This window comes from Lycorma delicatula, chromosome 4 (assembly GCF_047948215.1).
Source record: "Lycorma delicatula isolate Av1 chromosome 4, ASM4794821v1, whole genome shotgun sequence".
Taxonomy (NCBI): domain Eukaryota; kingdom Metazoa; phylum Arthropoda; class Insecta; order Hemiptera; family Fulgoridae; genus Lycorma; species Lycorma delicatula.
This window is the reverse complement of record NC_134458.1, coordinates 89171305-89459662: the sequence shown is the minus strand read 5'-3', so window position 1 is coordinate 89459662 and position 288358 is coordinate 89171305. Positions and strand designations below refer to the sequence as shown.

Below are 288358 nucleotides of genomic sequence, written 5' to 3'. Positions count from 1 at the left end.
ATCCTGCCTTGCACAAGGACAGCAAGATCATCAGCATATGCGATCACTGTTGTTCCTCTTGGGTACTCCAGATGTAATACCTCATCGAACGTCAAAACCCACAGTAATGGGCCAAGGACTGACCCCTGTGGCACCCCACCGTGCAGACTAAACTCAAGTGTCTCTTCCTGGGCTTCCACTACGCATGCTCTTTCCGAGAGATATTCCCTTATTTGCTTCTGTAAATATGGGTATTCTTTTTTACTCTAGAGCGTTGTTGATATACTGCCATTTTATAGCTCCAAAAGCATTTCTTACATCCAACGAAACAAACAAAGGAATCTCTCTTGTTCTCCAAGTGCCTTGTTTAACCTCAGTAGCCCAGTCTATGACTCTACTTGCCATCTGCACAGTAGAGCGCTGCCGCCAAAACCATACTGATTTGAACTGATCCTTGTTCAATTTCTTGTATTATTCAGCCTGCCAGTATTTTCTTAACTACCTTTCCCACGTTGTTAAGGAGGCTAAGCAGTCTATACTCAATCTGACCTTCATGTTTGTCTTTTTGGGGAGAAACACCACTCTAGCCTCCTTCTAACACTTGGGAAAGGTTACATTTTCCAGTCCATAACTGACTACGTCGAGCATTTCCCATGGCATTCTTCTAACCAATTGTTTTAGCAGCGCTGCAGGGATACCATCCGGTCCGGGGCTCCTATTGTTTCCAAGTTGACCAACTGCCGCCAGTAGTTCAGCAAGTGTAAATCTTCTTCTTTCACAGTCTATTACAGCACCAGACTTCTCCTCCCTACAAGGGAACATGTTAACAATTTGCATCTCCACTTGTGACTTACTGAGTACCGGCAAGCGTCTTCTGAAACGCTTGGTTACTATTTTATACGCTTGGCCCCAGGGATCACTGTCCAGTTCCTCACATAGTCTGCGCCAGTGATCCCTTTTTGCCTTCTTAATGGCCTTATTTAATGCCCTTCTAGCCTCAATGTACCTTTGAGCCGCTGCCTCATACTCCTGACCGCCCGAAATCCTCAACCGCTGCTTCTTCCTCCTATTAACTTGAAGCTGCTGTCTTAAGCTTGCTATCTCCCTCGTCCACCAGTACCCTTGATGTCCCTTCATACCCCTGTAGGCCTCTCTTGCCATTTCCTGTTGCGTTACGTTAGACAACGCCTCCGGAGTATGGTTACTTATTCCAGCAAGCCTAGTGGCGATTCTGTCTACTATTCTTTCCAATTGTACTGCAGTTGGTCTAAGGGGAAGCGACCTATCACAGGAGAAGAAAATTCGATCCCTTAATATCAAAATTGTGGCAAAATGATCACTTGCTATATCATAAGAGAGCAAGCGCCACTCCCATTGGTCACTCCTCCACCTATTGTCCAGGATTGTTAAGTCGAGGGCCGATGAATGTCCCCTAGCCTGATAGGTGGGGGTGCCATCATTTATACAATGGCAGTCCATACTCTCCATTAACTTCGATAGTATCTCACCTCTTCTGTTGGTGTACGTACTACAGCGGCAACTGCCTTGCTGTTAAAATCACCCAACAGCATAATATTTTTGCCAGCACTCACTGCTATCCTGTGTATTTCATCTGTAAACAGTGTGAATTCTCTATTGTCACAGTTAGGTGAAACATAAGCTCCAACCACCAACGCGTGCTCCGTTTCAGTCGCCACTAATCCTTTTGCTCTTGATCTCAGTCTCCATGGAATCCTTCTGCTGACGTCCCCTATTGCTACATCCCCATTAGAATCGGTAGACCATCCTGACCTTGCAGCCTCATAAATGTTCGGTTCAGTAACAATTAATATATCTATATTTTGTTCTGCCACAAGCTCACTAACCAAATTATGAGATAGCAAGCTTCTATTTGTGTTAGCAAGTAATATATTAAGCATTTAGAGTCTTTTCGCACTCCCAGCCTTCCGTGCGGTGTTCTTTGCTACCACAGTTTAGCAGCTTTTAGGCTCTGTACAATCTGCGATTTGATAGCCTTTTCCGCCGTAGTTGAAACAAAGGTCAAGCCTGTTAGGCCCCTTGCATTCGTGCCTATGATGACCTGTACCCCAGCACCGGAAGCATTTCTCTCCATCATCACGGATGTATGCCCTGCATTTCACCCATCCTATTTTGATACGCTCTCGACAAGTTTGCACGCTGCCCTGTAACTAGTGATTACGGTGACGTTTTGCGTTTCACCGAACCCTCTTCTGATAGAGGAGATCTTAACTTCATCATTTTCACCAATTCGACTAACAATAGCGGCCATCACCTCATGCTCAGATGTATCTCTGTCGACATCTCGTATATGAACTACAGTTCTGCGTCCTGCCCGAGTCTTAAGATCAACATGCAGCTCTGCTGCCTTATCCCTCAGCATACTCGTAAACTCAGCTGCACTATGGGCTTCCTGAATTCTTACATGTAATTCTTCATTTCTGCCCTTTCTTAGAAAAATAACGTCCTTAGCCACTTCGTTTTTCACCACTGATTTCATCATTTTGAGCAAATCAGAGTAAGATTTACCCTCTTCATCGGACAGTTCTCCAGATAAAGCAGCCTCCATATCAGAATCTGAAGTCATGGGATCTGTTTGTGTCGCCTGTGACACCGTCAACAACGGGGGCGACATCTCCGTCAGAGCCTTGACACATGCATATATCTTTTTTAATTCCTGCTCATGTTCAGGGATATACTTTGTAAGGCCCGGGCCAAGGTGCTGTTTCAAAGACATCATGGCTATGGCTAACTGATAGGTCAGACTCCCCAGGGTGTCCGGCGATGACTCCTCCTCCTCAGACGAGCCCTGCCTGACTACCCTTTGTTTCCATCTTTTTGTTATGGCTCCTCTTGAAGTACTTGCACTTTGTGACGTCATTTCCTCAGTAGGGAGCGAGCCTCGTCTCCGCATTATGTAGCATTGTACTCAGTGGACAATTCAGCGTCCAACGAGTACCCATACGCCGAATTCGGGGGTTCCAAAAAAAAAGGTAGGTGGGGGTAGGTAAAATGTATGAACCCAAAAATATTATTGAACATTTTTTTTGGGGGTCAGGGGTATAGGAAGATTCTGTAAGGGATTTATGTGAAGGAATTTTTTGATTTGGTGCTATGGAAAAGGAAATATTAGCAAAAAAGTAAACCCCCTACATATCTCGTAGGACTTAGAAAAATTTCACTACGAGATAAACTATTTACTAAAAATTTTTCTAAGTCGTTGTTTACAATTCTTCCAATGACGTAATCGGCAAGCAATAACTTGCCGATTTAACTTAAAAAAATTCACTATAATTTTTATACGAAATATTTGTGAGGTTACTATATAACCTCACTAATATAAATTTCTAAAAACTAGTTTTTTTCACTTTCTACTATCTACTATATTTCACTATGTTATGATTATATTACTATAGTAACACCTATACCACAGATAAATCACACCAATTAGTAAATAATTAACAATAACTTACTTATTACTCATATACGTATGACTTCTTAAAAAATCGAACTTTATATGTCCGTGTCCAAAACTCTTCAAAATCGATGTACTAGTTCATTAGCCAATCCACTATAAAACCTGATATACCAAACCGAAATATTTAACCGAAAAACCACTCAAAATTTCAAAAATCGCATAGCGTACAACAATACGTGTTTTCACAATGCAGTCTCCCAATCGACTCAAAAAAGTGAGTTAACTTGACAGTGTTAACTGTCAAGAATTAATGAAACTGGAGGAAGCAATCAAAGAAAAACGGCCAGAATTGGCAAATTGCAAAGGAATCATGTTCGACTGAGACAATGCGCGGTCTCACACACCTTTGATAACTAGTGGAAAATTATTGGAGCTTGATCGGAAGTGATGTCTCATCTACCATATAGCCCTGATCTTGCACCGTCAGATAACCATTTATTTTGAAATTTGCAAAATTCTTTGAACGGTAAAACTTTTACTAATGATGACCTGAAATCGCAGTCGGTTCAGTTTTTTGCTGAAAACGACTAGAAGTTCTACGAGAGCAGAATCATGACTTCGCCAGAAATATGGCAAAATGTTATCAAAAAAGATGGAAAATATATAATTAATTAAAGTTCATTCTTTGTATTAAAAAAAAAAAACAGTTTTATTTGACATTACAAAACCGAAATTATTTTCTTGTTGACTAATAATTCATCGACGTAATCTATATAACGTATTTTTATGTTCAGATCAAAATAAATTTATACATTTATTTATTCAAGAAAGAGAATTACTTTTGGGTGCAATTATACTATGCTTGTTAATTATATATACTTGTACGAGTGACTGAGATCACGGATTTAAGGACTGTATATTACTCAAACAAAAATTGTTTGCTATGTGGCTAGGAACCTCGGTTTTGTCATTAGAAGTTGTGAGCGGATTAGAAATATATTGCAATAATTTTTTTTTTCTTCTCGGTTGGTTCTAGGTTAGATTATGTATCAATACTTTGGTATCCTTACAATTCATTTTATGTTAATTACATGGAAAACTTTCTTCGCTATTAAATGTTATAAATGATATAATTTTTCAAATACCATACAAAAATTTACTTTTTTTTATTTGATAATAACTATCTTGAACCGGGGCACTTTTGCTTGGAGATGTAAGTGATGAGGATGTATTAAAAAACATCTATTTTAATACCGCAATAACTAATCGTAGAGTGGCCTTTATTTTACGATGCCGTGATTTCTGCCGTATCTTTTATGCTGCGTTTCCATATTATGATCGGTTCTGATTTTTTCCCCAGTGTCGTAAGAGATTTAGGTTGTCCATGGTTGTGATCCTTCATCTTAATAATTAATAAGCGTATGTATGTAGGTTTTGTTTTTCCCCATCTTGAGCCTCTCAGGGGATTTTGCAGTGTCGAGAAGATTCTATTTTTGACATGGATATGTCTTATGGCTGGGGTCTTAGAAATGGGCTGGGGAGTAGAAGTGGGCCGCACTCAGCACGCGCTGCGCTGTAGATATGCGCAGCGTGTTGCAGTCCCCGTTTTAGAGCCTGTGAATCCCGTTTCAGACCCTCAGACACGTGGTCTAAAGCGTGGTTCACATGCGTCACTATTTCATCATTCTTCAGTAATTTTGAATGAACATTTTATTAGATAGCGGTTATCAGCTTTACGAATAAATTCCTGGTAAGTATCTCTTTCCTATTAAAAATCAAGTTCTGTGTAAAGATTCAACACTTTTCTAATAAAATAAAATAAATAAATAAAATGATAATTAAAATAATATAAGTAATTTGGAATAAATTTATATAAAATAATAAAAAATAAAATCAAATCAAAACGACTTAAATAAATCAAACAAATACAATTTGATCTTATTAAATATATCAAATCAAATAAAATCAAACTGAAATTATAATTTTAACGTGAAATCAAAACTGTTAATTTGTTTTACATATAAAATTAATGCAATACAGTGAAATTACATGAAAATAAGTTGAATTGAAACGAACCAAAAAAAATTCAATAGTATCAAATAAAATTGATTTAAAGTTCTGATATCGACATTATTACCAAACTGTTCATTCTTTTACATACAAAATTAGTCGACTAAGTAATTCAACATTTCTTTACTCTCTTATTCTTTCGTATAAAACAATTAGGTTGGTATAGCGCCACCAATGTAAGTATGTGTAAAACTTGAATAAATAACGATTATCAAATAATGTTAATTAAAAATATCAATTAAAGTTAATTAAAAGGTCTGATTAGAGAACTCGATGAACTAAAGTACTCGGACATTCCGATCATACTCAGCGGGGATCTTAATTTGGATCTACGTGGACCAAATGGTGCTCAATTTCTTGAATTTATGCACGACCGATTCGGATTTGAACTCAACAACGACCGTGCTGTTTCCACCACGCGAAATTCGACGTGTATCGACGCAGTATTTTCTCGATATATCGACCTACTCGAAACGAAAGCGTATGTTTCGTACTTCGGTACGCAACGTCCTCTTTTGTCTACGACTGCGCCTTCTACTAACTCGATCAATGTGATGTAATGAATTGTAATCTAGGTGACGAATTATTGCTTATAAGTGTAAAATATGTATAAAATGATTGTAATATATTTTAATGTATATATGTGCATAATTTGATCAAATAAAAAATATTATCGAATATATAAATTTATATTTGTGTATTTGTACTTCAGACCTTAATCAACATGAGACATATCCATGTCCGATGTGCCTCTGTGAAGCTGAGGCATTTTTTTTTTTTTTACATAATTTATTTATTATTTTTTACCTGTAAATTGTTTTATATTTTGATTAAATATATTAGAAAGTTCTATAATACACCCGTAGGAAAAGCTTGTATTGCAGTTTTACGGGGTTTTTTGTTTCATTTTGTAAGTCTGTGGAAACGGTTATTGCAATAATTTGATCTAATTTTGGTTTGTCATGAATAAATAAATACTATTACTCGTATTCATAATTAATATCATTACTCATATTGGTAATTAAGATTGACAATTTAATTATATGAATATTTATAATAAAAATGTATAAACATTATTTTTTAATAGTTATTTTTTAATTACTTATAGTTTGTGTATTTCTAATTGTTTAATTAGTAACTGCGTCATATTATCCTCTTCAAAGTGTTTAAAAATTCTTTTAATTCATTGAATAGCCTATTTCTTTTCAATGAAATGTTATTTTATCCAAACATACATCATATTTATAAATTATTTAGCGATGACAATAAAGTATAATCGTGATGAATTCAATTAACTGGGTACCCATTTGTCGTAGTTTGTACTCTATTCTTAAATTATAATTATATTTTTATCTTTAGACAATAACGTACTTTTGTATTTAAAGGCTTTTGTCCGGTAGAAAAAAAATTGTTTAAAAACAGATCGGATAAAAGAATGTAAGGTCTACTCCAGAAAATTCTTTCTGGGCCTTTTCAAGGCCATTGTGAAAGTTCTCTGTAAAATAAAAGAACCGAAAAAAAATTAAATCTATCTATTAAGAATAGCTGGAAGCAGAATAATAATGTAATTCTACACTTTATTACATTGAAGTATATGGTATACGGTTTGGTTTCAGTATTATTAGATAATAACTTAATAAAATGTCCGCTTAAAAACAGTATAATCCAATGGTGCTTAATTTAAATTTCAATATACACAGAAAAAAATACATAATTACTTTTTAATTACCTCCTCTTTCGTCCTTCCAACGTGTTTTTGGACAGATTTGGCAATCAAAGAGCCCTTGCTTTCCGCCATCTTCTGATGACTACTGTAAAAAACAACTAAACGACTTTCATATTCTTCCACCGACTAAAACTAGAAAAGGGAACAAACAAGGAACGTTCCATACACACGTGGAGTGAAAAAAAAACTACCTTCCACCAGCACGCCAGGGTCGGCACTGCGGGAGCGACAGTGCTCGCTGCCCCTCGCAGCATCGCATGCAGCTTCTATGTGCGCATGCACATCACTGTGTGAGCTGGGTTTGAACTGGATGATTCGAATCAACTGAATGAATACTACAAAAATAATAGAATTAGATTTACGTTAAATAAAATAAAATAATATTAAATGAATTTAAATAATTTCTGTTTAATGGACTTCCCGTGGGGACTGCGTGTGAGGCTAGAGTGGTGAGGTGATACGAGCACCTCCTCGTACGAGGCTTGACCAATCATCATCATTAGCTGGTAATAAATGGGGTGCATCTGGGGCACTGTTTTAGGAGGTGCATTGGGGTGTTCTTACAATATCTCTGCAAACAATCAAAATTAAAAACGGATATTTGTTTGTGTGTTGAAGGCTAACATTTGCACGCATCAAGTAAACTCTCGATCTAATATATCACAGTATTCGGAGATTTTGTTATATCTTCGCAACCAATAATACAATTTTGAAAATTTAAACGGGGTATTTGCTAGTATAATACAAAATAGCGATGGAACCATACCAGAACAAAAATGAACTGATATTCTCAGAAAAATCGAGTGGCCTGCATTATGCCGAGACCAGCTTGAGCCCGGTGAGGTCCCATAAACTGTCTTTGTAGAGTTTGATGACCGTACGATTAGAGGTAATGCTGTCGGCATCGGATTGGGGATCGAGCTCACTATTGTCGAATTAAATGCTTTAGGGAGACAGGGCAAAAGAGAACGGCGTAAGCTGCTATTAATATTGTACCGGGGTGTGATGGTGCATAAACTACAAGGGACTTCCCTAGACAGAGCGTCGTAGATCTGAGGACTCACATCTTTACCAAGGGCCAGGCCTACGTGTCACGAATCGCGTGAGACAATTGTGGAGAGTTTAGCCATTAGTTGTCTGGATCTCAGAAAACTGCTCAACGATCTGTACGATAAAAAGTGTCTCAAGGAACTAAACTGCAACTACTTAAGAAATCTGTAAGTTTAGATTGGTATACGCCAATTAAATAAATTTAAAGGTTTACAGTTTTCTTATTTGGTTCAGTACATTAAATTCGTTAGATCCATTTGTTTTTCTTGATGAATAGTAAATTTTTCTCGATTATCACAAAAAAGTATTAAATAATAAACAACTATAAAAATTAAAAAACACGACTGCCAAAAAATTTAGAAATATAAACAATTGAACTACTAAAAAAACGACAATAAATCGAACTAAAAAAAAAAGGTACGGTAATAAAGGACTAAACAGCGTTATACAGAATTTAATTAAATAAAATAATGGGTGACCAATCAACTTTCAGACAGTTTTAATTTATTTATATACAGTTTTCATGTTGTAGAAATAGCAGGCAGTTAAGGTTGTCTAATGATTAAGTTCTCACCAGGTCTTACATCGATAAGAAAATTTTATCCATCAACGAAGATATTTAAATACAGTAGAGGGGCTCTGAATAGTAATTTGTCCTATAATAAAGAGCTCTGAATTGTAATTATTCTCTATTAGAACGTCCCCTGTTTGCATTTAAATATTAAGTTTGGCAGGGGGGGGGGGGTTAATTTTTATAATTATTTTTATTATTTCTTTTAATAATCGTCGCTGAATAAAATTAGTTTTTTTCTTTAAGAATGGCTGATAAGTAGAAACTATTAAACTAAAAATCCCAAATTTGGCGTGGACAATGAGGGAATGAATTAGAACATTTTTGGAATTACTTTCCCTTTTAGATTATTTGAAGGGTGATTGTATTTTTTTTTTTTTTTAATTAGTTTTGTGTTTTACTTAGTGAAGTTAAGTTAAAAATTACCTTAAGTTAAAAAAATTATCAGGAAGTAAAATAAGGTCACCTTCGAAAGCGTAACTTCAACTTATTGGCAAAGATACTAATGTACCAAGCATAATAAATTAACCATATAAAGATTTCAAGACTATGAGTGACGGGCAATATGTACATAATTAAGAGCAAAATCCAAATTTAATCAAAATAAATCAAGTGCCATCTAATGCTTTAAGAATATTATGATTATATTATATTAATCTGTAAGTACCATATACTCTTAATACAGGTTATCATAAAAGAATGGTGCGGTTTTGAACATGGTTTAAATTAAAACAGAATTACTTACAATTAATGTTTTTTATTTTTAAAATTTGTCGTCTCAAACATTTTTTTACATAATTAATGAATTTCATTATGTGCGCCCTTACTCGCTCGACAAATGTCCAAACGATACTCAACTTCCCTCCAAACATTGGTTAACATTTCTTCGTTAATGGTTGTCATTGCTTCATTAATCCTATTTTTTAAGTGGTTTAGGTCGCGAAATTTTTGTGTATAAACAACGCTTTTGATGTAATCCCACAAGAAAAAGTCGCAAGGTGTCAGGTCTGGACTCTTTGGAGGCGAAAGTGTGGGTCTTTGCCGGCCTATCCATCGATTTCCAAATCTTTCGTTCAAAACGACCGTGACCAATGCATTGGCGCAAGAGCACCATCTTGTTGGAAATGAAGTTGATGAATGTTTTCGAGTTCATCCAGCTGAGGAAAGCAATAATTGGTTTAACATGTCAAGATACACAACTCCATTAATTGTTTTTTCAGCAAAGAAGAAAGGCCCTATTACACGATTTTTCATCACACCACACCAAACATTAACTTAAGGCGAATCGCGTTGTTTCTCAATAATTGCTTGTGGGTTTTCAGAGCCCATATTCGTGAATTGTGTCTGTTAACACATCCATTCCCATTGAATGCAGCTTCATCTATAAAAATTATATCATGTAAAAATTATTCGTTTTCACTTATTCTGTCCAACATTTCAACAGCGAAATTGTAACGTTTTACAACATCATCGGGTTTCAATTCCTGCAGTATCTGGATTTTATAAGCGTGTTATTTCAGTTTTTTATGTAAAACTTTGTGAACTGTTGATTTTGAATACCTAATTCGACGCTTCAACAGGAGATGGACTTCCCAGGTCTTCTAATTGCCGATTGTCTAATTAGTTCAACCGTTTCGTCTGGTACACTTGGTCTGCCGGTTGATTTCTGTTTCTTAACTGATCCAGTTTCTTCGAATTGTTTGAACCAACGTGTTATGTTATTTTTGTGTGGTGGATCTCTTCCGAATTCACGTCGAAACGCTCGTTGAACTAAAATTACGGATTTTAATTCAGATATCAATAAAACACATTTTGCTTTGTCTTTATCCGAGGACATAGTAACTCACTAAACTCACCGCAACAACAATACAAGAACTGACGTTGTGGTTACAACTGCTGATAAACAAACTTTTGAGTTGAAGGCTTTTGGGGATAGCAATATAACACCTACAAATTTTCCTACAATCTTCCTATGAATTACTGAAACCGCACCATTATTTTATGATAACTCTGTATTAAAAATACATTAAAACTTATGTTAATATTGTACCCGGGTGTGATGGTGCATAAACTACAAGGGACTACTCTAGACAGAGCGTCGTAGATCTGAGGACTCGCATCTTTACCAAGGGTCAGACCTACGTGTTACGAATCGCGTGAGACAATTGGAGAGTTAACCAAAAAGGCTCACAAGGACAAGTGAAAAAGAAAAGTTTCGGGGTTCCGGAGCCTTTTTTTAGGTACGGATTACTAGAAATTATTATAAATAAAAAATGTCTAAAATTACTCTAGACGATAATACATGTAACTTTTTATTTTTTCATAATAGTCTGTAGTTGTAGAAAATTAACATTGAGTCAATATAAAGGCCCTCAAACCTGTATTAATAAAATGATAAGGCAATGACTGGAAGCTGTTTAAAATAAAAAAAATAACTAAATGAAATCATTTTTTCAAGTAACTGCTTCAATATGGTTTAAGATATGAGAAAAAAGTGATTTTTTTCTAGAAAAATAAATATAATAAAATATTATAAACTCATTTAAACCGTTTTTATTATTATTTTTCTTTAAAATTTTACCGATCAAAAGTTATCCCTATTATTTAAAATTAAAATATGCATTTCTGGTCGTCTTGGTCTCGTAAATATGTAAATATGTAAATTGACCGTAAATATTAATGACTAAATTATAAATTAATTTATTGAGAAGGGTAGTCATACTTTTTAGATGACAGACCTGCAACCTGCCTAATTCATGTAAGTTGCATGATAAAACTAAGACATTACTAAAAGTATTGGTTTGAACGATCATTTCATATCGGTAATTATACGATCCACCAGCAATCGGTTGGAGATGTTTTGGTATAAAATATCTGAGTACATTATCTTTTTAAATAGCCATTTCAAACTTCACTTTAATAAAATAAAGAAATCGGTGTAACGAGAAAAACCTCGCTAACTCGTTCATCAGCAATTTCCCTCTTTCGATTTCCAAATTACTAGGATATTGAATTTTTCGTAATTTTTCCTAAGGGGAATTTTATGATAAGTAAAACAAAAATTACAGCAAATCCCGTGCTACAACGACATAATCGATTCCTGGAGAGCGGTTGTAAATCGAACCCTTAGCATCGTACAGCCATATTTTTCAAGGAAAGCTTTTTTCAGTGTATGTTAAAAATAAAATTAAATAAAAGTAGTTTAGTTGAACGATAAGATTTTGTATTGCTTTATATTGAGTAAAATATGACTATCTATCAAGGCATTAAATCCAGACATACGTTTTACTTCTTTGGCTACAAACGTCCGTGATATCATCCCTTCTATAAAAACTTGTTTCCTTGGCGTTGAATATCAAACGTTAGTATGCACCTTCCTCTACTACTTAAGTTAATGTGTCTTCAGATTCTGTAGACAATCTTCAGAAGCTAAAACATTTGGGCTTGGAATTTCATTTAATATTTCAATGTTTTGTAATTGGACTGGTTCTCTAATTTGATATAGTTGAACTTTGCTGACACAGAACACATCTTCAGTTTTACTACAGTAGCGAAAAAATTAATCCGAACAAAGGGAATTTTTGTTCTGCTGTAGGGAATTTTCATTGTGTGGCAGACTGCTTGCTGTTTGGTGTTGGTTATGTTGTTAGTTCATATACAAACAGAATTAGTGGTTTTTGTGACTATAAATTAATTTATAATTCATAGTCAATTAGTTTTTGGTGACCCTGTGAGTTTCTGTTATAGTTTTTTTATTAGTTTCTAGTTAATACAATGAACATAACCACACGAAAGCGGTAAAAAATTATTGCTCTGTCCCAACACACACAAATGACTCAAAGACAGATTGCCAGTGAGTATAATGTGGGGTTAGGTAATGTAAATGGAGTCGTGAAAAGGTCTAGGGAAACAAGTACCATCTCTCCAAAGAGAAAAAGAAAAGTATGGATGGAAAAAGAAATCCATGCCTACAGGATCAATTAATAATAAGAAAAAGCAAAATTAATCCACGATTGTCAGCTGTTGACCTTAATAGGAACTTGAGCCAGTGGCATTAATGTGTCTGGTACGACAGTTCGTAGAACACTGTTGGCAATGGGAAGGATTGCTCGGAAACCTAAAACGAAGCAGTTACTGACACAGGTTATGAAGACAAAAAGATTTCAATGGGCAAAGGAACATAAAGAATGGACTATTGAGATGTGGAAAAATGTTATTTTTTCAGACGAGACTCATTTTTTGTCCGAGGGGAGAGAGTAGCTTACATTCGTAAGTAAGCAGATGAGAAGATCCCAGCACACCTGAAATGAGCTCCCAAACGCCCAGCCAAAAAGATGTTTTGGGGATGTTGTACACATGAAGGGCCAGGAGTACTTATGCCTGTAGATGGGATGATGAAATCGGACCGACACATTAACAAATGCCAAAGAAAAATAGTCTCACTTATGCAGAAGAACCCAGAACTCATTTTCCAACATCCCATTTTTCTTGCACCATGTCACACGTCAAAGAAAGTAGAAGAGTTCTTCAAAAACCAAAACATTCGAGTGCTCGCGTGGCTGGGGAACTTCCCCGACCTGAATCCAACTGAAAATTTATGGGCCATACTAAAAGGAAGACTTGGACAATGAATTGTAGCACAAAACTGACATTAATTCAGTGTTCAAGTTTGGTTTCGAGATGAAGAAATCAAAAATTATTGTTCTACCTTAGTGGAATCAATACAAAAAGGATTAATGAGATAATAAAAAAACAAAGGAGGTCACATAAATTATTAAATTTGAATAAGTTTGACTATTAAACAATTTTACTTCCTTGTACGCAGTAAAGGGGAAGTATTATGATTTCGAAAAATTTCAGATTTCAACGGAAATATCCATTTTGACAATCTCTGAATACATGTTGACTAGTTTCAGCGTGACGTCTGTACATACGTACGTATGTATCTCGCATAACTCAAAAACGATTAGCCGTAGAATGTTAAAATTTTGGATTTAGGACTGTTTTAATATCTAGTTGTGCATCTCCCCTTTTGAATGCAATCGACTGAACCAAAAGTGTTAAAAAAAAGCTCAAAATCCAAAAGAATCTGGATTTTGGACTTTTTCATAACTGCAGTAATAAGCCCTCATTGAGATCTTTTTAACTGTATAATAAGTGGTATTTACTTTCATTGGTTCCAGAGTTATAGCCAAACAAACTTTTAAATAATGAAATATTTGGATCTTACAGGGAAAGACACATCGGTTCGAATCAGACTTCATCTCCTTTTTTTTAACTTTTTTTTTTAATTTAAAGTTGATAATTCATTAACCTCTGGTAGTAAAATAATTTGTACCATAAATAATAATTTAATAACAATTAAAAAAAAAAGGAAAAAATATCAGAAGTTAATAATGAAATAAAATTTTATTTACTTTTCATATTAAAAAAAAAGTGTAAATGTAATTTAATAGGCGTACAAGGAAGTTATGTGATGTCCACATCAGATTTTTTCTTTTAAAAATAAAATTTTATGTTAAAAATACTGTGTTCGGATTAATTTGTTCGCCACTGTACATCGTTACTTAAACGTACAATATAATGGCAATATCTTTGCAGAAACAGTTGCTTGATAATGAAGAGCTAATCGCATTTATTTTTTAATTTATTCAGATTAATTTATTTCTATTTACGTATATGAGACTTCCGATATCATATTTCCTTTCTTTCTTCGATATCATCGGTGTAGATCTTCAATTTCTAATAAATAGCTATTTCCTGTTGAATATGATAATAAATGAATAAATGTTTTTTTTTTTTTGTTTTTTTTTATTCTTATTGGTGCGTAGTAATACATATATAGATCAAGTCAAGAATACAGTAATATTGTTTCTATTAAACAATTTTTTTTTTTAATTTAAATAAAGTTGTAGGAAACGTTTTTTAAATGCTTTGGTAATTTATTAAAAATAACAACAGAAGGGATAACCCAAAGCTGTTTCTTGTAAACAGAAGTATCATGTTGAATTATACGAAAATAGTTCCGTCGTGTCGTTTGATGGAGCCAATATTTTTATTTTTAGATGAAATAACTTTTCTTTTTAGCAAAGATTGCACGATCATAAATTAAAGACAACGAACATTTTTTTTTTTTTTTTTTTTTACTACCTAAATGTCAAGTCTACATGTTTCTTACTTATGGGCGCTAAACAATGATTTGTTAACTCATTTTTGTATCTTGACGTTCTGATTTTTAGAAGAAGCCCCAAGATATGATATAATTCGAACAGGAGTATACATATTTAAGCATAATAAATATTTAATAATAATTACAAGCCGTTTTATTAACGCGTTTCAAAGCAAAAAAATACTGTTTGGTTTATTTGTAAACGAATTTCGTTTGATTTCAAGAGAACAAAAATTTTGTCATCTAATCTCTAACATTTAGAGATTTCACTTTATTTGCACGATTAATGCTATCATAATCACTAACAGGAATTCTTTCCACGAGATTAGCATTATTACGTCTACTTGAGAAGCATATTGCGACGGTTTTATCCATATTTAAAGTTACATGATTACAATCCAACCAGTGGAACACCTTTTGGACCGCTAAGTAGAACTTTATAGTCCTTTGAAAGCATTTATCTTTGGATACAGATACTTTATCTGTAGAGACATCTGCGAAGAAGAGAACAATGAATGGTTCAAGATTTTGAGGTAGGTCAATAATAAACAATAAGAAAATTAAGGTAACGCTGAGTAAATTACCTGTGGTACACCGCGTTCAACATATTGAAGTGAGGACCTAAATTTTACATTCGTATTCTTATCGAAAGATTAGATTTCAACTACTTGTTTACGATTGAATATATTTTTAAAAGATGAATATTTTTAAGATTTTGAAGCAAATAAGCAGATGATAATAATAATAAGACGGGATCGATGCCACTCCCTGTGGCAATCCGCGTTATATATCTTGAAGTGAGGATCTACATTTTATATACGTATTTTTATGAAAAGATGAAATTTGGACTACCCTTTTAAATTTAGAAAGGTATTATTAACAAAGTGTAAGCAACTTCTCTGATACTTTAGCTACTAAATTGTTTCATCGGTAAAAAATGTAGAACTAAATCCAATTTTTCCTTTTTTTACCTCCGGAACTATCGTTAAGTATTGCTTCAGAGGATGAGTTGAATGATTTGTAGCGTGTATGAAAATGCCATGCCTGACCGGGATTTGAATCCGGGACCTCCGGATGAAAGTCAGAGACGCTACCACTAGCGCCACGGAGACCGGCCAAAAATCCGCGGTATTTAAAATATTTTCTAAAAACTGAGAAATGGTTGTGTCAGTAGACAATTTTGTTCCTGAAACCACGCTGAAAGTTTATGATTACGTTTGCTTTCGGAGAAATGTTTAAAGTTTGTTTTACATAATTTTTAAAAAGTATTTTAGAAAATAACGAATAGGATAATAATGAATTTGACCTATCATTTTGTAAATTAACTGCTGAACATTTCTTAAGAAAGCTTATAAAAACTGAAGTCTTAAAAAGGTTAAAAATACTCCGTTATTGAAAGAATCGTTGTTAATTGAATTTATAAGAGGAACGAATTTAAATACTGCAGGAATTTTATCAATATCCGCTGAATGTCTACTCTTTACATTTACAATACAAATTTTTAAAGCTTCCTGGGTATCAACGGAAAATAAACATAGCGATACATTAACAAAATCATTATTGTTATTATTATTTAAAATACTGTACTGGAAAAGGAATTATTAAACTCTTCTGCTACCTGGTAGGGGCTGTGAGAGCTAAAGTAGAATCTTTCTATTGTGTTTTTAAAGTTATTTACCCTGTTTTATTCCCAAATCCGCTTCCACTTTTGCTAATTCCCTATATAGTTTTAGATTTATTGTCTGAGTTAGGAAGGATTCACTGATGCCGGAACGCCGTTCCGGAATTGCTTTTTGGGAGAAAAAGTTTGTCCTGTCATATAAATTAAAAAAAAAATTAAACCCGATAAAACATACAATCTAAATTATAAAAATCAGACAGCACAGAAAATGGTCTATGATTTTGGATATCCGTAGGCAAACGGCGACAAAATAAATCGCTAAAAATCCAATTCTCGAAAAAAGTTAAATATTTGACGTGAAAAATATAAGTTTAATTTATATCAACGGAAACATCGAAATGAATAAGCATTTTTCATAACAATGCGATGTAGCCAGACGCCTGATCCTGTGGACCGTATTCTTGCGGTCTGCTATATTACAAAATCAAACGTTCCGGTACTGAAATAGTGAACTCCTGTGAATTACATATTAAATGATCGTATTATAATCTTTTAGTATTAGGAACAATTATAGCATACAATTTTTTTGTAATTTTTCAAATAATTTTGGAAAATATCAAATTATATTTAGAAATTTCATAAATTTCTTAGGGTAGAGTTTACAATTCCTTTATAATCAATGTATTCTTTTTATGTTTAAACTGTTTCTTTTTTTATTAAAGGGTAAGTTAAAATGAAAGCTTTTTTGGAAAAAAAAATATTAAGAAAATTGTTAAATTTTTCATCAAAGCTAATCGTGTTACTATTTTCCTGATTTATTTCTAACAATGTTATCATATTTTTAATAATTACACTTTTAAAATAATAAAAGTAATTTATTTTAGGAAGTTAATTTTTGCTAGTAAAATAGATTTTTTATTTCTGAATAAACTTGACTGATAAAAATCACCATTTGTATTTATTTTATTTTTTTAAAAGTGAATCTCAATTTTTAAATTTCATTCTTACTAAAAATATTAATAAAAGTTTTGATAATTTTCTTTAATTAATCATAAATTCGTATTATTTTTCGAGTTACCATTAATTTGACATCGGATGGTGGTATTTTAGTTTTCTTTTATTTTAAACTAATATATAAATAATTCACGCCTAAACTTCGATAGCAAAACACGGAAATTTTGCGTGCTTTTTGTATATATATTCTTATGTGTTTTTTGTGTATAAGTCCAAGTGAATGTGATATGAAAAATGTTCATACCTTGATGATACAGATACATTGATTCGCCGAAACATGTAGGAGAAAATATTCCTATGACAAATATATGGTAAAATGATAATAAAAATTTTATGTGTGGTTTTAGTAAAATATAATGTGTATATATCATAAAAATTTTGATTTTTTTAAAAATAATAAATAATTAAAAATAAATGATATTCTATAATTACCATGTTCAACTTTCAGTTAGACTATCCAGCAGATAAAAGGAGGAAAGCGTCAATTGTAATGTGTTAAAAAAGATGTAACGATTTTAAAGAAAAATAATTTATCCGTCAGTATAATTGAAATGTCGATCTTCTTGTTATCAGTGCGTGAGCAGTACTGATGTAAATTACATTTAGTTGATTGATTATAGTGGTGTCAATGTGAAAGATTTCTTTAAAAAAAAAATAGAAGCAAAAACATAAAGCATAATAAAAATAATCGCAGAATTATCAGTTTTAAGGTATAGATAGATTAGACTTGTTTATTATTATTAGTTGACTTCTTTTTCCAATCATGTCTATGGGTTGTTTATGTTGAAGGAATTCGCATTTAAAACTTTTAAAAAAAATTCAAGTGTGTGTGTGTGTGTGTGTGTGTGTGTGTGTGTGTGAATAACAGCTTGAAATTTAACTCCTGCAATGATAAATCTGAAAAGCATTTTTACACTTTGGTTTTATTATCTACTTTGGTTTTTTATCTATTTTCCTAGAAAATAAAATACGTTGGAAAATAAAATAAATGTCGTAGACTGAGATGTTAAATAATCAAAAGGATGTGAATATTTCAACATTTAACTCCGTGCTAAGGTCTTTTATCGTTGTGTTTATAATAAAAATTGCTTACCAACAAAAATTTCTTTTTAAAAAACCTATTTAATTAATATGCTTGTTTTACTATTTACATTTGGATAAAATTTCGAAGGAGTTTCTCAATTATTGAAGATTTTCTTGGTAATTAAAAAAATTATTAATTTTTCAGATTAAAACATAGTTAACGGCGTTAGGAATTATATTTTTTCCACGGATAAAAAAAAGGAATTTTCAGCGTTTACCTGGAAGAATCAAAGAATATATTAAAAAATCTTGATTAGAATAGCAAATTACAGAAAGAATAATACACTAACCAATAGAGATTATCAGCACCAAATAAGAGATAATTAGTTAAAATTAAAAACACGACTGCCAAAAAAACATTGCTGACAAAAATTTTGTTCTGGTTAGGTTCATCGTGATTCTGTATCATACTAGGAAATACCCCGTTTCAATTTTGAAAATCGGAAGATTGGTTGCGAAGATATAAAAACATTTACGAATAACCGTGATCTGTTAGATAGAGTGTACCTGATGCGTGCAAAAGTTAGCCTTCAACATATTAACTAATACCCCGTTTGAATTTTGATTGTTTGTAAAGATATTATAAGAGAACCTCCTAAAACAGCGCCCCAGATGCATCCCGTTTGTTACCAGCTGATGGTGATGATTGGCTTAGCCTCGCACGAGGAGGTGCTCGCATCACCTCACCAGTTATATATATATATTTATATAGCCTATGAGACGCCCAGAAACGTAAGGATTCCAACGCGGAGTCATTGATCTAAATCGTTTCGGCCGTTGAGCTGCTGCAGTGGAATAACATACATACATACATACATACACACACCCTATAAACATTGCACTCCTTTTTGGGCAGTCGTGTAAATAATAAAAACAATTAAAAAATTAAATAAAAGAAAGGGATTATTAGTTAATATTTAGCTGTAATAGGATGCAGCAACACCAACAAATAAGAGCAAGAATAAAGAACATGCTTACATGATCGAACATACTGCCCTTCAAAAATCCATAAGATTTTTTCTTAAATGTTTATAAACAACAATTTATAAAATAAATTAATAAATTATATACCGTAAGTTCAGTGTTCGATGCGGGTTTGGTGGTCGTGACCACGCTTTAACATCTGTGGCAACTTACCAGGCGTTCTTGGATACTCTGTTTCCAGATGAAGGAGGATGATGGATGGTGAAGCAGAAGTTAGCGTTAGGGCGGGTGAGACACCATTCCTGGCGTACGGACTGTGGAACCCGTACATATAGACCGAGTGGTTTCTTGAATGGCACTGAGAAAGGCACCGGAGATTGACCAACTGATCCGAATATTTTTTATCATCTGCTGCCTGTAGTAAGAGAGCCACTTGTCAGGCTATTCTCGGGGTGTCTAAGCTGGGGTTGCTTTCTGACTTGTTGGAAGGTGGCTTTGGTAAGGGTGCTCTTAAAATCAGGAAAACTCCGAGTGAGGTCAGTTATCAACCCATCAGCCTCTTGCTTGTAATCGGCAAGTTGCTTGAAAGGCTGGTTGTGGAACGGCTCTGGAAAAACATCGATATGAACTCACTTCTAAATCGAGGCCAGTTCATGAAAGGGCTTGGCACCGAGGATTACGTCTTAAATGCTCTTGCCGAGATGGAAAGCACCGACTAAATATATTTTGGCAGTTTTTATTGACATGGCATTTCCTTCCTTGTGTTGGAGTTCTCTCCTATATGAGTTGGAACGCCACAATGTTCCCGTAGCCCTGTAGGCCATAGTACGTAACTACCTGTCTGATCACACAGCTCTGTTTAACGATGCGCACCTAGTTCTGGAAAAGTCCGTCATCAGGAGAACCCTGCAGGGTTCCGTTCTCGATCTTGCTGTGGAACCTGGTATTCTATGGATTTTTGGGACTGGCATTTCCAGAAGGGGCACAGCCCAGGCTTTCGCGGATGACTGTCTCCTGTTAGTTTGTGGTAACTCACTACCGCAACTGGAAGACCGAGAACAGGCGAAGAAGCAGGGAGGCCGAGGTATTTGGGATGCGGTTTCGAGCCGGGCCTGTACCGGAGCGGAACGGTGATCTCAATGCACCGTTTCTAAATTTCGAACAGTTGCCCATCTCCCGCCTGCAGAGGAGGTTTTACAGCCTCGCGATGGAAGTATGGCAGCAAGAATGGCACGGCACGACTAAGGGAAGGTCCTTGTATAGATTTATACCGGATCTGTGGGGATTGTATGCCTCTCCTTCGTTTTTAAGGGCAACGGAAGCCCGAGTGCTCTCCAACCATGTAAATTTAAACCAATATTTGTTTCGTTGCCGCCTGGCAGCTGATGATGAGCTGTACGTCGACGTTATGGTCGATAATGATATCTATCTTCTAACTTATCTTAATTTATTAATTTTACTATTATGTTATCATCATCAAGTGTTCTGCCTGGTGTCAGGTTCCTTATGTCACTTCTCTCTCAATCCATTTCTGTCCCAAGCCTTCTGCTTTGTCTCCTTGTAGTTTACAGTCTTCATCTCATCTACTAACTTCGTCCTTTTTCTTTCTCTCTTCCTTTCTCCTACTGAATCTTTCAATGCAGTCATCAAGATTCTCTCTCTTCTAACCACATGTACTAATCGCGATTTCCTTTTGTTTTGTGTACTCCCCATATAAGTGCTCTTTCTTCTTTAATCTGTTTTATTTCTTCCTCATTCCTCACTTTATCTGTTCATCTTACTTTCTCCATTCTCCTCCCTCTCCCTCATCATCCATGTGACACTTCCATACAACAAAAAAAATTGAACTAACCTCTTCCTTAACTCTAAGTGCAGGGATTTACGACATAGTAATTCCTTCTTCTTACTGAATACTTTCTTCCTGTACTATCACTAAGTAATATAAATAATATACAAATATAAATAATATACAGTATACAAAATTCTACGATTCTGTAGGTATTAGTGACAAGATAAAGCTTGAAACTTTTCATAAGAACTACTATTGGTAATGAAATTTTCTCCTGTAAATATGTAATAGATAAATTTTGCCAATAACATATATATGTACACTACATAAAAATGCAGGGTCTCTTGAATTTGTTCCGTAGTTATCAAATCAGGCAACAGAACTAATTTTACATATTGCAGCATAATGCTTTGGCATATGAAGAATAAGCATTTATAAAAGACCATTAGCTTCTATCGCAATGATTAATCAATTAACAATCCATTTAAAAGATTTTTCTGTCAAGTTATTTAAAGTAAAATTAAAAGTTTTTAGTCTACAGAACCAATATCATTCTGTTAAGTTAAAAATATTTTTTTTAAATTCTAAATTATATGGTCTTTGTTTAACAGATACAAATTTTATGTATATTTATTAGGCATTCCTGTACAGTGGTTGAGGGATGAAAATTATCAAAAACTATAAATTGTTAAACATTAAACCAAATAAATATAAAATGTTCAAAACTTACATAATAATATTTTCAGTCACTCCTATAGCTGTCTTCAGAGGTTCATTCTAGTATTCTCACCCACTGCTGTTAGAGAATCTTGTTTCTTGCAGTTCTTTGAATTAGACTTGTATGAGGTTGAGACTAATTAAACTTGTCTCATATTGAGAATTTGGTTGAAAAGTATATTGGACTATTTTTTACATAAATAAATATAAAATTTTATAATATACATAAACATATAATAATGAGAGATTAAATGTGCAGACACAATTCAAATCCAATACAATTTTCAGCCATCCTATTTTGAAAAAATGACTGATTCAGTAATAGCAAATCAAAAGTTATTTTTTTATTTTACAGCACAAAGCTTACAATTTAATAATTTTGTTCCTTCACTCCACTGAATTGAATTAATTTTTCAAGCTTTTGAAATGTGGTGCTGTAGGTGAATTTTAAAAATCAGATGGGTGGATAAAGTGACAAATGAAGAGGTGTTGTGGTAAATTGATGAAGAAAGAAGCATTTGGAAAAATATAGTTATAGTTGTAGACTTATAGGCCACATATTAAGGCATCCTGGTATAGTTGCTTTAGTATTGGAGGGAAAGGTAGAAAGGAAAAATTGTGCAGGCAGGCAGTGTTTGGAATATATAAAACAAATTGTTGGGGATGTAGGATGTAGGGGGTATACCGAAATGAAGTGAATAGCACTAGATAGAGGGAATCTTGGAGAACTGCATCAAACCAAATGACTGAAGACAAAAAAGATTTTTTTTACTTACAACCGTAATAAATTTTATTTGTTTATTCTATTAATGTGTGTGTGTGCGCGCGCGCACGCCCGTATAGGGTAAAAACAGAAAATTAAAAAAAATATTTTATTGCGTATCAATGAAGAAATCCAGGTGTCATTTTTGTATGTAAATTTATATACGTATTAATCTTGGGTATATTTATATTGAGTGCTGTAGAAAATATGTTTGCATTTGTAATAAATCTACTTATGCCCAATTATAATTTTGTGAGGGTGACAGATAATTAGTATCTGAAAACCAAGCCAGACCAGGAATCTTGAACCTTAGAGATGAAGGGATGAGGTGGTACCATTCTGCTTTTTTGGTCATCAGAGTGTAAAAGATAATAAATAAACTAATAAAATCTGAAAAAAAAACATGGAGGGAAATGAATTTAAATTAATTATTTAATTTAAAAACTAAACTAATAGTTCATTGCTAAGTAACCAAATAATTATTTGTTAATTGCCTTAAAAAAAAAGCAAAATTATTTTCATTGTTTGAGGTAAATATTACAACTAGGCTTACTTCTATTAACTGATCTGAAAAACTATCTGGATCTTTCTTTTGATTTACATTTAATTTTGCATTTGGGTTTTTGAATATGGATTATTATTAGTTTCAATCTTTATCTGAATTTATATTTTTTTATCTATATTTTTATTCAATTTAATAAGTAAAAAAATTCAATAGGATAAAATAGATTCACCACTGAATTTTAATACGTACTTTTTACCATTAAAAATATAGCATTTTGTTTTATAATACAGAATGATTTACCAGAAATAAGAATTAATAAATTGCTTATGTGGAAATTTTCTCATTTGTTATATATAATTATCTTAGAGTAAAGTAATTAATTAAACTTTGATGAAATTTACTGTAAATATTAAAAGTACGTACGCAAATTCTGAGGAAAATGAATCAATACATTATAAGATGTTTTTTTTAAAATCTTTTGAGGTAAATTTGAAAATTAATTAAATGTATACAACACACTTTTTGAGTGTGATAAATCTTTTTGTAGTTTGTTGATAGAATTATAGAAGGAATGATAATACCATTTTGAAAGGATTCTTCTCAAAAAATAATCAGATATTAATTCATATAAATAGTCTCTGAATGAATGCACTGCATAGAAATATTCTGTAAAACCTTATTACTAAAGGTATATGAAAGAACTTTTAGGTGTGGAGCAATCTTTGCTGAACTAGTGTGCAAGTTTTATGACACTCAGCAGTTATTATTATTACTATTATGATCATCAATATCAATAAAATATTGTATTCCAACCTAATCTAATAGCTGTAATTATTTAAAGAATAATTATTTTATAATAAATTGTAAAGTATAAAAAGTAATTCCACAGAATTTTTATAAACTTATTTTTTGTATATCAGGTATTGTAACTGTAATTGTTGTAGGTTACTTGATATGAGTTATAAGTCGCACCTGAAAATTACATAATTACTCTCAAAAATAAATAATATATCCTATCCCACAGTTACTGAGCAAAATGAGGAGTGAAGTAGTTTCCCACTGTCTCTCCTTTTTCACTGAAGTGAATATATTGTTATATCAGCATACACATGTCATTCTTAATCAAATGAAAGAAGCACTACGGCCATAACAAAGACTGGGACAAAAAATAAAAAGCGACGATTTAATTTACCTCTTCCTATTGTGAAACAATAGAAAGGAGTACATTATACAGCAAGTAAGCTTTATTATGTACACTGCTTTAACTCATAAGTGGGATTATCAAACTTATGAACTATAAATTAATTGAATTGTTTTGCATGTTGGGGAACGTTAATCTCTGTATTGGGAAAAGTGTCATATTGATAAACCTTGAGTAGAGATTCAGTCTACCAAGAAAGCAGCCCTTTTGTCACCACCAGATGGTGCCAACATGAAACCTATAAAGAACCATTAACAAACCATGCACTTAATTCACTACATCCTATCCATATATTACCAATCCTGTTCATAAAGTATTTGATATTTTTCACATTCTTAAGCTGTTGTTCACAGTTCACATGTCCTGTAATCTTTAATGCTCTAATTCTTTCCTATTTTTATTTTGCATTATTCCATTTTCCAATTTTTTTTGCAAATATTGTTAATTTTCTTCCTAGATCACACAACCATCAGTTTATAGTCTGAAGTCAAATTACCTAAACTCAAGTCATATAATACTTAAGGTTATGTTCACTGGAGTAAAAGTGGATTAAATGGTATCACCTAAAAGTAAGATTTTTAATATTAATTTTTTTAAAATAATGAACTGCAGGAGAAAGCCAAAAAAATTTCAGTAAATTTTAACTTGCTCTATTGGATAATAAATGAAACCAGTAATGTTGTTGTTTCATTATCCTCAATATTTATTCACATAAGAAAAGATCAAGTACTACGAAAAAAAGGAGAACTGAAATAAGATTTGATAAAACCACAGGAAATACTGGTAGTTTACTGTCTTGCCCAGGAACATGAATTTAAAGTTACGTCGTTACTCACAGGAAGATATTAATCATGACTAAGCGATTAATGTTTACTTTGTAGCAATGATTAAATTAAAAAAAAGAATTACAAAATATGGATCTATTAGCCTTTTAACTATGTTTATTATTGTACCAAAAATTACCAAACTGCCAGATAAGAAGTATAATTATAATTGTGTACACATAATGAATTAAATATGAAATAAATAAAGTAAAGATTTGTAAATTAAAAGAAATTTTTTTATTATAAGTTTATTATAAATATAAAACACATATATATTATATTTAAAGTAATAATAATTATAATAATTTTTGGGTATATATTTTAATAACCAAAATAGTTATATATTTAAAAACAAAATGAATTAAAAATATCTATAAAATATATTTAATGAAGTATATGTATCGTTTATTATAGTCTTGCATGCCACTAACTAAACAAGATATGTAAATTCCAGATTATTAAATAACTTAATTACAACTTATTAATATGTAACTTTTTAATTGTTTTGTAACTTTTTCTTGTAAGGATGAAATTTACGTTCCATTCGTCTTACTTTTATATTTCTACATTTGGTACAAAATTTTTTATCTTTTGATGATTCTTGTTCACTTTTATGCATTTTTGAAGATTCTAAAAGATATTCAAAGTCGTTAAGCATCCAAGAATATTGGTGAACTTCAGCAACTGTTACAACTAATTCATAACTATCTGAATCGATTTCATCTTCAATCTGATTCAATCCAGCTGTATTCATATCCAAAGAGGATTGAGAATATGATTTTTTCCTTGACTGATGTGAGCATTGAATATGACAATCATCTTGGCATCGTACAGAGTTGTAAAAATGATGTGAGCGATGTCTGTTTCTATTAGATCCGTAAGCATCATTTGTCAACATTGATTCCCATGATGATCGATTTATTTCTGAAAAACAAAATTATTATTTAAAACTACACCTTTATATCATGTTTCATCAGAGACAACATTACATATCTTCATTATTTTATCTCCCATTATTTTTTCTTATCGATAGGAGTGAAAATAAGTATTATAGCTTAATTTTTTTAATTGTATATGAAAGTGCAAAAATTACACTGTACACAAAGACCATTAATATTAAACATAAGTGAAGGATTTAAAACAGTTTAATATTTTTATCGGAAGAAATAAGATACTACTTCTGGCAGATAAAATCTGATACCGGGACTGTTAGTTGATTTGTATTACAATATGCAACAATTAATATTCTTGTATATCAATATATTAATTTGTTAATAGTTGAATCCCCATGATTTTGCATGAGATAACCATTATCAATAAAGCCCAAATCTACTGAATATCTTGTTTAATATAGTTGGAAATCGAGAAAATTTGCAAATTGTTCAACATGAGCACCTGCACATTTTGCTCTATCAGTGCGCGCGTTTCTGTATGAAAAATTTCCAGGACGTTAGATTGGAGGTACTCCAGCGTCACCAGCTCCGTTATCATGGCCACCAGGAAGTTCTGATCTCACCATACCAGACAATTCATTATGGGGAATCACCAACGCACACGTATCTCTGCACGTCGCTTCACCACAAATGAAGAATTGTGTGACACTGTGAGGGACGCCTTCCGTAACGTAACACCAGAAATGCTCCGTCGCATGTTACAGATGTGGCTACGTACAGAATTTTACGTGCAACATGAGGGCGAACACACAACCCGCTGGACCATTAAAATTGATACTATGTATCAAGTAAGTAAATAAAATAATTCATGATTATATCGAATTTTTCATTTACATCTCATTACAAATTTTTAGTTCTAACTTTAGGTGGTACTTCTCGACCACTCTGTATATAATAATACACGAATAATTTAAAATACCTCATGTTTTTTTTTAAACGTGCTAGATATTTATCCCAACAGAAGATTTTATAAGAATTTTTCCAAAATGGATGAAAATTCCCGGGGCATCATAAAAACACATAATTATTACATTGTAATATTACAATTAAATATTGTAATTAACCTATTTAGGAGATAATGAGGTATTTCTTCCAGGGTTTTCTCCTGTTATTTTTTCTAATAAATTCCAGTTTTTAACTGAAATACACAAATTATATTAAAACTTAAGTCATTTCTATTCATTATTATTATACGTAGATAAGGAAATATATTTATAATATTGGAATCACAGAAAACGGTTTTTTTAAGGACTTAATATTACATCAATGATGACAGCCGATAACCATATCTTTGTTGATTTTTTTTTTTGTTATATAATTAATTCACCTCATAAGTTCTTTGCTTTTGCTTGGAAAGTGATTTTCACAATAATTACTGAAAAATTAACTGCATCTGCTTAAAGTAAATGCAAAAACTTTTTACATACAACTTTTTGCAGAATACAACTGGATTCTGCATTACAATAAACAAATGAAAATTAAAAAAAATGGAATAACAGTTTTCAAAAAATACAATTTTTAAGTGTTGCATTTTAAAGAAATATGTATGAGGTTATTCAATAAATAATATAGAGACAAATGTCTGTTGAAAAATCTAGATAAGAAATACGAGTCAAAATTATATGTTGGCATTCTTGCAATTGCCAACATCATCTTATTGATCAACTTATCAACCAACAAACTTAGCCAACTTATCAACTTATCTATTCTTATTACCAAGTTATCATTTGAAAACACCTGATTTACTTTTTTTTTTAATATGAATAATTATAATCAATCAATATAAATAAAAATGTAAATGTTCGTTTATTCAAAATTTTAAATCTCCGAAAGTTCTTCACCGATTGCTTTGAAATTTTGACGCAACGTTGCATTCGAAAACGCGCGTGTTTTTGTATACAACTATTTATATACCTAAGATGTCACACCTGTGACAGGTAAAAACATGTTTTTTTAAAAACAGTGCTATCTGTTGGACGTAAAAGCAAAACACGTTATACTAAATATTTTACGATTCCATTTCAATGTTTCCAATATTTGTGTCCGCTAAACACTAAAAAACTACTGGACCGATTTACGCGCGGGGAAAAAGGGAGAAAAGGAAAAATGGGAAAAGGGAAAAATCGAAAAAGGTAGAAGGGAAGAAGGTAAAAAGGAAAGAAGGGGAAAATTAAAAAAGGGGGAAACGGGGAAAAGGAGAAAAAAGAAAAGGGAAAAGAGAGGAAGGGTGAAAGGTGAAATTAGAGAAAGAGAAATGGGGAAATGAAAGGGAAAGGGGGAAAAGAAAAGGGAAGGAAAATGTGGAAAGGGAATATGGTAAATATGAAAATGACGAAAAGGAAAGGAGGATAGTGAAAAGGGGAAAGTGAGAAAGGGTAAAAGGGAAAGATTAAATTTTTTGAAATTCAGTAATGTTAATTTTGATAATGCTTTATCAAACTTTCAATTGTGTTCATTTAATACTATCATCTAGAAATATCAAAGCATTGCCGGGTCTGCTAGTTATTAAATAATTGCAAATCCTTTTGCAAAGTTTACGTTTCAACATACAGTTCAGTGATTATGGTTTCAGAAGTTGTAAAGGATCATAAATGTATTCCCGGTTGTTTAAACAATACGGTAAAAGTGGAATTTATTTTAATTTTTTTTAAAAAGAGTTAGAAGTAAGAAGTGGTCGATAATTATTACTGATAATCAACATGAAGAGAAATCTTGCATCTAAAAGCTTATTCAAGGGACAGGCGAATTACAGTAGAAAGGATTGCTTTAAATTTTAATTTAAACATAATTACAGTTTACTTAATCGTTCATAATGGATGAATAACAGAAAAACACGTATAAGATTGGTCTCCAAGGTAGCTTTTAACAATACTAAAGAAACCAGATTTCGCAGTTGTATGGAACTTAACGAAGCTACTTTATTGAAGAGGATGAATTTTTGGAAAGAATAATGATTTGTAATGAGGACTGTGGCCATCATTAATGATGGATAACTAATAATAGTTCGAATTCAAACGTTAGAGCGTGGAATAGAAGCATCCCAGTTTTCCAGGCAGGAAAATTTAAGGCCAAACGATCCAATGAGCCGATAAAGTAGTGTAACGATCTTTTGAGATGCTAAAGGTTCAATTTTCTATGTTCTTTTTGTTTTTGTTTTTTGGATATATAATATAATTATGAAAAAGAAATTGTGCGGTGCGGTAAGTACACTAAAAAAAAAGGAAACTTGTTAGTATATCTGATTAAAGAAAGTGAAATCTTGACAACTGCAAGGGTCATTAAAAGGAGAAAGGATGCGACAAAGAAGAAGAAGAAGAAGTCAATAGATGAGGTAATTACAAACAATAAGATTTGAAATTACAAACGGACAAAGAGAAGGCTTGGGACAGGGATGGATGGAGAGATTTTAATGGCGTAAGGAACCTGCCACCAGGCAGGTTCCTGGTGGCAACACCACATGATGAATAGTAGAAAAAGAATGCTTCCTTACACAGCAACCTTTTAATCATTGAAAAAAATTGTTCGGGAAGTTCAACTACATCTATCTTTTAGTCCAGACTTTACTCCATTAGACTTATTTTTTTGCGAGCCCATTATTTAGAGTCAAATTTCATAACTACGAAATTGTAAAAAGAAATATACAAAACCGGTTCAAATGTCAAGACAAAAATTAATCTTCGTTAATGATATAAAAAACTATTAGAGCGTGGAAAGATAGGTATAATTGTAAACAGAGGATTATGTTAAAAACAGATAAGTTGTCAAATTTATTGAATAAACCTACTAAAAAGCGGACGAAGAAAGGATTTCCAAAATTCTTTGATGTTATCCCTTATGTTTAATAAAATTAAAATTTGGAAATAAATTAATAATATTAGGTTGTTATGTAAATCATTTTTTTTAAATTTTATTGGAAAGAAAATTTTACGAACAAGAAAAAATCGTTATATCGTCCGGCAGTGCCCTGAAATATTTTTTTTTAATAAATATCTTGTATTTTATGTAAAAGTACAAAAGTTTTAAATATAATTTTTTACTGCAGTTTTTTTTTTGTTTTTTAATATAAAACACATGGTTGAATTTAACAATTCAGCATTATTCAAATGTTACATAAGAATCACATAAACTATAACAACAGTGGTTTATGTAAAAAAAAATCAATCGCCAATGAAAAATGAGAAGATACGAGTATAATCTAACCTTTTTGATTAACAACTTGTATGTTGAACAGCCAACCGTACACGTCCTCCAATTGCGTTTCACTCAAGCTCTCTCTCTCAAACAGCGAATTCAGTAGTTTCTTAACGACTGGTGAATGACAAGCCACGCATAAACTTCGTGTAATGATGCGGCAATGGTGCACTAGAAAAAGCGAAGGTGGCGGCTTGTTGCTATGGGAACAGCCAATATCGCTCTTCAACATATCACGCTTTATATATTTTGTTATATTTTCTCAACGCCTTGAATCAAATGGATTGAATTGTGATTTGAATGAAAATTTTGAGAACGGGATAAAAATACAAAAAAATAAATAAATAAAGAATTTTAGAATCAATTATCACGTTTCGTTATTCTTATATTTTAATAAGTATATGTAAGTATAAATACTGTGCTGAAAAGTAAGAATTAAGTGTTAGATGAGAAATTTAATTTTTTTTAAATTAATAATAAAACAAAGGTAGTGAAATGATAAAATAAAAAGAGGAAGTTAAGGGTCAGATAAATATTAAATAGAAGAATGTTATACAGCAGATGTTGAAAGTATTTTATTTTGGCAGTAAAATCAAAGATTGATGAGATAATAAGAACATCAAAAACTAAACAGTTTTTATACAAGCACAAGGGGGTTTATAATTAATTTTCTCATATCAAAAATAATAAGTACAGAAATCATCAAGAAATTTAATATATATATATATATATATATATATATATATATATATATATATATTGTATATATATATATATATACAATATATATATACACACACACACATGAGTGTGTAACGTAGCGCTTTATAGTAGCAAAACATGACGTAAAAATTATTTTGAGGTTAATATATGCAACTTTATAGTTTTGTCTGTTTATTCAGAAGAACTTTTACAATTAATTAAAATATAAAATTGTAAAAAAGTATAAATGACATTTCAAATTGCACGGAAATCTTTCCTCCAGAGAATCTTTGAGAGCTAATTAATAGTAATGTCTTCAATTGAGATAAACCAGTTGCATTATTCTTAACGATGTCCTTCTCAAAAAGTTAAGGAAATTTCAAACTATGTAGTCGAATAATCTATCCGATCAATATTGTGTTTATATGATTAATATATTGCTTTGTCGGATATAATTTTGGACTTTATTATATATATATATAAAATGCGCATGTTGTGATTAATGTTTTGTATGTGCATCCAGTTTTTATCAGGTAGTTTACAAATTTTGGTTCTGTTGTGAATAGTATATTCGTTATTTTATAACGAATATAAATTAATTATAACTCTAATTTGTATACTCCAGAATTTCGTTTGTATATTCTGGGAGATCACTGTGTTTGTTAGTTTGTTGTATAATGTATATTGTACTTATAATTTTGAACTTGAAAATTATATTTTTTTTTTATTAAACAGTGGTCAAATACTGCTGTCTGCTATTGTTATAACTCCTGTTTTTTGGAGTTTTTTTTTTGTATCTATTTCTACTGCTCAGATATAGCTGTATTGCTGCTATAGAAGAAAAACTATAAAAGGAGAGTGTAAAGATCGGTCAAAATTTGGATATCGGGGTTTTTGAAATTTCGACATTTCAAGACCCCCTTATTCCAAAAAATATCAAAAAACGTTAAAGAAATTTTTTGAAGATGTATTTAATTAATATCACTAAACTGAATTAGCATAAATTCTTCGAAAATGACTAGAAAAAAAATCCTATATATAGGTAGTTGAAGACATTACATTTTGAAAAAAAATTAAAAAAGGGGAAAGATAGTCTTCTCCATTTTGAATTTTTGTATTGTCCCGTAGAAAATTGAGTTTTAATACGATGAGAGATTAAGTTATTTAAAATTCCTAAGTTTTAAGTCGATCATATAATAGTGGGGAAAGGAATATACATTATTTCTAAACAATTTTTTTGTCATATCTCTTAAACCTGCTGACCAAAAAGTTAAAGTTTTGCATAAATACTTGGCTATATACGTATATTCCAGCTTTGGCCTGACTTTGGACTACATAGGGCAAGAGTGCATGAGAGTACCCATATTTTTTTATTTTTTAAGCAAACTTTCATTTTTTAGCCTTTTTGAATAACAGTATATCTCAGCGGGTCAATTTATTCAAGTAAATAAAACAATTACTCCGAAAAATAAATTTTTATACCTTAAAAAAAACAAGGTGACTGAATGATAACCGTATTTAAAATATCAGTTTTTTGAACTTTAATTTTGTTTTGCTTGATATCGCCACATAAGCTTGAAGCTTGTGGGTGGGATATGGAGATGGAGTTTTGTAGCGTATGAAAAATACCATGCCTGACCGGAATTCGAACCCGGGACCTCCGGATGAAAGGCCGAGACGCTACCACTCGCGCCACGGAGGCCGGAATTTAAAGTTGAAAATCCAACTATAACTATTATTAATATAGTCAAGGAAACTACTTTTAAAAAAAAGGGATCCCATGGAACACAACTAAAGAATTTAAACAATTTTGAGTTTTTTACAATCTCTGATATTTTACCTGTATTTCAAATTGTGGCTGTTAATATAAATTTTAAATATATGTAAAAAAAAATTCAAATTATTTTACCAAAAATTTTGATTTTTACTAAAAAAAATCAATCAATCAAAAATCCAAGTTTTGATTTTTGTTAAAAAAATCAAATCTGAAAACCGACATTTTTCGCAATTACTATGCTTTCTTTACTTCGTACAAGGAAGTAAAAAGAATTACTTTTAATAAATTATTGTAAGTACAAAAGATATTTATTTATTTCCAGTAAAATATGTCGTTGGACATGTTTAATTCAAATATTTTTAACTAATTAATAGTTTAATTTTGATAAATTAAACCACATGCAGATTAAAATAAATAATTGTAGTAGCTAAATATTACGAAAATATTTAGGTTTTTTGTAGTCAAAAACTTCAAACGTGTTTTTAATAAATCATACTTTTATACTTACAACTGTATTTTAGTGAGGTAGCAATATTAAATCGCTTACTTAGTACGCTAAAGGGGATTACTTAGTAGATATTCTAAAGATAAAGTTTTAATTTTCTGTAAGTATATATACAATTAATAAATCAGAATTATCTATTAATAAAGTATTAAAAAATGTTATGTAACAATGTCTGTTATTAATTAAAACAATAATAATTATAAAACGTTATTATTAAAAATGGTTAGTTGATAAAGCAGTAAAATTCAATGATAAATAATTAAAATGTAATAGTAAATATTGTTTTGTTCTATTGATTTATAAAAAATGGATACGTAAATAAAACGCGCCTGTAAATTGTTCAAAATAATCAAACTTTTGTTTTATTACTAAATAAAGCTTAACTTACCAATAATTTCCGAATATAAACGTACAAAAGTCTCGAAAAAATCGATAACATTGATTTTGGTATCGGAGAATAATCTGTCTAACATCTTTCGGACCGCTCCATAAATCGATGTAATATATTCTAACATTCTACGAAAGCAACTTGCCATCTTTACTATTTTCTGATAAATAATAAAATATAAATTTAATAACAGAAGAATTGAACAGACCTATCTACAAACGAAGCAGCGAACTGATTAAACGCCTTTGGCATATCTAAAACAATCTCTGAACAAAAATCGCTCAACAGAATGATTAATACAAATAACATATATTACGTAATTTAATGCAGGTAGTACCACCTTATGGCAATATAGTTTATTTTCAAATAATCCCCACTCATTTGATACTAGGACAATAGTGAATTGAGCATATTGGTTCCTGAGTAATTATAGAATTATTTAGTCGCTTACCAAGATATTACTTTTATAAATGTTATGTGTGTTTTTTTTAGTGAAATATTTATGTGCTGTTAATATGACACTCTTAATAATATGACTGCAATAATTCGGGGTTTGATTACTCGTATATGATTACTGGTTAAACGGCTTTCTTTCTATCATTCATTACTTAAATAAATCGTAGATTAAAGGACATTTTATATATATTTTTTTTTAATGTATTTTTTGTATTAAATACATAGAAGAAAAATTTAAACGAAGAAAACTTCTAATCAAACCGCAATTGCATTTATATGTCCGTTCCTTCAAACAACATCCGAGATGAGTAAGAGAAATCATTCAAATTTTTAACCTTCAAAAACATTCCTTAACTACAACATTTTTAATAACATTAATAATAATATTATTTTTTATGGCCTTCTCTCACCCCTTACAGAGCCCTCCCAACCACCATGAAGAAAATAACAGGGAAAAGGGACTGATCAACAGAGAAGAAGCGAGTGCAGCGTAACAAACAACGAAATGTTTTAATGTACTTCACCTGTGCCTACCGGGTTGGGGATAAAAATTCAAACATAACAACAGTTATAGATAGAACAGTGCCCAATGTGATAGTCGAAAGATAAAAGAGCAGTAACATAGAAACACATTAAATAAAAAAAAATAGAAGGCAAAGTGTAGAATAAAATCACCCAAAATATACCTTCAGGAAGTTCGATACGACTTCAATACTTAACGGCTACTCAGTTTCCCAAACAGCTCATCACGTGGCTATCTCTTCTAGAATTCAAACGATATCGCATCATTCAAGTTATTATATATTACGTTGTAGAAATCGAAAAGCCTGCGCCTCCTATTTCTAACTTAGGGCGGACGGAAAAGTACGCCAGTAATGTCAACATCCAGTGAACCATGCAAAGACTTGTAGACAAATACAGTATCAAAACTATTCTTTAGATTCTGTAGGCCCAAAATTTGAGGTCTTCATCATAACAGATGCGGTGTAAACAACCACGCTAACGCAGATAAAGAGATTCTTTCTGACACCCTCAATGCGGGAGTCAGTAACACTTTTAGCATAATTTCATACTACCAAGCAGAGTATTCTAGCATAGGTCTGACAGACGCTCAGTATAGATGTAAGAGGGTATTGAGATGCTTAAAACGACACCCTTCCCAGAGCAGTAACTCCAAATTTATCCTAGTTTTAAAAACAATTTTATCTACATGGGCTGTAAACAACAATTTAGGATCAAAAACACCAAGATCAGAAACTCTATTAATATGACGTATGTCAACACCATTAAGACTGTAGGTGTACTTTATCCACAGCGCCTTCCAAGCACAGCGCTTTACAATCGTTTTGACAATGTTCAACGGCATGTCATTCACTACTGCCCACCTATGGATTGTACTAATTCAAGATCAGTATAGCTGTTGACTCCTCCAACTAATTTCAAATCATCCGCGAACAACATTTTTACTTTGAATACCCTTGCCGATATCATTCATAAACAATATAAGAAAGGCCTCAAATTTAACCACTGTGAGACACCTGCAGTATAACATCCGGATACCTCACCTGCCACTTTGATATTAAATACTCTGCTGCTCAAATAGAATTGTAACCAGTTCAACATAGCACCTCTGTCGTCATAACCATTTAATTTACATAAAAAACATGCCATGCGGAATAAAATCATAAGCCTTTTGGAAATCGAGAAAAATCACATCAACTTGCCTTCTATTCTCGACTTCAAAAGGGGTATAGGAAGGAAATATACCATTTAGATTAGTTGTAGATTTCGTGGCCAAGAAACCATGTTGTCTTACATCAATAAATTTTGACCACTTATACAGAAATCCACAAATAAGTTTTTTAAAGACCTTAGCCATACAACGTAAAACTGAAACAGATCTTTTTTTTGCATCGGAGGAGGGAAAATTTGCAAGCAGACGCCCAACAGCCCGTACTGCTGGGTGTGTGGGGTTTCCTGCCGAAGCACGGACCCACTAAAAACCCTCCCCCAGAGCAAACACGTCCCGATACGCGCCGATAAGGCATTACTCGGGACGTTCCGCCCCGAGTACGGGGCGGAGGGGTCTCCTGAGGACCAGGTCGAGAGTCCCGCACACTTCATCAATGACAGTGATCCGAGGGCCCCTGTTATCTCCGCGTGCAAGCTGCCCTTTCTCGGCTCTCTCTCCATGTATTCCGGGTCCATGTTATCCTGATCATCCGGATTCCACAGACTGCGTCCCTGGCAGATGTTGACACCTAAACCACGTGCAACCACACCATTATGCACAGACTCCACCTTCATGGGCAGCCAATTGCCGTACTCATATTTTTACCTGCCGGAAAGGATAGATCCGGAGTCCTCCACACTTCATCGATAACGACGACCCGAGGGCCCCCACCACCACCATCTAAGGGCTATCCCTTCTCCATCCCCCGGCTAATTTCTTTCCTCTGAGGTCTTGTGCTTGAGTACTCTTCTAAACCACTCGCAGCACAATCTCCACTTACCTAGATCCTGCAACATGGTTATTACTACTCTTTCAGGGCTATTCAATCTCCCATCCAAGGGTCTGAATTCTTCCCACCTGCTGCATTCAAAAAAGATGTGATTCACCGTATTAATCCCTCCACAGTAAATAAGTTCCGGTGAGGGCCTCTTGCTAATCGTATGGAGGTAGACCCCGAACGACCCGTGTCCCGTGAGACACTGGGTCGTCCGGAAGTCAACCTCCCCATGCTCTCTTAGCACCCACTCTCGGATGTTATGGATGAGACCGTGCGTCCATCTACCTTTGGGCGATGGTGGGGTCCCACCTCTCCTGCCAGGTGTTTAAGAGGTCACTCGTAGCTTCCTCTTTTGTGCTGCCCTCCTCAATCTCTCTTCTCTCCTGAACTAGGAAAATCAACGCCGGAAGATCTGCAACGACCAGTACAGCCTCAAGAGAGACCGTTCGCTAGGCCGCGGCCACCCTTAAGAACTACTTCCTCTACAGGGCGTCCAGTTTCCCCTGCATCTCCTGATGTTAAGCGTCCTGCTCCAAACAGGGGTTGCGTATAACACGGTCTAGGCGACCACAGAAGCAATTAGTCTTCGCTTTGACGATAATTGTCCGCCGGTATTGGTTATAATTTGGGCTATTGCTGTAGCCAACCTGGCCGCCTTTTTAGTTACTTCGTTTGCATGGACGATGAATTTTCTATTTCGGCCCAGCCAGACACCAAGGTATTTACCCTGGTGATTGGTCGGATTTCCACTCCATCAACCTCTACGACGAAGTCCTGATGCACCCTACGACCTGTCATTGTGACCACCTTGGTTTTTTCAGCCGCCACGGAAAGCTCTCTCTTTGCTAGTCATTCGCTAAACATAGTAATCGCATAATTTGCTTTCAACTTCGTCGACCTCCCTGGCGGTGACGATCAGAGCCAAGTCGTCGGCATATCCAATTGCTTCTACTCCGGAAGGCAGCCTCTGACCCAATCATAGACAATATCCCACAACAATGGCCCCAAAACAGACCCCTAAAGGACTCCCTTATTCATAGTACGGACAATCTCTTCCCCCTCCCCAGAGGCCACAATTGTCCTATCCCGTAGCCACTCCTGCACAGTTCTGGTAAGATAAGGACTGATCTTTCTGCTTTTCAACTCCGTTATTATTGCACTCCAGGTTACGCTCCCGAACGCACTACGCACATCCAAAAAGACAACAACAGCTATCCTTATACTGCGTCGAGAGCCCCTAGCAGCCTCACCTACTCTAGAAAAAACCCTTGTAATGGCGTCCGTAGCCGATCTGCCTGCTCTAAAACCGAATTGATTTTTGGATAGACCGCTCCTCATCTCCAACTCCTTTCTTAATCGGCCCTCCAACATGATCTCAAATAAATTGCCAGTAGCATTTATTATAGGCCGGTCCCCATTCTATCAGTCACACTTCTCCCTTCCTTCCTTTCTTAAAAGGACAAGCCTTACACATTTTCACCCCGGTGGAATATATTTAACCTCCAGGATACGATTGAATACGTCCAACATCCTAAACGGGATAATCTCCGCTAGCACTTTTATTAACTCAGATGGTAGCCCGTCTGGACCTGGACGTTTGCCTCCCTTTAGCTTAGCAAAAGCGGATTGAAGTTCCTCTAAAGTAATTGGCGGATTAACATCGGCTACTATCTCCTTCCTCCTAGTGAACGCCTGAGGAAATAGAGCCTCCACAAACCTACTAGTCATTTGTTTGGATAAAACTGGAGCATCCTGCCAAATATTTCCGTTGGCACCTTAAAGGCTGTGACCCAGGGGTTTTCGTTTAGATCCTCGCATAAGTCCTTCCATTTTCGTCTCTTAGATTTTAGGATGGCTGTCTTCAACTTCCTCCTCACCTCCCTGAGGTCCTGGTGTGCAATTTCTGCCGATTCTACCAGAAACCTGCTTCGTAAACGTTGAAATTTCGTACGAGCAGTCCCGCACAGGTGACTAAACGCCGCAATTTCGTGTGTCCACCAATATACTGCTCTCTTCTGATTTTAAATACGATTCCTTAGACCTGCCTCCGCAATTTCTGACTCGAGATCAGCGAATTGGTCAGGTTTAACACGTTTCAGTGACTGAGCCCGGTCACACAGAACCTCCCTAAATTTCTACAAATCTCTAGGACCAACTCTCGTTAGACACTTTATTCTCTGAGGCGTGATTGATCTCTGAGACTCCAACAATTTCAGCAGCAGATCTAGATCTAGATGAATTGATGCTAGCAAGGACTTCATCAGCTAACTGTAGAAACATCAACATACTCGGTGGAAACATCTTCGATACATACATCACCTCTTCCACCCACAGCAGGTTGATAAACAGACTGGAAAAATCTTCCAAACACCTCGCTAAGAACCTTTGCATCAGTCACAACCTCACCTTGAATTTCGATAGAATATACACGGTGATAGTTCTATATGAAGGACTTAATATACTTAAAAAAAATTAGCTGGCTTCATCAATAATTCCTGCTCAACGGCTCTTGCTCTTTTAGAGTGTCTCTTCTCAGTAAAGCCTTAACTTTACTCCTAACGGTAACGAATTCTTCACGATATACAGCCGGTCCAGACTTCTTAAAATTCCTACTCATCAACCGTCTGCATTTAATCCACAAACTATTAATTCCCTACAAAACCAGTCCGGAAAACTCTTCTGGTTTACATTCTTAAATAGGTCGATACATTCAGCCATCAAGCTAGAGAACTCGGAAGCTGCGTCATTAGCGTTAATGGAGATATAAACGGAGCTCCAGCTCATCTCTCCAACTAAATTATATAAACTGACAAAATCTCCTTTAGCAAAATTTGGTACTAGACGTCTGTTATCCTTAACAAAAACTCAATTTACATCAGTCAATACAAACAAAGCATCATGAGGAGCATAAGGTACCACAAGCGAAACATGTTTTGAAGATGTTGACATCAGTATTACATATAACTAAATCTAACAGATTTGGCGACAGCAGGGAGATGATGATAAAATTGAAACAAATTATAGACATCAGTGAAATCAAACAGTGCTTGAGTTTTCTTTATAGCATAAAGGTGAGCTCGACTAATTAATGAGCGATCAGATTAATTTACTCCAGGAGCATTAAATCGTCAATTATTAGGACTCTGAAATTTCTACAATCCACTCTACCACACAACGCAACTAGATAGTCATGAACAACTTCCGGTTAAATCTCCGGACTGAAATAATGATTGCCAATTAGTAAGATTCCACCGTCCTTCACCTTAACCTCACCTAGATACACTCCTTGGCGAGTTCCAAGACAACCCTTCGAAAGCTTTCAAGCCGTACTATGCTAGGAATCGAGAAGCCTCTACCACGTAATTTATTGGTCTCCAACGTCTTCCTGTCTTCCCGATCTACATTCCAGCTATTCGGAAAGTAATCAGCTGTCAAAGAGGTGTCTCTGAAAAACCTCTCAGTTATTTCAATGACATCAGTACTAGCGGCAACAACTGATGACACAAACTCCTCTGACATGGTCGTTAAATCTCTTCCAATCTGGTAGAGCACTCTTATCTTGGAGCAGTCCATCATTTTTTCACCTTACCCTCCTCCTGGCAATTTTTCCGTGGATCTTTATACATGAATTTCTGCTGAGGCTTTATTCCTTCGTAAAACGGCAAAACTAAAACACAAGGCTAGACTTACGCTTAGACTTTAGGCCAGACTTGAGGGTCAACAGTCTTAGTACACAAAACATACTTAACATTGTAATTCTTTTAATGATCTTCTCAGTATCGTCTGAAAAAGCCGACACGTTAAACCGCGGTGGCAAAAACAGCCTGCTTCCTAGGCTTAACAAGCTCTATTTCTGTTTCAGGAGCAGCAACTATCGGTTTCAGGAGAGCAACACTCTCTGTTAAATAAAGCAGATTCAGCTATTGACCTAAGGCGAAAAGATAGCTTCCCTGTCCTGCCAGAGGATCTGAAGTTTGACCTCACGACCTACTTCTAAAGGAGCAAAGATTTTCAACAGACCAATAAGGACAGACGGAACGACCAAAGAAAAAGGACTAGGTTAAACCAAAACGAACAGTTGGTCGTTCCGGCTGTCCTGCGGGAAAACCGGAAGGCTAATGGAAACCCCATAGACCGTTGCCGGGCCCAGACCGGCCGAGTCAAGTGACCAAAAATAGTCCACCGCTAAGCTCAACTTTGAGCTTAGGACACACTGATCCTTAGATGAAGGATAGCCAAAGAATGTCGAAGTCTGAAGTAGGTAAATAAGGAGCAAGTATAGCAGAGAGAAATCTAAGCTAGCTAATGATAGAACCTTATTATTTTCACTATATCACTTGTCAGGTTTCTAACAAAACGGAATAACAATAATAACAGTAATGAATAAAACGGTTATATCACTAAAATAATCGCTTCAGCCATTCACTATCTATCAAACTTAAAAATTCCTCCTGGTCCGATTTTCGGCAAGGTTCTGTTTTTTGTTTGTTTTATTCTGCTTATACCCATAGATTTACATTTAAAGCAATAAGTTTGGAAAAAATGTGTGATGTAGAGTTAAAAAATAAGGAGTTAATCTAAATTTTTCCTTTTTTTAATATATAAAAATTTGAATATAATTTCATGTTCAATATTATTTACAGTTATATATGAATAAATAAAGATGGATATACGTTTAAGAACCATAACCATGTTATTATTCAGAGTAGAACAGTAGATGGTGCGAAAGGTTGGACTTGGGTGAAAAATAGTTATAAGAATGATGCATGTTACAGGAATGATAAAATATGTATCACGTTCTCTGTCTATTAATCTATCTCTCAAACAGCAAAAACAAGCATATTATTCTTAATGAATAACCAAGCGTAAACTTAGTATGATGATTCGGTAATAATGTACTGGAAAATCGAGGATGGGGCAACTTTCATGTGTTACTTCTCCTCCCAGAAAAATTTATTGTTAAACTATAGATAATAAAGTATAAATTTAAAAAAAATTAACTGGATAAATGCCATACTAGATCTGGATATATATAAACGAAGTGAATGTCTTATCTGCTACATGAAACTAGTTACTTGTACCTTACAAATTTGGTACATCGAGAATCATTAGTCGCGATAGTGAGAAAATAACTGATACATCAATTCTAGATGATCGGTTTTAAAACATTCCTTAAATCTAAGTCAAAATCCAATAGCTACAAAAAAAAATGGTTATACAAAACCCGATTATAAAAAAGAAAAAAAAACACATTTTACACGCTCCATTCACAGGCAATCATCAGAATTCACATGAACTCTATTTTTTTTAATACATCTAAGTACGAGGCAGTCACCTTATGAAACAGCCCTGAGAAGATTTTAATTAAAAAAGAGATGACTTTTTCAAAAAGAAAAAGAAGCATAAAAGTTATATAATAAGTTATAGAAGAAGTTTATTCGAAAGTTAAAATAATAATAATATGCGACTTACCAGTGTATTTTTCTGCAGTTGCTTCTTATATGTCCAAATCCGTTGTTTTTCCGCAGCTATTTTAAATTTAAAAAATGGTAGAATCTTGTCATTATAAACAAATTAAATTTCAGTTGCCATCTAAGATCACATCTTCAGTATCGTATAAATATTTTAGTAAAAAATGTTTTTGCTTGTTATAATATGTTTAAAAGCAAAGTTATAGTGTGACTTTTTTCCCAAAACAAACTTTTCTCTAAATTTAAAATTTTTCCAAACAACCGCGATGTAAATTGTTTTAAATCATAAACAAAAAACAGTAAGCAGTGAAATAAACAAATGAACAGTAAATAGATATAAAAACTGAATGGATCTGATTAATCCGCAATTATACATATATTTTTTATTTTATATTTATTAACAAAATGATTAATTTTCAAATATAAACCGATATTTCTTCTAATTAAAGAAAAATCATTAATTTTTGGTTAATTTGATAAATCCATAAATATTTTTACGGCTACATTTTAAAAATAATCAACAATAATTTCAAATGAAAAATTATAAATATAAATCCGCTTACCAACTAATATTTGTATAAATTTACATCCTAGCGCTTTCGGAAAATTATTTCTATCTTCAGGGACGTATCGTAAGTAATTATACATATAATAATAATATTTCACATATTAAATGAGTTAGATAAGTAAAAAAAAATATTTGTATAAATATAACAATTGATCATCAATTATTAAAATCAAATCATACGTAATGCGTCTTGTCAGTGTGGTAGTCACAATTGTTATGAATATTATGAAGATCAGTTGTTATATTTATACAAATTTTGTTTTTTATTTATCTAAGTCATTTAATTTGCGAAGTATTACTATTATTATACATACATACAATTAGTTACGATACGTCCCTGAAGATGGAAATGATTTTCCGAAAGCGCTAGGATGTAAATTTATACAAATATTTGTTGGTAAGCGGATTATATTTATAATTTTTTATATTATATATATATATATATATATATATATATATATATACACCAACGGTAATCATTATTCAAAGAAATGTTAAATAAAATTAATAATAATATTTCATGTAGTAGAAAAATAAAAATATAATTTAAAAGCTTCTTTATAAATAGTAATTATCACAAAAACAAAAAATATACTTATAAAATAAAACAACAAAGCCCCTATAACATCAGCAAATATCTAATTTTCGGGGGGTATTATTTCATTTTGAACGATTAAGCTGTGGATAAGACCTTCTCTTTTATTACAGCTAGTAACAGCTTTTATGTAGGCTGGAATGTCACCGAGATGAAAATGCGTTTCCGTCCCATCTTCAACGAATTCACCCTGAAAACATAAATATATAAATGTACCAATCATGAGCGCAAAGCGAGTGTTAAACCTACGTTGTTTACCTTTTAAAATCTTCTATTAAACATATATTTCATTCTAATAAAATTATCTTTTAATACAAAATCTTTAGTACCAGTATAGGATGTACTATTCAGTTCTTAACAAATTTCTGTGTAGTATAAATATTCTTCTTTTTAGTATAAATATATATATATATATATGTTTTTAAATAATTTTAATTAATCCAGTCGAAGGTTTACAAATAATTGTTTAAGCATTCCCGACAAAAGAACAAAGAGTTTAAGAACAAAGTTTTACAACACACACAATTGAATGAAAAAAAAAATTATTATTATATTGCTGAATAACAACTTTTTTCTATATTTTTTTGCATATTTCTAACTTTAGAACAAAACACCGTTTATTTTTATGGACGATATATTACTTATTGGTATTTCTCTTGAAAGTATTGATGACAATTATGAATATTCGCAATAGATGCCTAAATCTCGTAGAACGATTTTTGTAAGTCTATCCTTGAAAGAAATGAAGAGTAATTTAGGATCTCATTTCATCAATTCCATGCCTTGATATTACTTTTCTTTCTTTTTCCTGTTTAGCCTCCGGTAACTACCGTTTAGATAATTCTTCAGAGGATGAATGAGGATGATATGTATGAGTGTAAATGAAGTGTAGTCCTATAAATGCGTAGTGTAGAACTATAAATGCAGATTAATGAAAGTAAGTATACGATAAATAAACGAAGTAGCAAAATAAATAAACGAAGTACATTCTCAGTTCGACAATTACCGAGTAGTGTGGTTAATGAAACCCAACCACCAAAGAACACCGGTATCCACGATCTAGTATTCAAATCCGTGTAAAAATAACTGGCTTTACTAGGACTTGAACGCTGTAACTCTCGACTTCCAAATCAGCTGATTTGGGAAGACGCGTTAACCACTAGACCAACCCGGTGGGTTATGCCTTGATATTACTAAAAACACCTTTCTTTGTGATTTTATAACATTTCTGATTCGAAGCGGTGCTGGACCGAATACAATAAAATAATAAATTTGGATCGGCAACTGCTTGATCAGTGGTAGTACTAATTACCGAATTAAGAAAGAGTTAAAGAATTAACAATACTGTTTCAAGTTCAAAAACGTAGCTGAAAATTAATTGTCGCCCAATATAGAGGTTTCATTAAGACAGGCCCCCCTATCTGAAACTGTTTCAGAGGTTAATTTTTTAAAAAATTAAATAAATAATAATACTTTTTTTTATAGATTAGGAGGATAGATGCCATAGGTGGCATGGGAATCAAAACCCTTTGAGCACCATTATTTGATTTTTATTTTTCTGAAGATAAAACATATTTTGAAAACGAAGATCTTCGTTTTAAAATTTGAAATATTTTATAAAAAAGCCAAAATTTCAAAACTAAAATATTGCAGTATTCTAGGAACATGAGAACTTTAGGAGGCAAGAATGCCTGACCTCTCCTTCTGATAAGCGATATTTTTATATTTCATAAAAGTAGAACGCATTTTGTAAAAGAAAGTTTTGAATACCAAAGTATTTCAATTTTTTTATCTGATGATGCAGAGGTGCGGTGGGGACTGATAAGCGACAAAATGGCCGGCCGGCCTTCACCATTCCCGTTATCAGCGGCTCAACAATATACCGCTCAACAATAGCAATACTGGACTTCCCCCTTCACCTGCCTTGTGACCCCTTCTCTTACAAACAAAACTTACATAAAGTTATAGTCAACATTTTTAATGTACAACTTTATTTGCACTACTCGTATTTAGTTGTTTTATCTTTCGACATTAAATGACCATAACGAGAATTAATAGTTAAATAAAATCAGATTTCTCAGATATTGCTCTGTGACTGTTTTACCACAAATTTGATCTTTTTGCCGACTATAGTAGATTGAAATAAATAGACTACTGTGTCCTAAATCCAAACTTTACGCATATTGTTCATCCGAACAAACATAAAAATAAAATTTCTTGATTCAATCAAACATTTTTTACGATGACAAGGATCAGAGAATGTTACAACCCCATGTTTACCTCTAAGGGAATTGTATGGTGGCAATATGAACTTTCTTTAAGTTCTCTATGAATATTCTTAAAAATACCGTTCTCCAGAAACACTGCAAGCTTGCGCCAGTTTTATTTTCTTTTAAAGGATAAAAATTTAGATTGATATTTCTATTTGAAATTGAAATCTGTTAGGACCTTATTAATATGTCATCCAAAACTTCAGGTCTACAGATTATTTGTAGCTTTTTATTAAAAAAATCCTTGAAAAGTCTGACACACATATATTCAATTAATCCTAATTTTATTTACCAGTAATACTGACGTTGTATTTCAATTTACTGTACGCTCCTAATCTTTCAATGCGTTAATTTGGCAATATATAAAATATACTCGTACATGAAAACGGAATTTCATGTAAAATTCATTTTTTCAAGGGGTGAGAAATGCTTTCCCGTTATCATCGCCCGGAATAAAAATAAAAACAAACAAGAAACACTACACGAAAAACTGAGTAATAAAAAAACTTATAACTAATATCACAGTAAATCTATCACTTAAGACTCACTTAAAAGTAATGTTACAGACCTAAACTTAAAATAAAATATTTTTATTTAAAATTAAAATAAATATAAATAATACAAAATATAAAATTTAATGAAGTCGAGAGGAGTGTAAAGGGCCCGTTCTCGGATAACAGCAATATTAAATAACTAACATAAAAACCTAACAATTATTAAAAAAAAAAAAACAAAAAACAACACAGCAAAAACAATATTAAATAATAAAAACAAATATTTATTATAAATATAATATAATAAACAATATTAAACGACATAAAGAAAATATAAATATAATAAATAAATATTAAAAACAATAAAACAGAGCAAACAATATTAAATTCTGTCTAATATCCTAATCCGTTGGAGAAACAGTAACACTCGGTCTAAAATATCCTGATCATTGCCAAGGATTCGTCGACTGTTGCTGGGCCATTTTAATTTACGACGTAAGGCCACCTAACATACGCAATCCACAAGAATGTGGTGGACAGGCGGCTGTCGCATCGTATGCGTACTGGTGCGAAATCCTCGAGTGGCTCTCGCATGTCCTAACCGCAATCGACAGAGAATCACTTCCTCTCGACAAATTTTTCTACCTGAAGATTCCATGGCAACACAGTATCTTTGATGTGCCAGAGTTTATTATCCACTGTAACAGTCCAGTAACCTTGCCGGTTTGCTGGAAGAACGTGTTTTACACAATTAATAAAATCGCATGTAGTACCATGAGTGGTGAAGGACGGTTGACTACATGCGGCTTTAGTAGCGGAATCTGCACATTCATTAACTGGAATACATGGCTAGTGATCCAGCAGAAACTCACTTGGTGTTGCGTGGTTCAACTCAGCGATTGTATTATTGATCTGGTAACGAGAGGATGTTTAGAATACAAGTGTTCTAAAGACTAAATTCTGATAAAATAAACAGATACGAAGAAAGTAGCGGCGGACAATCCCCCCAAAAAGAATTTGAAAGATTCCTCAACAATAGATTACGGTAAATATTTTTTTCCTTGAAATTAGACTTATCTTTCGTTAATCTTTATAATACTGCTAGGCTTAAAATTGATCGTAAACCACTCAGCGATCCCTAAAACCTGAGTATTTCACTACAGATCTTCCATATTTTTTTGAACTGATATAACTGAACATAATAATACAATTTTCAAAACAGAATTTTAAACATATTTCAAAAATATTGATGAAGAACGTGAAATAGGTGGCAGATACTGATCTGAATTCCAAGAGTACAGAAATCTTTACTATCTCCCCCAATCTTTCTTAGCTGTAACATGTGTGAACAGCTGACGTACGATAGTCACAAATTAAGAGTTGCTTTCTCCAAGAGTATTGTTATTTATTACAAAACCAATACTTGTAAGTAACACAATGAAGAATTCTTCTTATAAAAAAAAATTAGTTTTTCAAAAAATGAGGACTACCAGTGTACAAATTGTATTTTCTTTAAACTTATTAATGAGTTAATACAAAACCAGCCATAAAAAAAAAGTTCTTCTAAGCTTTTAATATTATTACATGTTGACTTGAATCTTTTTTATTATTTATTCCTACGCGAAATCTATCAATAGGGAAAAGTTTCAAGTAAGCTTTTCTAATTTAAGGTTGCATGGTGAAAACAAAGTTCTGCTTTATCAACGGCTTATAGTTTTAACCTCTACGAAGAAACCGAAAAATTTCAGCGATAACTTAAAAAAAACTTAATTATTTTAATACGCCAACAGTTACCAAAATATGAATGTGGAAATATATTATTTAATACAAAAATAAACATATAAGAATTTTATTAAAAAGGAATCAGTTTTAACAAATTAAGTTTTGAATTTTTGCGAAACCTGTCTATAATACCAAAGGTAAGCTGCTTTAATAATTCGTTGTTGTTTTTACTATTATTATACTAGTGGTATCTGACAAGTGCGGACGTGTTTATGTTGTTAAATCTAACCTCAAAATGAGGTTGTGTTCTAAATGTGATTTCTCTGTTTCTAACGATGGTGACTATGTTTTTGCTCTTGGTGTAAAGGTTATTGTCACTAAGGTTATTCTTTAAGTGCCTCAACTTATAAATCTATGTCTAAAAAAACAAAAAAACAATGGAAATATAAAAATTGTCAATCAGCAGATTATGATATTGAATTATCAAATACTGATCTAAGTAAATCTTTGGCAATTTTAAACAATAACATAGACGGTCATATTAATATGAAGGATAGTGTACAAAATCTTAAAAAATTTATGAGTTTCTGTCATTGAAATATGACGAAATCTCTAAGCAACTGTTATAATTTATAAATGAGAATTTTAAATTAAAAAATTAATAAAATTCTGCTAGACCGTGTTCAAAAATATCTCTTTTATCCGATCAGATAAATAACTCGGAACAATATAGAAAACGAGAAACTTGGAATTAAAATTTACAATCAATTAATAATGAAAACATTAATCAAACAATGAGTCTTGTGGTAAAAAATCTATTGGTGTTGATTATTATTATTATTCATGTTGCTCGTCGTATTCCTTCAAATAATAAAAAGAGATCTTCTAAAATTCTGGTGCAGTTTCATTCAAATTTCAGAGACGAATGGCTTAATTCTTCAAAGAACTTCAGAAAAATCAACTCCTCATTGAAAATCAAGAACATTTTTGAAAATGGAACCTGTGTGAATGGGAATCTTTAATTAACGTAATGAAAACATGACGCCTTTTTCCGATCACTTCTTAAGGACACGAGATTGAAAGCTAAAGAAAAATCATATAAACTTGTATGGTTTTAAAATGGATTTTTTTTTTTGTAAAAAAAGACTGATCGACCAAACGAAAAGGTTTTATTTATAAATAACTGTAATGGTATCCTGAAATTTTAATCTTTCCTTTGATAATATTATACGCCTATAATTATGTCTATATTTATATATCTTAGAATTCTATATTTGTCTCTGTTATCGTTGTTATGTCTGTTGATAAATGGTTTACGAATGAATCATTTTTAATGAAGTTAATTACGAGGTATGCAATTATCTAATTTACTGGGAAAAATTTGCATTTAATAATTACGATAAATATACCAACTTGTTATCTATTGTTTATCTTAACATTAAGTCTATTAAAAAATATTGAAATGAGTTAGAATTATTATTAAATAAAGCTGATCTAGAAGTAATAATTTTAAATGAAGTATCTATAGACGTAAAAGTGATATATTTATTCTTTATTTCAAATTACAACAAATATTACAAATTGAGGGTAAATAGGTCGGGTGGGTGGGTGGTCTAATTTTGTTTTATAAAAACAAATTTCAATTTATATAAAAAAATTTAAATTCTTGTGAATCTTTATTGGGAACTCTTATTGCAGGTGGTAATTCTTTCAACTTTTTATATAAACCGCCCGATCATTTTTATTTTTTTCCTGTTTAGCCTCCGGGAATTACCGTTCAGGTTAATACCTGAACGGATGAATGAGATGATATGCATGAGTGTAAATGACGTGTGTAGTCTTATACAGTCTCACTTCGACCATTCCTGAGATGGGTGGTTAATTGAAATCCAACTACCAAAAAACAACGGTATCCACAATCTAGTATTCAAATCCATATGAGTGTAACAGACCGCCCGATCTTAGGCTAAGATTATTTCTAAATGAATAGAAATTTTGTTTTGAGTAGTTTTTCTGATAATGATCACATCATTTTCTTGGGTGAATCTAACATTGACCCGAGTGATACTATTGAAAAAAATAATATTTCTGTTGATTATAAAAATTTGCTTATTCTAAATGGATTGATAAAGGATATTCTTTGTACTACAGTTCGGCTGTTCGTTTTTGGCAACTCAATTTTAGACAGATACCCGGCGCCAATTTTCATGTTCCTGTAGCAACCCCTCATTCTATTACGAAGATAATTACTAGACTACATTCATCCAGATCTCCAGGTTCTGATAAGGTTAGAGTTGGAGACTTAAAATTACTAAATAAAACAATCAGTCAAACGGTTGCTGATTTAAGAAGTTTTTCCCTAAAAACAGATACTTTTCCTAATTAAATGAAGGTTACCATGATAAAATCCATATTTAACAAGGGTGATCGTAGCATAATAAACAACTATAAGGCTCATAGGTATTACTCGGTAACTGGAAAAGTTTTGAAAAATACTTTGTAAATTATTTAAATAATTACTTACTAAAAAACAATATATTACGTAAAAAACAGTTTGGTTTTCAGAGAGGAAAGGGTGTTAAAAAAAGAGAATAATTTTAAAGAAAAAGGTGTATGAAAAAAGTATAATTTTGATATCCTTAGCCATGAAATCCTGTACCTAGATTTGAGAAGAATAGGAGTTTTTAGGACATTTCCTTGATTGATTTTTAAAGTTATTTAAATTATAGAAAATTTATTGTTAAAATAGATACTAGCTTTAGCGATCCGATGAATTGTCATTCTGGGGTGCAACAAGGAAGTTTACCTAGGCCCGATTTTATATCTCATAATGTTAATGTAATTTTAAACAGTCTGTCTCATTGTTTGGCTTTTGTATATGGTGATGATACTATTTTTAGTTGCACACAAAACCTTTCAGGCAGCATACAATTTACTGAAGAATGATTTTAAAAAACTTTTTAATATTTTTAGTAATAAGCACTTTATAAACAAAAAAAGGTATCAAATTCAGTTTTAAACCTTCTTATAAATTAATTTTACATAAAAATTTTAAAATTTAACAGCGTAGCATAATGAATAATCTGAAACAATTCTTATTAAAAGATTTTATTAAAAGATAAAACGAAATGAAAAATTCCAAAACATATTACTCAGAAACAATTTTATAAATTTAGTCTAATTAATCAAATTATTTATTGCTGAATGACAGACATAACAATTTTATTAAACACTAAATTACCTTGCATTACTCTGATTAAAAATTAATTTGTAATTATTTAAATTTTTTTTTAACAAATATTTTAACATTGCACATTTTTTTCTAAGTTTATAAGAGAGTAAAACCTTATTTTTTAACAATTTAATAATTAAACGGTTTTTTTAAACTATTTCTATTTAATGTAATTAAATTTTCTTCCCCTCCCAAAATAAAAAAAAAAAAATGATCAAATTTGATAAATTATTGTTCAAGATTCCGAAATCAAAATTAAAACTTATTCAGGAGTTTATACGGTTTCTGAAAATAATTTTTCTGTACTGAAATGTGCATTAAATTTTAATAAATTAAAATAGAAGCTCAACGTGGGAAATAATCAGTTTAAAATATAGGAAGTAGAAATTTGATTAAACCGAAAAAAAGACTACCGTTTAAAATTACTGTAAAAGAAGGTACTATAGAAAATTAATAAATTATCGTTTATAAAAGGAGATACTTAGAAAATGAAAAGAGATATTAAGAAGAAAGAAGATAGATCATGGGAAAACTTAAGATATTACTGATGGATGAACATTGAAGAGAAATAAAATAAATAGACAACGTGCGCTAGGAATAGAAAACTAATTTAAGAAAAGATGTTTTGTTATAAAAAAGAAAATTGTTTCTCCTATAGAGAAATAAATGAAACTTAAAGATATGTTTCCCGAAATGCAAACGGAAACAGCTCATATAAAATAAAACAAAGAGCTGATGGCTATGATGAAGGGATAGGTTACCACAGAGGGAAAGAACCAACGGATGACGTTCGAGTATAAAGAAAAAGATAAGTCAATGATAAGTTCAGAGAAACTGCAGTTTAAGATTTGAAGTTAACCAAACTCTGAACAATTTAAATGACAGTAAAGTAATAAGGATAAGTGATAAACCATATGAATTAATAATCAGTTTAAGTAAAGAAGAAACGAATAAAAAGTATGATGACTGCAATTCTGAAGAAAGCAAAAGCAGTTGAGGGCTACCGGTTCTTGAACTTCAGTTAGACATCACATGCCCTCCAAAATAGTAACTGGGATAGTATACTGACTAAAAATAAAGTGAGATGGAACGCGTACCAGATGAAGACCGATCCATATTCAGGAATAAAACACGAAGTATGCGATCTGAACTCTTACAGTAATGTCGGAAGACAGATTGAAAAGTATAATAAAACTATTACGACATAGCGATTGTAAATCTCGAAAAAACATATCATAATTTGAAGTAAAATGAAATGTCTAATATTTTAAAGAAATGAAGGTTGAAATATAAATAACGAAGAGTAATTTGTAATTTACGCTGGAACCACAAAAGGCAGGAAACGCTTCGGTTAAAGAATTAATCAGTAATGTAACGTATAACTCCTTATACGTTTCTACTTATAAATACATAAAATTTTCTGTATAAATGGTACAGTTCTAGTAGGTCAGTGAATCAATCCATTGAATGATTTTACATTCTTAAAACAAGAAATAAGAAATTTGAGAATGGAGTAACAGTTCCATTTGAAAAAAAATTAAGACTTCAAGATCATGATGATGAGATTTTTTTAGTCGAAACTATAAATGAGTTGACGGTATGGATTTATTGATAAAAGAAATATTTAATCTGAAAGTATAATAATAATAAAACAAGGCTGATAAATCATGACAAATTTCTATTTAAATAGTGTTTTAAGGATAGTTGAATTTTTTATTCCAAATATCGAATAATCTTGTTATTTAAGAAAAAAAATTGCAAAAGATGGACGATGAAAGACAGCAATAAAAGAAGATATCAAAAGAAATGAAAGAATTTATGCAGGAAACAAATTTACTTCATTATCCAGACATAGATTTAATAGTGTCAGAAAGAGTTAAAAAGAAAGAGCTTTTAATTATTTGTATGGATTGTAGCATTTATAGCAGCGAAATGTGAAGACGAGAAAGTAATAAAAAAGAGATTTTCAAATACATTATTATGGAAAAATGAAGTATTGTATTGACAGACATGGCACAATGTACCTGCTAAGGTCAAACTAATAATGATGAAGTAGTGAGTGTAAAATATTAAATATTTATACGTATTTCTTTTTTAAAAACAATTTGATGTAGACACTACATGACTTCCTTGCACGCTTATTATATTACATATACACATTTTTTGCTGCACTTCATTTAAACCTATTACATTTGGAAGTTAGAAACGATCATCCAGTTCTTTAATAAAGTGGACAGTACACAATTGCATTGTGATGGACACCACATTGCACCACATTTGTTTGTGGTATCCGTATCAGCATTTTATATTATGCGTAGTTTATATATGAATTTCGTTTCACGTCGCTCAAGTAGATATGTGCTGAAAGTGAGAACGTGTAGGATCAGTAACCATGCACACATCGGTTCGAATCCGACTTCATATATATATGAAGTTTTTTAATTGAAATATATTGAATTATTAATAATTATTAACCTCTGGTTGTAAACATTTTTGAATTAAAATGAAAAGTACATAACATTATATTTCACTAACTTCTGATTTTTTTCATATATTTTATTATTATTATTATTATTGAAATATTATTTATTGTTAACCAAATGACGACGTTTTTCCTTAAAAATTATTCAGTTTTGAAAGTATAATTGAGAAAAAAGATCAAAATTCTTAATAAAAAATAAAAGGTCCTAGTAGACTAATGACGTTTTTATCATTAACGTTTTATTGTATATAGAAAATAATTCTAAAAAAAAAATTACAATTTTAATAAAATATTAGAGTTCGATTTGATCCCCTTGCTCTAGAGCTACTCTTTATATAACATTTTTAATAACAACCACTACATAAAAAACAAAAAAAGTATCAGAAATTATGAAAAATTAAAAAAAAAAATTTAATTCTTAAGCCGGGTCCCATAGAATCCCCATTAAAAAAAAAGCAAGTTCACATGTCGCTATATTAACAGTAGATGCATTTGGCGTAAATTAAAAGACAAAAATTTTATTACCTTTAAAAACTAACAATATTCTAATACCGAGTACTTTGCTCTTGAAACCTTAATAACACAGTATTCAATAATAAAGTACGCTTTTGTGAATTTACTTACAGTAGCTTCAAGTTTTTGTCCGTTGGCCCAAATATCCAGCGTATCTTTCTCTAAAAAAAAAAAATGAAATAAAATAAAACAGTTTAACGAAGGAATACTTGTCAAAAATGTTTTATATAATAAATTTAAAAAGAGATAAATTTCTTTTTTAATTTACAAAAAAATAAACGGTAAATAACCTCACACCCATGCATCCAAACATACATTTTTTAAAAAACTAAACAGTTTAAGTACCTTAGAATAAGCCTACTGTTTTCCGACTTATCATCTAAATTCTAAGTTACAATAACATTATAAAAAACTTCTAAAAAGAAATATTAAATAAAACGTTAAAGAAAGCATTTTTATTATTAAAACACTCGTTGAGGCTACCCACTTTTAAGTGTCTCTAGAATAAAATAGAAAAAACTGTTATTAAAAAATATCATCAAAATATTCTGATTTTACCACTTATTTTAGAAATATTTAGATAAAATGAAAAAGTCATCCTTGTAGATTTGTGCAAACATCAATGTTGAGTTCACTATATCTAAATTACCGCCCGGCCGAGTGAAATATAAACTATATAAAAACCTTCCAGCGTCAGAATACTTATACTTAATACTAGAATGGTTATTAATAAATTATATTAACCAATTAATTTTTTTTTGTTTTTTAATATAAACGATATTCAATGTACATAAAAATTGTTTTTAGCAGAAAAAATATTTTCATTTATGTTATTTTTATTATTTAATATTAAGAAAACCGGATTAGAATTCGGTACATTTTAAGTCCAAATAGATCATACAATAAAATATTGAAAAAATAAATTTTTATTTTCGATTTCAGATAGATATTTTTTGAGAGTTTATAAATCTTATTTCAATTATCTGAATACCAGTGATACAAACTTGCATCAATATTTTACGGAGCAAAATCTGATTTTGTTCCAAGTATTTCAATGTTTAAAAAATAACATAATACACTGCAATTTCATTAATCCGAACTAATATTAATTCAAGGCCAGTTCAGATTACTGCATGTTTGAAGTTATAGAATAATATAACACTTTGGGTCTTCATAAAAGACTACAATACAAAAATCGAACAAAAATTATTGTTATTATTATAAAAATAATAAAAAGATTTAGTCACAAAGCGGAAAAATCTTTTACACGTATTTTTTTTTAACAAAAAAAAAAAAAAAAACGATGAACTATTTCTTTTGGTTTTACTTTCATCAATGTGATTTCGCAGTAAGACATAACAGCGTCAATAGCAGAAAATTGATGGAGGCGTTATTGTTTCACTCTATTCAAAAATTAATCAGTAACGGAACTTTTAAAAAATTTACAACATATAGAATTTTATTCCGGGGCTATTTCGTAAAATGAGTCATTTCATGATAGATTCAGTATCTGTGTGATAACACGCCTTCAAAAAGGAAATAACACCCCACAAATTAAAACTAGCTAGTTACTAGTTATAGCTAGTGGTAACTTGTAGTAACCAGTTGCAATTAGCAGTAACTAGTTGTAATTACACCTAGTTACAACCGCGGAACTTATTATAATTGTATGTAGCTGTAAATTTTTTTAGTATTATTCGATCGCCTGAATTACATTTATTAATCACGATAGTGCAGCGGTTTTGATCAATTACAATATTTTTCCTCGGAAACTTTAGTAAGTATATAGTTTCTTACCCTATTAAGATTATTTTTACTTTCAGAATAATAAACTGTAATAAATCGTACAATAATATTTTAGGTTACAATATTCTTCATTAAAAATAACTAGCAGCGTTATTATTATTTAAATTTATTTTAATCAAAGAATAATTTAAATCCGAAGAGTTCATTATTTCAATAGTTTTTAAATTACTGAACAAAAAAATTCTAAAAAATTATGAATTTTTTTTTTTTTTGTCTTCAGTCATTTGACTGGTTTGATGCAGCTCTCCAAGATTCCCTATCTAGTGCTAGTCGTTTCATTTCAGTATACCCTCTACATCCTACATCCCTAACAATTTGTTTTACATATTCCAAACGTGGCCTGCCTACACAATTTTTCCCTTCTACCTGTCCTTCCAAAATTAAAGCGACTATTCCAGGATGCCTTAGTATGTGGCCTATAAGTCTGTCTCTTCTTTTAACTATATTTTTCCAAATGCTTCTTTCTTCATCTATTTGCCGCAATACCTCCTCATTTGTCACTTTATCCACCCATCTGATTTTTAACATTCTCCTATAGCACCACATTTCAAAAGCTTCTAACCTTTTCTTCTCAGATACTCCGATTGTCCAAGTTTCACTTCCATATAAAGCGACACTCCAAACATACACTTTCAAAAATCTTTTCCTGACATTTAAATTAATTTTTGATGTAAACAACTTATATTTCTTACTGAAGGCTCGTTTAGCTTGTGCTATTCGGCATTTTATATCGCTCCTGCTTCGTCCATCTTTAGTAATTCTACTTCCCAAATAACAAAATTCTTCTACCTCCATAATCTTTTCTCCTCCTATTTTCACATTCAGTGGTCCATCTTTGTTATTTCTACTACATTTCATTACTTTTGTTTTGTTCTTGTTTATTTTCATGCGATAGTTCTTGCGTAGGACTTCATCTATGCCGTTCATTGTTTCTTCTAAATCCTTTTTATTCTCGGCTAGAATTACTATATCATCAGCAAATCGTAGCATCTTTATCTTTTCACCTTGTACTGTTACTCCGAATCTAAATTGTTCTTTAACATCATTAACTGCTAGTTCCATGTAAAGATTAAAAAGTAACGGAGATAGAGAACATCCTTGTCGGACTCCCTTTCTTATTATGGCTTCTTTCTTATGTTCTTCAATTGCTACTGTTGCTGTTTGGTTCCTGTACATGTTAGCAATTGTTCTTCTATCTCTGTATTTGAACCCTAATTTTTTTAAAATGCTGAACATTTTATTCCAGTCTACGTTATCGAATGCCTTTTCTAGGTCTATAAACGCCAAGTATGTTGGTTTGTTTTTCTTTAATCTTCCTTCTACTATTAATCTGAGGCCTAAAATTGCTTCCCTTGTCCCTATACTTTTCCTGAAACCAAATTGGTCTTCTCCTAACACTTCCTCCACTCTCCTATCAATTCTTCTGTATAGAATTCTAGTTAAGATTTTTGATGCATGACTAGTTAAACTAATTGTTCTGTATTCTTCACATTTATCTGCCCCTGATTTCTTTGGTATCATTACTATAACACTTTTTTTGAAGTCTGACGGAAATTCCCCTTTTTCATAAATATTACACACCAGTTTGTATAATCTATCAATCGCCTCCTCCCCTGCACTGCGCAGTAATTCTACAGGTATTCCGTCTATTCCAGGAGCCTTTCTGCCATTTAAATCTTTTAATGCTCTCTTAAATTCAGATCTCAGTATTGTTTCTCCCATTTCATCCTCCTCAACTTCCTCTTCTTCCTCTATAAAACCATTTTCTAATTCATTTCCTCCGTATAACTCTTCAATATATTCCACCCATCTATCGACTTTACCTTTCGTATTATATATAGGTGTACCATCTTTGTTTAACACATTATTAGATTTTAATTTATGTACCCCAAAATTTTCCTTAACTTTCCTGTATGCTCCGTCTATTTTACCAATGTTCATTTCTCTTTCCACTTCTGAACACTTTTCTTTAATCCACTCTTCTTTCGCCAGTTTGCACTTCCTGTTTATAGCATTTCTTAATTGCCGATAGTTCCTTTTACTTTCTTCATCACTAGCATTCTTATATTTTCTACGTTCATCCATCAGCTGCAATATATCGTCTGAAACCCAAGGTTTTCTACCAGTTCTCTTTATTCCGCCTAAGTTCGCTTCTGCTGATTTAAGAATTTCCTTTTTAACATTCTCCCATTCTTCTTCTACATTTTCTATCTTATCTTTTTTACTCAGACCTCTAGCGATGTCCTCCTCAAAAATCTTCTTTACCTCCTCTTCCTCAAGCTTCTCTAAATTCCACCGATTCATCTGACACCTTTTCTTCAGGTTTTTAAACCCCAATCTACATTTCATTATCACCAAATTATGGTCGCTATCAATGTCTGCTCCAGGGTAAGTTTTGCAGTCCACGAGTTGATTTCTAAATCTTTGCTTAACCATGATATAATCTATCTGATACCTTGCAGTATCGCCTGGCTTTTTCCAAGTGTATATTCTTCTATTATGATTTTTAAATTGGGTGTTGGCAATTACTAAATTATACTTCGTGCAAAACTCTATAAGTCGGTCCCCTCTTTCATTCCTTTTGCCCAGCCCGTATTCACCCACTATATTTCCTTCCTTGCCTTTTCCAATGCTTGCATTCCAATCTCCAACTATTATTAAATTTTCATCTCCTTTTACGTGTTTAATTGCTTCATCAATCTCTTCGTATACACATTCTACCTCATCATCATCATGGGCGCTTGTAGGCATATAGACGTTAACAATCGTTGTCGGTTTAGGTTTTGAATTTATCCTTATTACAATGACTCTATCGCTATGCGTCTTGAAATACTCCACTCTCCTCCCTATTTTCTTGTTCATCACGAAACCTACTCCTGCCTGCCCATTATTTGACGCTGAGTTAATTACTCTAAAGTCACCCGACCAAAAGTCGCCTTCCTCTTCCCACCGAACCTCACTAATTCCTACTATATCCACGTTTACCCTATCCATTTCCCTTTTTAAATTCTCTAGCCTACCAACCTTTTTTAAGCTTCTAACATTCCACGCTCCGACTCGTAGAATGTTATTTTTTACTTTTCTGGTGACCCCTTCCTTAGTAGTCCCCACCCGGAGATCCGAACGGGGGACTATTTTACCTCCGGAATATTTTACCAAGGAAGGCGCCTCCAAAAAATTATGAAATCATTCCTAAACCAAAAAGAAAATTTTTATCAGACTTATAATTTTCAGAAAACAACGTAAATTTTGTAAAGACAGATTACGTATGTAAAAACAATATTCAAATTATTCATCGTGCCTCATAAATAGGTTTAAATCTTTGATTGGCTGTAAGTATTTTATTTTCTGATTGATCGGGCTGAAATTTTTCTAAACAAAAAAAAATTCAAAAAATATAAATTACTACCTTTTGTTTTCACACGCAAAAAAATTCGGAATTTTTAAAATATAATTTTAATTTTCAATAGTTAAAAAATATATTTTACAGCGAGACAACTACAATTACCGACACAATAAACTTCAATCGGAAACAATCAGAAGTTGAAGATTTTTTATAATTGTAGAAAAAACACACGGATTAAGAATAAATATTCAAACCGAAGACATCCATATCTAGACATTCAGCGCTTCACAAACGACATGTAATTATATCTGAAAAGAATCCTCAAGATTTAAGGAATTTGTACTTTAATTATCTTCTTTAGTTCTTCTTCATTATTTTAATTATAGGATTAAACATGTTCCTTCAAGTAGCCCCATAAAAATTAGAGATACAAAAGTTAAATTGGCCGATCAAAAATTCATTACCTCGTCCAGTCCAAAGCTAAGGAAGTTAATTATTTTACAGCATTTTTGTAGTTTTTGCATAATGAGCCGATATTTTTGTAATACAGGGTTATCATAAAAGAATGGTGCGGTTTTGAACATGGTTTAAATTAAAACAGAATTACTTACAGTTTATGTTTTTTATTTTTCAAATTTGTCGTCTCAAACATTTATTTACATAATTAATAAATTTCATTATGTGCGCCCTTAGTCGCTCGACAAATGTCCAAACGATACTCAACTTCTCTCCAAACATTGGTTAACATTTCTTCGTTAATGGCTGTCATTGCTTCATTAATCATGTTTTTTAAGTGGTTTAGGTCGCGAATTTTTTGTGTATAAACAACGCTTTTGATGTACTCCCACAAGAAAAAGTCGCAAGGTGTCAGGTCTGGACTCCTTGGAGGCGAAAGTATGGGTCCTTGCCGGCCTATCCATCGATCACCAAATTTTTCGTTCAAAGCGTCCCTGACCAATGCATTGAAGTGCGGGGGAGCACCATCTTGTTGGAAATGAAGTTGATGAATGTTTTCGAGTTCATCCAGCTGAGGAAAGTAATAATCGGTTAACATGTCAAGATACACAACTCCATTAATTGTTTTTTCAGCAAAGAAGAAAGGTCCTATTACACGATTTTTCATCACACCACACCAAACATTAACTTTAGGCGAATCGCGTTGTTTCTCAATATTTACGTGTGGGTTTTCAGAGCCCCATATTCGTGAATTGTGTCTGTTAACACATCCATTCACATGGAATGTAGCTTCATCTGTAAAAATTATATCATATAAAAATGATTCGTTTTCACTTATTCTGTCCAACATTTCAACAGCGAAATTGTAACGTTTCACAACATCATCGGGGTTTCAATTCCTGCAGTATCTGGATTTTATAAGCGTGTAATTTCAGTTTTTTATGTAAAACTTTGTGAACTATTGATTTTGGAATACCTAATTCGACGCTTCAACAGGAGATGGACTTCCCAGGTCTTCTAATTGCCGATTGTCTAATTAGTTCAACCGTTTTGTCTGGTTCACTTGGTCTGCCGGTTGAATTCTGTTTCTTACCTGATCCAGTTTCTTCGAATTGTTTGAATCAACGTGTTATGTTATTTTTGTGTGGTGGATCTCTTCCGAATTCACGTCGAAACGCTCGTTGAACTAAAATTACGGATTTTAATTCAGATATCAATAAAACACATTTTGATTTGTCTTTATCGGAGAACATAGTAACTCACTAAACTCACCGCCACAACAATAAAAGAACTGACGTTGTGGTTACAACTGCTGATAAACAAACTTTTGGGTTGGAGGCTTTCAGGAATACCAATATATCACGTAGAAATTTCCCTACAATCTTCCTATGAATTTCTGAAACCGCACCATTCTTTTATGGTAACTCTGTATAATAGAATTCATCTCCGGAACAGTAAGACGCAGCATAACGCAATAATTTAATGCGTGTATGAACATATGTGTTAGTCATTATGGTTTTATCAGCTAAGTTGATAATAAGATAAAATATTATTGGCAATAACAGATTTATAATTAGAGAAAGTTTGTTTGTTTTTGATTAAGTTTCTTCTGCTCCATTAGAAGAGGGTTTGTGATGCCGTTAATGTCAGAATAATTAGAGTTGACTCGTCTATCGTTCTGTTACGGTAAAAGATGAACTCATCCGAAAATACAACATGAAGGTACCATTTAGAAACAGCTACATGGCTTCTAATAAAAATTCTGTCCATCTGGGTCATCTTCAAAGAACTACGGATAACTAATTCTTATCTCTTATGGAATTCTTATGTCTTGTGTTTTTTCTTTTCTATAATACACTGCACAAGTTATTTGATATCTTCTACATAAGATACTTCATTAGAAAGATACTTTTCTTGACGAATTGTTATGTTTGAAGACCGTAGTACAGAAGCACATAATTGCTTATTACCACAGAAAGATTCTCAAATGCTGTTGTCTAGGTTTCGGTTATTTCATACCCCCTCTTGATTAATATATCGTGTTTTTTAAAAATAATCTCAATAAAATTAATAAAGATATTAACTGAAACTATTTGATATTTTTTAATATGCAACAGTTTTCAAAAGACAGCCGCGTGATTAATAATACTGATGTCATCTGAGTCACAGATTACATCAGTATAAAAATGTATGATTTTATTTAATTAAAGCGTACGAGAACTTGTGATGTTTTGGAAGGAAGCAATTTTATTTGTTTAAAGAAATTTGATATTTTATTTTGTAGTTTTTTGTATCTCATTTTGATCTACAAATCGCTCAATAAATAAAATACTTATTGTCAGTCAAACACGTAAACCTTTTGTTGGATATTTTTATTTACATATACGAGAATATGCATATTTATATATATCACACATACTAAAAAAATTAATATTAATGTGTAATTAATAGTTGCAAACAATTTTAATTTATTAGAAAAAGTGATTCTTATTAAAAAAAAGCTTAGTTTGCATTCTAAAAGTTTAAATTCTGGGTATATTTTGTCACTGAATATTTTACTTCAAATATTGAAATATGTTACAAAATCCTATTGAAATTAAAAAGAAAAAATAAGTTAAAATAAGTTTATAAAAATAATTTGAGCTTGGAAGTTTTTGAAATGCTGTTGATCTTTCAAGGCTAAAATAGTTGGTATAATATCTACATTATTTTCAATTAAAAATAAGTGAGGAAGGAAGATTAAAAAAAAGGATTTATAACAAAATTTAAAATAATGATAAATTACCATCTGATTTTATCTGATTGAATGAAAGAAAATCTTTCTTAATTATAAATTTTTAACTTTTCTTAAAGAATTAGGATATAATACAAAATGTAATCTATTTAATGAGCAGATTTTACTCAAAAATGTATTTAAAACATTCTTTCTTAGATTTTTTCGTCAGCTTGAAATATTTCATCAAATATAGAAATTAATTAAATAAATAACACAACTATTGTTTTTGTAATTATAGAATATAAATATTCTGTTAAAATCGAAAAAAATGCTATTGTAGTACATTTTAATGATTTTAAAAGTACTGAAGACAAATTGTACATTTTATTAATACTTGTATAAATCAATATTTGTTTAAATGTTTAATTATAACTGCTATTATTTTCATGTAAATTGATACGATATTAAAAGTGTAATTTTCATTAATATTTACCGGGTGTTTTAAAAATTGGCCATATAACGTTAGTATAATGTATAATTATAGTAATCATAGTTAACATGTGTAATAATTTCTAATCCAGATTATGCAAAGTTTCATTTTTTACATTCGTATGTATTTATAAAAAATCGTGCAAAGTTAAAACATTATAAGAAAATATTAACATTATAGTAAAATTATTTCTATTCAAATTTTTAACCACTAAATTACGAGAAATCTTAAAATTGACATAAATTAGGACGGTAATTTGTAATATTACCAATCACTGAAACATTTACTTCAAGTCTATTTCAAATTTTTTATTGTCGTTTTTTAAACTATTAAATATTTATTTACTCTTGTTTTACTCATCATTCCGACATTATATTTTTCACTTATCAACAATTTGATCGGTCTACTGTTTTTCCATAGTTTTAATTTCTAAAAACAATTTATATAAAAGACTTCTTAACTAAATCTTTTAAATTTTATTATGCGTTCGCAATAGATTTAAAGCACGCTCTACGTAAAATTTTCATTGAGAAGGTGGTAATAATAATTCTTACGCGTGGTAAATTTTTGAAGTGTATATGTTAATTAATTGTATTAATTATTAAGCTGCCCAGCTTAATTTTTAAGTGAAAATGTACATTTATATTAACGTTCAGTTAAGCTGAAAGCAATTATAAACAAAGAAGGTTTTCTCTGATTGGCTGTGATTTAATGAGTGTTGCTCGATCCAACCGAACAAATAATTAATTCTGTGATCTGAGATCAACTTAATTTTTTTGTTATAAACAAAATATAATTTTTATAATCTGTTATACAGAGAGTTCAAAAAGTGAAGCAAACTTACGGAATAATGTTTCCTTCTATTGTTGCAGGTTTAATTGAGGAAAAACGGGTTACATAATGCAGCAGAGAATATTCATTGTCTCCCAATACATCAGATGTACCAGTTATGCTCGTATGCAGAATGCCTTCACAGAAAAGTACGGTGTGGATGCACCAAACAAGTCCTCCAACAAGTTCCAAGAGACAGGGAGTGTGGCAGATGTAACCAAAAGCGGTCGACCAAAAATGCTAAAACCAAAAATGTTGATCAACGTGGAGCTGTATGTTCTGTTAATCCTAAAAAGTCTGTACGACGCCTACTAGCCACTGGTCTCTCCGTCGGTAGTGCTCACACGGCATCGAGCAAGTGTCTAAAGATGCAATCATACAGAATTCGTGTTGTTCACGAGTTGTTACCTGCAGACAATGGAAATTGTGTAGCTTTCTGTCAGCGGTTCATGTCATCTGTAACGCTAGATGGGGAAGAACTCTATGATTGGTTTCGGTCTGACGAGGCACGGTTCCAACGCGATGGATGGTGAATGCACAGAATTCGCACATTAGGTGTACGAAAATCCACATCAGCTGCACGAGTCTCCTCTGAACGGACAAAAAATGGGTGTTTGGCGTGCAATGTCATGTAGGCGAATCTTCGTGATATTCTTTCACGGAACAGTGAACATTGAGTGCTACATACAAGTGGTGCAACAATCTGTACACACTATACCTGGAGATGGGCTAGAGTACACGCGGTGTTAGTAAGACAATGCTACGGCTCGTGTAGCCAACAACTCTATGACTTTCTTGGATCAGTGTTTTCACGGAAAAGTGATTTCAAAGGGGTTTTGGTCCCTCGGTCTCCTGATTTATCCTCTCCTGAATTGTTCTTGTGAGGAAACCTTAAGGATGCCGCTTATTAAGCTCATCCTCAAACCGTTCCCGAATTTCAGAGCGAAATCGAACGATGTGTAGCTGCAATTCCTTAACAAATGTTACAACGTGTTTAAGAGAATGCAGCGTCGTATTCAATTATGTGAATCGCATGATGGAGGTCACTTTCAACAACTATTGTAATTTACTCATTTTTCCATAGGGCCGCGACACTTTTTGAATACCCGGTATTATTTATTTTAAAATCGATCATTATTATAAAATTTTTAGAAAACAAGATGTGTGGGATGAGACGGTTCACCAACAAGCCGTGAAATTAGTACTGCATTATTTTGAATTCTTATCTACTTTTAGTTTAATTACCCTTTCAGTTTCATTTCCTTTTCTTAAATTTGTGCATATGTGTGCCCGTATTTATGTATCTACATACAATACAGTTGTATACTTAAGAAAAACTTGAATAGTTACTCACCCAGTACTACTCTATATAAGTTATCGGGTAGTTGTACTAGCCAAGTACAACATGTTTTTGACTGGTTCTCAGTAAATTTCTCCAAACTCTTGCCGTCCACTACAAGTGAATATTCGTAAGAAAATCCTCCGCTTGGTTCGACACGAACAACGCATTTCGTTTTACCGATATTAAAAGGTTCATCACCGACGAGTTTAAACATCCAGTCTTTTCGCAATATCTCCTAAGAAATAAGATAAATCGTGATTAAAAGTTATCGTAAAAGAAACTTTTAAGGTATTTTATTTTTAAAATATCACAAAATTACTTATTTAATTCTTAACTGTTAATTTATTTTACGACTTTTTTTACAGTTATGTTTTTCCACAGTCATCCTTATGTAAAGTATCATTAATTTTTAATAATATTTTAGGCTTTTTCGATATATCTTGTTTATATTACAATTTGCATTTTTATGATCGACAATGTTCAGTAAAAAAATATAGTAAAATTAATACAATTTTTTTTTGAAAACACAGAAACAATATCATACGATCAATAGTTTGAACTTTGACGTATCATTTGGTAGACGACCAGTAAAAACTGAAAATGTCAAAAAAATAGAACTTTAAATGTCATATCTATTTATTATTTTAAATAAGATTAAATTACTTTACATAGAACTTCCAAAAGATCTTTTTAACACGGTAGGATCCGAATAATAGGTCGAAAAGTGAGTCATTTCCTTTGATATTTAAAAAAAAAATTAATCATATATATAAAGAATAATTTAGATTAAGAGTAACAGTGCAAGGTGAAAAGATAAAGATGCTACGATTTAATGATGATATAGTAATTCTCGCTGAGAGCGAAAAAGAATTAGAAGAAACAACGAATGGCATGATGAAGTCCTACGCAAGAACTACCACATGAAAATTAACAAGAGCTAAATGAAAGTAATGAAATTTAGTAGAAATAATGTAGGTGGACCACTGAATACAAAAATAGAACGAGAAAAGACCATGGAGGTAGAAAGATTTTATTATTTGGGAAGTAGAATTACTAAAGATGGACGATACAGGAGCGATATAAAATGCCGAATAGCACAGGCGAAACGAGCTTTCAGTAGAAATATAATTTTCTTACATCAAAAATTAATTTAAACGTCAGGAAAATGTTTTTTTGAAAGTATATGTTTGGAGAGTAACTTTATATGGAAGTGAAACTTGGACGATCGGAGTACCTGAGAAGAAAATATAGAAGCTTTTAAAATGTGGCGCTATAGAAGAATGTTAAAAATCAAATGGATGGATAAAGTGACAAATAAAGAGGTATTGCGGCAAACCGATGAAGAAAGAAGCATTTGGAAAAATATAGCTAAAAGAAGAGACATACTTAGAGGCCAAATCTTATGGTATCCTGGATAGTCGCTTTGATATTGGAGGGAAAGGTAGATGGGAAAAATTGTGCAGGCAGGTAAAGTTTGGAATGTGGAAAACAAATTGTTAGGGATGTAGGATGTAGTGGTTATAACGAAATGAAAAGACTAGTACTAGATAGGGAAGCTTGGATAGCTGCATCAACCTGTCAAATTACTGAAGACAAAAAAAAATCATGTATCATCATTGTGGTTATTGATAAATTTATTATGCAGAGGTAGCACACAATAAGTTGAAACATTTGAATTTTGGATTACATATTTTTTTTTTTAAATTTAACGCCTAAAATCGTATAAATATTGGTAAGAAGGAATTAATTGGCAATGTTTCGAGTTTTTACAAAAATTATTAACTTTTTAAAAATTCAAAAGTTTGTTACACATGTTAATCAGGACTCTCCGAAGAGTATCAAAAACAATTTCTGAACACAGAAAGTACTTTATTGGAAAGTTAACTTTTATTTCCTTTGTCTAATAATTCCAAAATTAATTCACTCCCCTCATAGATAGTAGTCGATCCTAAACACCGACTAGGAAAGTCCTCAGGGATTCAGTTTATATTTAGTTTTTAGTTGTCCTGTTATATCTTTATGATTAGTTCAAAGCTTAATAACCTGTTTCACAATAATTATAAAATTGAAAGCGGACTTATTTTATTCCTTAATCATGTTTCTGTTATCTTACACAATTCCTTTTCATTACTAAAATTTTCTTATACTTCCATAAACACTAAAAAAAAACTTTTTTACTACTTTTCAACCACTTCCTGAATATTTACCCGATAAGTTAGTATAAATACACAATTTTAAAAATGTCTCCTTGTAAACTGAATGTTAATATTTGGTAAGCGTTATTGTAATAACGTTTTAAAATTAGGAAAAAATCAGGACTTAAATATCTTCTCAAATTACAAAATGGCGGCATTGTTTATTTTTCAATCCGTTATATCTCCACAAATATAAGTTTAGTTAAAATTTATGTTAATTTAATCGAATTTAACGTAAAGTGGAGAACATGAAAAGAGACACAAAATTACAACATAAATTTTCTGCCACAACTCGGCTATTTGTTAACCGATTTAAAAAAATTAAATGTCATTTTGTTCGAAATAAAAGGCTTAATATTTTAGTAAACAACATACATTTTGATAAAACTTATATTTATAGAGATATAACAGATTGAAAAATAAACATGGCCGCCATTTTGTAATTTTTGAAGGTCTTGATTTTTTGCTAATTTTAAAACCTGATTCCTCTATCCGAACTTGAGATATAAATTTTTATATAAAAATAACAAAATGGCGGACAGCGGGAAAACGAAGCAGAAATTGCAATTTTTCGTAAGGATATTCTTTGTGTAGTTATACAAGTAGAATCCGAAAAAGTATAGCCAGCCAATCATTTTAGAAACACCCTAATAATAATTAATTTTTGCATTCAATTTATGGGTATTCGGAATAACGGTTTTTCAGTAAAGAAATAATTACTTCAGTCAGGAATGGTTATATTTAGAAAATTGTAAAAACTGTTACATTCGTTTTATTAAAATGAGTAAGAAAATACATATAAAAATGAAACACAACCATTATTATGCCTGGGACGGGTTATTTTTAAGAATAAAAAAATAAATTAAAATTTGTATCTAAATGAGCGATGTATAATAAGTAAAAAATTGCCGGAGCATTTTTTTGTGAGTAGTCAGGATTATAGTAATACTTAGCCTAATTTGTTGCGTGATCAATAACTTTTTTTTCTTTGCAGGAATTCTTGTAGCAGTTACTTAGAAAGATTTTTATTTAAATATTTTTTCCATCCCGTTGTAATAATGGTAAATTTTAATTACTATAGATAGTTTCTTATTTATCTTATCAAAACGAAGACACCATTTAAAATTTTTAAACTTATCCATTCCTAATTTAAATAGCTATTACTTGTAAAACTGCTGAAAAATGGAAAACTATTTGTTAAAAATCATCCAAAAATGAGGAAAATTAAAAAGATTAATTATTAAAGGTTGATAAAACATATTTTAAAATTTTCACTTCGTTTCACATGGGCGTAAAGTCGAGTTATGTTAAAAAAGTAATCGAAAAATGTTTCTTATTTGTAGTTTTTTTCAAATTTTGAATATTGTTCAATAAAAACAACAGACCTATTTCCATTGCCAAATTAATTAACCCTAGATATCTTATATGACTTATATCCCCCAATTTATACACATTAAAAATAATTTACTCATTTTTCTTACGAATTTACTTAAAAATCAGATATAGTATCGAAATTGCCCATACCTAATTCTAGGTTTGATAAAAAGATTCATACTTAGATTAAAGCAGATTAACCTGATAAATCTTTTAAAGGTTTCCCTAAACAACTGATGAATTGTATGATGAATAAAGTTGTAAAACTAAGGAAGCTCTGTTTATTAAATGATCTCAGACACACTTATGTTCAAATCATTCTTTCAGTCACGTAATTTTTTTTTGTATTATTACCTCCGATAATAGATTATTATATCGTTAGTAATAATGAGAAAAAGATCTTGTAATAAATATTACATAAAAATACTACATTTACTATAGCGACATCTTGAGTGTTACAATTGAATTTTTTATATATTATGACTAGTTGCAGTATATTCTATCAATGACGTAAATCGAGATTTACTGCTACTACTTGTTTAAATAAAGGTATTACGTGAAAATGTTTTTTATTGATTAATATTAGTAAGTTAGTATTCCAAATTAAAAAAAAGAATTATATTATATTCAAAACAACAGTATTAGTATTAAACAAGAGTTGCCACATTTATTCGGATAATAGATATTTTAGCACATTTTATTCTATTATAAATTTTTAATAAATTAAAAAAAAAAACAATTTTTTGTAATAAGGTACAAAATATTCTGCTTGATGACACAAATGGGAAGAACATAAGTTATGTACACAAATAGAAAATTATTTCCTTATAGCCATACTTAGAACTTTTCATGTTTTGTAATTTGAAAAAAGTCTTCTTGAATGTACAAAATGTTAACTTTTAAGCTAAAAAAATAGGAAAAAGTCTACTAAATTAGTGAAATTAACTGTAATAAGATGTAATAATTGAGAATTGGGTTTTTGTATGTAGATTGTATGTCTGGGTTACAATGAATAAACATAAGTCATTCTTTGAAATGAATCATTTTGTTTGAAACATTCAATATGATGAAAATTACAAATAATTTAATATTTGTCAACATTTTGTTAGTAAAACAGGCAACATCATGCAATATTTTTCACCTGGCCAAAAATGATCCATCACTCAAAAAAATATTCACATATTATATACAAAAAGCGTTAAATTCTAGCATAAATGTAAGTAATCAAGGTAAACATAAATATTTCATTATAAATATAATAATAAAATTTCAGAATGATGACTTATTAATCCTTCAAATACACATAATAAATATTTTTTTGCTGTTCTATTTTTTCCTATTTATAAAAATAGATTTATTATACTACACATGATATTTGTGTGAGTGATTGATATATATATGTATATAATATATACATACATATATGTATGTAATATTCTGGAAGCCTTCAGAATTATAGTGCAGCTATGCTGATTAAGAGCCTGTAGGCCCTTAATCAGCTATGTAATTATATCCCTATTCATGTGATAAATGTAACTGGAACTTGTTACAAGTCTGAATTATCAGGCCAAGATGTGAAACTAATTGGTATCCATCAAGAGATATGGCAAAAACACAATATTGAGGACAAATTATCATTAATACATAACTGATTCAGACAGCTCTACATTGTGTGCCTGCTGTAAAAGGAACCAAGCGCTAACTCACTGCACCACATCAATATATTGATAAATTATAGCTACATGATTAATACTTACACCAAATTTTTGGAATTAGCAAAAATTTTAGTCTTTTTTTAAAGACATAAAATATCCATCTCTGAATGAAAAAATTGTAAATTTACAATTAGTACTCTCTTATTGAGTATCTAGTTTTATAGTGGAATTTATATCTCTTGAATTATAGGCTTGAAAAGTCTATAAAAAAATCAAATTGTGTTGTCCAGACTGGACAGCAATTTGTATATGTTCATTATAATTTTTTTTTTTTTAATTTTAAAACAGAAAACAATTTTGATAAATTAACAAATAATAAAATGAATCAGTTTTAATGTAATTATAGAATTCATTACCAACTGAAGGTGTGGGATCCCATGAAAATCGATTATTGGAGATTAATATGATAAGTTTAACTTATCTAATTACTGTGTTTTGGTGGCTTATATTTCTTATATATTAAATGTTATTAACACAGCGGTCAATATATTAATAGATTAGAATTAAATATATATATATATAGTTGAAATGTAAAAACTATACAAACATGTTATAATAGTTTAAACAAACCTTTCATTTCATTAAGAGCAACACTTGATATTAGTACTAACTTGTCAATTTGTCAGTGGCTGGCATGTGGAAAATTATAAAATCACATTTTTAAGGAACGCCATAGAAGACAATTCTCATAAATTATCATTATATATTGATGACATACATTGTGATCAAAGGTACATCTCAATACTATGTGATGTATATATTTATGTCTTTTTGCACTGGTATACACAAAGCTGAAAATGAAGGTATCTATCACTCCTATAATGGACTTGTAGCTTAAGCTGCTAACTTAAATGTATGTGTATTTTATTTTGCTGATTTATTAATATTAAATAACATATTTATTATACAAGTAAATACATTTAAAAAAAAATACCTTTCCATCAACACGGAGAACTCTCTTCCCTGTTGCAGTTCCATGTTCAAATTCAACATGATGTACAGAATCACTCAGCGGTACATCCCACAATGCAACTAAATCTCCAGAACTACCAGCCATTTTCTCCTGTAAAAATTAGTTTCAATCATTATGACAACATTATTATATAATTGTGTTTCATATTCATCCTGATATTTAGAATTTGATATTTGAAATTCTATTTTTTGCATGATATATATATATATATATCTACATCATCTTTTTTTTCTTCATGAACTGAAATTTCACAAGATCCTAATTAGTCAGTCTATTTACTGCATTCATTTTTAAATTATTTTATACTTTCATGCTCCTTTACATCTGATTTATCATTTGCTTCATGACTTGGAGAACTATTATTATTATTATTACTTCATTATTGATATAACCTTGAACATGTAGCCCAAGATTATGTGATGAATTGTATAAGAATAAAGATCTACTCTGACCAGTTATTTATGATTAACCTCCATTTTTATTATATCTGTGATGTCATTTTTGGCAAGTTTCTAAAAATATTATTTAATTGATTCTTCTTTTCAATCGCTAATTGTAAAATGTTAAAATATGAATTTATACTACATGGTACTGAAAGAATCTCAAAAAAAAAGTTTTAGTTATATTTCCAAACACACATGCATATGGAATTATAATTTTAAATTAGATATCCAGTCTATCTGATATCAATAATGTATTCAAATGAATACATACAATGTGACTGGAATTAAGAATAGATACTACTACTAGTGTTGATTTCTAACTTCAGTTATTAAATCTGCTATTCATAACAACTCAAAAAACATTATTCTTAAAAATGTTTTAATTAAAAAATACAATAAATAAAGTATAATAAAATTATCACCACTGGTTAAGATTAGTTTATGAAAGCAAAATTCTATAGATGATAATAGCTAGTATTCTTCTGAATTACAAAAATTATATAAGTTATTAATACAAACATTTTGATGAAATTTCTATATTCATCATACTACGTTATAAAACGTACTAAATGGAGTTTTAACTGAAATTGAAAAATAGTTGTTGTTTATCACATTATCAAAAATTACATTTAAAATACATTATACATTCGTTTAATCAAAATTAAAAGTAAATGTCATAAAAAAATAAATTCAGAAATGTAGACCAGAAAAAGTTTAATTGAATAAAAATATGATAATACATTTTTATTGAAAGAAATATGTTGTTTTGTTTAGCATCATTATTTTATGGCAGATATTACACAAAACCTAAATTACTTCAAATCAAATAATTTAAAACCATTATCTGAAAGAAGTAATGTAAGTGTTCAAAGATGAATGTGAAGTTGTACAGATGAGAACAGAAGAAAATCACATAGAGAGTGATGTGTAGTATGTAACACTTATTATTACCCAAAACAAAATATGCATTAATGGTTTGTTTACCTTTCCAGAGCTACACTAAATTAATAGTGATAAACTATCTATAAATTATAAGATTGTATTTCAATAGTGTAATTTTGAAAATGAAATTACAACAGAAATATTGCTGTCATTATTTTATTTAATAATGTAAAACGATAATTTATCTAATTTTAAATTCAAATAATGGCACAATGGAGTCTTAAGTTTCTTCAATAAATATAAAATAATTTTAAAGAAAAATTAATTGGTCATACAATTTAGGTTAGGTTAAAACACACAACTATTTTATAAGAAAAAAATTAAATTATAATATTTGTAATAAAACTTACATCTGTTGGAGAAGTGTTAGTTTCGAAAAAATAACCTTGTGCTTCAAAAAAAGATCCTCTAGTTAAACCCACCAACATAATAATTTAAGCAGTTAAAGACAACAATAAGGGAAAAGCACTTTCAATACGATTTGTTGTTATATTGTAACCATAGTAACACTGTTGCTGGGCAATCAAGCCAAACAAAGAACTATATACATAAAAATTTGTAAATTTTTAAAAAGTAATAGTGTATAATTTCTTTGTAAAGTAAAAAAGTTACGGTTTTTTTTATCTAAACATTTTAGGTAGATTTCATAAGAAAGCTACCTATTGTAATGGGTACCATGATTCGACTTCCGAAAAATTTCGACATATCTTAGAGTTTCACATCTCCCAGACCCCAAAACCACTGTCAGCTCAAAATTTTATTTATACACAGACACACATATATATATATATATATATATACATATTTCACTTTTTTGTGGACACGATAACCGCCATAATTTTGCGCCAATCACTTTCAAATTGTTCCTTAAAAATAACTTCCCAAAATCTCGGTCGAGTTCGTTAACGGCAAAAATCGGAACAGGGGGGGGGGGTGGAAATGGGGAGCTTTTTCTAAAAAACAAAATATTGCTATAACTTTCTTATTAAATAAAATATCGAATTTGTTTAAATTTCCTACTATTCTTTGGATAAGGGCCTAAAATTTATGTAAGAAAAGTTTTTTGATATTACCAACCATTGACCAAGGGGTGGAAAAAATGTGGTTTTGAAGACAAAAAAATATCATACCTCCCTTAATAAGCATAGTATCGAATCGGTTTAAAGTGGTCGTTAGTCCTCTAAACATTACCTAAAATTTTTGTCTGAAACAATTTTTGATATGACCAATCCTTACGGCAAGGGATGACCAAAACAAAAAAAAAAAAATTGCAATAACTTTCTTACTAAGTAAAATATCAAATTTGTTTAAGTTCCTACTATTTTTTGGATAAGGGCCTAAAACTTATCTAAGTAAATTTTTTTTGTCACCAACCATTGGGCCAAGGGATTGAAAAAATTGGGTTTCAAAGACAAAAAATAATCATACCTTCCTTAATAGGCACTGTATTAAAGTGGTTGTTAGTCTTCTAAACATTACCTAAAGCTTTTGTCTGAAACAATTTTTGATATGACCAATCCTTACAGCAAGGGATGACCAAATTGTTGCTGGAATTGTAAGATTGGTCATGTCGTATGCTAAACATGTGAAACCTTTTTCACATGCAACCATTGTGGTATTGAATAAATTTCAAGTTTTTCTTAACTTTAAGGTGGAAATCTTTTTTATTCCCTACTTAGCAGTGGAGAAATCTATCTCCACTTTCCGGCGTACTGAAAGGGATTTTTTATTATGATTTGTAAAAAAAATGTGGTTAAATTACGTTGACAAAATAAGGGTTTGATTTGATTTTTTTAGAATGAAATTTTATTATTTTTTTTTTTATTGGTTTTTATTTATTAATCAATAAAAATATACTATTATATACTACTTTTCCTGTAATGAAGGACAAAATATTTTTTTATACATTCTGGATATGACCTTTACACAACAGTTATATTTAGCAAATATAAAGATACATCATATCCCTTGTACTACTTAAAATCAGTCTCACTCACTATCTCTTTTTCTCTCTCACTCTCTCTTTCTCTGTCTCTCTCACTCTCTGTCTGCCTACATATATATATATATATATATGTATATATGTTTAACTTTTACAGAAATGTAGTTTACATATCTACCTTCTTAACTCAAAAACTCTGTTAGGAATAGTATTAACAGGCTCTAGGATGACAACAACAAAAAAAACAATAAAAAAAAAAAAGTTAAATACTCTTATAAAGAGTATATATATATATATATATATATATATATATATATATATATACTGGTTAATAGTTAATATATTGAATGAAACTGCTACAAAAACAAGACATCAATTTCTCTAACAGCAATATCATAATAAGATTCATTTTTTTATTGATTAGACTGCTATTAAATAAATATATATTAAAACCTTTTCCTCCAGACTTCTTTCATTGAAAAAATATACTCTTTTTTACTAAAAAATATCGAGCACTATACTTAATACTTAGTAAAATGAGAAAAATTGAACATATAATAGAAAGTAGAACGTTGAACCAATTTAATCAATTTTTCAAGCACGGAACACTTGTTTATAAAAGGGTTTTTCATATGTATTCAATAAGATTAATGAAAATAACACAAAAGAACAAGGATTTGAATAACGTTTAAAAAATGTACACATTCAACATGTCTTTTTTTTAAATGAATAAAGAAATATGCTAATTTTTCATGTAAATTTATTTATTGTAAGTCAAGTTTGCCATAAAAATTTTGTATTTTATTTTTAATTCTTTAACATAAAATTAATTCATTACCTTCTAAAGAAGGATTTTGTGAAATTTTCATAACCTTTTAAAAGTTTTTTAAGTAGTATGCAGTTCTTTTGCTAATTATGAATTCTCAAATGCTTTTATAAATTACAATTTATTATGTTTTTTCTACTATAGTTAGTGATGAAAATCAACTAAAACTACATTTTTGAAATTTTAATAAATAAAGTGTTTTTGATGAGTTATTTCAAAACATTTTCACTTGCTCTTGTAGTTAGTTATCTTCATCGGCTGGTGCAGTTGTTGTCACCCTAGAGCCTGTTAATACTATTCCTAACAGTTTTTGAGTTAAGAAGGTAGATATGTAAACTACATTTCTGTAAAAGTTAAAAGCTTTATAAAAAAATAGTTTTTCAAGAATAGTTGTGAAATTTTTTTATAAGAAATACAAAAGTATAGAAATAAAAAAAAAATTTAGGTTTGATAAGTATATTCATTTTTTTTAAATAACTCAATTTTCATTTATCTCTATAATTTATTCTTCATCTTGTAGATAGGATGATAATTACTTTTAGTGTTGATATTTCATTAAAAATGTGTAATCTTTGTTCCTTCTAATGTTATCCAACATAACTAACAGATCTTTTCAAAAACATTTACATACATTAACACATGTTTTATTTAATTTTTTAATTAATAACTATTTTTACTCAAAACTCTTATAAAGTGAAACATACACAACAATTATAGTAGAAAAACAAGAATTTTTATGTAATTTATTAAAACTATAATATTTTATAAATTATTCTCTTTACATTTATTGTAAATGTTTTAGATTTTTATCATATCACTTAAATATGTAAGGTGTGATATTTGTAATTATTGATATTTTTATGAAATTAAAATAGTATTGTGGTATAAACATTCAGATATTGAAGCACTAACATATGATTTATAAACATACACGTTTGTATTTTTGTCAGTCATTTTTATATGCTCGAGTAATTTGCAAAATTAATAGTTTAATAATTAATTAGTTTATCTATTAATTATTAATTTAATAATTAACAGATAAAATAGTTTGTGATGTACTTATTGACTGGTTTTTTTGGAGGAGAAAACCTTTCTGACAACCTAAAATAAATAAATAAATGACCAATCAATCAATTTCTTTCTTTTTCTTTCTCTCATTTTCCCCACAGACATTCTCTCAGTGGCTCTTTAATATCTAAAAAAGTGCCACAATTTTGTTGTAACATTTATTTGAGCTGGTTAATCCCAAATTATTAATCCCAGCTGTTAGTTTCCAGTTTGGATAAATATACCCTTGATCTCCTGACAAATCACAGATGTTATAAATGTCCTCTTCCTGGATAGGGTATTTACACACTCCTTCAGGTAAGGTTGTCTGTTTTATCTTTCGGTCTTGTACTGAGTAGCTTTCTCATTAATTACCTCATTCTCTTATTCTTCATGCCTTCATCACTAGCAGGTTTTGTGATTTCCATTAGACACTCTTTGGATTCATGTTAGAATGTAGCTGATGTGAGGTGGTTGGCATTTGTGTGATTTAGGAGAGTGTATGGGCTCTTCCTATAGACTTCTCCAGAAATTTTGTTTCTTATCCAATAGCTGCACAGAAAGCTCAATCTAGGGCTGATGTGCTCATCTAGTAAAGTCCATTTACATAATCTTTTCTATTATAAACATATCTCTTTCTATAGCGACATCACCAGCAGAATGGGTGTTTTTTGTGGTTTAATCTCTGAATACACACTTTTGATAAACTAAACTGGCCATTCTTCATAAGAAGTTACGAAAGTGAGATTATTTGGCAAGATAGTATTCCCAAACATGTGTTTTAAGATACTTTTATTCACACTAAAGTCCCTTTACAATAATAAACCATTACAAATTCATATAAATAAAATCTACAAATACTGTGTGTAACCAATAAAATTTAGAAATGAAAAATAGACCAGTAATTCAGTAGGGCAGTCATTAGTTTGTTTACTTGTTATTTAAAATTTTTTATCTGATCATTGTAGTTTCTATTAATCAGATGTCAAAGCTGCACTGCATTAAAGCAGTGACAAAACCAAACTTGGAAGACTTTACTTCTATAGTTTTGTGAGTGAAAGAGAAGGAATGACATTAAAATATAGAGTTAGTTTTTAGTACTCTCTTACTCCTTTCATTTTATATTTAATATTTGTGCTTTCGCAATTTTTCTGTTTTTGTAAACAGAAAGTAGACACAAATAAAATACTTGTGTGAAAGCACAAGTATTTTATTTGTGTGAACCTTGCTCATTTTATATAGCATTTATCAAATTGAGTTCTACAATGGAAATAAATTAATAAAATGAATACAAAATACAGAATGGTATTGTCAGTTGTAATAGATTATGAGAACTTTAGAAAGGGCCAAAAATAGTTTTACAATATCAACAGTAACACAAACACTTGTTACCAGTGTCACCAGATACCTGACTGATATCTGTTGAAGAGGCATTTCAAATATTCTCCAAGTTTATGTATACCAGTTTACAGAGTAACAGTACAATGACATGATGTCAACAGTACTCTGCAGAGATGCTAAGACATCTGTGCGCAGACTGGCATGTAAGTGTAAATATACCGGTAAATGTGTAGTCTTGAACAGACTCAGGCCAATCACTCCTGAGACGTATGGTTAATTGAAACCTAACAAAAGTTTTTTTTTTATTTTTAATTTTTTTGTTTTGTAAATAAACTTACTCATTCTTTTCAGTTTTGTGTAAGTAATTTAATTTCAAGTAATTGGCTGAATCGTGTATTCTTACTAACCTAATTCATGTGTTCTAATATTTGTCTTGATTTACAGATTTTATGCGATATAAATCTATACATAATTCTCAGTATGGTAGTACTTACAAAATAAATGTTTTCTTCTCATACAACTTCCCACTGACAATATAGTCTCATGATAGCTAGAAGGAAAAATTCAAATCTTCATGTTAGAAAATAAAATTTTCAAACTGTTTAAAGAATGCCAAAATCTCTGTCATTTACAAATCTACATCAAGACTTCAAGTGAGTAACTACAGACCAATATCAGTTCGATTGGTAATGTCTAAGATATTTGAAATACTTATAAAGTAAGAATACGTAGTTATTTGAAAGATACTCAGCTCTTTAACATAAGACAAAATGGTTTATTAAACAGGAGAAATACACAAACTGCTCTTGCCTCTCTTATGCAATTTATCTACAGAGAGATTTACAGCGGAAACTTAGTTATTACCTGGTTTTTGGATCTCCAAAAAGCTTTTGATATTATTGATAATGGAGTATTGACTGAAAGACCAAGGGGTATCAATATTGTTGGTATACCACTAGATCTTAAAATCAGTGGCTTCCCACAGATTCTGGGCCCTATTTTATTTTTAATATATATTAACAACAGTGAAATCTGAACCTTTTTGCTAATGACAAGTGTCATTAGCAAAAAGTTCTTTTATTCTGGATCTATCAGTACTTCTACTTGGATGCTCAACAAAATCTGGATATTATAGCTGATTGGACCAAAGCTAGCAATATTAGGCTCAACGAAGACAAATGCAACTACATGATTTTCAACAAAAGTTCAGCACAGCTCACAACTTGCATATTAACAATACTACTACTAAAGAAGTCAGTAATGCTAAATATCTGGGACTAACATTGGATACTGGCTTGCAATTTGATAAACACATAGAAGCCGTAAACAGCAAAATTAACAAGTTTATTCATCCCTTGTATTATGCTTCACACTTACTAAATAGAGAAACCAAATTCAAGATTTTTTACGCTGATATTCACTCTAGTTGAATTGGGGTCAAACATTTAAGAAGAACATTAATGATATGCAGGTGACACAGGACAGAATGACTGCTAAAGGTGTTATTTTGTAAGTGCAAATTTTATGGAACTTGTGAACCTTACATAGAGCTTAAGTTGCTACCAAACTTGTGATGTTGGTTAATTGAACAGTGTAAAGTTAAATTACAAAACTATGAACAATCTAATTGATACTGATATTGCTTTAAGACAAAACTTTGACATTCTTAATTATGTGTCACAAGGACACATAAAAACTTTTATATTTTCCCTGGCGCAAAGAACATAGGCAGGAAAAAAATGCGTCAGTGGCTGTAATTGAATAAAAAATTAAAAATTAGTATGAAGTCTGAAAATACATTTTTAAAATTAAAACAAGATATAAATCAAATGTATCAGTACTGAAGATTACTAATAAAGTGTTATATAGAATATTAATACGATGAAATGATTATGTAATTATACCATGTGTAACTCTGATTGTTAAGATAACATTTTAGCGGGTATTCTTACTCTGTACTACTCCGATTTAACATAGTTACTTCTTATTTCACTAAAAAATAATTTCAAATGAAATAGTAATCATTTATATTTGTTACAAGATTCACAATTAATAGCGAATAGAATTTTGAAAATAGTTCTCTTTCTATGAATTTTTGGACGGTTCTTTGTATACAGTGATTGACGTAATGTTACCGGCGCTTTCTGAGCTTATTGTATTAGCGAAAATAATGAAAAAATTGAAAAAAAACATTGATCCGGAAACGCTCCGATAGCGAGTTACGGATAGCGAAAGATTTCGGCCTGATTCCTGAGCTCGAGTGAAATAAAACCATACTGAAATTCTAGGAACCCAAATAAAGTGGTAACTTGATGGTTTCTTGTAGGTTTTGGCCTGAAAAATAGAATAAACGGGGTTTAGAACCATACCTCCGACAATTTCATAATATTCGACGTAAAACAGAAAAATTTGTTGTCTAAAAACACTTTTTTGCGTTTGTAATACAAACACTTTGTTAAATGATTAATAAATATGTAAAATTTATAATCAAAACTTGTAGAAAATTTAATCTTGAGAAATTTGATGTAAAATAGCTCAAAAAAAACAAATATTATTTCAAGAAAGTTGATTTTATTTCTAAAACTTACCGTATGAAAACTTTTAAATTTTATCAATTACAGAAAACGAAGTTAACGTATAATTGATTGAATGTTAAATAAATTCAAATGTAATCGATAAATTTAATAAAATTTAGAAAAAAATTTTCAAAAATCTGTCCATCTACTTCAACACGTTTGGCTGCACGCTTTCGGATTACTGAGTGTTGCTCCCTCCAATTTTGCACGACTTTTCTCAATTTGGGTGGCGGCATCTGTAATATAAGCAACCAACTCTAATTTTATGATATTTTATCTTGTACACAATATTTTTCATCCAGCTTCACACGCAAATTCTAACGGTGTCAGATCAGGTGATCTTGATGGCCAGGAGTGTGGCTCGCCGCGGCCAACCTTCGCTTTGGAAATTGCTCACTTAAGTATGTCTATACGGCAGATGAGAAGTGGGTAGTCGTACCGTCGTGCTGAAAGTACATGCGATATCTTTATGATAGTGGAACATCTAATAGCAGCGGCAATTGTTCCTTACGGAATTGCACATAAATATCGGAATTTAGATGTCCTACGTGAATGAATGATCAATTAGCTGATCGTAAACTAGACCACACCACTCAATGAAGCTAAATCGGTGTTGGAAATTACGTTCTACTACCGTGAGTGAATTGATTTCTGCCTAAGTGTGTTATGTTCGTTGCGAAGGTTATTGATGCTGTCTCGAGTAAACTGAGCCTCGTCAGTAAATAAAATGAACCAGTGCAATCGACGGTTTATATGCAACCAGTTACACTATTGCAAACGAAGAGGAGAACTCTTGGCTGAAGATTTTGTACTCGTTGATTACGGTAAAGACACAGCTTGATATTAAGAAGTGTCCTCTTCACGATAGGCTGGAAAACTCCGAACCGCCGGGAAAGGCGTCGTGTACTAACACCCAGATTTTGTTGCGTAGCCTCGATAATGGTTTCATCCATAGGGATATCATGATGGGCAGAACGATCGCGGTGAGTAGTAATGCTGGTAAGGGTACCCGTTTCTCGTAATGTATGGAATGTTCCATTAATTGTTTTAGGATCTGGAACTCTGCGGTTAACAAAACGCCTTTGATATTCTGCAGCAGCATTTCCATCACACACCCCCAAAATACAATTTATTGTATTCCTGCGTATTCCTCACTCGTAAATAACAAAAGCATTGCTGCAATATAAGACCGCTAAAACAAACACACACTTAAATAAACTACACTGTATTGGAAACAATTCACAGCAGTAATCCAAAACATGCAAGGGTGAATTTGATAAAGATACATAAACTTTATTACCTGAATAACATTAGTACTGGTTTTTTATTTTAATAATTTTTTAATTATATTTTTATCTTTAATTCAATACAATTTTTTGTATCATTGCTATTTGTAGGAAAGCAAGCATGCTTTGCACGTGTAATCCCTTCGTTTTCATATGATAAGTGTTAGTAATAAAATCAAATTTCTTGAACTGGTATTTTTTTTTATTGGGCTACCTTACATCAATCTTCTCAAAATGACATTTTTTGCAAGTGTTTATAATAAATTTTACGCATTTATTAGTCATTTAACAAAACTTTTGCATTATAAACGTAAAAAACGTTTTAAACAACAAATTTTTCTGTTTTACATCGGATATTATGAAAACTACTTGAGATATGGTTCTGAAACCTGTTTTATTCAATTGTCGGTTCAGAAACCATCAAATTTACTCCTTTAATTGGGTCCTAGAATTTTAGTATGGTTTTATTTCACTCTGCTAGGAATCAGGGCAAAATCTTTTGCTAGCCTAGTCGCTAACGGAGTGTTTCCGGACCCTGTTTATATGAATTTTTTTTTCATTATTTTCGGTAGTAGAATGAGCTCAGTAAGTGCCGGAACATAAGGTGAATCATTCTGTGTAGTTAACATCCTTCAATATCTGTTATGAAACATCAAAAGATGTGACAGAAGAATAGTTAATGTAACATATTTTTTTAATGTGTTTTTATTTTGTTTTTGCCTCTACTCTTGAGAAAAAGTAGCCTTTGAATCAGTTGTAAACTTTTTCATAAATCACATTAGCAGCTGTTATTTATTTTTTGATCGGTTGATCTAATGCGGCTGTTGCTGTTAACCTTACCTATTAGTTAGCATGTTCTGATTAATCATCAACAGAGGAAAGTAAAACTTTAGGACAATGTACATCACAGAAAGAGAATTTGAATATATACTGATAAATTATATTAGAAATAAATGGTTTTCTATAATTATGCAATAGTAGAACATTGTGATGAACATCACCATGAAATAATAATCTCATATGACAATTTAAAATTATATAAATGTTACATCTAATGTGTTTAGCAGTGTAAATGCTTTAATGACAACAGTAAAATAATTAAGTTAAAGCAAAAGTTGTTATATACTCAGTTTTATGTAACCTTTCTTATCCATAGTATAAAATTATAAAACTATCTAGTAAATTCACTAATAGTATTTAGTGCAATCACTACAGTTTAATTTTTATGAGTAGTTTACTACATTTATTAGTATGTGATTTTCCAGTGTATATAATGTGAGGTTGTATTTTGTTTTTAATTTTAAAGCAACACAATAACCTTCTTTCCTAAAAATGTTGGGAATTTTATATGGATATTTATTAACATATATTAATGTTACGTTAAGTTTTCAATGTAGCTGTCGGCTGATGTTGTTGTGTGTAAAAGGCAATGTAATAAGGATGAAGTCACTTCACATTTGTGTTATGTGAGGAACAGAAATAGGGGGATATTTTATCCCGCTACTTATTGCAGTCTAGATGTCTGTCCCTTGCTGTTGGATTTTTCTATTCAGGTGACCCTAATTTAATGGAGGGCATAAGGCACTCTCTTTATGGAAAGAGTTGCAAAAAGGGGCTGATCAGTTGCCTCTCTTGTACATTGAGGTGACAGAAGGAATGGAAAACTGGGTTTTAGTGGTTTACTTCTTCTTCTACTTCATCTTCTTCCAGTGAATTGGTCTTCATTAACTCAATTCTCAGTAGATGATCTTCTTGCTTCCTTAATATATTCTTTCTTCTTTTACCTGACTTCTTGTGTTTACTGACCGTAATTTTTTATCATTGGTAACCTTAAAAATCCTGCAGCCCTGAAAAGGGCATCATAGTGGAGAGTCCAGGTTACTTCATTCCTCATGTCAGATGGCTGCTGGAGTTCTCCTCAGTCTTCTGTTGTTATCTTCTGGCATGCTTCTTCTTCATTTAAGGAAAGAGGAAACAGGTTCGGAGGTTTTAATGTTAGATAACACGCGAACTTGAGGTGGCAATCGTCGCATAATGATGTTTGTTGACAAGTCATGTGAGGAGAATATTGTATTATGAATAAGTATTAGTTGCAATGGGTTTGAAATAAATTTTGAAAGCACGTTTGTTATCTTTTTTGGATATGGTGAGATCTGGATAGTCAAAATTCATATTCTGTGAAAACTGTATTTCAAGGAATAGTTTGTTATACATGTGAGAAATGTATATGACATTGTATTTTATTGCCTTTGAGTATTAGCATGATTTCATCAGGCTGCAGTATAACACTTGGTCTGCATGCTTTAATTTTGTATTGTAAGTCGATTTTCATAGTGCTATAAAAAGGATTAGTCAGTAAGCTAGAAACAGGTGAGTTTGTTTGAAGGCTTAGTCGATTTCTTACATCTGTAATCATTTTTTGGTATCTTACCAAAAATCGTTGATAGATTTTTGTTGAAATATATTAGTAAAAATATCATTACTGTCAAAGGATGCATAATTAAAGGGAAAAATAGATTTTATTGATAAGTTATTTTTATGTGTAAAAAACACAATTGTGCATTTATAAAATGAAATATTAAGAATAGATAAATAGCCACACCTAAACTTACAGAAAACTTGTTACATAAAAAAATGTAACAATACACAACTAGTTACAAAAAAGTATATAGCATTAATATGTCTCAACAAATATCTTACAAAATTGCTAACTTTTTCAGAATATATGTAGAATATGTGTAGCTTTCAAAACAACAAATAAAATACACAAGATTGCAAAACACACACTGAAAAACATGGCAACTTAGGATAAAAGTTAAACTATAGCGACTGCACTAAATACTATAGTAGCAAACCATATAAATTTTCAGTTTTACGAACTAAGAACATACGTAAACACAAATCACATCAGAATCAACCTACGAAAATCACCTTATAGAAACTTGACTCGCTAAAAGATATTAACTATAAATAAATCTACAGATAACATATAACTGTGATGAGCTAAATGACCTAACCAATATAAAATTTATAACACAATAAATTTAGCAAAAAATATACATCAGACAAATCAAAAGAGATACAGACTATATATAGTGTTTTACTACATAGTAAAATACTAGTGTAGTATTATATAGCATTTTACCAAAAATTATTTCTTACATTAGTCCTATGTCAAATATGTTATACATAACCTTTTTTTATTAATTCTTTAAAAAACTAGCATATGAGGGACATATTTTTAATTATTTTTTAGAAACTCGTAATTATAATTAATTATAAGATTACAATGAACTAAACAACACTTTGTTTAACATTTTATCGTATCTCAACAATGATATCAGTCTATTTTGATAGCTCCTGATTTTACCAAGTAAATAACTAATACTGGTACTTTGCTAGACCCTAACTGTAATTCAAAAACCAAGTTTCATTATGAATTTGCCATATATATATATATAAACTGTAAATGTTGATTTAGTAATCACTTGATCAGTCTCCTGGCTGATTGTTTACTGTTTATAAGCACATGATGGAAGCATAAAAATGTTATTGAAACACTTTTGTCAAGCACCAGCAATATTATGCTTCTCAATATTATTCTGCTTCCTTAATTTTGAAGAATAATTTATGGGAGCGTGATGAAATGTTTCATTCATAGATTTGATGAAACATGGGGAAAAGGAAGCCCTTTCTTTATTAGTATTATAGTTTTCTTATTTTTTTTTTATAACGCTTAGGCTTTTTTTTATCGAGTTAAAACCATTATTGATGGTCTCCATTTGGAAAGAGGTTAAGAAAAGAAAAAGATCTTGAAATATATGAAAGGAAAAACATATTTGATTTCATTACTTTCAAAATAATTAAATTGCAGTGGATTTTTCTTTAACTGTCTGAAAGAACACAAGAAAAAATAATAACATTAGCAATAAATATTACAAAAAGTAATACTAAAAAAATAAAAGGAAATACGTAAAATATTTTTAAATCTATGTTTCTTATATTTTGTTTTTAATATTTGTACTAAAATAAAACACAGATAATTAAGTAGGATTCTGAGAAAAAGGTTTCAAAATTATTATTATTATTACACAATTTTTAATTTATTGATACAGAATATATATATTTTTTACACACATTGCCACAATATTCCTTTTACCTTTCAACGGCTTTGTTTAAATGTTACTATTACCATATTTAATACAACCACTTAATTTTACATAATATTCTAAACTGAAATTAAGAGAATGGGAAAAAAATTATTTATTAAGAAACTGCAGGGAAATTCTTTTGTAATAATAAACTTTACAAATGTTTATTATAAAACATAATAGGTGGAGGAAGTTTTAATGGCTATTCAGTTAATTAAATAAAAAAGGGGAAATTTTACAATAAATGTTTAAAATTTACACTTTAAAAATGCTATGATTAATTAATTGATTTTCCCATATTATATATTTACATGATTTCTATCTATAAATGCTAGCTGTGGTATTCTTTTATTATAGAAATAAATATAAATACAAGATGAATTACAACTATATAATATACTGGAAACACTACAGATTTAGAAAAACCATACATGTTTAATATGGAAATGAACACACATGTAGCATAATATTATAATCGTACAGGCATGCACGTCAACGGGCACAAAGTTCATATATGTAATCGAATGGTTTTTTAAATAAGATTTTTCTGCAGTTTCTTTTCCTATGCTATTACAGTGTATACAGCAACATAAAAAATTTTCCATTACATTGTCATTAAATTATCACTTAAAATCTAATGGAAGACATTTGGATATTTGTTGCATAGACATAGTTAAAAGACATCTAATGTAAATTAATATGTCTTATTACATATTTATATACATATATATATATGTATATATATATATATATATATATATATTAATCATAATTATACATTATCTAATTAATACTTCTTTTTAACAGAATAAATTTCTATAATTAATTATATAATCAATTAATTTACTTAATTGCATTTACTTAACTCTTCATAATTATTGCTTCATTCACAACAGTATATGAATAATTGTTTATCTGTAATTTTTAAATGATACACTTATGAAAGCTCAGCTAAATATATTAATTATATGGTATTTTATTAATAACTAAATAAAATTGTAAAAAAAATATATGTAGCACACTGCATAATATTATTTATTACTGATATATATATATATATATATGTAAAACATAATATTGTTTTAAGTTTTTTAAGGATAATTCAATTACTTTTAATAAAGAAAGACAATCATAAAACTTTTAAAATTAAATCTCTAAAAGAAACTGATTTTTTTCAATTTAAATTAGCAAAGTAAATAGAGTGAGTGTGTTTAATAAATGGTGACTGAATAATTTACTAAACAGTAGTGTAATTAATTTGTACAAACTCATTAATTATATTCATTACATCACAGTGAATTTTTTTCAGATGAATAATAAAATTTTATGTAACTAATAAAATTTCGCATTTATAACATATTAATACATTTATATATTTAGTAACTTGAGAGGTCATAAGGATTCTCAAATTATAATGATGTTTGGTAAAAATAATCTCTACAGTACATGATAGATTCTTATACAAAAAATTATTCACATAACATGAACTTGCAGAAGGTTACAAGGTTATAAGGCTTGATGTATTTTTAAGTTTCATATGTTTTCCTAATTCCTTTTCTCATTTTTTTTTTGCAATTTTTTTTTTTAACGAATGGTTGGTACAATATCAAGAAATGTACAATCAAAAGGAATGTAAACTGGGTTTGTTTTACAATGTTTGTGGCTCTGTATCATTTTGATACAGGAAAGAATTTTACAACATATATTTATAGAAAACCCCACACATTAATGTGAGGTTACATTAATGATCAGTATATTTTAGCATTAAAAAAAAGGTGAAGCCTGAAAAAAGAAGAAAAATGACCGCTTATAGTAATTTTTTATTGCATAACCGTATTGTTCCCGTCAGGAAAACATTAACAAGTCATTATCTTCTAAAACATAAAAAAATAATAAAATTTATGACCGATATTCAAAAATAGCTACTTATTACTATTTTTATTATAATTACTTATTTTAATTTGCATGAAAATATTAAAAAATCTGTACCAAGTTTTTATGAGACAGTAACTTAATTGATTACTGGTAGATGTTTACTTAATATCATATTTATATAAAAAACCAATAACTTGGAAAGAAAAAATCCATACTTTATCATTAACTGTTCTAAAAAATTTTTGAACATACTATAATTTTTTAATACTAGGCATCTTCACAGAATTGTCTTGGTAACATACAATTCATAAGCCCAAGATATTTGGAAATATTTTGTTTTGAAGTATTTTTATCAGTTTCAGCAAATATTTAATTAATTTTTTTAATTTGTTTACCTAAATATTAAGAGATTTAAAAAAAAAATTACAATTTTTAAAAACCTAATTTTTTACAAAATGAAAGAGATTTTCAGTAAATGAATGAGTTTGTACAGTTTAAAAAAATCACATTAAAATAAACAAAAATTTAAGTATTTACCTTTCAATTACAGTTACTTTCAGTTTTATATTATTTTTTATTGACATAATGTACTTAATTGACCTTTTTTTTATTAATTATATATTACTTACTAAAATCATAATAATAAACAAAAAAAAAACATTTAAATAAACAATAAATATATTTTACACATACTAAACAACTTTATTCATAACAAACATAAATGTATAATTATAATTTTTAAATAAAACTTTCCATTATTTCTTGTTGTAAAAAGCCTATACTCTGAATATTGAGAAGTGAAAGAGTAATTTTATCAAAATTAAATCTATATAAGTTACATCTATATGCTGATTTTTAAACCATTATTTAAAAATCATAATTAGATTTAAAAGTTAAATTTCATTTAAAAATCCTACCTTTAAATTCAATTTAAAGATATAAATTGAACCAATAACTTTAAACTGAATTAAAATTTTCAATTTTAAATTCTTGTTAAATGTAAGTTATTATTCAATGACCTACAAAAACAGTTTTCTATTTGTTACAGGGCCTTGTCTTATTCCATCCTGATTATATTTACATCAGAGTAGTATGCACATAATACAAATTATACATTCTCACTACCAATCAAGCAAGTCTAAACCTAATTGTTTTACGTACTTTGATTACTGGAATATTAATATTTTATTTGAATGCTTTTATGCTTTTATTTACTTTAAGATGGTCATTCATCTTGTTTCTCTCTACTATATTTGTAATTTAATAATCAAGTAATAGTTGATACAGTAATCTATGGTGATTTAGTGATCTAATATAAGAAAAAAATCTTTCTGCTATAAAAAATGTTCTCACGTAATAAATATTAAAAATAAAATAAACACTTAAAAATCATTTTCCTTTGACAACTACATTTTTAATAAATAAAAATAAGTCATAACATTAACCTGCAGACTTTAGTCAAATTTAATAAGCTTGAGTTTGTACCAGTGAGTCAAACATATCTAAATCGTAAAGAAAAGAGATTTTTTGTTAAGTTTTGTGTACGTCATGACTGAAAACTTGTAACATCATATAAATTAAATAAGAAAATACATTTTTAATATATATATAAGTAAACTACTGTACCTTATTAATTTTATGTTTTAATAGTCATATTAAAAAAAAAAATATTTTTTATTTATTTATATAATAAATTTCATTAAAATGATTTTGCTATAGCAAAATTTAAAAGTAACTAAATAGTAAATTAGGTTAGCAAAAGTAATTGTAAATTAAGCAGTTAGATTAATAAGGCTGGTTTTTTAAACAATTATGTCAATTATTAAAAATAACTTCTAATATAATATTTAAAACATCAAAATAAATATTTTATATTAAAAATGAAACAATGTTCCACATTAGATACTTGAAAATTTCCTGTAATTTACTTATTTTATTTTTTAAATGTACCTTTGCTTTGATAATTACTGTAATTTAAATACAAATCTGTTTATTTTATAATAAACAAAAATAAAAACTACTGACTATCTATTCATCAATTATTAGTACCATTTGTAGCAATCAGTATATGAATGTTGTAGTAAGTGAAACTACTTTAAATTAGTTTAAAAAAAATTTATGAAAAAAATAACTGCAAAAGAAATTTACAATAAAATTTAATAAAATATTTTAAAATAATAATAAATTATCTGATTTTGTATTAAGTAAAACATTTATTTATTTTTTTATTAATGATTTTAAAGAAAATGTCTTGAAACAATTACGTTAAATCTTTTGAATTACTAAGTGTGTGGATTGAAATGATTTTACATCGATTGTGTTCAGAATGGAGTAATAAGTTATCATTTTCTCTATTTTTAGAAAGGTCTGACAAAGTTGTGATAAGCTCATTCTTTTTATAAAAATTATTAACCTGAAGTGTTCAAAAAGATATGTAAATTAAAAATAGAAAATAAAAAATGAAAAAAAAGGAAAAATAAATAATGAAAATTCTAAAAAAAAAGATTATTTCTTTCTATGGTACAAAATAACAAGAAACTAGACTAGTTTAAGAATAGACCTATTGACAAATTGTTGTCTACAATAAATAATATTACAATAACACTAAATATTAATAACCTATATTAGTCATGTAATATAATACTGAAAAAAGTTACATGACTATCGATTTTATTCATGCTAAATATATATTATTATTATTATATTAATATATAATATTATATTATTATTATATTATATTATTAATATTATATTAATATTATATTATTCATGTTAAAATATTCTTGAAAATTAACAATTTTTAAATTAACATCAAGAAATATCAATTAAAAAAAGTAAATCCAATTTATTAATTTAATTCTTCATTTTTACTGATTTAGTGATTTAGTAATATGTATAAAATGTACTAAAATTTAGTAAGAGATTCTAAAAATGATTGCAATTAATAACTGGCAAATTCTATAATTTTAGTAGCTTATAAAAAATCCATAAAAATTTAAATACATTAATATAGCATTCTATTTTTATCTTTATTTATGATATTCTTTAAAATTATCATTTAACAATAGTTAATATCGTTCACCAAAATGTTTATCAAGGCCAAGTGCCGTTTTTAGTATACAATAATTTCTTTTTATGAAGTAATTAATTAGTATTACTGATACTGTTATAATGTGATCATGAAATTTCTGAAAAAAATTATATCATAAATTTTATAATACAAAATTTATAATTTTATAACACTAAATTTTTATGCGAAATGCTGCACAAACAAGAACGTTTTGTTTTTTTAATTAATTTTATAACATAGAATGATTAATTGATATATTAACCTATTTATTATGTAGTTGCTATATGAATATACCCCAATAACAGTGATTTTATTTTACAGTAATAACATTAAAAGTGACATAGTATTGATGGGAATTGGACCCAGGACCAATTGAATGAAATATCAGTAATGGACAACTATATCAGCTGACTGATTTTTTTTTATTACCAAGTAATAAAAACAACTGTAAATACAATGGTAAAAGTAACAACAATAATAAAAATAGTTATTATTATTTTATTAAAAATAATTACATAGCCAGATAATAGTTAATAATAATTAACTGAGCTATAAAAATAAATAGATTTAGCAATGATTAATTGGTAACTAATTCTACATATTAAACTGAGTAACTCATTTTGATATTTGTTTCAATTCGTTAAATCAGTCATAGACAACCTTAATGAATTGTAAAATGTTATGAAATGAAGGTAAAGTGTTATTTTTTCCTAAGATGAAAAAAGTTCAGACTCGCATCCATTGTATTCATTATTTATGTACATTAAAGCACATACCTGAATTTTATAATTAAAGTTACAAAAATAAAAACCATTGGTTCATTTAATAAATTTGTAATGTATTAATTCTTTCTTGGTAAAACAACAGAATGTAGACTGAATGAATACTGAAATAGTATTATTGGAGATTTGCTGACAAAGATTACAGTATTAGTATACAAAGTAAAATTATAATTAATAGTATTATAATAAATAAAATTAATCACATTATAATTAATAAATTAGATAATTTCTTATTATGAAAAATAAGTTTCTTTTTGGTGATTTTATTTCATTTTACATAATTAAAGTTCATTTTTTGCATAGATAATTTTTTTAAAGGGTAATCATCAGCTTAAGCATTGAATAAACATATTTTATAAAAGAAAATAATTTGTTTTTCTCTAATACGATATAATGTTTACATCAAAGTAACGTGATAATTAATCTTTTAATTATACTTTAAATGTTAATTTTTAAGCTTTTAAAATTTAACACAATTGAAAAAAAAAATTGATTTACTTGTTAATTAATTTTTAAGTTCTAATTGCAATTAATTCATTTTGTATCTAAAAATGAAGAAAAAACAAATACATTTCATTTGTAATGTAATACAATTAAGCTAAATTTGTCAAATTTTTTCCTATAACAGTACATTTTTATATTTTGCGATATCTTTTTTAACGTAATTATTAAAAATTTCAGTTAATATGACTGTACTAATAATAATTGTCTAGTGACAAATTATTTTAATAATTACTTATAATACTCTCTACAAAAGTGATGCACACATTACTAATCTTTCATTTATTATTATATTTTTATCATGCAACTTATAAAACTTCATTTCTTTAAGAAGATGACAGATCAAACACTAACAATCAGTATTCATAAAATCACTGATAAATATTTAAATAGATATAAAAAAACACACTGTATACATATGAATTTTAATGCGATTAAAAACAATAATTTATAATAAAATTGATAGAAGTATCAACACTTTTAAATGTTAATATATATTTATGTTTATTTACATTATTTTTTATGAGTTAACCTTCAACTTTAAAAACATGTAATATTATTTTGGAAAAAATATCACAGCATGACTGATGAGTATAGTTATGTTAAATTACTGTATATTTTACATCTGTCTGAATTGTTTTAGGAACTCTTTAATCTGGATGAATGATGTTTTATTTATTTGATTATTGATGTTTTTATTTTAAAAGACATCATATATGTAGAAAAAGAATGTGCATCTATCTACAAAGTTTTTTTATGGATTCAAATTGTAAGAAAAAACTCAATACATTTTGTTGAACTTATTTTGAGAATTGCCTGCTATAGAGGTTGTACAGTCATAACTAATAATCTTAAATGATTTCGGATGAAACAGTAAAGTGAATAGCATCTGTTTACATGTAATATTAAATTAATACCACAATTGTTTTTTTTTTAATGCTTTTATGAAACGATTAATAAAATTAATTAATATTATCAATAATGATACCATTTTAGTTTGCAATTACACATCAAAATTAAATCATTATATTTCAAAAGATTACTTTGATTTAGTTTGTATTTCATACACAATAGATCCACACTGGTTTGTACGTTCCATAATCCATCACAATCAAATCTTAATTATTAAGCAAACATTTTTCTGTAACTATATTATCAACCTTTAATGAAGGTATGTAATATTTTCAGAAATAAATAATTCCTAATATTTTATATCAAACAATATTAAATTTTTTTATTGAATAACATTTCATTTAAAAATATAATATTTTTAAAATATAAAAATAATTATAGTTATATTTTAACAATAAAAAATATTTAAAAATCTATTATAAAAACAGACTGAAATATAATTTAATATTATTATAAGTACTGTTTAACACTGTTTTGATTTTCTATTTTATTATTATTTTTTTTTAAGTAGATAAATTCTTTTAATGATTCAATATATAATAAAGTTGAATTTGAACTGTATTTTTACTTGCTACCTTATACATACATATTATATAATGTATAGTAAAAAAATGAAAAATTATTTAATAATATGCATAACCAGTTTTCTAACCTGACTTGAAATGTTACAGATAAAAATTTAAAAAGATTTTAAGGAAACTTGATTTCATTACATTTAATGAATGTAGCGTTTTACTGATTAAATATTCTAATAATGTGGTGTTTTTATGATCAAATATATCAAATTTATATATAAATGTAATATTCCATGTATATATGGAATTATAATTTTATAGTACTATATTAATTTTAACTAGCTGACATTGCTTGCTGATCTACAGAAAGACCAAAACGCATTTATTTTTTTAATTCGTAGATATTACAACTTTGAATTTTAGAACCATGAAATTTCACAACTAAATAATATTATTTTTATTAATATAATGAATAGCGCTAACAATATAATAAGAAAGTTCAAAAAATTAATTGGTTAAAAATATTTACACTCCTCCAATATTTTTATTATTTAAAAAAAAATGTTTGTATGTTCTTTATTTAGTAATACAAAGTATTTTTAGTTGAGATCATTAAACAAACTAGAACAATGAGGGCCCTATTCTTTATAATAATATGTAGACAAATTAAATGGTAAAGGTCTTACACAAATTTTTTTGTTCCTGAATGAAATATACACTATTTTTGATCTTCATTACATTATATTTCATGACCTTCTAGAGCTGTTTTTGTGTAATTTTCTAGTTATTACAAATCCTGGTAATTCTTAATGTGATATTTTGTTCAACTGCCATACTGCAAACTGATTATCTACATTTAAATTTAATGAGAATAGGTTCTTGTTAATACAAATTTCCATTAACATAATCTTAATTTCTATTAAAATTGATTTAATTAGTTTCCTATAGCCACAACTGATATGAAAAATCATATATCTAATTATCACCACACTGTCAATAATGTTCATTCATATACTTATTTGGTTGGTATAAGTCACCTCTAGTATTTATGAAATGGCAACATTTTAAAACAGAATTAGTACCCATTATAGCCAATGATTTTAATTAGAGATAACATTAAGAAGGAGGTTTTCAGTAGTATTTGAGAATACATACAAACAAAAATCCATTAAATAATCACAGTGTGCTAAAATTGTTTACAGTTCAATGACAATATAATTTTTTAAGAGATTTTATGGTTTCATTCTCTTAATAAAATAATGTTCATTTTATCAGATTTCCTGATTATGCTGAAAAACTTGAGAAATTACAAAAGTATAAATTTCTTACCCCTCTATTATTACAGACTAGAATTTACATTGTGATAATGCTTTCTTTAATTGCACAAAACTTTTAATCCGTTGTGTGAGATCTGGTGATGTGATTGTTTTCTTGTGTAATTATGTGATGGTAGAATACTTTTACTATACATTGTATTGTGATTTTTCAGCAAAATATTCAGTTGTATCAGTCTAACACATTCACATATTTTATTACACAGATAATGTAGTATAGTTAAGTATGGATTAAAAATCAGGGTGTTCTTTAAAATATATGATTACCATTTAAATCGTGGTTAAAATTAATAAATAAAAATAGAAAAAATAAAATATGTTTTAGATATTTCTTCTGTACTGGTATTTTATACAGAATATATATTATAAATGTAAATATAAATTACTGAATATCAGATATTTTATACAGATTAAATTTCTATCATAGTATACTACGTAGACATTTTCTAACACTTATCACAGCTATGTACAGGCTAAGATTTTTATGAGCTTTTATTTTATTTATTAAAAAATAAAATCAGTGCTAATTCAGGCAGTGAATTATGTTTTGCATTATAAAAACGTTTGGGCACATCATACATTTTTAAGAGGAAGCTCATTAAACTTTTTTTGTTTTTTTTTTAATTGCAATAATTTTTTGAGGAAGAATAAATTTCAAACATTAAAGAATTTATTTCTAAATAAATAATTTAATTAATTAAATACTTCTTACCATAGTAAAAATAAAATACGGGTTACAAAAATAATAATGTAGTTAATCATAATTCACAAACAATCTTTTAAACATTCCTTTTCATGTTTATTTTTAAATAAATCAATGAAAAGAAACTTTACAAACAGAATTAATGGTGAAGCATCACTTGTTAAAAATTCTATAAGTCATTTTCTTGAATTTTAGTTTAAATATTTAGATAAATTATAAATTGTTTCAAAAAATAAAATAATATTCAGAAATACTATAAAGAAATTAAATTATGTAAAATTAATTAAATATGTTTTTAAAATTAACCTTAGATTGTTATAAATGAAAATTATACTGTTATAAAATATTATTACACATAAGGTTTAAGTAATAAAAACATTATACATATTTATAACTAATTATTAATAATGAAAATTTTAATTTGAATTTAAAAAAAATATTAACAGTTAAATTATTTATATTCTTGTTAAATCATTTTTGCTACTGATGTATGATGTAATTTTTACATTATTTGTTTCTGATCAAGAACTATAAGACGGTCTCTGTACTACTTTCAACACAAAATAGAAGAAATTAATCTTAAGAAAAAAAAAATTTCCATAACTATTAGGTTAGGTTAAAATATTTACAACTGTATTGTATGCCTAATATCTATTACAGTGGCAAATTAAAGTTCATCATTAAGATTATGAATATCCTACTGAATTTATTTCAGTTTAGACAACTTGAGTGAAATTCAAGAATTACTGAATTTAAGCTAACACTAATTGTAAACAGTGAAGTTGTTGACTTTAAAAATTATAATTTTTGAAGTATTTAAGTCGAAAATAATTCAGAACATTTCAGTAGGAAATGTTACAACAAAATTGAAAATAAAATAAGGAAATATTTACATTAACAGTTACCCATTTTCTGCATAATTTGTATTGTAACCATTCCTGACATAATTAAAGATGCTCACAAATATCTAAAAAGTGCAGGATGAAAACCAGCAATTGTCATCTCATCTACAATTATTTTGGGAGTGAAAAAGAGACTATTTGGTTTACTGTGATGTAAAAGAAGCCTTCTTTAATACATTACAAATTTGAAAATTGCTTAATATTTAATATGCATTCAAGTCTTTCTTAATATCCTTTACCAATTTTAAATCTTTTAATTTGCATGATTGTAAGTCTAAGTATATTTTTGTTTAACAACAAAGTTCTACCTTCTGCTGAAGAAATTTTCAACAAATAACAACCCCTCCGTAATAAATAGACCTACATTAATTTTTATTGTGCATGTTCTGTTTTTCTTTTACAATATTTTGGTTAGCTAAAGTATGTAAGCATGTATTTACTTGTATTTTTATGATGTTAGTTTAACTAACTTTTTTATTGGAATTAAAATCATTGAGAGACCACCTTATATCTCAAAATAAATGAATAAATAAAATGGATAATTAATGCCATTTGAGTTAACATCATATTAATATAATTAATATTCCTTTTAGGACCAACATTTTATTATGATTTCTTGAATTTAATATATTTTATATTAAAATAATCAATTTCAATCTTTTAATAAGCTAACAATTTAATCCATATTGCACTATAATTGAAAATTTTGTAATTACACAAAATGTTTGATTAATTTTTACATATATAACAAATATACATTTATAATTATCATGCAAAATTTTATATAGTACTAATAACAACAATAACAACAACAACAATAATAAACTCCTTATACATACAATACATTTTTTTAGGATAAATTTCTTTCTTTAAAATACACTTATAATATTAAATTATTTTTATTATATTTGAATAAATAATATAATTAACATAACAAATATATATTTAGATTATATGTATACAGTAATATATAAGTAAATATGAATTAATATGTTTTTTATTATAAACTATAAAACTTAACACTGAATAAAGTTTTTTCTTATTATTAGGCCAATACTTATACACACGTAAACATTTAACAGATTATATAATTCAAAATTTAAAAATATAATAATAATTAAAGAAAATAAACCTAATTCAAAAATATACATTATATATTTTTTTATATTATAATAAAAGATATTAGAAAAAAATTCCTTTTAATTTTAAAATAATAACACTTATACAATCTCTTCTTTAAATATTTTGCTTAATTTTAATAAATTTATATTGTAGAAAAAAATACATTCATAAATAACTCTGTTTTAAAATATAATTTGATCTTTTTTTCCTCCAGAAGCTTATTAATTAATTCGTTAGTTTTAAATGTTTGAACAATATAGATATTTTAATTTAAAATACTACATCAAGAGCTACATTTAAATAATATAAGCGTCTTAAACAGCTATAAATACTGTTTGTCTTTCTAAATACACAATTATTGCAATTCTACACATTTTATCTATGCTTGAATTTTCTATGAAAAGTTATATTATTTTATTACTACATTTAACATTTATAATTAACTATCTTAAGTAGAATATAATATAGATTAATATATAATTTTTCAGTAACAGTGGCAATGCTGTCTTTTCATTGACTTCTCTAACAACTTCACCAATAATAATACCTTACTGTTTACAAAGATTAGTTATATTTTATTAGCATAAAAAAAAATTACAATCATAATAAATAATTAAATTAATCATTTTAACAGATGTTCTTGTTACAAAGAGCATACATTATATGTTTTTTTTTCTAGCTAATACTCAATCTATCTAGTTACAAAAGAAAGGCCAGGTAGATTTAAAAATGTTGTTAATTACCCTGCAATAATATGATGCGATTGCAGTAGTCTATGTTAAATAAAATCTAATATAGAAACAGTGATTTAATCATTTATTATAATTGTGACTGATGTAGGTTATTCAGTTAAGAATATTTCAAAGATTTACCAAAAAAATTTTAACAAAAACTTAAAATATAACCAATGAAAATGCAACTAGATCACTAATAGAAGAGCTGATAAAATGTTAGTGAATTGAAATAGTAAAAAGTAATAAAGGCTTATGTTAGTAAATTAGTGACTGAATGAATAAAATAAAAATACCTTGAAAAATTGTTGGTATTTTTTTCACAACAGAATCCAACAGTATATTTATGTATATCATTTGGTAGCAGAATTGGTGAAAGAAATCTGATAAAGAAGAGAAAAAAAAGTAATAATCAGATGAAGCAAAAACTTGTGAAGGTTCAATATTTATATCTATACATTAATAAACTGAAAAAAAAATTGAGTACATCTTGTTTATGTAATGAGATCAAATGTTTGGTTCAAATGAACACACTAATACTATTACACTGGTAAAGCAATATTTGTTCTCCTGACCTACCTCAATTATTAACACTCTAACATGATTAATATCCCTTCTTTTATCTTCTACATGCACAATTATTAAAATATAATATATACTTTAAATTTACATTTGAGGTATACACTCCAGGTGCCTTGGATCTAGCCAAATTAATTTTAATAAATTGTTATAATTGCAAGACTAATTAAAAATCATTTTTTTCATTTGTTATTGTAATATAAAATAACTTTTCTTTTTGAACCAAAGGAAAAACACATAATTCTCGTAAAATATTAAAATTAGTGAATGCTCGTTACACTACTACTAATCACCATTTCCACAACATTCGATAGGTACTTTCTAATAAATGTAGATTTCTCAAATTTAAACAGTTTAACCACAGTTAAAAAAAGATTACCTATCTACAACAAAAAAAAATATCAAATCAACTTACAATCAGTATGTTATATGGTTTTATACTTCTTTAAATATTACATTATATGCATATACCATATGTCTTTACATATATATATATATATATATATATTTATTTATTTATTTTTTTTTTTTAAATTCTATCTTCTAAAAATTATGAAGCTTTACTATATCTTTATGAATAAAGCTAACACATAAATTTTCTTTAAAAAAAATAATAAAAAATAAACTATTTTTATTATAATTTAAAATAAATATATATATTTTTTTCTTTTGTTTTAACATAAATTAAATTTAATTTCAGTTTAGGTACCACAACATTAATCAAGGACATAATGCAAGCTGTAATTTATAAATTAGTTTTGTATTATATTTATATTGTATTTTGAAATTCTACAACTTTTAAAAAATAATTTACTCGTTAATGCATTTACTCTATTTTATATCAGATGACAGCTTGCATTAGTAATGAGCGCCGCATTTTATTTATTCATTTTTTTTTTTTTTTTATAAATAATCTCTGTTTTGGAAATCACAGTCTTTCTCTTTCATACCTTATTCTAAAGCACCTTTTAAAAAAAAAGTCATAATTAGGAAATTTTAAGGCCAGTTGATATAATATGTATATTATCAAATGCTTTTTTCTGGTAACAAATTTATGTTAAATATTTGTACTTGTATTAATTTGAAATAACATGTATCATGCATTGCTTTATAATATAATCTATGTAATGATATAGTAATAAGTATGTATTCATATACGTATGTGAAACGAGAAATTTAATTTAATATTGTATCAACTGCCTTGAAGATATCTGAAGTTGAGGTGACTACTTATATACACTATGACTAAGTGCAACTGGAAAACAATAATTGGACGTGTCTAAAGGTCATGACCAAGGCGATCCATTTCTGCAAGTAAGAAATCAACATCGCTCTCAGTAACAGCAGCACTGGATATAATATTTCGGAAGAAGTTGGGTCTTTCATCTAATGGTTGGTAGCCGACCATCAGAGTACCAGCTGTCATCATCCTTCCTTTTAGAATTGGACATATCTGAAAGCAACACACTTATTTATAATTTCAGTTATAAATAAAAATACTAAGTAAAAATACTTAGTATATTATGGTTTTTTCCAGTTTCCTAAAACTTAAATGACAACATAATATTTACATTAAAATTCACTGACTGCATACTAGACAATTAATTTTAAAAGAACTGGCTCACGATATGATAATCTTATTATTAATCATTATCTGTGTTTCTTTAAAATTAGATTTAAATGGCATCGAACGCTGTGCACATTAATCACTGAAAAATCCCAGTAGCGTGTAGTTTAACTACACCTAGTATTATTTAAAGGAACCACTTTACTAAAAGTGTCTTTTGCTACTCAAATTTTTTCAGATCCTTTAAATATCAGAACGTAACTACCTGAAGATATTCCAGATGTTGCCAAAGAATTAGATTGTAACAAATGCAGTTTACCATCTTACCTAGGCATATTAATCATCACTTCATTATCCATCTTTCACTGCTTTTGCCAGATAAAACTAGTATATACATCACATTACTAGGACCACACCTTTTTACACAGGAAAATGTTAAAAGTAGATCAAATGTAAAACAGTTATTAGTATTTCAATATCTAGATAAGTTATCATCAAAATGCAAAATTTCTTCATGGGATTTCACATTGAATAGTTCACAGTAATTTAATAGCTAAAATCTTTTCAAAGATTCCAAGATGGATAAAAATATAAATAAAAATCCAATTTTTTATCCAATGGAATAATCTGAGATTATGTAGTCGATAACACTATGTTTGGCCATCCCAACTATACCTGGTATAGAATCTCAATTGCTAAATGGATTTTTATGAAATATTACATCTTCTGACTTTATTATGAAAGTGGTTTTCATGAATCTGCCATGAGTTAATGAATCTCCCATGAGTCATGCCAAAGACTGAGTCATAAAAAATGAGATTGTCATCGTTAAGTATATCAAATAATCCAATGTCAGGCTTATAAGGAAAAGTGAGGAGTGAAATAACTTTTGTACCTCTTTCATTGAGTGAAATATCTAGTTGATGGTTGCATATGCCAAGCCACCAAAATACAAGTGATAATCAGCTTTATAAATGACACCTTCACTCTATTCAGCACAGGGATTAACTGAACAGTGAACACTGTTATCATTTAGATAAGTTAAAACTCTTTAAATGATGATAATGAACTGGAAGATATTGAAAATTAAGTGAATTGATACAATATAAACTAAAGATGTGTTAAGATAAAGAGGAGAGGGCAGAAGCTTTGTGGAAGAATCTTGTAAAGGATGAACTAGGTTGAGAGGACATGTATTAGACATTTAGGTTTACTCAACTGGAAAAAGTGAAAACAATGGAGGAAGACAAAGAAAAATGTTTATAAAACATATGAGGAAATTGGAGCTAGTTATGTATGTTGAAGTTAAGAGATTATCAACACAAAAAATGAATGAAGAATAGCATCAACTAGTTAAATGATAAGCCAAAGAAAGAAAAACCATCAAATCACCTACCTCTTTGTAACAGTTTTCATTGCTTATTATGAAGATTTCAACATTGAATACATGATCTGTTCAGCATTAAGGATTAAAATTTTTTTCATCATAAATCTGTGATAAACTATTTTTTTTTTAAACAATTACTCTTAATTTAATATATAAATTAATCATTACTAACGATTACTGTGCTGATGACAGACTTATCTTAATGTTGTTTACAGTATTAATTAATATTACATCATTTTGTGAAGACATTAAATTGTTCTTTTATTTCAACATCTACTAAATAAACTTTCATCACCCTGGATGGTTTAATTTTAAAATACATACCTTTCCAAGTTCCTTTTCTTTTTCAGGTGTGTGGGGAACACCACGCAAGCGAGTAGGAATATACCAGAAGCTAACATTAACCATTTCTGGTTCTAAGATTAAATAGAATTTGTCTGACATTGCTTTGATCCTTTTCGTCATATATTCACTTAATTCCATTAAGTGATCCATGTGCTTTTCAAAACCTTCAGTTCCCTAAAAATAAAAAAATCACCATTGGTTTAGCTATATGTCTTCATTTTTTAACTTTAATGAATATATTGACTAAAAATTTATTTTTATATTATTGTTTATTAATTCTAATCTCTAGGTTTTTTTTGTTATTTTGTGTCTATGTGTTTCAGGGAAAATATACTGATTTGTGGGAAAATTGTGGAAATTATTAATTATTTTCTAATCTTTTCTTATTTTTTCTGGTTTATCATTATCTATTATCTTCTGAAAAGTAACATGAAATTTGTTGAAAATAAATATAAAACTTCACATACAAAAAGTTCAAAATATTATTGCATTCTCTAGTATGATTTGACTTCAGAAGTGATATAATTTTTTTAAGTGTCTGTGTGTGCATTTTTTTTGAAGATGTACATACTTTAATTTTTGGCTACTAATTTTTATAGTTTTTTCTTGGTTACTCCACCTTGGGGACAGACCTGATTTAAGATGAACACAGCCACAAAGGAAACTCACCACAAATTATTGAAGGGGAAATGCGAGGGAATTATTCACCCCTGCACTTCTGCGATTTTTGTACGGATGATCTTGACCAACACTGTGGACACCGTATGCCACACCCATTTAGTTTGCAGCATTTTAGCCATGATATTATCTGGAGAAAGCACACCAAAGTTTCTCCAGCATGATTCCCTATGCTACAGGAACAGATCGAACACGGACAGCATGTGTTCTGCAGTGCCCTCTACACCCCAATGGTCACATTCCGCAGAGGGTCTCAAGGTCCGCATGCACAGGTATGCTTTTAAACACCCGTGACTGGTAAGGAACGGGTCAACTTGTATCCCAGTTCTGCATGTTTGTGGTCTAGCCATCTCTGGAGGTCCGGGATCAGTAAATTATGTAGTTGTGTGGCCTTATTTTCTATTTTAGCTCGTTTTGTATTTTGGCGTTTCTATTTTGCATAGCTTCTGATTCGAGGGTGATTTTTGTAAAAATTCTTTAAATTTTAAGTAGGATAATTTGTTTTAGGCCTTTGTCTATTAGCCTTATTACTTTTTTTGGTCAAGTTGATTAAATTTATTACTTTAACAAAAAATTAAGTATAAAAGTTTTTTTCTCTTTTTTTTGAAGTAGTGTCAAGTTTACGTTAAATGGTGATGAATTTTTATAGAACTTCATCTCCATCCAATTGTCTACATTTTCCATGAAGTTTGTGGTTAAGATGTATTTATATTTATTAGTGCATTCGAAGCGGGAATTATCAAATAAAAATTGTAATTTTTGTTAGTTAATTAATGATTTGTTTAACGTATTCGGTTTCAGGTTTTTTCCTCTTATTTGTGCTCGTGAGATCTATTTTTTATTTTTTTATTTTATAAATGTTTTTACTTGTATAGGTGTGATTCTGTATTATGAATAGGATTTATAAAAAAATTGTACATATGCTTAATTATTTCTTGCTTTAAAAACTAGTTTTTTGATACTTTTGAACACGGATGGTCTTGTGTTGCGATGTTTTACTCTACGATCGTTTAATGTAAAAATCACACAAAACTATTAATTTCTATTGTAATAAACCAAATTTATTGTAATAAAATGTTTTTAAAAATCCTTGTTGCAACAATTTTTATTTGCTTTTGTATTCGTCTGTAGCGACTCCCGTATTTACTGATCAAAAAGATTTTTATTAAAATAGTAATTTTGTCATTAAAGAATAATACTTTTGAACAATCTTCATCCTTCACGCACCAAAATAATACCGTAGTTCGTATTGAGAGATTAGTTATCTACAAATTTGTTGGGACTGTTTTATGCAATTTATGAAGCTTTTATCATTTATAAAGAAAAGAAGTTTGAAAATAGTGTTTTTTACGTTTTTATAATAACACAAACAAAATGATACGTCTTTGTTTAAATGAAAAAATTATGGCGGAAAGAATAGCCTATAAGTTTGTATATAATACGACTTTTTTTTTGAAGTTTGTTGCAACATTATAAGAGATATTTTCTTTCATTAGCCGTATCGTAAAGGAATAGAGAAATATGATGTAAAATAGTCCAGTAATACCTACATTAAAAGAACACTTTAAAACACACATGTCTTAGTAATTAATCAAATAAATTACTTTACACAATCACAACACTGCGAAAAAAATTTACATTTTTTGATGACTGGCGACAGCGGATTAAGGGATTGTTTTTAAGATGAAATGATGGAATTATAGTTCGAAAGAGGGTTCTAAACCTACATCGTAAGGGGATTTGACCCCTCCTTTCACTATCCTTTTAGTCTAACAAACCCTGTTTTGTGTCAAGAGTGTGTTGTATCAGTCAGTGTATTGCTGAACATTCAAACGGGATCGTGAGTAAGGAATGAACGTGTGTTATATTACTACGTTGTTTATATCAGCACGTAAGTTTCTTTTCTTAATTAATTAATTAATAGTACTATATACGTATTTTTATATATATTACCTTAGCACGCCACTGAAGCCACAATTTGAATATATCGTTATGACGTCCACACTGAATAACCTTATCACCAGTATCATACTGAACGTCGTATAGTTTATCTTGCATAAACAAATATTCTGCGCTCATCTGATTGCAGCTGATCAGCAATCCCTAGAAAAAAAATTCACGAATTATTTACATCACATTAGAATGGGTATATGATAACCGAACGTAATACTAAACCGTAAACAAGGTATATATCTACAATAAAAAAAATTATTAATTAGGTATATTCTTTTCATAAACCGGATTCTTGATTGTTTTATTAATAGCCAGTTTATGGTGGATATGTTATAATTTTACCTAGCACATTCTATCTAGTTAATGAATTATTCGCTAACTTCAATTTATGTGTACTTATATAGAGCACGTCAATTTCTCCTGTACGGAAAAAGTGCAGACAAGATATTTAAACAATCGTATATACCTTGTAATCCTAATAGAATTTGTTATAACCCACAAAAAATGAAACGACATGAAATATTTTCGAAACTGGAAAATTAAAAATATTGAAAAACGACACAAAAGAACTATATAACAATAGTTCTAGTAAATTCTTAATTTTAATTTAAACATATTTTACCGATGTTCACTAAATATGTTTTAACGGGTAATGATTGTCAACTGGTAAAAAAGTGCATTTTTATCTTGCGTTCATAAAAAAAAGGTAGGAAATTCAATAAAAAATGTTAAACTGAAAATAAAAAAAGAAAAGAAAGTATAGTTTCGTTTGATCCGAACCACTCCTTAATTAGTTTACATCATAAATATCTCATGCAGCGTATTTATCCACTCGTGTAGTAATTTTATTAGGTTTTCTATATTTTTTTTTTAATTTAGATTTGTTTTTCATTATTTTAAAACTCACATCGTATCTCTAAGAGGTTCCGCCGTTTAAGATTCATAAAACAGGATTGTGATAAGCTTCAAAATTGAAAAAAAAAATCAATAATTTTGTCAAATTGCCTTGCTCTGATGCTACAAATATTATAAAAAATTAGTATTTTACGCACCAATAAATAAATAATTAAAGTTGTATGAACCATTTTTGAATTAATTTCTCTTTTAAAATTTAGTATTTTTAAGGAAAATGAGGAATAAACAAGATTTATTAAATTAGCTTTCAGTGTTCAGAATTGGTAAAATACTTACTGATAAGATTTTAACCTTCTTTTCTTACATATACAAAATACCTTAACTATAGCTTCGTGTATATTAACATAAAACTATCCTTGCTGAAAGGAGAGCTTTCTTTATCATAACAAGAGATAAATATTAAAAATTAAAAAACGACTGTCAAAACAAAAGACATTGCTGTTTAACATAGGATAACTATAGAGCATGCGGGTGACAATTTTGTATATAGTATAATTTTTATTCAAATTTTTTAAATCTATTTAAACATATATATATATATAATGTATGCTACTACCGTTAACGTAAGGATTCCAACGCGGGATCATAATCTAAATCTGTTCAGCCGTTCAGATTCTACGGTGGAACAAACACACATATATACATACACCCTAAATATATTACATTCCTTTTTGGCCAGTCCTATAACAATTATTATTATTATTAATAATTATTATTCAGGGATTTATATTTTATGGTTATGAGCTTTATACTAGTATTTGTAAGAATTTCTATTAATAAGAACTACCGTGCGATACGATCGAAGAACATCATTTAAATCGGTATAAATATAACTATTATTATTATTATAATTTGCTAAATTAGGTTTATTTTTTTGTGTCACTGAATCTATTAATATAGTTTTATGAACGAATATCCTTTCAGATTAATTTCTAGTAACAGATGTAGCTTTGTAAACAATACATTCGTATGCTATGCAACGTTAAATAAGATCCATTTTTGAGTATATTAGCTAATTTTTGTTCCGGTTTGATTCCATCGTGATTTTGCATTATACTAGCAAATACCCTGTTTGAATTTTGAAAATCAGAAGATCGGTTGCGAAGATATAACAACATTTTCGAATAACCGTCATCTGTTAGTTAGATAGTGTACCTGATGCGTGCAAAAGTTAGTCTTCAACCTACTAACAAATACTCCGTTTGAATTTTGAAAATAGGACGGTTGTTTGCAGAGATATTATAAGTGCACCCCCCTCCCTACAACCTCCCAAAACAGTGCCCCAGGGGCACCTCTTTGTAACCAGTTGATGGAGATGATACTCACATCACCTCACCACTCTAGCCTCACACGCAGTCCTCACGGAAAGCCCATTATTATTAAACAGAATCTTTTTATATTTATTTAACGTTATTTTATTTTATTTAACGTAAATTTATTTCTTTTTTTTTCATATTATTCATTCGATTGATTCAGATCATTCAGTTCAATGCCAGCTAACACAGTGATAGAGATTCACAATTCACAGTTCATTAATTCAATTCATTAAAGTTTGTGCTTCAACCGGCAAATCTCCACTACTACACATATAGTTATATAAATATATATACATATTTGTATAGTCTATGACCTACTCTCGATAACGTAAGGATTCCAACGAGGGGACATACACCTAAATCGGTTCGGCCGTTGAGCTGCTACGGTGGAAAAAACATACATACATACATACATACATACATACACTCTAAATACATTACACTCCTTTTTGGGCAGTCGTGTAAAAAGCTGAAACACGATAGGCAAGTTAATTCAGATGAGTACAGAAAAAAAAATTACATAAAATTTTCCCAGAAGTTGAGGTGTTTAAAAATGCAAAACCGTTTAAAATGAAGCTTGTTATCAGTATGTATTACGTGAGGTTCAAATTCAAGTTACGAATATAATTTCTAAAATGCAATAATGAACGGGCTGCAAGTGATTAAAACAATCTGCCGATGTATAAAATTAATTATTATCTTTTAAAGAAACTGAATTTATCCTAGACTTTTTCCTTACTGAATTACTTTTAGACATTTGTCTTATTGCATTTTTATACTTAAAAAAGAGATAAACCAAATAACATCGATTCTTATTATAATCAAATACGTTTATTATTTTGAGAAATATCAATCACAAAAAACCACCAATTATTTTTTAAAAAAAGTTTGAAAATACAGTTTTTCTTTAACATTTAATATTTTTAAAACAATAATTTAATATTTATTTCATTAAAATAAGAATGATGATGTTATGCTGGATTGAAGATGTCGAAATATCGTATCGCAATGGATGGGTGTGTAATATAAAAGATCAGCATTCCATCGGCTAATCTTTTTACTGATGATTTTTTTTATCACCATTAGAAACGTTAATCCCTTTTGGTCGTTTTTCTATAAACCTAAACCTATGTTTTTACCTAATTTTAATTTAAACTAGGAAAAATCGAAGATAATAAGTCGATAATAATTCTTTTAATAGATTAATTCTTGCTCACTGATAATAATACATAATAAATTGAAGTTCTGTCACATTTAGAAGGATCTGAGTGAACTATTAATGTAATTAATTAGGTTTCGTAATGTTACGATCTTCTAATGTGCATAATAGGTTGATTTAGTAATTTCGTAACGTTTCAGTGAATGATTTTTTCATAATTTACGAATTTCTACTTTCAAATGGAATTTTAAGTAATAAAGTTGATCAGTCATAAGTTAATTTTCTTCTTATCGGGATAATTTTTCCACTTTCAGAATCAGACTAGTCTGCTAGGGCAGAATTATAATTGAACTTAACACCCAAAGGGATAGAGTTGTAATATTACCGTTTAAATCGTATTAAAGTAACCGTGCAATTCTTTGAATTAGATTCCAAATACGGGGAAAAATTGCTGTCACAAGTGCTATTCTAGAGATTGCAATATTATGATGGATTAGCAATGATTTTAATCATTAAGGACTGAAAGGAGACGATGTTGCGAACACCTGTCAAAACGTATAATAATATTTATATAAATAGAACATGTAGCAAGAAAGAAACAGGGTTTCATAAAACTGGCTTAATGTTAATTAAAAATTAAACAAACGTATTTAAAAAAATATCTGATAGCATGTAAGTATGACATGTATCAGATTATTGTATACATTCAGATCAGTTCATAGATATATGTAATAGGAAATAAAAACTTTAAAAAACATACACAAAAATGTAGATTTTTCCTTGTACTTAAAGAATATTAAATCAGAGCAGTAATATTTCATCATAATTTTTTTTGTAAACTTTTTCCTTAGGACATTAAAGTAGTATCGTCTCTTATACTTTATACATAAACTACATTCCATACGTGAATATATAACGGTTCTCAAATAACTTAATGTATTTATGAAACTGTATCGTTTTCTTGAGTTTTTAATATCACTATTCAAAAACTAAATTAACTGACAAAACTCAAGCTTATTTTTTCCCAGGAGTAAGTGCATAATTATACTAATACTTATTTAAGGGTGTATTTATTTATGGATGAATATGATACGCGTTTTAACTTACTGATCAATAATTATTTTTTGAAGAATACAAAGATGAACCTGTTACAAGAAAACTGCTGTTGACTTTAACAAAATCAAGAAGTAGATTTACCCCCTGGATTTTGATTAATAGTCCACGGTTTCAAAGGGCTATTAATGGGAGATCCAGTGATTAAAGCAATGAACTACTTTAGTAGACAAGAGATGGTCAGAAATTGAATAATAAATTTGGTTCCATTAATAAAGTTAGGATTCTATTAAGAAGTCACCAGTACCAACAATGATACTATCGGTTTGATTTGATTCGTATTTTAAAAACAGTAAATGAATGATATAAGCTTAAACTTGTATTTTGTGTCTTCTTCATGGTAGATGATACAAATATAAACTGTAATCCATCAATCCGCATCACTTACTTCATTTTTCTTTATAAGATAGGTAGCATATCGTCTAATTAGTATCGAATCTCGCAAAAAGAAGATAGGTAAATTGATCCAATCTAATACACAATAAAAGCAAGCTACAAAGTGAATTTGTATGTGATGATGTTGGTATATTGATTTTATAAAGCACATATAAAGTAATTTTATGTTGCTGTTTTCAGCATTTTAATAAAATTCAATGCCATAAAACAAACGTACAGGCTTTATCTAACGAAATACTTCGTTACTTGGACGATTAAAACTTCTAAACAAAACATTTCTGTGCGTTTACTACAAATCAAGGTTGTCTTCTAGTAACGAATAGTGTAAAGGGGAGGGACGGATGATGTATAGTTTTCATAGCAGGTCTACTATAGCAAGGGGGATGGGTGATGCATTCGCGTGTACAAACCAATATTCTCTACTGCATTCCATGACAAGAAGGCATGTCATTGTAATATTTGTAGAGGGGAAACGTTGATTGTTGTACATTACAGACAGCACAGAAGCACCCTAAGATAAATAACCCGGCCTCCGATTCTTTTGACCATTCCTTTCACTTTTTTTTTTTAACTAAAAGAATTTAATTAAACGACAAATACTTTTTTTAATTTTATTTTACCGAACATGATTATTTTATTTGTTTTTTGTCATTCTACCACTACACTATTTTTATATTCAGTTTAAAACAATAACAAACATGTGCTTCAACTTTCGATTTAAATAAATATATATATCTTAAAAAGAAAAACAAAAACAAATAATGCAAAGATGCATATATATTATCTAAGAGTAAAAGGAAAGCTTTAAAATATCCAAGAGACCTAGATTTATGTTATAAAACACACGCGCGCGCGCACTCACACACACACACACACACACACACACACACACACACACACACACACACACACACACACACACACACACACACATATATACACACACACACACGCACACGAGCGCACTCTCACACACACGCGCGCGCGCACACACACACATACACACACACACACACACACTCGCGCTATGAAATAAATCTTCGTTTTTTCTCCCAGATCCCCAGTCAAAAATGTTAGCCCACTTTTTGTTTGCATCAATGTAAAAGAAAGAGTTTTCTAGATAATTTTTAGTTAAATTCGTCTTTCCTCAGCGGCGGATAATTATGGAGCGCATTGCCTATCACGGGTTTCAGAAGTTAAAGAACAAATAAAGTGATTAAATAATTGCATAAAAGCAGCAGTGTAAAATAGCTGGGAAAAATATAAGGACGCTTTAAGGGAATTTTAAGGAAACGCTCTAAGTACCCTTTTTATCAAGTAAAACGTTATTTAGTCAAGGCCACGTCCTCTTTTGAGAACGCGGCCTTAACTAAGTTATTTTTTATCTCTATTTTTTACACGACATAACCGATGGTGTAATAACTTCTTCGATATGTTCACCGTTTTAGAAAAAAAAAACATTTTTTTTAGGGAGACTGTGCTTTCTGATTGTTTGTAGCCAGATTTGGTTGACGGCTCAGAGAGTTTCAAGACAACTCGGACCAAAAGGTCCCTTGCTATTTTTTGGTACTACTTTTTCTTCGGGAACCAAAAATACGTACGTATTTTTTAAGTCCAGACGAATATGGAGCCATACCATAAATTTATGATTTCCTTACGGCAAAGAAGAACAATAAATTCCTATCGTTTTTCGCTGTTGGGCCTATTTACGTGTTAAATTGGTATCTGCTATGTCCTATTACATTAATATAACAAAATAATATTAATATTCATAAATCTTTGCGGAGACTAAGCCGGAAAATAACATTTCACTAGATTCAGCCCACACTGCAGCGAGGAGAATGCTGAAATGTTATCCGAATCGAATGTAGGTTTTCCATGAGCTAACTAATGCTGATTATGCTAAAAGTGTTCGCTTCTGTCAACAGTTGAAGAAATTCATTACAGGCAACATTGGAATTTTATCGTGTTGTTAATATATTAATTAGTATAATTAATACGTTAATAATATATTATATTAATTCATGTTGCAATATAGATTTTTTTTTCACAGATGAAGCGTGGTTTCACCTTGGCGTGTATGTTAATAATCAGAACTACCGGAACAGGGGTGCTGAAAACCCGCTCATTTTGTTTGAATCTCTCCCTAAACCCACAAAAATTAGGAGTATGGTGTGCGGTTTCAAGGCGGCGAATAAAAGGATACTTGTTTTTTTTTTAAACTGTAGATGCTGCTGTCTACCAAGAAATTAATTAACAGTTCATAGTCTGAGTGCAAGAGGATGAGCGTGTCTGTTCGTTGCAACAAAACAGCGCCACTTGCCGAATAGCTCACTCTACTACGAAGATGCTACAGGATTTTTTTGGTGAAAGAATCATTTCTAAAGGATTGTTGCCACCAAGAACTCCTGATCCGACTAGTCCAGACTTCTTTCGATGGGGTTACTTAAAAGAAACAGTTTATAGGAGCAATCCACACAAACTGCAGGAATTGAAGACATACATTACCGATGCCAAACAGGAAATAGACAAGGTACGGATAACAAGTGTAGTCAGGAACATGGTCAAACGTGTTGACAAGTGCATAAAAGCATCATTTTCAATACCTTTAAATTATTATGTAAGTTTTTGCCCGTAAATAGTTTATTATTTAGAAACTAAACTAAGTGATGGTTCCCTTTTAAGTTGAACATCCTGTAGCTTTTCATTTTCCTCCTCTCAGATATGATATTGCATAAATATGATATTGCATCAGCCAAATATGATATTGCATATCAGCACGCTGAGCCCAGCTAAATGCTGGCGCTATTGAAAGAACTCCATTAGCACTGTTTTTACCTCAAATGGGTCTGACGAAGAAAATCGGGACCGAAATGTAAAATAACAGATTAATAAACTTGTGAGGAAAAATACATTATATACATTGCTTTCATTAAGAACGGGGAAAATCTATAATTAAAACAATTAAAAAAATACGAATTTAGTCAGTAATTATTAATATATAGTATTAGTACGACGGATCACGAAGGATAGAAAATAAATAACTGGCTATCGAATCCGATTCTTACTTGTTAAAACATGTAATAATACCTTACTTACCAACTTACCCGGCTGTGATCAGTTCTTTCTTCATTAATCGAAGTTAAAAATGGGATCAGACATGGTCATAGTCAGATCGTTGTCGGGTTCAAGTGCACAGGTACATTATCGTGGCTAAAGAATACATTTGATAAGTTTACTTTTGTTATACTATAATTGTGATAAAAAAAAAATGCGTACAAAAACATAGGATTTTATTTTATCACCTTTTTGTTTTGTTAATCTTAAATTTTATTACAACTTTTACAACAGTCTTCTATTAAGGTAGTGTTAAATTTTTTAGCAGTCTTTAAAATGTTTTATATCATACCGCCATACTAATTATAGGTAAAGTGTCTGGGCATGACTGTGTTATATTTTCGAATTTGATATCATGTGAGATATTTGGTAGTTTTAACTGCTGTGAGAAAGCGAGAAGAAGCTTACCGTAATTTTTTTTTTCACTTAATTATCTAAGTGACATACATCAATCTGAACTGTATTACATTTATGTTTTATTCCTTAAAGACAAATTGTTCGTTTCAGCTACGATGTGTAACTTGTGAACGTAGAACCGCTGTGCACTTGTCCGTGTAACTGCTACATCATCCCTTTCAATGTCATTGGCTGTTAAAAGACGTTACTATCCACATCACTATTACACTTTTAGAACCTATAATTCAAAGATTAAATTTAATGTTTTTTGTTTTTTTTTAAAATTTAAAAACAATGTATATTTTATGTAAATGTGAGATAGATATAACATACTTACATCTTCTTTGAAATGAATTGTAGAGCACTGGAGAAGAGTTCCCATTAATTTATGTGGATTCCATGTGACAGAATCAGCCCTGTAGATTAAAAAGAGATGTATAAATCCATAAAGAACAGTGACAATAATTATTATTTTTTAGTTAATATTAATTATTGATATATTTTAACACTGATACCTGCAATCTTTTAAAAACATAACTTCGTAAAGCATAAGATGAAATGTGTGTGCGCGCGCTCGTTCGCTCGCTTGTATGCGCATGAGCGTGTGTGTGTGTGTTTATCATTCTTCATCATACAATGGATAAAAGTAATAAATACTGAACAAAAAATTAGGCATACGACTACTAGTAAGGCAGTATAATATTAAATAGGCTGATGCCTTACGTTTAAAATGTGGGAAAACGTTTATGAATTATTTTACAAAAATGAATTGTAAAAACTACAAAACTTACATTTCGATAAATTTTATTTATAGATAGTTTTTACACAAAGGACAAACAGAAAATGATTTTCTATCCGCAATAATCTTCGAATCGTTGTTTCTTTAATCATCTTAAAAAAAAAAATTGTTACGGTTGTTCCAAAACATTCTTAGGTATTCAACAATGATAAGCGATGTACTCATTCGTACGCAAATATTTTACATATTTAATGATTTATTTTATATAGATTATGTCGTAAAAATTAGATATTAAATCAAAATGGATTCCATCAAATCAGTTTCTATTAAATGAAAATTATTCCTTTTTTAATATCTTCTAAAACTTACTTATAGATGCTAAAAATGTGCATAAAAATTTAATATTTCACATAAAACTAATGATAACTCAATCGAACATTTAGGTTTAAGTAATTCCTAATTTTTTAAACATTTCTAATTCGAAATTTAGCAAATGTGATCGTGGATATCAAAGACACAAATAGAATGAAACGGCTTGTAGGTTTGGGTAACCTAGATTTTACTTCATTTTTCATAAAAAATGAGACTCCTACCGGAAAAAGTATTAAGCTCTACATTCGTTTATTTAAAATTTTAATCAATTTAACTTACAGATTATTTCTGGATTCCCTCTCCATTCTTTTATTCACCAAATATATTGTCAATCCCCTACGTATATGCTTACATAACGTGTAACAATAGGAAAGCTTTAAGTCATTGTAAGTTTTACATGCGTCACGTATTGAATATGATATTCACAATACAGAAATCGGCAATGTTATTAATAGTGCGTACGTAACACATACCGCATAATGGATTGGTTAAACTCTAAACCAGTGACAAAGGCACGTTTTGATTAATGAGCTGCAATTATATCCAAGTTACAACCCTCTATAAATTTACCGATCCGTCCCACCCTTCTTTAGTTATAAGCGTTGACTCTCAAAAAGGAATCCCATCACAAACAGCTACTTTAAACTTGACCATAAATTCAATTATTACAATAGCTGTCCTAAGAAAACACTCAACATTTTAGAAGCAGTTAAGCTTTATTTTGACAAAATAACCGAATACAGAGTATCTAAAAAAAAAATATATATATATATATATACATTGTAATATTTCATAAAAAGGAAGACATTGATGGTATTACCTTTTAAAAAAAGTTATTTAAAAAAAAAACTTTAAAATATGGAACTATGAAAATATGTAAATTAAGTTTTAACTATCTATGCAGCAAAAAAAAAAAAAAAATAAATAAATAAATAAAAGAAACTTAAAATGGAAATTTTAGGGTTTAGAAATAAGACGTGTTCCAGAGTAAAAAAAATGAGAGTATTTTATTTTTCTCTTTTTTTTTTATTAATCTGCGAGTTAACTGTTTTGGTGTCATTTTCCATCCGTTTATGCTCTGCGCTAATCTAATTTTTTAACCTTAAAATATTCTCCACGTTCAATTTATCTCTTTTATGTATTCCAAAGTTTGTTTTCCTCTGTAGCGTTTACTTACTACACAACCCTCTATACCAAATCCGAGTAATACAATAAAAGAAAAAACATACATTTAACAATTTAAAACAATAAATCAGAGAAAGTTTACCGGCTAAATATACATGAAAATTTCCGTAAAAATATTACTTAAAAACCAGTTAAATCAACTGAAGTTCACGCTAAGGTTTTATCTTAACTTAAAATATATACATCTACATTAAAACATTACTATAAAAAAACCTTACTAGAAAAGTGTATATTGCTAATATTTTTAATACAGTGTTTTCTTGTTGGTAATTTACACAACGTTTCCTTTGTTAAGTACATAGTAGCCTCTCAATCCTTTCCTGATCGCCCATTCAGCTTTGGAATTTCGATCTCAATTAGGATCTTCTGTTTCAAATACGGAATAATATATTAAAAACGAATCGCATGGAAATTTAATTATATCATAAAATTATGCACGACTTTAGTGGAGATTTACAATAGATATTTGTAAATAATCACGATACATCCCTCCTATATTCGATCAGAGATCCCGACAATCCACCGATCAGAATTCACTGTCAACCGACCCTATACAAAATTATCATTAGATTGTTTACTTTCCCTCTTCCTATGTTAATAATAAAGTTGTTGATTAGTTTGAAAAAAAAAAAAACAGAAATATCGACCACAGCGTAAAAAACTTACATGCCATAAACAGCCATGAGTAAATATACGCTTGGCATATATTTCTACTGTACATTTCGCTTTTAATGGCATGTTAAAATGAAAAGGAGGTAATTTTCCAATCATTTATTTTAATAATTGTAATAAGTATTAATTACAAATGAATGGCGTATAAAAACAGTTTATATACAATTTACTTAGATATCATTAATTAATATAAACTTTTTCTGAATAATTGTAGGGTAAGCTGACAATCAAAGTTTGAGTAAGTGGTCTCATAAACATTTCAATGTTATTTTTTGAAAAGAGGAAATCATAGATTTAAGTTTCTTGTTTTAAATTTTAAATAAGAATTAATGATAGTTATATGGAACGTGAAAGGATCTCGAAGTGATTGTATTAAGGATATTAATGCGACTGATAAACTTAGTTTGACTGACTCGATGATCTGGGAATCTTGAATCCCGTGTATTAAATTCAACCATGTTCACTCATCTGAATCGAAATCATTACTGCTAGCGTTAAGAATTTTTTTAAAAATAGATTTAGTTAAATATAAAAAAATAGATTTGGGAATTATTTCATGAACATTTACAATGACACTTCTAGTGATAACAATTTTTAATTTCCTAAATCCTACTTACGGTCTGTGTAGTTGGGCTTATATTCTGCTGATTTAACAATGTTAACACATCAAAATCAAATTAAATGATTCTTTTATTAAATTAAAAAAGTTTAAAGTGAAATTTAAGTACAAATATACATCTTATCGTAATCTTCCAGTTCGGTTAGAACAGTACTTTTTATTAATAACTGGGAGCAAATAGGAATATGTTCCGGGTTTTATGAGGGAGAGCAGATCAGTTTGTGAGACCCGCTTCCTCATACAAATTCTTAAAATACGAGTAGTTTAATGCTTGGTAAAACTTATTTTTAAAACCGTTCTGTCATGCGTAGTTAATAGAATCTAAAATTGAATTGAAAATTATAATTGACCGACTACTCCTAGAGATAAGATAACGTAATAATTAAAGATAATTTCGATGTATTACAGTATCCTATTGACAAAATCAATCTACAGACGTAGAGACATCACAAGTTAAGAAAAATACGTTCAGATTAACTGTCAAGATAAAAGTACTTAATACAAGATAAAGAAGAACGCTTCACGTGTCTTTCTCTATTCCCTGAGCTTAAAGTAGAAATCCTGCAGTAAACTATCCGATCTGAAATATTTCTAATAAGCTTACTTATCTTTAAAAAAACAAAATCCTACTTGAGTTCACTTTATTGCTAAAAGATATTAATTTAATTCCAATTCGTCTAATTTTAAGTACACGATTAATTTGTGATTACAATCTTCAGAAACAGTTTAGAGTAGCTTATTTCTAAAATGTTTTGTCATTTAATTACAGCTTTATATCACTTGCGTTTAATTTCAGTAGGTTTTAGCGTCCATTAGTTAATACGATAGTTTTACATCTGTTATTTTTTTAGAGAGCTTTTAGTAAACAAATCATATATTGGATATTGTCGAATAGTTCGTTCAACTTCAAATTTTTTTTTATCGTCAAATCGTAATGGATATTTTTATTAGTCTTTTTTCTATTAATTTCAAGTGTAACGTGACAGGTAATTTCATTCTTCACGATTATACTACTGTTAGATGAGACCGCCAGCGGAATTAATTGTGTTTGATTTGTCGTATTGATAACATTTTTCAACAATGTTTATTCTAAGGATAAGTAGTTATTTTATATTAACTTTACGGGTAGATAATAAAATTAAATATTCTCTCTGCTTTAGGAAGTTTAATAATTATATTTAAATGTATAGATTTTGACATTGATATATATAGATTATATTTTGATATATAAATTCTGATTTATATATATAGATTTTTATGCATTGATTTTGTCAATAGGATACTGTAATATGTCGAAATTATCTTTAATTATTAGTTATCTAATCTCTAGGAGCAGTCACTCAAAATATATATATATATATATATATATATATATGTTTTGATATATATATATATAATTTATTTTTAGCAATCCCTTTGTAAATATATATATATTTACAAACGGATTGCTAAAAATAAATTTAAATACAAAATATATAAAACACAAACGCGCGCGCGCCTACACACACACACACACACACAATACAAAAAAGAAGTAAATTTTACCTAAACAAAATAAAAACTCCACACTAAAAAATATAATAGACCATTTCAAGCGGAGAGTTTGGTAATACAGGCTACATAATAAGCTAAATCTGCTTTCTGCTTGGACTCTTCATAGAGCGATTAAATTAATTTTCTTAGTTTCCATTTTTGTTTTATTTTATAACTACAGATAAAACTTTTATTATTTTAATAAGTGTCCCTCGTTATAGCTTTATATCCTTTTTTTTATAAACCATCAAATGTGTAAATAATTATTTTCTTAATAACCGTACACTTCAAGGAAAATCCTTTTTTTATTTCAATCCTTACCCCATCTCTGAAGGATTCGTTTAAAGAACGTTTTCTTCACATTTAAAATCTGAATTTTTGAAAAACAGAACTTAATTTCATCTACACCGGGCTATTTTCTTTGCTAAAATTGGTTTCCTTAAAACACTCGATGTTCTGTAGAAGAGAGCTCAGATACACCAGTTCGAAAACTTATTTTATCTCCTGGAACAAATCGGCTGATGATTTTCCTGAGAGGCCATAAAATAATAAATCATAATTCGCTTTAATTTATTTTCCCTAAAACATTTTTATTTAAATACTTGTTTTTACTTTTACTAAACCTTTTTTAAACGATTTCAAATGTTCATTAATATTTTGTTTTATTTCTTATTTTTGCATTTCTAAGCTATCCGATCTATTTAGTTTTGAAAAAATTTCATAAACTCATTTTCCATTTTTATACATTTTATCCTATTACTTGCATAAATAAATTACTGCATAATAACTTTTAACGTTTAACGTTTATTAATACTTATAATAAATTATAAGATATATTTATATCTCTTGCTATAAATGTAAATATTTGTATTTAAACAATTACTTAAAAAAATTTAATCTTAATTATCTTCTGATCTTTTGCCAATCATAAGTGTAAAATATCAATTAAGATGTAATTGCATATCTATGTCGCTCACAAGCCAACGTTGTACTTAACCGTAGTGCGTGTAGTTGGAAACCAGTAAATAAGACTAATTTAAAATTCACATTTACGTTTTTATTTTAATATTTTATCCATAAATAAAATTTTAATTCAATAATTTTAAATTAAAATTAAATCAGATCGCACAACTACAATGTAGAATTAAATGCCACTAAAATTACGCCCTATAAACTACGTATATTTTATAATAAGCAGATAGATGTAGCCACGATATTCACTACACCAGGTCTAGTTGGTAACTCGCTACGAACTAAATTGCAGTATATTATTATTAGCAATAAAATTTTATTTAGTTGAACAATTTTAACCGCTCAGACCATACACCTATTAAAATAGACGAAGATATTTTCATCAACACAAAATCACTATCAGAACTTAACCGCCATCTAGCAGGTGAAATTGCTTCAACGAAGTCAATTCCAGTAATAATTCTTGCAATTTTTTAATGCATGACTACGTAGTACACATATTTGTAACGGAAATTTCCGGCTCGAAAATTTAAAACAATGTAATGATCAATTTCTCGCTTCAGAAAACCGAACGCTCTAAATTTCATTCGACAAAAAGTGCTATAAAATAAATTCTTAGTGAGAAGTTTGGGTAGGGTATTAGATAATTATTCATGTATGTAACGGATTTAAAAAAAAAGACTAGTAAATATTTTGTCTGATTTTTCCCTCGTTCATTAAAACTCAAATCTAAAAAAAACATTATTTATAACTTATGTTAAGACTTAAAACAATGGCCTTTTGTAACTGGACTATTAGTACCTCTTTTAGTATTTTAAAATTAGCACTAGTAATACAAAAGCAAACCACCAGCTCAATCGAATACACATTGTACTCATGTTGATTAAAAGTGGACGACGACTTCCGTTTTATTCATTAATTAAAAACATTTTATGCGATTTTTTATTATTATTAAATTGGGCGGGTAAAACACAGAATAGTTTTAGTAAATATTATCTTACAGACTTATCTCAAAGGTTCTCACAAGATCAGACAAACTTGACAATTTTCAAACTTAAGTAACTAATTGATTCATCAATATCCTTAGGAGCCCGTTGGTCTGGTGGCACATGGAAGCGTAGGTGAGCTGTGTCACGCAACCATAAACGAATTAGTTCACGCTTTCTGTCCATATGAGGATTAGTGTCATTAGATCGATGCGGCTCCTTTTTTATGCTTCATAAAAAAATATTATTAAGTATTATTATTTTTGATTAATAATTAAATCATATTTAATGATGAAACTAATCAGCGGCATCAAGTTAAGTAACATGGAACACGTTTCGTAGATGGATGGAAGACCTAGATTTTTTTTGACCTTTATTTATTTTTGAAAAATCAGAAAAAACTTACTTTAGCGCCGCTTCCTTTTTGTTCTACAAATATTATCATGATTACAATTACTGATGAAAATAAAAAGCAGCTAAGTAACATCGAATATACGAGATTTGATCAAAAAATACGGTGAATAATTTTTTATTAAAAAAAGTAATAAGGTTACGTAGAATTCGATTTAATCTCCTTCAAAGTACTGTCCTTGGCTAGCAATGAACTTATCCCAACGTTGACTTCATGACTGGAGGCATTTCTGGAAGGCGTCTTTCGGAAGGGCTTTCAGCTGCTCGGTCGTGGCCCTCTCAATGTCAGCAATGGTGTCAAAACGTTTTCCTTTAAGCACAGTTTTAAATTTTGGGAAGAGCCAAAAGTCGCATGGTGCTAAATCCGGTGAGTATGGCGGATGTGGACAGACAGGAACACTTTTTTCGGCCAAAAACTCGCGAATGAGAAGCGAGGTGTGACACGGCGCGTTGTCGTGGTGAGGAAGGAAGCCATTGGTCCATTTTTCTGGTCGCTTTCTCACTCGTCTCATTTGCAATTCATTAGTTAAAATGCTTTGAACGGATCCGTACGAGATGTTAAGGTCTTCCGATAGCTCTCGAATAGACATTCGCCTGTTTGAACGAACCATTGTTTCCACTTTTTGCACATTTTCAACTGTTTTTGAGGTTACTGGACGTCCCGCACGCTGCTCGTCTTCAACAGACTCATTTCCGTTTTTAAATCGGTCATACCACTTATCAAAGTTACCACATTATCGCCGTACACCGATTCTAACATTTGGTGAGCTTCTTTGGCACTCTTTTGCAATACTCTTTGCACTTTTATTTTAATATTAATATTTTTTAATGTTACATTTTTATATTTATAATTACTTTTACTAATTCTGTAATGATTAACTGATTTATTAATTACTGATGATGACTGCTTAATAATCTAACAGGGCACTTAGTTCTGCATTTTCACGCAATATGTATATTTTACTCCAATAATGGTTTAGTAACGCTCATTTTATGTAATTGGCAATTTTTATTTGTACGAATAAACTGTAAAAACAAATCTGATGCTGTTACTCCTATAAAAATTAGCCTCCTAAAATTAGCCCTATTATTTTGTAGATGTTGGGGATTAGTTACATTATTAGCATTACTTCAGAATAAATTTGATACAACTGCGTTTTTTCTACGACTATATTGTTCTAGAGACGTTTTATATTAAGTTAAAAAACAGAGTGTCGTCCGATTTTAAATAGATGCAATATATACGCTCCCTAAATAATTACATTACGTTTACTGTGGATAAAACCTGATTAATGATAGACATTAAAATTCAATTTGGAATCGTCCCACGCCCCTTTCTGTTCAGACCACATGACTGAGGGCTGCGACACTTTATCAAAAGCACACACGTTCCCTTGTGTGCATAACCCTCAGCTGCGCCCCACTGCGCACTATACTTTGCCTCTGGGGACGGATTACGGCAGACACCTGTGGACGCTTTTCGCGTGATACTTGTAATAAACGACTACTTCTTACTTAAGTTCAATTATTTTATTGCTATTATTATTATTATGTATACTCAAACATTTTACACACACATATGTATATATATGAGTATTGACTAAGTTACTTTTTACTTGAAACGTAAAATAACCTATTAATTTAAACATTTTTAGAATTTTAAATTAAAAGTAATTATTCAGGTTTAATTAATCCGATTTGATCATCGTAAAATAAGAAGAAATATACAAAATCTGAATAATCGATCGCTAAAAGTTATAGACAGCAGTTTTTTTATGATTTATTAACAACATAAGCTCGAAGTTTTTTCTTGGTCATACGGGTGTGTAAGTTTTGTAGGTTGTGAAAAATATCAAGCCTGAGCGAAATTATAAATCGACCATTCAGCTTTCAAGATGAAAGCGTTAAGACCGTACCACGCCGCCAACTAGATCAACAGTTATTTTCTGTAGTGATCATCAATTTTTCAAAATGTCGTGTAAATCAGATACAGTAATTACGGAGAACGTTTTCTTTTTTTTTAAGAAAAATCTTTTGAGTTTTGTGGAAATTTTTTGTTATTTGTTTCTTGGAATTAAAATTACTTTTCTTTAAACGGTTTTCATTCTACAGTAAAGAAAAGGATCACGAAAATAGTAATAGTAGACGGGAAAATCTCAGAAATATCTGTTCTGTACTCTTATGTAAAGGTAACTAGAGATATTAAAAAAAAATTGAACGTAGATTATCTTGGAATTTCAACAGTTCTTTGCAATACTCTTAAATTTTATGTAATCTAAGACATTTTTTATCTCAACCCAGTAAAGCTAAAAAAACTTCAAGAAAAATTACAATTTTTTTTTTTTAAGTTTTAATTAACATATATACAGAGTGGTACAGGGAAACGGGAAATTTTGAAAGTAGTAGTAACAGCCCTGATGAGCTGGTAGAAAGGTGGGAGTAGCATCCTTCTGTGCACAACTACCTGCCATTTAGTAATCATGGACCAGTAGGTCGGAGCACAACGTGGACTGGCCATGAAGGCATTTTACAAGAACGGTGACGGTGTGAATGCTGCTCAACGGGAATTCCGACGTCATTACAATTTAGGACGTCATGGTCGCGTACGATCTTGTCACACCATCAAAACACGGGTTGAAAATTTCGGGGAGACGGGTTCAGCTCTAAAAAAGAAATCACCAGGAAGTCTATAAACCCAAGAAAACATTGAAGCAGTTCGGGCCTCAATTGGAAAACAAAGCAGAATTTAACCTAAACCGAACAACCGTCCGCCGAATACGCCACACTGATTTGAAGTTTCACTTTTACAAAATTCAGGTTTTACTGGAACTGAAACCATCAGACTACGTGTTCCCATGTATTTCCATGGAAGTGTTTCAAAATGCCATGCTAAATATCAGCATTCGCTTCCAGGAATGCATACATTCGAATGACAATCATCTTATGAACATTGTTTTTAGAAATTGAAATTTTTTGTGTTGGGAAACTTAATGGCATGTAATATACTTTTGGTTTTCAACAATAAAACTTGTAAATTAAATTTTTTTTTTTACTTTTGAGAGAGTTACTTCAAAATTTCCCGTTTCCTTGTACTACACTGTATTTCAAACCATGAACTCTAAGGTGTTCCATTAACCACCTTAATTTTTAATTCAGTATTACGTTTTTGAAGGTTTACCGACAATTCATACTGATGCAACCGGTAGATCGTGAAACGCCAGACCAGAAAAGAAAACCCCAGAATAAAAAGGAAAAAGAAACTAACAACAACGGGGAGTATTTTACGCGAAGAAATTGTTGTTTTCTATTTGTTACACATTTAAATGCAAATTACCTGAAGAATATTAATTAAAAAAATTGTCGAATATATTCTTTTGATTAAACTTTGAAATTATCTCAATCCATCATATGATAGTCCTTAAATAATTTTTTCCCCAAATCAAGTCTGACAAAAAGATCGGGGGGGCTGTGTCGGTGCGCACGACTGTAACGTGAAACTTTACAGACCTTAGATGAAGTTCCTCCGAGCTACAGAACGACCAACTTATCTGTAGAGTTAAATGGGAGAGCCAACATCGTATTCTTTTGAACAAAACTGAAAGTCTTCATCGGGAAATTTTAGTTTCTTCATATGGCCAAATCTACAGATAAGTTGATCGGTCTGTATGTCAGAGAGTCACTTTCAGTGTATTGGACTGAAATAAAAACGAGACATTGACTGCGAGCTAAATTTAATTTTAACATAAAACAGGCACTAAACGGTACATGATATTTATTTCTACTAATATTCGACGACAATTTTTTTCAACATTGGTCTGTGGTATGAGAAGTAAGAGACATAAGATATAAGCAGCGATAGAGGTGCTCGCGCCGTCGGCGTCGTTCACCGAGAGCGCCGTGCCGGCTTTACGACGCACCCGAAACAGTCTCGTTCGCTCGGCACCGGACAGTGGGGTACATATGCGTGGCCCATAACCTCCCCTTTCCAACGATATGCGTAATTTATATTTCCGGCTGGCTTTTGTGCGAGCTGAGGCTGACATGTTGAATTTTTATACTTTTTTTTACATGTTTACTTTAACTTTTTACAAATAAATGTTCATCAAAATGCATTTATTATTACATACATCGATCTATCTTGACAAACGCTAAACACAAACACACGAATCACCGCGCTATCACGTCTAAGTCGTTAGCTACACTGAATGGAAATGAGCGAGAGCGCCGGTTTTGGCCGATCTGCACTGTGCTCCCTCCCCGACAACCCGCTCGCCAGTAACGCAAACTTAAAATCGTATCGGCGAGCTGACCGTGTAAGTTATAAAATGACACCGCATTTATGCCTTTGAGATAAATAGTTATTAAAACAGGACGATATAAATCTTTTTGTTGCGATATAAATTTCTGTTGTGGTATTTCTATGGTTCGGTGTAATTTTAAACATTTCACGTCAAAAGTCTAACTTTTGATTTGGCCAAAATAAAATAAAGACAATATAAGCAGAAATAACACACCTTACGAATTATGTGCGAATTTACAACAAAATATTCGATTCAAATGATAGCAATGTACTTATTATTAAGCCGTTATTGTCGTAAATAATATAAAATTTCATGAAACAAAACGATAATATGAATTTTCATGTTTTTTATAACATAAATTTACCATATCTACATCACCATTCATTATGACTATAAGTCTCACTTATTTCGACAATTTTTACTTTATTTGTTCGTTCAAGCGAGAATTTGTGGGCTTCTAGCTGTTATTATTGCTAACCTGCACGCCGTTTGTTCAAAAGGTCTGGACACATTCTTAGAGCATTAACACGCGGCCCACACTGAATATCTTCGAAAGTCAAAGCAGAGGCAGCAGTATTTAAAATTGGAGATCAATCATATACTGTACTGAGCACCATTTTTCATTCTGGTACGTCATTTAATAAAGGACATTATACACGCATGATAAAAGAAAATATGGAATAGATCCGTATAAACGATGAAAATGTTAAACATAACTGGTCAAGAAATGCAAAAGATGCTTATCTCTGTATAGCAAAGAAAGAGGATTTAAACCTAAAATTAATCGAAACTGGCAAAGAAGGAATACCATCATTTCCGATTAATAACTAAACAAATTCATGGTTATCAAATGTAAAATCAGTTATTTTACTTCACACATCAAATTATTGAATTTGATAAACACTGTTGAACAAAAAGCATTGATATCATTCTTCAAAAATAATCCCAGTGTAAAAAAGGAGGGCGATGACGCCTTACGAACGGGCGATGAGTATCTTTTACGAAATTACACTCTGACGAAGACTATTGATATCATTGCAGTACGCCAGTACTTTACTCCGAACCAGAACGTCTCAGTAAATTTTTAGGTCTGATATATAAAAAATTAAACCACTAGTGAGAGGTATCGCTGTTATAGAGCAATCTGAAAAATGTTATTGTAATGCTCTCGTATTCGAGATATGCGTCCCGGTGTCCCACCTTTGAAAATGTTTTTACGATGTAGTGAAGAATTCCTTTTCAATATTATCAGTTTCCTTTAGGTCATTTACAATAGTTTTCTAAAACGTTCATAATTATAAATAATGTAAAGACTTTTTAATGACACTATAAAAAGTTATTTGTGATCACGATAATATTTTTCAAGATTATAGGAATTCGTCATCAAAATTTACATTAGTTATATCATTTAAAATGTAAATAAAAAAACGTGTACTTATAATTTACACCGCCCGAACTTGTCGCTATTTTATTATATTATTTCATAAATAGAATCACATCGAAACTATTTTCATAATTTTTATCATACTGGAAATTAATTTTTTCAGATTTATTAATTTTTATTTTAGCTCATTCTTAAGTCCCGAATTTTTTCAAAGAATTTAAATACTAATTTCTTATATTTAATATACTAAATTAATAATATTACAGATAAGTTACCCGGTTCAATTAATCAATAATTGATCTAATACCTAATTTAAAGACAATCTATTATAAGTTATGACCGAAGGTTATATTTAACCGCGTAGAGATCAAAATATTCTATTTTTTAGATTGTAAAAAATCCAAAAGTAATATTGTTGCCCTCTACTAAATCTATAAAATTTACCCTTCTTTAACTAAACTTTAAAAGTAATAAAATTCCGTTAACGTTTAATTTACGATCAACGACTAGAATTGGTTAAACGATAATACCAAAACAAACAGAGTTGTAGATTGACGTGTACATCTATTAGATAAATATTAAAATATTTCAGCTTCCTAGTTTCCATAGTTTTCGGATCAGGATGAGGACACAATGTAGAACATGTTGTAATGCATTAAGAAAGTTGTAATATTCTGAATCTTTTTTTTTAATTTTTAGGGGTGTTGAAATCGGACTTTTCTAATTTTTAAGTAAAAAATCATTAAATGTTTAGTTTTCTTTATTTTTCTTCGTAAATTTCTTTATAAGATGATGTGAAAGCTTTATATACGTTGAACGGTTCCGTTCAAAACGAAACTTTATTATACAAGGCGTAGTACACAGTAAAGAATACTTTAAAACTGAACAGAAAAACTGTTTTATCGGTAACTTGCAGCTACCCACGTGCTTCGCGCTCATACTTGACGTGTAGCTTGAGCCTTTGACGCTCATTTGCTAATTTTCAGTCTCGGTAGCTGTGGGTGTGCTTCAATTTAAGCTTGTGGATTTTATTTTGGTCTATATGTTTTCTTTAAAAAAGAAAAGAAAATAGAAAAGATTCATAGAAATTGGTGCAGTAATTCTCACTGAATGAAGAAATTTACACGATTCATAAATTGATAATTTTTTTAAAAATTGATAATTTCTTCGTTATTCAAAACCCTAACGCACGATATCGGGATTTTTAGTACCATATATGTTTCTCTATAAAAAAAAAATAAAATAAAAAAAAGATTCTTCGAAATTGTTGTAGTACTTTTCAAGTTTAGCAAACAAACTTTCAGATTTATATATTAGTATGATAAAAAAGAAGTCGACATCTTCTATTACTGTCGGCCAAAATATAGACACATTACAGAAATTATTGATGTGCTTTTACACTATATAAAACTGTATATCCACATCCTGTTTATCACATCCTGGCTCCCCAATTTTGTTTTATCTCTGAATTGACGGAACTCGGTACCCGACTGTCAAAGGCTCAAGGCCTGTGCACTTATAACAGTATGGTAAAGCTGTAGAGTAAAAGCTTAAAAGCTTTCTATATTGTATCATTCCACTTTTTTCTGATGTTGTAGTCTTAAAAAGTAACGTATCGTAGTTTTAAAAACTCATCGTAAATCGTTTCAGGTTTATTCAATTACGATTTTAAATTTAGATTTGAAATTGAAACAGATTTGATTGTAAAATTTGTAAATTTAGATTTGATGTATTAAATAGTAACAACTTTTACTTTTGATTATAATTCGCACGTCAAATAAAAAAAGTATTGTAAAACAGTACCCCTTGTATTTGAAAAAAAATTAGAGTTCATTAGAAAGAATAATACAATAGAATTATATTAATTATTTTGATTTGATGAGTACGTTAAGAATCAACGAGAAAGAAGCTTACTGAAAGGTAAACTTTCTTTCAGTAAAAGCTTGAGGACATTAAATTTTTCTACATATGCTTATTTAATCTGGTAATTTTATATTATCTATTCATTTGCAGGTACGACTGAGTGAAATACAACCAGTTACCTATCATACAATTTTCGAATCAATAACTTTCCGATGTTACTATTTTTTGTGTAAGAATGAAAAACAAATGTACAAGTATAAATTAGGCAACTGAAGTTCATACATATAGTTTTTATAAATAAGTAATCTATTTTTACTAACGAAATTATGTATAGGTATTTTATACATAAATAATGTTTTTACTGTTTTGAAACCGAATAATAGTAACTGAAAATTTTTCAGAATATCTGTCACGAATCGATCTGATTCTCGCCGTATTAAATATTCCATCAATAGATAAGGGGTAAATATGCCACCGATTAGAAGAGAGATAAGTCTTTACGTTGATAATTGAAACATTTAATTTGTTCAGCGAGCTGAATGACGAGTACAGAAAGGATGTCAGCTGCAGTGAAGGATCAGCTGTTATAGATCACACGGTTAGACGCACTCAACAACCCTATTACTCCCGGACATAACTGGTGCATTAGACGATTTAAAGTGCATTCTACGTAATCTTCCTTGCAATATTCCCCAGGGAAAATTCAGAACTGGGACTGCCTTTTTATCTTAACACTAAAAAAATAAAATTAACACATTTTAATCTATGCAGAAGAACGATTTAATCAACTTTACCGATTAAATTTATAAAAAATAAAGGTCTATATTTATTTATAATAAATAAAGGTCTATATGCTATTATTAATTACATATATTATATGTACACATAAACAGTAATGTACTAAAATAAAACCATGTTAACATGAACAAAATCTGATGTGGAAACCACATGACTTCCTTGTACATCTATTAAATTACATACACACATTTTTTTCCCGCTAAAACTTTATTTAATATTTTATATTAGTTTATATGTTAATTTTGTTTCACGTCGCTCAAGTAGATATGTGGTGTAAGTGAGAACGTGTCGGATCCGTAACCATGCACATATCGGTTCGAATCCGACTTCATATATATATATATATATATATATATACTTTTTTAACTTTCTTTTTAAATTTAAATATATTGATTTATTAATAATTATTACCTTCTGATTTAAAAAAAAAAAAATTGAATTAAAATTAAAAGTACATAAAATCTTATTTCACTAATAACTTCTGATATTTTCATATTTTTTTTATTGTTATTGAATCATTATTTATTGTTAAAAGATTTTTTACAATCAGAGGTTATAATTATTAATAAATCAATATAATTAAATTTACAAAAAAAGTTAAAAAAAATATATATGCATATGAAGTCGGATTCGAACCTATGTGCCTTCCCCTTGTAAGATACAAATATTTAATTAATTAAAATTTTATTTGGCTATAACTCTGGAACCAATGAAAATAAGTACCACTTATATATCGTTGAAAAGCTCTCAAGAGGGCTTTTTACTGCAGTTAAGAAAAAGTCAAATTCCAAATGTTTCAAAATTGAAACTTCGCTTTATTTAGAGGTCTGATTGTATACACATTTTTGGCCCTTTCTATTTTTTCCTGTTTAGCCTCCGGTAATTACCTTACAGATAATATTTCAGAGGATGATATGTATGAGTGTGAATGAATTGCAGTCTTGTACAGTCTCAGTTCGACCATTCCTGAGATGTGTGGTTAATTGAAACCCAACCACCAAAGAACACCGGTATCCACGATCTAGTATTCAAATCCGTGTAAATAACCGACTTTACTAGGACTTGAACGTTGGAACTCTCGACTTCCAGATCAGCTGATTTGGGAAGACGCGTTCACCACTAGACCAACCCGGTGGGTTTACACATTTTTGGCCCAGTCGATTGCAATCAAACGGGGAGGTGCACAACTAGATGTTACAACAGTCCTAAGTACAAAATTAAAAAATTCTACGACTAATCATTTTTTAGTTTTGCGAGATATAACGTACAGACGTCACGCCGAAACAAGTCAAAATTGATTCTGGGTTGGTCAAAATAGATATTTCCGTTGAAATCTGAAAACCGAAATTTTTCACGATTAAAGTACTTCCTTTACTTTGTACGAGGAAGTAAAAATCGAATAAAATTTAAAAAAATATATATTTTGAAACAATTACGGGTAATGTTTTATACATTTTAATCAAAAATTACATTTTTTTATGCTTGAAGTGTTTTAGTTATTTTCCAAGTGAAAATAAGAAAAATAAGAATAAATTCAACTAAATATCAAACTAGTATCCGGTTCTATTATTGGACACTGATAAACCAATAAAACCAGACTTCTTCTCATAGCAATATACGAGTCGTAAATACTTGTATGACCTACTCGCAAGTGATCTTTATGAAAAAGATGTTATTAAAATATAACCAGGACGTTATGGCACCTATGAGGTTCGGTCCGTTCACATTCGTTATCAAAGGGGTGTATGAGTACAGCGCAACTTCTAAAACTGCCTTCCATACGTATTCTGAATAATAATAGAGCAGATCTAGTACAGCTAAGTTTAAAATTTCAATTTCTAATACTCGCTATTAAAGACACTTTTGAATTCTGCAATATTTGATGTGAAATGTTTTGTTTCATATACAATGCGTTTTTATTTCTATGTTACAATTTTTTATTGTTTACTACGCGTTTCAGAAATGTAAACATCCATTTTAAAGTTTCTATTGTCTTTTTCCATCTCGTAATTTCAAGTTGAAATCATTATTATTATTAAATTGAAAAAATCCATTTTTAAACTGTTCATTCAAAGTAGAAATGATCTATTCTAGAACTGAGTTATATGGTCCATATATATTTCCTACAATTTTCAGCGTTTTAATTTGAAAAGAAACGGGTGACACAAATAACAGTACCGATTACATGCAAATGTGTAATATACGTATTTACACGAATTAACATCAGGAATGTAACATTTATGTCCGTATAAACATTTATCAAAGAAATTTTGAGATTTTATTAATAGGTTGTAAATTTAGGCAATTTTACAATATAATTTTCGTTTATTTAGTTGTGTTGACATGAATAAGTTTAAACTGTATGAGTGTATAAGGAATTCGCATGATAATTTGTTTAACTAATAATAAACTGGACACAAAAACAGATGTTTTATGTACATATATAGTAATACTATGTGTGCAAATATGAAATTAGAATTCCTTTATTTCAGGATTTTATTACGAAGTTGTGCGGGCGTTTCATTTTAACGCGGGCGGTTCTAAAGGGAGGAGTTTTATTGAACTCTTGATATCAACCCACGCGACCTAACTTCCCTTCCTGGCCCCTCTACACAACGAATATATAACTCCGACCCTATATATGCCTTCGAATTAATCCGCCATTAACGCACAGCTTGCACAGACTCGACGTACACTTGCTGTCTTTTGACTGATGCCCATTTGCTCGGATTACTGCAGCTTAAATTCTTAATACATTGCCCAACTCTCCGTTTTTGCCCTGCTACTGAAATACACTTAAATTTTATACTACACTAACTTTTGTATCAAAACGAATTTCATTTATTAATTAAAAGAATTTTTTTTTCCCGGCGTATTGTAATTTTGCAAAGCGCTGAAAATAATGGCTATCGATTTCTAGTCTTGGTGCGCGTTATCTCAAACAAAATTTAATAAAGTAATTACATTTAATCGCAATCTCTTTAAATAAATCGAGTTGTTGAAGTAATTTAGTCTCGATGTAACGCTCAACCGACGGATAAATGTAATAATGAAATCTAACGAGTCTTCTTTAACAACTGAAAAATTTAAATCTTTTTAAATAACGGTTTAACTTACGACCGATAATGTTTTTATTAATTAAAGCAGTCAAACCGATAACAATGGTTTTAATTTTGTTTAAAATCCAAGGAAAGAGAAAGAAACTTTTACTGGTGTGGCTACTTACGATCGGTAGAAATGTTTTAACATGTGTATATTGTTAAGTCAATTTAAGTGAAATTTGTAAGTTATTTTGCAAGATCTTAGTTAAATTGTTCTCTTGAGAGGGTCGTGATGTCCGTACGTCTTCCGAAACGGAGTGCTTTGTGCTTTAAACGAGAGTACCGATCGATCGGTGGCCGATTACGAAGGCATCAATAGCAAGTCGGGAAGATGAGCTTCATGACATGATAGCACTCGGTGCTAGGGACAACAGGAAGGAGGAAACTAAAAACAATGACGGGTGGAAATGTATTGCGAGGCCGTTGCATGACCTTAAGGATTCGTGATCGCTGTAAAATAAAACAGAAAATATGCAATCCATAAATGAAAACGAAAGAAACGTACACGTAGATGTGCAAATTAGAAAAACGCTACGACAAAGCATAAAAATAATGCAAATGCTTTTAGTGTACAAAATTGGATTTTTATACTCTGAATCGGAAATCATGCTAGCTTTATTTTTCTGGGTAGAGCAAAACTTACGATGATACACGCAAATTAGGTGAAAGGAACTCTTTGTAAATCGATTACAAATGCTTGCAAGGATGTCGTTGAACTTTAATTTAACTCTTCTCCTGTGATACAGTGAAAAATTACAATTATACTTACTCCTTATCAAAATAAAAATAATGATAACGGGTTCTAGAATTATTTATTTGATAAATAAAAAGTTAACAGTTTTAAAATATTTTATATTATACGAAAGTAACTGTGCCAACATCGGATTTTGTGTGGTTAAAAACACTTGAAATAAAAGAATAACGGATATTTTAACAAAATACGAGTATTAAAAAAACCACTTAAATTTTGCTTTCTAACGTTGCGAAAAAGGTTTAAAATTATTCACACCCTTATAATGTCTGGTTTTTACTATTAAGACTATGCCAACAGGGGATGGTTAGGGAAAGTAACGTAGCGTTACCTCTGTTTTCATTGGCATACAGTTTTCATTAAACCTTCCTTACATTTTCCCCCGATCCTTTGCTACATTTTGCATCTTTCTAGTTTTTCATTGGTCCGTGCTCTTGTTTTCATTAGTTTTAAGAAAGAATCAAGACGAATAAAATGTATATTTGCTTGCAAATGTGTTTGCTATTGGAAGAAGAAATAAGAAAACTGCAAAACAGAAGAAACTACTAAATCCATAATTTGTATAGAATCGCGGATGAGGGAGAATTCAATATAATTTTCAGCACAATTTTAAATTACAAGGATTTTGGTTGACTGTCGTAGTTCAGACGCAAGGAACAAAGAGTTATGATGGTATCCTTCGGATACCATATATATATATATATATACAAACACATATGTAAAATTTTATCTTTCAAATTATGACAGCCAAACCTCTTTATAAATGAGGAAGAAAAAAATTTCTTTATCCCGGTATCTGACTTCTAGTTCCCGCCGAAAAGAAATATCAGGTACCCAATCTTCCTTTACCTTCAATCAGTCTAGTTTCAAGATTATGAGCAAAGTTGAAATTATGTACAACACTCTTGTATAGAGAGATAAGTAGAAAAAATCCAAACGTCGAAAAATCTGCTGATTATTTTACGCTTTATACATTCAATTTTTTTTTTTTTTTAAGATGAAATACTCCATGAATTTAATTTTAGGAGGTACACCGATATACGAGAATCTATATTAGATTTTTGATAATCTCCGAGGTCAGGCTAAAGGTAAACAATACTCCGTAAAAATGAAACTTCAGTTGAAAAATCTTTAAACAACACTAATTTTCTAATTAATACCTTAAGTTTTGTGAAAAATACCGTTGAGGTGGGGAAAAACATAAAATATTTTAAACAATTTCTCAATATACATAAGATGATAAAGAAAAAGAACCTAAAATAAGATAGAAGTAAAAAAATATATAGGATTCCTATTTACCCTTTTTATTTTTAGTCGTTTAAATAAAAATTGTAGGCGGTGAAGGTTTAAAAAATTTGCGGGATCAATAAAACAATTTTTGGAAATTTACCATGAGAGAAGAAATTTTTTTAAACTCGGTTGCGATGGAGTACGTGGATGGTATAACATATAACCTAATATCAACCATAAAATCAAGGTTTATGGTAGGTAAAAGTTTTTTAATCGTCGGTCCAACGGTTCTGCGTTTTACGGTATCAGATACACGCAAAATCTTTTCTTGCAGACAAGGCTTTTCTAAACAATAATTAAAAAATGCCACAAAAAATTTCAGTCTGTGAAAAAATAAAGAATGACAGGAAATACCAATGTAAATTTTTTAATAAAAGATTTATAAAAAAATCCAACCCGACCCTGCCAGGATTCGAACCTGGAATCTTCTGATCCGTAGTCAGACGCGTTATCCGTTGCGCCACAGGGCCTATGCACGTGCCGACCACTAGTTGTTTATTTAAAATTTTATTTACCTCTCAATCTTCTCGGTAGATATGAAACAAACGGCTTGTACGAACAGCTTGCAGATAACCTTAACATTCTTCTGACAATATGCTAACACCGGTCTTATTTCTTTCGCTCAGGGTTAAATCAACCGTTTACATAATTAGAAGGCATGAAAAACACTCACTTTGAATGCTTTTATTACTAATCTTGTTTTTCTATGTTTATATTAAATAAATTATTATTTAAAAAAATAATACTGAAATAAAAATAATTAAAATTACCTTTCAATGCCAGTAAGTCGAGGATGACGGTACTTATTTGAAAACAACAAACCACCACCCCAAGCAGCCTGAAAATAATTGTAATAAACAGAATAAATATATTTTTTAAAAAACGTTTCTTTTAGAAAGTTTTAGAAAAAGTCTATATTTCCAAGAAATATACAGATATTTGATTTTCAGTTCGTGAACTTATTGGAAATAGGAATTTATATCCAGTTACGTATATTAAATAAAATAATATTACTTCTAAATTTATATACAGAATACGGATTACAAAACAGTCTCACATATCAGTTTCATAAATCTGATCTGCGTGCAGATGAACAATATTAAAACTGATTTATTCGTCTAATAACTTAATACTGGCTTTGAATTTTTGGGGTCTTAATCGCTCATTTTTATCACTTGCTATTTTCAGCGGTTTCTTCTGAATCAGTAGCTACATCCAGTAACTCCTGATCAGATCCAATATTTCATCAATTTAAACGTCTTCGGTGATCTAATAAAAAAAATATGTTAGCGACAGCGCACAGGAATTAATGCTTTATCCTGAACTGGACAGAAAAAAGGTAGTGGCTTCGATTTTTTATAATTATTTTATCTTTTGATATTTACATTACTTGTTACAACGTAAACTAACTTATAATTATAAGAAAAATCATCACAAATTATAAAGAGACCAAATAGGTGGACCATATTTTATTAAGATATTCAGGTATAGTTAATTTGATAATAAAGGGACGAGTAAGAGATAAAAACTGTAGTCGAAGAGAAGAATTTGAATATGACAAACAACTGACGACGTAAGATTTAGTAAAAAATATATATGTATATGTGTTGAAGATAAAAGATTAGGATAGAACTGAAAGGAATAGCAAAATGATCTTCTTGATCTTAGATTTATGTATAACGTACAAATTACCAGTTACAAATTATCTTCTTTACCATTCTGAACTTGAAATTAAAAATAAGAGGCAGAATGGGAGTTAATAAAATGCTTATGAAATGAAAACAGACAGAAAAATTGAAAGGAGAAAATTATCCTTAAATTTATCACATGTGACGATGTTCCATGTGAACAGAATGAAAGACCAAACTCTGTTGGTCGTTCATTCTAGTTCGACATAGAAAACGAGGAAAATCTAATAAGATAAAAATATTATAATGTTTACTATATTCTTTACGTGGACAACCTGGGGTGGAATCAGACTCCAGACTGGCTGATAAAGGGTTTACATGCGAACTATACTCGATAGGGACTAGATTCTAGCACTTGCTAAATACTACACTTACAGGAAGGTAATAATGTTAAAAATATTACAGAAGAGTTAATTAATGACTTTCCTCAGAATTAACAGCTCTGTATCGTTTTACTACCACGTAATAATTTGATACTTTCCTGTTTCCCAAATACTGCAACAAAAGACATGTACTACATGCTGAAGTACTTGTTTACTTATACGGCAACTGTGAGCATGAACTCTACCTATTAGCGAATTAATGATTGTAAAATATAATTGACTTTTACACACGTAGGCCTATTAGCAACGGTAGACTGATATAGGGACATTTTGCCATAGATCAGAGTTGATTTATTTCTTCTCATTGTAAGTATTTACTCTTTGCGGTTAAATATTGGCAGAGAATAATTATAAATATCTGGCTTGAGGGTAATTCATTCAGAAGAAATTCAGCTTATTAAAAATTTCGGCAGTATAAAATAGAAAAAAAAAGTTTTCCTTTTATACGGAGTTCAAAATTTAAATATTTTACTAAAAAATTTTTTAACCGGTAAATTCGATTACATTATTGAAGTTTACCAACGCGTGAACTTCAAATCGATTTAAATTCCAATTTAAGAGATGGTATCAGTGATTTACGATTCGCTACAAAGAATCAAATGATGCGACTTAAAATTACAAATGATGGGTATTATTATCTCTGATTTTAAGCCTCATTTCTTCCAGTCGGTTCGTAGAATGGTTAACTTTTTTAAGCTTTCAAACTTTAGTAAATTAGTTGGTAAAGTATGAAACTTGTAGAATTTCTAACTGTTTATTCCATCGTCTTTAACGCTATTCAAGATTTAGGCTATACTTATGATAAATTCTATAGGACAAGATTTTTTATTAAACATAAATTAAAAACATAAATAAAGATTTACTCCTTACAACTAATCGAATTTTTCTGTTGGTTGTTGCCGCAACCGGTGTCCTAATATTGAAAAATTAAAACGGTAAAAAAGGGGTAAAATATTAACGTCATAAATAAGCTTGTGAGTAAAATTATTCTGAATAATTATGAGATTCCGAACGTAAATTAATAAAACTATCACGGTTTATCGAAATCACATTATTATGATTCATTTTCAGTCTACAACGCTCAAGTTGGTAAAATTTTAAAAATACATGTTTTTTCTTTGTTGTGAATAATTACTAAAAAAAAAAAGAACTAAAAATAATTCATGGCTTTTCTATTATGGATAGCATGAAGTGAAAGCTACTCTGTAATGACTGAAATTCAGTCCGTAGATTATTTCAATTGTGCTGATATCAATAAATATAGAAAAATAAAATCCACTTACATCCACGTGCAACCACATCTTGTATTTCTGGCAGATGTTGGCTATTTCTTCAATCGGGTCAAAGGCACCCAAAACTGTAGTTCCTGATGTACAGTTGACAAAGAATGGGATATGACCTTTTGATTTTCTTTCGATGACCAGTCGTTCCAGTTCAGATGGTATTAGACGACCCCTAAAAGTAAAATACATATATAATAAACAAAGAAATCCCACATTATTATATTTTAAACTATAATTTAATTACTTAGATGAGAAAATATTGTAATTTATCATTTTAATGGGTTTAAATTTAAATTTAATAATAATAAAAAAATGTTTGTTTATTTTTGTGAAAAATCTTTAAGTCCTGGTTTTCTCTAATGGTAGACCCTAAGGGCATAAGATTACAAAAAGACTTTCTTGGTAAAGCCTTTAAACAAGCAAAATTATTCCGGCAAAAGTTGTATATTATCTGTAGCGGAACGGTCGGCCGAATAAATCAGTGTTGCAATAGTTGAAATCTGTTATCCATAATCATCATCGATTAAAGGCAGTAAATGAAAGTATTTGCGTATTTAATTAATTTCTGTTTTAGACTATCTGTCCCAGTACTTTTAACGGCTACGATGCAAATGAAGGTATCACTTTAAGGGTTGAGATTTTACTATATTTTAGTTGGTATGACATGCTGATGTCTAACGGTACAATAATCGACTATTCAGCTTCGTATGGAATTTTATTATTCTTTACAATTTTTACTGAAGTAATAAGGTTTTGATATCTTCACGAAAATAATATATATATTTTTTCAGTAATCATAAACCTTTATAACGGTCCAGTAAAAAAAAGATTAATTTTTTTTCTAATATATGTACGGCAGATACCTAACTCCCTCATTCAGTCTTTCTTTCTCTAATAGATATTTTTTAATATTGGTTTTTTTTTTACGTGACTGCCCAAAAAGGAGTGTAATGTATTTAGGGTGTATGTATGTTCCACTGTAGAAGCTCAACGGCCGGCTGAACCGATTTAGATGTATGACCCAGCGTTTGAATCCTTACTTTACCGGGAGTATCTTAGGTTAAATAAATAAAAATATACATATATATATATATATATATATATATATATATATATATATATGTTTAAATAAATTTAAAAAAAACAATTATATACAAAATTGTCACCCGCATGCTCTTTAATTATCCTATACTGAAGAACAATGTTTGTCAGAAATGTTTGGCAGTCGTGTTTTGTAATTTTTAATATTTATCTCTTGTTTTAAAATTGTAATGATAACATCTGTTATAAATAACACTAATAAAGATAAAAGGAACTGAGTGTAATGGCATCGATATTCGACAACAGTGTATTAGGTACATTTTCTTGCTTACAGAAAAAAAAAACATAAATTATCTACCCTATCTGTAATAAAAATAACTGAAAAAAGAACCATCACTGTCAACGGCAGAGAAGAAAGAAACAGCAAAAACAATTTTGTTAAAATATATTACGTTTCAGTGAATAAAATAAAACAGAAAAATCTTTAACAATAATTTTTCATTTAGTCGCTTGTAATAAACCGAGAACATGAACCCCTTCAGAAAAAAAAAATAAACATACCATACTTGCTTGACCTATATGAGAATTTACTTTTAAATATTACTTTAAATAAAATATTAACATTTATAAATATCTACGTATTTACTTACAAATATAGTGTATCGAAACAAGATTATAATAATAAAAATCGTTTTTTATTTGGAAGGAAATTTACAGCCTTAAAATAGCTCATTAAATATATACCACAAATTATTTAGTTATGTATGCCAACAATCAGTATTTACTCGTATTTACGATAATTTCTAAACAGTTTCAAACGTGACAAAGTTCATTTACAGTCCCATGAAATCAGTTTAACGATTTTAAAGAAAAAACAATGGCACGCATTGGAAACACTCACGCAACTTAGATATAAATCGTTTGATTCAAGATGCTATAACAAGTTGAATTCTTTACTCTGATTCAACAAAATACGACAGGAAACGAAAAAAATTTAAGTGTGTAGGATTGTACCGGAGCCCATAGCAACAAACGGAGTTGAATGTCGACAAATACGCTCCGAGAACAGGAGAAGGCTGTAAAAATGGATAGGTAACGAAGATCTCCGGATCGGAGAACATAAAATTGACTTCATCAGGTAACCAAACAGCATTTTCAATACCATTTGTGGACAAATAGAGACGAGTCAATTAGTATGTATAGTAGAACACCTGATGAGAAAGAAAACGGAGAACAGGTGCTTCAAAGAACATTTCTTTACCGCTCTGGCAATACAGAGAGAGAAAGAGGTGTCGTAATCTTAAAAATCTAGAAAGACATAATCAAAGAAAAACCAGGAATCGGATGACAGTCAGGGATCACTCACCAAGAATCAGGATTAAATAACCTTTTATCCAAAACTAATTTTTAAACTAATGTAAAACATTAGTTTCTTTAACTACCTTTAACTTTTTTAACCGTTGAAAAGTTTTAAAACTTTAAGATAGATGCAGATAAGTGATCCCGAAATTATTTCTAAAACGAGCTAACGTAATTAACACAAAATATTTTACCTTTTATCTGAAGGAACTTCAACGCAGTTATCAGTACCCAAGCCACAAACAGCAGCACAACTCCTGACGGAGTAATGGCACTAAAACAAGAAAAAGATTAATTATCTTACTTGAAAACCTATAAATATTCAAGGTATAACGATTTCATTAAACAAATATAAAGTAGGTTATATCCAAAATGATCTTTTTAACTGACCTGATCAGATGTAAACATAACGAGTTGTCCTTTGATAGAATGAAGTCCTTTTTCTTTATAACCAGGAAACATACGATGGCGGGCAGCCAAAAATGCGTACAGATTTGAAATTGAACCCCCTGCGGTAAGGAAAAAAAGAGTAAAATATTAACTTTATTTTTTCCTTAAGTTGATTACATAAGTACAATCTTTGAAAAGAGAATTTTCAAATAAAAAAATATCGGCATAAAAATGGCTAAAATCTTAAAATAGTTTTTGTTTTAACTTTTTCTTTTCATTTACTTTTATAAAAGTAATAAATCTAATTTCGTCTAGAGTAGTTTCCTTCTACCTTAAATTTCTTCATAGAAGTTTAACGTTCGAACTTTCGTAACTTTTGAAAAGTTTAAAGCAACTATATTAGAAAAGTTTTCGTTCAAAGTAAAAGCATTATTCAAACTTTTAGAACTTAACGCCTTTATTCACTTAAACTTATGATTAAAAGTTTCCAACAAAGACACTATTAATCAATAATACAGTTATAAGTCTTAAGGGTAATGCGTATGGCGGTTGGAAAAAAAAAAATTAAGAATTATATATATATATATTTCCGAATAGAACACAAAACTTTTAGGTTGGTTTAATCTGCTTAGAATGCAAAGTTATTATCCAATTTACATGCCGTTCAGAGAGTTCATGTATTAAGTAAAAAAAGACACTTCTTAATTTTTAAAATAATATGAGCTTTTTTTGAATGAGATAAACCTAACTGAGATGTATTCGGATCAATCATGTTAAATAGAATAAAACGTTTATAATTTTTAGCGAAGTAGGTTTTAAATATTGACCAAGAAGGGCTATTTTAATTTTACATATGAGGTATTTGTGGTAAGACCACATCAAGAAAAACAAATATCATTGAAAACATTTTTTTTTTCAAGTTAATGTATAAAACTTATTAAAGTATTAATTAGACGTATTAAATTAGTAAACAGGTTAAAATTTGAGGTTAATAATTTGGGTTCCAAGAATTTAAGTACGGTTTTATTTCACTGTTTGCTCAGGAATCAGGGCGAAATCTTTCTCTAGCCGTAACTCGCTAACGGAGCGTTTCCAGACTCACGATTATAGAAGTTCATTGTTTTTGCTAGTAGAATTAGCTTAGAAAGCGCCAGTAAGACTACTTGAAATACTCTGTATTATTAATAAAGCGTGTAAACAAGAAACGTGTCATATATATATAAATAGAAAGCACTATTTTCATATCCATATATTGTAAATACCAATTTCAAGCTCCATAACATAGTACAATTAAAAAAATACCTGATTAAAATAACTCGATTATTATATATTACGTCGTAAAATCTCTCGCCATTTCGTCCATTACCACGGCAATAGCGAGCCTTATAAAATATATACAGTACATTTTAGTTCTCAGGAGCTGTATCAAAATGAGTTTTTACTGCTTCCCACAGTATTTTTTTTTTTCAAATGGAGAAATTTATATTTTTTATTTATTTATTTTTTTTTTAGTTGTGGTGTAAAGAAAGGAAGGAAATAAATTAAAAAAAAAATCAATTTAAAAAGTTCAGTTAACAGTTTACGGCCCGTAACAGCTTAGCGAACTCATGCTAGGTGATGTAGCCGTTCAGTGATAATATTATGGATTAATTATAAATATATTTTACCTATTTTAAGTGGATTTATCGATATATTTGTGCCATAATTTTTTTTATTTGATTCTCTCCTGCCCTAAAGTAAGAAGTGGAACAAGTGTACAAAAGGAATTATAAAACAAAAATTTCAATTATTTTAACATGCTTAAATATATCTTACGTTTATGATCATTGGAGAGAGAAAATGGGAAATTCGAGAAAATATTTAAACAAAACTATTTTGTAATGGCAGGGTTAAAAATTTAATCATCAGTGAAAAAAAGCCATCAATTCATTGATAACTTTGGATGATTATGATAATAAACCATCACGTTACATAATAACTGAACAGTTATCCTAAATTATTTATTTATAATATGGGGACAAACTTTACTAATTAACAAATTTATCAATTTACACATTGTTTAGTATAAAACAGCGTAGTAATAATATGGGATGATAATGTTGAGATTAAATTTTTCTTGAAGGGATGATGGAATTAGGAATTTTTTGTAATTACAAAATTTGTATAAATTATGTTTAAAAAAATATTGTTTCTTAAAAAAACACTCTTTTTTAAAGAAATTATTTTGAATAATTCTATTACTTTATAATAATTATTTGATCGTACCAGGAGCTAAAATGGAGTCACCACCATTCCAGCCAATAATTTCCCTCATTTTTTCTAAGACGACGTTTTCCATTAGTATAAAAACAGGTGCGATCTCGTAGGTGAACATGTTTGTATTTGCAGTTGCTGTCAACCATTCTCCAGCCATTGATACGAGATCCAAACCGCAAGACAACTGATTGAAGAAATGAGGATGCCCTGTAACAAAAATTAAACACACTCTTCATAAATAGTTTTGAAATAAAATTTTATCTAAATTCTGGTTAAAAGAAAAGTTCATGCAACTAATTTGGCGAAATTATATTTAAAATAAATAGAAATAACCTATTCTGTTGAGGAGGAAAAGAATGATTATTTAAATATTCACACTGTTTCGAACATTAAAAAAAGAAAATATTTCCGATTTATTTATTTATAACACTGAACCGTTTTATTGACTTACCATCGCAGTATTCTACCGGGCAGAATTTATTAATCTTGCGATGATTAAAATTTGGTTTAATTTTATTTTTCATTGCCATTAAATTTAATTTTGTACATTGTATTGGCTCTCAACAAAAAAAAGAAGTTTATTAATAGATGATTATATCTAGGATAAAGTACAATTTGTTGGAACTACATGCTGTGACGGATGCAAAAAAACTCCCAACTATCTTTTGGTCAAAATGGCTTCTATCAATGGAACTTCAAACTTTAACTCTGTCTGTTTAATTGTATGTTACAATTATACATATTGTATAATTGTATGTTTAATCTGTATCGATTAATTCTGAGTGAATTATTAAAAAAATATTCTTAGATATGTTTTCGATGTTTGTAAATCAGTGGATAAACAAGAAGAATAAAGAGAAATAATAAGCATTTCGATTATTAAAATTAACCTTTGGATTTTTAAGATATATTAACCACAACGGGCATTGTCCACAAAAAATATAATGCAATGTACCGTAACCAACGCTGTTTGACTTCGGTAGACTATTGGAATCTTTAATTTCCAGGATGCTGCTTCATGAAATGCTTCAGAAGTTATTAAAACATTAAGTTGCAAAAGACACAGTTTACCGTCATACCAAGAATTATTTATCCTGGATCTTCATTTTATTTGAACAATAAATAACAAAGACATTTTTCAATAAACTGAAAAAAATTAAACTTAAATATTTAATAAATAGTTTTAAAGACTTCACAAACTGTGACGATCGGCTGATCATCAATGGTTCTCGGGCACTTCAATCGAAAAAGCTAGCGGCCACGGTTTGAAACTGTATATAATATAACATCATAGCAAAACCGTCAATTTATATGGCAACCTATTTGAAATACCTTGCACAATAAATCACATGATTCTGGAGTTTATTAACCAGATCAACTACCAACCGACTTAGTGAACAGTTGTAGTACAATGACATTTTAAATGATGCTGATTTCTGAAAGTTTTCGCAATTGGGTGATAATATTTTGATAACTTTCCAACTGTTATTATGGTTCATTACGACTCGATTATTTTCCTGTTAAAATGAAATAAAAGTGTTTAGTTTGAGTTCTAAACCATCCGAAAGAAGATGGTTCTTCTTATTATGCTTAAAATAGTATTTAATTGTTCTTCTTTTTGTAGAATTTCTCCAATCTGAATTTTGGCAACTAATAGAGTGATTTGGATGACAAAATACAGCTGGAAACAGATCTCTAGTGGTAAACATTAATTAGATTCTAAGATTTTTAACCAACAAAATTGAATTCTACCAGTTCCTCCTCTTTCCAAACACCTTCAATAACCAACTTCAGTAATTCATAAAGATCTTAATTATGCACTATTTGTCCAAAAATACATGTAAAAAGAGACATATATTCCAAATTCATGGAAATGTGCTTCCAGAAAATATGTATTTAAAATTTTACTATATTCATTAAGCTGATCAATGAGCTTTTAATTATTATAAGGAACCACATTCAATGATAATTATGAAAGTCTTTTCAGGTTACTTTGGGAGAATTTTCACGGTTCTTCAGATTTGACAGGAAAAAAAATGTGTATTAATGCCGCTGATCTCTCAACGGTGAAAAACTACTTTAAGTTTTAATTTTCAGTGTAGTGAAACGTGTACGAGTATTTTAAATATGAAAATATCTTCTTATTTGAAATATTTTACATTTTCTGTTTGATGAACACAGAATTCTCTAAACCTTTTATTTTAGTTAAAAGAAAATAACGTTTCTTTCTATAAACTAATTAATTCATGAAAACAATTACGCTAAAAGCTAAAAAAAAATACATTAATTTAAATCCAGTCGTCTTAAATGCTGCAATAGTAAAAAAAGGATAAAAATTATTTAACTACGGAAGAGTACATATTGATTTTAAAGAGACCCTTTCAGTAATTACCCCTATAGAATATCATTGTGAGGGCCTCCCTACCGTCAAAGAATCCCTCCTACCTAAAACCCAATTTTAGTTTATTTGTTACCGGAAGTTAAATTTGGTGATGTTGAAACTAATTATCACTAATCCTCTCCAACAAATTATTTGCTACGTAATTTATTTCTAATTACAAGATCGATGCGGTCACGTTTTCTTGCTTAGAATAAATTCTAAACGAATTCGAAACTTTGATTAACAGTTCCCTATGTCAATAAAGTAAACACAGCTAGGTTTTATTTTAAAATAATAGAGATTTTTATTTCTATTACTGTTCTTTTTAACTATCTTCATGAACATATTCATAAACTACCAAATTTGGTTTAAAAAATATTTAAAGTACAAAATATAAAGAAGCTTTTAAATAGTTCTTTTGTTGTAGGCTTATTTATAAAATAACGTATAAAATAAATAATTAATTATTTATTAATAAAATATGGGAAAAAATGTAGGAATTTTATGCCTACATTTTTCATATCAATTTAAGATAGAAATCAGAATATTTTTCCGAGTGAAGTATTGTACGGGAAACAAAAACATAGAGAAAATCGGTTATTTCAAGTCAGGAAAATTATTAATTCACAAACGCTAATAAAAACCGGATGTTGTTTGTGACAATAAGGTTCCGGTTTCCAGAGGAACCCTGGAGACATATCTGAAATCCCGTTTTTAGTCTCGGATGATAAATCTGAATGAGGCTTTTTAGAATCACAGACCGATTCAGAGATGAATAGGAAGGGAGAAAGGATGACCTAAAAGCAAGCCAAGGTCCTAACGAACATCAAGAGAGATACCATACCCTTAATTTTATATAAAAGTCAGTGCCTCTTATTCAATAGAAGTATGCAAGTGTTTCACTAGTTTGAGATGTTACAAATTCTTTTATTTTTTTTATTGCTGTTTTTCTGTATAAATTACGACGTTTTACTGTTTTATATTTTATGTTTCACCTAGCCGAGCAATTCTTTATTCATTGTTTTGAATCGCATTAAACAAACTCCACATTTTGCTATGAAGCTTTTTTGACAAAGTTGATACTAAGTAAATGAACCCTTAATTTAATTAAAAATTGAAGAAATAAATTTTTTAAATTTCACGTTCAATTTTCAGCTTGAATCTCCAATGTTTTAATATACTAATATTCAATACGATCCCGACAACTTAATATATGTATGCTAGACAATTGGCGAGTATTTTAAACGTGGTTGTATTTACTACTCATGTTACAGCGCAAAATTGTATCCAAAAAAAGCTGTGGAAAGCAGGAAATTATAGTTATGAAAATCCCTTCAGACCATGATCGATTTCCAGTTGCACTAATTATTTGAGAAGTAAAATCTAAGCTGATTAAAACGCCAGTATAAAAACACCAACAGTTGGTATTTACTCTGCGTAGGAATCTTCATACTATTTAATAACAAAATTTTAAATTCCTTCCCGTTATGATATTAAATCTGAATTCAAGGATTATGTACAATACAACGCTTTCAGTATGTGTGTATCTTTGTATGTACGCGTGTACGTGTATGTTTTGTATATGTATGTGAACTATTTGTTTGGTATTCGTAATTAAAGTATTATTTCGGCTTTTGTCTGAACGTATATTAACAAATGTTTAATATATCTATATATATAGATAAGAAAAATGGACTTAAGGCCGGGAGGGGTTGTGTGAATGCAAGGGTATTTACCAGGCAGGCAGCAAGGGAATTCAATAGAGGCCAATCTGGATAGGGGCGTTCGTTGAATTCTTGCGCTCCCTTGACCCTGAGGGGTTTGAAATCCTGGTTAAGTACATTCTATTTTGCCCCGATCTAACCCCCTTTCTAACAACACAGCCCCATCCATTGCTGTCAGTTCTTGTACTATCTAGCACTAAATGTCCTGGAACGGATTATTTCACATTCTAGCCGCAACGTCATCAAACAAACATGTGCAAACGCGTGACTGCTCCTTCTTTAAATCACTTTTTTAAATTCTTGAACCCTGTATAATAATAATTATTATTATTTGTTCTTATTTTTTATTTATTGATAAATAAAAAAAATGGCTACTAGTAGCTACTTACAGTAGCGTACAAATTAATCTGAACACAGATGTTATTTAACAAAACAGTAACTATTTAGAAAAAAATTCATACGTGTACAATTTGTAAATATCTAGTAATTAATATATCCTCCTTTATTCTTGATCACTTCATGTACACGATTTGGCATCGATTCAACAAGTGTACAGCACATTTTTCGATTTCTTCATCATGAAACCATACTGATATTATTGCTTTAATGAGGTCAATTTTTGTGGTTCAACTCATCTTTGAGAGTTGTTTTTTGACTGTTGCCCACAGATTTCCAACTGGGTTTATGTCTGAAGAAATGCCTAGAACGAAAGTAATTTAATGTTTCGTTCTTCGAAATCTTTCTCCACTTCTTTGGTAGTACGGTATGGAGGCAAATTTTGTTGGAACAATCTGTTGCCTTGTGGGAATTTGTTTTGAAGTTGTGTCACAATCCTTTCCTTCAGAATCTTGACATATCCATCACTTTTCAACATACCATCTACAGGGAGTAATAAACAAAGGTTTTCAAATGTGAAACAACCCCCAAACATTTTTTTCGGTAGATGTTTAACTGATTCTTAGTTATAAGCTTGTGATATATTTTCATCTGTTGCTTTCTAACCTATGAAACCCTTTGCTCCCGAACATAAAAATGTGACTCGTCGGAAAAGATAACATTTCTTCAATCTTCTTTAGTCTAGTTAGCATATACTTTGTCCCACAACAGCAATTTTTTGCACATTGCTGGTGTTAAAAGCTGCTTTTTAGCTTTCCGTCCGTAGCAAGAAGTCGGCGTCCAACAGTTGTCACGTGTAAATCTATTCCACTGCCTGTTAATTCTTGATTTAAGTCCACAGCAGATAATGTTGGATAAAGTTTACTTTTTCTTACTAATAATCGATCCTGTGTTGAAGTAGATTTTCTTTTACAGCCACATTTGCTTTTCCTTTGAGGTGAAAAGGGACCAATTTCTTTGAATCGTTTTAAATAGCATTAACTGTCCCTAGTTCAACCTCTCACTCAGAAGCTATTTGTCGTTGTGTCATATTGTTATGCTCAGAAAGCGAAACAATTTTCGAACGATTTATTGGGGTTACGTTTATTATTATATATTCAAAACACACAGGACAAAGAAATATGAAATTTTGTAATAAAAATAAAGTAAACTTTCCCAAAAACAATTTATAATATGAAAATAGCTAAATAACCAAAGAATAATAACCTCACATTACACAGGCAACTAAAAGAATGGGTGTGATCAAACAGTGTAGCCACAACATAGAAATAAATAAAAAAATCCCTGTGCTCGGATTAATTTGCACGCTACTGTGTATTTATATAAACTTAATATTTGTATAAATATAGAGATAACTTAATTTTATGTTAAAATCATAACAAGGCTTACCCGAAGGTTAAGTTAAAGGTTAAGAATACAGTCGTAGAAGAGTAGGCCTACCGTAATATAAATATGAAAACAAAGATGTTAAGCTTACTTACACTGACAAGGAAATTAATATGAATGCAGAATATGGTACCTTGACCTCCATTTAGAAGTATCGCATGGACACTGTATATGACCTCATAAGAATACTCATATATATTTTAATAAGATATTTAATCGATAGTTTGATATCTGGACTAATAAAATTAAAAACAAGAAAATCACATGCTACAGATAGATAAAACCGGCAAAGGTTTGCAAAAATTATCCGGCTCGCGCTTAATAGAACTTTATTTCAAATATATCGCTGGATTTTAAAATATTAATGTGTTTATTATTTTTACTTAAACCGATCAAATCAATTACGAAATAAAAATAGGAAAAGATGTTTGAAATCTATTTAAAAAATTTAATAAACAATTTTATAAATCGATTACTATAGAGTCCCCCTAGAGGTTCTGGCGACATTTCACTAGCTGGCATCGAATGTAGTAATGTTACCTCATGTTAATCAGTTAAATGTTATCTCATTTTAATTAAATTTCGTTAATATAAAATCTACTTTAATTATAATAGAACAAAACTAATAAATTTGAAATCGGGTACAATCTTAGACTTGTTTTCACGCTTAATATTTGCTTCCACTTGTTAACAATTTCAGTCATATTAATCGATTTGAATAAATGACGTGTCATTCTGTTCACAATAAAAGACTTAAAAAATATCTAATAAAAACATCATTATTCAAGATAAAATTAATGTTTATGAATTTATTAATGTTTCAAATCTTTTAATGGTCGCCATTTTGGTATTTTCAAAGGTAAAATTTTCCTTTGAAGGAAAATTAGGTAAAATTTTCCTAAATTAGGTAAACTTATTTCTTTTGAAGATGTTTTTGGGTTACAAATCAATCCGTTCTTAAGATATAAATCTTAATTGAAAAAATGCAAAATGGTGAACAGTGGGAAAATGAAGCAAACTAGGACATATGCATGGGCATCTACATGAAGTTTTTGTTTATTTTGACGCCCTGAATCAGTCCCTTAAATTTTGCCGACACTCCCAAGACAACTAACACTACTGTCAGGGAGTAAAATAGATACCATGATGCCATCTAGTCCGTGGAGTCAAAAATCAGACCAAAACTAGAATACATGTCGTCAAATATTTGTGCTAAATTTCACGTTTTTGTCAACGGGTTTCGAGAAATGAGGAGAAAACAATTTACAAATAATTTTGAATATTCCCAACTCTAATTTCCGTTGACATAAAATTTTGGAATTTTTAATTACTTAATAAGTAGTTTCATCGTACTAAAGCTCATTTTTCTTCGACCACTGTACAAAACGACATTAATTAAAAATGGCGAAGACGATCTCTCTCTCCCTTTTTTAATTTTGTCCAAAATCGAATGCCATCAGTGTTTAATATACAGAAATTGTTTCAACTATTTTTGAAGTTATGTTGAGGCAGTCCGGAGGTATTAATCAAAATACATGCCAACACAAGTACGTACATCTTCCGGGAATGTCTACGGTTTTTTTTTTACGTTTTTCGGACTCAGGGGTAGACATTTGCAAAAAACCCCAGATGGAAATTTTGGACAATTCTACATACTTCCCCTTTATAGCTGTAACTAATATATAGCAGCAATGGAGTTATTGCCCGGAAGTAAAAATTATTGTACGAAACTTGTTGATGATTATATATGAATACAACATATAAGAAAAAAAATGTTTTCAATTATGGTTTATTAGGATCCATAATCTTTATAAATCAATTGTATGTAATTGCCTCGTTCAGTGCTCCAAAGATGTTTTTATTTTCCTTAATCAAAACAGTATTCATAGTAGTAGTCTCATTTTAATTATTTTATTGTACTCTTATTAATTTTATAAACCGCTGTAAATTTTATTTTTTTTTTAATCGATAAATTCTCTAGATTTCATTCATTTTTCAATCAATGATGTTTGGAAACAGCAACGTGGGTGTTTCACACTGAATTTTTAGGTAGATTTCATAAGAAAGCTACCTACTTTAATAGATACCATGATTCGACTTTCGAAAAATTTAGACATATCTTTGCGTTTTACATCCCCCAGACCCCAAAACCGCCGTCAGTTCAAAAGTTTATACATATATATATATTTCACTTTCTTGTGGACGCGATAACTGCCGTAATTTTGCGCCAATCACTTTCAAATTTACACATAAAATATAACGACCCAAAATTAAATTAGGGTCCAATTTGTTAATGGGCAAAATCGGATCATGGGGTTGGAAATGGAGGGCTTTTCAAAAAAAAAATCGCTATCGTAACTTTCATATTAAGTAAAATATCGGATTCGTTTACAAGTTCCTACAATTTTTTGGATAAGGGCCTAAAACTTATCTAAGTAAAGTTTTTGATATCACCAACCATTGGCCCAGGATGTGGAAAAAATGGGGTTTTGAAGACAAAAAACATACCTTCTTAATTGACACAATATCGAATCAGTTTAAAGTGGTTATTAGTCCTCTAAACATTACCTAAAACTTTTTTCTGAAACAATTTTTGATATGATTAACCCTTACGGCAAGGGATGACCAAAATCCTGCTGGAATTCTAAGAAGATGGGGTTTGTCGTACGCTAAACATGTGTATCTTTTTTCATGCAACTCGTATTGAGAAATTTTGAAGTTTATAAGGTGGAAATATTTTTTATTCCCTACTTAGCACCGGTGAAATCTACCTCCGCCTTCCGGCGTGCCGAAAAGGATTTTTTATTTTATACGACTGAAAGGTAAAAAATTGTACACAGAGTTGTTCCAATTTAGGAAATTAATAAAAACAATAAAATACGGCTGCGATAAGGAAAGCTAGCAGCAGTAATACGCTATTCGGCTTCAATCGGCAAAGATACAATAAAAATCATTCAAAAGGTTTATTTTTCTGATTGTTACAGGTAATGCGAGGAATCACGTAAGTGCTTTTTCATCCAGAATTTAGAATGCAACAATATTTAAAAATTGTACAATGAAAAAAGCAAAGATATTATGAATTATGACATTTAGTTTAACTTTACTAAATTTTAATGCAGTATTTAAAAAAATTAAAGTAGTAATTATAAATAATATGTTTATTTTAAATTACAGTATTATTAATAATAATAAGTACAATTCTAAATACAAATAATACACACGCACAAACACACACCAAGAACAAAGTTATTTTATAAAAGTGTATATTGTATAGCATCTATGATTATCAGGCGAGATGAACCTGTAATCCTACTAGGGGAGATGGTTCTCTATACAACTAAACCTACGACTGTCGTTTTCCAGTCCACTTGACAAATCCCCTAGAATGTAATCCCATGTCCCGTCAAACTGAAATAAAGATCCGAACCAGCACGAATAATAGTAACTGTGTGTCTGTGTGTGTTCGCGCGCGCGCATAAGTGAATGAAAAAGAAATATATTTTATTTCTTCTACTTTCACCGTTTACAGTTTTTTTTTTTTTAATATCAATCTCTACACTTTTTATAACTAAAAAATGTAAAAATCAAAGCATAAAAAAATAAATGAAAACTTCTCATGTCAGTGTCTCAACATACGCAAAAAAAAAAATCTGCATGCATTATTTTATTTTAATGTCTAGTGTGTTTTATAAAAATACCGTCTTTTTTCTTTAATAAAAATTCTACAAAAAAAAATATTTTTCATGCTACAGAAATTAAATAGTTAATTTATCCTGTTCTTACAGAATACGTTTTTTGTTACAACATATAAAACATTGCAGGCCAATGTTTGTGACAGATTCGTGCAATTTTGTTATCCGTGAATTATCAGAGCCAAACTACAATCTTCGAGTCTAAATTTTGTATATATTATCACACACGCGCGCGTGCACAAACACACAATTGATTTGCTCAATTGATTTCATTTCCTTATTCTGTCCGTAAATATGATACGATTATAGTTCAGTTCATTATAAATATAAAACAAGTTAATCGTCTTAACAAAATAAATAATAATAACAAATAATACCATAAACAAAGAGTTTGTTATACCGTTCCTTTAGTGCCATAACCGTAATAGTTATAGGCAACCTAACTGCGAGTCACTCGTTAAAATGATACACCGATAACACGGTGTGTAGTTTTCTGTTGCTTTCTTTAATGAGGTTGCGTATCACCTAGCCAAACACGTAGAAATGATATCCACATACGATACTCAGCCGTGCAACCTAAGAGCCTCACTTTTTCAAAGGATTTGGCTGTACAGCGATCACCATCACTCAGAAAAAACAAGATCGACTAATTTCTGTTTTATCTCGGGTATTTTACGTACGTTATAGCGATAATAAAGGCTGGTACAAATGGTGTAAAGCAACAAATTAATGTACTCATTTCAGCTGTGAAAAGTGAGTTTTATACACTACTTCAACTCAACAAGATATATAAAATGTTTATAAAATAGAAAAATTAACTTTAAGTAATAAACGTAAACGATTATGTACCTCAGACAATTAATATACATGTACGTTACAAGTAACAAAAAACAGAATTAAAAAAGAAACCGTAAGCTATCCCGTGAAAGATTTTTTTTTTAATTTAGGTAATTAACATTAAAAAAAAGTTTTTATTGGTAAAGATTAAATTGCATTATTTACACTTATTTATTTTTAATACTCATATTTCAGTTAAAATTATCACTAAAATGGTGTACGATTCGATTATTTAATAAAGCATTCAGTTTATAGGAACCAAACTGAATAAATAGCTGCTTTTTAATGTTCTTTTCTTTTAATTTCTTGCAGACTGTAAACATTTTGGTAGTTTATTATACGATTTTACTCTTTAAAAGTAATATTTTGGTATTTCGGGATATTAAAAGGTATATATTTCTTAGTCGGTAACACAGACTTGATGATTTTCCTTTTTTAATAATACAAATAGGACAAAACGCTGTTAAAATAAACAAGCTTAATGTTTTAACGAACAGTGGCTAGAAACTTCAATTTTGCTTTCAGGAATTTCTGGGACAGCCTTTTTTTGTGATAGAAAATTAAATTCTTTATAAAACGCCCGGAAAATGTTTCAGTATCGGGATAAAGATATAAAAAAATAGCGATAGATATTTAACTGTGTTTTCTTATCTACAATTCACTAATAATAGTAAGAAATGAAACCTGTCACACATAAAGTGTAACCACCCAAACGTCTGCAGAACCCTTGAATTTGACCTAATTCGAAATTATCTGCTCAATAAATCAACAATGTCTTGAATTCACTCAGAAAATGTTATTCTTATGAGTAAGAAATGGCACGAGGAAAAAGCAAAGTAGGTTCTTCGTTAACTATCAACATAGCACATAAATATTTATATTGGTAAAGATCTTTGTTTTTTAAAACAACTTCAGCAATTAGCGATTGTTAATAATTGCTTATTATATACTTTTGATAATTACTTATTATACTTTAATAAACTATATTACACAAGGGTATTAACTTAATTTTAAATCTTCAATTGTTTTACGTAAAAAACATTTTGCATGAAAGAGCAAATGAACTGCTTACTTTGTACTGCTTTAAGTCAATAATACTCTCTATTATATTATACTTATAAACTGTATCTAGGTAAGAGAATCAACAACATTTTTTGACGAATGAATCGAAGTAAAGATTTTTTTTTAAAAATAAAGATTTATGTAAAAGTAGCTTAGGCTTAAAATTTGATGAAACTTAACGTTGCACAAAAATTATAAAAAAAAAGCATATTAAACTCGTATAAAAATATACACATTCCATCTTGAAAGATAAGGAAGAACATTTAAGTAAATAATCGTGAGAAAAATCAATAAAAATTAAGTTTTTTTTTTTTTAATCTCCGGGACCACCGTTAGGTATTGCTTCAGAGGATGAGATGAATGATTTGTAGCGTGTGTGAAAATGCCATGACTGACCGAAATTCGAGCCCGGGACTACCGGATAAAGGCCGAGACTCTACCATTCGCGCCATGGAGGCCGGCAATTTTGATTTATTACAATAAGTAAACAATACCCGATTTCAAAAGAAAATTATGGTAATCTACAATGTAGCTGATACACTGCCGAAATGAAGATAATGAAAAAAATTATAATTATATAACATAAGCATCTCCGGTCTATATGATTACTTGTGTTTCCCGTCGCGGTCAACTATTTATTTATTTTATTTTTTTCAGTCATGTAACCGGAGGCAAGTTCATCAAGTCGCCTCGCATATATTGTAACAGTGGCAGTGGCTGTATCGTTTGAACTGCAGCACTGTACACGGTCGCACCCCTTAAAAAATCGAAATAAAAAAAACCCGAAAATTATTATATAAATATTTATCTGAAGAGTATTTGTAAGCCCGAATCTAGTGAATACCTCCTTCAATATAGTCGAAAATGTGAAAAATTTGTAACTGCTGTTCAAAAATTTTACCTTTCTTCATCCCTTTAAAGTCGAATTTCAGAAAATATACGAATTGGTTTTTAGATATTCACATGAAGATTATACACACCAAAAATCCAGTTGATATCTACATTTGTTACCGAGAAGTCCAAAAAGTAGTAAATTTCATAATTATTCCATCCATTTTAACCCTTTAAACTCAAAATTTTAAAAACTCCTTTCTTAGTGAGTATTTACACCGTAAGAAGAGTGTGTATACAAATTTTCATCAATTTATCTTCAGTAGTTTTTACTGGGAATTGATTTCGAGTAACTTGCTGAATGTTATTTTAAAAATATAAATATATTTACTTTAAATATTCAAAAATGTGTTTAAAACATTTGACACGCTAAAGCAGTAGATTACATGTATGACATCAATTAATGAAGAGAAGGTAGTATAGTTCTATGTTACCATAGAAAAATAGATTTATATGTGTTTTAAATTAAATTTGAAGTGTAAGATCTAATATACTGATATATTTTACATTTTTAATTTATCTAATCAAAATCGTTTTTAATTTTATAATTGATCAGTAGGAAAAATTAAGGTAGTTCCTTAAGAAATTTTAACTTAATAAGTCCATTAATTTAACTACAGGGGGATGGCCAAAGTCCATATTTGGACTTCTATTACTGCTACAACTATCTGGATCCAGACACTTTCAGAACTTAAATATTCATAGAAATAAATTGTAGCTTGATCATGTTTTCTCACATACAGAGTGATTCACGAAGAATGTAACAAACTTTCAGGAGAGATTTTCTACTGCTGGTAATAAAAAAAGAAATTTCAAGGTTCGGAAACGCTTAGTTGAATGAGTGTCGGCTGGCGAAATATTTCGCTCTGATTTCTGCGCCTTTGGTAAAATTAAGCTTAACTGTATTCTGGCTAAAAAAAAAAAACACAAAAAAGAGGAATTATTAACCTATTGCCTGTTAGTGAAAATTTTAATCAATTCACCGACTCACTTGAAAACTATATTTAATACAAATGCTTTGAGTGCAGTAGGTGAATATCGACAATAACGTATCAGAGTAAAATAACGAATTAAGAAAAGATAGGCTATTCGACATGATAAAATACTGTTTATAATTAAGATGAAGATGGGAATGAAGCATATAACGTTCTTTCAATCCAAGTGGTGCTTTATAGAATAAGAAATTTTAGAAACATTGAATTTAGGAAAAGTGTTACAGTTTAACTGTATCAAAAGATTCGTATTACAGTCCAAAAAAACAAACAACTATTACAATTGTATAGTGCTCTGAAAAGTTTCAAACATACAAACTATTACAAGAAATTTTTCCATTTTTTTGGAATTTCAAACGTTATCTTATGTTTAATAGATTTATAAAACGTGTTTAATTTTTTAACAAAAAATCGGATTTTATGGTACCAAACCGATTTAAAGTACGTTATCGTTTTAAGTCGTAAAACAGTTTCAGTTTATAAAAAGTTTTCGAGCTGTACATGTAGTGGTAATATAAAATACAGAATATATTTATTACAAAATGAGCAAACACAATTTTAGGTGGTCGGCAAGATCAACTCCTGTATCACTTACAAATATGTCTACGACACAGGTCTCATTATTTCCCTTAAGGCTCGATATAATCAGGAAAGATATTATTAAAAAACAACTTTTGAAATATTTCTACGAGAGAAAAATAAAGATGGAAAACCTGATAAGACAACCGACAAGCTGAAAAGCCGTCACACGGCTAAAGACGCGTTCCGGGAAAGTCCTACAACTACGGGTTGTTTCTGATGCACCTCCTACACACACAACTTAATTAAAAATATTTATCATTTTATTTAAATATAATATTTTTCGTTAATTTAATTCAGTGATTCTAACTTAAGCACGCGCGTATATCGTATTTAATTCAAGCGGGTGTGGCGGTATTAGTGGCAACGGTCGGCACTAACTGATGTAATTCACAACTTACATAGAACAAATGTTGCTTGTACGATCGGCTCGGAACACTGGTGCAGCCGCTAGGCTTAATGCACCAGGTTCCGAGTCAATAGGGCGTTTGAGTTCGAGACCCAGCCAGACCGAGTTGCTTTTTTACACTTCAAATATTATTCATTTATTTTATTCTACCGTTCACCTGTCAGACACCGTCACAACGTAGCAGACAACTACAACAGCATTTTTTGGGGTGGGGGTGCGATTTTGCAATTTTTTTTTCAAATATTGTTATGTTTTAATTTTTAACAAATGTGCTTAAGAGAAATATGACCTTAATTAGGCGAAATCTGGAGATAATGAGGGTGACCTTACTCTACAGCGTCACTCCCTTGACCTTCTAAGTTTAAAATTGAATGGCATCAATATATGGCCCCCCATATATAGAAGTAATCTGACCAAGTTCGGTCAAAATCGGTCCATAGTTCTGGAAATATAAGGTGATTTAGAGACCAACAACGAACACACACACACACACACACACACACACACACACGTGCTTACGATTATTAACAACCGGATAATTTCCATCCGTTTTTTTGAGTTCCTTACGTGTCAAAATGTCAAGATCTGGTAAAAACCGCATACACCCAAATTAGACCGATTACAATACTTTCCCTACTAGAGCTATAGCTCTGCGGTAGAGCTATATAGACGGGAAAGTAAAAAAAAAACAAAGTTGTTTTAACCCAGCATTTTATATTTTGAGATCTTAATAAAAAAGCCATCCATTATCGGTATCAGATATTTTCTGTAAGGTTAAATAATTTAAAAAAAAAAAAACCTGCAGTACAACAGGTACTTTCATATACGTAACTGATATCCACATACGTTTTAAAAATTAAATAACTATTAATCCCAGTGGAAAAGTAACTAATTAACAAAAATAAAATATTTTAAATGGGGCAAAACATAAAATTTGAAGTTTCTTTCATTTTAGTTGTTCTTGTAAATTCCGTACGCGTTACAATCCTTCAGTGAACACCCCTCTTAGAATCAAGCACACCCACAGGCAAATAACACAGCAAAGAAGGGTGATTTTACCCACTTCGAATTAGTTACACGTTCTTTCACACAGATGACGCTGTCATCTGTTTCTGCGTTTAATTATTTCTACGATGATGTATGAAAAAAAATGAAAAAAATACGTATGACAAATTCTAACATCTAGCTTGATTGAAATACCCAGCTTGCAGTCCTAAAAAGAAAAAAAAATAATAACAGTTTGTAATAAAGGGATGCGTCATTTTGAATTTATCATATTTTCTCAGTTTTAGTAAATTTCTTGAATTTGGTATAATTAACTCTACGTAAAATACAATTTTTCGTTATAATATAGAGTAAGAAAACTTGCTGAAGGAAAGAAAACATTTTAAGAAAATTGATGAAAGGTTATGTTAAATTACTAAAATGTGTACTGCTAATATTTAACAAAGAGTATGCACCCTAAACATTTTGAAATTTAATGACAAAAATCAAACATTTGTTTTTTTACAGATAAGTTTATACACTTTCTTAATATTTTTCATAGTTACAATTTTTTTTTTATTACTTTTAAATTCTCTGTTTTAGGCAAAGTAAACCGAGATGAACAGGTTTCAAAACAGTTTAGTACGATTTAGGATACAGAGAATGAAACACAAAAAAATGTAAAAAGTTATATCATATCAGATAACACCGACAAAAACCCGTTGTTGTCGGCGAAACTTCATCGATCGTGATGAGGATTAAGTCACTTGTTTTTAGAGTTGTAAGCTAGATTACGATTGCCAGTTTGGAATGTCGGTGGATCGACGGCAGTTTTCCGGCCTATATTATTAAATGGAATATTTTGTCACATATCATAGGTCAAGCCCTTTAAAAATTTGGGCAATATTCGGCCTCATAAACCACATACCGCTCTCTCTTTGTGTAAGGAATAGCTGTACAGAAAGATTTGATTACTCTCACAGAAAGTAACTTTGAGTAGTGCCTTTTGTACCTCAAGTGCTTTAAACAATACGTATTATACGGATATATTCCGACAAACACTGGAAAGTATTTTTTTTTAATTTTTAGGGTAACTTATTTTTCTAAAAATTTACAACTTTAAAGGAAATTCTATTTTTAGCAAATTCAACATTGGAAGACAGTACTACAACATTATTCGTATCTAGAATTCATTAAACGTAAAGTTTAAATTACATTAATTTAAACAACGTTTATTCAAAAAAAAAAGAAAAAGAAAACGAGGTATATTATGGTTGAAAATTATACTATATTTTGTTATTTAGTTCCCTAAAAAAGGTTTAGAACAAATATATATTTTTTTAATAAACAGATTGTTATCGGTTAGTGAAAAACAGTTATAAAAACTTTAACATGAATATTTATTAAAATTAGATCTGGTCGAAAGCGATAATATGGATGAATCTGTACTGGGAAGTGCGGTTGTTTATCTTATGCAAACCAAAATGAGGATACTGCGGTCGTAGATGATAGACAGTCAGGAAACAGGGATCTAAATTAGATCTTACTGTAGTAGTCATCAACAGCTATTGTGCGATCCCATCTATCATATACCGCCAGTGATGATGGCGGGTCGGAGTTTTGGAGGGTAGAAGTCCTCCCGGTGAAGCTAATCGAATTAATTCATTCTTAAGGGTGAGTGAATGCCCCCACAGCCCTTTTATACCGGTATTTATTTTCCAGCAGGCTTAAACGTAATATTTTAGTGTGAATCTCATACGTTACCAATTTAAGCAAATATCACGCCGTTTTGATCTAATTTTTTTTTTAATTTACTTATTTGAATTCCAATCCGTTGAGGTTTAATTATTTTTTTAATTTCTGTGGAAAATATTTTTTTATGATTAAAGGGACATCACCCCTCTCCCCGGTGCATGTCAATGGTTATCCTGTTCTACTGGATAAAGTAATTTAAGAAAAACATTTTTATTTACAGAAATACTTTTCAAAGATTTAAATTTCATTTTCATATTTAAAATAATTATTTAGCTCGCGTTAGCACCTACCTACTACAACCCAAATTGAGAAATTCATAAACGATAAAAAACTTCTTAATTCTATTCATGAACAAAACAATATAATTTTGAGGTTCAAAAAACTATTGTTCGTTTAAATTAATGTTTTGAAAAGTAGTCAGTGAAATCTGTAATGATAAACAGAATTTAACTTTAAAAAAAAAAAAATTATTAATTAAGAATATATGAGCTCACATTGCCGAAACGTTAATACAATCGGCATATACAGGTAAAACTTTCATTTTTAATAGCCATTCTCATGTGAAAAACTTATTAAAAATTTTCTTTAAAAATAAAACAATATTTTCACAATTTTTTTGTTAAAAATTTAGACGTAATAATTGTAAAATTATTGTTTGTGTAAATAATACACACAACAATAGAATTAACCTTTACTGATTGCCAAATAACAGAACAACATGAATAATGGTTATATCGAGAACAAATTAAACCAACGAACACAGCACATATGGAATATAACCATTATTCAATTATATACTAAAGGTTTTTCTTATCTTTTTAAGACGTGTGCTAGTAACAACAACCATATCGCAAATTTCGCTGAAAATCGTGTTGATGATTAGCAATGATAACTCTTTTGGAAGATCAAGCAGTTTTAATTTGAAGTCTTTTGTTTACCTCAGTCTACTACGTGCGCAGCCAAGATAATGTGATTAATGATTCATGATATGAATCATAATATGATAATTAAATAATTAATATTATTGATATGTAAACCTTTGATTTTACATCGCAAATGATTCATTATGAAACAACGTTAATACTGAATACGTTACTTTGTTTGTGTAAAGGATAAGATAACATTAAATATAACTTGATTTACTACTTTAAGGACAGTTCGTATATATTTCTGTATAAATTTATGTTTTTATGAGGTTCGATGTTTATATCCATTACTGGTATTGAAATTTTTTAGACAGATTTTGATAAAACGCCTTTTTTAATGGATTGTTGCATTAGAAGTAAATTTAACGTCCTATCGATCAATACAGTATTTATAAAGTTTTGCTGCCCAGTAACCTGTAGATATTTTTTTTTGTAGGAGATAATGTTACATTCTTCACTCCCATTAACGTTTTAAAATTTCATCAAAAAAGTATAAAACGTTTTTTCTTTTAGAAATTCAGCTTTGATATTACGCGTTTTCCTAAACATCGTAAAAAATTAAACTAAAATTTCTAAAAGAACGCCTAAATATTTTCCAGCTTTTATGAACGTCCTTAACGTATGCCTTTCAATCTTATGATCACTAAAATCTCAATTTCTTGAAGACTGTCAAATTAAAAGAAAATTAGTTTCGGATGACCCATAATCTCACTTTTGTGACCTATGGAAAATCCGTTTTTATATATATATATATATATATGCATGTGCATGTGTATCCATGTACTCTATTGTGTGTGTGTGTGTGTGTGTGTGTGTGTGTTCGCGCGCGCGCGTACACACACATACACACAACTTTATATATATATATATATACATATATATATATATATATTATACATATCAACTCATGTACCAGTTCTTTTTAACAAATTTCTTTACATTTTTAAAGGTGGAGCGCCTTAAACAGAAAAATTGATTTTAACTATAAAATAATTTTATAAAACTTCCCTGCAGGTGCTAAATAAATGCGTAAAAATCTAATATGGAAATAAGATTTGATAAAAATTTATTTCTTGTGGAATTTGATCAAATTACCAAAATTTTATCAGTCTTATGAAATATTTTTGAGAAATTCAACTAATCTTTTTTAATGATAAAGGTATTTAACATGTATTTAAATTAATATAATTGTCATTTTTTTAGGCTCCTTTATTCGAGTATCAATGAAATTTTATTATAAAAAGAGCACTATCAAAATGCTTTTATGAAATTCCTCGAAGATACAACTAAAATTAAGAGTAAATATTGAATATAACTAATCAAGTGGCTTTCAGGAGATAAAAATTATTAGCTTATAAAATAACCGAGAAATATAGTTGATAATTTGCATATAGTAAAGGGAGCTGATACAGTATGTTTAGTCACGTACACATAACAATATTGCATGTACAACCCCTTTTGACTGTAAATATAGAAGGCTGTATAAACTATTATATGATACGAACCTATTCATAAGTTCCCTTACACCCTTGTTTTTTTTCTTTTTTCTAGATTAACCAAATAGATTTTACATCAGTAGTAAAAATTTCAATACTTTAGATCAGTTTTTATGTGCGTTAAAATAAAAAAATAAAAAAAATACCACAGACGAACACGACATATTCATAAACTTACAACCATGATCTGATATGAGGAGAAATTTAAACTTCACCGTCATAAAAGAAGGTATAGTTAATACCGAGCAGAAGGGAATCCAAAATAAGTTACTTATGAATTTGAGGAATCATTTAAAGGCTTATTGTATTTTTTATTTAACTTATTATAATTTTAAAAAATCATTCTCAAAATGCTTATCTACATTAAACAAATTTATTTGAGTGAAATTATAACAAACGAATAACGAATATTTTCATGAAAGTTTTTAATTTACTTTAGTCAAGAAATTTTAGTAAATTTTTCAAAAATTAGCCAATAAACAATAATTCAGATTATTTGTTTATTTTTATTTTTTATTATTTTTTTTTATTATTTTTTTCTTTTTTTTTGTAGTAAATGTTTATTTAAAGTAAATGGTCTTCATTTAAACTATTTTAGAAGCAATTAATTATGAATATTTGATAAAATCTCAATAATTACATATCAAATATATTTTTTTTTAATTGCATATTAATAAACTAATCCAGATAACCCTAGGCTTCCTAAATCTGAAAGTCGAATAGGGCCTAAAGCAGTGGTTACTTGCGGCATAACTTCTTCCTTCGTATTTTTAAATATATAAAATTATTAGGTACATTCTTCCATACTATTTCCTTGATTTCTTGTGTACCAGGGATCTAAGTTGATAACTAAAAACCAAACAGAAAAAAAATATATTTTTTTCCAATAACGCGCTACAATTTTCTTTAAAATTTATTTTTATTATATTTATTCATTTACTGACAAAAAATTGACCCCGAATTTTTATCATTTCGATTCTTTATGATGAAACAGAAATGATTTCAGCAGCCAAAAATTCCAATATCAGAACTCTCTCCGGATGATAGTAAAACACGCTACCTTTTTTTCAAGTAGTGTTAACTTATATAAAAAAAAACCGCAGGAGGTCGTTTAAACCTTAAACGAACACTACTTTAGGCCGTTTTCACTCTTCAAATTTAGGAATCTGAGAGTGATTTGGATTAGTTTATAATATGTAATTTTAAAGAAAGGGTTTACATAATATTTTGTGATTCAGTCAACAACTAATTCCTCCGCACAAAACTTAGTAAATATTATTAGTTAGGTAATGCAACTTCAATGATACGTTTCAAAGGGTAGAAAGATCGGTATCTAGCCGTACTAGTTAAATTCTAACAATATTTATACCACAGTTCTATCTCACGCCAACTGTTTATATAAACCGTTGTTAAATTCGAATTAACAAAACACTTTCAAACAATTAACAAAAACAAACAAAACAATACTAATTAGCTGTAGGTTTTTTAACCTAGAACGTAACTCGGCTCATGTACGATGTAACAACACGAAAAAGGAGCGCCACTATCTATGAGTTCTGAATAAATACTGATGCTTGGTATACTTAAATTTTGAGAAAATATAATTCCATTTCATATTTACTGAAGGTAAGTATGAGAAGTAAGTATTTAATGGATTCCCATTGAAATCAAACATTATCTCAAAAGTACGACAAATTATAAATTTAAAACAATTTTATGAAAACTCGCTCACTGGATTGAAGTAGGGTTTATTCTGCTAAGCAGATAAAATATATGACTCTATCTTTGTAAGGAGAACTGGATTATTGTTTTCCATTAATGTTTTCCATACAAACTGATACCGATGTATGGATGTGGAACGTGGATGTACAAAGTGCAGCCCGTTCCACATCATATGCTTTTGGTAGTAGCTTGTCCAATTCCGCCAACCATTCGCTTTTAAGGCCGCAACTATCAACAATCTATTAAACAAATTTACCATACGTGCATACTCGCAGTATTCGTTTTTTTCCTGTACTATCCGGTATGTGTTTATTTTTCTATAAATTCAATTTTCATTAACTGAAAACTAATCTTTTAATTAAACAGATCTGTTTATCTAACAGTGTTAGTTATTCAGTTTTATTTAAAAAAAATAAATATATAAAGGCAAAAAAAAATTATTAGTAAATATCAGTAAAGATGATAACACTTCTAAAGAAACTGAATTGTGAACTTGTGTTATTCTAACGCAAATATAATAGTTACAGTTCGCTTCGCGAGATCGATCATGGAATCATTCCACCTCGTCGAGGTGGAGAATTAAATACTTGGAAACAATTACTTTAAAATTCTTATGAAGCTAATATGGTGCAAACTGGCAAAACTGTTATTGAAACGTAAATATATCAATCGTGTAGACGAAAGGTGTTTTTTAAATACACGGAGAAAAGTTAATGATTAATAAATAAAACTGATGGAAACAGTTGCACTGGTAAGGAAACAGTGTGCATAATATCAGTGAGTATTGCGGTATGTACATAACAGTAGCGGATATGATGGCGTCACAATTTGTGAAGTTGTCTTGCCTGGTTATGACATTATCTTCTTGTATATTCATGTATTGTTTTTGTCCATTATTATTTTAGCTGAGATATACGTATAAAATATAATATATATATATATATATACTGTATGTGTGTGTGTGTTCACTCGCGCGCGCGCGCGCACACGTAACGGTAATACGAAATCGAGCAAAACAAATGTTACCAAAAATGACCTGATGACACCAATTGGCACTATGCACCAAACTTAATAGTTTTCGAAATAATCGAGGGGGATATCAGAGCATCAAGCGAGAACCAACCGACTGATTGCTCTCAAATTTTCAGGGTACATTTGTGTTATCCCAGGGAAGGTTTTAAGCCATATGTTGAGACCCTTAACCCTTTAGGGATTATAAGAGCTTGTATGTCAAGAAAAAGAGAATTTTTCAAGGAGGAAAGAGAACTTTTCAAGTTTTAATTGTTATTTATCAGTATTATTCTCACAACCATAACTCTATAGAGTAAATCTAATAAATTTTCTTATAGAATAAATAGTAAACTTTATTAAATAAATTTCTTTCAAATTATATACACTGAATAAATAATGGTTGAAACTTAACCGTAAGGATAGTCCGCCGATTTAAAATGTTAGAAATGAAATCGGATGTATCGAGTTAAATTTGAATATCCTAACGTGGTTGTTTTGTCTCTGTATCAATTAATATATTAAACTGTACAATGTGAACAGAAATTTGAAAACGCACGACGAAGAGATACTATAGTGATAATGAAAGGGTGCTTAATGTAACGAGTTTTTATCTCAAAAAGGAAACAAAAAATACAAATCGTGTTGCTGTCTCGGCCAATCCGGTGCTTTGCCGTAAAACATGAAAAAACAAATCTTTTATTTGTAAAATTGATAACTTATTATTAAATTTATACCAATAAAATTACCCTGAACCCTGTTTCATATATTCAGAGTAATTTAACAGAAAAAGAGACTCTTATTATTATGTTTAGGCAGCAAGATTTCTAAAAATTAAATTTTTAATAATTAAAATAATAACTGTATCCTGTACTGATACTACTGTATATCACAATTAATACAACGGAATTTTTCGTCAAAGAAATTAATACGAGCAATGGAATTTCTAAAGTGTTGATAATATTTAATTGTTTTTTTCCAATTTGCTCACGCACAATCTTCATTTTGTGAGCAGAAAGGATGCAAGAAAATAAATTATTTTTCAGTAATAAATCTAAAAAAAATAATTATAACAATCGTTAGAAGAGTAGAAGATTAAGAAAATAAAATTAGATGAGCAACATGAATCATGAAACCAAAACTGCGATGCAATGAAAACTTTGAAAGAGAATTAAAAAAGATATATTTGTATATGATAATGAGAGAAAACGTCTTGACAAGTTTAATCATGTGCAAAATAAATCGATTGAAATTAATACTAGTAGTTACTCAAATTCTATCAACATTTTGTAGAATAACAATTGTTCTGTAGAAATTAGAATTTGAGTAAGAGATATAATTATGTAAATTAACTGAATATCAGTTTTTCTTTGGTGTATATACAGTGACATTTTTATTTAATAAAACAGATTTTGATAAGCGATGGAAAAATTGAATCGGTGAAGAAGAATGCTAACGTTGAACTAAATATTTTAACAACTTTATCATTTTTATTTTGAGTATAATAGTAATACAAAATCAATAGCTTTACCTTATAAGTTCTATCCTACCTTTTAATCTGTAAATTTCAACTGATACCGAAATACTTGATCGTTATAACTGTTATAAGACAAAAGGAAAAGTAAATTAACTTAAAAAAAATAATAAATGTAAACGATAATTTATATGTACTGATATAAGAGATTAGTCAGATCTTCATAATAAAACCATGATTTACACATAAAAAAAAATTGCCGAAAAATGTGTTTTTTTTTTGTGGTAATTTGATGCTATTGTATGATATTGACAATAGGAGTTATTATTGAATCGAATTATTTAATTAAAAATATAAAAAAGGATATAAAAATATATATACTTAAGAATACATGTATGTTTGTTATTAATATTATAACTGCAGTAACAAAGTAATCTACCGTAATTTTAAATATACATAAAATACCTCTTTGTATTACATATTTCTTCTCCTCTTCCAAACAGGATAAAATATAAGACAAAATGGATTACAGAATACAAAAAGCTAATTTTGGGAGAAGTCACTCCTAAAGAAACGAATATCAAATCTGGATTTAACAAAAATTATGTATAGAATAAACAAACTGAAAAGTAAAGAAACCAAAATTATTACGAAAATGTTTATTGTTCATTGTTACAAATTTTGAATATCTGTGATTTTCTTTCTTTTTTTTAATTTATGGCCTCTTACATTAGGGGTCTTGCCTACTGGAGTAGTGCAGTAATACGACGAAGAATCACTGCGAGAGAAGTCTGAAAAGCAGCCACTCCTTCCGTCTCTTCTCTCTTTTTTTGCCTCAGTTGGCAAAGGGTCGAAGAAAAAACCAAAGTATAATTTATCTTCGTCATATTTCGTAAACTTTCAGGTATGACAGGTGAATTTTCTATCACGAGTCACCTGCTACTTACTATAAGGCGTGTCACGAGAGCAACTTTTCTTTTGTCTTTGGCTTGAATCAATGGATTTTAAAGTCAGTGGTTGCTGTCTTGAGAAACATAAATAAAAAAACTTCTGCCAGCATCTATACCACAATCATTCAAATTATATAAATATATATATGAAATTATTTAAAAGTATCAACGAAACAAGCAAAAATTAATATTACATTTGTAACAGTCAGGTTTTGGTTGGAAAAGATAATATTTTACTGGTTTTTCCCAACAGCTCAACAATCATAAAAGTATAACTTTGTTATTATTAAAAAAGAAAAAAAGCCATTATATTTTTTCTTACAAATAATTCCACGGTAATTTTGGTGAAAACTGAGGAAATTGGAGCCATTAATAACTAAATTGTACTGCAGTAGGTCACTTAATCATACAAAAAAAATCTTAACATTAAAGTTTTCAAAACACCTAGGACAATTTTTCACGTTAATAATTAAGTCAGCTATTTTAGCCGATAAAAAAATGAAAATAAACTTTTTAACAAATTTAAACTTTATAATCAAGTTATACAGCTTTATTGTCCTAATTTATGAATAATAATTACCCGCCGGGTTGGTCTAGTGATAAAACTCGTTGTTGTAAATCAGCTGATTTCGAAGTCGAGAGTTCTCAGGTTTGAATTCTAATAAAGGTAACTGCTTTTATTTGGATTTGAATATAAGATCATGTATACCAGTGTTCTTTGGTCTTGGGTTTCAATTAACCGCATGTCTCAGGTATGGTCGGCCTGAGTCTGTACATGATTACACATCTAACATGTCATGAACAAGGGACGTGATTGCCTTCACGCCCCAAATCCAGAAACCTGCATGGGATACCTAAAGATTTTAGGAATATTCATAAGAAATTAACTAATAATAATTTTCAAATGAGGCACATGTGAAAAAAACATGAGCGATTTTTAAAAATTTAAACATATTTTGTTCCAGAAAACAAAAAATAAATTACATTTTACGATCTTATCTGTCACATTTACATGGTTTTTACGTTAAATGAAGACCTAGACACCAGAAATTAAATCAATTTTTCGTTATATAATGACAGAATCCTCTGTAAAAATACTATAGAATCTGAGAAATGCTGATGAGATTTTAAATTTCATGAAGAGAAAATCCTGAAATTCACCTCCCCGCAGTAGAGTGGGAGCAAGATTTTATTTATTAAAGCTGTTGGTACATAAATGTGGCTAATGAATGAAGGGACCAACAGCTCCCAGGATAAGGAACTCCACTTCTACAAGTGTCAATGTGCTTTTCAGAGGGTAGATGAGCAGTAGGGGTTTGGGGCACTCTATTGCCCAAGGGGGGAGAAATCGCCGCCAAAGGCGAAAGAAACTTCTACAGAAAGTCAACAATATTAGGATACAGAAGGCAATAAAATACACTGTTTTACCATTTCCTAGTCAGGCACGATGATGATGTCTCCTTCTGTTAGATATTCTGGAGGTAAAATGACTTCCCATTCAGATCTCCAGAAGAAGCAACAGAGGGAGTGTCATAGAAAAGACAAAGCAGTGAGAATAGGTACATGGACTGTGAGAACATTATTGTCATCAGGTATGTTGGAAAACTTGAAGAGAATGATAAAAATAAATAAAATAGATATTGTAGGGATAAGCTAGGTTTGATGGGACAGAAGAGAGTTGAGAAGTGGTGAAGTTACCTTACATTACTCAGGAATTAAAAAAGGAAAAGAGGGTGTATGAATACCTGTAAAAAAATTGTGTTGCAAGAAGAGTACAAAAAGTAATTTATCTGGATGATAGAATAATGACTTTAAAAATTGGAATGCTGCCAAAAGATCTAGTAATCATTCAGTATAAATACCAGCATCAGAGTATAAGGACGAAAATATTGAAAAGATATACAGTACTATTGAGGAGTTATTAGAAAATGTACAGGATTACTGTAAAATAATTATGGGGGACTGGAATGCAGTGGTAGGAGAAGGCGAAGGTGGAAAGACATGGGCAAGTTTGGATTGGGAACACGAAATAAAAGAGGAGACAGGCTGGTTGAATTTTGCCAAGAGAAAGATTTTTTCATTACAAATACATTTTTTAAGAATCATAAAGAAAGAAGATATTCTTGAAAAGACCAACAGATGGATCATGCTTCCAAATAGATCAGTTTTTGGTTGAAAATAGATACAGGAATGCTGTTAAGTAGGCAAATGAGCTTCAAGGAGCAGATATAGGAAGTAATCAAATTCTTTTAATGATTGAAATGAAAATAAGATTGAAAAGAATTCAAACTGCAATGATGGTGAAGAAATGCAATATATAGGGGCTAGAGGGCATAGGGAGAGTAAAAGTGGGTGAAATGCTTACAAAGGCAATTACTCAAGGTAAAATGGAAAATGAACCAGCAAAGAAAATGTAGTTAAGGATAGAATCATCTATGAGGGAAGCTGCAGAGAAAGAATTTGGTTTCTGTGAAGGCACTCGAGCAAAGAACCCTTGGGTAAGACAAGAAATGATACAAAGAACGGAAGAAAGAAGAAAATATAAAAATAAAGAAGGAGATTTCAACAGAGCAATCTACTGAATACTGAATTAAAGAGAGAAACACATAAAGCTAGGGAAAGATGGTTAAAACAAGAATGTACAGAAATAGAAGATTTAGAAAAGAAAAAGAAGTATGACATATTGCATAAGAACGTAAAACCTCCACATGGAATAAAAGAAAATCAACTTATATAATGAGAGAAATTGAGAAGAAAGATGGTGAATGCATTTATAAAGAAGATGAGATAAAGAAATGATGGGAAGAGTATATAGAGGCCCTGTATATAGGGAGAAGGAAATGTGAAACACAGGAAGCTGAGGTGGAAGAAGAATTTATGGAAGAGGAGAAAGGCCCACCAATTTTGAGATCTGAAATAATACAAGTTCTTTAAGACATGAAGAACAGGAAAGCAACAGGAGTAGATGAACTTTCAATAGAACTCTTTAAATATTTAGAAGATGAAGGAATAGGTGAAATACTCTCAATGTGCAATATAATTTATGATACTGGATATGGCCAGAAGATTTTGTTAAAACAATAATGATACTGATATCTAAAAAGGTTGGAACAAAAACATGTGAAGAACATAGAACTACAATCAGCTTAATCATATCAGCTTAATACCACATGATGCAAAAATAATGCTTAGAGTTATGAACAGAAGGTCGATTAAAAAAAAAAATGGAGATGAATAGGGAAAGAACAGTTTGGATTTAGAAAAGGAAAAGGAACAAGAGAAGCTATAGGACTGATTAGAATGACTGGAGAGAGATATTTTGTAAGAGAAAGAGGATTGAGCTTGTGTTTTATAGATATGATAAAGGCATTCAACAGAGTACATTGGGAAAATTTATTTGAGATTCTGAAAGAAAAGAAAGTTGATTGGAAAGATAGGAGACTGATCAGAGAATTGTATACGATGTAAAAAAGAGCTGAAAATAAATGAGAATTTCACAAATTGGTTAGAATTAGGCAGAGGAATGAGGTAAGGCTGCTGTTTATCACCAACACTGTTCTTTCTCCCTTTATGTTGAGGAAATGTTGAAAGAAGTATTGGATGCCCAAACAGGAGTAAACATAGGCGGAAGAAATACAAATCGTGTCTGATTTGTTGATGATTTGCTGATTATAGCTAAAGATACTCAAACATTATAAGGAATGATAAAAGCATTGGAAGTAGGGATGAAGGCATATGGGATGAAAATAAATGTGAGGAAAACAAAAGTTATGAAGGTAAATGAAAGAGAAGACATGGATGTTAAAACAGCAGTAGGAAAAATTGAACAAGTAAAAAGATACAAATATCTCGAGACAGTACTAACTGAACACTGGAGTAGTAAAGAAGAGATTAAGATGAGAATTGCAATGGTAAAGGAAGCCATTTTTAGAAAGAAGAACCTACTCTGCAGCAACATGGATCTGAACCTGATGAAAAAATTGGTAAAATGCTATGTTTGTTAGTGAAAAATGGACCCTGGGGAAAGGAAAAAGATGGGTTCAAGGCTTTTGAGATGAGGATCTGGAGGAGGGTGAAGAAGGTAAAATGGACAGAGTAAGTAACGTAAAAGTATTAAGAAGAACAAATGAAGATAGAACAATATTGGTGACCATCAGAAGGTGGAAAGGAGACTGGACACATAATTAAGGAAAAAGAATAATAAATATAGTTCTTGAAGGCTCTGTTGAAGGTGAAGAAAGAAGAGGAAGGAAAAGGCTGAAGTAAATAAATTACATAAAGGCTAGTGAAGGTTATGATGAGACGAAAAGAAAAGCACGGGACAGAAACAGATGGAGAAAACAGTGGTGCCTTGGACCTGCTAACAGGCAGAATATCACTTGAAGATGATGATGAATGATAGAATGGATAAGGTTGCTAAAATAATCACGGTACGTTCGATTTAAATTAAAGTAGATAACTAAGAATTGTAATTCTTTGTCAAAGACAAAGAAAAAATAGTAAAAGTATAGTTATTTGGAAAGAACTACGGATGCCGATGTGAAGAGAGAATAAAATTCTGTCAAAAAAATAAAAGGAAATTGAAATCGGTTGAAAATTAAATTTATAAAACTTATACATCATTTCTCCACATATATTTAATTTAAGAGAATACAAATAGATAATTTCAAAAAAAATATGCATATCGTTTTGTTGATAGAAAAAGAGTTAGCTGGATTCTATTTGAATAGTAACAAAATAATTATAAAAAAGCACATCGCTATAAACGTTGTTACATAATATAATTAATTCTTGGAAAATAAATTTTTTCATTATCATTTTAACTATTTCAGCTTGTCTATATCCTTTGTATCGAAATATATGATTGTATTATTTTGATTTGAATACTTATGCTGTGAACAGCTTAATTTAGTTCGCTTGATTAGATTCTGTGGCCCTTTTTCCAGTATTCTCAAACCGTTCTGAAAATACGAACATTTTTAAGGATTATCGAATAGCCTAGAAAGAACTTTAAGTCTTAACGTTCAGTTTAATTTGTTCAAAATATTTTTTATAATAGACCTTTATTGCCTGTTTTTGAAATTAAATCAGTTGGAACGCGTATTATTTCATTAAAAATCTTCGTTACTAATATCTTGATTGAAATTCCTACAATACAGAAATTTAATATGAAATAATTATTTATAACCGATGTTTTATCGTATCAAAGTTTATTACTAGATATCTTTTACATTGCATTTAATTAAATAAGTGTTAGAATTTCAGTATTTTTCAGTAGAATATTGCATTAATTTTTTACCCAGTTGACATAAATAAAACGCATAAATAAAATTCTGAATTTTTATTTAATGAACACACCGTTACCAACAAAAAAACCTTCTAACTTCCTATTAAGAATAAACACAAATTTATAAAATCTTATGAGATGAAATTTCCTTGGCTACATTTCTTATTTATTTCTAACAAAATATCATAAAACGATGTAAAAAGAAGTTGTACTCGAATGAAAAAGCTACAAATTTTGTTAAATAAACATTTCAATAGCTTTAACTTTAAAAAAGTGAATATTTTTGTTTTTTATTAGAAAGTACCACGATTTACTTTTAAACGAGTCAAATTTCTTTCTGGAGTTCAAGTTTTGATTTTATTAATAATAATAATAAGCAGTACAGAAAAAGCCTATGCAATAAAGTTAAAAAAATAATTGCACAGAATCTTTTTCCAAAGAAAAGAAACAATAAATCGAAATTTTCGTTGCCTTAAGTGTTATTCTTATTTTATTTAATCGGATCCTCTACAAAGGGTCCCTTTCGATGTTATGTTATGTATATATATATATATATATATATGTTGATTTTTTTTGTATAAAATCTAATAATTTAATTTGCAGAGTGAAAAATCGAACACACTTTACTTATATAAAAAAAAAATCCATTAGCACAATAATTTAGAGTAATAAATATTAACACATATATATAATTTACCTGTTCTGACTTGATATTTGAGAGTTTTAGCACAATCTTCGATCAGTTGCTGCAATGCAACGCCCTTATCGGGTACTTCAAGATCTAAAAGCTGTTTCATTTTGTCTGGATGATGGAAATCGAGTACCTTACAATTTCTGTCATTTGTTTCGTTGATGAAATCCATTAATATATCGATGACTTTCTGTAGGAATTCTTTTGTAACTGGCATAGATTTCTCATTGTGAGGAAGGATGTCTGAAAAAAAAAACAGAATATTATATTAAGTTTAGATTCCAAAAACACAAAAAATGGTTATAGGGATAAATATGTTGGAGCATTTACGGTTTAGAAATTTAGTAGTTGGAAGAAAGTGTAGGTGTTAAAATGTACATTTTAATAAAAAAGTAGATAATTAAAGATACAGATTAGGAAATATATTATGAATAGTGTAGAATAGAGAGGAATAAAAAAACTGCAAAAAACTAGTGAAAAAAATGAAGAAATAATTTTGGAACAGGATTCACGGGTAACTATCTTTAATGTAGACCTGTTTATCCTGAATATATGGCACGATTCATCCGAAAATTTAGATTTTTCTTTACTCATTAGTATAAAGATTATAGATTATAGACCCATCGATTTGGTTGTTTATAAAGCTAGAATTTTCCAATCCTTGTTGGAATGAATGTAAACGATATAGCGACTGTAATGTAATTCTATAATTTTCGAAATTAATCTTATTTTAAATAAAGTTTTAATTTATTATTAATATATATACACTAAAAATTATTTCAAATAATTTTGTGTACTTATTGTGGTATCAATAGGCAGTATGATATTTACAAATTATCCGGATTTTAATTCATCTGGACCACATCCAGTCTCTATGTAGACCGGATAAACGGGGCTATATTGTATTTCATAGTAGTATATATTGAACATTTAAAGATAACATTAAAAAAATGTCAAATTTAAATACTGTTATGGAACAGTTTTGAAACCCCTTTTATTTATAATAAAACTTCATAATTTCATCATCGTTAAAGATATATAGGGTATCTAAGAATTATCTGAACAACTTTGATGTCTTAGTAGAAAAAAAGCAATAGTAATAGTAATAGCTCTCTTTAACTGGTAACTCGGAAAGTTTCCCCCCAGAAAATACCAGCTAGCTCCGTGATTGCATACGTAACCGCATATGTCAGTCGCCATGAATCCACAGATGAAAGCATAATGCGTAGAGTGAGTGGTTTATCGAGACAAAATCAGATACACAATTTATTTATATAATAGTTTCCACTTACCAACAATCAACTTGATTGTTGGTAAATGGAAACTATTATATAATAAATTAAATATCAATACCAACGGACCATGATTAATAAAATTAAATCAGATACACAAGTTCGTCGCCATTTTAGACCTCTGTATAACGTAGACCCACTCTCTAGAACAATTACTGGTTCATGGAATGATAAATTTAAAGAAACTGGCAGTGTTTAACGTAAGAAGGATGCAGGTAGGCCTAGAACATCAGATAAAAAATTGGAGATCCTGTGAATGGAGCCTTGTGAAGTCGATTCGGAGCGCAGCGCGCGAGTTGAATCTTCCGCGATCTACTATTCAGAATATTTAAAAAAAACAATTAAAATCCTTATAAATTAAAAATATTGTAGCACATCACACTACAAGATCGCACTGCTAGAAAGGAATTTGCTGCAGAAATGATTGAAAGAGTTGAAAACGATTATTGTTACCTTAAAAAAGTTATGTTCTCAGACGAGGCTACATTTCACGTATCTGGAAAAGTGAACACTTAGATCGTTCTAATATGGGAATCAGAAAATCCAATGTTACACTTGACTGTGTTAGAGATAGCCCAAAATTAACTGTTTGATGTGGACTGTTTCTGGATCGTGTGATTGGACCTTTTTTCTTTTCAGAAACGGCAGTTAACGACAATAGCTATTTGAACTCGTTAGAAGGGTTTGTTTACCCTCAGCTTGAAGAGTTACAACCCGAAATCATATTTCAACAAGATGGAGAACTGGCACATTGGAGTTTATTAATGAGTTAATCCCTCAACAACATGTTCCCAAATCACTGGACTGAACGTGATGGACCGATCGCTTGGCCACCTCGATCACCGAATATATCTCCATGTGATTTTTTCCTAAGGGGTTTTATCAAGGAAAGGTATACAAAACTTTTAAGGTATACAAAACTCATTTTTAACGCATTCGAACTCGTAGATGTGGATTCGTTACAATGAACATGGCATGAAATTAATTACCGGTTGAATATTTTGCGAATTACTAATGGTCTACACATTGAATTTCTTTAATTATAGGTAAAAAAAAACTTTTAGTTTTAATGTTTTTAGATTTATACAACCCGTTTTTATATCTTAATAAATAAATTATTTACTCAGTATCGAAGTAGTTCGGATAATTCTTGGACACTATATTTCCTATAAAGTATAACAGATTCACCTTCAAAAGACGTTACTATGAAATAGGGCTTGAAGGTAAGCTATGAAATAAAATCAAATAAAGCTTGAGAGGACTGCTGATAAAAACCAAAAGTCCTCTTTCTGTGTTACAGTAACAGAAGTTAACATATTAATTGACTTTTAATTTCCAACTCCCTAATATTGGAAATATACACACACGCGCGCGCGCGTGCTCACACACATACACATACACACACACACACACACACACACACACACACACAAAACCACAAATGAAGCCAATCAAATATGCTTAAATAGGTTGAGAGAGAAAGAATTGTTGAACACGAGAAACAAACCTGTAAGGAAATATTTTATTAGAACTTCCAAGATTTACAATATAAGTCATAAAAAATATACGTATTTTTGTGCGTAATCACAGAATTTTGTAGCGTGGACTTAAACGGAGATCTACCGTATTTTTGTTTATCATTAGAAAGTTTCTGACTGGCCCAGTTTTTTTCGGTGTTACTGTTACTACTCGTATTTTGTGATTTTTTTCTAATTTCGTGAAGAATTCTGTCTTTTCTTTTCAATTTACTCAAGATTTTAACGGATATAATGAAGATAAAGACACTATTTTTTCTTTTTAATTTATAGAAAACTTGTCTGACAAGGACTACAATATAGGAAGATCGATAATCTATGTAATAAAACTACTTTTATTTTTATCTATTGCTTATCTATTGCCGTATCTATTGCTTTCAAATTAATCTATACGTGACATCTATAATATCCGTTCACTCAACACTACAAAAAAAAAAAATAAAAAATACTTTATTGCTGCAGAGAGTAATTATGTTCATTATAAGATTAACATAAATATTATGTTGTAAAATAATTAGATGTCAATATTACAGGTACAATTACATACTAATAAATACCAGTACTACACGATTATTGGTTTATTAAAACTATTTATGATTATGTACATTAAAAACAAATTAATTTTATTGATAATATACAAGAATATAATTTTATTATTTAAATAATTACTACTAAATCCATCTAATATTTTGTTTTTATAAAAATAAAAAGGAATAATTATTAATCTATGATTAAATGTTGATAAGTAAAATTGCCGTAAGAAAGGTAAATAAATTGCATACAGCAATTTGTACATTTATTATAAAAATAAATATATTCCATTTTATGTACCATCTAACAAATTGATTTTTGTTCGGTTAAATAAAATATTAAACTGATGGTAATCGGATTAAAAAAAAGTACTTATTTAAATCGAGGTTAATCTGATTTAAAAAGTCTCGTTGAGATTGTGGTGGCACTGATTAACAATGCAAAAGCCATTTAAATCAAATCAGACGCACTAAATGTTTTACAAACTGAAATCGATTAAATAGACATTTTTCGTTCGCATAACTTTCTGTCAATTGACAGTTTAGTAATTACCTAATAAAACACAAAATAAATATATTTATTCAATGTTTCTCCGACTAATTATTTTTCTACAACAGTCGGTACGGTACCGTTTCGTTAAAATTATGGAAAATTATTTTTTTCGTTAGGTTGTTTTAATTTTTTTTTAATTCTCGTTCCTTGCTGAAATACAAAAAAAATTCTAAGTAATACATCAGAATAACAAACAAACGTTTTCTCACAAGATGGTGGTAATTTCTCAATAATAACGACAAAAAAATTTAAAATATTTTAAAATCGTTTTAAGAAACAACATAATTTTTTTAAAAATATTCCCTCATGTTATTAGAGCAATTTCTAAAAACAAAAATTTTAAATTAGTCTATGTCCATGATTAAGGTTTGAACAGTTCCAAAAAAAAAAAACATGCAGAGGGATCGAATTGGAAATACCTCCTCCTTTATTTGAAGTCGATTAAAAAATTACATGAAATATCTCAATTGGACTCTGTTTTGTTAAAATGCATCGTATAAAAGATTATGAAGTTTCGTCCAAAATTACAAAAAGTTTTACTATAAAGTATGTTAAGGTTTAGGGTTACTTTAAATGTTAGATTTTTTCCAGTAAATGATAATAAAGATAAATTCTAAAAAAGAAATGGAAAAGGATGGAGTTATAGTAGATGCAAAAGAATTGAAAAAGGATTGGTAACGAAAAAATAAAAACTGATTAATTTTATTGTGTAAGATATAACGAAATAATCCAGAAACAGAAGAAAATAATTCATTACACGTATTTTTTATAAAAAGATTAAAAAGTTTTAAATTTGAGTAAAGTATGAACATTTCATGTTATTGTCTCACACAACATCAACTTTCACATTGAATGTTATTGTAAATTACTAGACGAAATTTTGGAAATGTCAAGGTGCGCTAATAAGTGGATTGATGAAGGGATTTAAAAATTTTGTTTTGAGCATGCTGTTGACGCCAATTATCCATACTGACAGGATAAGTGAATAATCTTAATATTTATTTATTTTTTATGTTGGATGTAGTTCTTTTTCAATGAAATAAGTACCGTAAGAAATTTAAAAATTGAAAAAAAAAAACAAATCTATTTCTGTAATTACATGTTATATTTATTATAATTTTATTGTAATTACAAATCTACTAAAAGGACTGTTTATTTCTATATAAGTCTTAGATATTTACAATAAAATTATTCAGTTAAAAATTCAAATATGTAAAAAAATTTTAATTTTAATTATATTTTCAAAAACAGTTAATTGAAATGGAAAGCGAAACGTACTTTTTAAAGCCACTTGAAATTTCTTCTTGAGGAAATATTTTTAACAGGCTGCAAATTTTTATAACATCAGAACAAATATAACTTCATTTATTTAACAAAATCCCAATAGTATTAGAAAATTTGTAAGAATTCTGCTCAGGCCCATTCGCTACAAATTCATCCATTTAAAGAAATTAGAATTAATTTTTAAATACCATTGCAAGAAATAGCTTTTTTAAAATAAAGAAAAAAATTGACTTGTATAAATAAAGAATATATTGCAAAATCGAGTGATCCGGGTAATCGGACATCTGCATAATAATATTCGGATAATCGGTTCCTATTTTACATTCGAGTATGTATGTAATTTTTTTAATAGTTTATAATGAAGTTCTGTGTATGTACGTTTTAGAAAATAAAATCTGAAACCGTTTAATAATATGCAAACAGAATTTTTAAGAAGATAGACTCGCAGGAAATACAATGTTCTTTCTTTACATTTTTTTTATTCTCCAGTTTTAATGATAAATAACGTATTTGACACTTAAATCTTTTCTTTGAAAATAAAAAAAACAATTTAATCCAAAAAAATATATTTCTGTATTCGTATGAACAGAAAAATACGATAAAAATGAATTGTGTTCGTAATATAATGGCAGTATGCTGTTACTAGAATGGTACGACATTGAAACTGGTGCTGATAGTGACAGATAAGTGGCGAGTGGCAGTTAAGTACACTCAAGCAATCCCCTCATCACCACACCGATACTTTAGGACTCTTGTACTCGGGGTATTCTTTAGTCCCCGTTCATATCATCAAAATAACCGTTTCTCTTATCTCCTCTGGGATTTTTTCCAGTGATTTTGGGTTCTGACATCGTGGTAAATAACAAAGCGTTTATTCCCTCTACTATTTATCAACATCATGAGTAAATAATACATATTTTTATATGTACCTTTAAGTGCACATAACGGTACGTTTATTCGTTGACTTAGGTATATCAACCTCTTACAGAGCATTTTTTATGTAAATATATATCACATACAATTTCACTTACAGGAGTCTAATTAATTGTAATTTTTTTTTTAACATATAAGACACTTATCCCTTAAAAGTAGAAGCTTCTAAAAGTAACTTTAATTTAAAAGAATTTCTTTATTGAAAAGATCATTTTTTAGCTTCAACTTTAAAAATGTTGTTTTTTTTAAATTACCATATTCGTTTATTTTTAAGAGAAAAGATATAAAATGAAAAAAGTCAACCTTCTAGAATATTATAAAGTTCTATTTTTATTACATAAAAGAACAAAAGAACTGATCATTTTAATAATAAAATAAAACACCGGCGGTGGGAATATCTCTGAAACAATTTTTTGTATTTCTTTTTAGTATGCGTGTGTATGTATGTGTACGCACGCACGTATTTGTCCGATAATTGCTTTAAATCGTCCACTTAATTCCAATTTGCCGTATATTTAAAGATTTCTGAACATATTTTACGGGAATTTAACAGTTTTTCCTTGGGTTAGTTGGGAAATATTTAGCGGAATTTCGCCCTTCTTGAAACCAGCCTACAAGAAGGAATGAAGAATGGAGATTTTTAGCGAGTGCAAAATACTATAAGTTACCGGTAATCGAATTCAGAATCTTCCTTGTGAAATACCGAAACACTACCACTCTTCTACGGAGCTTAGGCTATTTTTTTCGCATTACGTTCTTCACTTATTGCAAAAATATCTCCTTTTTATTTGTTAATAAAAAATTTTGCGTTTTGAATAAAAAACATTTTTTTTCGATAGCTAAGTAATGAAATCTGTAAATCATTTGAGTAATTTATAGGGTCAGAGATCAATTTTATAATTTTTTTAAACTATAATTTTTAAAAGCGACCGAAAGGAGGGCATACAACTCAACACATCGTTTGATATTATTTTCCTTCATCAATAAACAGTCATTTTTCATTAAAAGTTTTTTCTAGGCACATAACAGAGTAAAATCAAATTTTCACAAAATTTTATTCGTTACAATTACTAATATGATTAGATTTAAACTCAACATACCCAGCTCTAATTGATATTATTTACTGATCGAAAAATTTAAGCAATATATCCTTTAATATCTTTGGCTAAGAAATAAAATCTCTCCACCAGCATTCTTAGTGTGATAATTCATCTTACATTTTAAATTAAAATGTATTGTTACTAATTGTTACAATTTACAACTTTAATTTATTTTTACATCAGTTTCTTTGAGGAGGCTACTAGTTTCACTAATTTTGATATCTTAAATTAACAATTCAGCTCCTTACAATGATCAGTTACATTAATAAAAGTCCCTTAAAGAGATACATTTAAAATCGATGCCGGCCTCCGTGGCGCGAGTGGTGGCCTTTCATTCGGAGGTCCTGGGTTCAAATTCTGGATAGGCACGGCATTTTTCATACGCTACATTTTCACATTATCTCACGCACAACTTCAAGCTTATGTGGCGATATCATCAAGAAAAAAAAATCAGCTATTAAATTAATCAAGATATATATGTTTTAATCCTCATAAATACGAGTGTATGTTATGCATCGAAAAAAATATATTTTCTTCTATTTTTAATTCATATATACTTGACAAAACAGATTCCGTAATGGTGACAGAAACCAAACATAATAAACGGGTATATTTCAAACTGTCGTGTTTACGACTGGTATGTTAAATATATTATCAAATAAATGTTCAACTTTTTACATCGTAAATTTCAACCATACATATATATATTGTATATATATATATATATATGTAAAAATACTATGTACGTAATGGACGCGATAAATATCTAGTCATGGTAAATCAAGTCAAAATGAAATAGAAAAAATATAAATAAAAAAGTAAAAGGTACTCTATTTTTCCCGATGCAACATACATTGTTTTCTACACTATACAACTAAAGGGTGTACCTATAAGGCGAATTCTAATTTAAAGACAAATACATTCTTTCTTTTCTCTGTTTAGCCTCCGGTAATTACCTTTTAGATAATACTTCAGAGGATGAATAAGGATGATATGTATGATATGTATGAGTGTAAATGAAGTGTAGTCTTGTACAGTCAAGTTCGAAATTCCTGAGATGTGTGGTTAATTGAAACCCAACCACCAAAGAACACCGGTATCCATGATCTGGTATTCAAATCCCTGTAAATAACTGACTTTACTAGGACTTGAACGCTGGATAAAGACAAACACTGCTTCTGTTTATTGCAACAGTCTTTAAATCAAAACGTATTTAAAACAATAGTTATGTAAACCTAAGCACAGATTAATTTGTCTATTTATGTGAAAAATAGTGGGATACTAGGTCCATATTTGGTATATAACATGATAAAACAATTTCCGTAAATATAAATAAAAATTGAAGGAAGAAGGAAAGTAGGGTATGCTACTGGTAAAGCCAGTTATTTTTACACGGATTTGAATACTAGATCGTGGATACCGGTGTTCTTTGGTGGTTGGGTTTCAATTAACCACACATCTCAGGAATGGTCGAACTGAGAATGTACAAGACTACACTTCATTTACACTCATACATATCATCCTCATTCATCCTCTGAAGAATTATCTAAACGGTAGTTACCGGAGGCTAAACAGGAAAAAGAAAGAAAGAATATGCTATTGGCTGTGTAGTTTTATATTAATCGAGCAAACAGCACAACATTGACAACTGTGCTCTGATCAGCTGCGTCTAAAACAAGAGACGATATCTTTTTATTTCTAATTAAACAACAGTTAAAATTTTTGTTTCTTATGTACATTAAGCGAGTTGAAGTTTTTCCTCTGTCTTCGTTAACCGAACTTCCGGCTGGCTTTAGCAAGACGGGCGAACGGGGTTTGTTGTACTATCTATCCAGATGACATCATCGGATTACTAATAACAAGACACATTTGTATATAAAATGCAAATAACAAACTAGTACAATGCAATGACTAGTACAATAGACGCAGCAGTTTGCGAAGGGCAAACTTTCAGCTCGTGTATTGTATGTTCGTGTACAGAATTATATTTTGGTTGCATCATCAGTATGGAGTGGATGGCATGGTGAACAATAGCGGTCTTCTCTTCGAGTTGTCGATGCGTGCGTATTGTTTAATTCTGAACGGAGGCATTAAAGATGTATTAAGCCAAGGTCTTCGTAGAAAGGAATTTAATGAAGAAAAAATCACCAAACTTGCAAAGGTCTATTGTTTTTTCAAAGCCCCTCAGGAATTATATACAACCATTTGTAATTTTGTAGGGCTCTGAAAAATTACCTCAGCAAAATTGTTGTACTTTAGTCAGTTAATGCTATTCAAGGTCTCCCGTTCGGTTCTAATTCTCCTAGTCTCCTATTCTACTAACCACGTATAAATTTAGTTTTAAGCTATAAGAAACTTGTCCGATTGGCACTTCAGTATCAGGAATTTTTTTAAATAACTTGTCCACTTCTTCACTGTTTTTATCGTTTTTCATTAACATTGTAAGAAGTTTAAATAAATTTACGATGCGATATTTTCAGTTTACCATATATGTTTATTACTCACAAAATGCCACCGATAAATAATTATAAAGTCAACTTTTATGCGGTATCTGTTCAAGAATGACAGTAATCTTGCAAACAGAAAATATTACACAATATAAATTTAATTAAATTAATAATAATATTTATTCTGCTATTCATAAAGGCAGTCAGGGACACTTCGAAATTTAAAAAAGGTGATGTGAAAATTTATATCAGTAAAAATAAGTTAACTGTTAATAGTCGTTACTCGTATAACTGAATACCCACCGTAGTTACAAACTTTCGACTGAAGGTAATTTTGTTTTTATCATTTACTAATTCGGGGTCAATTTAAGGTAAACATTTATCAAGGATAAAAATTAAAATCAATTAAGTTTGTTACAATTTTTGTTTATTTTTTTTTTTAACACTGAAATGAAGCCTCCCTAAGATAATCAGTTCGTTGATGATTACCTCAAATGGTTCTTTTAAAACCATTTGAGGTAATCCGATAGGTAATGGATTCCTAAACTGTTATAGTTGGTGGCTACCCCAATTAATTTATCAACTATGAGTTTTTTAATTTTCTTGTTCAGAATACATTGTAAACTTGACGATAACATACACAGTAGTATGTGAACCATTCAGTAGCTAAAGTTGTAACTAGACCAAAACGTTCCTCGAAACATTCCACTCGAAACATAGTTCTCATTTATTTCCTTTGAATTCCACTCAGTAAGTGTTTTTTTTTACATTATCATTATCTCCGAAAAAAGCTACCGAATAAGGGCGTACGATATAAATCTACTCGTGTTAGTTCTCAGATATTACGGACCTATAAATTTCCTCTCTATTATGAATTATGCATTTTTTTCGATTGTCAGATGACAGTTACAACTTTGCCTTTCTCTTTTTTTACAAGAACATGTCAATTTCTGTGGAATAAGGGCCTACAATTACATCATAAATAGGTATTTAGTTTATTATGTTGTATGATTTACGTTGCTTTATTCTTTTGAGGCTGGTTTTAGTTATTTCTTACTCTTTTATCTGACTGCAGTGAAACATTTTTCACTGCAACTTCTCAATAAAGCGCAAAATGAAATTAGGCCCCGAACGTATAATGCCCGAATCAAACCAAAAATCTTCTAAAGCAAAATTGGAAAGCATTTTTATTTTCTTTAGAACATTAACATTTGTGTGACGTTAGAAGAAAATATTTTACGGTAGAATTATAATGTATGCGATAATTACGCTTAGTGAGAACAGTTTATTAGTGGTTATTTTAGGCCTGGTATTCCTTGGTAAATCTATGTGGTTATTTTTATTGTTTATGTCTACAAACAAAAGTAAATTTAAGTTGAAAGTCTTTGATTTTTTTTCAGCTATTCTGTCATAATTTTAAGGAATAATGTACGTAAAACTATTACACTGGATTGTTTTTGTTATTACTTCCTTAAATATTTTATGACGTAAAATTTTAAACTATTTTTATGTTTAAATAAAATTTTTATTAATTCTATTTTTTTATTATAATTGTTTACCATTTTCAATAAAATGTATAAAACTCTAAGTGAGAAAGCATTTGCAATAAACAAAGATTTTCTATTAAACAGTTAGTTTTAAAATACTACTGTAATAAAACAGAGTTTTACAACACAAAGAATAAGAAAGCTGCAATAATCTAAAGATGCATTAATAAAAATAAATAAACAGTTAAATATAAGGCAGGACAAAGTAAAAGATCTATTTCCGGTAATAGTAAGTATAACTAATAATGGAGTGGGTTGTAAATTTGTAAACGAAATGGTTTCCGGTTTCAGAACCAATTATTTATACTTAAGCTTTGCAAATGGTGTGAGAATTGAGGGGAAATGAATTCACCGCTAGTTTGCAGTGAGGCCAGAAACGTTGACTGTCTCTGGTCAGTAATACTATGCTGGTCAGTAATATATTTCTTTTTTTCCTGTTTAGCGTCCGGGAATCACCGTCTGGTATTACTTCAGAGGATGATATATATGAGTCTAAGTGAAGTATAGTCTTGTACAATCTCAGGTCGACCATTTCTGAGATGTGTGGTTAATTGAAACTCAACCACCAAAGAACACCGGTATCCACGATCTAGTATTCAAATCCTTATAAAAGTAACTGGGGCTATACTATGATTTGAACTTGGAACTCTCGACTTCGAAATCAGCTGATTTGCGAAGACGCGTTGACCACTAGACCAACCCGGTGGGTTAACTGGACAATAACTGTCCTTGGTCAGTAATACATACATTGGAACTAAGCTTATTTTCGTCTTTAATTAACTTAAGATGTTTAAAGATGAGGAAATTGATAATATTATTTTAAGATTATTTTTTGAATAATCCAATTTAATTTTAATAGGCAATCAATCGGTGATTCAAGCCGAAAATTAAAAAGTAACGCGTAATATAGTATTAATAAAAAAAAATTTTTAACGATTTACCAACCAAAACCCGAGGGCCTTAAATTATTCACGCCATCACCAGGGGGATAAAAGACATGTATAATTAGTAAAAAAATTATTATTGTAATAAACGTATGGTCGATTTTTTATAGAATATTTAAAGAAAATAATTACTTAATTATGTTTATTTCATTAACTGCGAAATTACAAATATTTCGTTTATAACTTATTGATGATGACATGAAATAACTTAAAACGCTCGGCTTCGTTTATTATTTTTTGTTGATGAGAGTTTATTATTTATCTTTTTTATACTGATGAAACCAATTGATTCGGCTAAGTTTGTTAAAATAAAAAGAATTTTGTGTTGGGTACAGTTGTGTAAAACAGTATATTTTTTTAATGTAACACGTTAAGCGTTCGTTTTTTCCCATCTCCTGGACCCCAGATACCGAGGCAATATTTTTTATTTATAAGAACTGAATACCATTAAATAACGAGTTACTATACTGTTTGTTATTTTTCCCTTTAGAAACATAAAAAAAATTCTTTTTACCGATCGATCCCATCGGCATGCCGACCGAATTTGATAGGAGATGCCGATGGACCGACAGGTACATAATATTTAACTATGCATAATACACAATTTGTTTCAAACCAATATTTACAATAATTAAAATATAATGAAATTACCATTATTTAGTATGTTTATTAGATTTATGATTTATTTTATTTCTTAACATTTATTTGTTTATTATTTATTTAATGAAAAAAAAAATAGCCTTTTTGTTGAGAATACGTATAATTTTCGATTAAATAGTTCGATTTATAAAGAACTAACAGCTTTCAATTAGTATATCCACTAGGGAATCAAATTGAAGTTTCTGTTGGAGGTGAACTAGTGTTACTGTTTTGAGATTGACTGTTTTCACCAAAATTATAAGAAATATCGAAAATATCTTCAACGTTTACTTCTACTCTGTCTGCTAATTTGAACTGACATGAATGATCGTTGTCTGATGAATCAAATTCGCAAAATTCAAATTCAGAATCAGTATCTTCATAATACTGGCAATCTTCTATGTCGAAATCTGAACACAAATAATGTTTTCTTGACACACAGCGTCTTTGTGCACGCGAAGGTTCCGGAACGTCACTCATCTTCTTTTTTTTTAATAATTAGATAATAATGCAATGAAAATAAATTACATCACTATTTATGAGAAGGTCTACAAATTAAAAAAACACAAGAAAAAACGAATAAAGAATGCGATAAAATGGACGAAAAAATGAGAGTAGAAATTACAAGCGAAGAATAACGAAATATATAAAACCATCCACAGAGTACCGCACTTCATACTCGACAAACAATGTCAAAACATTAGCTAAGACGCAACTGCCATGCTTATTGCCAGCCTTTCTTTCTTTTTCCTGTTTAGCGTCCGGTAATTACTTTCAAATAATACTTCAGAGGATGAATGAGGACGATATGTATGAGTGTAAATGAAGTGTAGTCTTGTACATTCTCAGTTCGACCATTCCTGAGATGTGTGGTTAATTGAAACCCAACCACCAAAGAACACCGGTATCCACGATCTAGTATTCAAATCCGTGTAAAAATAACTGGCTTTACTAGGACTTGAACGCTGGAACTCTCGACTTCCAAATCAGCTGATTTGGGAAAACGCGTTCACCACTAGACCAACCCGGTGGTTTTTTGCTTACCGCCAGCCAAAATATCGCAAGTCAACATGAGATCGGCCGATCCCACAGGCAGGTAGCACGTCGGCGACAATGTGACTGATCCTTCTCAAAAACGATGAAGGTGTTATTACTATAAAACAACTATAAAGAAAACTTTTATAAATTTTTCGCGATATATATATATGTATCGCGAAAAAACTAATTATGCTGTTGTTCATGGTTTTGTATTTTATTTATTGATTTTGAGATAGTATGTATATTCTGATAGTAGATAGTAGTAGTCTGATTCTGTTTTTTTTTTTAGTAACAATGAATGCCGTTACCCTAGCTAGATACGTAAATGAAGCAAGATTTTTGTTTTCAAAATTTGTTTATTTTTAAGTACTAAATAACTATATCGTAAACTTTTCGGTTGTTTACTTCTAATTAAAAGATGGGTATGCAAAACATACTTTTTTGGGAAATAAACCTCGATTATGTTTTAAACAACAGTATTTACATGAAGTCAGTATATTCTGTTTCTTTTTATAAAACTGGTTTTATCTAAGTAAAGCTAGTTAAACGTACTTATATCCTGGATCGTAATGGAAAACAATAAATATTAGCCTAGAGAAAGCTAAAACCTGGTACTTGGTTAACTATTACGTACTCTTTATCACATCCTATCATCAAACTCTAGAGTTGTGCGGTCGCTTAAGAGCAGTTTTGTCCAATAAGAGAGGGCGAATTGCGGGTTGTTACAAATGGCTTGTTTTCCGGTACATTACACTTTTTAATTTCCGGAGGGGAGACTCTGGACCCTGTACTTCCTTCCGACAAACCCAGATTCTATGACATTCGGTGAAATCAAATTGTCCGCATACCTACATCCTCTGATAGCGATCGCCTACGTCATCCCCTATTTTATATTGATTTTTTTGAACAAAGCTTTACGGAACGTATCCAGTTATTTGATGTTTATCAAAAGTAACGTTAACGTTTATCGTCGTGCATGTGTATGTGTATACATTGGTCTACGTTATTGTTTTTTTCCCCGTTAAAAAATCAAAGAATGAATATAATTAAAAAGAAACGCAAAATCGGTTCTTATATAGTTAATTTTTCCAAATAACGAATAATCTTTTTTTATTATTGAATAAAGAAAGAAAGAAAAAAAATCAGAAAAAAACTTTGGGTACCTATTCTTAAAAACACCCGAATGTTTTTAAAGAGAGAATTATGTTTAACAGATTTTGAAGTAAATTCCATTTGAAAAAAAAAAAAACTATGGTTATTTGATTTGTCTACAAAACGTATTAAAAGAATTAAAAATAAATTTCCTTTACTATAAAATAAACCATTTTTAGTATGTAATATTTTTCTTTTTTTCTTTTTAATTTCTTAAACAATAAATGACCTAAAACAACACTAAAATCTCTTTTGAGATTAAAAGGTTAACATGGGAAGGAAAATAGTGGTGCACCAGCATATACCTTATAAAAATTAAAAAAGTCTTTCCTTACATTTCATTCTTCTTATTAATATTTTAGACGTTTTGTTTTCATAATAATAGTTAATATGTGTTTTAAGAACTGTTGAATTCACAGAAATTTACTCCGCCAAATTTTTTTTATTATCTTATCATCCAAAGGCACTAAAATACTACAGTTGTATAAATTTAGCAAATTTATTTTTACAATTTTTGGTAAACACCTACAGTGAGATGAACATAATTACAATTATTACGTCAAAACTTGATTTAAATAGTTTTATTTTTCTCTTTTTAAGAGTGTACGAATTTGACTGCATTCAAATTATTTTACTTTTGGCCGACTACCGTTAATTTTAAGAAATGATTTTGATTATGATTTTATGATTAGTTTTTATAGCAGCTATAAAAACTAATTTTAACCGTGTTTTCCAGAGGTAAAAGAAAGCGGAATGTTATATTGGGAACTATACGGCGTTTTGCTTAAGAGCTATCCTAACTGTTGTTTGTAGTAGACTCGCCGGTACATATGTTGGCGCAGGGACTGAAAGCCTATCTACTAGAATTTTGCATGCATTGGCCTCTGTCACAAGCAAACTAAAAACATTGTCACTTTCGTATGTATTTCTATTTATAAATATCTATATTAAACTGACAATTTTTTCAGTCGTCCTAGTACCGTGACAAATGTTTGCTGAATGCTGAGTTTATTTGTCAGCCAACTTACGTGTCGATAGTTATAGTGAGATTTTATTGCAGCGTGTGCGACTGCGTAAGTACAATAATGTACCGGGTGACTCAATTTGTTAGTCCTCACCAGTATTTATATAATATTTTATTGTCTATCATGTTTTTGTCAACAGTAATATAACTTTAAATACAGCTGCCCTATAATTAATTCGTAAATAACTTAATTCAATCGGCGTCGATTAAAATACCAACCACAAAACATATAATTTGTCCGCGTAACTTTGGAGACAGTCCATTACAAACACATCGCGGTTTGTTTACAACAGAATAGCTATAATAGCTCTTTGGGTGAATCGAGTATAACAGGAGATCTAACGAAGTATAATGTACATCGACCGCTATAGACCACCTTTGTATTCTTTCGTAGTTCAATTTATAACTTTGAAATTGTTCGTTATGTGCATAAAAACATCAAGTTATTTACAAATATAACAACGCCTATTGTAAATAGAGGCATGCGAATTGTATAAGAACACTTCAGTTATATTGCCGACTGTCAGTTGTGTTAAGAATTTAGATATAGCAGCTATCACACGGTTTAAAAATCATCTAACAGATTCCGAAAAAATCACAGGATTAAAAACTGATTAATTATTGTCAGGGACCTGATGCTGCTATGTCCCTATTCAAAGAAAAATTATTTTGATAAACATTTTTAAAGCGATAGGTTGATTATATTTAAATGATATAAATCTTTGTATCGGTGTATTGAATTTTAATGCGGTCAAATCACTCTAAATGAAACCTCCATAATTCAAAAACCACCCCCTAATTAAAAGTTTAAAATCGTCTCTGAAAAATTATTGTAAATCAAATAAATTAAGAAGACAATATTGGAAATATTTTAGATCTTCGTGAACAAATTATTTTCTTTGAATAAATATTTTTTAAATATTGGTATTTATAGAAATATGTAAATTGATACACAGTCAAGTGATACATTACAGTTAAGTGTAGAGCAGCTGAAATTACGCTTGAATGCTTGCGATTCATTTGCCCTTGAAGTGTTTTATTTGTTTGTTTTAGTTGCCTTGAAGTTTTGATTTCATTTTTCTGTATGAAAACTGAATCTGCCATGGTTCTCTCTATGATAAGTTTGATTTCTCTGTGAAATCAGGAGCAAGAGTTTTGTCCTGTTTTTATTCCAAGACGTGCACGGAATATTTTCTCGTTATTAAATTTCTGCTTTGCCGCAAGATATCCATGACGTTCAGCAAGTTCTCCCTGTACACCACGGATTCTTACCGGTCTGTGTCTATCTTTACAACGCCATTTTTATATTTCTATTTTGATATTGCAACGTTTTGTATTCGTTTTCCAGACTGCTGTCATCCGGTAGACGGTTTTTGTTAACAAATTTTGTTCAACGTATGTCACCTCGCGTAGTCGTCTATCATCAACGTCACTTTTCTTTCCCCCTCGATGGACTTTTTGCAGATTTTATTCACCTTATATACCAGCTGAAGTACTTGCTTTGTCTTTTCTTGATTTTTTCTCGATAGCAGTTTATTAAAATCGATTTGATGTAATAATTCAACTAGTAGTTTTTTACTCATCTTTATCATCTGACATACGTAAATACCATTGTGTCGTAATAATTTGTCTTTCGCTTAGCTTATTACAAAATCAGACCAACTTTATCTCTATTTTTCTCGAATATTTTTTATTATAGCTTGTCGTGGATTTTTATATTCAAGAAATTTAGGTAATCCTGACCTTTTACCAAATTATTTTTAACTACTTCTTTCTGTTTAATAAATATCCGGCAATCGAATTTAATGTAAATGAAAATGTTTTTTTTTCTCTTATGCGAAAAAGTAGAATCTCTTAAATAAGAAATATAAATAAAAGGCAATAAGAATTTATTAAACGTTTTTTTAGAGCGTTTTATAAGGTTTTGACATGACTTTTTCTGATGATTTACTAAAAATTACATTTAGTTTGACGATATTTGCTTTCTAGATACGTAACGAATAAGATCTAAATTAATTTTGTTTTTACAGTAATTTGGTGATAAAATAATTTTACTTTACACAGTACCGAATTCTTTTCCTCTGATACTTTTCTTCTGCTGTTGTGTTTTCTGCATTTTTATGAGTAGTTTTGGATTATTAATTACATACTATACTACAGTGATTACATACACATGCGTTTTGTGTAACTCTTAAGCGTATTGATAAGGCTGAATGAGATTTTTCCTAATATTTTATTTTTTTTATCTTTGTAAAATATGTATTTTTACGGCATTATAATTATATTTATGATTATTTAATTCACTTATTAATTTTTAGAAATTATTTGATGATTTTTGACTTTGCTACGTCAATAAATGGAATTAATTACAACATTATTAATAAATATATTTTATTCTCAGTTCTTTTTTGGATATACGAGGGATATGTCTAAAATAAAGACCGCTGGGAAATTTCTCTCCTTAAGGTTGGCGAACCTGTGTCGTTCAAGGTCACGCTAGTAATGTACACACTGCATTGTTGCCTGTAAGTTGTTTCGTTGTACTATCTTTGATTACGTGCGATTTATTACGTTATAAAATGAATAGGAAAATCGACGTTGCCGCCGACTGTGAAATACGTAGTCATACGTTTTTTAAACCATCAAAACGTTAAGCCGGATGAAATTCATTGGCAACTGGTTGCTGTTACGGTGATAATATATTGAATGAAAGAAACGTCCGAAAATGGTGTTAAAGGTTTAGAAATAACAGAATTAATGTGCATGATGAAGAACATTTGGGGAGGCCCTCGATAATCACCAAGGACTTATTGAAACGCGTTGATGAAATCAAAAAAGATCGTCGCTGAATGATTTCAGACTTGGCCTTCTTTTTCCAAATGTTTCAAGATCTGTTATTGATCGCATTGTTCATGACCATTTAGGCTTCAGAAAGGTATGTGCACGTTGGGTGTCGCACGTCTTAACGGAACGTCACAAAAAAACCGGAATGGAATCTGCTTTGGAATTTTTGATGCACTACACAGAAAAAAGTGGATTTCCTTAATTTAATTGTTACCGGCGATGAAACATGGATTTCGTATTACATGTCAGAGAAAAAACGGGAGTCAAGTGAATGGTGTCATCACTAACCAGACTGAAAAACGTCAAGCCACAGCCATTTGAACGTAAACTGATGGCCATAGTATTTCGGAATCGGTTTGTCATACTGCTGATTGATTTCATGAAACGTGGAACGAATATAAACGCAGAAGCCTACTGCGAAACTCTACGTAAGTTACGGCGCGACATTCAAAATCGGCAATCTGAGCGGCTGACCGACGGCGTAGTCTTGGTGCACGATAATGCATGTCTACATGTTGCGGGTCCGATACATGATTTACTGAGAACATTTGAATGAGAAATTTACGATCACCGACCATATAGTCCGGACTTAGCTCCTTCTTATTACCATTTGTTTAGGAGATTGAAAGAATTCTTGAGTGGTAAGCAATTCGAGGGTGACAATTAACTTAAAAATGCTGTTATCAGTGGCTAAATGGACTGGCGGCAGAATACGACGAGGGCTTATTGAAGCTGGTGTATCGCGACGATAAACGTCTTAATTCATGTGGCGATTATATAGAGAAGTAATGTAAGATATGTAGTTTAACATAAATAAAAAAATATTTATAAAGTTTTCAGAATAAATTTTTTTACAAGGTAACGGTCTTTATTTTAGAGATAACCTCTCGTATAACTGCCATGAGGAGATAGCAAAGTTATGATTATTATAAACTAATCTTCATTAAGAAATACTATTTCCCTAAGTTTTCAAAATTATTGCTTTCTGAACTGTAATGAGCATGATTGTTTTGAAATTTTTAATTTACTCATATTATTTAATAACTTTTTTTTAAAAATATGATTCCAGTTTCAGACATGACTATTAGGATTATTTCCATAAATGTTTAGTTTGACAACAGGTACTAAAATTATAAATATTGAATGAAGTAAAGTAGGTATAAAAAGCAAACTGATACTAGAAAAGAGCTTTGCTGTAAAAAAAATAAGAAGTCTGTTTTTATCCAATACGGATCAAAGAGGTAGAACGATTTTTTAAAAATATTAATGAGAAGTGCACATACTTTTCGTTTTACGGCAACGAATGTAAACAACAGAAAGAAAAGATAATTAAGGCTTTTGAGATCTGATATTGCAAGACGACATTGCAAATAGGCGAATTAATAAAACTCGAAACGAAGAAAAGAAATTGAAAAACAAAAGAATTGAGAAAAACATTAGTCAAATGAACGGCGACTCAAAAAATACTTTTGTTTCCTAAAAGACTTAAAAGTTTTATTTCTTATCAGACCCAAGAAAAATTCATTAAATAAATGTATATATTTGAAGAGTTTAGAAAAAATCTTTTTTGTTGTAATTTTTATCGTTACATATTAAAATTTATAAAATATTTTAATATTAAAATATTAAATATTATTTTTATATTAAAATATTAAATATTATTTTTATATTAATAAATTATTATTTTTATTTTAATATTTTCTATGAAATATTTTTTTCTATGTTTTTAAAAAAGTATTGTTAGAGAATAAAACATCCTTCTTGTTTTATTAAAAAGTAAGCGTCGAGATGTTTATTTGCGGTACAGAATACCTTTTTTAATTCGTTTGAATTTTCATGTTACTTGTCGATGATGATTTTAGCATTTGCATCACGTCTTTTATCGTTTTAGGATCTACACCTGCTAACGTTTTACATCCTCCAGTAATATGATTTATCGCTTTAATAGCTATTTTACATTTCCTACATCTGTCATCTGAACTGTGGATTTCTTACTTAGGCTTATCAGTTTACTTTTCCAGTAGTTTTTGTTTTAAATTTCTGGGCTCTGATACGAAAAATCCCTTCTGTTTCAAAGCAGAATTCACCTCTTTGCAGACGGTGTAATCATATATATTTTAATCTAAATACACCGATCATTAGAATATAGATTGTTACAATTTATTTAATATTTCAGTGTTAAATATACGTTTATATATAACTTGTTTGTGTATTCAATATGAAAAATGTAAAAAAAGCAGTGATACACAAAATCGTTTTTAAAAAGGCTTTAAAGAATATAATACTGTTCACTGTCGAGTAAGTAACTACGTAAGTAAGGGAGTGAAAGTATGAAAAGGGGATGTCTGATGCGGGCGGAGGATCGGGCAAGGGATGCGATAGGGAGAGCAGGAGTCGAACAATATATCAGATACGTCCTCTGCAGATTGTACCGAGCTGAACATCTGGTGTTCACTTCAGTAGGAGGGATTTTAGTAGGATGGGGAACTCAGGAGTAACTCTTCGTTTCATATCATTGTTGTATAGTAGTTTCGAATACAATCGAGAGAAGAGATCAAGAAAGTTCGTAGAAATTTCTTTTCAAAATACTTGGAAACTATTAACACAGAAAATCGATAAAAAAAAACTTGGCAAATTCTAGCGGTATTAAAAACAAAAGAAAACTTAAATTACAAAAAAGAAGATGAAACTACTTTAGCGATTCCATTATCTTTTTAAAAATGTATAAATATTTTATTCAAAACCGACCTAACATAATTTTTTAATACGTAGATTACATCAAGAATGGTAGGCCTGTTTTTATTCCATAAATAGATAACAAAAAGGCGCTCCTCCAACATTTCCCAGTAAGGATCAAGGAAAACCACCCAAAAACCTAGATCAAAACAACGCTACAAAGTTCTAGATTAAAAATAAAAATAAAAATGTTTTTAGTTCATATTAACATATAAAAAAAAATATTTTATAAATAACAATGGTGCAATAATAACAAATAAATAAAAGGAAAAAATAAATACAGTGAATTAAAAATCATAAAATAATTAATACACAAAACCTTGAAAGAAATGAATTGAGAAAAAAATTAACTACTGAAATGAACGGCGACTCAAAAACTACTTTTGTTTCCTAAAAGACCTAAAGTTTTATTTCTTATCAGACCCGAGAAAAATTTAATAAATAAATTTATATATTTGAAGATTTTAGAAAAAATCCTTTCTGTTGTAATTTTTATCTTTCTGTTAAATGGCAATAAATTTTTCTGAAATATTTATTTGTATGTTTTAAAAACATAGAAAAAACGTAATAATAAAGTGTAATAAAATTATTACGTAATAATAAAGGCGTTACTTTTCAAATATTTGAGAACGCATTTATTTAGTTGTAAAATTAGTATGTAAAAAAATTCAGTTTACTTTTTTTACAGAATAATATTGTTTTTGTAAAATGAAATTTTTTAATTCTCTTTTAAAAAATTGATCGAAATATTTGTTTTAGGTAATTTAATAAAAATAGAAACTGAAAGGTCATAAAAAGTTCCTTCTTTTAGGCCAAAGTATTATACTGTACATCAAGAAAAAAGTTGTGTTTTCCGATTTGACAAGTGAATATTATTATTTATAAATAAATAAATATATATATATATATATATATATATATATATATATATATACAGAGTGTTTTACCAACAAACGGAAAAACATTTCAGTACGAGTTCTACCAGAGAAAATAATGAAAAAACTTATATGAACATGGGTCTGGAAACGCTTCGTCAGTGAGTTACGGCTGGCAAAATATTTTTTCATGATTTCTGGGCAAAGAGTGAAATAAGGCCATATTGAAATTCTAGGAACACAAATTAAGGGATGAACTTGATGGATTGTTATGTTTCTTGACCTGATAAATTGAATAAAAGAGGTTTCAGAACTGTATCTGTAGTGGTTTTTGAAAACTGGGAGAGAATGCATAAAAATTGTGATATAAAAAACCCCGTTTTTTATGCTTTACATACAAAAACTTTGTTACATTGGTAATAAATAAGTAAAATTTTTAAACAAAACTTGTTGAGAATTTAATTCTGAACAAAATTATTTCAATAAACTCAACTACAAAACAAAAATATTTAAAAAAAATTAATTTTATTAACACCAAAATAACTGAAACGTGGCTGAAAAAAACATTATTTTTTAAATTAAAGGAATAATACTTTTAATATCCGAGAATATCTAGAAATAAAATCATTTAACCAAAATAAAATCAACAGGAGTGAAGTAAAATAAAATACCATTTAATAACTTTATACACAAATTTGGAAAAGAAAACAAATATTAATGATAAAATAAATGTTTTTTTTTTATTTCACAAGTTGGCAATATAAACAGCTGATCAACAATCACAATTTATCTACAGAATGTGAATATTTTTGTACACTTTTAAAAGTTGTAGTCAATTATTCAATGTGCATGCAATTGAAGTGTTTGTGTTCTCGGTTTTCAAACGAGGAATATTATGTTGACATAATTTTTTGTTTTTGTAATGGTAACTCGTTGGCGGCAAAAATTCAATATCAAGAAGGATTTTCTAATAGGATTCCAAATCACTAAACCTTCGCTTCAGTTTTACATTGTTTACGCACAACCGGTTCTATTCCTACACATTCTTATTCTGTTGAAAGCCAAGAACAACGTCGTATCGCTTACGAGAAGAACATAATACACCAAGTTCATGTAGCCCGGGGCTTAGTACTAGACGAATTTCAAATCACATCGGTTTGCTGCACAGTACAGTACGGAAAATACTTAACAAAGAAAATCTGTACCCGTACCACCAACAGAATGTTCAAAATTTACTGCCTGGCGACTTTGCATTGCGTCTAAATTATTGTCACCGGCTTCAAGAAAACCGTCATAAAGTAAGTTCTATTTTATTTGCTGATGAGGCAACATTTACAAGAGATGGAGTTAATAACTTCCGAAATAAACATCACTGGGATTTTGCAAATCCCAATGCCACAGTAGAAAGCAGTTTTCAACACAGATTTTCTTTTAATATTTGGTGTGGTATTATTGATAAGCATATGATTTAACCATTTATTTTTGAAGGTTACCGTACGGGAAAGGATTATTATTTTTTTTAGATAATAACCTGCCACAGCTTTTGGAAGACTTTCCACTAATAACAAGACAAGAAATGATTTTTCAACAAGATGGGGCTCCTGTACATTTTTGTCGAGAAATTATTTGACTATAACATTTAGGAACAACTGGATTGGACGAAAAAGACCAGTTAATTGGCCTCCTAGATCACGTTATAACATTTAGAAACAACTGGATTGGACGAAAAGGACCAGTTAATTGGCCTCCTAGATCACCTGATCTGACATCAATGGGCTGTTATGTGTGGCGACGTATGAAATCGACAGTATACACTGAAAAGGTCTACAAAAGAAGAACTGATGGCAAGAATTTTCAATGCATTTGAAATTCTACGAAATAATCTAAATATGGTGAAAAGAGCCACCCAAGGAATTTTAAAACTAACACAGTACTGTGTTAGCAGCGAAGGAGGACATTTTAAATAGTAGTAATAGCATGTTGTTAATGTGTTTTTACCATTTTATTTTTGTTGAATGATCTTATTTCTAGATATTCTCGGATAATAAAAGTATTATTCTTTTAATTTAAAAATTAATGTATTTTTTCAGCTACATTTCGGATAATTTGGTGTTAATAAAATTAATATTTTGCAACTGTTTTGTAGTTGAGTTTATTTACATCATTTTGTTCAGAAGTAAATTCTCTACAGGTTTGTTTAAAATTAGTACTTACTTATTACTCATGTAACAAAGTTATTGTACGTAAAACATAAAAAAACGCGGTTTTCACCACAATATTTTGTGTTTATCCCATTTTTCTCAAAACCCACTGCAGATACAGTTCTGAAATCTCTTTTATTCAATTTATCAGATAAAGAAACATGACAATCCATCAAGTTTACCCCTTAATTTGTGTTCCTAGAATTTCAGTATGGCTTTATTTCACTCTTTGCCAGACATCATGGCAAAATATTTCGCCAGCCGTAACTCACTGACGAAGCGTTTCCGGACGCATATTCATATAACCTTTTTCCATTATTTTCTCTGGTAGAACTCGTCCTGAAATTTTTTCCGTTTCTTTGTGAAACACGCTGTATATTTTACATAATAAATTAGTATTTTTGTAAGAAGTTACATATTCGAAAACATTAACAGGTATAAATTAAGTATTTTTACTTTAATAAAAATCGGTCTATATTGACCGTATTTACCGGGGTCAAACAATAATTTTTGTGTGCTAAGAACTGGTTTTTACTTTTCTAAGTAACCACTAGATTTAATATTTCATTTTACAAATAATTTTTCCATCTGGTTGAATTAATTATGTTGTACTCGGATGCAAAGAATAACTAAGAGATCTGGAGGTCACTATGCGTCCTTAAACTACAACTGATGGACCTAAATATTTCAATTTATTCCTACTACAGATCAGTTAGCAGTATTAAATTACATCACTGCCTTGGAATTCTCGTTGAACCTTCCTCTACTTATTTCTTTGTTCTCAACTTACTGTTCTATTATAGTTTAAAAATAATGCCAATTAATCCTAAATGTTTCCTGTTTGAAATGTAACCACATTGGTAAAAATTGGTGAAATGTTATCACTTTAAATGGAAAATATGATTTGAATTATACCAACGATTAAAAATATTCTACTGATTTTTTACTTATGAATTATCATAATTTCATTTCATCGAAAATAATTTCTGCGGTTGTTCTCTTTTATAACTAATTTAACTTTATGGAACACCTTGAAATTTCTCTAATTTCATAAACATGTCTAATTTGATATTTCATTAAATTTTTTTTCAATCGAAAAGAATTGATTAAAAAAAAGTCAAGTTTTGCCCTATATCTATATGAATCGATTAAATATAAATAGTTTGGCGTGAAAATTAAACCGATAAAAAAAAGAACGGGCTAATTAAAGTATAACAAAAATAATAAAAGATATTAAAGCTACTAAATGAAAAATATCGGTGAAGTCTTGAAAAATTTTAACAATGATAAAAATCAAGAATGTTGAACAACCGTAAACAAACAGAGACAAACAATGATGGTTAAGTTAGCTTTGAAGGGCTGAAAATAATGTCCTGGAGGGAATGCCCCAGATGTTGCTTGAATAACAGCGTGCGCATTCCACAGCCCTTCCCGGCTTTTAATTAAAACCCTCCCTGTGCAATCCGGGACTGTTTATAAGACTCCCTGGCATAATAGTCAGTAAATCACCTCCAATATGTTTAGACTATCTCTCTCTTTATTTTTCCCCATCAGTCTCTCTCTCTCTCTCTCTCTCTCTCTCTCTCTCTCTCTCTCTCTCTCTCTCTTTCGCAATCACTCACTCTCTCTCTCACTCTCTCTCTCTCTCTCTCTCTCTCTCTCTCTCTCTCTCTCTCTCTGTTTTAATTTAAATACTTTAGAAAAGGAATTTCCTATGTTTGCTTCTCATAAAATTGAACTTAATGGACAAACAATAACTATTAAACCAAGTAGGATTATATTCTTTGAAAAACAATTAATTTACAGTCCCAGAGACAGTTAGATTATATAACAAAAAAGTGAAAAAATCCATGTTATTATGCGAAGCAAATAGATAAAGCTTTATACTTACGCAATTAATAAATTTTAGTTAAAATTAATATTTTAATTTAGATTTTCTTATTAACAGAAATAACTGAAGATTCATGGACAAAAAGATTGAAAAAATAAAGAATCAAACAGAAACAGAAAATGTGCTGCAAAACACATAATTATAAAGAAATATATTACGGGGCATATTTTAATAAACAATAAAGCCCATGGACGGCAAAATTTGTTGATAAAGACAGATATAGGATGCCAGATGAAGTTCTAATAGTCATTCTCCATCGCACAGGGAAAATTACGAGACTCAAAATGGATAACTGAGCTGAATACCTGACCATTACTCCCACTTTCAGATGATAAATAAAACCCTTATTACTAGATCATATATAGAAAACTTTATATGAATAAAGGGTAATAATATTCACGCTGTATTTTTGTCGATGAGTTTGAAGCTTAATAATTCGCTTCATTATAGGAGTTAAAAAGAAACGCCGGTGACCGAATTTTATTTAGTAATTCAGTTTTACATTTCGGCTTTCTTTATCACGGTCACATTTCATTACTTAATTTTGATATAAAATGGTACTGAAGTAAAACTAAAGAAAAGCGTTCTTTCTGATACCTGTTTAACTTAACGCGAATTCTCATTTCTGTGAAAAGTGCAAAAATGTCTATAAAAATACTATATTTACTCCCTAATAACTAAAAGTCTCTCAATGTTCTCGCTCGATTTGGGCAACGTTTTTGTAACTATCGACCATTTACTAAAATAATATTTCAGTTCGAAAAGGCAAAAAAAATAAGAATTTCTATTCAATTTGTTAAACTGAATAAAAAAATGTATTTAATAATTAAAATTGAATGCTCTTGTACCTCATTATTTACGTTGTATTATTCTCAACATTTATCGATGCGCATCACTTGTTAGTCTAAAAGGCTGTTTAATAATAGTACGCTTAATTATGTTCTTATAACTAAACAGATAATCCTCAGTACACCTCAAAACTAAGTACAGTGTAGGGGCTAAAGGTACCCAAAAGTAATGGCCTATATTTAGAAAACCAGTCGTCCTAATCATTTAAACGTAGGGTCAATCTACAGGAAATATTTCCAAGATTTGTTCCGTATACTCTCAAGGTCAGTAGAATACGCATATGCAAGTAAGTCAACTCACAATGCAATTGTAGTCAGTCGAGATGTGGACCCCACAAGGGAAGGTTCACTTCTCGCTTAGCGGAGTTTCAATCGATTACGCGTGTACGAACTGAATGGAATATCGATCCTCCTACATCCAAATCAGTTTGTCTATGGATTACGACTTTAAGAGAGATCGGAACCTTGATTTCACAGACTGGAATTAATCATCCAAATGTTTCAGTTAGGGACGAGACTGTGGATCGTGTACGTGATACATTCACTGCCCGTCCTGGAAAATAAACTAGACGGGCTAGTTACAAATTGCAAATTGCTCGTTCCACTGTTCACGTTATGATTCAAAAGCTGCTCCCTTTGCGATAGTACAAATTACAACTCCTTGATCATATTAAACCAATTAATCGCTGCCTACGATATCAGTTTCTGCAGAGGTAATGCACCGTGTCGAAAACAATCCTAATTATCTTGATACGTTGTTATTCAATGATGAAGGAACCTTCATACGTGCGATAAAAGACATATTTGTAGAATTTTGGATACTGAAAACCCCTACAGAGTTATCGAAAATGAAAGGGACGCAGCACCGAAAGTCAACATCTGGTTAGGATTGCAAAAAATGGGGCGTCATCAGACCGTTTTTTTTTTTTGAGCCCACTTTGACAGGACACATGTACCTCGACACATGTTTGAGAACTTTGCAGTTACTCAGATTCCTGCAGGCTTCGGTTTCCAACAAGATGGTGCTCTGCCACACTTTCATGGAGATGTTACTATGTTCTTGAACAGCACTTTCTCCAGATGTTGGATCAGACTAGGAGGTCCAACTGCATGGCCACCTAGATCTCCAGATATCATTCCTTTGGAATTTTTTTCTGGGGGATTTATTAAATATTGTGTGTACCAAAAAATGTGAGATTTGGGTGATTTATAACAGAGAATTGTTGAAACTGTTGGTCTAATAACGCTGTAGATGCTCCTAAACACCTGGCAAGAGTTAGATTATCATCTAGACGTCTGCCGAGCTACAAAATGTGTACATATTGATCCTGACTAACCTACATTTAAACTTGGTGAGTTGTTATGTTTATTAAAAAAAAATTATTGAATTATATTAACTGGTTCTCTTAATGTAAGCTGTTACTTCTGGATACCTTTAGCCCGGGCACCTTGTTTATAAACATTATATAAATTACGCTTTTATGGTTCATTAATTTACATAACGTATATATGTATATATTTCGTGTACCTACAATGACGAGCCATTTAGTAAAAAGAATTCATCTAAATAACAAGACCTGAGACAACCTTACTTGAAACGTGTTACTCATATGATGTTACTGAAAAGGCACAAACATTGAACCCCTCCGGCTCCAAAGTTATAAATTTGTTTACAAGTGCCTAGTTTCACTCCACCCACTGTTGCAACTTACGAAATAACTTTGTTAAAGCAACAAAGAGATACATATATATCTTAGACAAGAAAAAATGTATTCAATTATGCTTGTAATTTCCCATGTGTCATTCTAACCAAAACTTCTAGAAGTATGAAGTGGATTATTAAGAGAAAATTGTAATTTTTATGTATGAATAGAAATCTGGGCAGTAGCAATCGAAATTATTAATCATGAGAATAGTGAAAAAAGTCTGTACTTAACAGACATTCCCTTGCCACCAAGTCTTTTTTAATTAGTCATAATTATTTTCACTGGGCTTGAAATATAATTTGGTGCAAGATATGAAAACCGAAGTCTTTCATTAGGATATTTAGTGATTCAAGGCCACTATTCATCGGCAGGTATTGCAGTATTCCATCTTAAATTTAAGATCTACTATCCGATTAAATATCATACACGATCCTATTGGAGGATAAATCTCGTAAATGTCACATTTTAATGAAGTACGCATAAAAATTTAGCATGTTCAGTTTTGTGCTTGTTGATTATTTTAAATATTTCCAAACACTATCTGAGGATATTTTACATAAACCGGAAAAAATCCTGCCTTTAGAGTTCCGATTCCAAAGGCCTTAATTCTGGCTGACTGTAACTCACAAAAATTGATATCAAATTTTTCTCAGTTTCTGAAAAATTCTTCGTAGTATATTTTAAATGGATCTTCCGAATTAAAAATTACTAACTTTTATATTTTTATGTTTTATTTGTTTTTTGTTTTTTTTTTTTAAGACGTGGTATCTCCAAATTGCTACACAAAGATAAATAGGGAACACAATGTTATCTTTATTATGAAATAGGTGTTACAAATTAAATACATTAAAATTATGATAAAAGGATACTTAAATTAATTCATTAACTTACGGTGATCGTGACGGGGATATGCATGAGTTCCTAAATTCCTTTCGGTTGTAAATGTAATAAACATTTTTGCAAGCACAAAAATTACTTCTGAATTGGTTTTTCGAAATTTTGAAGCTACAGTAACTAACGGGATTGAAGAACAAAGCAAACAATGATAAAATATACGGGAAAAAACGTAAAAAGTAACGAAATTAAGTAATTCCAATAGTAGGCTTGCGATATCAGTAATAAAATCCTAAAAGTTATTTGTTACAATAAAACTAATTGACATACTAATTAAAAGTACTATACATTAAAAAATGTTATATTAGTAGTAAATGACATCAAGAATTCTCTTATGACGTGTTTAACATCAATTTATGTTGCATGCAATAATAATTTTGTATGTGTGTGTGTGTGCGCGAGCGCGCTCGCGCGCACACACACAGATTAGAAAATTGAATTAAATTTAATAGAAGGAGATTAAGCCAGCATTATCGGGAAATGTTACGTCAGCTGCTCTAAGAAAACATATTTAGCATATTTAACAACCTCATACTTCTGTTATCAACCAACCTTGGTTGATACAAACAGAAATTTCGTAGTTATTCCTGCTTAGTAAATTCTGCTTTCGTTTCTTCTTTTTCATTTGTTATCATATCAGTTTTATCATTAACTTATTGAAATATAAATTCTATTTAGTGTATTACGTAATAATAAAAGTAATAATAATTACCTTAAGTACAGAATAAAAACATATTTATGAAGATAAAAATAAACAAAATTAAATACGCAGACTAGTAATTCTACGTAAAAAAAGAAGAAATAACAATATTTTCAGAAATAATATTAATACGATCTATGATTTAAAGCCATAGATATTTATTTATAAAGTACTGCAGTCAGTAGGAGCGTGGCACAAATTTTATCATCCCGAGTGTATATTCATATAAAAAATGTTTCCACTATTTGTATGCGAGTTGTGTTAGATTTACTTGTATTATGCATATATGTTAAGTATACTACACATAGGCCTACATAATAATATATTATATATACATCATTTATACGTTTATATAGTACGTTATTAAACCATTACTGTAGACTTCATATTGTAATATTATATTATTCTGCCTAGTATCTAATATACCTTGATAAAATCTTAGCGTGTTCATTGCGCTTATCTCATATAGGCTTTACGTTTTCGTTAAATGTAGAAATCTGTCTCATTAACAAGCCGTAGCTCAGTCGGTTTTATCTCTAACGTTTACCACTGGAATATTAGTACTTAACGAATGTTTATCGACTTCCAAAACCATTCTGCTACGGGTGCAGCAGAATATATAAAATTCTACTTGACACTTAATATAGCCAGAATAATACTGAATATCGGTGCACCTAATATCGTTCTTATAGATAAATAAAAAATTCTCAGTGCTTTAAAACACAATATAAATTATATTTTAACGGTTAAATTAATTTACAATAATAATAAATACGTTCATAAACAATACTATGAGAATGACATAAACTTGTTCCTGTTAATAAACAGATGAGCTACAATAACGTGTTTACTTCGTTAAAAAAATACAAAAAAAAAAACAGCCTTACTAGAAATAAGATTCATCTAATATACCTCTAAGACAAAAATACTGAATCCCGCTGTCCACATCACCAACAAATATCATTTTTTACAAGTGTCGGGTCTCACGCCGCTTATAATATGTGTGTACGTATAGTGTACCGTAACCCTTAAGGTTTGTAGATTACCGATCAAGAAACACAATTTAACCCAGTAAATGGCATAGCTATACAAGTACACTTTAATGACACTACGCTATTCATCATTAGAATGTTGTATACACCTTTGAAATCTAAATATTCAAGAAACGACTTACATGTATTCTCTCTTACAAATAACTTTGATGTTTGATTTAAAGATCATATTAAAAAAAACAATAAATTTAAAGAAAAACAGGAAACATGGAATCTCTCGTTTTAATGGGATATTGATCTCTCTCATTTCAGGGACCCTCTTGTTTAAGGTGTATGTTAGGTTAGGTTAGGTTTAAGAGATTATATCAGTCGCCAAGATGAAACCACGAATTTTCATCAAACTTACAAAATAACAGATCCCTTAAACGTGAAGTTTTGTATAATCACTATTAGTCCAGGGGGTATCTATTTTGGGTTGAACGTTTTCTATATAATCGCTTATTTTTGCTTTAATGCCTCCGGAATATCATCGGAAATGATTATTTCGTTATACCCCTGTCGAAAAAGGTGTGCTTAAATTTTTATTAAACAAAATTAAAAAAAGTCTCAAAAATATCCATGTTTTCTCCTATTTCCCTAGATAACTCAATAACTGTTCATTTTAGAGAAAAGATCGAGAGAAAAAAAAACGTTTTTTTATTAAATTTTACACACAATATCATCGGTTGCATATCTAAAAATGCGTTATTATTGATGCAAAAATAGCAATAACTGTCAAAAAACTGAAAAAAACAAGCTTTTATGGGACTATTTTCAAGTACTTCTAGATAGAACCTTCAGATTTTGCCTCAAAGAACTTTTTTATATGACAAAGCAACACGCCAAATTTAAAAAAAAATAGGTCAGACAGTTTTTGCCCAACAATTTTACAATTCAGATTTACAAAAACAAAATGCGATTTTCCAAACTGTTTAGAGCCTAAAATGAAGGAGAGCCTTCAAATGCGGATTGATAATGTCCTACGCAAGAACTATCACATGAAAATAAACTAGAACAAAACGAAAGTAATGAAATGTAGTAAAAATAAAGTAGATGGACCACTGAATATAAAAGTAGGAGGAGAAAAGACTATGGCGGTAGAAGAATTTTGTTAATTGGAAAGTAGAATTACGAAAGATGGACGAAGCAGGAGCGATATAAAATACTGAATAGCACAGGCGAAACGAGCTATGAATCAGAAATATAATTTTCTTACATAAAAAATTATTTTAAACGTTAGGAAAACTTTTTTGAGAGTGTATGTTTGGACCGTAGCTTTATATGGAAGTGAAACTTGGACGATCGGAGCACCTGAGTAGAAAAGATTAGAAGCTTTTGAAATGTGATGCTATAGGAGAATGTTAAAAATAAGATGGGTGGATGAAGTGACAAATGAAGAGGCATATTAAAGGGTTGAAAAAAGTGTCCGAAATCTCTCAACAGATTCAATTTGTAATTTAAATTCAAATTTTTAAGTTACTTTTTTTATTTTTTCTAAAGTCTAAAGAGACGTTTAATTTCTTTGATGAGTACTTCAGCTAGGAAGGTATTTAAAATAGTTATTCCTAAAATATAATATTTAATCATTAATTTTAAACAGAAGAATTCTTTCATATATTAATAATAATTTTTTAATTCTTTCTAGTCACACGCGTAATTTATTCATTATTTTATGGTTGTACATTTTTTTGGTACTCATTTAAGTACAAAAAAAATTTCGTATTTAATCTAGAAATATTTCTAATTAATCTCGTCAAATCAAATAACAAGAAAAATAAAGAAGGAAAAAATAGAAAAATAGAGGTCGGATTTTTTTTTATGAATGAGAAAATCTGTGGAGAATTTACTAAGTTGTATATAACATTATAACAGTGTGATTTATTGACTTTTATCATTTAATGTTAAACAACAATTGGAATTTTTCTTTAAATATGAGCAAAATTTTACAGATGAGTATAAATACTTTTATGGAAATTAATTCCTTCAATTCACTTATTCTATTTTAATCGGTAAAAGCTATAACGTAAAAAAAACACACAACCACAGAAATATATATATATATATATATATATATACAGTAATACTTTACGCCACGTAGTATGGTGTATGACTGTGATTAAAAGTATTCGGTTAATTTTACGTATTACGTAATGTATTGTTTCTAAAAAACCCGTTTTGTTATATACTCTGATATAATAATATGATTTCAAGCTCACTTTTCTTCCTCTACAGCTGAATTTAGTATGATCCTAGTTGATACAAAAAGAATAGGGATGTACGGGATATCTAGAGAGGGATGTGAGAAATGACGAGGATTAAATCCCTCTTCATCTCTTTTTTCCCTTGAGATAGTATAGCCTATACTCTCCCATCGACAAATATCAGCTAAAATAACTGCAAATAGATTCAGTGATGGAATTCTAACTGTTATTGTTATTAATTCATTTGTTTTCATAACTATACAGACCCTCTGTAATACAAATTAAATTTATGTATTCATGTGAAAAAATCTGAATTTTTATTTTTATTTTAGATTGCCCAGTAATTAAATTCGTCAGGTAGAATAACTGAACGATTTTAAGCAACCTGTTTCCTCGAATATGGTACATACATTCTTAGGAATAACAATCATGAAATATCAGGCTTACTAAGGAAAGTAAGAAGTTAAACGGTTAACCGTTGACTTTTACACTGAGCTGAACTATTGCACAAGCTGCAGAACCTTTCGAAATCGAGGTGATATTCAACCCTACGAATGAAAATTTCATTTATGATAAGAACTGGCTGTGTGATGAGAATCATTACTCATCGAAAAAACCTCTCTTGTTTAATGCCGCTTATATTTCAGACGATTTACATGCGTTATAGCCGTAAGAAAGATTTGGACAAATAGTGTAAAGCAAAAAAAATTAATTTATATTTTTTTATGTGTGGAAAACCATGCACTTTGTATCCTGTCTCCATTCAGTTGGAGAAACAGAAATTATTAATGATAACATTTTTTTTCATAATAATCAAATAATTATGTTATTCAGAATTTCCATCAAGAAGTCTATTAAAGGATAAACTGCAACAAAATAAAAACAAAGCTTATTGTTTCTTTACGTAAAGGCTTTTTTGTTCTGTAAATTAGTTACGGATGTTAAAACTGTGAAACATTAATAATTTAAGTAACATTTACTGTTGTCACCAAATTACATAAAATATTATTCTAAATAATGGTTGGAAAACAGAAATATTAAGTAAAAATACATCTGACTCAAAATTTTAACAGATAAGAATATGATGTAGATTTATTTTGTTTATTAAGATTAGCGTTACGCTAGGATTAGTTATAACCAAACAGATCAGCCATAACTATGCATTTTCTAGCATAGAACTCTACTTACCTCAATTGAAACTAATTTTATCAAAAATTAGTAAAGAAAAAAGCATTTTGATTTTCCCCAAATATATACATGAAAGGATTCTACGTAGCAACACTTAAAAAATTCTCGTATATGTGTATTCCTCCGATAAAAACAACACGAAAGTGCCACGTAAATATATATATTCGTAATATTCGAAAACGCTTTACTTTATATTAGTTACGGCTAGTGAAAACTGTTCCTCCTTCTCTGAGTTCAAAAGGTTACCTGACACCCCTAAAAGCACAAAAACTGCACTGTATTGACATAGAGTGCAGTTATGTAGTTACATGAGCGAAATTGATAAGGATAAGTTTATAGACTAAAATATAATTTTACATAAAAGAAAATTGGCCCAAATGTGTTGCATTGTATAATCTGTTTGAGAAATCCCACTGAAACATCGTAAAAATTATGCAAAAAGGTAACATTTACATTATATTTTAATCTGAGAAATCCAGTTATATAAGTAAAAGAGAAATTCCTTGGAACACTATATATATATATATAATTCTCTGGACGCTTTAAGTTGTAAAATATGTTTGTTAAAATCTATTATAATACGATGTTGGGGAAAAAGAAGGGAACGAGAGATGTGAATAAGGTGCAGTCGTCTTTGTAAAATATATGCTAATATATATTGGGGGACTTATGTAAGTCCATCCACATCGGCACCCTTCAGGAAGCCACCAAGTACATTGAATGAAGCCGAGGGATTCAATACCCTAAATCCGCTATTTGCCTTTCCAAAGTAAAACCCACTTTTCGTCCCCACTAATTTTGTTTTTACTACTTGAAGGGGAATTTATCTTCCAAGAAAAACATTTTGTTTTCTATATTGTTCTTATTTTTTGAACGGAAGCGAAAAAGAATTTTTTTATACACTAGTATACAATTGTTAAGTATTATGATTAAAAAAAATAAATACAATTAATTAATTAGGAGTAATAAAAAAGAAAAGAAAACAGTATATAAGAAATTTTTTAATAATTAATTTGTATTTAATTATAATACCTATATTTACTACCATTAATAGGAAGTGTGAATTTCCTTAACGACAGGAGAAACATATTCAATTAATAGACAAGAAATTAAACAGTAACGGGTTTTGAAATGGGGTATTACTGAAAAATATACTTAGATTGAAAAGGATAAAATGAAATGATTTTTACTGTGAATTTGGAAAAACAAAAGGAAAACTGTTAAAAAAAGGTACGATGGTGAACCTTTTTTACATAAATCAGGAGGTGGGATGTAATTAACATTTTAATATAAAAAGAAAAGCATATAAAGAAATGAAAGCTAGAATCAATGTCTTAAAAAGTCTGCTATTTAACTGTTATATGTGAGTCATTTAAACTCTGACAAAACAAATTAAAATATAACACCTAATCAGATTTTTAATTCTTAAATAAGTCATTAATAAATCAAAACATTTTGAGGTAGGTAAATTCCGGAAAAATGTAAAAAGAAAATCAAAAAATTAAGTAAAACGTTAAATCGTAAAAAGAAGTTGAGTTTTCAAATTACAGGTAATTTTGATAAAATATAATAAGCAACTGATATTGCGATCTCCCTTGTAAAAACTGAACCATTTTTTCTTCTGACCTGTTTTATGAAAGTAATATTAAATACAATGAATGTAAAAAAAAAGGCACTGCAAAGTAACCCTACATTCCATTCCATCTTTATTAAATTATTCTAAGTTTGAATAAGTAAAAATTGTGCACAGTGAACACAACTTTTACACGGATTGTGTAAATGCAGTATAACTGGCACCTAGTGCCCGCCATATTGTTATTACCAAATTAATTCATATTTAATTATTATTAATCTCAAGAGAAAATTAAATAACTAAAAACTGAAAACCGGTGAAGCCGTTATTTTGTCACAGAACAGCTAATACATAATTATTTAAAAACAATGCAACAATTGTGCCTTCCTAAATTGACAATGGTTTAACCGACTCCATAAAATAAAGAAGTTCAAAGATTCTCCAGAATAGATATTAGATATGCATTATTTGTTTTTAATTATATACAAACGGACACAGTTACTATATACAATACATAAAAATCAACATATTTTAGCACCCGCTGCTTTATTTCTACAAAAAATATATTTTATACAGTAGCATTTTGTAAATAAAAACAGATAATGTAACCACTTATTTTTTGTAAAATTAGCCCAGTGCTTCAAATGTACTAAATTTCAAACAAATATGAGTAAAAAGAAAACCATAATCCTCTTAGTTAGGCGCGAAGTAAGGTTAAAAACCCCGACTGTGCTTAATTTTTTCGGATTAGAGATTAAGCAATTTAATTAAATTCTTTAATAAATAATGTTGTCTTGAATTACACGATCAGAATATATTGTTAATTTAGTTATTCTAACAAAAGGTATCCAGCAGATAGTACTGAAAAAAAAAAATAAACATACGACCACTCCTCGATCAGTAAACCTTCAGAAAGAAAGAAAGGTTACGATAAAAAATACTAATAAATAAAAATCGTTTAACTATTTTGTAACACTGTTAATTAATGTAACCTATAAATAAAAGCATCGTTCCGGTGTACCACTCGTTAGATGTGAGCGAGGAGCTGAAATGTTTTCTTCCCGAAAATGTAAACAAGTAGATCCTTTCTGATTAACGTAGGGAATGAAAAACAGTATATATGTTAGTTTTAAATATTTTAGGTATTTAAATTAATTAAATCGAATTCTAAAATACTACTAAAATCTTTATTATGGAATTCACGAAGCATAAAACACAAACGATTACGGCAGAGATTCCAGTGATTCGCAGTACAAGTATTTAAATTTCTAGTCGAAATTTATCGATCGAATTGTTTCATTATAGACCAAACTATGATAAATTGCCATTAAAAAATAATTTTTTATTTTGAAAACAAATGATTTATACGCTCAGAAATAAGTAACAGAAGGTTTACTCAGGATTTCAATATTAATCCCGAAAGGAATATTTCAAATCTAGACATCTCTCCCCTAAGGCTTTGCGGGTGTAAAAAGAAAGGGAGGGAAACTTTTTTTCAATGCCGGCCTGTAAAGAAGGGAGCTTAAGGGGTAGGTTTTTATTCTGATAGGCAAATAAATTACTGTTAGCCACACATTGAGCTGTCTATATTCGGCTAAGATAGATTGAAGGGGGGCCATTACATCGTAATTTAATACAATACTCTAGTTTTATATACCATTATATCTTTTATATGTCGTCGTTCTGATAATATCAACAAGATAATAGATTTCTTACCTATATAAAACATAATTTCTAAGATTTTTGCTTTCATTTACTTTATTAATACCGGATTTTTACTGGAAAGATATTTAAAATACTACTTCCATAACATAATTTGATTTTATTGTCACACTACCTGATTCACTGTAATAAAAAAAAAAACAAAGTAAAATATGCACATAAATTTAAAATATGAACCCCAGGTCAAATTTAAAAAAACTCAGATAGTGTAGTTAAGACTATCTGTAGTGTAAGACTATCTGGTGCTTTAAAATATGATTGCAGGGTATAACAGACCGATATGTATTAACAATATATATATTGATTTAAATCAATAATAAATTTTAATAATTAAATTTTAAGTGTAAAATTTTTTTTCTACTTAAGATGACATGGTTTTATATTTTTAAAAGACAGAATACTTAAGACTTAATGCTATGAACTCGGGGTTTTCCAGGATTAACTGTCGAAAAAATAAAACAATATATTAAAATCGGTACTTGTGTTTATCTCGATCACCCTGCTCTGTTTTCTCGTAAATTAATAGTTTCCATATTTTAATTACATTTACGAAAAGACTGGGCATTTTTTGAACTATATTAGACTAATGAACAAACAATGTACTGATAAATTACAAACGATAAAGATATTTTTCCGGATGAATTGAAAAATGATACCTAAGGTAACGTGTCTATTATCTGGACCCCTCAATACTCGTGAAATCTAGCCCTTCTACTTCCAAAAATGATACTTCTGCATGTCGATACCAAAAGTTAATAGGACATTTAGTAAAATCAATTTATTGTATAATGTACTAAGGGATCAAGATAATACACATGTTCCCGCAGGTAAATAAATTTATCGTATCACTTCGTCTTGACCAATATTATTATCTCAACTCCTCAAGAAAGCCGTTTTACCTTCGTCGATTCGTACGGAGAGATAACATTCAAATTACTCAGACAATACACGCTGCCTACTGCTACTGACCTTTTCTTATTTCTTGTGCAATAAATTCCGATAACGTAATGACTTACTGTAAACCGCTTAATTGCTTTTTATATTCACGTTTCAGTTTGTGTTCCGTTTAGTTATTGAACGCGTACGTTACCTTGTCAGTATACTGTATCTTTTCATCAATATATGCAACTGAGGCTTTTGAATCTGCCGACTTTAGAAGAATAAGCTATCGCTTTCTTGCAAGAGCGTGGATTCTGCCGCGAAGAATCCCGCGATTTGCAAAACCGGGAACAAAATCAGTCATGAAGTGAAAATGTATTTCAGAGAATTACTATTTGTGAAGTGAAATGTCTTATCGTGCGATTACAACACCGGGAATAAGTACAGTGAACTGAATGGAGGGCTCACTGGTCCGTTTGTCAATGTCGTACGTTTTATTACTATTGTTATGAAGAGCTTACCTCTACTGATTTTTTCAACCGCCAGCTGAATACGTGTAACAGCTCTGTTATTGACTGGGATCTGTATCTGTGTGGAATATGTTTATATGCCATCGAAAAAATAAGTGACGTGAGAATTAGCGATATAAGATGCGTTGTCAAAATCTACGAAAGTCTATTCACTTTCCGAAAATCAGATGCAAGCAGAGTACTGTCTCAACTGTGAATTTTCGGAGGAATATGTAGAGAAGAAACAAATTTTTGAGGTTGGTAACCGGTCGGCTAATACATTAATTAAAATTACTAAACAGAAAATAAAACAGGGTTTTAAAATTAACTTCGACTTCTGGCAGGTGTACAAACAATGCGATGTTGAGGTGGCGTTAACCAGAAGTATAATTTTGTAGATCCTGGCAGCGGAACACATACACAGCATACAGAGATGAGCTTGTGGAGATCCGTTAAATGGCTGAATAAATATACCGAGACACGGCACGCCACCATACTGAATCGTATCTAGTTTATGCTTTATGCCGAATGTTCCAAGGATAATTTGTTCGAAAGCAGTACACAATTCATCGGAAACTTTTCAGTTTCCAGCATCCAATAAGCTCGGTAAGAAAACTTATACACTTATTCCTGTTTTATTTTTTTCAAAAACTTCTACAATTTTATGAATAAGAAAACGAAGTTTAAAAAACACGTTTCATGAATCAAACCGCAGAAAATAATAAGGGTCCTATAGTCAGTATCGAAGGTGATTAAGATTTACAATGACTGGTGCAAAATCTCGAGGAAGATGAAACAGAATTTCTATATGACTCTTAAATGTCATGTTTATAGCTTTTCGCCTCACGGATGAAACAATCGGAAAGTAATTTTTTTTAAAAATGAGATTAAGATGCTGCTATGAAATTTAGATACCAAAAGTCAACATAAATAACAAATTAGACAACACTGTATTATTGATTTAATAAAAATTCTTCTGAATAAACCTTTTTTGTGTTCAACGGACTTTTACTGTTATTACTATCTACAATAATCGTCTTATTTATTTTAAGTAGCAAAGATAAAAATTTCAAGAGAAGTGTGCATTTCAATCCATTTAACTGCTTTTTATCCCACTTTAACAATATGTGCGACAACAAAATTATAATAGAACCAGAATTAGGTGTTTCCAGAAGTAATATCTTTTTAAATTAACGTCGCTATTTTCCGAAACGTGGCGTTAAACAATAACTTAAAATTTTACCATAAAAAAATCTCGTTAAAAAGTAAAATTTTCATATAATTTATGTGATTTTCAAGCCAGATCATTGGGTTAAAATTTTTATACACCAGTCTATTATCTTACGAAATATATATTACCAAATTAAGGATGAATAAAATAAATTTATTAAAATTTAAAAATTAATTTTGTGAAAAAATTTATCGCATGATAAAAATAGAAGAAATAGATTTTTTAATCTTAAGACTGTTAACATGCTATACATACATCTTAGTGTTTTTAAATACAGGCTTTATTTTTTTCATAAACTGGTAAACAAGAAAGATTACGCTCCAAAAACCATAAGAGTTACTAAAATCTATACTAGATGGCAATTTCGATTGTTAAACAGTCATCACCCCAATAGAGACTACTGAAAAAGTTAATAAAATATAAAAAGTAAATTAAATTTAAAAAAACAAAAAAAAAATAGTAATAACATTAACTGAAAATAGTACTTACAAAATACTATAAAACAATTTTTTAGCTGGGATTTTATAACTATAAAAAAATAAAAGCAAATAAGAAATACAAATAAATGTTTTTGTTCTGTTTAATACCAATCATTATCATCATTAGTAATCCTTCCTTTCAAGCCTGTGAGTTCATAACTCGTTGACAATTTCCGCCATAGCTCACAACCTCTGCCATTCGAATCAATGTGCCTAACATTTCTCCAATCGCCTCATCAATTTGGTCCAGCCATCTTTTCGGCAGTCTTCCGCATGAGCTGCTGTCCTCGATTTTTCCCTGTACGACTAGCTTCTCAATATTTTCGCCGGGCCTACGGACTATATGGCTGAAAAAGTGGAGGATGCGTCGGAAGCATATTACGGACAACCACTTCTGTGTACCCAGTACGTTTATTACCGAGTTGTTGGTCCTCTTTTTCGTCCGTACGACGCGGAGCATTCTTCTGTAGGCCCACATTTCGAACGCATCAATTCTTCTCCAATTTAATATCGATAGCAATCTTAAATTTAGTTTAAAATATTTATGTCTAAAACATTTAAACTCCAGTTCAAATTGCCTCTTTCGACTTGTGTTCGCCTATTCTGTAAGATAAACACAGCGTGAATTTTAAAATCAGTCAATCTCCTCCCATGAACAAAATTTTAAGAGCAGGATGGATAACAGTTTAATGTTCTTATGAAAACTTTCACAAAAGGATTTAAAAAAAACTGTAAACTTTAAAACAGCCTATTAGATATTTCTTCTCTATCGTTCAACAATGAAAATTTTTCTTTCACTATTCATAAAAAAGGTACCCAAAAAAGGTACTATTCATAAAGGAAGGTTTCCTGTTTAGTGTACATTTATTTTAAAACCAACGTTTCTAATAAATGAATTTTGTAACAAAGTTGCTGCAATTATGTTTCAATCTTTATTTTAGTTTACTCTTCGTATCCTAAGTTGTAATTATTATTTTTTTTTAAATCAATTTTCAAATAGCCTTTCTTTCGACTGGTTTAGTTTTATCTTTAACGTTTCCGAGAACAGAGAACAATATAAGGCAGCTTTGATTACTTTAAGCTTGGTTATTATTACGTTATGACTACGCCTAGGCTACGACTTCTACATGTAGCAAAGTTGTGATCGTTTAAAAATATTCTCTACGTTGTAGCTATACGGAGTGAAGAGCAATTGGCAATTATTTTCTACGTTTTATCTATTCTTTTTCTAATATTCTTAAATAGATTGTTTTGTTCCACTTGTGAAATATTTTTTTTAAATTTTTTTATATGTGATATCAGTGGACATTCTAGAAAAAACATCTAACCCAGCTTAAATAAATCTTTATTTTGTTGCTATAAGCCTCCAGATTAAGCAATCGGTTTGCCAGTAATCCGCCTTATTAAAAGCTAACATCTTACGTTGCATCGGATGAAATGAATCGTTCGTTATGACACAAATCAGTGTGCATATTTCTTCCGTAACTATCAGAAGTCATTTTATTCTATTTAAGAATTAATTTTCAACCCAAAAATTGTAGTAACTATTTACTTTCACTTTCATACGTAATACTAGTTATAGTTGTTTCGTAGGAAATGTTTATTTGTTATTTAACATTTTTAGTATTTCTTTGGTTTTATTCTGAATATTTAAAAAATTTGATTTTCTTTTTTTTATTTGCTTTCTTAGTATCATTAATAGTAATGATGATTGTTTTACAATCGAAATGACTGTCTAGATTTAGATTAAAGTAAAGCTGACGGATTTTAAAGCTTAATGTTGTTTCCCCATTAAATTACGGTGGCCTGCTATATGTAGATGCAGAAAAATTTCACAATTTTTACATTTCTGGTATCACACCTGCAGAGCTATGCTGCAGGAAAGAAAGTATGGTAATCAGCCAAAAAATGGGGTGTGAGTGTTTTTGCATCTCTCAACGTTTTATGAGCAAGGGACCCCAAAAAACAAAAAAAAGTGGGGGATATTGTTCGCACGTATGTACGTTATGTTGCCGGGTTTAAAGCTTTAATGTTATCGTGTTTAAACTTTGACTACATAAACCGATTTTGATGGAACTTGGCTCAGAGACTCGTGTACACGGAGTAATTTGTTGTTAAAGGTTTACGATCAATATCTCCAGAGGGTAGGGGATGGACAGTTTTTTTGGGGTCAATTTACTCAAAATTTTTCAAACATAACCCTAATTTATATCAATCTCAGTACATGGATACATGCTTATCTTACAATTTAAAAAAAAATTGTCCCCAAATTCTCCCCTTCCGCAAAAATCGAAAAAAAATGTTTTTATTTTTTACATATTTTTTAGCCGAATTTTTTTTATGTCTTCCTAAGTATAGTAGTGATGCAAGTGACCCCAAAAAAATACTTTGGGGAAATACTGTGGATGGGAGAGCCGATCGAAGTTTAAAAATATTGATATTTAAATATTTTAAACTTTTTTCATGTATCATTATTTTTCCACTATAAATAACCAATGTCTGGAAAGTATAACTTTGTTGTCAACTTTTTTAGACTTAAGTATGAAAAGTTTAACTTGATGCAGTTTAAAAGCCGCGAAATATATTTTTAATAGCCATTTTTTTTAATTATATGCCTATTTTCTACGTAACAATAGTTAATTTAAAAAAATTATTTTCTTCATATTTATACAATGAAACGAGAAGGGTAAAAATGGAAAATTATAATTAGCACAGATATTCAATTAAAATTCAAAACCCGCTACGTAAATTTCAATTATTATTTAACAGCTGTATTTATTTACGTTTCAGAAAGGTTTCAGGAGAATTTTTATGGCAAGCCGATATTGTGTGACATTTATCATTTTACAAATAGTGGTATGTCCAGTTCCTGACTAACTGCGTAGATAAGAAATAATACAGTTACCAAAAGTCAAATTTATAAGAAAGTTTCTATATTTGGTTTTTCATTTACCAAAATGGAGGTATCCATTCTAGAGCTATCAAAATCTAAACATAAAATTTTTTCACATGTTCATATGTGAACATGAAACTTTTCTTAGTAGGTCTCTCTACCCAAACACAGGTTGAAGTTACGCTATATAAATAAACATAAAAAAGAAAAAAAAGAAGATATATATATATTTAATACTTTATTTAATAAAGACCTGAGAAATGGGCTACATTACATTTGTCCAGGAAACTTTTAATATGATTGGTCCGACTGTTACCGCGAATCCTGCAGGGTAAACTTATTTTTGCGAAAATCTTAGCTATTTAATTATTTCCTGCGGATAGAGCCACCTTAGTAAGAAATTATTTATTTTTTTCCCGTTTGTTTAGAAGTAATTTACAAATTTTTTTAATAAAAATAGAACAAGTTAAAAGTCCATAAAATTTTACATCTTTTGTAAAATTTTTTATTTTTATTTTTATTTTGAAGAAAAATCAAATTCATTTCACCGGAAAATATATTTTAAAATAAATATATAGACAGTATTTTATTTAATTCGTTTATTTTCCAACGCCGGACTGTTTTACAATTCCAAGAGTTTTAATTAATATATTATATTAACCAGATCTTTTAAAATTTCATTTCATTTAAATAGCTATTCGTATGGGAAAACGCAAACAAGCTGAAGTCACGTCTGTGCTAAATTCTATAGAATAGTGGTGGGTTGAATCAGGGCTATCGATTGGTACATTCGGGTTGGGAGGGATAGCTCTGCATAATGGTGGTAGCGGATGATGTTATGGAGTGAGTATCAGCGGCGAAATTGATGAGTTTTATCGGAGGGCATACGGTAGAATATGTACACCCGCCGCCTCCAGCTTTCAGCTTCCAACACATCCAGGAGCAGCCGTTAGGCTCGACTTCCCAGGGGAGCGTTTATCATCCCTTCGTAGTGGTAACATATGTGGGTGTTACCCTCTTCCCAAACTATTAATTAGCGCCGATTCAATATGTTTATTGACAGTGACATTATACACTTGTAATTACATTTGAGCAGTCGGTTGATTAAATACATATTTAATTATAACACATACATAGCAATTTACATTTTCACATCTAATTCTTGTGAAAATCATGCGTATACATCAACCGATTTTGAAAGAGTATTTAAATAAATGACAGACTGTAAAGGCCACCTGATTTCTTTAAATTATTGAATTCCTTTTTTTGTGCGGTTAAGATTCGTGAAAAGCTAAATGAGTTTTGTTTTCGAGTTACAGCTAGCGAAAGATTTCACCCGAATTTCATCTCTTATAATAAAAAAAACTCCACTGTAATTTTTTGAACCCAAATTAAGGCGTAAAGTTGGTTAGTGGTATCTTATGTAATTTGAGCTGGGAAATAGATTAAAACAGGTCCCAGAACTGTAACTACTGTATTTTTTAAGATATCCGACGTAAAACACAAAATTAGGTGTCGAAAAGCAAGTTTTTCTTAGGTTTGTAGAATAATAGTTTTGTTATATGACTAATAAATGCGAAAGATTTAGTAGAAAAATTTGTAGGGAATTTAATTCTGAGAAAATTAATTTAGATACAGCCAATAAAAAGTAAATAAAAGTTTTACATAGAAAATCGTATAATTTTTTCTGTACCTAATAAATATTATTCTTAATATAGCAAAAATAAATAAATAAAATACATGAAAGGATAAATGATAACAAAATAACAAACCTCAGTTGCAGTAATTGTTCGAAATTGCCTCCTTCAAAATGTAGAGAGCACTCTGCCCGACGTAAAATATTTCCGGTGGTTTTCCGTATCATCTCAGGATCGTTTTGTATAAATTCAATAGCATTTAGTATTTTAATGAGTAACTCTTCTTTAGTATTAACTTTTTATCGGTATACTATCGTTTTCATATGGCCACAAATGAAGTTATCTAGCGCCGTTAAGTCACATGATCGTGCTGGCCAAGTGACAGGTCCACCATGTCCAATGCAGTTTAAAAAATTAAAATTAAAGTGATTTCTGGCTACTAAAGAAAAATGTGGCGTTGCATCATCGTGCTGGAAAATCATTTGCAAACTATTTTGTAAAGGTACGTTCTCAAAAAAAGGCGGCAAATTATTTTTCAGGAAATGAACGTATGCATCTCCCGTACGGTTTTCATTGGAAAAAAATGGTCCCAGAATTTGTCATAAATAATGCCATACCAAACACTTATATGGAATATGTCAGAAATTACTGGACTGTATTCAATAAATGAATATTTAAAGAATTGAAGACTCCTTTCTCATAAAAGTGGCTTCATCAGTAAAAAAGATTAAATTTACCTTATCAGCGTTGTCTAGAAGCTAATGACACAAGTTTAACTACCAGGGGTAAGCTGCTGGCCGCAGATTTTGAACCTTTTGTAGGCAGAAAGGATGAATATTTTCTTTCCGTAGGATGCGCCACACTTTGTTTTTTGGCAAACCAGTGTGACATAAAACTGCCTTGTACTGGTGCCAGGGCTACGCTGAATATGATGAATCACACGATGTTCATCATTAACACGATGATTTACTTGGCGTTCAATAGTAAACGAACACGTTGGAAATGACCCTTTCGTTGATAAATGCTGATACACCGAGGAATGTTTAAAAAGAATTCTTTAAAATGAATGTTTATTAGGTACAGAAAGCATAATATAATTTACTATCTAATTTTCATCTGTTTTGCATTAATAAAAAAACCGATTTTTAAAAGTTTTTATTTACTTTTTATTGGCTATATTTACATTAATCTTCTCAGAATTAAATTTTTTACAAGTTTCGTTTTAAATCTTTTGCATTAATTAGTCATTTAACAAAACTATTGTACTACATACCTAAAAATCCCTTTCGGGACGCCGGAAGGCGGAGGTAGATTTCACCGGTGCTAAGTAGAACATAAAAAAAATTTCCACCTTAAATTTAAGAAAAACTTCAAATTTACTCAATACGACAATGGTTGCACGTGAAAAAAAGTTTCACATGTTTAGCATACGACAAGCCCCATCTTACAATTCCAGCAACATTTTGGTCATCTGTTGCCGTAAGGGTTGATCATATCAAAACTTGTTTCAGACAAAATTTTCAGGTAATGTTTTTAAAGACTAACGACCACCTTAAACCGATTCGACACTGTGCCTATTAAGGTAGGTATGATTTTTTTTTGTCTTCAAAACCCCATTTTTTCCACCCCCTGGGCCAATGGTTGGTGATATCAAAAAACTTTCCGTAGAGAGGTTTTAGGAACTAATCCAAATAATAGTAAAAACTTTAAACGAATTCAATATTTTACTTAATATGAATGTTATAGCGATATTTTGTTTTTTTCTGTTTTTGGTTTTGGTTATTCCTTGCCATAAGGGTTGGTCATATTAAAAGTTTTGTTTAGACAAAAGTTTTAGGTAATGTTTAGAGGATTAACAACCACTTTAAACCGATTCGATACAGTGCATGTTAAGGGAGGTATGATTTTTTTTGTCTTCGAAACCCCATTTTTTTCAATCCCTGAGCCAATGGTTGGTGATATCAAAAACCTTTACCTTGATATATTTTAGGCCCTTATCCAAAGAATAGTAGGAACTTTAAACGAATAAATTTTACTTAATAAAAAAGTTATAGGAATATATATTTTTTTTCAAAAATTTCTACCATTTCTACCTCCATGGTCCGATTTTGCTGTTAACAAACTTGACCGAGATTTTGTGTCGAGTTATTTTTAGAGAATAATTTGAAAGTGATTGGCGCAAAATTACAGCAGTTATCGTGGCCACAAGAAATTTAAATATATATATATATATATATATATATAAATGAATATATAGACTTTTGAGCTGACGATGATTTTGGGGTCTGGGGGATGTGAAACGCGACGATATGTCGAAATTTTACGGATGTCGAATCATGGTACCCACTACAATAGGTAGTTTTCTTATGAAATCTACCTTTCTTTTTTCTGTTTAGCCTCCGGTAACTACCGTTTAGATAATTCTTCAGAGGATGAATGAGGATGATATGTATGAGTGTAAATGAAGTGTTAGTCTTGTACATTCTCAGTTCGACCATTCCTGAGATGTGTGGTTAATTGAAACCCAACCACCAAAGAACACCGGTATCCACGATCTAGTATTCAAAACCATGTAAAAATATCTGGCTTTACTAGGACTTGAACGCTGTAACTCTCGACTTCCAAATCAGCTGATTTGGGAAGACGCGTTAACCACTAGACCAACCCGGTGGGTTTATGAAATCTACCTAAAAAAACTTATTTTTTGACAAATAATTTTGCGTTTTATTTCGGATATCATAAAAAATACTAAAGTTACGGTTTTAGGACCTGTTTTATCCTATTTCCCAGCTAAAATTGCATAAGTGACCACTAACTTTGCTCCTTAATTTGGGTCTCAAAAATTACAGTATGGCTTCTTTTATTAGAGGAGCTGAAAATCGGGAAAAATCTTTCGCTAGTAGGAACTCGAAAAAAAGCGTTTCCAGAGTCATCTTTATATGAACGTTTATTTTATTATTTTCACCAGTAGAATATGTCCTGAAAATTTCTCGATTTCATCGTGGAACATCCTCTGTATGTGTATATATATATATATATATATATATATATATATAGAAAATCAGTTTTAACGTCTATAAACCTCTTAATTTTTGTTATATTTCAGGTGGAACCAATTAAAAATAATTGTTCATGTTATATTTAAAAAAAAGGAGATTTGTCCTAAAATGCTATCGGCAAGTGTAAGAACTTAGTTGAAGTAGCAAAACAGATTGGAAAGACGTTTCGAATAGATTTATCTACGCAACCCATTTCTCTTATTACCGTGGAAAAATAATGACACATGAAAAAAAAAAAATCAAAAAATCGGCTTAAACTTTGATCAGCTCTCCTACCCAGAACATTGCCACAGAGTATTTTTTGAATCACTTGCACTATTATTATGCTTAGGAAGACATAAAAAATATATAATAAATAAAAATAAAAAATTACTTTTCGATTTTTGAGGAAGGGGAATGGTTAGGGGCAAATTTTATTTAAGTGGTAAGATAAGTATAAGCATGTACAGAACTTAATATAAAGTGGTGTTATGTTGCAAAATTTGGGTAAAATTGACCTCAAAGAAACAATATAAGCCACCCCCTAGAAATATTGACCCCAAACTTTTACCAACAAATTGTCCCATATATACGAGTCTCTGTGATAAATTTCATGAAAATAGGTTTATCCATTCAAAACTTATTAAGCTTCAAACACGCCATACATACATACACGTACATACATTCGAACATTAATCCCCACTTTTTTTTCTTTTTTTGGGGTTTCTGGGCCATAAAATGTCGAAATGTAAAAAAAAAACATATCCCGGTTTTTGACTCATACTTTCTTGCAGCAGAGCTCTATAGCAGTGATTCTCAACCTTTTTAGCTCTACGAATCCCACCCACCGGTTTGGTCTATGATGAGCGCGTCTTCCCAAATCAGCTGATTTGGTAGTCGAGAGTTCCAGCGTTCAAGTCCTAGTAAAGTCAATTATTTTTACACGGATTTGAATACTAGATCTGAATACTAGTATTCAGTGAAAGTATTGAAGTATGTAGTGATGGTGCAAAGGCGATAACAGGAAAGAACAGGGAATTTCTGAAAAAAAATAAAAGATCGTCTTATACCAAAGGCGGAATAGACACATCGCTTCCTTCACAGACATGCTCTTGCCGCAAAAAATATGCCGGAAAATCTCAAGCAAATTCTTTGTAAAGCTGTAAAAATGGTTAATTTCGTTGAAAGTCGACCATTATAGAATAGGCTGTTTGCTAAAATACGCGATGAGGGGCGAAAAATATTCTTTTCCATACAGAAGATGGTTATCGCTGGGTTTTTAACTCGTTATTGGAATCGCGAGATGAATTAATAATATTTTTCCAGGATACACAAATGCCATTCTCAATGTCTTTAGAGATTTTTAGAGAATAATGAGTATATGTTGCTGTTGACTTATTTAGCTGATGTATTTTTGCATTTAAACGACTTGAATGTGAATTTACACATTCAAGGACGAGTTATAAACATTTTATTAATGACACACAAAATTAATGTATTCATTAAGAAGTTATTATTCGCCTTCACAGCAAACATTTTGATATATTTCCACTCGCTTCCGATTATATTGAGAAACATTTGGATGAAGTAAACACTATTATTCACCACAGTTTGGATAGCATGAAGATGCAATTGTACGAGCTAAAAATTCAGTCGGTGGAGTATTTCCCGGAAGATAAAAATAATTTCTCGAAGAGATGGGTACTCAATCCATTTAATGAAAACGTTATTGTAGCTATTAAGTTACCGGTTGAATTTCACACCCGGCTCATGGAAATGTCTGCCGATAAAACGTTATAACTACAATTCACATATGAAGATAAAAACGATTTCTTTCTCGTAAAATGATTTCATTACTATTTACGTGTAAAATTGTAGGCTAATACCGCGACTTCCCTTTAATATTACCGCGACCTCCAGGTTGAGAAAGGCTGTTCTAGAATTATGATGCCAGGAAAGTAAAACAAACAATTACAACAAAACCTGAATGATAAGAACTGCTTAAAATGTATAAAGAAAGTCAAAAAGATGTATAAAATCAGCTGACATTACACCAGTAAGGAGTAAACGTTTCTTATATTAACACCACAGACAGAGAAAGAAAGAGAGAGAGAGACAGAAAGAGAGAAGCACTTTAAATATAATTATTTAATTTAAATCAATCATTTTTGAATGGACGAAACATACTGATTCTAAAATATTCTGAAGTAACACTAAATCTTATTAAAAACAAAAATAATCTTTGGCTATAAGATTCATATGTACGGTGAAGTATACAGAGAATATCAAAAGTATTAACGTAAAACTTCTGACTAAAATGGAAAAGTATAAAAAAAAAGTTTAAAAGACATACACCCGATCTAAAAAAGTGACGAATACAATACCGAATATCGTAAGAGCCGGATGCATCAATTCGTAACCGAACGCACCTTACACTCGGCTGCCCGTAGCATTTGGGGTCATTTGTACAACCCTCTGACTTATTTCCAGTTCCGTGCTTAACGATTGTTCTTAGCTTTTTAATCAAACCCATTCTATTCACATTTTCTTTTCTTTTCCTTAGCGCACTGTATTGTATTGTACTTTTAATAAAAGAATGCACGAGTGATGTTTGCTATTTAAAATATCTTATAATTAAGATTTTTAATAACAAAATATAGGAATAGGATACAAATGAGAGAAACATTTCTTATTTCTGAAATCATTAAAATACAACATTTAATTCATATTTCTAATTTTATATAACAAGAAAAATTTTATAAATAATAAATTGTAAAAAAATATACTTAGATTAAAATAATAATAATAATAATCTCTGATTCCATATAACTAAAATAGTTACATTTTACGATTTCTTGAACTCTATGCTAGGAAAGAACGATTGAAAAGATTAATTACTCGTTAAAAACCATTAATTGAAAATCTATTAATAAGAAAGGAAAATATATATAAAATAAAAATTAATAATTAATAACGTTAAAAATCGTCGAACTTCGAAAATCCACTTTTTATGAAAAAATCGGTTGTGTGTAGTTAATAATAATTTTTTGAATTACAGAAAACGCAAAGCACATTAAATCAACAGAAAAAAAGAATAATTAAACTAAAAAAAAAATCGCTTCAATTTAATTCGATAAAATAAACTGGAAATAAAGATTCTGAATTCTGGAGATTTTTACTGTAAGTAAAGATTCTAAATGTCAATCAAAATCTCTATCCAACAGTCGTGTTTTTTAAATTCTTTATTGACTTTGTGTCCACATTCCGTGAAACCATAATCGTTACCTAGAGGGATAATTTTAGTTTTCCTAAAATCTACTTGAAATTGTGAAGAACTGTCTACTTTATCATTACACTGTCTAGATATTTTACATCTAGATTATATTAGGAGTAATAAGATACCATAACGATTTATTATTTTTAAAACGATATTTTTTAAGGTTAACGATTCAAAAAAGAAAATGTAAATATATATGAAGTATTTTTTGTTCTGGCTATTAGAAATCCACAAGTAATTTATGACATGTATATACATCACCTGCAACCGTTTGATAAATCATCAAGTATTACGGTGTACGTTAAAAATTTATCACTTTTAATATATTATTGTATTTTGAGGAAGGAAGAAAATAAAGCTGATGATAGTAAAAAAAATATTGATTTATTTAGAAAGAATTTTAAAGATTAACTGGATTAAGGTCGTATGAGTTGAATAAAAAGTAACGACGCGATGAAATCTCAAAAGACATAATAAATCTGTATTTAATGAAAAAACCTGACCGAATTCTGACACATTCCGGATTATTTACGTCATAGATAAAGAGGTATAAATTAAAATTTTAATAAAACCGATAAATAAAGCATAATACAGTAGAAATTTCTTCTAGTTAAAATTAATAGGCCTATCCAAAAAAAGTAACAAGATAAATTACTCTACCAAAAAAAAGAAAAGACTTTTTGTGCGTTTTGACATAAAAGGAATTCAGGTCACGAGATAAAATGGATTACTTCCAGCAGTTTTAAACGTATTGTGACAATAACAGACAAAATCTTGCAAAAGATAAGCGTGTTAGGAATATAACTACTCAACATCAATTTTATCACCAGCTGGAAGGGAGTATTTTATGTAATAAATAAATTTCTCGGTTTTCTTACTGCTGAACAGCCGAGTGTAATTTTACAAATGCGTTTATGATACGTAAAAGTCTCCGCTTTGCATAACAAAAAATGTTACGCACGTTTTTGCTTACCTATATAGTTCTAAAATTTTAATCACTATTTATGGTAAATCACATTAATGTTTCTTATACTTTACGCGATTTTTATTTATCACCAAATGTAAGTAAACGGATTTGTTTCATTTTTACGTCCTATACGGTTTAAAGTTGTTACCTAAAACTTCTCATTGATCGTAGTGTTATCGATGTAAAAAGCTGACCGTTCCAATAAATAATAAGAGATAATTATCATTTATTCTGAAGGATACTAATATATCTGGAATATTATTTTCAATAATCCAGGGAACATTGGCTCCTAATGAATTTTTATACACCAATTTCACTGGTAAAAATATGAAAAGTTCATTTAAAATAAGTTATTTAAATCAGACGATCGTCTATTTAAAAAGCAATTATAAATTTATCCTTTCAAGGCGTGAGTCGGTTAAAAAATTATAACATTAAAAATATTTATTATGCAGATTTAATTGTAAAAATCTGTAACGTACAACGGGTAACTAAAAATCATTCGATGATAATAGACAAAACAAAACTGGTAATAATACTCTTGAATTTTCCTGGCAATTATAAAACCTAAAAACTTAGAATTTCACCCACTAATAAACTAATTTTCTTGAAAAGAAATTAAATTTTAACAAAAATTACTTAAATTAATTAATTGATAAAACGATACAATAAAATTTAAAAAAATCATCTTTTTCTAAATTTCATTGCCCAAGTACATAAAAATATTTTAAAAGTCAATATTTTAAGCTAATTGAAAAAATATAATTTTTACATTGTTTAAAACATTTTACGCTACAATGGTGATAATGAAAATACTACTCCCACCTCGAAAAAATCTTACGACAATAAAATAAAACGTCAAGTTTTTAAAATACCAAACTAAATGGGAATGAGTAAGACAAAACACAACCAAGACGATATACTTATATTCACTAATTACTTTTCTAGGGTCTCAATAATAACTGTTCACAGTTGTTTTTTTATTGCATACGCACAACTGAGGACAATTAATTAAAGATCTGTTTATGAAAATATAAATTTTGCAAAATGAAATCATAAAAACTAACAATATCATTTATTTTCACCACTTAACACACATAAAAAAATCTTTCACGAAAACCGAGAAATACAGTCTCGCTTTTTTTGGTGAAAAGAATTACTTACTGGAGAATTCGATCATTTTACAAAATAAATAAAATTACTGTAAATATTAATAGAAAATTACTTCAGATGCTTCCTCTCGGGGTAGAATTTATTTGCAAGGACTTAAAAATGTATTGTTTGCTTAACAGATTACATATCAGGTTATATCATAAAGAGATGATAGATTAAATAAATTATAATTTTTAAAATCGGTTTTCATGCGATCACAGCATCATATCATTTTCATTACTTTTTTTATAGTAATAAGAGACATGCAACATTGACAGTCCACTTAGTATAAACATTTAATCAGCGAAGAAATGAAAAGTGATGTGATTTGTACCACCTTTCAATATAGTTAGAATTTTTCATATTCGGTTAAAAGCCTTTTATAATTATAAAACAAAACTTCAATCTAAATGGAGAGGATAAATGACTTGTCTACAAAGGATATAATTTGATAATATCGTGTATATTTTCGATTTTTTGATAGTTTTTGTCAGGGAATAAATAGAACATCTAGTTGTCATTTCCACATAATAATCCGGGGAGGAAGATATTTCAATACAGGGGAAATGATACCTGCGTGCACCTATGTGTTTATGATTAAAATGATGGGAAAATTACGATACATTCAAACTGTTTACATACAAAAGATATTTTCTTTTCTTTTCAGGTTTCGAATTTCCCTTCAAGGATCGAATGAAGTAGTTTTGAATGTACGCTGAATTACGTACACTTCGAGATTTTCTGCTTCCTAGAGTGAATCTACTGAAACCTCATCTACTTCAGTAAATTACATTTCTTAAGTAAAGAAGTCCTAAAAAATTAAGAAAACCAGATTAAAAAGATTTAGTTTCAATTGGCTGATGATAATAACTTGTGGGATGGGATTTTAAGTGGAGTACCGATAATTTTTCTGGATTTTCCTGGGCGCAGTTCTGGTTAAACTTTTTATAATAGAGTTTAATAGCATTAAAAGACACACAATTCAACGGTTTGGAGAAGGTGTTCTTCACAGATGGATCCTCAGTTTCTGGAGAAAAAACAATCTATCTCTGCTTGTATATTCAACTTGTTAATGGTAAGGTTCGATCATAAATTATAAATAACATCCTTGATATTCCGAAGAGATATGAGTGAGTCGGGCGCCTCCTACCTAGAGGGTACCTTTAGGCATTTCATTTGGCAAATTCCTTTATCTGAAAATTAATACTTTCATTACTTACTTCTTTTCCTTATCTCTTATATATTTTCTCCGATGGGCTTCCGTGTTCTTGTGTCAAGAGTCCAACACGGGAGACTTGAGGTTCCATTGTGTTTGTATGTTTTTTTTTTGTAATCTGGTAAGGAAAGTTTGATACTTTGCCTACGAACCGTTCTGGTAGCAGCATAAAAACGCCCGGGTTGTAATTGAGGTGCTTATCGGATTCATCCTAATTATTCTCGGCGCAATACCTGTAAGAAGACCTCTTTCAGGGAGAATAAATTAAATTATCAAAGATCTTACGATCTTTGACAGAGTCCAAAGAGGAATAAAGGAAAATAAAAAGAAAGATATTCCACTGAAAAGGAAAAAAAATATTTTTACACTACGCTCTCAATAAAATTGTTTAAACATATTTTTTGAAGTCTCCTAAATTTTAAATGAATTATGAGTGAACGAGATACGGATTATCAAATTTATTTGAATTAAAGCTTCAGGCTAATTCTAACATTTTGCGCCGACTTAAAAAATTAAGTTTCAAAGATTATGTTTTTGAACATAATCTTTGAAACTTTTTTCGTTGATTCATAAACGTATTTTTAATGAAACCCTTGAAAAACTTTCGCATTGATTAACTTTTGTAACAGTGACAACGTGAAAAATTACAAAAAGTAAGTGTCGATGAAAGACATACTCGTTTTCAGAGAATGTGTCATGTACAGACTAATCTAAAGTAAGCATTCAATGTAGAAGCTTTTAGAATTGCAGTAAAGTTTTTCGCCCAATACATTTTTTTAATGGTCCGGTACTACTCGGTAACTGTGTGGGATCTTCTTGGGTTCATTCTGTATTGTTAAAAAAGCTTTGCATTGGTACACTTGGTGAAAGGTACTGCCCAGAAAAAAAAAATTAAAAAAAAGGTACATATATTTGAGGGTCAAACTGAGAACCTCCTCCTGTGTGAAGTCAGTTAAAAATTTCATTAACATATCGCTGCGTAATTTCGGATAATTAAAAATTAGTATCCGAATAAATTAGGTCTTCGTAAACAGAACGAAATATAAAAACCAAACTCATCTTAGAGTTCTCTCTCTCTAGAAAATGATATATTCATATCTACAAACAATAATAACGTTACATTACATATTAATGTTTTCATTAAAAAAAAACTTTCTCTGATAAAGGCTAATATATATATATGTGTGTATGTGTGTGTGTGTGTGTGTGTGTGTGTGTGTGTGTGTGTGTGTGTATAGTTAGTTTACAACAAAAAAAGTTAACTTTTTTCGGGATTATAAAATAATTTACAAAGGTAAGAGATTCTGAGTAAAGTTTTAACTTTTAGATAATTAAATGATGCCACAGCTGTGCGGGGTTTAAAAACATTCATTACATTAGGCTAACTACAGCTTTAGATTTAATGTACAAGATTATGATATTAATATTTTTACCATATATTTTTCTTAACTCATGAATGTGGAATCTCGTTTTTTAAATCCGATTAAATACATGTAATAAACAACTAAAAATACTCGTACTTCAGCATTTAACGTGTTTTTTTTTTTTTTATATATAAATATTTCGGGGAAAATATATTTTTATAGACTTATATATAGAAAATATCGTGATTTTACTAATATTTGAAAAAAGTGAAAAATTGATAGAATGTAATATTTTTCAGATAAAAAGGTGTCAAAAATTAATTTAAAAAATCTTACCAGTGTACTTCAAACAGGCTGTTGATTTAGACAGCTGATACTTCTTGATGTCATTCATTCTTGTGTCTGAGTTGATACGACTGCAAGAAAATAAAAAATAAGAGAAAATAAATTATTTATACATAGTTTTAAACAATAGTTATAATTAGATGAAAAATGGGTAATTTTTTTTTTTTAAATCGAATATTTTAAAACTTAATTTAATTAATCCCAATGCCATAATGGATAGAATTGTAGAAAGAAAACGTATAAATGATTTTAATGAAGAAATTACAGAAAAACTGAATTTTTTTAATCCTTAAATAAAAGTATATTTTAAATATAACAAATTGTAATTATTATATTATTAAAAAAATATAATATGAAAACTGAAATTATTGCTATTTTTTAATACTAATTTAAATTCGAGAAAATTTAAATTTGAAGAAACAAGAAATAATTACGAAATATACTAAACTTTTTGGGTTCATTCCTACGAGAGAAATTTATTTTGAAAATAAAGAATAAAAAATTATTAAAATGTGACAGATATTTTTAAATTCTAAGGCAGACAGTAAAAGAATTTTTATTTAAAAAATAAAATTTCGTAAAATATGTGAAGTATAGAAAATATCAAATATCAAAAGCAGGCTAAGTTTAGAAAAGAATTCTTTCATGTAAAAAGAAAATTAATTTTATGAATTAGAAAATAATCTTTAAAAATGGTTTTTCTGGAATGTAGCGTATTAAAACAACAAATCATGGGCAATATTAAAAAGTTGTAAAGGAAACAATAGAGGCATGAAACGTAATTTTAAAGGAAAATGTTGAAAATTTTATGGGTTAGTAGGATACCAAATAATAAAAAAGTTTTAAGAAGGAAAAGAAAAGATAAATTGGTGGATCACATGTAGTTAAGAAATTTTCATTAATAATTTTAAAAAATGCATCTTAACAGCAGAATATATATATTAACTTATTATAATTTTTAACTCTCTGATTTTCCATTTTCAAGTCTCCGTTCAGTACTTACAGAGATTTATGCATTTTTAGAATGATATTTTTGCATAATAAATAAATTTAAAAAAGAAGCATAATTAAATTTTTTAATTTTGAGATAGGTGTTTGTTATTACCAGTCGTTGAATTATAATAAATATTCTGTTGACAAACAACAGAGTATTTTCTATTTTCTATTCTGTTACAATCTATTGATAGATAATGGAACAATATTTTGGTACAATATTAAATACAAATTATGAATTTTTAATAATTTAATCAATTAAATAGCGAACGAAAACGGTTAAACAATAAGTAAAATAATCAATCATTTTTACATTTCTTTAAATCTTATAGTAACATATAGTAAAAAAATAATGATTTTTAAAACTAACAAAAGATTACGTAATAAATAAGAAAAACAAAAAAAAACAACTAATTCTAATATTTATTAAAAAGCAGATGTCTATAAAATAGAATGCGGGAGCAAAATTAAAAAAAAAAACTACAAATGACACACCATACACGAAATTAGGAAAAAAAAACATTTTCAAGAACATTTACAAGCATATTAATATAATAAGCAAAAAAATTAATTTTTCTAATCATGTCAGGGAAAATAGACATACCTTTTAAGTTTACAAAAACATGCCGATCATAAAAGTTAATTGGGATTAAATTTAAATCCCTTACTATCTAGAAAATACATATAATAAAAAAATGAATTCAAGTATAATTAATGAACAAGTAACATTTGAAGATGATTGGATTATTGAAATAATAAATTTAATTTTAATTATTCAAGATTTATTTAAATACGGTATCAAAATAATACTTCCACTATCAGTAGATTGTAATAAAAGCAGAATAATTCATTTTATTTCAATGACTAAAATAAAACATATCAATTTTAAAGTTTAATTAATTTATTATAATAAAAAAAAACCGTTCTGAAGATGTACAGATCCCGCCGAAAGTATTCAACGTAGACAAAAAAAACAAAAAAAAACAGCAAATGAAAAAAATTTTAATCAGCTAATTAAAGAATTTTTGTTTATTTAATTAGACAGTAGACTGTATAAACTAGAAGATAAAGACTGTAAGGGAAGTATAGAATAGATAATGGTTGATGAAAGATGCTGCAAATATATTGTGTAAACAGAAAACAACTAAAAATATTTTGATAAGTGGATCTTTTCCATTATCCACCGACCAAAGTTTTTAAAATATACATAACAATATTGCAAAAATTATAGCTATAATATTTCTAGAAGTGATACGTATTTAGTCAATCTTTTTTTTATATTTAAAACAGGTTTTGTTCAAATTTTTCGAATATACTGACCACGGGAAATTCTGGATTATTTTACTTACGAATCCGGATACGTCATTTAGAATATCTGAATTACATAACTAAAGATATCGGCTGAGTTAATAATTAAAAACTGTAAAAGAAAACTGGCTTAAAGATTTTATCGATAATTGGTTGGTCTTAAAATATTATTTTTATGAGCGTCTGGCAAATAATGGAAAGAATAAAAAAAAAATAATTAAAAAGTAAATTCGAGAAAAAAATCTATACTGTTCAACAGCAACTTGAATAATCGGACGATTAGTTTCAGACGAGCAAACACATCGCTTGAATTATATAATCAAGATTCAGATAATCGAAACTCGATAAGCTTTTCCATATCTGTACCCCAATTTCCGATTAATATCACTAATTTTTCGATTTTACCCTTTCGTGTGATTCTCCTGAATCAAGATTTGAACACGCATTTACAAAATTAAATATTTTAAATAAAGCTCAATGAAAATAAATTGGTGTTTTTATACGATAGAACTTTCGAAAAAGCATCGATATCGCCATACTTTATACTACTAGAACACCTCCTGGTAACTCGATCGATTTCAATGTACATAAGTTTCCTTATTCATGATTTATTAAATGATTATAAAAGTAAACTTAAAAATTAGAACAACAGAAACAAAACAAAAATATAGAACAGTCGCCTATCTTAATCATTTTTATAAATAATTGCAACACCTTACAGCGAAATAAAATTATAAATAACGTCACGAAAATAGTTTTCATGAAGCTTTTTTACAACAACAATAAAATAATAATTATCAATAAAATGGCGACACATCCGCAAAGAAAAAACACAATTAGTTTAATAATTTGCTTCTCAGCCCCCTTAAGCGCCAGCGTAATAATACATACCTAAGAACCTGATCCACAGCGTTTTCTATGGTAGAAAAAATCCGCATCGAAATCGGCCAATCCATTTACCACAGATCTCCTGACAAACAAACAGATTAAATTCATATACCCGCTCCATTCCGTCGGAGCGAAAAAAATATGTATTTTATATTTTTTCTTATGTACTGCTACAACATCTTTAATTAAAATGTAATAATTCTGAGATAAGTTTTTAATTTTTTAATCTGCTTAAAACGATTTAATTCGTATTATGAAGACTTGTGCGCGGCAGAAATTATTGATTTTTTTATGTAGACGGAGGATATTTCGTGCTATTCTTGTCTTTATATGTAAACTATGATTCTTTTCTAGTGACAAGAAAAGACAGAATTATCAAACTACCGTCTATAAGTAAATATCAATAAGTTCTGTTACTAACCAGTCTTCATAGTAATAAATTAAAACTATTAATCGGGTATATTGTTAAAATATTTAATATAAACTAAATATTTGCAATTTTATGTCGTTATCAAATTAAACGAGTATCCGCTTGTACGAATGATAGATATAAAAATTAAAATCTATTAGTTTCAGTTATACAATAAATAATGCTTTACGGATACTTCTTAGTTCAATTTACGAGATAAATATAGAAAAAAGGCTTACTTTTTATTGCTTTTTACACTTTCAATACTAATTAACATCTTATGTAAACGTTATAAAATCTGGTAAAATTTATGAAGAGATAGGAAAAATATTTTTTATTAAAGAACAAGAAGTGATGTGATATATTTAAAGAAAAAAATCAGTTTTTTGATTAAGTTTTAAAAAATATTTAAGATAATCGTAAATTACCTTAAAATATTCACGGTAATGTATTATACATACGAATAAATATTACTCGATATTAAAAAACAATTATATTAAATTTAATTAAAATTAATATTTATAATCACGAAAAAATCGTAAATTTTATATTTATTTCTACTTAACTGGTTAAATATAATCATTCTCCTCATAATTAAAGTAAAGAATGATTTTTTTTTGTTCTAAAGTAATAATATTTTTATATATAAAATTACTTTTTTTCCTAACTTCAAATGTCCTTTGCTCCAAAAATAAATATTTTTATAAATCATTGATTACTGATAATTTTTTTTTTAAATATACGACAGTAAATAAATCTTAAGTTTTATTTTAAAAAAACACAAAAACACTAACAAGCATTTTTGTGTGCATATATATGCAGGTTGTATCTGTGCATATGTGTGTCTGTCTGTTTCAGATTAGTAACAGGGTACATTTAAGTATATTTTAGCACTTTATATTATGTTCTTATAGACTGGATCTGATCTTTGAAGACCCATACAACACGGTGAATAAGTAGTGTGTACACAACCACATAAGAAAAAACGATGGATAGCGGACGAAAACGCGTTATCGGGATAAGCATTAAACGATTAACTGCCGGTAGCGTGTTTCAATATATTTTATTCATAAAATTGGCATATATGGGACTTCAGTTTATTCACAGGCTGTAGATTTCTTATAACAAAATGTATGGAACAGTTTCCGAACCCGTTTCATATTCCGAAATGTTTACAGATCAAATATTTTACTTTTCCTTGAATGATTGTTAGTTTAAATATTTTTTCTACGTTTATCTGTGGATATCCCTCAAAAACATTTGTAACAATGTCGTAAAATTAATGTTATATACAAAGTATACCTAAATCAAAATATTTACTACTTGTGAGTATTTGAAAAGGTTTTGAATCGACCAAAATATCTCCAATTTACAAAAATAATTTTTTTTTCGGTTCATCTTACAAACATAAACTAGGCTAATTTTCCACGCTGATTATCATGAATAAAAAGAATTTCAAATTTTTCCTAAGGATTTTAAGTCTTTCTCAAGGTTGATCTTTATATCGTCATTTTCTTTTCTTTTGTTGCGTTTTTTTTTTTTGGTGAAATTACCAGTAATTCCAATATTTTCTTTTCTTTTTTTTTACACACAAGTAAATCGCGTTTTATTTTATAAAATGTAAGTGAAAAGAAAATGAATAATCATCTCCATTAACTACTGAAATTATATCTCCCGCTTTATCTCTTAAACATTTTTTTCGGTAGAAAAATCAGGAATATTTTTTTTTTAGAAATTCTAGAAACATGATAAACTAATACACTTTTTATATCCTAGATCAAAAAGGAAAAAACTGTTTAATAAAAAATTATGGGTTAATCTTAGATAAGTATTCCGTAAAGAAGCTGTTTTAAAGGTTAGATTATGTACCTAATTTGATTAGGATCATCTAAATAGGAAAAATCTCCTTATCTTCTAACTGTTAAAGTGTAAAGTCGTAAAGATTTTTCACATCGAAAACCTTCAGAAGGTGAGTCACCGATAATTTGTTCTAATATCTGTGAATTCTGGTTAAAAAGAACATTGGCATCAGACAAGTAAAATTTCCCACTTTTCAAAGCGGAAATGTTTACGTAATAATGTGTTTGTAAATTAAAATTGAAAATGAAGCTGAAACCGGAAGGTTAAAAATTTTATTTGTTCTTAGATCACTTGCTTTCCTTTATACTGGAGTGTTCTGAAAATTTTTATTTGCACCATTTTGTTTCTTTACATCAACATATTTTATGCATCCATATAACAGAAACCAAATGTAAGTTTTTATATTGAAATCTTTTTCGTAATTTTGACTTTCAGGAATTTCTCAAATGTTGAAACAACTCAATCGTTTTTAGAATTACCTTTTTTCTGTATGTTTTATGATTATTTCATTTTAGCTAAAAGAATTTGTGGAAAATTATTTTAACCATTCAATCATTTGAATAAGTTAATTGTTAACTGACATAAACGCTGTGCTCATAACTTGTTTTAATAACTATAAAAACCTTCCTTCAATTTATAAACACCAACTAGATGTTTTCTCAAACATAATAATTCATCTTATAAAAACACATAAAAAGGGAATTTAAAAATCCATCAAATTTTTCTTAACTGAATTTTAAATAAATATATATATATTTTTTTAATTTTTAGCGGGAGTTTCGTTTCCAAATGGGAAATTCTTTTTTCCAACAGAAACACGATAACGTAATAATTTTTCTGCAGTGATGGGGTCAGGAAAAGATGAATGATGAATCGCAGAATAGATTATGGAGAAACTGATACCTATTAGCGAATTGTACACGATTATAAAAACTGACTGATCTACTTAAAAATATCCGCATTAAAGAGAATAACTGTCTGCCAGCGATAAATTTTCATAATTTGATGTTTTTTAAAAACCATATATAATTGTAAATAACTACTCTCATATAAAATTTTACTAGAGACACTGCGGTAATAATAATTAGAACTACACTAGTCGTGTTATATTTTTATCGATGAGTTTGAAGCTTTACAACTTGCTCCAAAATAACGGTAAAGACGGGATAGGAATCTTATTTTATTTTCCAGTCTCTTTGGTACAATTTTATTCCTTTATATCAAATTTTATTTAAAAAAGTGAAAAAAATAATACTTTGTTTCTATTAAATTTTAATTTTACTCGATTTTATGCTGGTGTTTAAAGTAAAATTATAATTCTAAAAATCTGTTTCACTAAAAGCCTGATTAGGCGTATTAATCCTTTCTTATTTTCCTCTTTAAATTGGGCGTTTTTGGACAATAATTTTCCAGTTTCCGACCGTTATTCAAGTAATATGTTTCAGTTATTTTATTTATTTATTTTTTGTTTTTATTAAAAAGGAATTTAAAAGGAATTTATTAAAAGGAATTAAACATTTTGATAAGCTAAATAAAAAAATGGGTACTGTATATTAACAATAATTACGATGAAGAAAACGAAATTGAAAGAAAACGTTTAAAATAACAAAGTGCTCTCTTTTTCTGTTTAGCCTCCGAAACCGCCGTAAGGTATTACTTCAGAGGGTGATATGTATGAATGTAAATGAAGTGTAGTCTTGTACGGTCTCAGGTCGACCGTTCCTGAGATATGTGGTTAGTTAAAACCCGACCACCAAAGAACACGGTATCCACGATGTAATATTCAAATCCGTATAAAAGTTCCAAAGCCTTTACGAGGATTCGAACCTTAGAGCTCTCGACTTCGAAAGCAGCTAATTTGCGTTGAGGTGTTCAGCATTAGGCCGACATGTGAGGTTTAACAACTAAGTGTTAAGGAGAGGAAAATGACCGTAACGATCACGTAATAGTATAAACTACATAAATGCTATAATGGAGCTGCTCGTAAGACAATGTGCCGGTTAATAATGTTTTTGCGAGAACTGCTGTAGATTACCTGTTTTAGTTCAAATCATTGAAGCACATTCTATTCATAGATAATACTTCATATAAGTTAAAATGGTTGATTTTTTATTTTCATTATCACATAACATTTCTTACTCAACTAATCAAAATGTACTTAAAAAATATTTTTCTTAACTAAATATAATCATCCGTGATTAAAATATTTATTGCTTGAAAAATTATCAATAACTGGAATATCAATGGTTAAAACTGTAAAATTTGGGTGAGAAAAATAAAAAAGTAATTGTATTAGCTTTTAGAAGGTCATATTTTTAGAATTCTTATTAATCATTTCGCACAGGCGGTAAAATAGAGTTTTTTCAAGAACAAAAGTTCTTGTCTTTAAAAAAAATTGAATAATGTTATTAAATTGCTTAGTTCACAGAAAATTTTTAACTATTATTTTTGAAGTTACTATAAGTTTCAAACACATCGGGCACTATGCAACTTGACTAGCATAAATTAGCTTCCTTTTTCAATACGAGATTTTCCGATAGCATAATTGTACTGTTATGACGGACCGCATATTAAAGTTTAATTACAGTTTTACCGATCCATTCTCTTAAATAATTATATAATTTTATATTATATGAAATTTTCTCGATTTAAACAGATTTTTAAAAAAACTTGTTCATAAAATATTTGGTAACGATAGACCTGACATGTTAGTAAATTCTGATAAATTTTTAGTTCCTTACTTTTATCATTTTACTTGTAATTTTAATTTTTTTTAGTATATCGACATACATAAAGAAGATTTTAAAAATAAAACTCAAGATCTACGGAGAACTATAAATTTCTTCCACTGACACAAAAAAAAAGTAAATAAATTTGCACCTGACAAACCTAAAAAATTCACCGACCTCGCAAAAATCGATCATTATAAACCAAACAATCGTTTTTTTTTTTTATTAATCTCAGTAATCTTATGAAAAAATACTCAAAATTTTATCACAAAAAAGAAAAATCAACATTTATAATAGAATGAAAAACTGAAATTAATAAGATGTATGATAAACATTTGCGAAATCTTATATTTATGAGGAAAGAGATTAAAAATAAAATCTGATGAAACTTTTGCGTATTGTAGAAGAAAAATTAAAAGAAATGAAATTCAAAATTATCAAAGTGGAAAGAAGATTTTTGAGAAATCTATAGTGAAGATAATATTATTGCCGAATGTGAAGCTAAAGCTTAAATTTTAAGCGTTAATTGAAAATGATGATAATCATACAAAGAATAGTATATGAAAAACATATTTAAATAGGCCATGAAGTGAATTAGGATGGAATAAATAAGTTTAAAACAAAAAGCCGTAATATTTTTATTGAGTTTTATCTCGATGACAGGATGAAAAAAATGCATTTAAAAAAGATGTAACAAGCGTTTTGTATAACAAAAAAATAGTTTGTTGGAAAACATAAGAACTGTTCACAATTTTTTTTAGCAGCTTCCCTAAAGGATATTATCCTATTTAAACTGATACGGACTCAAGTCTGTAGCGAAAAATTAGCAATGAATTATATTTGACTACGGAAAAGACTGGATTAGATACAACAGAAAAGAATTTGAGCGTCAAAAGATAGACGATTTCGAATTAAACATAAAAATGGAGTAGCTGTAATTTATGACAATGAAATCAACCACAAAATTCCACGGAATAATACAGAACAAATCGTTGAGTTTTGTGGGAAAAAATGCAATTTCTTTATTAAGATTATTTAACGTTTGAAGGTATTAAAATAAATAAATACATTTATGTGAGAACGTTATGTTTTTCAAGTGCAATAAAACACCGAATATCTGATAATTTGATTAAATAGACTTTGTGAAGTAAAAATTACAATCACAAAAACGAATTATATAAAAAATAATATATGTATCGAATTTTAATTTAATTATAATTCAACAATCTTCTGCATATTTTCTATAATTTACAGTAATCGATATAAATGAATACAACCAAAAATGATAGTTTAGTTTATTATTAAAATGTGTTTAAAATATTACATATGAAATGATATGATTCCTATACCTATTAACTATAGATGAAGATAATAACGAATATGGTTGCTACACCGTTAATAATTTAAATATTTTTGTGTGAATACCTTACATCCTATTTTTCCCTGTATTTCATTGATTTTTTATTAAATACAGAAATGGATTTTTGAAACAATGTTTTTCCATAAAAATAGAAATTATTTTGTAAGTTTAATTATACGTTCATTTTTATTTTTGCATTTTTTTAGCTTAAAAAAAAAGAGTTATATTTCAATGTATTATCATTATAGTCTTTCCTTAACCGAGTACAATCGATTATTAGGAAAAACCGGATACCGAGATTACCATAAACTAATTATTTTGGATAATTCATTTTACTGGAATGAAAATATAAAATATGAAGCTGTGTAATTTAATAAGAGATGAATCATGTTAGAAATAGATATAAAAAAAAAATAAGTGAACAAAAATATGTAAAGGAGAACCATTTTGACGAAATAAGGTAAACGGCAAATAGAAGAATAAACGAGATTATTTTTACTTTTTTTCTAAATATTTACAATTTTACTTTTTTTTATTAAATTATACCAGTAAATTTTTTTGATAAATTTTTCGATTGTTCTAAAACAAATTGTAGATAATGATTATTCCCTGAAATAATTATTTAAAGTCAAATGAAATGTTACGAATGAATTTTTGATTCTGAATTCAGTATGTACCCTGTAACTATTTATGTGTGAAATATCGCATTGTTAGAAGGAAAATAATGAAACTACATTAAAAAAAAATTGAAAGCCATTTATTTCTAATTCTTGAACTTGCAACATTCAAATCTAGAAACGACATTTTTTAAATTTTAAAGCACATCATAAAAATCAGTTTATACAATAATTTCAATCTTGAATATTAAATTCAATTTGAAAAGATTATTTTTTTCTTGCAGAATAACATTAAATTCCTATAGTAATATCTCTACTGCTAAGTATAATTTATAATTATTTGAACTTTCATAAGTTCTACAAATCATTCCGCTAAAAAATACCTCTGTTTCTTTTCGCTAAAAAAATTAATTTTACTATTAAAAAAAGTATATTAATAATATTTCAACATTAAAAAAATGTAGTGGCTGACTAAATTTTATACATCGGGATCAGATTCAAAATAAATTCCTTAACAAACTAGATGAGCTTTTTTCTTGTGGGATGTATGTTGTTACTAGATAAAGCATCAATACGGCGGCAGTAATGCAATATGCACAACAAACGTACACCCCGCTGGAAATAATTTTTCTTATACTTCGTAATGATACTCAAACTTAAATAATTATTTAAAAAATTAATGTTACATTATATTAATGATATGATAAACACAAAATAATGATTGCTATACCAACGAATAAGAAAAGGTACGTAGAATAATTTATTTAAATACCCTCTAAATCCAATATTTCAATTTTTAAGTGAAGTTAATTTACTTTTTTAACATTAAATAAATATAATTATGTTTTAAATCACGAAGAATTTTAATCCTCTTTTCTATAAGAATCAAATCCATTTATAAATTTGACAAGTACGACCGTTTTCGTGTACAATTCACATCATCAGTTAGCCAAAAAAAAACATCAACCATATACCATTATAGCATTATTAAATATGGAATACATGAAAATTTAAAAACAAATTTACTGTTGTATGAAAAGAAATTAATTGTGATATTGAAAATATGATAAAATCGCGGGGTAGACGGGAAAATATAAGTAAAGTGATCCAACTATCCCGTAATTTTACCATACTTAAATTTTATTCTAATATTAAAATGTATTTATTCTCGGTTAATATAATTATTATATTTCAAAATTTTACAATTTTATTTTTCCATAAAACTTATAGTAATGGAGAAATGATCTGAAGATGTGAATAATTTACGAAAAAGGTAATATTCCTTCAAGATCTAGAATTTCGCTGAAGAATTAAATATTTTCTAAAATATTCGTAATTTATTATACAAAAAAATATATATATAGAAATAATCAATAATATATAACGCACACACATAATTATTTGGCGTTTTAAAAAGAAATTAAAACATTATTTTCAGTGATACAAAATAAAATAATAATAATAAATTATACTTAATTTTAAGGTACTTATTTTTTAACTAAAAATAAATTAAATTTTCTATAATAAAAATACTTTAAATTAAAACTAATTTCTTATTTATAATCTGTAATATTCAGACAAAATTTAAGCAATAAAAACATACAATTAAAAAAATAAAAATTCTATTTTAGTTTATGATAACTACAAATAAAAAAATAAAATAAAAGTAAAACCATTAAAAATTTTGACGATTACTATTTTTTTTTTTCTTATTTTAAGTTTAATTAATTCTTAAAAATGAAAATAATAAAAATTAATATTTTAAATATTAAAAAAAAAAAAAACATTTTAAGTTACTTTATTATAATTTTTTTTTAATATTTATTTTTTTACAAAGAAAAATCAAGAATTGTTAAAAATGGTATAAGAAATATATGTAAATATTTTAATTATTTAAATCTATCAAAATCTCTGAAAGAAATGTATAAAAATCAATTTCAATAGTTCTTTAAATTATTCTATAAAATAAAATTACGAAATTTTTTCATCCGTGATCTAAATTTATCTAAACTACATTAAGAAGTTATTTAAATAACTAAACTATGGCATAAGAATAAGTAAAAATGCTCATTGTTTCAGATGAAATAAACTGCAGAATTACCAGAAACTACAAATATTTTTACAAATTTGTAAATAAAATTATATTATAAAACTGTGAAAAATATATAATTATACTACACAAGAACTAACTAAGTGAATGAATGTACAGAAGAACAAACGGCTTACATAGAGTTCCCTGGGTGGAGCACAGGATAGGCGCTGCCGGGGTTCGAACTGGGCTTCAGCAAAATTTAGCCTCCCCTTGAATGTTCCCCTGTGGGTGGTGGGGGTTTACGCGCGAGCGCCCTGTATCTAGGAGGGATGTCTTAACCGAGCCCCCCTAAAACGTACACCGTTTCACTCTCTTCTTTTTTTATTATGTATCCACTACTTTTTTTTCAAAAAATACGTTTAAAAATAATGATTAATGCATCACTAAAAACGACTATTTTAATAATAAAATCGTTATTATAATTTTCATACATTTATTTTAATCGCTGCTTTTATGAAACAAAATCATTAATAGGTATGGTAAATTTTGTAATCGTTACTCTTACATTTAATTTTTTTTTAACATGGAAGTAATAATCAAGAATAATCTGGTACTATAACAGACAATACCGGTTTGTTTATTATTTAAGTTCCATGCATTAAAATAAAAATTATAATTACAACATAATTCCGAATAAAGCATGTATAAATATATATATATATATATTTTTTACATTTACAGAAAATATTTTTGGTACGAGATGTCCTTTTCAAGAATCTCAATTTATTGAAAACAGGAAATAGATAAATAAAATTAAAAGATAAGTATAACCGTTAATAACAAATAAGCAGGAAAAAAGCCAGATAAGAAATGACGTCAAATATAGGAAGGGCGTTGACTACAGCTACATACAGATTAAGAGAAATTTAAAAGTACCAGTACAATAAGTTAATTCTGTTACATTATCTTTAATAGAAAAAAATGTTATATAACCACATCTCTTATTCAGATTGAACTAATTTCAGAAAGTTCTTTTTAGAAAAAAGAAAAAAAAATTATAATGACTTGTATTAAATACTTCATGTTTTTCTTAGTCCTTTAGATTTAATTATTAGGGATTTTAGTAACTTAATCAGAAAAATGAAAGATTAAATACTAGAATTTTCCGCAGTTGTAAAAATAAACAATTTTAAAATTAATATAATAGATTTTGATCAATTTTTCTTCAGTTAAAATATTTTATGAAAATACTTAATGGTATAGCAGTTGTTAGAAGTCTTTCCCCTTTCAATACAATTCTTTTTTAAAAAACACTGAAATTTTAAAGTCAGAAAAAGGTCAACAACGTTAAAAATAATTTTAAACTAGTTCCGCGTTTCGATTGTTAAACGACTATCATCAATCGGAACAGAAGAATCGATTAAAGTAATCCACCAACAAAGCTTAAAAGAAGATCCAATAACATAAACAATCCTAATGTTTTGGGTTAAAATTTTACACCAGTTTGTTTGGTTTTAGAGAAATGTATATACATTTCTCTTTTTCTTTTATAATGCCCGAGCCCACGCCTTCTCCATAATCCCTCTTCTTTATTCTTTTATCCTCAAGGTCATCCTTCTAAATCCTCCAACATATAGCTGTAACAGATGTTATTCCGAGTCACCCAGAACCCTCCAGTTCTCTTATTAAAAGCCATCCTTATTTTTCTACTTTCTGTGATTCTTTGTAAATAATTTGTCCGAAACAGTTTTCTCTTTTATCGAGATAAAGGATATCTAACTCTCCGAATAACTTCATTTAGCTCCACATATTTGTTTGTAGTGAAAATTATTGTCAACCCTTACGGCTCCAAAGACATTCTTGTAATTTTCTTTTTTCACCCGTTTTTAATAATTTTATGATGACGCTTGTTTAATAATCGAAATGCGCATCTAATTTTAGATTTATTTTTCATTAAAATGATTAAGTTTAAGATTTTTAGCTAGGTATTTTCCTCAAGCAAATCATAAGTAACGATTCCCTCAATACGATTATAGACAACGTTCATAATTTCTAAACGTTTTACAAATTTTACTTAGTCTTCACTTTTTTAAATTAATTTTTTTAAAACCACTACTGAGATTTACAGTCATAAATATATATTTTCCGTCAAGAGGTGGAATCGGGTACCTGTTATCATTTTATTTCATGTTAATCCACAGTTATTGTTTAAGTTAGGTTTAATATGAATTCACTGCAAGTTTTGTTAAAATCGATTCAGCTAAACTCGTGATGCCCGGATAAGCTTAACACTAATCGAAGTAACGGGCTAAGTTATTTAAGTAATTTTTTCTTTTTAAAGGAATTTTTGAAAAAACGCATTAGTAAAAAACTACATAATTAAAAATTTATTTTTAGATGTACAGTTAGGGCTCGCTAGGAAATTATGTAAATTATCTTAAAAAATGTTAAACAAAGATTTTTGTTAAAGAAAATCTTTAATTTTCACTTAACGGATTGTCCAAGTTTCTTGAATAACTAACTAAAAGAAAATTCAAACGACCTCCAAAATTTCAATCGAGTAATCAATACATGATACTTATTCTCAAAGAATGCAACTTATACAGCGACTCAAAATAGCAATATAAAAAAATTAAATTATCAAATACGTGATTCAATCTAAAATAAAGGAATTATGCTGTTTCTTGAAATGAAATATGCCTAACTTGTTCTCAAAGTAATCTATAAATTACTTTTATTTAATATGAAACTTGAAAAATAATACGTCGTTTTACATTGTTATGTAGCATTATTTAAACGGATTGATTTTTACATTACGTAATCAACGAATTACAAATTACGCCCTACCAATGAAAAATCTACAATAGTATAGTTTTTTAAATCTCGATAGAAAATTGTATATATATTTTTTTAAATACATTTATTAAAACCTGGTACCAAAATCGGGTACAGCGTATTTTCTGTATTTTTTTCATAGAACCTTATATTTATTTCTTATAGATTCTGAATTAGTCACTGACCCAAAATGTAACTACATGAAAATCTGTTTTAAATATAATTTTTTTCAATTTTATAAATTACATTTATTTGACATTCCAGTCGATAGTTCATGTCAGGCGATCTCAAATCGCATGATAAATCAATTTAAAGCATTGAAATAATATTGAAAAAAAAAAAAATTTGCACTTTTGATGGTTGTAAATGAATAGTTGACGCGTCTGCACTTAAAACTTCGGTAGTAACATATTATGTCTAATAAATTCAAAATGTAACATATTAATGAAAAATAACAATAAAAGTTTACTTACGGTAATACGACCCTTAATAGTTTTTATACAATAAAGATTTTATTTATATTGTTTTTCTTGATGTTCAGATTCTTGTGTATATTTTTTGTAGATATATAATTTATAACAGAAAAACAAATATAATGTTGATCTCTTTAATATATCCGAGTCACTGAAGTTTTCTGGTTAAAATTTGTATTTTACTTTTAGAAAAAAAATATTTTTGATCCAAGCGGTAAAATAAAATACAAGAAAACAAATTCCTTTCGTCAATCCGAAAGGCGGAGGTAGATATTTCACCGGTGCTAAGTAGGAGACAAAAAAATTTCCACCGTAGAATTAAGAAAAATTTCAAATTTACTCAATACGACAATGACTGCATGTGAAAAATGTTTCACATGTTTACCATACAACAAGCATCATCTTACAATTCCAGCAACATTTTGGTCATCCCTTTTCGTAAAGGTTGGTCATATAAAAAATTGCTTCAGACAAAAGTTATAGGTAATATTTAGAGAACTAATGATCACTTTAAACCGATTCAAATGCTGTGCCTATTAAGGGAGGTATGATTTTTTTTTGTCTTCAAAATATCATTTTTTCCACCCCCTGGGCCAATGGTTAGTGATATCAAAAAACTTTACTTACATAAGTTTTAGGCTCTTATAAAAAAAATAGTAGAAACTTTAAACGAATTCGATATTTTACTTAATAAATAAAGTTATAGCAATATTTTGTTTTTTCGAAAAAGTCACCCCATTTCCTCTCCCATGGTTTGATTTTGGCCGTTAACAAACTCGACCGAGATTTTGAGAAAAGTTATTTTTAAGGAAGAATTTTAAAGTGATTGACGCAAAATTACGGCAGTTATATAAATGTATAAATAAACTTTTGAGCTGACGGTGGTTTTGGAGTCTGGGGAATATGAAACGCGAAGATATGTCAAAATTTTCCGGAAGTCGAATCATGGTACTCATTACAATAAATAGCTTTCTTATGAAATCTACGTAATAATGCATCTTATACGAGCCAAGACCTGGATTTATTCTAATATGACAAAAAAATAAAAAATAATATTTGAGTTTACAAAACGTGATTAGAAAATTTAAGAATTTTAAAAATATAACAAACCGTAATAAATGAAAGACTGTAAAAAAGCGGAACGGAAGAAGAAAAAATGACAGGCAAGTTAGAAGAAAAGATAAACCAAAATGCTACTTATGACATCTTTAGGATTATAAATTCTTTACATTAAACTTCGTTCTTAGCTGTAAAAAATAAAATTGTTTGTACACATTTATTTTATAGAAAAAACTGTGCCGGATTAATTACTTAAATTAGCCAAAATATATATAAATTTAAATTGTTATTGAAGTGTCTTGTTTTAAATTAAGTGATTAACAATAAAAGGAATAACTAATAAAAATAATAAATTATATGTAATAAAATACTTAAAACAATTCCTTTAAATGAAACTTTTTATTAAAAGGAACAGTTTTACAATCAAAATTTATGTACTAAAATTTTACGTATTTAGATTTCTGTATTTATGCATGGTTGTCACAAAATTATTTTAATAAGTATCATTAATAAATAAAATACAGCGACAATGAATTTAGCTCGATTTATGAATAGACTTTGAAATGCATAAAGCAAAATAAATTATTGGTAAATATCGGAAAAATATATTGAGTAATAATTTTTATTAAAAAAAAAACCATTACTGCAACGTTTTATTAACAATAATGAAATGTTCTTATATTTAAATGGAGATTTTTATAATAAATTACTACATTTCCGTTAAATCAAAGTAATAAATATTCATATACTACGTATATACATTCATACATTAATGGGTTCAGGAATTATTAGTACTATTATAATATTGAAGTTGTTTTACGTTGTTCCCTTTAGCGAAACGATAAGGCTCTGCAAGTTATCTGGAACAGCGTGGGATGGGAGTCGGGCACTACCCTATTTCCACCACAATCCCTATCCAGAAGTAGGCGAATGGTGGGGGAAATGTCAAGGGTTCAACGTAGTGTACTTAAATTTCGACCCGAGCGCAAAGGATCCGCCATTTTGAACAAAACGAACGGAATTTCAATATTTGTATCTGCTTATTTTACCGCAGGGAATGTTCTATGCTAACTTACGCCCACACAGATACGCACCAGTTCGGTTATGCTGAGTTTGCAAACACGCAAAATACATATAAATATTGCTTTCCTCATTCTTACATTCTATAAAATAACAAGTAAATTTTACAGAATATTTATTGAAATTATAGCAGTGCCTAAGAGGTACCTTTATTTTAACAGTTTACGCATTACGTTTGTCTGTAATCTTACGGTCAAATTAGTCGGAAATATTTTTTCTAAAGAAGATCCAAGACATTAAAAAAAAAAAAAAAAACAACGGAATAAACATTTATCTGAAATTGAGATGTAATTATGAATATTTTCTTTACATCTTAAAATCCTATTAATTTATTTAGTTTAAAAATACATTAATATAGTAGTCTATAAAAATTTAAAAAAAATAATTTTAAGAAATAATCACAATACATAAAAGTAAATAAAATACAAATTTATCTATTTTTTCCATTTGCGGATTTTGATTGAAATCCGTAGTAAAAAAAAAATAAAATAATGTTTTTTAATGTTTCTTTTAACTTTAACTTTCAAAAATCGAAGCCAAATTAAAACTACAAACAGCTTAATAAATATTAATTCGATACAGACTTCAAAAAGTCAAATTTCAAAATAAGAAGTGAAAAATCATTTTTTTATTTTTTTTTATTTTTAATACGGATTTATTTGTCGGTTTTAATTTTTTTTAAGTTAATTTTTTATTTTTCCGTTTTATTTTCAATAAAAATAATGGATACGCCAACAAAATATAAAACGCTACATATATGAAAAAAAAAATCATTCCTAAGAAAGTCGAGAAATTTACCATTCTTTATCAATCTTCAAACTGTTACCGAGGATGATCGAAGTCTTTCTGTAATGCGGGATTATTTTTGCATTCTCTTTTATCTTAATTGTTCCTTACTAATCTTAATAAATTTTCGCGTAATAATACTTTACATATCACAATTACATTAGGGTACATATCAAGAAGTTCATTAGAACTTCGCCGGTAAGCGTCCGCAGAACTGGACGGCACGGCGAAGTAAAGGAACTATGTTTCATTTCTAAATATGACCTAAAATGAAGAAAAAAATTAAAAAATAAGCATGAAAACATTATATTTCAGTTCAATTAGATTTATAATAAAGAATACTTTTAAAAAATACCTCGAATTTTGCTAGACATCGTTTTTTCCTTCCATTTGATGAACCGCGGGACTCGAATATGTCACTTTTTTCTTAAAAAGGTGGGTTTACGAATACCACCGCTAGATAGTAGTACTTGATAGTACTAGGTAGCGTACACAATCTTGATAATGCACTTTAAATAATAAAATTTAAAAGAAAATATACTACAGCTTGTTTTAATAGTAAATACTCTTATTTAAATGAAAGTACTGAAGATGAAACAATTCTTTTAATTCCCATCACTTCATTAAAAATAAATAAAAGTATTAGTTTACAAGAAATTATAGCTGTTAATAAAACCCAAAAATCACGAATAGTAGGAAAGTATTGCAAATGTGGCAACAAATAATTGTTACATAAAACTGAAATAAATTCGATTGGTAAAGTTTTTCCTACAATTAGAACTATTTGAACTAATTGATGGAGAAATAAAAAAAATCCATTTAATAATACGTAATATAAAACGTGTGTCCAGGGATACATAAAAATCGAGGGTTACACTTACATAGTAATAAGTTAAATATTACATCACGGATTTTTGATTCGTGAAGGTCATTATACTAATTTTACCAAAAAAGAAAAAATATGGTATGAAGTTAATGATACGACTATCAACAACAAAAATTGACCGAGAAATTCAACAAATGTATATTTGTTTGTTCTAGAATGACAATAAATATTAATAATAAATCCATAAGATAACAATCAGCAATTCATAAAAAAAATAAAAGAATAATCTAACAAAACGCAGTGAAATCCAAAAAAAAAATACTAAACTGTAAACTGTAAACTGTAAACTGTACGGTAAGAGTCTCGCAGATATCATTTCTTCCGCTCAAAAAAAAAAATTGCTGTAATATAAATAAAACTGTTTTTAACAAAACGATACTGATATAAAAAAAGGTACGACACTACATTTCTGTTATCAGTATCTGTTATTAATTTAGAATTCTGTTTAAAAAAAAATACATGTTAAATATATGTAATAGACAATAGATATACAATAATAAACAATAAATAATGTTTAAGCGTTCCAAATAATAAGCAAAAAATAGAAAAATTTGTAACAAAACTCTTACAGGCCCGACTTCATTTATACGTAATACATATCACATTTATAGAAATAATACATTTCTTATGATTATTCGTTGTTTAATAAATGAAATCGGGCCGGTAAGAGTTTTGTAAAAAATTTTCAATTTTTGCTTATTATATGGAACGCTTAAACATTGTTTATTATCTATTATTGTATATCTATTGTCTACTACTTATATTAACATGAATTTTTTTTTTTAATTCTAAATTAATAACAGATTTTGATAATAAAAATGTAATGTCGCCTTTTTTAATGTCAGTATCATTTTGTTAAAAATAGTTTTATTTATATTACAGAAATTCTTGTTTTTTGAACAGAAGAAATGATATCTGCGAGACTCTTACCGTTACGGTTTACAATTTCAATGTAATTTTTTTTGGATTTACTTATATATATATATATACGCTATAACAACTCTAACTATATTAAGTAATGATGATGAAAAAAACTTAACTATTTATGTAATTATTCCTTTTAAAATTCTTCGTTTTAATTCATTTTTAAAAAACTTACAACTGGGCTACTAAAGGAACTACATAATATATATAAAAAAAGAAATGAATTATTCTTGTGATGAGTAAAGCTTGAATACAGAAATACGATGATAATAATAATAATGGGGAAAAATAAGTTGAATTAAAAAATTCCTTCTTTTTATAACGTCAGTTAAATCAGAATTAAAAAGAAAAGAATATATATTCTTCAGGAAAAACTGGGGAAAACTAAGTTAGTTAATGTCGTTCATATTCAAATTATTTAAAAATTTTAACTCGATAATGTTAATCAAATTTTACAACAGTCTTGGTTGTCTATTTCTCTTCATAAATCGATTTAGAAAGTTCTTAATATAAAACTAAAGCACTTCGTAGAAATAAATAACAAACTGTACTCCATGTGACGGATTTTAAAACCTTTACTATTACTTCGAACTATTATTTAAATACTTAATGTTTCCTTTCTGTTTTGATTTACTGTATATTGTTTTTGACGTAACAAATATTATTTTTAGATTAAAATTACATCTTACAGAGTTTAAAAAAAAGGTTTTACATATTAATCAGAAAATAAAGCTACTTTTTAATAATAAATAAATACACGGAAATCACCTTCAATGAAAAAAAAATAATAATTCATCGGTCTAATAGAAAGCAATGACCAACAAAAGATCACTAATAACGATACTTTAAATTCATTTTTGAATTAGGTTATGTAAAAAATTAAAAAAATGTTGTACTAATTCAGCCTCAATAAATAATGGAGGTATTTTAAAATAGTTTAAATGCGAACATATTTCTTAGTCTTACTATTATCATAATAAATAAATAACATTTTCATACATATAAAAAAAAATAATCGAACTGTTCGTTCAATTAGTAAAAATAAATAATCAATTTTTGTAAAAACCTACTAACATTACTATTTCTTTTAACACAAATCTAACGTAACTTTATTAAACCTAAAAAGTCTGTAAACTAGAACGTAATAAAGAACCATAAAAAAAACAATTTCACGTTTACATATAACAAAATGAGACAAATCACGGTTTTTTTTTCATATTCTGCGACCTAAGCACCGTGGGTTTTTATTATAATTATACCTTTTTTATTTCTACATAGAAGAAATTAGAAACTTATTCCTCGACTTATTAAGATTATCCTAATAATCAATCATTTTTTGCATCCAAAAGCAATTTTTAATTCGGAAATATCTGTTTTACGGTGATTATTTTTATTATTATTTATACTTAAATGATAAATTCTGTACTAATAACCTATCCAGGCTTTAAAATTTTATTAACAAATGATTTTAAGAACGTAAAATTTCGGTTAGTAAATAATAATTTTGTTATTTTCTTGCCGATATATCAAACCAGAAAGGTATAGTCTTTTTTTATAAAAGTATAAAATAAAGTATTAAACATTTAAATAGTTTTAAATTAATTGTTAATAAATCTAAACAGAATAAAATAAATCTCGCTTTAGAGTTTTATTTCTTCAACAAAAATTACTATTTCAAAAATTTTAAAGCTCAATTAAAAAAAAAATTAATGATTTTATATAAATTAAAAATTTATTAATGATTGAAATATATACAAGAGAGAAAAAAGTATGGAAATCCCCTCAACAGCTTTAAAACCGTTCCGGACATAATACTTTAAATTTCAGAATACGGTATCGCGATCATTTCCTTTTGACGAGAAATAAAATTTCAACCCCTTCTTGGTGGGTAGCTCAGGAGTTGTAACTCAAATATTTTAAATGGTAACAGTCTTACCCTGTCTTAAAATTCTCTTTAAGAAGAAAAATGGTAAAAAATAAAAGATTGGTAAGATGTCTGTACCCAAAATGGCGGCGGGATAAAGTAAAAGAAAGACTGTAAAATTACTAAATTTATTAAGTTAGAATAATAAAATGAAATACAAAGAAATTAAATTGAATTAAATTAAACCTTAATCTAATTTAATTAAAATTTATTTTAAAAGTTAAATTTAAATTTAACTAAAAAGGTTTTTTAATTATTTTTTAATACAAAAAATTGTTTTTGTTCTAATTTAATGAGAAAATAAATAAAAAGACTTTCACCTAATCGTACTGATAAGCTGATGGTCTCTTACCATTGTTGTAAAAATGAAGCTTGCTTCATTTTTGTGTAATACTCCATTTGTTGTGTTTCATTACAATACTGTTAGTTTCTTATGAGAATTTATTGTAATCGCTTTGCTAATTGATTTTGTCTACCTTTACAGCATTTCTAAACCACTTTAGTTATTTACATCTTTTTTACCTTTTTGTAATTATTTTGTCAAGGTGGGGGGGGTGTCTTCCCCTTCGGGGTCAGGATGAATTAATTATTTTTGTGCTGCCTGCTAACATTGCTATCAACATATTACTTAGTGAACAGGAGAGGGTCACATTTTTAATGATGAGGGGCTTTAGTGAGAGTTAGGTTGTATAATGAAGATTGTGAATGGTTCAATACAACATTTAATAATCGTAACCCTATTTCAAAAGGTATAGTATCAAAATCCATCAAACGATTTGAAGAAACAAGGAGCATTTATAATAGGGGAAACCCAGGGAGCCCTAAATCTGCAATAAATAATAAAAAATCGTAAGATTATGAAAGAATTTATTGAGAATCCTCATTCTCGACTCGAACAGCAGCAGGAGAACATAACATTAGCCAAAGTTCAGAGATTCGAACATTAAAAAGTGAAAATTTCAAACCCTTCAAAATTCGTCTGGTGACTTTGACTTCAGTTCTGTCGCTACGGTGAACTCGACTTAATGAAAACGACTATGATCGAAGATTTGGGTTTTGCGAAATTATGATGAACAATATATGCAGATCCTAATTTATTAAACAACATATTTTTTAGTGTGAGAACACATTTTTCTTTTTTTTTAAGATGGCAATATAAATCGCCATAATTGTCGATACTGAGCAAATCCATACTGGTATCGCGAGGCTCATACATAGTATCCAGTCAAAGTAAATGTACAGGCAGGTATTGTTGGTAGACGATTAACAGGACCTATCGGTCGTCCTATCATGTTGATGGAAATTTAAACGCAGTGAAATATGTGGCTTTGATTCTCGCCCATATCATTTCAAACATTCAAAACGTTGTTGGCCTAAACTTTCAAAACATTTGATTTCAAAAAGATGGTGCCCAGCCTCATTTCAGTTTTCAGGTACGTGAAATTTTAAATGCATTTTTTCCCTTCCAGGGAAAAAATGCATTTAAAATTGAGCGAAGTAAATTTAAAAATTAACTTCAACTAAAATTGGCCGAAGGGGTCAAATAGAATGGCCAGCGAGATCACCCGACTTGTCACCATCGGATTACTTTCTATGGGGCCACTTAAAAAACACTGTTTATCATAATAAGCTCCAAGATACCGATGATTTACAAAATATAATTCGAGAATAAGCACAAAATATCACTAGGGAATCATTGAGTAATGCAGTATCATCCTTTTGCCACCAACTGACCCATTTTCAAACAAATGGAGGACATTTCATTAAAATTAAATCAAGTTAAGTAAGCAAACGTTATGTTTAATAAATATTTTTATTAATAAATTTATTTGATAATACCTATTCAAATTTTTATAAATCTATTTATTTGCAATAACAGTTCCTTAAATTACCAAGGCAATTTTTTCAAAATCCAAAATTTATCCCGCCGCTATTTTGGATACTGATATCGTACTAACTTTTAATTTATACCATTTTTCCTTTCTTAAAGATAACTTTAAAACGATTTATCACACAAAGGATGTTACCATTTAAAATATTTGAATTTCAACCCTTGGGTCACCACCTCCATGAAGGGGTTGAAATTTTATTTCTCGTCAAAAGGCAAAGTAGTTGATCAATACCTTACCCGAAAGTTACAGTTTTCTTTCTGGAATGGTTTTAAAGTTGTCGAGGGGTTTCCATACTTTTGACTTACTCTGAATCTATGTATGTATGTATGTATATATATTAATGTTTTGTCGCCCATTTAGAAATATTGATCGAAGAAATTTCACAATGAAGTAAAATCAAGTTCTTCCGACGCCATCCAATTCAATATAAAATAATTGAAATCGGTCTAAAAGATTTAGAATTCAAATTGTTACATTACTTTGCACATACAGTCACATGTGAACTACTCGTACAGTTCAGGAAGGATATTCCAGATCACACAAATTTGTGTGTTTTTTTGCAGGGAGGGGAATTTAACTATTTATCAACAATCTCATTTTTTTTAATCCTACAAGTAATGCAGAAATTACTCGTAAGACATTCATTTAACTTTTATGGTCGCAACTAGACATAAGTAAATTTACCTCTGAAATAACTCAAAAAAATGTTAGGTGATACGATTTTATCAGTTTTTTACTGTACTTATCTATGTAAATACGAAAAATAGTAGTAATAGAATATGGGATACAAATATAAAAATAATTTGTGAAAGTACAGATTCAGAAAATATTTACTTACATCTGTTATATCAGAGAATATACAACAAAAAAACTTTAAGTAATTTTGTATTTTTTTGCTAAAAAATATTGTTGAATATCTTCTCTGAAAAATGTTTTCTAAAAACTATCACTAAATCTAGTCTCATTTTTAACGATAGTTCTTTCATTTGAAAAAATGTTTCCATCAGTCAAGTTGAACCTCGAGTTAAACAAAAGAAGATGTGTTCTGAGTAAAAGATGCGATTTTCAGTCCCGCAAGTTAAACCTTTAGACTATTTATGATATGGACTCTGTACCTTAATTAAAAGAAGTTTTAAATTGAATCGGAGTAATATTCGTACTAGTGAGAAGTTTAAAAAGAAGTATTAGAAGTGTAAAAGGTAAAAACGGTATGGAAAACAGACTTGAATTTATAAAATAGATAATTGAGGATATTACATGTAAGAAATATATTGAAATCGAAAGATAAGAAAAGAATAAAAAGGATGAAAAAATGCATTAAACATATCAAATGACAATAAAATATAAATATTATATGTGCAAAATATACTTACAAATCAAAAATCTTCAGGATTCTACAAAAATGTTGAACTCCTATTATTTTGTATCAAAATATCCTCTGGTTTTGTCTTAATTTTATACGAAAATGATCTGTTAAGCCTTGTAAAATTAAAATTTTTTAATCACATAGGTTTTCACTCAAACATATGCTACAGAGAACAAAACCAGAAATTTGCCAAAAAATTTGATTTTTCCAAAATAGATCCTTAAAATCAAGCTGATATCTTGTTTCAGATTTTTCTTTTTGCATAGTGACTGACCACAGCCTATAACCACAATCTCCTTATATTGTCAAATAACTAAACCGTATATTATAAAAAAATAAGAAATAATATCTTTTGAGAAATAAATAAAAGTAAATTTCTTCTTTTAAATTTGACCAGGAAATCGGACCAAGCTTCGATATTCTAATTACTCCAATTATAAGTTGTATTTACAGAACATAATTTATAAATAGTTTTTTTTTTATCTAATCTGATGATGATAACAGAAAATGAAACCGGTTCTTTTCAGTAGTAATGATTTTTATACGTATAGTTTGATTAAATTTAAATATAATTTAGAAAAAAGGGGAAAACGCAACCACCATTAAAAAAATAAATTGTATTTTTAATTGAACTTCGATTTTTTAAATTTATTTTTAATTCAATTTTAATTTCTGTTGTTAACTCATTTGAATAAATATAAAAACTTAGGGTAATTAATTATTAATTAACTATTTTATTATATATTGCACTGCTTCGGGTTAAATATTTTGAGATAATTTTCATTAATCGTGTATTTAGAGTTTCTCCAGTTTTAATACGGATATAGAAGGCGGAATAATCCAGGTGAGTATGCGCGAATGTGACCAATAGGAACTTTCGAGGGTGGCAGGTCAAGTTATTGGGGGCGGGATTCTCCTTGTAAAGCTGGTATTGATCCCCTGCAGCGAGGCCAACTTGCCGTGTATACATATATATGGTGTTTTTTTTTGGTTTTTTTAAAAGAACTTTATGATTTTTGCGATATAATACCAAGAACGAAGAGGCATGAGATATCTTACGCAATATTTTTTTTTTGTCATCGAGATTACAAGAAGTTCAGTCAAAACTCCTTAGATGTTATCAAGTTTGCGTTGGATGGATTTAATTGCTTTTTGTTAAATAAAGAGTTGTTTTAATACTACTTAAAAAAAATCAAATAACATTAAAGCAAATTGGGTTAAAATGTAAGCCTACATTATAACTTTTTAATTAAAGAAGATAAATATACAACTCTTTTAATCCTCAGTATAAGTTGTTTTTGCCAGTCTCAATTATTTTTTCCCGATAATAGGAAGGTTTAACTACATATTTAGCTGGGACAAACTCAAACTAAAGTAATAAAGTAAAATTGGCCAGCATAAGCCGAATGTAAAATCTATTGTCTATTGAATGTATTATATATAGCAATTAAAAAAGTGTAAGATTTGAAATTTTGTACTTTGAAAATTTTTCCGAATTTCTAAAAAAATGGCTGTTACGAGTTTTGAAAAACTTTGTGTGTTTATCTGTATGAATTTACATACAAATCAGAATTCCCAAGTATATAAACATAAATAAACGCGAACATTTGCCTGTTTTTTTTTCTCCATATAATCATCCGAAAACGAACCGACCGAATGCTTTGAAATTTTCAGAAATATTCCCGGTATTTCAGGAAAGGTTTTAAGCCATAAATCGAGGCCCTAGCTCCTTTGGGGGTTAAGATATTAAAGATATTCATTAAACAAAAAAAGTTAATTCTTTTACTCCATTATATTATAAAATTACTATTTATTTCTTTCTTTAATGAATATTTGTAAAATATTTAATATCCTTAAACCATGCGGATAATATACTCGTCGGGGGTCCAGGGAGGGGAGTCCCTGGTTAGACGATCGACCGAGCGAAACGAGCACTGACCGGCTAGTATGTATGTATATATATATATTTATTTATTTATTTATTTTTATCAATGTTTACTTAAAACTCAAAAACCACTGAGCCGATCTTAATTGATTCTTTTGCCAACGCTTTCATTGAACTTTGAGGAAAATTTTAGGCATACATTTATCCAGATAACTCTCAATAATTGGGTTATCAGTAAAAATTAAACAGATCGTATTTTATAATTTTATTTTTCGAGTAGTAATATTTCGAATTGGTGAATAAATCATGTTCCTTATGTCATAGGTAAAACTTAGGAAACATAACTTAGGAACTTAGGAAAACATAAGTAAAATTTAGAAAAAATTTATTTTGGTATTTTATATACAAAAATCGGGTAAATTGCTCTTCAGATATTAGATATTAAAAGGAGAACTATTTTTCTACTCTTATATACTAAAAAAGTATAAAATATATGATTAAATTTATTAATGTACCTGAAGGCATAAACAATTTAAAAAAATGGTCTTATATATTTTTTTCTTTGTAGATGTTATTTCTATATTTTCCTCACTAATACATTTATTCAATTATGAGTAAACAAATATTTATATAAGTAACATACAGTATCGGGTTTGAAATGTTATAAATAACTGGTATTATCTTAATCCAGCCTTATCATCTTTTCATCGACAGTGTTAAGAACTCCCTAGAATTTTCTGAGTTATACGTTTAAGTTCACCTTACGCGCCTGCCCGCTACCAAAATCATGCGGTGTAATAGCTGAAAGTTATCATACAAAACAAAATCGATCCAGGTTTGACATTTTCTGTTGTTATAAAAAGATAATATTGTCATTTAAAATAAAGATTTCTAGACTTTGACGACTCTCGACATATTTGGAGATCTGTAATTTTTTTTCTAAAAATTGGTTAGTTATTTTTTCTGTTCAATTTTGTTAACATTTTTTTAATGTTTTAAGATATTTTATAATATTATAGCTATATAAAAAAGTACAAAGATGTATAAAATTCGTACATTTACGAGTGTTTTTTACCCCTTAACTCTCTGTTAAAGTTTGAAAACTGTTAGCACCATATTAGAACCTCATTTTAAAAAAAAAATTATTTCAAAAATTTAAACCTACGGATGAAACAGTCAAATCAAAGGAAAAAATTATATATTGTTAAGGGTGGGGTGATTTATTAAAAGTAAGAGTGGGGATGATGGATGAAATATATGTTATGGTAAATTTGACTAATCCGGTGATTATGCATAATTACCGATTAATAAGCATGTTACCGGTTAATCGCCTCCAATGTTGGAGAATTTAATAAATATATTTATTTAATATACCAGTCATTTTACATATCCTCCGAATTAACATATTTTTAATTTTAAAATAACAACTCGACTATAAACAGTAATTACTGAATTTATTATTTAAATAATCAAAACATTATTTGCGCGCGCGCGCGCGCGCGCGCGCGCGTGTGTGTGTGTGTGTGTGTGTGTGTGTGTGAATTTAGCACCTAAATATTCCTTGTTTTCTTTTTAATATCCTATTTGTATTTAATAAATTTGTTTTACGACGGCTATTTGTTTTTTTTTTAAATTTATATATTAAAAATAAATCAAATATTTAACATTTCCCTAGTAATAAATTGAATATGATTTATGTTCAGTCTGATGTCCTCATTATTAATGATAAACAAACTATGTAAGATCTATGTAATATCTTCTTACTTAAGTAAGGCATATAAATATGTTAATCTAGTTAAGTTCAACAGCTGTTTTATAATATACATTTTGTTTTTATAATACTATTGTTAATCAATTCAGTTCAGTAAAAGATGTATTAATAGTTAATTCAATTCATTTAAAGATGTAACTTAACTGTGAATCTAAATAAAACCCTTTAATATAATACTTCTTAAAATATAAATATTGTACGCGTACATCATAATTAACCTCAACAATATGAAATAAGTTACTAATAATACAATATCTAATTATGTTATAAATGACATATAATAAAAATATAACTGATCGCACTAACAAGGTATTAATTGAAAGACATTAATGATTCAGCGGTATAAGTTCTGAATACTGGAAGGTGGATTTAGACACAGCTATACGAACATTTTTTTTGGTCCTCCATGCCGGATTTGAACCAGCGACCTATGGTTTAGTTATTAGTTATTCAAACATATCGTTAAGAAAAGCTATTGTTGTAATCCTTACATATTTACTGATATTTCATTTACTAAAATTGGTTTAATTTTAAAAAAAACGTTTTAATAGTTTTTGAACCGATAAAAAGTTATATGTAATTAGTCCATAAAGTTACTTAGAACAAACGTTACATATGGTAAATAAGTATTTTTATTATCAGTCTATATCCTACTTTTAGGAAGAGGGGATGTTTTATCCCATAACACGCTAATAAGGCATGAAAACTGTTCCTAACCTAATACCGTCTCATTCAGAAAAAACAATTTAAAGAAATTTCAGACCAGTAGACTGTAATAGCTAATGGCAGGAAAAATTATAAAAATCTTGCTCAATCTCCAAATCCGAGATCCATCAATCTGTCAGCGTCACTCTACTCCTCTCACATTTTTTAAAGAAAAATAAAATCCACATCCTCCTAATAAACTGCCACACCAAATTTCATAATTTTCAAGTTATAAAATATAGAGGTCCACACACACACACACACACACACACACACACACACACACACACACACACACACCACACACCACACATACATATACACACACAGCACAACCAGAAAAGAAGATAATCAAATATGCTTAATTAATTTGACAGGGAAGAAATATTGAACGCGAGAAACAAACGTGTGGGGGAAATGTTTATTAGAACTTCAAGATTAGATTAGATTATTAGAAAAGTTACAATACAATAAGAAATAAATATTGCATTTATTTTCGAGCGTAATCACACATTTTTGTAGCGTGAGGTTAAACGGAGATTTACTGACTTTTCTGTTTCTCATTCGAAAGTTTCTGACTGGCCCAGCTTTTTTCCGGTGTTATTGTTGCTACTCGTATTTTGTGATATTTTTTTAATTTCGTGAAGAATTTTGCATCTTTTTTTCTTTTCAAATTACTCAAGATTTTATCAGATATAATGAAGTTGGAAACATTTTTTTTTTTAATTTATACAAAACTTGTCTGTCAACTACTATAATATATAAAAATCGATAATATATGCAATAAAACTACTTTTAGAAATGTGTTTCCATTTTTATTGCTTTCAAATTACTGTTATGTATGACAGCTATGATATCCGTTCATTCAACACTACAAAAAAAAAATTAAAACAGACTTTACTGCTGCAGACGGTAATTAAGTTTATTATAAGATTAACATAAGTGATATTATGTTGTAAAATAATTAATGTCAGTATTACAGGTGCAATTTTACTAATAGCAATATTATTACACGATTAGTGGTTTGTTAAAATGACTTTTGATTAAGTAAATTAAAACACACGCGCGTGCACACACACACACACACACACACACACACACACACACACGAAAACACCATAATAAGATTCACTGTATTGAACATCTACCAAAACGTAAATGATTATTTTATAAACATAACATAGTCAAAAAAAACAAAAATATGTACGTACCTTCCACAGAACTTTTATTATTCAATTTAAATGATACAATCAACAGTAATATTACACTAAATCAAATAAAAAACATACAAGCACACAAAAATGTAAACGAACACATTTATAATTTAGCTCTGTATTACATGACTCAATTCGCAACGCGCCAAACACTAATAAAAAATCATACGTTCTGACCTCTTGACAATTGGAGTGTATAAGACTGGTCAAGATGATGTTCGTTAACTTCCGTGTACATTCGGTCATAAACGCTCCCCCAGCTGGCTAACCGAACGACTGTTGTTCGACACAGGTTGTATGCAGACTGTATTAACTAAAGATCTGCCAGCAGAGGTTTTATTCTTTGAAAACAATATATTTGTTAATATAAGTTAGATTATAGTATCAAGTTAACATAAACATAGTATAAGGCTTGTGTTCCTGGCAATCATTTTTTTTTCTAAATATTCATTTGTTTCTAAGAATTACTATTACAGCTGAAGCCTTTGTATTTTGTAACATATTCTATTCACTTCTTTCATAGATCTCGTTCGTTAAAGATGTATATGCTTAACGTCCTGGTTTAATATTACACACACACACACACACATATATATATATATATATTGTAATTAGCAAGTTTACTAATAATAATTAATATAAAAATATAATTAAAGGAATATCAGTTATAAAATTATATTAATGTAAATAAAAATAAATAAGCATTTTTTAAAAACGTAAATCGTTGCTTAACACACTTAACTTATATTAACAAACTAATTTGATGAATAAATATAAAAAATTATAATTCATACAACAGTATTACAATTAAAATTTACCATATATTTTAAGTTGCAGATATTAAAAATTTTAATATTAAAGTTATTAATTTTAATATTTAAATTTAAATATTGATTATTTTTACTATAGCACGCGTCACGATTTGAAAACGCTTATCTTTGATAAGTTATATTTTATGAAGCATTAGATATAAGTTCTGTTCTTTGCTATGTTATTTTGAGTCTTATTTTATTTGATGGTAATCTGTAGGAATTTCAAAAAATTACTTATAAATTATCTATTTTTCCTCTATTTTCCAGCAATCCAATTTCATTGATCCATAAATTTGTTAAGATAGCATATAAAATGTCTATATATATTTAAAGACAGTTTTATCTGTTGTATATGGTTTTTCTTCCCAACGGTATGTTTCAATAACGTAGTAATCTTTAAAAATAATTGGTATCTCGGTTTTCAGTAAAGAGGAATTTTTTTTTGTATTGAAATATGCATTTCAAAAACGCTATCAGTATTACGTTTCACAGAGTTTCAAAATTTCAATTAACAATGAAATGGAAAAAGGTTTGAAAATAAAAATTTCACAGATTTCACATAGTCCTGCAACACGGCACGGACCTTTAATTTAACTGCAAAGTTGTTTCGCTATGACGCACTGTGAAGTTACTGTACTCTTATTTGATATGTGGTTGAAATTGTGGAAACTGACACTTCCCTCTTCCCTCTTTTCATCCCACTGTCGTTGAGATTAAAAAACTTTATGTACCGTAGTTGTATTGTTAAAACACTAGTGAAAATACGAAATTGTAACTTTTCTCCAGTTGGTAGCCGTATTAAAATTAAACTTAGGAAAACCTTTTAATATTTACTTAAAATATAAAAAATAAAAAAAATGTATTTAAACATTATTAATCTTTTACGTATTTTGTTAACCAAGGTATGGAACATTGAAATTGCACTATCGGGAAAACAGATGAAAAACCGAAGTAAATTTCACGCGTAATTTGCAGTAATTCCTACAGGATTTATTTTTTAGAAAACTTAAAATTCAGCAAAAACGGATAAAAGAATAGATTTCATATTTCATAAATATTTTTCCCTATCAAATGGTTCGTAATACTGTGTGTCCCACGAAGAAGTATACGCTTTTGATTTAGTACCACTGGCCCATTCCCCCTCCGATTCTATTGAAAATTTACAGACTTTTCAAGGAAGATTCTAAAAATGCTCTGTGAAAATGTTAAATTTCTAGCATTTATAGAAACAAAATGGCTGCTTTCAAATAAAAATACCGACATTTCTTTACGAATGCATGCACAGGATTTATTAAATGATGTTACCAGTGAGTCGCTGTTGATGGATTTCAGTTTGAGTACAATGCTTTCTTTATTAAGTCATACAAAAATGTCTAATTTTAGCAGTTGTTTACATTTGGTAATTTGTCTGTTTTTAATTGTTTTTACCAGCTATTTTGCAATAAATAAAAAATGTGGTTTATCTGAAATTGATGTTTTCATTTGAAAGCCACCATTTTGTTTCTATAAATGCTAGAAGAGTGAAATTTTTACAGAAACATTTTACAACCTTCCTTAAAAGGTCTGTAAAGTTTCAATAGAATCGATGGGAGAATGGGCGAGTGATACTAAATCAAAAGCGTATATCTTTTCCTGGTACACATTTTATATACTTCTTCAAAACAAACGGAAAAGATTGTTCGAATTTTCTGTTTGTCCGGTTTTTTCTTTCATGTGACATGTGTAACTACCTTAAAGAATATTTTATAAAGAAATATTGTAATAATCTTCAATAATTTGTAAAAAAAAAAAATTGTAATAATTTTTTTATTGATTTATTATACTTTTCTTGTGCGTCTTACACATTTACAGTATTTAAATCCGTATGGAAAGTTTGTAACATTGTTAATATTATACGATTAATTTATTTTAGCTAAATATAGGTAAATTTGCATAAAAATTCATTAGTCCTAATCACTTTCAAAATGAATGCAGATTTATAAAATTTTAACATGAAAAAGCTAGGTGTACATTTTTATTTAAACTAGTTGTGCATTCAGCGAAATTTTCTGAAATTATAGTAACCGTTAATCTATATGCGCGTACGCGTGGGTTTTAATTTTCATTCAAATGGATTTTAATTATGAAAACCTTAAAAAAAGATAATAGGTAAATAATTCATTGTTATTTGAATAAATGTATGGGGTGATGAAAACGAATACAATACTTAAAAATTGAAAACTTGCCAAAAACCATCATTCTACAAAATAGAATAAGAGATAAGAAAACGACCCATTAATTCGGTATTAGGCCAGCCATCTTTTGAAGTAATCTTAATTACCGGGCTATATCCACAAAACGAACTCTAATTACAGTATAATTAATATTGTAATTAAGCAAATATAAAATATTTTAATCGTTATAATACGATTTAATCTATACTACTTCAAAGAAAAATAAGTCACTGTTTAAGCAATTTTGAAATAGGATCACGAGGAGAGCCTTGTAATTTTTTTTCATTTTAAATGCTGTGAAACGATTTTAAACAGTTTTCAGTTGTTTTGGTAAACAGTTTTCAAGTAACGAGAAATAAATTTTGTAGCGTTTGAAAAATACCTAGCCTAACCTTAATTCGTATTCAGAACACATCGGAGAAGTAGAAACAGTATAACTTCGCCTTGTAGGCAGGTGTATGTAGTAAATAAGTTTACCAGAAGCTAGCGAGTACCTCTCTCTTCCTCTTCTATCGATCTTTTTGATCCTTATATCATAAGAATTATTTATTACTAGCAGACCCGGAAATGCATCGCTATTGCTAGATTTGAGTATATATATAGATTAAATGAACACAATTGAAAGTTTGATAAAACATTAACAAAATGAACATTACGGAACTTCACAAAATTTAACCTTTCCCTTTCTCCCTTTTCCCTTTCCTTTTCCCATTTTTCTTTCTCCAATTTTCATTTTTACCATATTCCTTTTCCCTTCCCCCCTTTCCTTTCACATTTCCCCATTTCCTCCCCTTTCCATCCCTCATTTCCCTTCCCCTTATCATTTCCCATTTTCCCCTTTTCTTTTTTCTCCTTTCCCCTTTTTCCCATTTTCCCGTTTTTTCATTTTCCGCTTCTTTCCTTTTTACCTTCTTCCCTTTTACCTTTTTTGATTTTTCCTTATTTCCCTTTTCCGATTTTCCCTTTCTCCCTTTTTTCCCGCGCGTAAATTGGTCCAGCAGATTTTTAGTCTACAGCGAGCACAAAATCGGAAACACTGAAATGGAATCGTAAAATATTTAGTATAGCGTGTGTTGCTTTTACGACCAATAGATAGCTCTGTTTTTCAAAAAAAGCATGTTTTTACCACAGGTGTGACATTTTAGGTATATAAATGTAAGTATACAAAAACACGCGCGTATTTGAATGCAACGTTGTGTCAAAATTTCAAAGCAATCGGTGAAGAAATTTCGGAAATTTAAGATTTTGAACAAACGAACATTTAAATTTTTTTTATATAGATAATCCTAAATAAAATATTTTTGGTAAGTTAACTTTGCTATTAATTTCTAGTACTGCATCATTTAATAAAATTAACATCAATGTGTATTAAATTTTTGTATAACTAACCACAAAACAAAATATGTACTGTGAAATAAAAATTTCACAGTATCCCACAAAGAAACGGAGAGACTTTAGGGTCATGATCTACTGATGAATATAATGAAAAAGGTTCACATAAAAATAGGTCAGGAATGGCTTTTTTTTTCGAGTTACGACTAGCGAAAGATTTTGCCCGGATTTCAGCTGTTCTAATAAAAAGAAGCCCTTCTCTAATTTTTGCGACCCAAATTAGGGAGTAAAGCTGGTGGTTTCTTACGTAATTTGAGGTGGGATATAGGATAAAACAACTCATAGAACTGTAAAATCAAGTAGCTTTTAAGATATGTGACGTAAAACACAAAACTCCGTATCAAAAAACAATTTTTTTTAGGTTTGTAATACAATAGCATTGTTAAATGACTAATTAATTCAAAAAAATTGAAACAAAACTTGTAGAAAATTTAATTCTGAGAAGATTAATATTAACACAATCAATAAAAAGTAAACAAAAGCTAGTAAAAATCGGGTTTTTATTGAAGCAAAACAGACAGAAAATAGACCTGCCGCCTGAAAATTTGAACCTTCCGCCTGCAGAAGGTTCAAAATCGTAAATTTTGAACCTTCTGCAGGCGGAAAAGATAAACATTTTCTTTCCGTAGGTGCGCCACAATTTCTTTTTGACAAACCAGTGCGACATGAAATTCGCCTTGTAGTAGTGCCTGGGCAACGCTGAATCACACGATGTTCATCATTAACACGATGGCGTTCAACAGAAAACGAACACGTTGAAAATGACCCTTCCGTTGGTAAATACTGATAAGCTGAAGAATGTTTAAAAAGAATCTTTATTAGGTACAGGAAGAATAATACGATTTTCTGTCTTATTTTTCGTCTGTTTTACTTCAATAAACACCGTTTTTTTTAAGTTTTTATTTACTTTTTATTGGCTATATTTACATTAATTTTCTAAGAATTAAATTTTCTACAAGTTTTGTTTTAAATATTTTGTATTGTTAATCATTTAACAAAGATACTCTACTACAAACTTAAAAAAAAAATGTTGACACCGAATTTTGTGTTTTACGTCGGATATCTTAAAAATTAATGGAATTACAATTCTGGAACCTATTTTATCCTATTCCCCTGCTCAAATTACGTAAGAAATCACAGCTTTACTCTTAATTTGGGTCTCAAAAATTGCAATAGGGTTTTTTTTTATTATAAGAGCTGAAATCCGGGCAAAATCTTTTGCTAGTCGTAACTCGAAAAAAAGCCTTTCCTGACCTATTTTTATGTGAACCTTTTTCATTATATTCATCAGTAGATCATGACCCAAAAGTTTCTCCGTTTCTTCGTGGGATACCCTGCTATCATTTGCTATCTGAACTATGGAAATCATTATTTTTATAGAAAAAAATAAAACAAATTAATTAATAAAAAGAAAATAAATACTACAGTGTAACAAATAAATCGTTGGTTACCCTGCAGTAATTGCATACTTCTTTATACATACATAAATTACCTCAAGAACGACCCTCGGGATGACCTGAAACGAAGTAAAATAATGTTTTGGTGTACGATTTGTTTTAATGAATTGATTTCCTCAAAAGAGCTATAAAAAATAATTCGTTCAAGCGTCTCATCTAAAAAGTTTTTAAATGAATCGTACCTCAGTACGAATGAATGAATTCATCGTTTATAAGTGGAGCATAAAAGCCAATAAACATTAAAAATGCTGTAGATGAGATTAGTATTTTTTTACTGGCATGGTGTAAAATCAGAGAATTCTTAATAAGGATCTATAAACATAACTTCGCAAACGATTTCATAAAAAAATAACCAGAATTAAAAAAGGAAAGCGCCGCCTTTATAAAATGATAAATATTTAAAAAATTAAAGTATTTCTTAAAATAAAAAAGTGTCATATTTACATTAAAATGTTTTTGATATTCCACTGACAAATAAAAAATTACTTTCGAAAAAATATTTTTAAAAAACAAAAGGGATTAAACTGTAATAAAGCATAAAATGTACTAATCTATTAAGTATATCTGGTTGAATTAAAAAGAATTCAACCAGTTTCATAAACTCCTAAGGGAGTTATGAAAATATAAAAACATTTTATACTTTTTAAGAAATATTTTTCATCTATTATTTTTTTATATTGTCTTTAATTTCTTCCTATTGTTTTCAAACAATGAAAAAATTATATAGATTCTTCTTCTTTCATCATCTGAAAATTGTTCTCTTTAATTCATTTGCATGAATAACTTATTTATTTTTATTAGATTTTAGTGCGTCTTACAAAGACTTTTTTTTTAGCAAAACATATTAGGTCTTTTTTTGTAAAATAAATTTAAGTAAAAATAAATTTTTTTAAATTGTTTTAAATTTCATAATTTACAACCTACTACAGAAGATTAAAATATCAGCTATAATTAAGTCTTTTAAAACAAGAGATAAATATTAAAAAATTTAAAACATGACTGCCAATCGCTCTTTAATATAGAATAATTAAAGAGTGTGCTAGTGACAATTTTGTATGTAGTATTTGTAAATATTTTAATTTTTTCTAATTTTTTAAATTTATTTAAACGTATATATATATATATATCCTATGACACTCCCGGTAACGTAAGGATTACATCGCGGGGTCATAAATCAGCCGTTGAGCTGTTACGGTGGAACATACGTACACCCTAAATACATTACACTGCTTTTTGGACAGTCGCGTGTAATAAAAATAATTTAAAACTTCAATTTAATTACAGGAAAACCCGTACGTAATAAAATCTTATTTTTTAATTAATTAATTAAAACACCACGAGTGAATTATTTCGTAATTCTCATACGTATATATTTATTTAAAAAGAAAAATAGTAATTACGAACGCTTTTAATTGATATAAAAAAGGAAGAATTTAACAATTTATCTTGGTAAGCATTCTATTTTTTACAGATTAGATGGATATGCGACTGTGGCATCTGTTCTCCCCCTAGTAGTTTAAGGATTATGTGGCTAACAGCAGGGGATTGTTTTGTTAAGTGATTCAGAGGGTTGAAAGTCTACCTAATTTAAATTAATAAAATGACTTCAGAATCTTTATTAATTTATTACACTAATTTTTATTGTTTTTTTGTTTTTTTATCATAAGTTATAAAAAAATGTAGAAAAATCTTTTTTTTCCTGCATATTTTAAAGCAATGGTTTTAATAGTTCAGTTATATAAGTAATTATCTATTACAAATATAACAAAAAAAAACTGATAATATTTTATTAACATATATTTCTCAACATAACCAAGCTTATGTTTATTTATTAATTAATACCAGACTATACAACGCATCAGGTTTTGCTAACAATATAAAATTTTATTTTCACGTTTAACAAAAAGGTTTGTGAAACATACAGTAATGTTTATTGGACCTAAGTCCGAAGTTAAGTGAAGTTTTGTGCGTCGTACCCGTGATATTACACGGTAAATTATAATTATGATTTTCACCCGCTTAGTTTTAATGTATTAAAGAAGCGAAGTATAAATTTTCAAATTCAAATATATATATATTTAAAAATTAAACTATTTTATTAATCTTAAAATATTACACGAATAAATTTTAAACAAATTTCTTAAAAACTAAACATTTCGCGACTTTTGAACAGCGTCGTAGGTGAAATATTAATTTAAAAAAAGAGAACTTTTATAAAACAACATTCACATTTAACACAATATTGTGGGTTTTAACCTACGTTAAAATCGATACGTTAGATATCGTGTCTTTTTCTGCGGAGCCAAGTAATATTTCTGTTACTGATAGTGACAGTTGTTTTATTCCTATTAGCCGTAAAATTCCAACCGATGCTGAATTCTAAAGTCAAATAATATACTTTTAAAAACAAATGATACGAAAAGTTTAATAAATCAATCGTAACTTCAAATCTTACAGTAAAGTTAAGCTGATATTCACCTAAAAATAATGAACACACATCTACTTATAACGTGTTAGTTTTGCCATAGCTACATACTACTAACAAATACACAAACTAACAAAGAAAAGTTGTGTTTTGTTACAAATTTAATTTTATCTAAATATTTTAAAAACCGTAATATTTCTATATTTATTGCTACCGAATAATATATCTAACAGTTATTCAAAACCGCTAAAACATACTTATTGTAAATATCTGCTGAAAAAATATATGTTAGAAAAGTACTGATCGATCATTTTGTAATCCTCTCTGGGTGTTGGCTTAATTTTACAGATGAACAAAAACATTTTTTTTAATTTTAGATTAATAATTTAACCTGATGATGAAATTCAGAAACCGCGAAATGAGTTATTTAATATAAATAAATAAATATATATATATTAAAATTATGTGATTATTTTTTACATTTATATAGTATGTTTTTAATGTAATCTTTATAAATAAATCAAAATATCCGTTATTTGTTTGTCGGTGCGCCGTTGTTAACTTAAAACTCAAGAAACACTGGGTCAATCTGAATAGCTTTTTTTTTACCAATGTCTATAATAAAATTTAAGAATAATTTTGGGCATCCGTTTAACCGGATAACTCCGTCATTATTTGAGCACTAAAACTTAAACAGAGATCGTGTCGTAGCTTCATTTTCTACGTTTTCAAATTTTGAATCGCTGATTTCAAACACGTCTTATAAAACCGATAGTTATACATATATAACCTATATCAAGATACTATGTGGTTTCTACCAGTAAAATAAAAAAAAAAACTAAATTCTATTTATGAATTTCTGATTTATCAAATTCGGGTAACAATTTATTGAACAGAACATTATTTTCTTCAGTTAACGATTGATCAAAATAATTTTAATAGCAAGCTCTATCTTTTTATTGAGCAAAAATTACTTTTGTAAATAATTTCTGAGCTATGTGTTATCTTCATTTTATATTTGAATTTCATAGAAAAATTAAAGAAAAGGGGTTTTTATCTGATCGGCTTTGTTTCAAATTTTTCGGTTATCTCAGTCGTAACTATTCTATTATTTACCGGATTACACATGAACGATATAACTGGTTTTTTAACAAAACCTACGGAATGCATTTATTTTAACAGTACATAACAGTTTATTTGCATAAATGAAATATTTAACAGTAATGTGTCCCTCTAGATGAAAAATAGATTTCCATTATTTACTCGCTCAAGATAGTCTTACAAAAGAAAAAGGTAAAAATGTAAAAATTAAAACTGTTCGACTTAGTTGAAACTAATTTACACGGAATTGATCCTTGTTTCGGAAACATTTAAAGCGAAGAAAATTCAAGCAAATAACTATACACAACTTTCATTAAAAAGTTTTGAAATTTTCAAAGGTGGTTCCTTCACCCGGAGGAAATTTTTTTGTGAATTGCTACAGTCGATGAATTTTTACAAATGTTATCAGGAAGGAAAAGAACTGATGCAAATAAAATCTGAAAAGATTTCCTTTATAAATATTCTTTTTTGGAATTTCAGCGAGGAATCCATGATCGGCAATAAACATCTGTAGTTAAGTTGTAAACAAATGTATGATCGGTAAGCTAGAGAAAAATAAAAATAATTTTTAAACAATAAATATTATTTATTAGGTACACGTATATTTTTTCCAACGGAGAAAATTACAGATGAATAAACTACACGCATCTATATAAGGTAATTTATCTGTACATTGTTTAGAATCCGGTATTTTTTACATATCTTTGAGGCTTGTAGAAAACTAAAGGAAATAAGCCATATTCCAATTTTGTTAGAAAATAAAAGTAAACTGATTTTAATAAAAGGTTTTTGGATGAACTTGTCGTATGTTAATCGTAATTTAGATGTCTAGTTTTATCTTAACTTTAAATATTTGCAGGGATCCAGGAAGCCACTCCAAACTGGTGAAAAATAATTGTGTTTTTACAATTACTGGTTCGGTAACCAATAATATAGTAATACAAAATAACATTTTCGTTTTTATGTTTAAAGAAAATGTGATAATAGTACCTCATTAGTTTTTTTAGGTTATCGTTTAAGTATAAAACTAATTCCATTTTTCTGTACAAATAATTAATATTTATAAACATAATTATGATTTTTTTTTTTTTTAAATTTTACTAATATAAAGTTATCTTTTTAAATGTTTAAATACTTGTAAATTACTTGAAAATGTAATAATGGTTAATGTAGTTTATTAAATAAAAAAAGGTCAGTAAGATAACAAATTAAAGCATGAAATATTTAAATGATAATTTTATTGAAGCGAAAACATTTTAACACAGGCTTCGGGATGGGGAGTCAACTGAGAAAAGCCGAGCGTCACGACAAAGCGTCACGCGCTAGCTATGTATATCGATACTAACAAGCGTATTCGGTAAGTGCTCTCTCACTCTCTCTCTCTGTCTGTCACTCTCTCTTTCACTCTTATACACGACTTATGCGTATACGCGCGTTCTCTCTTTTTTATAGTATGTGTGTTTCATTGTTAGTTCATATTTTTTATTAATAAAAAATTCTGTCATTTGTGTATATTGAGTAGACGTTGTTTTGCTCCATTAATAATTCATTTAATATTGCGTAAGAAGCTTCGTTTCCGTCGAGTTTCCACGCACCGAAACACTCGTTTCAATTTTTTTTAGGAATTATTTTTGAAATTATTAAAGAGAAACTCCAGATTCAAATGGAAATCCTTTTTTTCAATTATTCGTTTAAGATAAACAAAAATAGTTTTGTCGAAAATGTAACGGAAAAAATCAAACATTAGAGAAACAAATTTTGAGGTATTAAATAGAGTTTCTTCTCTTGACAAAAATGATTTTTTTCTATTAGCCCTTTTTCATTCTGATCTTAAGCGAAACATTTGAATAATTTTTTTCTCTTTTTTTATGAAAAATCTTTTAAAGTTTAAAATGCGAGTTTCATTCTTTTTAAATATAAATTTTGGTGAATAATTTAACCAATGGGAATGGATTTCAACTAAAATTGTTAACAATTAAGGATTAGAGAGTAAACAAAAATTAAAAAAAACTTTACCGATTTTAAATCACTTTCATGATACTTCTCATATTTATGTATTTACTGGAATTCTATTTTCCCGATAAGTTATGTTTATTAATGTGTTTAAAAACTGTACCTACACTCCCTTCACAAGCTTCTTTTGTTTACGAAAAACGTGTATTCAGTAGGCAAGCTTTTCAATACGGCCATTTTATTGATGATTTTTAAAATATAATCTTCTATGCAGCATTCACATCTCATTCACATAATTGTTAAGAGATGAACCTGAATTCATTTATAATATACCGGATTTCAATAACGAGTATTCTGAGCATGTAAAAAGATTTTATGAAAATGTTGATTTAAAAGGACACAAAAAAATTGTTACATAAATTTAAGTTTTTGTCATATAGCTTCAATTAATTTTAAGAATAATTTTTTTACGTTTATTTGCTTTTGTTTTTTCCTTTAAATATTCAGTGTTTTCATAGAGATCAGAACGATTTACATACTTAATTAAAATACAATAATAATTTAAAATATTAAACCGTTTCAGTCACTTATATAAGATGAAATATTTTTCTACTATTGCCATCTGTCGATAAAAAAAGAAAATTACTCTTTTTGGTGCTATAATTTAAATGTATATTTGTAAATATATATTAGGATAAAATAAAAAAATAATAAATTTATTATTTCCTACGGTAATCATCGTGTTTAAGTTGTATTTTTTTATTAATTAAATTTTCATCCCTGTTTTTTGATAAGCATAAATTTTCAAATATGAAAACTTGTAATTTTTTACGATCGATTTATAAAATTGATGTTTTCTAGATTTAAAAAATTTGTTTATGATAATTTCAATTATATTTTTATTTACTTTTGAGCACTTTACATTAAAGATTTAATTACCCTGATTAAATAAGAAAAAATAATTTCCATAAAAAAAGATGTATAAAATATATTAAAAAATATAGAAAAAATGCAAATAATTTTATTTTAATAAACAACCATAAATTTAAATCTTTCACTCTCAAGAAAGTACATTAATAAAAAACAAACAACTAAAATATAATTAATAAATATATGGACTGGATTAAAGAAATAATTAAGTTAAATTATTTAAAAAAATTATGTTTACAAAATATTTGGATTATGTTGCAAAAACAGTATAGTTTCATTGTTTAAGAACAGATTGTGATAGCCGCAGAACAGTTCATATAATTAACCGAGACGGAAAAGATATTCAAATCTGTTATATCTTAAAGTATGTTTTTAATTAAATAATACTATTAAAAAAAAACTTTTTATGAAGCGGAGAATATTAAATTTCTGCTTAAATTTATATTCTGTGAGATTTTTAAGCATTTGGGATAAAACAAAACCAGTAGATACAAAAAATTAACTTGAAAGTCAAAATCTTTTTCATTATTTTATTTATTTTTTTTTTTCAGTTTAAATATTTAGTGTATATGAATTTAGTATTGGATAAAGATAAGTAAAAAACAAACACCACGATTAGCCATATAAAAATTTATCCAAAATTTTGTGATTTATTTGAGATCAAATGCGTTTAAATTTTCAATATTAAATAAAGAAATGTTAAATGCAGAACTGTAAAGTAATTTAATTGTTTGTTAATTGTATTTAAAGTAATAAATCTGTTCTCGTACCGTAATTATGGCTTTTTTTATGAACGATTTCCTGAATAAATTCTTTAATGTTGTTCAAAGCATAATATATTTTCTTGGATCATATTAAAAGTAAAACATATCTTTCAGAACTGGTGTTACAAGACTGCAAAAAAACGAATATGAAGGAAGAAAAGGTATTTTGTCGGAATGCCATAGGAGAGTAGATATAACAAACTTAAGTACAAACACGTAGTGAATATAAAATTTTTACAGGGATAACTTTTTGTTGTATGACGTCAGAGGGTAGTCGTAACACCCACCTTTGTCGCTATGGTTACACATACGCCCATTATCGACGCACTGCGCAGTATGAAATTTCGGTACCGATTTCTGAAGCATGCGCTTATATCATCGGTTAGCCCTTACCATTATTTTTTAGTCTTGTTTATTTTGGCAGAGAGAGATGTCGCGCCTACGCTTTACCTGCATGAATCGGTCAACAAATGCGGTGAGTGTAGAATGTGACTACCGGGAAAAATTTCATATTATTAATTATTTCAAACGAGGAATAAATGTTGATTCCTGAGGAATAGAATTTTATTAACAAAATTTAGACGTCTAATTTATTATAAAACGACTAAGTTTTATTAAGTTAGTTTCACGTGGTAAAATTTACTATTATCATTACAATAACCTAGCACTTAAAATACCTTAAATTTAACTTAAAATGAACTGATAAATTGAACCGATACGTTAGTAAAATAATATGTGATTTATTTAACAAATAATAATTAAAATCACAAAAATTACTAATTTGTCTGACAAAGCTTAATTTTGTAAACAAATTTCATAAATAATGTTTTTACTACAAATAAATGTATCAGAAAAAAAGAAAAAAATAATAAAAGAATTCGTAAAAAGAGTTATTAAAAAAAAAGGTGAGAAACAGACAAAGGCAACAAAGGAAACAGTGTTTATTATATGAATATATTGTATCTGAAAAGTATTTAAACATTTAAAATGGTAACTTTATATTAGTAGAATTTAAAATTTAAAAAAAAAATCATAATTCTATTTATAAATATTAATTATTTGTACAGAAAAATGGAATTAGTTTTATACTTAAACGATAACCTAAAAAACTAATGAGGTATTATTATCATATTTTCTTTAAAGATAAAAACGAAAATTTTATTTTAGGGAACGTTTAAAAAAATATTATATATATTTTCATATATTACTAACCTGTAATCTATAGTCTACACTTAATTTTATACAAAAACAAAAATTATGCTTAATACAGAATAATACATCATTTATAATGGTCTGGTAAACACCAGCGACAAGGAAAAAACTGTTAATTTGATGATATATTACAAAGTAATTTTAAAATTAAGAAAAATGTAAACTTTTTTTTACAGACTGTATTTACTTCGTAAGTATGAACGCATGTTATGTATAACCTCAAAATAACTTCATGTTTTAGAAAATATAATCATTTTTCGTCAATGTATTTAAAATAACATTATTCAATGAAGGATTTACACTTCATTCATATTTTTTTTTTTTTTTTTTAATTTACATCATACTGATTTATATCCTACATGTAACTTCTGATAAGAATATCTGTATATGTATTTATAAATAAATGTTCGTTATTTTTCTGTTTTACTGATCACAATACATGTCATATACTATTTTTATTGGCGACATGTTGTATTATAAATTAATGTTCTGAATAAAAACATGTAATTTTACAAACAAACAAAATTAAAGATTTTATAATACAGTACAACCTTCCATATCCGAGTTTCGGTCAACCGAAACACCATGCTAATTATAAATTACTATTAATAAATATTACACAGTAGTAAATTACATTTTTAATTTATTTTCTAAATTTTTATACATGATTACACCGTGTAAGCTTCAAAGCTACATGTAGAAGCATGATTATTTAATATTTGTAGTGTGAAAAATGAAAAGCCTTACCAGGATTCAAACCTGAAACCATTCGGGTGTAAGACAAAGACTACATATTGAAAACGGAGTCGGGTGTATTTTTTGATAAGGTTGGTATCGTCTTCATTTTGATTAACTGACGAAGAAATAAATACTTATATGCATGCATACGTACACACACACACACCCACACACGCGCGCTTGCACACACAAGAAAAAACTTAAGAACAGCACACAGCGAAAAAGAGTATAGAAATATTTTTTCATTTTCTTTAGGTACCCTTCTACAATGATTCAATTCTTTTAATTTACTTTTTAAAAACTGTTAGAATTACTGTTTATTACAGTTAAAATACATAAATTTAGCATCTTCATGATTTTTCATACGCTGTTTTCGTGTGAAAATACCTACAAAAAGTTCATAATAAAATTCTATATAACATAAACATGCAGTATAAAAACACAGTAGAAGGATGTTGTGTAAGCTGGAGCTATTTTTTTTCTTTTACAATCCAAATTTTATATATTAGAATTCAGATAAATTTTAAATTAAATAAAGGAGGGTTGTTTTCATTGGGTACATTTCATTTAAACAATTGACAATTAATCTTAAACCGATCTAAAAAAAATCAGCTACTTGTATGTTCTGAAATGATTAAACATTTATTTTTTATTATTAATGTAATACTTATTTATAACCCCTTAAATTGTTTATATAAAAATCTGTCATTTGGTGTGTGGTCATATCGTTAAATAGATGTACTACTGTATACTCATAAACAAATCCACGTTCATCGGTACTACATTACATTTACTGCGCTTATTTAATTTATTTTAGGTTTAGCTTGGATTTATTACAATATAGTAACTTCTATTCTTATTGCAATAAGTCGAATAGCGTTCGTATGAAAACATTTCTGCAGTATGAAAAGAGATGAAAGTTTTGTTTTTCGTTTTGTTGTTAGAAAATTTTATTAATAACTCCACCCTCCACTTTCAGATATAATCTACCAAATCTGGTCTTTTTCTACAAGATTATATTATAAAATACATTTTCTCTAGTTGTTTTTATATCTTAATGGTATACTTAGCCTGATGGCATAAATGTAACACGCTTTCCTCTTTATGCAAGGACAACAGATCGTGTCCTAGGTACATTTATTAAATTTTAATTTGGTTTTTTAAAATGTTTTTGTTTCTTTCTATTTAATATACCCTGACCGGGTGAACTAGCACGTAACGCAGCTAAATATATATTCTTTCTATGATTAATGAAAACAACTACCTACCGTTCTAATTAAATAAAGCCGAATCGGATATTCTGAAGACTTCCGAATTATCATGCGACTCAATTATTCGGTTTAAATCATTTTTAATACTTTAAAATCGTATGATTTTTTATTTCCTTTTGTTTATATATTTCAACCGTAAAGCATTTCAATTCAAACAAATATTTTTAATTATTTACTCATTCCAAAATATTTGCTAGTTTTTTACAATTTATATTAATTAATACATCAACTACACACGAACAACCAGAAAAATCTATCTGATAAAAAAAATTAAATGCGATCACGTGAAAAAACGCAAAAATTTAATGCACGATATCATTTGGTATAATATTTTTAGCAGTTCAGGTATAATTAAATCAAAATAAATACAAGGTTTTAAAAAAATTAAAATAAACAAACTGAAATATTGAGTGAAATAAATCTAAATTATTAAGCTACGGTTACTTTTTTAATATTTAAAATAAATTGCGCTTAATTAAATTTTATAAAACTTTCGAAGCAGTGTTACTTTTAGACTTAAACTCAATATCGGTTCTTTTTTGTTGTAAAAAAAAAATTGTTTTCTTTGGCTTTTATATTTCTGAATCAATTATTATTTGATGATTAAATATTAGGTAATTATTTTTAAAATAAATGAGGTTGTACTGTATTTTTTTTCATGTATTATATATAAATATATATAATTTTTACATTCATAAACTATATATATATATAAAATACTTCAGATAATCATAATTATACTTATAACGAATTAAAAATATAATTATCAATTTAAATATCATTTTCCTTTTTGAAGATTTAATTAAAAATAAAGGAAGTAATCCTAATAGAAGATTAAAAAGTAATTGTTTAGTTATAATATTGATCTTTGTGTTTTTTTCTGAAGTACATATATGTATAAATAAGAATGTATTGCCAGATATGACTAATTTACCTCTTCTAGGTGTTCATCACGTATTACGCAATAGTGAATAGAGTAATTCTAGTCGCATAAAAACAGTTTGTTTGTATACAGTTACATTTGTTATTAATTAGACCAATAATATTATGGATTATAATAAAAATTTAGTATTTAAACATTTTTTCATAATGCTAAAATGTGTAGAGCCTATAACCCAAATATTTTTTTTGTTATCCACAAAAACAGAGGCAATCAAGTCACAGAAAATTATATTATAAATAGATTTTTTTTTAATTGTAAGCAAAATAATAGAATTACGGTGGATAAATGTTTTATTATAATGTAGCTTACTGTATATTAAAATAAATGATATATTATAATGATTATATTAATTTGATTATATTAAGAAAAAAATTGATAGCTCTTTTAAAAGTTAAAAAAAATATATATAATGCCATACAGTTTTAAGATATAAGTTATTGAGTAAACTCAATAACTTATCTATAAGTGTCTAGAAGTTTGTATTGCTGAATGTATTAGTAAGTAAAAATAGTTTTCGTACTTTACATTTAAAATATGCTTTAGTCTATGTGTATTATCATTTGAACGCTGTTTATTGATAGTTGTTTAATCTGTAATTTATAAGATAGATTCTCATAAAGTACAGGTTAACACACACACACACACACACACTAACACACACACACACACACACACACACACACACACACACACACACACACACATATATATATAAAGTTGAATTACTTAAATATTTAAGAAAACAAATCTACACTAACAGTAATAATATACTTTTTATATAAATCTTATGGAAGTAACAATGTAAGTTTTTTAAACATTTATCTTGACATTTCCATTTGTCTTACATCAGACAGAAATTATTGCTGGTCTATTCAACGCAGAACATTTTTATTTCCCATACTAAAGTTATCTGCTGAATAAAATGAAAGATATCCTGCACGTGTTCAGTACTAAAATTAAAAAAGTTTTTTTTCGTACCCCGAAACTTCAGGGTGAGTGAAAAACTAATCTCTCATTAAAGGTGAGGTTTTGTTAAACTTCACATACAGCGACAAACTTGGAAAGGCGCAGTTCTTCTGTCAAGGTATATCCATTTTACCGGAAAAATTTTTCTGGTAATGATATACTAACAAGAGAAAAGTAGACTCTCTAATCGTGAACCAACCTAGCCGAGAAACTAGGGAGTTTAGCAACAATTTATTATTATTTTAATATAATTAAAATTATTTTACTTTACTAATTATAAGTCCGGTTTTAGGTTGTAAATTGGCGTAAAGTAGGAGATGCGCATTTGGCCACAGCCTTATAGGCGTGGTCAAATCCGCTATTTTATACTCTGACATAATAGAAATTAAAACTTAATTTTAGTAATGTAACGGTCGTTAATTAAAATTATAATTAGTAACAATTCCAAGAAAAATACTCCTGATCAATACCGTTAGGTAACCCGGAGGATAATGGCGGAAGAAATACCAGTTAACCCATAGATTCTCAAACGTTTTCGCCTACTGCCCACATTGAGAATCAAAAATTTTCTAGCGCCCCAAAATTTGTAAACTTAGCATATGTTAAAAATAATAATTGCAATGGCTGTTTTTAAGATACGCTCTTAAAAACAGCAATGCAATTATTGTTTTTAAACGTGGCATATCCTAGTTTGAAATATCAGGAAAACATTTTTTTTGCCCTTTTTTTTTAATCAGCCATTGCCTTTCTCGACCGCCTCAACGCCAAGAACAATTCTCTGAGGGCCTTCTACCGCTCCCCCTGAAGGCCTCCAACGTCCACAAGGGAGCATTATTGCCCACTTTGAGAATGAATTAGTTACCGATTACCATTGTTTCCTAATACAACAAACGTGCAGTACGATAAGAATTAAACCGTAAATCTTTTTAATCTTTTACTTTTCAACGTATCATTACGCAATCGTCTATGTATCACCAATAATTTGATAAGATCATATTACTATAACAACAGGTCTTATTTATAATCATGTCGATCAATGCACATACAGTGCATTAATCAAACCCCAACCGATAAAATACATTGTTGATATGAAAATACATATCCTTATATATATATCTTATTTTTTAATTTTTTTTTATGAATGACAATTTTTGTAGCGCGTGAAAATGCCATGCCTGACCGAGATGAAGCTACCCCAAACTTCCACTTTATTAATTGAAAAGTACCAAATAGACAAAATAAAATGAACTAAAAACTAAACACAACCAAATAAACTGAATTTTAAATATATGCTGACAAACCTTTTGAAATATTGTAAATTGTCACAAAGAAAAAGATATTTTAATCTGCATAACAGTGTAAAAAAGATAAAAACACCAAGAAATATTGTTTTATTCTGGTAATAATAGTTACCGGTTTTTTTTTAAATTTTAAATACCCTTACCAACTGTTTTCTAATACGCAATTTAATACATTTTCTAAATACAGACCTATCAGGGATTACGAAAAAAATTATTACGTGAACTATGATGTTACTGTTAAAAAAATGTCAGTTATATTATAATTAAATAAGAACAACACAAGTTATATCTCTAGGGAATATACAGTAATAATAACAATATAATAGTTTTTTTTTGTTTTCATTCATTTGACAGTTTAGATTTACATCCTTCTTTGTTAAATTATGGAATAATATTGTAATGATACTAAGAAATAAAGACTTTTCGGTAATATCATGCATTATAAATAATAATGTATTATTGATTGTATTGCAAATATTATTCCTCAAATAAATATAATAAAACTAAAAGGTTTATCGTACAATACCACATCTGCAATTGTTAGTCACATAGACCAATCGTAAAAAAAACCTTTTTTTTAATTGTTTAACTACAATGGTGTTTAATCCTCTGCAATACGCACACACTAAAATCCCAATATAAATCTGTTTCGAGTCAAAAGATTACTTTTAAAAAATTTAATTTTAATTTATTTTTAAAATAATCAACTTTAAAAAAAATATTTCGATACATATCTAAATATAGAAAGAAATATATAAATAAAAATAAAAGATATATTTAGATTGGAAATACAGAAAGTCGATGAATTAATATAAATATTAAAATATGACTAATCCAAGCAAGAAGAGCCCTTACGCAGAAAGGAATTCTAAGTTTATTAGTTTAAAAAATAGTCTAAATTAGAATGATAATCTTATTAATATTTTTTTGAAGTACAGTGCTCCACGGTAATGAAAAGCGAATTACACGGAAAAAACTGAGGCTATTGAAGTACGATGTTTAGGAGAAATCTTAAAATTAGATCGGATAGACGAAATAAAGTCTTAAGATAAATCGATAAGGAATAAAATTTGTGGCAGAATCTTGTAAAAATATATAAATATAAAGATTTAAAAGAGGAACGTGTGGAACATAAAAATTATGAGGAAGGTAAAGATTGTATAGAATAAAATAGATAATTGAAAATCTAGGAAGAATATGCGACGTTAAAAGATTTGTATAAAAAAGAACGAAATGAAGAATAACATCAAACCAGTCAAATGTATGATGACTCAAAGGAAAAAAAAATTAAATTAAAAATACTTATTGCTTGGTACACTCTGTCATCTGCTTTGTTATTATACACTTCGAAATTTTATCCTCAACATTTCCTTTTAGAAAGTGCAAAATTGGTTAAATACGTTTGTCTAAATTTTAGGAATATTAAATCCAGATGATCAGGATTTAAAAAAAATAATTTTTTATCTCCAACGTAATAAAAACTCTCTAAACCTCATCAATGCACATAATTTTCGTCATTTTCCAGTAAAAGTATATTTCAAAAGTGATTCCATGTTTCGCTACCGTAAAAAAATTAAATCTGTTGAAATATTTTTATGAATTTCTTTCCAATTCATAATATCGGGTTTCATAGCTCCACCGGTAATTTTATTTTTGCATTACAATTTTCTTTTCATGTGTTAATCACCTTTTGATATTTTTTTTCTAAATTTAAAGCTTAAATACAAAAATATAATATAACAATTTTAAAACTTACTTATTTTAAAATATATTAAAGTAGAACTCTTCCACTAGTAAATTCTCTACCGATCCAAATTTAATAAGTTTTCACTCATCTTTTGCAGTAACACAGTTGATCAGAGAAATTATACATAAATGACATCTACGAGCATGTAGTCGGATCCTTCTTCTAAAATATTTACTAGATTATTATCTAGATTTTCAGAAATTTATAATAACGAAAGTAAACGAGTTTGAAAAGACATGAAAAAAGGTCGGTCATTTTTTTCTACGTTTTTGACATGCCAATCATTTTAAACTGTAGATTTTCTTTTATAAATTACTTAGATGTATAGTACCCTGTTTTTTAATATTCTAAAATTGAAATTTAAAGACTTGACGACATTTTGAATGACTTCAAAAATTTTGCTACAACTTTAAAAAAAAAGAAACAAAACAAAATGCATTGCTGGTCTAGTAATAAAAATATTTTAAAACTTGTCTGTTCAAATAGATTTGACTCATAGAAAGATTGAGAAGTTCTATTTCCACTCGATAAATGGTTAACACCAGATCACGAATTGTAGAAATATTAGAATACTTCATACTAATTCAGTTATACGCTTCCTCAACAAATTATGGTTCGATTATTATCGATCTCAAATCGTGTAACCTATCGAAATGATACGGATATAATCTAATACTTCATAATATGCCTCATTAATATCTTATAATCTACTCCTTTTAATTTAAATTATCTTACATTAAAACAATTAATTATACGGAATATATTTTTAAATTATAAATACAACTATTATAATACGTATATAATATATTTGGCATAAATAAATGACTCAGAAATTATGATAATAATGTAATCGTTTTTTGATTACATTAATACTTATCACCGATTATAAATTAATAATAAAATTATACAAAATATTGAGGTATTTATAATCAACTAAATTAAATAGCATTTTTTATATCTTAATACGATACGCATATATTAATGTTACTTCCATAAATTATTGTAAAACCAATAGGCTCAACTTTGTATATTGTTTAAGTAAATAAATTTTAATATACTTATTGGTTGTGAAATAATTATATGCAAAATAAAAGTTAATAATAATGATAATTACAACAACACAATCACAATGTCTTCCATAACATTAGACTAGCAAATAATTAAGGACATTATTAACAACTAACATTAAATAAGTAATGGTATTGTATTGACCGATAATTTTACTATGAATTGTAAACGTTTAATAATCATTTAACCTCGTATTAAATAAGATAACAATTTATTCAGTATTTAATTACTTAAAACACGTTTATAATAACATGGTTAATACCTAAATATCGAAAAGGAATATAATTATTTTTTTTTTTTTTATCAACGAGTCACTTATCTTCTTTCTATAGCTTTCAATTTGTTTATAACTTATTATTAACAAACAGTTTATTTCGTAAGAATTATATAATGTATCTTTGTTATATAACATTAATTTTTTTAAAAAAATGAGGATACTAAAAAACTAAATACATATAATACTACTAATAAAGAATCAAACATTTTTGAAAAAAATAAATAAATAAAAAAGGCGTCTCAATATGTTAAAAAATAAATAAAATTTAATAACTTATGATTTATTATAATCTCATAGAAATGTTATTTCTCATAGAAATAACATTTCTAACGTTTTAAAAAAAGTTATGATTATCATAAATATCGATATTTCTCGATAATATTAATATGTATTATTATCAATATAATTATTTTAATTGTAGTCAAATAATTTTAATAATCAGATTTCATTAATTGATTTACCTTTTACTGAAAGTACTTTTTCATAATTTATAAAAATTATCATTTTCTTATGTAATAAAATTATAATTACAGTTTTATATATATATATATATATATATATATATGACTCATTCCCATAGAATATGAAATCGTAAAAGAAAAGAACAATCGAGGAATATTATAAGAAAACATATCATTATGTAATGATCACGAATGTTTCCTAATACTATTAATTTTTTTAACTAATTTAAAAAGTTTCCAGAATATTTGTTAAAAAATGTGATATTATATTATAAAAATTAAAATATTTTTCAATTGAACTGCTTTAATTTCGGCTGTTTACCTTATTATTACACGGTAAATGGACTTATAAAAGCTCAGACCTACCGATATAAAATAGTGCTTTTAACGTAATCCCGAAGTAAAAATAGACGCCCGCACACACATACACACACACACACACACACACACACACACATACACACACACACACACACACACTCGCATACACACATAACCAAAGGTAATTAAATGTATGATTAAACTTGAACCTCGGTTTTAAGGAATCGGAAAAAATACCGCAAAACTTTATCACTGGTGATATTAGTAATTTATCTAACTCGAGTGTGACCCATAGCCCATCTGGCAGTCGCATTGCACAGTTGTAATGGCTGTGTTGGTTGAGCAATTGAGCTCGCTGTACATCGTCGTACCTCTAAAAAATCGAAATTCAAAAAAATCCGATAATAGTTTTTAGATATTTATTTGAAGAGTATTTGCAAGTCCAAATCTACTTAACATCTCGTTTAGTATAATAGGGAAAATTTTGTAATCATTGATAAAATTTTTTTACCTTTCTTCACCGCTCGTTTCAAGGTTGAATTTCAAAAAAGGTAGAAATTGATTTATTCACATGAAGTTTATAGTCACCAAAAATCAGGTTGATATCTTCAATTGTTACCGAGAAATTAATAAAATAGCCGGGTTTCAAAAACCCATTTTACTTCTTTAAACTCGAAATTCCAAAAATCCTTTCTTAGTGTGCACTTTTTCTCTTTTTCCTGTTTAGCCGGGAATTACCGTTCAGATAATATTTCAAAGGATGAATGAGGATAATATGTATGAGTGTAAATGAAGTGTAGCCTTGTACAGTCTCAGTTCGACCATTCCTGAGATGAGTGGTTAATTGAAACTTAACCACCAAAGAACACCGGTATCCACGATCTCAAATCCGAATATTCAAATCCGTATAAAAATAACTGCCTTTATTAGAACTTGAATGCAGGAACTCTCGGCTTCCAAATCAGCTGATTTGGAAAGGCCCGTTCACCACTAAGAAACCCACCGGGTTTCTTCTTAGTGTGCACTTACACAGTAAGAAGAACACGTAAACAAAATTTCATAAATTTATCTTCAGTAGTTTTTGCTGGGCGTTGATTATAAATCCCTCATGACATGTTGTCTTCAATTTCAATAAGCCCCCTGCTGAAAATATCTCTATTGAAAAATATCTTGGGAGCGGCTCGCCATAAGAGAATAACGTAATGTATTATTTATTATTTTCACGTTTTAATAAATAATTTTTCATCTTAAAATAGCCTATAACACTCCGGATTACATAATTAAGCAACTGTTAACATTTGGTAGCCATTATTTTAGCGGTTCTTGAGATTTTTGCTAACGTACATATAAACGTTTCCTCTTTATATAATTCAGATAGTATGGAAGTGAAATAAACAAGAAATAAATTTAGAGAAAAAATTACAAATATTAATTAAATCTATATCTCTTTCAATCATTTAAAAATACCGATTTTTTTCTTTACTTTTAAACAGCTATCATTTATAAATATTAATTAATTGGCTAAATGAAAAGTCATTTAACATAACGATATCTGTACATCATATTTCGATATTTTACTTGTAAAACAAATTAATGGTATAAAACAAAATGCAAATATGTATTTATATATATTGTGTATGATTTAGTAACAAGTAAAATAAAAATAAAAACCAACTGTAACACTTTGACAAGGGATCAAAACTCTTTATTGATCTTGTTCATAAAATTTAAGCTAAATACAAATTTTTAGGAGACATTCTTGAGCAACATTTTTTTTAAATTTTGTAAATAGTAATATCAATTTATGTATGCCAATCGCACATTTAAGTATAATATTAAATATAATAACATAATTTTAAGATATCTATTTATGTATGAAACTTGTAAGTATAATTTAGAATCAATTTAAAATTAAGATAATAATAATAGTTATAAAAGTGTCGTTCATATGATTCGTTATATGCTTTTGTGTTTTATGAATGAAATTTTATATAACAGTTTAACAAAGAATAATAATTCTTCTGAATTAAAGTTAAATATAATGATTTTGTATCAATTATTTCCAAAACGACTTTAAAAAAAACAAAAGTTTTATTAAACTTGAATTTTTTTTATTATTTTACAGTAAATTATGACATAACAAAACTATTTTTGGTATTTAACTAAAAGTAAATAGTTTCTTTAACAAGACAGTAAATAATTTTACTCGTTTTTTTTTTTTTTAAAGAACTATATAACTAATCAAAAATGTTAGAAATTGTGACTCTTCTTGATGATGACGACAGAAATATTATTTTTGTGTAACCTTTATATGTTTCTCTCTATATATATATATATATATAAATATATATATATATATATATATAAAACATTAAATAAATGAACAAAAGTGTCTGTATGCATTATTATTAATTAAAAATCTAATCTTATGTAAGAATTAGGAATTGAAGCTAGGTAAAATTGTATAAAGTAATTTGTAAATGGCATATATCTTCATGGTTTTCTAAATCAAAAATTTTGGAGAATTACTTTTAAGGAAAAATATACATATGGATACAGTTTAATTTTAAAAAAGTTATGTATTTTAAATTTAATTTCATAGTTTTAAAAGATTATTGTATTCTTTTCTATTGGAAACAAAAACTTTCTTATATATAGCAACAATCAAATGATATCGTAAATAAAATAAAAAATTACTGATAAAATTTGTAATGCATGTTGTAATAAAGAACCAACTGAACTGAAATATTGCAAAATGATGTATTTTAAATAAGGTAAGATTTAGAAAGATTGTTTTTTCTAATATAATACATATATATGTATTATATATATATATATATATATATATATATAATGTATAATGTATATATATATATATATATATATATATATATATATATATATATATATATATTATCGAGCATAAAAATTTACTGCTGTGAAACATAGAGGTCAGAAAGACTTGGTTAACGCAGAATTTGAATCTTTATTGCTAAAAGAAAAATTCTGAAAATTAGGTTATTTGAACAAATTCAATCTACCTAACAAAAAATTATAAAGAACGATTAGAGGGAGAAGTTTGTGTTAATTTTGTTACAGAATTAGTTATCGATTCATTTAGTTTTAAGGTGAGAAGTTGA

The 288358-nt window shown here is 29.2% G+C and overlaps 3 protein-coding genes and 1 non-coding gene across 5 annotated transcripts; all 4 read right to left on the bottom strand.

The window, feature by feature from the left end:
- Positions 1 to 25873: 25873 nt before the first annotated feature.
- On the bottom strand, positions 25874 to 42655 carry LOC142322900 (uncharacterized). Of its 2 annotated transcripts, none has more exons than XM_075361989.1 (3): positions 42397 to 42655; positions 30596 to 30855; positions 25874 to 26366 (listed from the first exon to the last, which is right to left on the bottom strand). In XM_075361989.1, exons 2-3 carry the CDS (start codon positions 30816 to 30818, stop codon positions 25939 to 25941), a joined length of 651 nt encoding a protein of 216 aa, XP_075218104.1. In that variant the 5' UTR covers positions 30819 to 30855; positions 42397 to 42655; the 3' UTR covers positions 25874 to 25938. The 2 variants fall into 2 exon arrangements, with proteins under 2 accessions (XP_075218104.1, XP_075218105.1); XM_075361990.1 differs by lacking the exon at positions 42397 to 42655 and adding an exon at positions 33959 to 34088.
- Positions 42656 to 43497: 842 nt separating this feature from the next.
- On the bottom strand, positions 43498 to 73333 carry LOC142322901 (fas apoptotic inhibitory molecule 1). Its single transcript, XM_075361991.1, has 5 exons — positions 73251 to 73333; positions 71477 to 71605; positions 65271 to 65493; positions 54383 to 54432; positions 43498 to 43748 (listed from the first exon to the last, which is right to left on the bottom strand). Exons 1-5 carry the CDS (start codon positions 73326 to 73328, stop codon positions 43602 to 43604), a joined length of 627 nt encoding a protein of 208 aa, XP_075218106.1. The 5' UTR covers positions 73329 to 73333; the 3' UTR covers positions 43498 to 43601.
- A 26476-nt stretch (positions 73334 to 99809) lies between these two features.
- On the bottom strand, positions 99810 to 234151 carry Gad1 (glutamate decarboxylase). Its single transcript, XM_075361988.1, has 12 exons — positions 234063 to 234151; positions 230862 to 230941; positions 173462 to 173698; positions 142824 to 143021; positions 140559 to 140677; positions 140363 to 140442; positions 137769 to 137940; positions 135185 to 135252; positions 113775 to 113853; positions 105026 to 105175; positions 102374 to 102568; positions 99810 to 100548 (listed from the first exon to the last, which is right to left on the bottom strand). The coding sequence occupies exons 1-12, from the start codon at positions 234125 to 234127 to the stop codon at positions 100375 to 100377; spliced, it is 1617 nt and encodes a 538-aa protein (XP_075218103.1). The 5' UTR covers positions 234128 to 234151; the 3' UTR covers positions 99810 to 100374.
- TRNAR-ACG (transfer RNA arginine (anticodon ACG)) lies at positions 134812 to 134884 on the bottom strand. Its single transcript has one exon. It is a non-coding gene; the product is annotated as a tRNA-Arg (tRNA).
- Positions 234152 to 288358: the final 54207 nt, after the last annotated feature.

Excerpts from the sequence above, each read along its gene's own strand:
- LOC142322900 (XM_075361989.1), bottom strand. The coding sequence starts at position 30,818 with ATGTTGAAGAGCGATATTGGCTGTTCCCATAGCAACAAGCCGCCACCT. Across the intron at positions 26,367-30,595 it reads ACAAGTTGTTAATCAAAAAG|AAATAAATCGATCATCATGG; the intron begins GTTAGATTATAC and ends TTTGTTTTTCAG.
- LOC142322901 (XM_075361991.1), bottom strand. The coding sequence starts at position 73,328 with ATGTTGGTGGGTTTAACTAGAGGATCTTTTTTTGAAGCACAAGGTTAT. Across the intron at positions 65,494-71,476 it reads TTCTCCGTGTTGATGGAAAG|GAGATATTGCGAAAAGACTG; the intron begins GTATTTTTTTTT and ends CTTATTTCTTAG. Across the intron at positions 54,433-65,270 it reads CTTATATAGAGTAGTACTGG|AGAAAGATACGCTGGATATT; the intron begins GTGAGTAACTAT and ends TTTTTTTTTTAG.
- Gad1 (XM_075361988.1), bottom strand. The coding sequence starts at position 234,127 with ATGGATTGGCCGATTTCGATGCGGATTTTTTCTACCATAGAAAACGCT. Across the intron at positions 230,942-234,062 it reads GCTGTGGATCAGGTTCTTAG|TCGTATCAACTCAGACACAA; the intron begins GTATGTATTATT and ends ATTTTCTTGCAG. Across the intron at positions 102,569-105,025 it reads GGCTTCAGTGGCGTGCTAAG|GGAACTGAAGGTTTTGAAAA; the intron begins GTAATATATATA and ends TTTTATTTTTAG.